At 36.9% G+C, this 288358-nt stretch overlaps 5 protein-coding genes across 8 annotated transcripts; 4 read left to right on the forward strand and 1 right to left on the reverse strand.

Annotated features, from left to right (window-relative positions):
• Nucleotides 1-16547: 16547 nt before the first annotated feature.
• Nucleotides 16548-67230, forward strand: LOC131162322 (protein PARTING DANCERS). Of its 3 annotated transcripts, XM_058118666.1 has the most exons (9): nt 16548-16824; nt 59435-59556; nt 59658-59746; nt 59811-59906; nt 60004-60098; nt 65590-65630; nt 65717-65800; nt 66860-67015; nt 67137-67230. In XM_058118666.1, exons 1-8 carry the CDS (start codon nt 16758-16760, stop codon nt 67010-67012), a joined length of 747 nt encoding a protein of 248 aa, XP_057974649.1. In that variant the 5' UTR covers nt 16548-16757; the 3' UTR covers nt 67013-67015; nt 67137-67230. The 3 variants fall into 3 exon arrangements, with proteins under 3 accessions (XP_057974649.1, XP_057974648.1, XP_057974650.1); XM_058118665.1 differs by having other exon boundaries at nt 66860-67230; XM_058118667.1 differs by lacking the exon at nt 59658-59746 and having other exon boundaries at nt 59818-59906; nt 66860-67230.
• A 3189-nt stretch (nt 67231-70419) lies between these two features.
• Nucleotides 70420-146387, reverse strand: LOC131162323 (uncharacterized). 2 transcript variants are annotated; one of them, XM_058118669.1, is made up of 13 exons: nt 146048-146387; nt 144909-144993; nt 144728-144798; nt 137493-137607; nt 137166-137245; nt 125798-125882; nt 125625-125705; nt 100143-100237; nt 97358-97408; nt 86915-86995; nt 73587-73659; nt 73420-73497; nt 70420-70818 (listed from the first exon to the last, which is right to left on the reverse strand). In XM_058118669.1, exons 1-13 carry the CDS (start codon nt 146167-146169, stop codon nt 70780-70782), a joined length of 1056 nt encoding a protein of 351 aa, XP_057974652.1. In that variant the 5' UTR covers nt 146170-146387; the 3' UTR covers nt 70420-70779. The 2 variants fall into 2 exon arrangements, with proteins under 2 accessions (XP_057974652.1, XP_057974653.1); XM_058118670.1 differs by lacking the exons at nt 70420-70818; nt 73420-73497; nt 73587-73659 and adding an exon at nt 77197-77439 and having other exon boundaries at nt 146048-146335.
• Nucleotides 146388-163481: 17094 nt separating this feature from the next.
• On the forward strand, nt 163482-230942 carry LOC131162324 (uncharacterized). Its single transcript, XM_058118671.1, has 13 exons — nt 163482-164011; nt 166525-166659; nt 166884-166910; nt 175771-175861; nt 186542-186585; nt 194852-194950; nt 201363-201420; nt 201494-201546; nt 201850-201951; nt 207472-207537; nt 229110-229231; nt 229718-229889; nt 230542-230942. The coding sequence occupies exons 1-13, from the start codon at nt 163892-163894 to the stop codon at nt 230608-230610; spliced, it is 1158 nt and encodes a 385-aa protein (XP_057974654.1). The 5' UTR covers nt 163482-163891; the 3' UTR covers nt 230611-230942.
• Nucleotides 230943-245812: 14870 nt separating this feature from the next.
• LOC131161605 (uncharacterized) lies at nt 245813-255351 on the forward strand. The gene is made up of 3 exons (XM_058117474.1): nt 245813-246354; nt 254532-254792; nt 254903-255351. Exons 1-3 carry the CDS (start codon nt 245866-245868, stop codon nt 255089-255091), a joined length of 939 nt encoding a protein of 312 aa, XP_057973457.1. The 5' UTR covers nt 245813-245865; the 3' UTR covers nt 255092-255351.
• A 1290-nt stretch (nt 255352-256641) lies between these two features.
• Nucleotides 256642-257779, forward strand: LOC131161606 (uncharacterized). Its single transcript, XM_058117475.1, has one exon. The coding sequence runs from the start codon at nt 256703-256705 to the stop codon at nt 257399-257401; it is 699 nt and encodes a 232-aa protein (XP_057973458.1). The 5' UTR covers nt 256642-256702; the 3' UTR covers nt 257402-257779.
• Nucleotides 257780-288358: the final 30579 nt, after the last annotated feature.

The raw sequence follows: 288358 nt of genomic DNA on the forward strand, positions 1-288358 counted from the left end.
TTTGCATGTTAAATGATCATGGCTTGAAATCCATTGAATGTGGGTTGAACTTTATGAATTTTTTATAATGCATGCTGAATAATTGAATAGGTAGTGGTGCATGTTGAATCCTAAACATTGTATGCTATATTGAAAAACATGCACAATTTTCAATAATCCTTTGAATTTTCCTAGAATGCTCTAAATTATACACATGCTCTTTACTAAGTTGTTTGGACACATATACCATGCTTAAATTACAAACATGAATATTTTGTACTTATTTTGAAAATGTCCATTCTTGAATGATCATTGAATGATTGATCTACAACAAATGGTTTAACTTCTAAATCATCATTCATGAGTTTGGAAGGAAGTCAATCTAGGCTTTTCTAATATTATGGTTTAGCACCCAAAATTTTGGTATGTGTGTTTAGCACACACTCACCTCACCACTATGGAATCTTATATTAAGAGAGAGAAATCATTTTTAGGTAAAATAAATTGTGCCTCTCTTTTTGATGATGATCAAAGAGGGAGAAGATATTTTTGTGTCCTTTTTGTTAAGAGAATGTTGTGTGGTGTTATATGTGGAGGAGAAGTGAAATGCATGTAAAATGCATGTGGGGTATGCATGTGGTAATTCAAAGATCATATGAAAGTTCTAATTGCTTACTTGTTTTATCTTACATGAACTTTCTATTTTATGGTATGCATGTTTAAAGATCTAATAGATATGAAAAATATAGTTAAATATTTTTACACCTTATATGCATAAAGTAAGGTGAAGCATATTTTAATACCATTCTAGAATATGCATAAATTAAGGAGGCGCTTTAAATTTCACCCTATAAGAGAACACCAATGGTTTGTCATCATTAAAAAGGGGGAGAATGTTAGCCTTAGAGGCTACGTAAGCTTAATTGTCTTGTTTTGATGATAACAACCCATTACTGGTTCTAAGTAAGCTTATCTTTGCACAATAAGTCTTAGTAAGAACAAACACAAATGCAAAGATTAAGTAGATTCTTAATAGGTTAGACATCATCAAAAAGGGAGAGAATGTTAGCCTTGACAGCTACACTATCTTGGTTTATATGTTTTGATGATATTAATTTATTTGTTGTTCCTAGTATTTTCCATCCTTACAGATCTTATCTAGTATAGGTACAAAGTGTCGGATACACGGAGGTACCAAATCAGAAGCAAAGATCGGACCGAGTAGACATCAAATAGGAAAGATCGAAAGGACGCTGACTCGGAAGCACCAAATCACATCCTAAAGTTTTTATTGTGTATAAATTAATTGTAATAAGGGTTGTGTAAGTGAGTGCGTAATGTAACTCTTGTAGTGTGTGTCTTGCATGATTTCTAAGTAAGATTTGAGCCACTGCGTAAGCATACTAGGATACATGAGCATATAGGATCTGCACAAAAGTAACAAACTCATAATTCATAGTTTTCTAAGTTAAAATAAGAGTTTGTCAAATGAATCCTAAAACTCAAATATGTCTTCAAAGGGAGAAGTTTTTAACATCATAGTTTTAAAACATTTTTATACTTAGTCCCGATTGTGTTAAAATAAGTTTTATGTCCTAAAGGTTCAAAGAAAGTCAAGTATATTTATAAAAGGACATACTAAGCATATAAGATATCAAAATGGGTTTTCAAACGTGTTTTATTAATTAAGATATCTTATATTCAAAAGGAAACTCATTTAGACAAGTTTTAATCTTCATTTAACTTAATATATTTCATATACTTTTGTTCAAGAATGTTTTGAATCATTAAAACGTTTTTTGATAAGGAAAAACAAAACAATTGTCACTACCATAGTGCAGCATTGAGTCCTAAACACTTTTTAAATATTTTGGGCATAACTTTTGCTAGAAAAGTCCAAATGAGACTATCTTGGTGTCCCTGGAAAGCTAAGACAAAATTCCATAACTTTTATGTTGATGACTTTTTTCTAATTAAGGGATCTCATTGACAAACACAAGGGGTTCGTCGACGAGTTGTAGTATATGATTAGTCGACGAGTGCAGGGGCCTAGTCGACGAGTCTAACGGGCAGAATGATTCTAACAGGCGGAAAACGGCTAGTTTACTAAATAAAATATCTTTTCTTCCCCCCAACGACTAGTTAACGGCTCCTAAGGCTCTTAGGCCATAAATACAAGCTATTAGACTTGTATTAACATGGTTTTGAAGGCTTTTGATCATCCTTAGTGAAAAATATCTTTTTACACCAAAACCTAAGCACCTAGCACTTTGCAATATTGCTGTTCTTCATTCACAAGTGCTCATTCTCTCTTGCTCTTTAATTGTATTTGATTCATTACTTGAGAGATAATGTGAGGTTTGCTTTGTATTTAATATTTGCTCATTTGAGGAGCATCATATTATATTTTCATCCTCTTTTTGTAAGGTTCTTTAAGGACCACTTGGTGAAGGTTCTTTGTGAACCGAAGAGGCTCTTGGTGAGTGGGTAGGGATTTGTTCCTGAGTTGTAAGGCTTCTCCATCGGTAAAGGAGATCGTATAGTGGAATCCTTGAGTTGGTCTCAAGACATGGATGTAGGCTTGGTGTCAAACCATGTAAAAATACCGGTGTTGATTTTCTCTCCCTATACTCTTTATTATTTGTCTTGCGAAAGATTTAAATTTCATATATATTGTGATATAATTGTTTACATCTTGTCAAGTGTTTTATTTTGTAAAGAAAGTTTGTAATTCCGCAAAAGAATCCATTCAACCCCCCTCTGGACTATATACTCCCGGGCAAGGACAACTAATGAATAACTTCTCCCAAAAATATTTGTTATGAAAATAATCGGGAGAAACTCAAGCAATACTCTCAAAAATGTTTTTCAAAGATTAAAAGATAAGTGAGAGTATGTGCAAATAAAATGCCCAAAATAAAATACTCTCCTAAAAAATGATTTTGAAGTAAAAGCATGGAAGAGATTTGGATAAAAAAAGTTACCGCAAAAGAATGATTTTAACTATAAAAATTGGTTTGGGGGAACTTTGATTAACAAAGGTTTAATGATAATTTTAGAGTTAATCAAAGTTGCTAATTCGGAGTTATGAGGGGGTATTTATAGATTTTTCGAAAAATATGACCGTTAGGACACACTCGGTATTTTGAAAAAGTTTAATTAAAAAATAATGGCGTTTTAGCGCTTTTAAAAATTCCAACTCAAGAGTTTTGGTCGATCGATCAATAGGTTCGATTGCCCGAATAGACATATAAAGAAAAGGCATTTTTGAAATTTGGGTGCCTAGTAAAAGCTTCGGGTGGTTGAGTTTAGGGCAATTTCCAACCAGCTCGAGGTTCGAGCACCTGGTCCTAAGTTCGGTCTACCGAACTTGAGGATTCGATCGCCCGAGGTTAATTTGAACGTGTAGTTCAGGCACCCGAAGAAGGTGGAAAAGTCAGAATTATATGTTCGATCAACCGAAGACACTCAGTTCAAATTGGTTCGGTCTGACTTTTCAACCATTCAGTCAATCAAGGCATTTTGAACATGCCTAGTTCGATTCCCCAAATCCCTTTTTATTTTAAGTTTTAGGTCCTGTTTTGAGTTTAAAGTAACATGCAGGGACCTAGGGTCTATTTAAAGTCATTGAGTTAACCCAAAAAATTCAACATCGATTGACCAAAATGTACCCTGAGGTCACTCGACGGTTTTGAGCATTAAAGTTATATCATGCAAGATGTATGCATTATTAGAGACCAAATAATAAAAAATTAAATGCAATACAAATTAAAATTAAATGTCGTCTTCTTCTTATTCATTGCTCTTCTCTGCATGGAGTGTGCTAGATGAAGTAAACTTTAAGTCTTCTGGCTTCCATTTTCCTTTTGCTTTATGTGTGTGTTGAATAGTAAACTTGTTCAAGTACTTAAAAACACACATAAGAAACTGGTGCTTTGTAAGTATCAAAACAGGGATTGGACTCAAAAAGTCAACATTAACGTCCAATGGTTGTGCTTCTAACCCACATAATTTAACAAACTCCCAAGCCACAAAGGAATGTGTTTCCCTTGAACCATAAAAAATGGTAGCTTTATATGACATAACATAAATGATACCTGTCACTACGTCGCCTTCTACCTCAGCATCTCTTGGGGCCAAAGCATATACCCTCGTCGGGGCAGTATTCCTCTGCTGGCCTCCAAGGGGTGCTAGATGATTTCCTCGATACTATCTGGGAGTTAGCGCATCGCTCGGTGGTGCACGACAATCCCGTGTCATATGGCCTGACCGACCGCATCGATAGAAAACAACTACCCCAGCCCGACACTCTCCGATATGTCTCCTATAACAACAAGGGCAAGTAGGAGGCGTTGGATTGCTCTGGGGAACTTTGTGCCCCTCTACTAGCCGTTGCCCCATATCATGTCTCCTCCACTAGCCCTGGCTCGTACTCGCCTGGAAACTAGGAGGTGCCGGCCTCTTCCTCTAACTCTGTCCTCCTGCAGCCCTCTGTCGACTGGCCTCAGCAACGGTGGCCTTATCTACCAACTAAGAAAAATCCCATATTTGCAACAATGCTTCTTGCTCATAAAGCTCCTGCCTTAGCCCTCTCTCAAATCTCTGAACCTTCCTAAATTCATCTGGTATCATGAAGGGAGCAAAACGTAACAACTCCAAAAATCTAGTAGCGTACTGTGGCACTGTCAACTGGTCCTAAGTCAGGTTTAGGAACTCCTCCATCTTGACATCTCTAACAGAGGAGGGGAAGTAGTGGTCGAAAAAGATTTCTTTAAATCTTTCCTAAGTCAGGGCTACTGGTACTAGCCTCTGCTCCTCCAGAAGCCTCATAACAGACCACCAACGCTTAGCCTCCCCTATCAGTCTAAAGGTGACATATAAAACTCTCTACTCGTCAGTGTAGCACAAAACAGTCTAGATTTTCTCAATCTCTTGTATCCAGTTCTCTGCCATAATTGGGTCTGTACTCCCAAAGAAAGTCGGGGGATTCATCCCAGTGAACTGCTCAATAGTGCAACTCTGATCCACTGATGGGCATCCCTGCTCCCTTGAATTTTGCGCTATCTCAGCCATGACCTGCTGAGCCACACTATGCAGGACCGCATTAGAATCACGACCTCCCATACTAGAGGGCCTCGCATCGTCACTACCAGTCACATGAGCATTGCTATTTCCATGGTCCATCCTGAAAATAGAACAGAAATAATTTTAGAATCCTATCATTATAACACTCTATTGCATTTATCTATTTAGAAACTTTAGCATATCATCCTATACCAATCGCCTTTAAATCCTAATTCCTAATTTAAGATTCAGTCTTACCACTCACAACCAAGAACCGGTGATAGTTTACCATGGCTTTCCTGATATTGTCACACCAAGAAAATCACAGAAACCACCACGTAATTTTTTGCCTCCAACCTGCGAGATAGAACCTTAAATTCTAATCTTAATCCTTACCAAAATTCATTCCTATACCTTGGTATTGTTATCCGTTGTACCCTAGAGTCTGAAGAATCTAGCAACCTAGACTCTGATACCAAACTGTGACACCCTATTATTTATTTATTTATTTATATCTATATAATCAAATATCTCTGATACCATAATAATAATAAAGTCAACCAAGACAACCTAGTACGAAAGTGGGGTACCGAGGATAAATCTGTCTATATCCATATTTATCTATGTAGTGGAAAACATAACACATTCAAACCTTATATACAATACCAGAGTGCTACAAGTCTCCAAAATGTGCACACAACTCCCAAAAACAAACCAACTAATATCACCAGGTTTATACATCCATATCCCTAATCCCTGAAATAAACACACATACCCTGCACTATAGGGGCGATGTCTCCTCTATCTCGAAACTCGCTCCGCTTGACACCCTGAATTTCTGAAAGTTTAAGATCTATGGAGTGAGACACCTATTAGTAAGTGGGAATAAATTATTATCAATGTGTGGCAATGAGTTTCAGTGTATCATATCATGTTTATGAAATATTAATTTGACTAAAATATCACAGAAGTCTGTACTCATTTTCATATACATATTTATACATTTGTAACCATATACTTTTCTCAAAGATCTAATTATGTTCAATAAACATCTCTATGTATAAAATATCATATCTGTCAAAATATAGTCATATTTGTCAAAACATAGTCATATCTGTCAAAACATAGTCATATGAGTGTATCGCGTCTATAATAAGGTAACCCATTCATATCATCGTTATATACTAACCACATATGATTGGGTTGTGCAGCCCGAAGGTGGGACTTAACCCTGGTTGGCCTACTAGGTTAGGTCAAAATACCTCATTTGTAGTTTCATTGGCCCACCGTAGCCAGGTCTAGACCCAGGGGCAGTCAACATCTCTTCGAAGGCCCAATCGACTTTCAATACCTACACGCTCCCTGAGTTGTGTGGTTGCACTAAATCAATCACTAGCAAAGGTATCGTGCTCTCATATCATTAGCCAACCGGGTTCTCATTTCCATCACTCATTATACATAAAAATCTATTTCCCAAAAACATTCAATTCTTATAAACATGTTCATGCTCATTAGTATCTATGTGTAACACATCTCGTTTGTACCTCATGGTGCTCAAGCTCATGAGTATCCATGTGTAGGTAACACATCTCGTCTGTAACTCATGACTGTTCATCATATCAATAATTATAAAACTATCCCGTCTGTGTATATTTCAAATCATCATATCATATTAGATAAAAATCATGTCTGTTTAAATCTCATATCAACATAACTTTTTAAAACATATTTGTTCATATCTCATCATAAACCCCATTCATCTTATAAAATATTCATAGATTCATTTTTCAGTAATCACAATCATTTCTCATGTCACACAAATTTTTAATAATATTTAACCATATAATAATTTATCCAATAATACGTTGGAAATTTTCAAAACTACCATTTCATATATATATTTATATCTGATAAGTCAGAAAATTCACACACACACACACACACACACACATATATATATATATATATATATTACTTTAATTTAATCAATTAATTTTCAGAAATTAATAATATAATTTAATTCCCCTTACCTGATTTCTTGAGGAAACGCTCGCAAGGATCCTAAATTCACGCCTACAGCGGTTTCTGTTGACCCTATGGGTCACACCCAGTTTTGATAATGACAATTACTCTTGGTATTTAACGTTTGCCAAGTTTGTGTGTTGGACCATATTAGGAAGATTAAATTGATAGCACATGAAAGCAAAGCATGAAGACCCTGAAGACTTTAATTTGTATTGTCAAATCAATGATTGTAATATGAGTCTGTAATAGTAACTAGGTATATCGGTCTATAATAATCTGCATGTCATGCATGTAGGTATTTGTAAGCTCTCAAAAAGACCGTAGTTTGACCATAGGGACCGAATGACTTTAGGGCACCCTTTGATCGACCGACGCTAGGTTTTTAGGCGTACTTGAAAAGACCCTAGGTCCCAACACTTAGTGCACAAAGTCCCCTGCATCACTTATTATAATCAAGGGAATCAAAATAAGGCTAAAATGAACTTAATAGGAAAAGATGAGAGGGTTTGGGCGACTAAACCTATGTCGTGTAAAGCGGCTCGGGCGACCGAACCAGTTAACATGTTGACTTGGTATTCGGGCACCCGAACCTATTTTCAATGTATCTTCCTCGGGCATTCGAACCCTTATTAGAGCACTTTTCAACTACTTGGGTGACCGAACGTTTACGTTGAAAAGAGGGGTCGGGCGACCAAAGTGCTTAGTTTGGTTAACCAAACTGTGAGCCGGGCACCCAAACTATCGAACAAAATGCTACTGACTTTGATTCGGGCTACCGAACCAAGACACGGGCGACTAAAGTCATTTAAATTACTTTTATTACTGTGTCTATTCAGGCGACCAAACCTCGATTCAGCCACCCGAACCTCGGCGGGTTAAAATTAATTTAACCGCTGTAAAATCGGGTTAATTTGGGTTAAATGTGCTTAAGCGTTTTTGAACTTTTATAATAATACCCAATAGGTCCCAAAAGGTTATATTTTTAACCTTGTCTATAAATATGGGTTCGTTTGCAAGATTAGAGGGAGATTAGCCAAAATCATTAGCGAAAATCCTCTCTATCTCAAAATCACATTTTGCCTAAAATACTCTCAAATATTTACTCCCTTGATACATCTTGATAGTGTGAGAGTATATTGATTGTCCTTGTGTTCATTAGATAGTGCTGGATACTCCCATTTGATTGTTTGAGTGTGATATTATTTTTGGAGAGTTAGCAAAGTTTATCCCACATATTTGAATATAATAAATCTTGTGTTGGGATAAACTAGCAAGCTTAGGATATTTGCATTGTTATTGCAAGTGTCCTATAGCTTTGATTTTGTTGTGCAAAATATTTTTTACAAGCTATAATACTTTTTCAAACTATTCTTGTGCTCATTTCATTGAAGGAAATCTTTTAAAGATAGTTTGATTATCTTATTAGAATTTTGAAACCCTAGTTTGTTATTGAGATTTGATATAAATTGTTTCAAAGATATAACTTGTCTTAGAACACACTTGAGCATACTTGTTATCATAGCTTGTTGAGTGTTTCTTGCACAAAGATACAAATCATTGAGTTTACATTACCTACATTGTTGATGTGTGATTGATTAAGTATACTGTGCGTATTGGGGTACATATCTGCTTTACGTGAAAGCACTATCACTGTACCATTTGAGTGAAAATATTGTTGTATTTTTAGGCGTGGCCTGAGGGGGCGATAATCAAGCCCAGTAAGGATTGTATAGGTTGAGGCCAGCCCCATAAATTGACCTAGTTATAAAGGTTGAGGTCAGCCCTATGCTAATTGACCTGGTTGTAATCGGTCCCGCTCCACTTGTTAACTGAGCATTAGTGGAATCCTTGTACTGGTGTGGCAAAGGCGGGGACGTAGGCACATTTGGCCGAACCCCGATAACATATCTTGTGAGTATTGTTTATCTTTCAGTAATTTACATTCTTGCACATGTATGTTATAGTTGGTGAATGCTGTGCATAATTTTAATTTCCGCACGCTACATTTATCTGCGCATTTTGAACTGCATAAACAGACCCTAGGTTGTGAATGTATTGCTGCTATTTAGGTCAAACCTAGGAAAAAACTTTAAATTCCAATTCAACCCCCCTATTGGGAATACCCCAAAGCAAACAATTGGTATCAGAGCCTCATTGCACTAGACTTAAACGTTTTTGCAAAAAAATTGCAATGGCTCAATTTGGTGTATCCCCATTCAGTGAGGGAGAGTCACCCAACAATCCTCCATTGTTTTGTGGTGTTAACTACACCCACTGGAAAATTCAAATATGCATGTTTATAAAATCTATGAACTGGAGGGCCTAGCAAGTGATTATGAGTGGAATTTGTATGCCAGGTAATAAAAATGATATTAATTTTATGCATGCAAATTCATATGCCGTGGATCTACTATACTATGCTTTAGATACTAATATTCTTCATGAGATTATGGCTTGTGGTAGTGCACAGGAGATCTGGGTTGAGTTAGAAAGGAAATATGGAGAGACCCAGGGAAAAGAGATTGCCACTCCAAATGCTCCAAGTCTTAATGATCAGGTAGTGGCAGATCATGAGTATACTGCAATAACCAACGAGGAGGTATACGTTTCTCCTTCTAGTTTAATTAATATTGCATGTGATGATTCATCTGTTGATTCTTGCAGCACATTACTTGATGAATCATCTATTGAATATTGTGATATTACTATTGACATAGCATGCAATGATTCATGTGAAAATTATTGTGTTAATTCTTTTGTTAAATCTTATGCTAAATTGAATATTAAAAGCATGTTGTCATATGAACAACTAGAAAAGACCTTATTGAAAATGCACAAATTTCTAGTTAGAGCATCTAAGCATAAAATAGTTTTGAAGAATGAGAACAAAAGAATAGTAAAACAATTAAAGGGGTTAGAAAATTATCATGCTATTCTTGAAAAGAAAAAGATTGAGAAAATATTGAAACTTGCCTGCTTAGATGAAGGAATAGATGATTATTCTAAAGTTGCTTCTAAAGTAAACTATGGAATGAATAATCATAATAAACCCTTAAGATTCAAAAGAAATAAATTTTTCAAAAAGGGTTCATATTATAAATCTCATAATCATGCTTCTTCATGCAAACATAAAATCAGAAAGCATACTTTGTCACGCACATACATAACTTGCTTACACTGCAAAAGAAAGGGGCACACTAAACATAATTGTTCATCTGGAGATGCCCGTGGCTTGGATAAGAAAATGATATGGCTTATCATGAAAGCAAACCCCGTAGGACCTAAAGTTAAATGGATGTAAATTAACTTTACATAAATATGTTCAATCATCCTTAGTTCCTAGGTTTAAGGGGTAGTGATGACTATAGGCTCGGGAAGTGGTGCATGCTTAAAATTTCAAATCTTGGTATATGTAATCACTATACACTATTGCAATACTAAGAATCATAAGACAACCATGCCATTACAAAAATTGAATAAAATCCACTTTCAAATTGGACAAAGCATTTTTGCTTGGTAAACAGTTCAAAATGCTTAATTCATACTTAAATGTAAACATCTTAAGTTAAGCATACATTGTCCATCGCACAAGCTTGTGGTTTAGGGAACCCATATCACACTATATATCATTTAATCCTAAACCCATCCTTGAACTTAAAAGCCTTGAACAAGTAGCAGTCATCATTCTAGGTTTATAGCACTATTGATCATAAATGACTAATATATATTGAGTGCTCCTTGACTAGTTTGTTTGGACTTATCTACTTTCATGAAAATATTTTGAATGTCCACTCATAATAAATACTCTTCTGAACTCAATAATAATTTTATTATTAAGAGTATTTAAATAATCTTCATCAGCTCTCAAAACATTAAGTCATATCCTTTAGAGCTTCATATCCTTTGAAATGAGTTGAATGGCTAAGTTGGTTGCACTAGGTATTAATCTAGATGAATATATAAAATTCAAGTAGACCTATGCATATACATTTTAATTGGAAACCATTCGAACTTGTGCCTCTCACATGTATTGGATTCATAAGAAAATAGGCAGACATAGGCTTATCTTAATGAATATTCATTGTGACTGTTGGTCCAATAAGCCTAAAGCATTCATGCCAAGACTAAACCATTGAAAATCTTATAACTCTTGGCTAAAGAATTGGAAAATGAAAAAGGAATTTAAATGAGTTAAGTGCATAACTCAGGGGGAGCTTTTACCTTCATATCTATTTAAATTAAAATGCTCTCCTTATCTCGTAACATTTATGTCCGTATGCCTTAATGAATAACAATACTATAATAAACTCATAACTATCCACTATTGTTTATTGTTCATATTATATCTTGATGGATAGTGATTTGTGATTATCTAGTATTGTAATGTGTTATTGAATATATTGTTTGATAATACTGGATTGCATGGAACGCCATCTGCAAGGCTGTTGCAGAAACTTATTTACTTGCATGCTTGTATGGAACGCCAACTGCATGGTTGATGCAGTATGTTGAGAATTGCATACTGGTAGTGGATTATAGGTTCTCGCATGCTCAAATTGATTTATTTTGAATTGATTGCTTGAATCTATCAAGTTTTGGTGCATGAAAATTTGGGAAATGTCCGATTTACAGACGGTGTGCTACCAAAATTTCGACAGGATTTTTCCCAAACCAAAACCTTGTATTAAAGATGATTATGATAAAATTAACATTAAAATATTTTTGAAAAGATGAGTGAAAATCAATTGAATAATTAAACTTCATCCTAACATAATCATCAAAGATTTAGAAAGGCTAAAATCCATCCCTATAGAAAGCGCATAAATGACTTATATGCATCACCTTCACCTATTGAAATATTGAGGCTCTTCTAGTATCCTTGAACATTATATCCAGTGCTTAAAGGCTTATGCTTTGATATGGAATGTTTGTAGGTCATGAACTCTATTGCATGCCTTAATATACACTTTTATGATGCATCTATGGTCTATAGGGACAACTATACTAATGGGGGTAAATAAAGTGATTAATATTCAGTATAGTTGATTTTAAAGTGTCAAAATGAATGGCTTATACTAATAAGCATAATGAAATTAATCCTTGATTAGTATAAGTGGTTAAAGAATCTAAGCACATACTCAAATTGATAGGGGGAGCATTTGAAATTAAATTCCTATCTTGTTATGCTCACTAGCATTATTGGCTTAGATCAGTTTGTTATTCACTGTGGCATATGCTTAAATGAAATAATATTATTGAAAATCTTAATTTAAAGCATGATGTTTATTGTTGCCACAATCATCTATTTTGCCATATGAACCGTGTTTTGAATGTGCTATATTCTTAGGATTTACATGGTTGTATTTTTTTGGTTATATTATCAATTGTACTTAAATGTTAAACCAGAAAAATGTTGCTTGCTTGCATGATCTCCAATTTTTTTGGGCAAGCAACCCCCAGTACTTTAAGCAAACATCATAAGGGGATATATATTTATATACATACATATATATACTTATTGTAATACTTTATGGTAAGAACTTATTTCAAAACCAAATTTTTTTGTCTTGCCTTAATATTATTGTTATTATTATATACATATATGATTTTCAAGTCGCATAACTGGTTTAACTACACATAAAAATGCATGCGAACTAGTTAGACTGTTTTTATGCTCAAACCTTCCATTTGGTATCATATGTCATGTGCTATTAACTCAAATCTTTCACGGGTCTTATGATATGATTTAAATTGCTATGGTTTGTGGATAATTTTGGTCTAATTACGTTTGTTATGTCATTTAAATTATTTAAATGACTAGTTATAGAGTTTGTGTGCTTAATTGCTAAACCTGTCAATACTTTATACTCCATGAATTTGTTTGTGCCATGAAATGCATAACTATCATATATCTTGCATATTGATAGTTATATTTATATTTGGAGAATACTGAACTGTTTGAGTTGATTATTGTGGATATGTTGTAAATTTAAAACTCAATCAAGTCATTTCTATACAGGTATTTTTGGGAAAATGCTCTATTTTCAAATGGCATTTTGTCGAAATTTCTATAAATTTTCTTAATCTTATCTTGTATTTAAATGATTCATACCCACATGCCTTTCTTACATGATTTATTTTATGAACCTTTTTGCTGTTGCCAAAAAGGGGAGAAAAGGCAAAAATTAGGTACATGAAAATTGAAAAATGTTTGCATTGACAAATCTTTAACATTATGCATATTACCAGGAGGAGCCTTTCAAGGTTGTACCCACTTTTTGCATAATATATTTTTCATCATCAAAAAAGGAGATATTGTTGACCCCATGGGTCACACCCAGTTTTGATAATAACAAATACTTTTGGTATTTAACGTTTGCTAAGTTTGTGTGCAGGACCATATTAGGAAGATCAAATTGATAGCACATGAAAGCAAAGCATGAAGACCCGGAAGACTTTAATTTGTATTGTCAAATCAATGATTGTAATATGGGTCTGTAATAGTAACTAGGTATATCGGTCTGTAATAATCTCTGCATGTCATGCATGTAGGTATTTGTAAGTCTTAAAAAGACCGTAGTTTGACCATAGGGACCGAATGACTTTAGGGAACCCTTCGGTCGACCGACGCCAAGTTTTTGGGCGTACTTGAAAAGACCCTAGGTCCCAACACTTAGTACACAAAGTCCCTTGCATCACTTATTATATTCAAGGGAATTAAAATAAGGCTAAAATGAACTTAATGGGAAAAGATGAGAAGGTTCGGGCGACCAAACCTATGCCATGTAAAGCGGCTCGGGCGACCGAACCAGTCAACATGTTGACTTGGTATTCGGGCACCCGAACCTATTTTGAACTTATCTTCCTCGGGCATCCGACCGCTTATCAAAGCACTTTTTCGAGCGACCGAATGTTTATGTTCAAAAGAGGGGACGGGCGACCGAAGTGCTTAGTTCGGTTAACTAAACTGTGAGCCGGGCACCCGAACTGTCGAACAAAAAGCTACTGACTTTAATTCGGGTTGCCGAACCAAGACATGGGCGACCGAACTCGTTTAAATTACTTTTATTACTGTGTCTATTAGGGTGACCAAACCTCAGTTCAACCATTGGAACCTCGGCGGGTTAAAATTAATTTAACCGCGGTACAATCAGGTTAATTTGGGTTAAATGTGTTTAAGCGTTTTTGAACTTTTCTAATAATACCCAATAGGTCCCAAATGATTATAATTTTAACCTTGTCTATAAATATGAGTTCATTTGCAAGATTAGAGGGACATTAGCCAAAATCATTAGCGAAAATCCTCTCTATCTCAAAATCACATTTTGCCCAAAATACTCTCAAATATTCACTCCCTTAATACATCTTGATAGTGTGAGAGTATATTGATTGTCCTTGTGTTCATTAGATAGTGTTAGATACTCCCATTTGATTGTTTGAGTGTGATATTATTTTTGGAGAGTTAGCAAAGTTTATCCAACAGATTTGAATATAATAAATCTAGTGTTGGGATAAACTAGTAAACTTAAGATATTTGCATTGTTATTGCAAGTGTCCTATAACTTTGATTTTGTTGTGCAAAATATTTTTTACAAGCTATAATACTTTTTTAAACTATTCTTGTGCTCATTTCATTGAAGGAAATCTTTTAAAGATAGTTTGATTATCTGATTAAAATCTTTGAAACCCTAGTTTGTTATTGAGATTTGATATAAATTGTTTCAAAGATATAACTTGTCTTAGAACACTCTTGAGCATACTTGTATTTCCAAGCATGGCCTGAGGGGGCGGTAATCCAGCCCAGTAAGGATTGTGTAGGTTGAGGTCAGCCCCACTAATTAACCTAGTTGTAAAGGTTGAGGTCAGCCTTGTGCTAATTGACCTGATTGTAATCGGTGTCGCTCCACCCATTAAGTGAGCATTAGTGGAATCCTTGTGCTAGTGTGGCCAAGGCGGAGATGTAGGCACAGTTGGCCGAACCCTAATAACATATCTTGTGTGTACTGTTTATCTTTCAGTAATTTACATTCCTGTACATGTATGTTATAGTTGGTGAATGCTACGCATGATTTTAATTTTGGCACGCTACATTTATTTGTGCATTTGGAACTGCATAGGCAGACCTTAGGTTGTGAATGTATTGTTGCTATTTAGGTTAAACCTAGGAAAAAGTTTTAAATTCCAATTCACCCCCCCTCTTGGGAATACACCAAAGCTAACAGTTGCACAAATCCTTGTATTCCAAAATTCTTAATTTTATCTATTCAGCTTGAGAATACATATCATCCCAACATTCTTAAACCCAAACAAACAAAATAATTAATTATTCTTAAAAACCAACTCCCTTACCATACTTTTGGAGTGGTGTTTGGGATCATCAAAACACAATTCCGTCTTGGTCAAATTGACAGGAATCGCCGCTAGGCTTTAAATACGGAGTCTAATCGTCGATGGGGCGAGTTTAGAGTAAGAAAATGAGGAGAGCGAGAGAGAGAGAGAGAGAGAGAGAGAGAGAGAGAGAGAGAGAGAGAATTCGCAGCTGAGAGAAGAGAGAGAGGGCCTTTAAAATTTTACAAAGAAATTTAATATAGAGGTTTTATATAGCTTTCTGTCCTAGAGCAAAACCATCGACGGTTTTTCTGGGCTCCCAAAAAACCGTCGACGGTTGGTCTTTAACCAAACCGATTTTCACTGTTTCACCCTTAACCTGACTGCAGTAATAACAAAATCATCAATGGTTTTTATGCAACCCCATCAAACCGTCGACGGTTTGGTCCTCACCAAACCAAAAATCCCCTTTTTTTTTATTTCCTTATTCTTATTATTTTTCGGGTCACTACACTAGGTAACTAAAAAAACTTTAAACACATAAAATTTAGGAGTCCATTTGTACCATTATCAAAAACTAGGAAATTAAAAATAATGAAGTTTTTTATTTTTGTTAAAAATTATGTATAAAATGAAGGATTTAATTTACAAAAAATTATTTTAGATATTAAAGCATTATGGAAACAAATTGTCAAATCAACTTAAAAAATATAAATGCATATTTTTATTTTTTATGGGAAACAACAAAAAATTGACAATTAAAACATAAAACTCGCAAAAAAAATAAATGAGTTGTCATAATCTATTTATTCATTATATAGAAAATGAAAATAGAAAATAAAAAAACACTAGCAAGCATATTAAATAGGGATTTAAGAACCATAGAAATAAAAAATTAGAAATGTAAATAAATGTGTTTTTGTAATATATTTATTTAACACCAAGGTTATAGCCTAGTGGTATGGGTTAATTTTCAGTGCCTCTAAGATTAGAAGTTCGAGTCAGACATAAGTTTAAACCACTTGAGAGTAGCACCTGACATGATCTTAGAAATGTACCAAGGGATTTTGGACCTCTATCATTTCGATGGTGCTATAGTGATAATCCCAATCTTCGAGTTAAGTAATTTTGACTCAATTCGAATATTTTGTAACAAGGTGTCCCATTATAATGCTTAGGGGGTAAAAAACCCCACCTTCAAAATTTTTTAATTTTTTTTTTTATGCCTAATTTATGACTCCACAGGTTTGGCGCCTTCTTTGTTTTTGTTTTTTGTTTTCAAATCACATGAGCTGAGCTGAAGGATTCCACAACTCTCTCACTTTCTCGCGTTTTTTCTCCCTTCACTACGAACTCTGAAGATGGCGAACGTCGCACCAAGTTACAGCGATCGAACGCCTCAAATTCCGTTTAATTCATCAAATTCAGGTCTGTTTCGATCTCTTGCCATCAATTTTCTGAGTTTTTGTTCGTTTCTTTGTTCTTTTCTTGATCTGATTCAATGCTTCGAGTTTTCAAGATGTTTATTCGTCTGGAAATCTGTAATTATGAACACTATAGTAGTCAATACAGAAAGAAAAAACCGCTATGATTAAATTGCCTCTTTTACGCGCCACTTGCTTTGATTCTTCTTCTTGATTTGAATGTTTCGGTATTACTTTTGCACCGAAAATAAACCTTAGATAAGAAGATTCTTTTAAAAAAAAAAATGCAAAATTGTGAATGCCTTTAACTATTTAAATTTCTAAGTTTTTGGATAGTACTCAAATCTTGGTCATGTGATGGAATATATATATATATATATATATATATATATAGAGAGAGAGAGAGAGAGAGAGAGAGAGAGAGAGAGAGAGAGAGTGCTACGGGCCGAGAGAGAGGAAAAGGTCGAGGAGTCCGAGCAGACGACCAGAGAGGAGAAGTGGCTCGGGTGGGAGGCTACGAGCAGACGACCAGAAGGGAGATTACGAGACTCAAGCCAAAGGGGGGGGGGGGAGTCCAAGCATACTAAGGGGCTCGGACGAACAGATCGACTCTTCAGCTGGGACGAACGGACGGCTCTTCAGCTGGGATGAACGGACGACTCTTTACGAAGGAGCTGTTCTTCGCTGAGGAGCTCGGATCATTGTACGTGGATCGAGCAGGCTGAGGCGTTTCGCAGGGGGACTCAAACAGAAGATGTCGAGAAGCTTGATGGGCTTGGGCGGGACGTCTCTTCGCAGGACGAGCTCTTCGTGGGTCGGGTCATCGTGGGCTGAGAGCGTTAATCACGTAGAAGCGGGGCTGGGCGCTGGGTCGAAGTCTATTAAGTCTTCAGCATCAATTTTACTGCTTTATTGTTGTCTTAGTGTAAATGGGCCAAATGGAGGCCAAGCGTAGTAGAGCCGTGGGGCATTCCAGAGTAGTTAGTTGCAAGTTGTTATGTATAAAGCTGGGGGGCCAGCGGGAATAAGGGGTCAGCTAGAAAATTGGGAATCTAACCAGCCAACCTATAGCTTCATTTCCATTTTTATTGCATTCAGTAAATCTCCATTCAATCATTCATTCCATTTTCCTATTGAAATTTATCCAATCATACAACTCGCACTAGCAGATTCATTACAATTGGTACCAGAGCCAAGTTCCTGCGACCATGGGAGAGGGAACTCGCATAAACCAGATTTTGGAATCCATTGCTGCACATTAGATCACTATTACTCAACAATTGGAAGCTCTTTCCGAGAGTGGGAAGCGGCTCGGCAAGCAGAAGATCAACCAAGAAAGCCCAGGAGGGACATCTGGCAATGATTTCAAACATCAACACTATGAGGGCTACAATGGGGAGCAACATAATACAGAGAGAGCAGACCCCTTGGCTCCAGTTGTAGTAGATTCGGATATGTCGTCCAAAAAGGTGACTGAAATGGGTGAACCTAATGGTAAGAGAAATTTGCATCAACAAAAATCCAGTTGCAGTCTCAGACTCACTCAGTTGATTGAGAAGGGATTGAGTTTGTCCAATCCAGCGAGAAAGTGTCTAGATCCAGTGTTTCTACACATGCGCAACATGACGAGCTCCTTCTCCTCCTCCTCCTCCTCCTCCAAGAAGGCTGCATAAAGTTAAGCCTTACAACAAAGATTTATTCCTTCAAGCAAACTACAAATTTGTTGTGTTTGACCCGGGAGACTATACACCTGAATCGATGGATCCAGACAATATGTTGCGGTGGGATGATGATACTCTAGAGTCACACCATCCATCTCAAGCAGATTGGATTCGTCACTATGTGGAGCAATAGGAAGAGGATGAATCTGAAATGTGGAAGGATAATGCAGTCAGTGTGGGTTCTGACGAGCAGGCTATTTCCATGGCTGAGAGAGTTGCTCATGAGCGCTGTGAATCTTCACTTGGTTTGGATGGTTCTCTCGTTGGTTATCAAGTTTGTCTTGATAGTGTAAGGAATGAGAAAACGAAGCTTTTATTATGCACAACAGGCATTCTTCTGAGGAAAATTGCAGCTGACAACAACTTGCTTGGTGTTACTCATATCATTGTTGATGAAGTGCATGAGCGGTCTCTTTTGGATGATTCTATGCTTATTGTTTTGAAAGTTTTGGTTGAGAAACAATCTGTTGATGGCACTCAAAAGTTGAAAGTTATTCTTATGTCGGCAACAGTCGATTCAAACTTGAAATTGGATTAGCTTCCCAAGAGGGGGTTGAATTGGGATTTAAAAATTTTATTCCTCTTTGTCTTAGTTCTTTTGAGTTATAACAATAATGAAAACTTAAACACAATCACAAAATTTATCTAGAGTAATCACAATCAAATCAATATAATCAATCACTCAATCCTTGTAACAATAGCCCTGTATCAATATGAAAATTTGCTGAACTTGTTATAAGCCCTGTATCACAATTATACTTCTTCCTAATGTTTAGCTTTTAAATAAACTTTCAAATAAATCAGTCAAGGATGATCAACCAACGTAGTCCCTTTCGATTTCCATAATCAACGCTAGTCAATCCAAAACAAATTACCTTCTGGTCTATTTAACAACCGAACACTCAGAATTTATGAATTTTAAAGCAACCACACAGATTGTATCTTTTGCAAAAAAAATAAAGAGTAGGAAAGAGAAAGAAGAACGCAGGGTTTTACGAGGTTCGGCTTCAGCACAGCTTACATCCTCGCCCTTGGCAAAACCACCAAAGGATTCACTATCACCGTTCCTTTACCAGGTGGAACAATACCAATTACAACACTCCTTGGGTAAGGCTAGAGCCCGCCTTCTCCAAACAATATGCCCTTGTTTGGTCCAACGATTCAGCACTCGAACCGTCAATCAATCTGTTACAAAAATTCAAAACAAGGCGTACAAGAACTTGCTCCTCAAAGAGCTGATTAGTACAAATTGAAAAACTATGTACTTCAGTAAATTCAAAATATGAAATTCAGTATTGAAGCTCTAAAGATTTATCACCGTAGGTTTCTTTCAATGGATGAAAGAATCAACAATCGATGCACAAATACAGTGAGAAACTCAGCAAGACTTCAGTGATTTTCGTGAGTGATGAGAGCAATAGAGAACTTTCAGAATTTCAGTAAGCTTTGAGAGAGTATGAGAGCTAAATTGATTTCTTGGTGTTTAAACTAATGAACCTTAAGGGTATTTATAGATGTATAAAGACTTCTTGCTTGTTTCCCAAGTTTACTTGGAGTAGGGTCCAACTTGTAATTTAGTTTGGGCTTCAAATAATTTAAATTTGAAAAATATGTCCACTGGAAATTTTAAAATCTGTCGCGAGCCAGACGACTGTGAAGTCACTGGCAGTCGTCTGTCCATGTATATCAACTATAAAATTCACAAACAAAGAGGTGGCAGTCGCTTATCCTCAGGTTGGCAGTCGTCTGTCACTAGAATAACTTAGTTTTAAAACAACTCAGAAGGGTGGCAGTCTGCTGTCCTCATGGTGGTAGTCGTCTGTCACAGAACAAATCTATTTTTCAAAAACACACAGAAGGTTGGCAGTCGGCTAGCAGAACACATACAGATGACTCACTGGTCACTGGCAGTCGTTTGTCAATTGCTTGACAATCGTCTGTCAGGCTTCTGACTTGTGTTTAAAACCTAACAAAAATATGCCAGTTGTCTGTCATGTGATAGACAGTCGTCTGTCAGTAGACTTATCTTCTTTTAAAAGCATTTTTATCTCTCTCATTTTTGCTTAGTTATTCTTGGAGTATAAACTTGTTTAACTTTGAAAAACATGTTTCAAGATTTTAAGACATTAGATTTTTGAGTGTGTCTTTGCCTAATGAGCTTCAATATAAAAATTCATATTTGAATAAACTTAGAGTACTTACAAAGCTTTATTCTACAAACAAATTGAAAACTTCTTTGCTTTGAGTCCTTTTGATGCTTCTCTTTAATCTTCCAGACTTCTATGAGCTTTCATTATGGATCTCTGGTATTCATGTGTGACTTTCCTTGTTCCTTGATCCTTGTAAGCTTTCATGTCAGGGTATGTGAAATTTGAGCAAATCATCTTTGTCTGAAATATTATCACTTGGAAACACATGAGATGACTTTACTTCGTTATCATTAAAATCAAGAGTTTGTAAGCCTAAACAGGCCAACAAAACTTATTTTCAAGATATTTTGGTCATTGCCCAGTTGTTACTGCTCAAGGCTGAACACATCCTGTTACAACAAACTTCTTAGAGGATACATATCAAAGCCTCAACTACCATCTTGCTTTAAATTCTCTAGCATCTATACCAAATGCGTCATTCATGAAAGCAAAGCTCCCAAAAGGTCCTATGAGCCACCAGAGGGGGGAGAAAAATCTCATCTTATCTGCTTGGGGTGACGAATCTCTGCTCTCTAACAATTATATTTATCCATACTATATTCCTGAGAATTCTCAATCATTCAGTGAGCAGATTTGTCTTAATTTGAAAAGATTGAATGAAGGTGTGATTGATTATGATCTTCTTGAAGACTTGGTTTGCCATATTGATGAAACTAATGCCGAAGGTGCAGTCTCAGAAATTTATGTGTTGCTTGATAGACTGACTGCTACATATCAATTTGATGGGGCATCTTTTGATTGGATCCTTCCTTTACCGTCATCCATAGCTGGTGCAGATTAGGAAAAAGTGTTTCTACGGCCCCCTTATGACATACAAAAGGTTATAATTGCAACTAATATTGCAGAGACTAGCATAACAATGGATGAGATGGGTTTTATCTCCCCAAATCTTACTTACAATAACCTCATGGGTCTCTACACACAAGCTGGCATGCTTGAGAAAATTCCTAACGTGCTATCAAGGATGAAGGAGAATGGATTCTCTCCCAATAACTGTAGCTACAGAATTTGCAGTAACTCGTATGGGAGAAGATTTGATATTGAGAACATGGAGAAGCTTCTAGAAGAAATGAAGAGTGAACCTTACATCTCCATGGACTGGAGCACTTCCACCATGGTGGCTAATTTCTACATTAAAGCAGGTATCAATGTGAAAACAATTGCAACCTTAAAGACAGCTGAGGATGAAGAAAGGATGGTGGCTTCGTTGTTATTTGAGCTCCTGTTCAAAGAAGTCAGAGCAGGGGAAGTTTTCAAGAGAGCTTCTGTTGAAGTTGCTGAGGAGAAGGAGGATGTGTGGAAGTGGTATCATAAGTGGAAGGAGAAGTTTCCTCACCTTGTGGGCAAGGTGCTTAAAAGGGGAGGGTATTACTACGGGCTGAGACAGAGGAAGGTCGGGGAGTCCGAGCAGACGACCAGAGAGGAGAAGTGGCTTGGGCGGGAGGCTGCGAGCAGACGACCAAAGGGGAGATTATGAGACTCAAGCCAAGGGGGGAGTCCGAGCAGGCTAAAGGGCTCGGACGAACATATCAGCTCTTCATGTCGGATGAATGGACGGCTCTTTAGGACGAACGGGCGGCTTGTTGGGGGTGGATTTAGGAGTAACTATCACACACGGGCAAAAATAAATAATAGAAATGGAACATCAGATTTACGTGGTTCGGTCCAGCCTGACCTACATCCACGGAGCACACATAACTTCACTATACCGGGAGAATACAAGGAGGAGGCTACTGCTCTCTACTCAACTCTCTCTCTCTCTCTCACACACACAACACTCTGTTCAGCCTCACACGCTCATACACGTAGCTCTACTCTACAAACACTCACTGCAACTCACGACACACTGCTATATATAGCCATGGGGAGGTGGAGTGTTAGCAAAAATTCAAACACGGTGGCTTAATGTCAGCCATGGCAAGCAAGGTTGGTGAAGGGCTGCTGGTTTATTCTGGAAAATCAACATAAGTTGTTGGGGTGGTGGCTACCGTCTCCACATACTGTACGCAACTCAACAATCTCCCACTTGGAGACGGTGACACCATCTCAACCAGTGTATAAGCAAATGATGTGCTCATATCTGTCTTCAAGCATGAAGACCAACTGAAATTGAGCACAACTTCAGCTTCTCAGTAGTCACCACCTTCTTGTCTACTGGATTCTTACGGATTAATCTGATCGTCATCATTTTCACAACTGGTGCAAAGATGTCGGTGTAGTCAATCCCTTCCTTCTTCTTGAAGTCTTTGACTACCAACCGAGGCTTGTACCTTCTAGAGCCATCTTGCTCCTCTTTGATCTAGTACACCCACTTGTTGTGAAGAGTCTTCTCACTTTTGGGCAACCCATCTTGTTCTCACATTTTGTTGGAGGTGAGGGACTTCATCTCGTCCTTCATCACAAGCTTCCACTTGCCTGTATCTGCCAACTGACATGCTTCATCATAGCATTTGGGCTCTCCTCCATTTGTAAGAAGTAAATAATCTATATGCCTTCTGAAATGAAGAATAGCTTCCCAAGAGGGGGGGTGAATTGGAAATCTTTTAATTTTATTTGATTTTTAAGTTTTCTAATTTTAATAACCTAGCAAAATACAATATATAACAACACTTAAGAAAACTGGAATTTAAAATAATAATTCAATCAATGTAATCAATCAATCAATAACATTTAGGCTTCCGTTGCTTTCCCTGTAACCTTTTATTATTCACTTTACTTGATTAAGATTTCCGCAAATTAATCAACGTACTCTCCTTTTGGGTTTCCGCAAAAGATTAATCAAAACGTACTTTCTATTGATCAAGAACTTAATTTAAATCCTGCAACCTGCACTCATAAATTTTATCACAAAAGCGAATAAAGTATGTGAATTAAAGTAGAGAGAAGGAGACAAGAGTTTTTACGAGGTTCGGCTTCAACACAGCCTACGTCCTCGCCTTTGGCAAAAACACCAAAGGATTTCACTATCTCAGTTCCTTTACCTGGTGGAACAATACCAACTTACAATGCACTCCTTCAATTAGGCTAGAGCCTGCGTCTCCAAATAACAACCCCTTATTTGGTTCAACGATTCAACAACTCAGAATTGTTTAAGAAAGATAACGAAGGAATATGTGTACAAAAGTGAACTCTCACAGTAGAGTGAATTAATACACCAATCAGCTCACTTTATACCTTAAAGTAATTTAAATATAAGAAATTTCAAGCTCAATTACTTGGTATGGATTATCAAATAATTTTCCAAAGAAGATAAAAATTTTGATCGTTGGAAAACTTAATTTCAGAATGTAAATCGATTTCAGATCAGAGAGTTTATCTTAAAAGAATTTCAGATCATTTGAAAACAAAATTTTGAATACTTGAAGATTAGTCGATCTAAAACTTTTTTTTAAAAAAACTTACTTTGATCTAAAAGCCTTTGAATATCTCTGGATTAGAAAAGTTGTTGAAAAACACTTGATCTGGAAACTTTAGAGGATTTCTTCAATTTCAAAATTCTTTTGAATATTTCATCAAAGTTCTTTCTCTCTTTCTTTGTAATTTCTTTTCTCTTATTTAAAATGTTTGAGATTAGAACTATTTATAGAGTGTTTTTTTTTAAATCATCCATTACTCCCAAAGATTCCTAAAATTCATTTCCAAATATTTTGAAATAAATATGTTTAAAAACATGGTTTAAAAAATCTTCTCTTTTTAAGCCCTTTTTATTTATTAAAAAAAAAAAAACTTTTTAGAGTATATATGTTTAAAAAAATATTTTTGATTTTCCAAATATTTTGAAATAAATATGTTTAAAAACTTCATTATTTCAAAAAAAAATTTCTTTTCTTAAACCCTTTCTTTTTATGGATTTAAGAAATATTCTTTTGAGTATATATATAAAAACATATTTTTGAATTTTTATGAGCTTTAAATTTCTTTATACTTAAGATTTACTTTGAAGTACTTACATTTGAGAATATCCTTAAAAGTATAATCTAGTCTTCAAAACTTGTTCTTCCACCATCTTTGTAGTTGCATTCTTTCCTTTGAGCTTTTCACAATATGACTTCATTCTTCATGCTCTTTGTAATACATGAACTTTCTTATACACTTGAGTTTTGTTATTTTCCTGAACACTTTTACTTGAAACATATTAAATATATCATTTGATTTGTTATCATCAAAATAAGAATTGTAAGCCTTATTAGGCCAACACCTTCTATTTGGTACATGGGGCCGAGAAGATCTCCTAAGCTCCGGAGCTGGAGTAGGAGGCGGTGATGTGACGATATGCTCCACTTGTTTCTCCGCCTAAGGATTCTCGGCATTCTGCTATTGCATCCCGACACCTTCTAGGACATCATCCATATCTACATAGGTTGACTCTCTCTGAACCGGTTCAGTGGATTTTGCTGTGTGCCTGTCTTTGTACATCACCTTTTCGTTGAAAATCACGTCTCTGCTTCTGATCAACTTCTTGTTTTCATCATCCCAAATGTGATGCCCATATTCATCTTCACCGTAACCGACAAAGGTGCATTTCCGGGACTTAGGATCAAGCTTATTTTTGACATGATCACTGATATGTACATATGCAACACAACCAAAACCTTTCAAATATGAAAGTCTCACCTCTTTTCCGCTCCATACCTCTTCTGGTATATGGTAGTCCAATGGTATTGATAGACCCCTGTTAATCAAGTACGCTGCTATGTCGACTGCTTCTACCCAGAATTGCAATGGTAAACCTAACTGTATACGCATGCTTCTGACTCTTTTAGCCAATGTTCGGTTCATCCGCTCGACTACGCCGTTGTGCTAAGGCGTACCTGGCACAGTTCTTTCCATCTTGATACTGTGCTCATAGTAGAATTTCTTGAACCTGGTGTCTTCATACTCACCACCATTGTCTGTTTTCAGCTTCTTGATTCTCATGGGAGTTTACGTTCTCATCATCTTTGGTAAAAATCAAGTCCATCGCGGAGACATTCATAAACTGCTCTACCGTAGTTCTTAGCGGATAACCCCAATTTAGGTTTAATAGTACATCCCAATAGGAGGCGGCCATACTTGCTCAATTTATCTCTCTCAACTTGGATGCCATGAGGCGGGCCTCGGAAAGTTTTAGAATAAGCAGGAGGAATTCGCAGATCCTCCAAACGTAGAGCGCGTAGACCAGTTTCATTTTCAACCATAGTTTTCCATACCCTGAAAGCATCAAAGACTTCTGACTTATACTTCAGAAAGTAAACCTATATCTTCCGAGAATGATCGTCAATGAACGTGACGAAGTAATTCCTTCCGCCTATGGATGAGACGGGCATTAGTCCCCATACATCTGAGTGGACTAGTTCTAGTTTTTCCTTCTTTGGGGCACAGGTGTTTGTCTGGAAACTGACCCGCTTTTCTTACCTCACGTAATCATTAATACACCCTTTGAAACCTTCCATTCATTACCAATGAATGTCGTCATGTATCCCTCATCTACTAGTTGACCCATTGAGATCAAATTCTTTCTCAGGTCTGGAATATATATGACATCTTTCAGCTTCTATACTGACTCGTCTATCTTGATCTTCACAACTCCCTTGCCGACTATGTCGCAAGGATGATTGTTGCCAAGGTACACCTTACGAAAATTACGTGGTGTGTACTCCTTTAGACAATCTCTACTGCAAGTGGCATGAAATGAGGCTTCGGAGTCTAAGACTTAAGACTCTTGCTTGCTCTCCAAAGAGCATATCAATGCATCTTTTTCTCCTGAGGAAGAGGTGAGATTTGCTTCTGTCTTCGCCTCAGATTCCTTTCTCGGACTTTTGCACTGGTTTCTGAAATGCCCGGCCTTTCCACAGTTCTAGCACTCAATAATGTTCTTTGTGCCCTGGGAACCTCTGGGATTTCTGGATCTAGATCGCCTGGTTCTATATCTACCGCGATTGTTTGATCATCCATGCCCTCTTCCTTTTCCTCAGTTTTCCACGTTCAAGGCTGAACTTGAAGTGGAGGCATTGTTCGACTGCATTCTGATCTCTTCCGTCAAAATCATGCTGATGACCTCATTGTACTTCAACTTCGATTTTCCTGCGAAGCTACTGATCGCAGTAACAACACCTTTCCAACTCTTAGGCAGCTGACTAAGAATCAGTAGGACACGGATCTCACAGTCAAATGTAATTCCAACCGAGGCGAGTTGATTCGACAGCTCGTTGAAATTATTAAGGTGTCTGCTAAAACGTTCACCTGTAGACATGCTCATAGTAAACAATATTTCATTAAGTGTACCTTATTCGCAGCTGATGGCTGCTCGTACATATTGGATAGTGCATCCATAAGGGCCTTGGTTGTTGTCAAGTGCTTGATGTTGAAGGAAACAGACTTTGCCAACGTCATTTTGATAGTTCTGAGAGCTTTTCAGGTGAGCAACTTCCACTCGCTCTCCTTCATGGATTCTGGCTTCTCCTTCAATGGTAAGTGCAACTCCTTACCAAATAAGTAGTCCTCAATCTGCATTTTCTAGAAACCGAAGTTCGAACCGTCAAACATCTCGATCTGTGAGCTCTTTTCATTTGACATCTCGATTTGTTGATCTAGATGCAGAATTAGCTCAAACGAATGGCACGGTTGAATCCGGAACGGCCGAAAACCTTAGAAATGGTTTAAGTCATTCAAAAAACGGACTTGAAATGGCTTTGAAAAGCCCGGTTAAAATTCTGGTCAAACATAATGAAATATTCCTGACAGCGTTAGTGACGCCGTTTGCTGACATGGCATGGTGGGGACCACTGCTGATGGGGCGCTGATATGGTACTGTGGGTCTAAGTTGCTGACGTGGCAGCTGATGTGGCGTGGGCCTAAATGACGTAGAGGATGATGTGGACTACTGACTCGACCGCTAACGTGTTGCAGGACCTGGCTGACTAGGTGCTGATGCAGGGCGCTGACATGGCGGCTAACTGGGTGTTGACTCGGTGTGCTGACTCAGCGCTGACGTGGCCGTCTTCAACCTTCAGGCGCTCACTGGGCGATCGCTGGTGCGTGGGAGCACGTGAGGCCACCTGCCGATCACTTGCCGGCGCATGGGGGCGTGTGGGAACGTCACGTCGCTGTCGGTGGCACGTGCAAGCGCGTGTGGCCTCTTCTGAGCTATGTTTGAGCTCCGGTTACCATCGTTGGCTTCGTCTCGATGAGAGGAACACGATGTTGGGCTCAAAATTGAGTTTTGAGCTATTGGACAGAGGCTCCAATCTGGGAATTTTTCTCCGGTGATTTTGCTCCAACCTCACTCCGATACTAATTGTTGGAGGTGGATCTAGGAGCAACAATCACACGGCAAAAATAAATAATAGAAATGGAACACCATATTTACGTGGTTCGGTCCAACCTGACCTATGTCCATGGAGCACACACAACTTCACTATAATCAGGAGAATAATACGAGGAGGAGACTACTGCTCTCTACTCAACTCTCTCTCTCTCACATAACACTCTGTTCTACTTCACACACGCATGCACGCTGCTCTGCTCTACAAACACCCACTGCAACTCACGACACAGTGGTTAGTAAAAATTCAAACACAGTGGCTCAATGTCAGCCATGACAGGCAAGGTTGGTGAAGGGCTGCTGGTCTCTTCTGGAAAAGCAACATAAGCTACTGGGGCGGTGGCTACCGTCTCCACATACTTTGCGCAGCTCAACACGGCTCTTTAGCTGGGATGAATGGACGCTCTTCACAAAGGAGTTGTTCTTCGCTGAGGAGCTCGGATTTTTGTACGCGGACCGAGCAGGCTGAGGCGCTTCACAAGGGGACTCGAACAGAATATGCCAAGCAGCTTGAGGGGCTTGGGCGGGACATCTCTTCGCAGGACGAGCTCTTCGTGAGCCGGGTCATCGTGGGTCGAGAGCGTTAATCAAGTGGAAGCGGGGCTGGGCGATGGGTCGAAGTCTCTTGAGTCTTCAACATCAATTTTACTGCTTTATTGTTGTCTTAGTGTAAACGGGCCAAATGGAGGCCAAGTGTAGTAGAGCCCATGGGGCATTCCAGAGTAGTTAGTTACAAGTTGTTATGTATAAAGTTGGGGGCCAGCGGGAATAGGATGTCAGCTAGAAAATTGGGAATCTGTTTCTTTCTTTTTTTTTTGATCGGTAAAGGCAAATATGTTGATCAAATCTTATATACAAGATACTCTGGGCATACCCAGGATATAAGGGAAAAAACAAGTCCCTATCCAAAACATTACAAAAGACAACCAGGCCATGAGACCATCCTGACTATTAACAATATGTTCCAAAACTAGTAGCATAACTGAAAGCATTCAAAAATCATTAAACAAATTAAATTTGTCATAAACTACTCTATATGTGTACCTTTGGATCACTTCAAGTAGTTTCGAGGGGGAGATCCTTTTTCCTTCGAATCTCCACAAGTTTCGGAAATGCCATATGAAATAAACCATGGCTGCCAGGCATACCTTCTTCCCAACTGAATGGATCCCATTACCTTTGGCTTCCTTATGTAGCCACTTCAATGTAGCTTTCAAGGTAGACATGGATCTATTAATACCCAGCCATTCTTTAACCCTTTCCCATACTTCCTTAGTAAAACTACATTTAAAGAATAGATGCTCATTGGTTTCAATTTCTGCATTACATAGCACACACTGCATATTCACACCTTCTCCTACAATTCTGTCATTTGTCATTAATTTCCCCTTGATTCCCATCCATAATGTAAATGCATGCTTGGGGATACTTCCACATTTCCATACCTCTTTTTACCATATCACTGTGTTCCCTTTGTTCCTCCAGAAATTATGAGCCTGCTGTGTTGACAATTGGCCCTCGACCACCCACTTATTTAACAAAGATTCAGCATCTCTATAGTTTCCACAACTTTGTACAATATGGTTTCTCAATTCCACCAGCTTTTTAAAGAGAGGAGAGTCTTCATGTTTGGGAGCTGCTTCCCAGAGATTTGTATCCTTTAAATAAATTTGATGAACCCATTTCGACCAAAGTGAGTCTTTTTTGCTTTGGATATTCCATAAAGCCCTCGTGAGCAAGGCTTTATTCCAAGCATTCAGATCAAATATTCCCAAGCCTCCTTCATTCTTAGGAAGACAAATCTCTTTCCAAGCAACCGGGGGTTTCTTCTTCCCTCCCCAAAGGAAAGATCTACATAATCTCGCCACATGTTCAATAACTGATTTTGGAATAGGAAGTATTGCCAACCAGAAGCATTCAACTCCTTGGATAACAGAATTAATGGGCTCCAACTTCCCTGCATATGAGATAGTGTGATTTGGCCAGCCACTGAGTAGTTCAGAAATCCTGTTGATAAGAGGGGCATAATGCATTTTGTTAAGTCTAGAAGCTGCCAGTGGAATTCCCAGATACCTGAAAGGAAAGCTTCCCTCCTGAAAATCTGTTAAGCCTCTGATCTGTTCCAGCTCCAGTGCTTTAATTCCAGCATGCAGAAAGTTTGATTTCAAATTGTTTGCTGTCAAACCAGAGCATTTCGAGAAATTTTCCAGACAACGCAACAATTGTTTAACTGAGTTTGAATCTCTCCTACAGAACATGATTAAATCATCAGAAAAAGTTAGGTGTGACAGTTTCAGCATTTCACATCTAGGGTGGAATTTGAATCTTGCATCACTCTCCAGTCCCTTAAGAAGTCTAGACAAGTACTCCAAACCAATCACAAATAACAGAGGTGAGATAGGGTCTCCTTGTCTTAAGCCTTTCCTGCCTTCAAAGAAGCCATGGAAGCCTCCATTCGCAGATAGAGAGAAGGATGTAGTGGTCACACACTGCATAATCCACTTCACCATGACCCCAGGAAATTTGAGCTGTTCAAGCAGCCAACCTGTACCCTCATTTCCATTTTTATTGCATTCAGTAAGTCTCCATTCAATCATTCATTCCATTTTCCTGTTGAAATTCATCCAATCATACAGCTCACACTAGCAGATTCATTACAGAGAGAGAGAGAGAGAGAGAGAGAGAGAGAGAAAGAGAGAATATCGTTTGGTTTGGAGTTTAATTTTTATTTTAATATAAAAAACTAATGAAATGATTGGTAATGAATGGCAGCAAAATATTAGTTCTTTGTTGTTTTACTGAAGTTTTTGTTAAATTTGGTACATTAACTCGCTTATATTCCATTTGATTTTAGGACATTTGGGGCGTCTTTGGCGCTAAAAGGAAACTGAAGGTTTGAAACTATTTTACATTTGCATTGACGGAATAAAATTTCAATTAATGTGGAGAAGTTAGTCTGTTACAGAAATTGGAGCCATCACCACTTCTGGTCGATTCATTTCGAATTTAACGAATTCTTAAAATTCCTCAGAAAAATGCTTAAATTGTCATAATTAAACAAAACAAAAAAAAAAACAAAAAAAAAAAAAAATCTTTTGCTTCCATTTTGCATTGAGGACAGCTACTTTTTGCATAGATTTTCTTGCAATAAGCTGATGATGCAATTGTGCATATAAAGTACATCTAAATTGAAATAGCAATTACCATGCAACGGTTGAATGCTCCCTTAATATTTTAGAAACTGATAAATACAATCACGAACACCTAAATAATCAATCATAGGATTAAGCAAAGCTAATATACTTCATATTTATAGCATGTACAAACACAATAGAGGTCAAGCCAACAAGAAAAAATAAAAAGAGAACACATGGAGACCATACTATTTATTTCTGTGGAAAAAAAAGAGGAAGCTAGGAGTACTTCACAAGAAGATGACCAACTCATGAATTCTTGAATTGACTTTAACATGTTTCAGCAAGGCAGATCAGTACTTTGTTTCCACCAAAACGTCCCACTCATAAGAGCTAATAGTCCTTTCTCATGGCCTATTTTTCCTGCTCTGCACACATAACCTTCTCTATTATCTTTGATTAAAAGACGTTAAACTGTTAAAGCTCTGCCAACTCCCATGGCCACATCAAACACAACGAAGCATTTATGTTGACCATTGCATCTCAAGAAATGTCTCCCCTTGATTCCCAAATTATGTTTGACAGAGGCCTGGCTGTACCTTTATGTATAAATCATTTTTATGAAGCCCATGAATGGTATTGGAAAATGCAACTTCTTGGAAATTTGTACTTTTGAGCCATTTGCATATTTCTCTTAAAACCAGACAGGCTTTGCAAAGAAGCATGATTTGAATTGTTTGTTTCTCTTCACGCCAAGCACAACTTCCTCCTTAGATTGTATAGGGCCACATGACTTGCTCTTGCCCCACTATATTTGATATAACCCCCCACAAGGGAGCTAAGTATAAGGACCTGGTTTTGCCCCTTGACTGATTGGAGGTTTTGTCTTGTAGGCTCCCAAATATTTTTTCTATTTTCACCATTATGTTTATGTTTTTTTATCTACTTATTTTTACATATATTCAAATTTCAAAAGGATGTTCATATGAAACTAACATTATAAGAGAACATGCAATTTCAAATAACGTATGCAAAATTTCCAAAAAAGGATTGGTATATGCCGTTTTTTGGAAAAAAAAAATTATGGTTATGAACATTTAATTGACTTGTCCACTTTAAAATTTAAACACTTAAAATTAAAAAAAAAATAATGAAAATACTAAAATATTATAAACTTGGTATTAATAATTGAAGCTAGGTTTAAAGCTGTACTATGGAAATTTTTGTATGATGTAAATTATCCATTCAATGTTCAATCAGACTAAATTATTTATGTATTGTTTTCTTGATTTATAGAATTTCACTTGGGCTGAATTTGGATCAATTGTTGAAGTTGAAGTTGGCATTAAATTTGGTTAAATTATTGCTGAGGATTACATAACTACATAATTCTGAATTATTTTTTTATTTTTTTCTTGGATATAGCTTACCCTGGAACTTGGGCTTTGCTGTTGTCATTGTTTTTGTTGTTGTTACTTTTTCTTGTTGTTATTGTCATCATTCTCGTCATCGTTGTTGCTGTAACTTGGTGACAGAGAACCTTGTACATATTTTAGGCCACCCATTCGGCACACTTATTTTAGGACTAGATTGAGGAAATTATGTTTGCATTAGATTTCCCTTTGTATTGTGTAATTTCCTATTTTATTGGGGGTTTTGTGTAAATATATGTTAGTGATTGTAGTGGGTATAAATAATAGTTTGTAAGTTACTTGTGCAGTTATTGCCTTGAATCAGATTGCAGTTGCAGTTCCCCCCTTTCTCTCTCTCTCTCTCTCTCCCTCTTTTGTAGGTTCCTTCTTCTTCCTTCTTTCCTCTCCTTCTTCCCTTCTTCTGTTCTGTTCTGTCTTTAATTTTCTGTCACTTTCCCCTGTTCTCCTTTTCAATTCCCCTCTTCTTGTCTTCTTCTTCTAGTTCTCTCCCATAATTCTCTCTCTATCTCTCTCTGATTTCTGAATCTCGGCTGCTGTCCTACATCACTTGGGCTTTGTTGTTTTTGTCATTGTTGTTATGTTGTTAGTTGTAGTAGCAGCAGTGGCACCAGCAGCAGCATCAAAGTATCAAGTTTTTTAATCCTTGTGTCTGGTGGAAGCCAACTCTTCATCTATTAAACCCAGTAGTAGCAGCTGCAGTAGAAGTTTGTAATTCCAATCTCAAGTGGAAGTCAACTCTACATCTATTGAACTGACTAAACAGTCTTTTGATCAATAGCAGTGGTAATAAAAGTCTATAATTCCAATATTAGGTGGAAGTCATCTTTTATCTATAGAACCAAATAAGAAAATTTTGGGTTTGCCTTGGGATAGTAATTTTTCCTGGGTTATTAACTGACCCTCTCACTGTCTTTAAGAGAAAAGCAAGGTAGGTGATGGCATCACATAAAAAATCTAGTTGAAAGTTCTGTTGGGAATAAAGAACAAATTCCTGAAACCTGTGAGAAACAAAATAGAGGAAAAATAACGCCAAAGAAAATCAATCACACGCACAAGACAATATTTACGTGGTTCGGGAATTTTGCCTATGTCCACGGAGTTGCAGGGATTTCAATATTATCAGAAAGATAACACAGAGAGTGCGGCGATACAATGCTCTCCCTTTCGCTCTCTCGCAGGAGCAACCACGCCAACCCTAATCACCCGAAAGCAATCCTTTTTATATGTTGCGCCTAGGGTTCCGTTCCGAATGGGCTCCAAAATTTTTTTATGGCCCAAGCCTTCGCTCCATGGACTAAGCCTTAGGATAGAAATCTCTAATTAAATAGAGGTCGGGTCGTCATCCAAATTAAAACACAACTAGGCCCCACAAAAGCCCAGCAAATCTCCCACTTGGAGACTAGTTTAATCACCAATATCAACTGCAATCCTCCAAAAAAAACAATCCCTCATCCTTGCAACTCAACCTCCTCTCCTCAAGCTAGAAGACCAACTGAAGCTGCACACAGCTTCAGTTTCTCAATAGTAACACCCTTAGTCAACATGTCTGCTGGGTTCTTAGATCCATATATCTTTTCAAGTATTACCAGCTTATCTTCAACAAGGTAACGGATAAAGTGGTATTTTGTTTGTATGTGTTTCGACTTTGAATGAAAATCCGAATTTTTGGCGAGAAAGATTGCACTCTGACTGTCACTGTGTAGAATGCCCATCTTCTGCTTCTTACCCAATTCTTCTAAGAAACCATGTAACCAAATCATCTCCTTCCAGCTTCAGTTGCTGCAACATACTCAGCTTCTGTAGTAGATAAAGTAACAATCTTTTGCAAATTTGAAGCCCAAGATATAGCTATACCACCCAGAGTAAATACAAATCCAGTAGTACTCTTTCTACTATCATTATCACCAGCAAAATCAGCGTCTACATAACCCTGCAGTTTCAAACTTGCACCAGAGAAGCAAAGACATGTATCTGATGAACCCCTCAGATATCTTAGAATCCACTTTGCTGCCTCCCAATGCTACTTTCCTGGCCTACTCATGAATCTGCTCACAACTCCCACTCCATGTGCAATGTCTGGCCTTGTACACACCATAGCATACATCAAGCTGCCAATAGTTGAAGCATAGGGCACCTTGCTCATATGGTCCCTTTCTTCTTCTGTCTTCGGTGACTGTTCCTTGCTTAGTTTGAAATGACTACCCAAGGGTGTGCTCACTGGTTTAGATTCATTCATGTTGAATCTGCTGAGAATTTTCTTCACATACTCTGACTGTGAAAGCTTCAATGTACCATTAGCCTTGTCTCTAATAATTCTCATTCCAAGGATTTGTTTTGCAGCTCCCAAATCCTTCATTGCAAACTGTTCTGACAATTGCTTCTTCAGATTATTAATCTCCTCAATGCTAGACCCTGCAATAAGCATATCATCTACATATAGCAGTAAAATGATATAAGAATTGTCAAAGAACTTAACATAACAACAGTGATCAACTTCACATCTCTTGAACTCAATTTTATGCATAAAACTATCAAACTTCTTATACCACTGTCTTAGAGCTTGTTTTAGACTAAACAAGCTCTTTCTCAGTTTGCAGACTAAATTCTCTTGTCCCTGGACAATGAACCCTTCTGGCTGAATCATGTAGATGTTTTCCTCCAAGTCATCGTGAAGGAATGCCGTTTTCACATCTAACTGCTCAAGATGTAGGTTTTCTGTAGCCACCATTCCTAGTACCAGTCTAATTGTTGACATCTTCACAACTGGAGAAAATATTTCTGTAAAGTCAATGCCTTCCTTTTGCTGAAACCCTTTGACAACTAATCTGGCTTTGTAGTGCTTGCTACCATCATTTTCGTTCTTTATTCTATATACCCACTTGTTGTGCAGAGCCTTCTTCCCTACTGGCAATTCAGTTAGTTCCCATGTCTGATTCCCCAACAAGGAGTTCATCTTATCCTTCATGGCTAACTCCCACTTGCTTGAACTTTTGTCCTGCAAGGCTTCATCATAAAACTCTAGCTCACCACCATCAGTTAGCAGAAGATAATTTAAAGCAGGTGAATAACGCTGTGGAGGTCTAGTGGCCCTGGAAGATCTACGGACTACAGCTACAGGTGTAATTTGAATTTCCTACGATTCTACATTCTCCCTATCATCTTCACCCCTTTCTTGGACAGTATTTTCAGTCAACTCATCTAAGTTAATAAACTCATAATTTTTCTGATCTATCGCTGTGACATCTTACACTACAGTTGACCTGTCCTTGTACATAACCTGTTCGTTAAATATCACATTTCTACTTCTGATGATTTTCCTGTTTTGTTCATCCCAAAACCGATAGCCAAATTTCTCATCACCATAGCCAATCAAATAGCATATTTTGGACTTTGCATCAAGTTTACTACGAGCATCAGAATCAACATAAACATAAGAAACACAACCAAAAACTTTTAAGTAAGAAAAATTTACCTCTTTATCGCTCCAAACCTCTTCAGGAAGTCTAAACTCCATGGGAACTGAAGGTCCTCGATTTATCAGATAAGCTGCAATACTGACAGCATTAGCCCAGAAAGTTTTTGGTAGTCCAGCATGTAGCCTCATACTCCTAGCACGCTCGTTGAGAGTTCTGTTCATGCGCTCAGCCACACCATTTTGCTGTGGTGTCCCAGGAATGGTATTTTCCATTTTGATTCCATGTGCAGTACAATACTCTCTGAACCCTCCATCTATGTACTCTCCTCCGTTGTCCGACCTCAAACACTTTACTTTCAAACCTGTCTCTGTCTCAACCATAGCCTTCCACTTCTTAAAAGTTTCAAATACATCATATTTATTTCTCAGAAAATAAACCCATACCTTTCTGGTTGAGTCATCAATGAAAGTAACGTAGTACCTTGAATCCCCAAGGGATGCAACAGGAGAATGACCCCATAAATCTGTGTGCACTAACTCCAATTTTTCAGCCTTCGATGTTCTGCCACTTTTCAAGAAACTCACCCTTTTCTGCTTTCCTAAGATGCAGCTTTCACACAAGTCAAAATCAACGGACTTCAATTCCGGTAGTTTCCCTTTTGACAGCAGCATCTTCATCCCCTTCTCACTCATGTGACCAAGTCTGCTGTGCCATAAGCTTGTATCAGTACTTGCTTCAGCAACTGCAATTGTATCTCTTGGACTTGAGGTCATGTATAGAGTACCAGATTTCTTTCCACGAGCCAATACTCTGGCTCCCTTTGTAACCTTCTAAGGGCCACCAGCAAACAACATCGCATGCCCTTCATCATCAAGCTGTCCGACAGAAATCAATTTCCTTCTCAGGTCAGGAATATGTCGTACCTTCTCTAGTAACCAAACAGACCCATTTGGCAGTGACATCCGGACGTTTCCATACCCACAACATCCAAGGCTATACCATCAGCCAAATACACCTTACCAAAATCTCCTGCTACATAGTTCTGTATGATTTCATGGTGTGAAGTAGTATGAAATGAAGCTCCTGAGTCCAAAACCCAATCATCAAGTGGGCTGTCTACTGCAAGAAGTAGTGCATCCTGTACCTTTTTTGTTACAACATTAGCAGAATCATCCTCACTATTCTTCTTAAGACTTTTGCATTGTCTCCTAAAGTGACCCGTTTTCCCGCAGTTCCAGCATTGTCCCTTTTGGCCAGGTCTGGATTTACTTCTGTTTCAATTACAATTTCTGGATTTTGATCTACCCCGATCTGAATTTCAGTCATTGCCTCTGCCTCTAGTCTCAAGGTTTAGGGCAGAGCCGGATCCTGAGGTTTCGCCCGCATCTCTTCTGCGAATCTCCTCAGCCAGAATTAAATCCCGTATATCATTATACTTCAGTTTTTCCTTTCCAGTAGAGTTGCTTACTGCCATCCTCATTGCCTCCCAACTATTTGGCAACGAAGCCAAAACAATCAGTGCACAACTCTCATCATCAAAATCAATTTCTACCGACGATAATTGATTTGTGATAGTATTGAACTCATTCAGATGTTGTGCTACAGATGCGTTTTCTGCCATCTTTAAATTGAATAATTTCTTCATCAGATGTACCTTGTTATTTGCTGATGGTTTTTCATACATACCAGACAAAGCCTCATCAGATCTACTGTAGTTTTCTCCTTCACAACGTTGTGTGCAACAGACCTGGACAGAGTTAATCTTATAACTCCCAGTACCTGTCTGTCAAGGAGAGTCCATTCCTCGTCCTTCATAGTAGCAGGTTTTTCTCCTAGAAGCGGTAGATGTAACTTCTTCCCATAGAGGTAATCCTCGATTTGCATCCTCAAGAATCCAAAGTCTGTGCCATCAAACTTTTCTATTCCAGACGCCTTTCCTGCTTCCTCTACCATTGCTCCCACTCGAACCTAACCCTAGGCTCTGATACCAGTTGTTGGGAATAAAGAACAAATTCCCGAAACCTGTGAGAAACAAAATAGAGGAAAAATAACGCCAAAGAAATCAATCACACGCACAAGACAATATTTACGTGGTTCGGCAATTTTGCCTACGTCCACAGAGTTGTAGGGATTTCAATATTATTAGAAAGATAACACAGAGAGTGCGGCGATACAATGCTCTCCCTCTCGCTCTCTCGCAGGTACAACCACGCCAACCCTAATCACCCGAAAGCAATTATTTTTATATGTTGCGCCTAGGGTTCCGTTCCGAATGGGCTCCAAAATTTTTTTACGACCCAAGCCTTCGCTCCATGGACTAAGCCTTAGGATATAAATCTCTAATTAAATAGAGGTCGGGTCGTCATCCAAATTAAAACACAACTAGGCTCCACAAAAGCCCAACAAATTCTGTAAGGGAGCACAACACCTGAGAAAATTTGGAGTGGTAGGATGTGAGGAATGAGCACAAGAGTTATGATGACTAGTAGAAGCAATTAGAGAATGAGCAGCAGGCCACAGAGGCAGAAACCTTAGTCTGTTACTGAAGAAAGCCAACCAGTCAATTGAAAATGCAAAAGGAGCCCTGTTTCCCTGGGCAATGGGGCAATATTCTGAACTTGTTGCTCATTATTTTACCAGTTCATAATAGTAACTCTTTTGCTTTGTGCTTTTTCCATTTTATATGGTTGTTCAAACACTGGTATATGTGGTGAGCAATTAGTTGAGATTGCAGCTCCATTATTTATGTGATTTGTTGCTGTTAGATAACCACTGTGCCTAAAAGCTCAAGCTGTTAGGTTGCAGGCCATCAATGTATATGAAGCCTCAACATTTGCCACTTGCTTTTGTTGGTGTGTTCCTTTACATGTCTTGTGCTTTTGCTTTTGTTTTTTGTCGATGCCCAATTTTGACCTCAGGGCTTTTTACAGTAGTTGGTGAGCTTAAAAGAGGTTTAAGCCCTTCTAGGGATTTTTTTATGCAGTTCAGAGCCTTTTAGTGTCTCTCAAGGCTTCTCAGGGGCTTCTTAGGGCTTCTCAAAGCCGAGTTTTTTTCGGTTTTAACTTTTTTTAAAAAAAATATATTAAATAATACCTCATTCTGGGAAGTATTTCCCAGAATGACTCTGACGTAATCTCGCTACTTGGAGTAGCGAGATTTTGCCATGTGTATTAAGGCTGGGAATTGTAAATTACAAATTATAAATTAAGAAAATCTAGCTACTCCAAATAGCGAGATTTCGCTGCCACGCGTCTCCACAAGAATAGGGCATCGCCTTTAAATATCGCTACTTGGAGTAGCGAGATTTGCTGAATTTACAATTTTGTGATTTAGTTAAAATCTAATATATAACAATCATACACTATAAATATATATACATTAACTATATTTAATTAAATAGGAAAATCTTTATATATTTTATTATTGAGTAGGAAATATTTAAATGTTATGTTCATTTATTACCGCTATCTGTAGCACAAAGAGAGTCGATGATCCATCAATTTATCATACTGTTTTTTTGATCGAAAAGTAAATATATTGATCAAAATGAGTATTTACATGGAACACTGGGCAGATATAGGGGGGGAAATGAACTCCATCAAAATTACAAGCAATAAAGTTAACACTCAGGATCTTAAGAGAGCCTGAGCAAATCTAGGGACCTTTTGGCCTAGTACTGTGTATATATGTTTCTGAATGGTCACAATCAACTCCATTGGAGATATGAATTTTCCTTCAAACATTTTCCTATTTTTGGCATTCCATATGAGATAAACAGTAGAGGCCAAACCAACTCTCTTACCAACCAAAAGGAACAATACAGGTTTCCTTCAAACCCAATAAGCCTATCACAAGTAGGTAGTTTCCTTATAATTCCCAGCGAAAGAGTGAAAGCATGTATAGGGGTACTTCCACTCTTCCAAACCACCATGGACCAAGGAACCGTAGTTCCTTTAGTTATCCAGAAGTTATAGCAAATGAAAGAGCTAGAATGATCGAGGTCCCATTCCTCAAAAAGCTGAAACAATGCATCCAGGTGGTTCGCACATCTTCACATAATCTGATTCTTAATTCTAATGAGCTTTTTGTATAGTGAGAATTCATCATTTGATATCTTGACCTCCCACGGACTTGAACCTTTCAGGTAGATTTGATTGACGCATTTGGACCAGACAAAGTCTTTTTTAGAGTGGATATTCCAGAGTGTTTTTGTGAGCAAGGAAAGATTCCAGGCTTTCAGATCCAGCACACCTAGACCACCTATCATTTCACATTCCCTCTCCTTTCCCATCTATCATTTCACAGTCCCTCTCCTTTCATTCAGTAGTAGTTGCAGGTCACCATCCGAGGGATTGTTGTGCAGTTTTTGTTGGGAGAAATGGGATGTATTAAGAGCCTTTACAGGTTTTTTGAGGCCCTGAAGTCTCCTCACCAATTTGAATTGGTCAAAGCCCTAGACTTGCGCATCCCAACCTTGTTTGATAATGTCGAGAAAGTTATGGTTTAGAGTCCACATGTTGAAAAATTTTAAAGATCGTCTTCCCAGACACCCCTCTTCAAACAGGGAAATTAGGCAGAACGAGTGATTAGAGAGAATCATAGGGAAAAAGAATTCAACCTTAGCCCTCAGATCCCCCAGTATCCATCTCTGATTAGCAATCACCCTAGCCAATTTGCTCCAAACCATACCATTTGTCCAAGTAAGGGAGCACCCTGATGATCTCAGATCAGATAGACTAGTCATTACTCCTCCAATGACTACTACAATTATACTTATCGAGTCTTCTGCTCATTTCAAAACTTATTGTTCTTGATGTTGGGAATTAACATGAAATTCCCCAAGTGCCAACGAGGAAGAAAGTATCAAAGGGTGCAGCACAGAAAAGTCATTAACTGTTACAGAGATATCTGATGGGGAAGATGAAAACGATGATTTCAGCGATGAAGATTTTAAGGTGGATGTGGTAGCTGGTGGCCCAGAATATGAAAAGAATGGGGGTAGAATAAAACAAGTAGCAACAAATGCCAAATCGACAGCAACAGCTTCATGAAAGAAAAAAGGACAAGATAATAAGCAGCAGCCTCAGCTAGTAGGCCAGAAGCTGCTGACGGACATTTTTAAGCCTGCAGAGAATCCATGGATTTCACCAGAGAAGAAGAGTAGTTCAGTGTTCGGCAGGGTAGGTGGTAGTGAAGAGAGGGCAGCAAGTAGTTGAGAGAAGCTGAATTCTGATTCTGCTTCTCCTTGAGACGACAATCCCCCTTTGGATTGTCTTTACATTTCCGAATGTTAAACGGTTTCACCCTTCATGAATCCTACAAAATTTAGAGATTTGCAAATTATTTCCTTCTTCTATGTTATTAACATGTTCTAGCATATAGAGTTGGGACAACACTGTCCTACATTTAATGTTTTTTAACTTTTACTTCATCATATATGTATCCATTATCGATAGGAGTTAATAGAACTTCCTCCTTTATAGATCATAGGTTATTATTTTCTTCTAGCTCATGTTTAACTTTCTACATTTTGGATTGTCATTACATTTCTGATTTAATGATTGGTTCTATTGTGCCTTTGCTTAGCATTTGGTTTGTGCATTCAATGATTCCAAAGTATTCCAATGTTTTCCCTCGTTTAGTTCGAATTCCATTATCGAGAATAAAGATTTTTCATTTAAGCTGTTCATTCATATCTAAATTCGCAACTTGGTATTAATTAACAAAAAATCTTAATTTATATTTAAAAAAATAAGGCATACCCTCTTTTCCATATCAATCTTATTATGAACAAAAGATTAATGCTCCATGCCAAAGAATCTATTAGCAATATGTTTGTGGTCAAAACATTAAAATTCTTATGTTCATGAAAATTTTGTATCTTGAGTAACACAATTCTGAAGCATCCGAAAGTGGAAGGATACAATGATGCCACGAACGAACTTTTGTAGAAATACAAATGGCTCGGTATACACTTTTTAGGATTTTATTTTTTTGGGTAGTTCTAAAGATAAATCATTATATCATACAGCTCTTTTACTGAGTATACATTTCAACCCTATTCAAGTTGAATTGCACCTAATTGAATTCTTTCCTTTTTCCTCAGGGGCCCGTTTGGTGTTACTTTCAATATTGTGAAAATAAAAGTAGAAATAAAACCTAAGAAGCATACATAGAGAGACTAAATTATATTTCACAACATTACATTCACGAGATTCGTATACATTGAACCTATACTAATTTTGGCAGAGTCCTGTTTACAAATTGACCATATCCATCCACGCACCTGTGGAAAGAAAACATTATTCAAATACAATTGATACTAGTATGTTCACAACGTTACATGCACGAGATTTGTATACATTGAACCTATCAAAATACTATACTAATTTCGGCAAAGTCCTGTTTACAAATTGACCATATCCATCCACGCACCTGTGCAAAGAAAACATTATTCAAATACAATTGATACCAGTATGTTCACAACGTTACATTCACGAGATTCATATACATTGAACCTATCAAAATACTATACTAATTTCGGCAGAGTCTTGTTTATAAATTGACCATATCCATCCACGCACCTGTGCAAAGAAAACATTATTCAAATACAATTGATACCAGTATGTTCACAACGTTACTTTCACGAGATTCGTATACATTGAACCTATCAAAATACTATACTAATTTCGGCAGAGTCTTGTTTATAAATTGACCATATCCATCCACGCACCTGTGCAAAGAAAACATTCTTCAAATACAATTGATACTAGTATGTTCACAACGTTACTTTCACGAGATTCGTATACATTGAACCTATCAAAATACTATACTAATTTCGGCAGAGTCCTGTTTACAAATTGACCATATCCATCCATGCACTTGTGCAAAGAAAACATTCTTCAAATACAATTGATACCATTATGTTCACAACGTTACATTCACGAGATTCGTATACATTCAACCTATCAAATTACTCTACTAATTTCGACAGAGTCCTATTTACAAATTGACCATATCCATCCACGCACCTGTGCAAAGAAAACATTCTTTAAATACAATTGATACCAGTATGTTCACAACGTTACATTCATCAGATTCGTATACATTCAACATATCAAATTACTACACTAAATGATACCTGCTTGGCACTTTACCTATTGCTGCTCTATAGATTCAGAATTAAGAAAATTACATTATGTACAAATGATACTCCAAACAATTACATTATGTACAAGTGATACTCCAAACAAATACATTATGTACAAATGATATATTCTATACAAATAGATGCTGTACAAATGAAGTCATTAATAAATACATTATGCCCAAATGAATAATGAATAAATACATTATGTACAAATGAAGTTGTAAACATATATCTGATGTACAAATGAAAGTATGAACTAATTAACAAATACATATATCGCCTACTCGGTACCGCATGGAGGTCGTCTCCGATGTCGGGGTGGCTGCCGTCTGCGTCTGCCCTCACCTGGCTGCTCGTCCGCGTCTAGCGTCCGGTCACGTCGAGGGGCTACATGTCTGTCGTCTCCGCCCATACGTACTGGATAATCCATCTCTAGGTGAAGCGGACAAGGAGTTCTGTCTTATGTAGTCTTTGGACGAGTCCGAGCTGGCAACCCGGGTGCATCCACCTCCTCCGCATCGAGAGGGTCGTCTAGTAAGTACGACATCGACGGCGTCGCGGCAGAGTCAGATCGATAATCTACCGGTCTACTGGAGGGTCCCACAAAATCAGCAGCTGTCGATGGGGCATATGGTGCAGACGGCCCAAACACATACTCCTTATGTACAATGGGCGGTGAGAAGGCCGGACTCGATGGACGGCTGGAGGTAGCTGCTCGACCCCCTCGTACTGGAGCTCCTCGACCACCTCGTGGGGCTCGGGGCCGGTGTGGGGTAGGGATCTGTCGTCCGTCCTCGTAGACAATGTCCAAACCAGCTCTCGCTAAATCGCTCACAGCGGGGTCTGATGATAGCAAGTCGACCTGGTGTAATACGTCAGCCTGCAACATACGAAAATAGTGCTTACAACATTGAACTACTAATGTAAACGGTAACAAATTAGGTATACATTTGAGTAAGCGTACGAGGCTCATGTAGACCGCCGCAGTCCTATCTACGAAGCGACGTGTGATCGACCTGTACCACACGTAATACGGATCCTCCGGACGCATCGGGCCGTCTCCCCACACTCCCTCAACGATGTACTCCCACCTATGTCCCCACATACTCACGTACATGGCGTGCTCCGCAGCCCAATCTGTGTTCCCCCGACCGCGACCATCAATCTTGTGCAAGTTCTCCCCACGTACATCGACCCCCGAAGTACAGAATCCACTAGGGATGCCCTGTCGAAAGCCAAACTGGCGCATCACTCGGTTTGGGAGTGCCACTCGACAATATGAAAACATGAGTGGCACTCGGGCAACCCAGAGGTTCGACCCAACTGCATAGCCAGTCGGTAGGTCGGCAACAATGTCATCAGTGTAGGGCGCCCATACGAACTGCACGTATACATATAGTAAATGTTAGAGGTGGGACGGGAATATATGCAAATATTGAAAAATACTATCAATACACGTAACCGAGACTACCTCGTGCTCCCGGTGCATGTCTAGCTCGAATCTGTACCAGGGCAGCATGTGTTGCGCAACATTAGGCTCCAACAACTGATCCCTGCACCTGTACTCAATGAAACGTAAGTTAACAAGGTGTAACCACTAGTACGTAGTACAACTGAAGGAAATAATTCTAAGTGGAGTTACTAACCTCCACGTGAGTGGAGCTGGGTCAATTGGCCGTTCGTCCTCGTCCCTCTGAATAAGACGCCGGAGACTGCGGCGCGTAGGAGCTAACGACGTGAATCTCTCCCACGCCCAAACTTGTAATAAGCGGAGTGCTCCTCTAATCTGTGAGTGCGAAATGTGCACGGCGCGGCACATCTCCCGGTATAGCCAGGCTAACGTCGCAACGCCCCAACTATAATGGTGTATCTCTGCTCGCTCCGCGAGCAGTGGAAGGAACATCAAGTGTGTGTAACTCCCCGATAGGTCATAGAACAACATCCCACATATCAATCGCAGCATGTGGACACGTGCGTGACACGCTATAATGTGATCATTGGCATCAGCTGGAAGCATGCGAAACAGCTCCCCCTCTAGAAATCGCATGCGAATGTGGGCACCAACAAGCTCACCATCTGGAGGCACCATTCCTAACAATCTCTCGCACATGCGGCGAAGTCCTCCCCCTTGACCGACGCCTCCATCCTGTACTGGTCCAGTTGTACGACCAGTGACGGGAAACCCATCAATTGGTAGCCCGAACAACACCGCGACATCCTGTAATGTGATAGGTGCCTCCCCGTGCGGCAAGTGGAAAGTGTGTGTCTCTGGCCTCCATCGCTCCACCAACGCGGTCACAAGATGCCAATCCAACTGGATATGGCCAATCTAATATATCCCATAAAAACCCGCGTCACGTATCCAATCAATAATGCGAGGGTCTGTGCCTATCCTATCCTGTACGCTCTGACTGCCCCCTCGGCGATATAACACGTCAACATGCGAATCGGTCCACGCCCGACTGGACCGGTGCCGATCGCCCATACTCAGTACAGTAGTATCGGACGGCCCTGGATCGATCCTGCAAACAAGCCAAAATATTGAAAGCATTAACATAGAAATCATCATAATTGAGTATCTGTCACCGGTGCTTTGTATTGTGGAACCGAACAAAAATCTCAGGGTTTATCCTATATGTGTACAAATGAAAATATCTCACCAAGTTTTCATTTGAACATACACTATTCTCGATTAATGAACACAATGACTCAATTGCTCAGAGCCAAATTGAGCATGGAGCATTCGCGTGTTCACCGAAAAATGAAAGCGGTCTGAGGATTTAACATTTGGAATCGCCTTGTTCAGAAGGAAGGAGTAGAATGGCAGCTGAAAACTTGTCGTGACGCGAGGAGTATAAGTACGCAAATCCTGGATAACCTATAAGTTATAGGTCAGTGCGAAGGTCCAGCTGCATCCCCAGGTTGGGTCCTTCTCGGACATCTTGTGCGGTTATGTCCTTCTTGACGGCATATGCTACACGTGATATGTTTCCGACCTTCCCGAGCATCCATCTCATTATGTATACGTGAGCTCCTAGGCCGACCTTTATGTCGAGCGTATGCAGGATTTGCCTGCAATTTTGGCAACGAGCAAGTTGGCCAATATGCCTCATGCATGATTGGATAAAATTCGGCAACATATGTTGCATAGTGCTTGGCAGTGCTCCAATATGGCTCAACAAACTGGCTTGCATTTAGCCATGTCTCGGCACAGGCTGCAAGAAGGTGCGAGTAGGGATATTGTAAAGATTGCCACTTCCAGCAGGAGCATTCGCGCCTCTAGATGCTCAAAGTTTGGACATTGTTTCCTTTATGGGGTCCCCGTTGCGTGGTCGTGATGCTAAAAGTAGCCCTAGACTGGTTGAACGTCGTGACTCGTTGTCCGGTCGCCTTCAGCTTCCTTTTTTCCATCGCTAGCAATATATGCGGAGTTAACGTATTTCCTCTAGATATTGCGTTATGAGCAGCCTCCCGTCGACTATTAAAGTAATGTGCAACGCGATAAAATGTTAGTTGCACGAGAGCCATTATGGGAAGGCTAAGTGCGCCTTTTAGGATGGCGTTGAAACATTCGACCAGGTTGGTGGTCATGTTTCCATACCTCTTTCCACCGTTGTGAGACTGAGTCCACATATGAGGAGGGATCTGATCGAAGAACGACTTGGCTGGCTCTCCACCCTCATTGAATATCCTCTCCATCCAAGTTTCAAATTTTCTCACTTGATGCTCCCTTCCCGCTCGCTCAGCCATTCGCTTCATATTGACACTCCGCACTTTCGTATTAAAGTTGCTCACGACATGTCGAAGGAATCGGTGGTGTGCATGTGGTGGTTGCCAATCATGATTGTGCTGCACCGCAGCGATAATCCCTGGATGTCGATCTAATATGAGGCAAATATCGTCCCTGTCGGTAATCAAATGCAGAGAACACAAAACCAATTCCATGTGTCGAGGCTTTCCTTTTGCACAATAGCGAATGCAAGGGGAAATATTTGCCTATTTACATCGGGACACGTCGCAATAAGGAGTTTGCCCTTGTACTTACCGTACAAGTGTGTCCCGTCTACACATATAACGGGAGGGCAGTGACGAAAACCCTGAATAAATGCTGCAAATGACCAAAATATAGATGTTAGTGCTACCTGGAACATGAGTTGACCTCCACCTGACTATAGTCCCAGGATTGTACGCGCGCATCGCTTCCATCCACTTCGGTAACGTTTCATACGATTTCTCCCAATCACCGAAGACTTGGGCTATTGCCTTCTATTTGCCCAACCAAACCTTCTTATAAGAGATTGAATACCCGAATCGACCATTAATGAACTCCTTCAATGTAGCGATCGACGTCGACACATCTCCCCTGATCATATTCACTATCTCCCCAGCAATGAGGGACGACGTGATTTGGTTATGATCCTACAATATAAGTTCATTCAGACACGTATGCGGACCACCATATTGGGTGATTTCGAAAAACGGTGTATTATCTGATACATGGCACGCAATCTCCACGCGCAATCATGGTCCTTACACCTAGCAACCCACAACTCAGGAGTAGATCGCACCACGTGGAAGTCATGGTGGGTGCGAGCGTGATATATTTGCACTGCGGCGATCAGCTGATCCTTCGATCCGAAGAGCATCCCCTTACTCAACTTAGAGGATTCTTCCCAACGAGTGACGCGTATGGGAAGCTCATCGACCGCAGTTAAATCTGCAGCAGCTAGGTCAATATGACCGTACATCAGAAGCTCGTCGATGAATTGCGCGTCAAACGTTGCGTCGTCCGTGTCATGGTGAGGTAAGTTCACATCATCGGGGACGTCATTTAACCCTTCACCCATTTCCTGCTAGTGCATGTGTTCGTCTTCAATATAAACATCGTTCATAATGTTCATGCCCTCGTCCAATGCGTCGTTCGCAATGGCGAACAACGATGCTGGTCCCGCACTTAAGACGTCTTCGCAACCTCCTTGCGGAAACGTGTGAGGAACAGGTGCTTCGTACTCCGACGGCTGGAATGACGATCCTGGATATTCGTTAAAATCGACCGTGGACATAGCACGAACCTCCCCACCAACATCGACCTGATGTGTTTGTTCGGTGTCTTCACCGACTTCATCCAATTGCTCCGTGGGGGCGTTTGGTTGCCTAACTGCGATTACACCCACTTAAGGAATGGTCTCGACATACAATTGCATCGTTAAATATGTCTCACTGACACAGTGTGCGTCCAATACAATGCGCAACCCATAATCATCTAATATTGGAATAGCCTCGTAGAACGCTGTATTATTTAACTCTCGCGCAGGGTATCTTGCGGTCACCCGCAATGCATATTGATCTGGATCAATATGCAAATATTTATATATCTTCATATATAATTTACTTAATTTACACCTACGGCCAATTCGAATAAGTCGAACTGGCCGACTACTATACCTAACACCATCTAATGCGGTTATAATGTTCCCCCCTATATATAAAAATACCGTGACCGGATCACTGCTTGAGCTTCCTGTCATTTAGATCGGTGATCGGGAAATAAAAAAAACCTACACAAGACAAAATTGTATGTATAAGTGATGTGTAAATGAGACGAAATAACTAATAACTATAAACCAAATAGATGTATACAAATTCTAATGAATGAATGAACTTAGAGTTTGGACCTAACTTTCCCACCAAGAAAATAAATAGATGAATTCAACGTCTTTGAATAAACAACATGAATATGTATTGATTTTCCCCATATGACATATACTTCGGATTTTCCCAAAATTGTAATTCAACTTAGAATCCAAAGAACTATGAAATGGTACTCTTAAGAGTAATTTTTCCAAAATGGTACTTTGTACTCTGCCTCATTATGGGTTAGGTTGCCACTTAATTTGAAGTTCAATTTTGTTCAGTAGCCTTTTGAGGATTCATTGCTAATCCGAACAGCCATACTCAAAGGAGTTGAAGGGATCTTTTGGAAAAATGTTACTTAGGACGCATAACATCCCGATTCATGACATGGGAATGAGATCGTCTTATGGCAAGTGCTTTAAAATGTGAACACTACATTTATATCGATATATTGGTGAAAAATACATAAATTCAGGGAGGAAAAAACTCATTACTACTCAATCATCATAATGTGACCTTTTAGCTATCATTTCTACGGTGTTCCCAGTCAGCGTCATCGACGGTGACTAGTCGAGGAGCGCTTCGCCCTCATACCGTTGGATCTTTAATGGTGCTCTGTGGACTGTGGCCTCCTCAGGCACCCCCCACCCTAGGATCTTATACATATGGGGCTTGTCTCATGATGAATTCCCCACCTTATCTTCTCTTACTTCCTTTGGATATTTTTATTTATTTTAAATATAATTTTTGAAAGTTTCAGTTTTTTAGTGTGATTGGTGAACTAAATTATTAGGTAATTTTAATAAAGTATATTAATTTAGGCAAAGACACTAATCTTCCCAAAAATTTGATAAAAAGACAATCACATTTCCTAAGGTTTCAAGAATTTTAAATATGATACCAGGGGTTTTAAGAATTTGTAGAACGTCCACTGACATTTCAAGAATTTCAAGGATCTCTCTTGAGATTTGTTACAAATGCACAAATCTCACTTTAAATTTTGCAAAAAGACAAGTTTTTTTTTTTAAGAGAAATTTCATTTTCTTTTGACAAACATCAAATGAGGTTTTTAACATTTTTGATACTTTAGGAGACGTCCGTGACATTTTTAAAATTTCAGGAAAGATATTTGTCTTTTAAGCAAATTTAAAAAAAATGAATATCTTTTATCCTATTAATTATTGTATTCTAGTAATCATAAGAGAGGGAGAGGGGACTTAATCCCGTCACTAGGACCTCTTATTTGAGAATAAAAAATTCACAAATGATACTCCTTATATTATAATTATAAAGTTCTATTCTAATCTATTCCAAATGTTTCAAACATGCGGCTCAACTTGAACTTATTATGTGGTTGGTTCAAGGTATGAGCTTGAAATTAAAATTCAAGGAAAACTAAAGCTTGAAATTAAATATAAGAAACATCAAAGGCGCGTATATATATATATATACTCTATGCGTTATCTATGAAATATATCATAGACATTACATTCTTAAATGAGCTAAAATTATTAAAGTTTGTGTAGGAAATAATTACCATACAATTTACATGTTCTTGAAAAACTTAAGTCGATGTGCCCAATTATATTAAAAACAGCAGAAGGAAATTCAAGGATTGAATAACAAAATTTCCTATTTTGAAGGTAAACCATATGATCTAATTATAATTGCACAATTATATTAAAAAGAGAAGAAGGAAATTCAACAAATTTAGTGAGTGGAGGAAACTTCAACAAATTCTAGGGCAGGAAAGATAATGCATTTTACAATGAAACAACAATCCAAAAAAAAAAATTAAATATTGAACAACAGTTTGAATGGAAAAAATAAAATATTCTCGGCAAAAAATTAAATTCAAATACCAAAAAAATGAAATACAAACCTTAAGAAAAGTGTTTATCCACGAATCTTTCAACACAAATCACAAACTTTGTCTCTCCGATTATCAAAGCTTTGGATGAAATAAAAATAATTTAAAAATCTATGCATTGAACATGGAAAACATAATTTACCCCATCTCGTTATATAACTCTCGATTTGATGAAGCCCGCAACGGTCACCTGCTCCAGAGTCTTCTCTCCTTCAACGGTAACCTGCTCGGCTCTGCAACAAAGGTACTGTTTGTTTGCGCAAGAAAGGAGGAAGAACGGGCGAGGTTATTCTGAAGCAAATCTCGCTACTCCAAGTAGCGAGATTTGCCACGCGTCGAAAGCCGGGTGGATGGTCATTTAAATCTCGCTACTCGAAGTAGCGAGATTTACCACGCATCAAAAGGCTGTTGGCAGAGCATTGATTATCCCCAAAAAATCTCGCTACTTGGAGTGGCAAGATTTACCACGCGTCAAGAGGCGGTTGGCAAAGATTTACCACGCGTTGAAAGGTGGTTGGCAGAGCATTAATTATCTGAATAAAATCTCGCTACTTGAAGTAGCGAGATTTGCCACGCGTTAGCATGAGCCCTTCAGTCAAAAGTAAATCTCGCTACTTGGAGTAGCGAGATTATGTCAGAGTCATTCTGGGAAATACTTAGGTATTATTTAATATATTTTTTAAAAAAAAAGTTAAAACCTGAAAAAACTCTCTCAAAGCCCACACAGACACTCTTGGCATTATCAAATTTTTAAGACGAGCCCTAGCTCCCTCTTGTCTATAAATAGGAAGGGGAGCTAGGGAGAAAAAGGGCAAAAAAGGGTTTAGTAGAGAGAGAGAGAGAGAGAGAGAGAGAGAGAGAGAGAGAGGAGAAAAGAGAGAAACTCTAGAGGAGCAAACTAGGGTTCATGACCACAAGGCTAGACCCTAGAGATAGAGATAGATAGAGAAAGAAAAGAAAGGAGTATACGTAGAGAAAGGGAGGGAGGAAAAAGAGAACACACGAAGAAAGGAGAACAGAAAAAGAGAAGAGAGCACACAAAGAGAAGAGAGCACGCAAAGAGGAGAGAAGCATGAAGAGTGGAGAGTCATGGCCAAGGAAAGGAGGTGCAGGCAAGGAAAAGCATTGGTTCATGAAGAAAACCCCTAACAAATCGAACAAATCCTGTGGATCACTGCAATAAATCAGTTCATTCTTGCATACATAGATTGAATGTTCAATATATGGTTGTTTTCGTGTTCTCCATTCATGGATCAATTTCCTTTTTGTTTTTATTTGATTGAAGTCACAATAGAATGGCAGGGGCAGCTTGCTTGGTAGATGTCGTGAGGTTAGGTGAGGGCTGTAGGGTTTTTAGCAGGGATGATACGGTTTTGTGGGCTGTAGTTGTGGGAGAAACAACTGCCAGAGCTGGCAGCTGTGGCTTGAACTAGTCAAAGGAATAGGAGGCAGGGAGCTGGTAGAGGCCGCTACAGATGGCTGCTAGGGTTTCTGAGAAACCCTAGCTGTGTAAGGAGGAGGTTAGCTTGGGGTCATGGCAGCAATGACAGCAGTAGTGGCAGAATAGGAGGCTAGGTTTGGTTGGGCTATGGCAGAAAAGTGAGGTCGTGGGTTGGGGTCACAGCAGCAAGGCAGCAGTAGTAACAGGGTGAGAATGGTTAGGGTCTGGTTGACTTTGGCAGCAAGGGTTTAGGTTTTAGGGTGATAAGAGGGTTCGGGTTTGTGCACAACACAGCAGCAGCATTTGTTGGCTGCAACGGCCAAGGTCGTATAGGTGCAGCAGCTGCAATGAGGGTGTGCCGCCATAGCTGTATTCCAGCTGGTGCTTTGGCCACTTACTCTAGCTAGGGTTCATGCGAAACCCTAACATGAAGGAGGTGAGAGTAGGTTTTTTTGATAGCTTACGAGAACTTCTCTCCCAAATTATTCTTTTTTTTTTTTCTTGATTAAAACTGTTTTGTGGTTGTGATGTTTTATACCTTGTTCTTTTACAACAAGACAACAAAGAAATTTTTGTATGATGTAAATTATCTATTCAATATTTAGATTAACTTTTGATATTTAGGCTTCAATCAGACTAAATTATTTATGTATTGTTTTCTTGATTTATAGAATTTCACTTGGGCTGAATTTGGATCAATTGTTGAAGTTGAAGTTGGCATTAAATTTGGTTAAATTATTGCTTAGGATTACATAACTACATAATTCTGAATTATTTTTTTATTTTTTTCTTGGATATAGCTTACCCTATACTGGAACTTGGGCTTTGCTGTTGTCATTGTTTTTGTTGTTGTTACTTTTTATTGTTGTTATTGTCATCATTCTTGTCATCGTTGTTGCTGTAACTTGGTGACAGAGAACCTTGTACATATTTTAGGCCGCCCATTCGGCACACTTATTTTAGGACTAGATTGAGGAAATTATGTTTGCATTAGATTTCCCTTTGTATTGTGTAATTTCCTATTTTATTGGGGTTTTTGTGTAACTATATGTTATTAATTGTAGTGGGTATAAATAATAGTTTGTAAGTTACTTGTGCAGTTATTGCCTTGAATCAGATTGCAGTTGCAGTTCCCCTCTCTCTCTCTCTCTCTCTCTCTCTCCCTCTCTTGTTCCTTCATCTTCCTTCTTTCCTCTCCTTCTTCCCTTCTTCTGTTCTGTCTTTAATTTTCTGTCACTTTCCCCTGTTCTCCTTTTCAATTCCCCTCTTCTTCTTGTCTTCTTCTTCTAGTTCTCTCCCATAATTCTCTCTCTATCTCTCTCTGATTTCTGAATCTCGGCTGCTGTCCTACATCACTTGGGCTTTGTTGTTTTTGTCATTGTTGTTATGTTGTTAGTTGTAGTAGCAGCAGTGGCACCAGCAGCAGCATCAAAGTACTAAGTTTTTTAATCCTTGTGTCTGGTGGAAGCCAACTCTTCATCTATTAAACCCAGTAGTAGCAGCTGCAGTAGAAGTTTGTAATTCCAATCTCAGGTGGAAGTCAACTCTACATCTATTGAACTGACTAAACAGTCTTTTGATCAATAGCAGTGGTAATAAAAGTCTGTAATTCCAATATTAGGTGGAAGTCATCTTTTATCTATTGAACCAAATAAGAAAATTTTGGGTTTGCCTTGGGATAGTAATTTTTCCTGGGTTATTTACTGACCCTCTCACTGTCTTTAAGAGAAAAGCAAGGTAGGTGATGACATCACATAAAGAATCTAGTTGAAAGTTCTGTAAGGGAGCACGACACCTGAGAAAATTTGGAGTGGTAGGATGTGAGGAATGAGCACAAGAGTTATGATGACTAGCAGAAGCAATTAGAGAATGAGCAGCAGGCCACAAAGGCAGAAACTGTAGTCTGTTACTGAAGAAAGCCAACCAGTCAATTGAAAATGCAAAAGGAGTTCTGTTTCCCTGGGCAATGGGGCAATATTCTGAACTTGTTGCTCATTATTTTACCAGTTCATAATAGTAACTCTTTTGCTTTGTGCTTTATCCATTTTAATGGTTGTTCAAACACTGGTATATGTGGTGAGCAATTAGTTGAGATTGCAGCTCCATTATTTATGTGATTTGTTGCTGTTAGATAACCACTGTGCCTAAAAGCTCCAGCTGTTAGGTTTCAGGCCATCAATGTATATGAAGCCTCAACATTTGCCACTTGCTTCTGTTGGTGTGTTCCTTTACATGTCTTGTGCTTTTGCCTTTGTTTTTTGTTGATGCCCAATTTTGACCTCAGGGCTTTTTACAGTAGTTGGTGAGCTTAAAAGAGGTTTAAGCCCTTCTAGGGATTTTTTTATGCAGTTCAGAGCCTTTCAGTGTCTCTCAAGGCTTCTCAGGGGCTTCTTAGGGCTTCTCAAAGCCCCCACAGACACTCTTGGCATTATCAAATTTTTAAGAGGAGCCCTAGCTCCCTCTTGTCTATAAATAGGAAGGGGAGCTAGGGAGAAAAAGGGCGAAAAAAGGGTTTAGTAGAGAGAGAGAGAGAGGAGAGAGAGAGAGAGAGAGAGGAGAAAAGAGAGAAAAACTCTAGAGGAGCAAACTAGGGTTCATGACCACAAGGCTAGACCCTAGAGATAGAGATAGATAGAGAAAGAAAAGAAAGGAGTATACGTAGAGAAAGGGAGGGAGGAAAAAGAGAACACACGAAGAAAAGAGAACAGAAAAAGAGAAGAGAGCACACAAAGAGAAGAGAAGCATGAAGAGTGGAGAGTCATGGCCAAGGAACGGAGGTGCAGGCAAGGAAAAGCATTGGTTCATGAAGAAAACCACTAACAAATTGAACGAATCCTGTGGATCACTGCAATAAGTCAGTTCATTCTTGCATACATAGATTGAATGTTCAATATATGGTTGTTTTCATGTTCCCCATTCATGGATCAATTTCCTTTTTGTTTTTATTTGATTGAAGTCACAATAGAATGGCCGGGGCAGCTTGCTTGGTAGATGTCGTGAGGTTAGGTGAGGGCTGTAGGGTTTTTAGCAGGGATGATAGGGTTTTTTGGGCTGTAGTTGTGGGAGAAACAACTGCCAGAGCCGGCAGCTGTGGCTTGAACTAGTCAAAGGAATAGGTGGCAGGGAGCTGGTAGAGGCCGCTACAGATGGCTGCTAGGGTTTCTGAGAAACCCTAGCTGTGTAAGGAGGAGGTTAGCTTGGGGTCATGGCAGCAATGACAGCAGTAGTGGCAGCATAGGAGGCTAGGTTTCGTTGGGCTATGGCAGAAAAGTGAGGTCGTGGGTTGGGGTCACGGCAGCAAGGCAGCAGTAGTAACAGGGTGAGAATGGTTAGGGTCTGGTTGACTTTGGCAGCAAGGGTTTAGGTTTTAGGGTGATAAGAGGGTTCGGGTTTGTGCACAACACAGCAGCAGCATTTGTTGGCTGCAACAGCCAAGGTCGTATAGGTGCAGCAGCTGCAATGAGGGTGTGCCGCCATAGATGCATTCCAGCTGGTGCTTTGGCCACTTACTCTAGCTAGGGTTCATGTGAAACCCTAGCATGAAGGAGGTGAGAGTAGGTTTTTTTTATAGCTTACAAGAACTTCTCTCCCAAATTATCATTTTTTTTTCTTGATTAAAACTTTTTTGTGGTTGTGATGTTTTATCCCTTGTTCTTTTACAACAACACAGCAAAACCAAGTCTTAAGTTCCACTAGGTGTGGTCGACTATATGAATCAATTTCTACCAATTTATGCGATCAGTGACCATTTCTTTTGACAAATTCAGGGATATCAAATCCTTACTCACTATCTTCTCCCAAGTTATTTTAGGTCTACTCTTACACCTTCTACAGCCTCCACAGTAACTAATTATCCCTTATTCTTTTGATTGATTAAAATCAAATTATCCATTAATATTGAATGGATGCATGAAAGAGATTCGGATCCTTAGCTTGAACTTAATTTTATGGTGCTATGTTTGTTTTAATAAACCTCTTTCTCTATCCTCTTATGTTTTGTCTAGGCAAGTTCTCTTTTAAATTTCACCTTGAATGAATTAAAGGTACATGAATAAGGAAGGATGGTAGCCTCTTTTGGTGAATAATGTGACTTGGATGCATGTGTTCAAATACCCCACGCTATGTGAAGTATTTCATTGAAAGTTGTCATCGAGAGGGAATGTAATCAAAGCTTTGGTATCCTTGAATATAGGAGGTTCTAGTGCAAAGTTTGAAGATATGCTTATTAATGATGTCAAAATTGCTCATGCATGTTGTTAATGGTCTTTAGTGCTTGTTAATAATACTTAGATCGCTTATGCACGCTTGTTATTAATGTTTAGACTACTCATGTATGCTTATCAAGCATCCTCTCTCGCTCATAGTCCCTAATTTTGCATTATATGTGTCTCCAAGAGTAGTTCAGGGCTTCCCAACCTGGATAATGATGGGATGATAGGGGAGATATCACTTATGGTGACCTCTCCCTTCTTAACCGTAGGCAACAGACAAGTGCTCTCCCTTAAGCCCGTATGGGTGAATGGGAGTCGGTGATTGCACTACCAGACTGAGAAGCCAGGAGTGAACTTGGAATCTCCTTTCCCAAAAACATTCATTTTTCAAAAAAGCTATTCAAATTGTTTCTCTTTATGGCTGGTGATGAGTTTAGAAAGCTTTCAAAAAACCTTTCCAGCTTTGTCAAGTATTTCCACTCAAAAAGGAAACTTTTATTTTTTTTCAAAAAATGTCAAATCTTTTTCTCTTAAATATCGATTGCCTAATCAAAGATACTCTATCCATCAACGTTAAAACCTTGATTGTCAATTAGGGATTTTCAAATCTTCAATTAGAGGGTTGACTCCAATCATCAATTAAAACCCTGATTGTCAATTAGGAATTTTCAAATTTTAATTAGAGGGTTGACCCCAATCATTAATTAAAAAATTGATTGACAATTGGGGATTTTTAGATTTTCAATTAGAGAGTTGACCCCTATCAAACATTAAAACCTTGATTGTCAGTTAGGGATTTTTAAATATTTAATAAAAGGGTTGACCCCAATCAGACATTAAAACCTTGATTGTCAATTAGCAATTTCAAAATTTCAATTAGAGGGTTGACTTCAATTAGACATTAAAACCTTGATTATCAATTAGGGATTGTCAAATCTTTAATTAAAGGGTTGATCCCAATCAGACGTTAAAACCCTGCTTGTCAATTAGGGATTTTCAAATTTTCAATTAAAAGGGACATTGAAACCCTGATTATCAATTAGGGATTTTCAAATGTTCAATTAAAGAGTTGACTCAATCAAATCATCAAAGCCCTGATTGTCAGTCAGGAGATTTTCAAAACTTCACTAATGATTGACTTTAACAACATTCAAACCCCGATTGCCAATTAAAATACTTTTGCAAATCCATTAATGATTGGTTGACTTTAACCCTCCACTAAAACTTGATGTCAATTAGGAGATTTTCAACCCTGTCAACATTGAATTCTCTAATTTCAATCATGAGATTATGATGACAATCTTCATTAATTCAAAACTCAATCAAGAATCCCATGCACCTCATCCAGTCTTGGATTGAGGTTAGACATTTTGATGTTGACTTTTCCCAAATCATAATCTTCAAAGGAAATGGTCATTTTGAATTTACTCATGACAATCAAACAAAACCCTTTTCATCATTTTTTCTCTAATTTCAAAATTTAGGATTATTTAAGGCCAATTCCCCTTTTCAAACAAGAGCATGTCAGGGTTTTTAACCCTGTTGTTTGAACTCTTGGACGGTGATACTACACTGAATGACCCAAAAAGAGGACTTTCTTTCTTTTCCTTTATTTTTAGTTGGGACACACACACACATAGCAATAACCAATCTTAGAACGAGTATTGGTAAGGCACTAGTTGGCTATTCCCTTTAGAATGATTATTCTATCACCTTCCTTAAATGCTAAGGTAGCCCCGAACCCATTTTCTCTGCATTGTAGACCTTTTAGGGTTTTTCCCTAAAAAAAAAAAAGAGTAATAAAGGTGGCAACTACGCATTTTAAATCTGTCTTTTCTCAAGTCCTATCCATCCGTTTTAACTTCCTTGTTTATGGGGATTACCATGCAAACAACTTCCCATTCGTCGGCACACCCCCAGACCATAATCCGCTGTCGACGTTTTTATCTTGAAAGAACTTTTTTATCCTAGGCCTAAGCAAAAGAAAATTTACTTCTCCCTTGACAAATTCCAAGAATGAATCAGGAGTTAGGCTTCTTATGCAGGAATAGCTTCTTGCTAATGATTCCAATTGGTATGTAAGTTGAAGAAGGCAAACTTTTGTTTGTCATATTCAGCAACAACTGAATTCTCTATTTAGATTTCATCAAAGAAGATGGGAATAGTCCGACGTCAACCATTTCTAACTTCTGGATGCACAAACATCTAAAGTTCATACAAAACCATTGAATTACTGGTTATTATATGATCTTTTCTCACAAAAATTTACTTTGTTTTTTGTTTCACTTTCTAAACCAGGTAGTGTTTTGCAACAAACAAGTTGTTTAGAAAAAAAATTAGTGCCTTTGATGCTATATGTTTAGGCATATGAACCCAAATTTTGTATATTTATATTGGTGCTTAATGTGAATTAGAAATTTGCATGCATGGTGGAAACATTACAAAAATTAAATTACTTTTTAAAAAAAATGTTTATTATGTCTTGATTGTGGTATGCTTATAAGGATCAATTGCAATTATAGCGCTTTGGGTTCAGGGAGCTAGCTGTAACAGGCTGAAAATACCTCCCTTGTCGTGTAATCATCCTTGCCAGCTTAAAATTTAGGACCTATACTTGATGCTTTTTTATAAATAGGAAACATTTGTTAGATATTTCTTAGTTCTCTTTTGCAAATTTTATAGTCCTTTGGTAACAAACTATAATGATAAGTGGTTGGAGAATTGCTGTGTTGTCCTCATAGAATAAGACAATAAATCCTTAATCCTTGCACGAAAATTTATTAATTTACATTTTTTATCCTGTGTCCAAGAGATTGGGTTCTGTTGAGTTTGATATGTCTTGAGACTCTTTACCTTGTTGCTAGGCTCAAGTTAAATTGACAATAAATCAATGTTCTTGATACTGAAGCTTGATGGATTTTACATACTGTAGAATGCGGATTGTAGCTATGTTTATTTCATTTCCTGTGTCTAGACTGATTTAAACATTATCTGTATTGAGTTGCATCAAACTTTGGACCAAACATTTTTTTTTTTTTTTTAAATTATCTATTCTTATGCTGGAGAAGTGATGGTTATTTATCACATGTAGGTGCTGGGGTTTGTATGATGAGCAAAAGATGGAGAGATGAACAACATCCATCCTTTATAAACTTCATTTCCTCTTTCCTAAATGCAAACTCTTTTCGGCTCAACTTGGTCCCAATTACCCCTGTAATTGTTTTCAAGTTTCAATTGCTAACTTTATTTACGAAGTTAGCCCATCTTTCAAGTTTCAAATTATTTATTTATTTTTATTTTGTTAATTTTGATAGGATTTCATTTTCAATTGTGGGGGTTTATCGGTGGCATTTGTTTTTGTGACAAACTGGGACTCTAGTAATATATCTTCTATATTTAATAGGTAATGTGGTTGTCATTGTTTGGATCTATTGCTTTATGCTTTGGTTGATATATGTTTTACACAGAGTTCAGATATTGAAGGGGCAGTTTGCAAATCTCTACATTGTTGTCACCATCCCAACTAAAGAGCAAAATGATTCTTTTGTTCGATCTTATTTCAAGTGAGTAATTGAGAATTAGCGTTCATGTCTAGAATAGGAGCTTCATAATCTATCTATCACTTTGAGAAATTTTGGTGTTGCTTTTATGTTATTGAAGGTACGGGATGGAACTTGGAAGGCCAACATTTGTGCCAGTTCAAGACTTAGAGATGGGCTTCGAGAAGATGGTGAAGATAGCTCATGCTCGTGGGGGTAAGACCCTGTTTTTTGAACTTGAACTGTGTTGAGTTGTAATGGAAACGGAGCCTTGTTGAGAGCCAGCTTTGATGTGTTGTAGTGTCAATGCTAATCACCAACTCATCTCATTGAATCACTTCATTGAACCTCATTACCATATTTCATTTATATCCATCCCCATCCATTTATATAAATGGAGATGCGTATGTGTGAAATTATATGTGAATGTGAGCATAATTGAGTTGAAGGAGAGAGAGAGAGAGAGAGAGAGAGAGAGAGAAAGATGTGTGTAAGAAAGAGTGAGTTGAGTTGAGTGGAGTGCAGTTGCCGCCTCCTCTTCTTGTATTTTTCTCCCAGTTTTAGTGAACTTTGGTGTGCTTCGTGGACGTAGGTCAGTTTGGACCGAACACGTTAAATTGGTGTTTATTTTGCTTGTTTATTTTTGCTTCTGGTATTATTGTTGCTCCTAGATCTCCAACAATTAGTATTAGAGCCAGATCGAAGCAAAACCGCAAGATCGGAGCCTCTGCCCAGTATCTCAAAATCAAGTTTTAAGCACACCAGCATGTTTCTCTCGACGAGATGAAGCCAACGGTGCAAATCGGAGCTCGAACGGAGGTCCCATGAGCCCACACGCGCATCCAAGAGTCCGCAACGTCTTCACATGCCACCAGACGCGCCCTTACGTGCCGATCAGCTCATGGCATGTGCTACAGCTTAAAGAGCTGACATCAGCGAGTTACTTGTTAGCGCCTTTTTAGTCATCCAATTAGCTACCACGTAAGCAGCTGAGACCCACTTGCCACATCAGCAACTGGGACCCACATTGCCACATCATCATCTGAGCCTCACTTTCCAGGTCATCAATAACGGCGTCAGCATATTCCATTAAGTTTAACGCAGTTTGACCAGGAAATTTGACCAGGCTTTTCAGAGCCATTTCAGGTCCGTTTTTCGAACGAGTAGAACCATCTTCAAGGTTTTCGGTCATTCCGGATCCAATAGTGTTGTCTGTTTGAGTTGATTTCATCTCTAGATAGGCGAATCGAGATGTCAAACGAAAAGAGCTCAAAGATCAAGATGTTTGATTGCATCAATTTTAGTTTCTGGAAGATGCAGATTGAGGACTACTTGTTTAGTAAGGAGTTGCATTTACCATTGAAGGAAAAGCCAGAATCCATGAAGAAGGATGAGTGGGAGTTGCTTAACTAAAAAGCTCTCGGAGCTGTCAGGATGACGCTGGCAAAGTTTGTTGCTTTCAGCATCAAGCACAAGAAAATCATCAAATCACTTATGGATGCGCTTTCCAACATCTACGAGCAGCTATCGGTCGCCAATAAGGTATACTTAATGAAAAAGTTATTTACCATGCACAAGCCCGCAAGTGAAAGTTTTAGTAAACATCTGAACAATTTTAATGAGCAGTTAGATCAACTCGCTTTAGTTGAAATCACATTTGACAGTGAAATCTGTGCCTTACTGAATTTTAGTCAGTTTCCTAAGAGTTGGAAAGGTATCGTTACTGCGATCAATAGCTCTGTAGGAAAATCAAAGCTGAAGTATGATGAGGTCATCAACATGATTTTGACGGAAGAGATCAAGATGCAGTCATACAATGCTTCCACTTCAAGTTCAGTCTTGAACGTGGAAAGACGAGGGAAAGATTCATGGAAAGGAAGCAAGCATGGATGATCAAATAATCACGGTAGGTATAGGACCAGGCGGTCCAGATCCAAAAATCTCAGAGGTTCTCAGGGCACAAAGAATTTTGAGTGCTCTATGGAAAGATCGGGCATTGTAGAAATTAGTGCAAAGGTCCAAGGAAAGAGTATGAGGTGAAGACAAAAGCAAATGTCGCTTCAGAAAAATGTGATATGTTGATATGCTCTTTGGAGATTAAGAAAGAGTCTTGGGTCTTAGACTCTGGAGTCTCATTTCATGCCACTTGCAGTAGAGATTGCCTAAATGAGTATACACCAGGTCATTTTGGTAATGTATACCTTGGCAATGATCAATCTTGCGACATAGCCGGCAAAGGAATTGTGAAGATTAAGATGAACGGGTCAATATGGAAGCTGAAGGATGTTAGATATATTTCAGACCTAAGAAAGAACTTGATCTCAGTTGGACAATTGGTAGATGAGGGATACACCACAACAGTCATTGATGATGAATGGAAGATATCAAAGGGTGCACTGATGATTACACGAGATAAGAAAAGTGGAACACTTTATGTGACCTCTAATGTCTGCATGTCTATTTCAGTTGCTACAGGAAATGAAGATAGCAACATTTGGCACCAACGACTTGGTCACATAAGCGAGAAGGGACTCAGGGTGATGCACTCAAAGGGAAAATTGAGTGATCTAGTCAGTAAAGATTGACATGTGCGAGAATTGCATACTCGGGAAATAGAAGAGGGTCAGTTTCCAGACATACACCCGTACCCCAAAGAAGGAGAGACTTGAACTAGTCCATTCAGATGTATGGGGACCGACGACCGTCTCATCCACAGGCGGAAGGAATTACTTTGTGACATTTATTGACGATCATTCTCGGAAGATATGGGTTTACTTTCTGAAATATAGATTAGATGTCTTTTATGCTTTCAAGATATGGAAAGCAATGGTTGAAAATAAAATTGGTTTAAAAATCAAGAAGTTGAGAACCGACAATGGTGGTGAGTATGAAGACATCAGGTTCAAGAAATTCTGCTATGAGCATGATATCGGGATGAAAAGAACTATGCTAGGTACGCCCAAGCACAATGGCGTAGCCGAGTGGATGAATCGATTGTTGACTGAAAAAGCTAAAAGCATGCGTATGCAGTCAAGCCTACCAAAGTAATTCTAGGCAGAGGCGGCCAACACAGCAACATACTTGATTAACAGGATTCTATCAGTACCATTGGACCACAGATTACCAGAAGAAGTATGTAGCGGAAAAGAGGTAAGACTTTCACATTTGAAAGTTTTTGGTTGTGTTGCATATGTGCATGTTAGTGATCATATTAGAAACGAGCTTGATCCAAAGTCCTAGAATTGCACCTTTGTTGGCTGCAGTGAAGATGAGTATGGGTATCGCATTTGGGATGATGAAAACAAGAAGGTAATTAGAAGCAAAGACGTGATCTTCAATGAAAAAGTGATGTACAAGGACAGACACCCGACAGAACCCACAGAACCAGTTCAGAATGGAACAACCTATGTAGACTTGGATGATGTCCTAGAAGGTGTTGGGACACAAAATAAAAACATCGAGAATCCTCAAGCGGAGGAGACAACAGCAAAGCACCAAGAATCCTCAGGCGGAGGAACCTATGGAGCAGATCGTCGCACCACCGTCTCCTACTCTAGCTCCGAAGCTTAGTAGATCTTCTCGGTTGTATGTACCAAATAAGAGGTATATGAATTATTTACTTCTTACGAATGGAGGAAAACCCAAATACTATGATGAAGCATGTCAGGCGGGAGATTCGAGCAAGTGGGAGCTTGTGATGAAATACGAGATGAAGTCTCTCACCTCCAACAAAACGTGGGAACTAGTTAAGTTGCCCAAAGGTAAGAAGGCTCTTCACAACTTGGTGTATAAGATCAAAGAGGAGCATGATGGTTCCAAGAGTTACAAAGCCCGGTTGGTAGTCAAAGTCTTCGAACAGAAGGAAGGAATCAACTACACTGACATCTTTGCACTAGTTGTGAAGTTAACAACCATCAGATCAATCTTGAGCATTGTTGCCTCAGAGGGCCTACATCTCAAGCAGTTGGATATGAAAACGGCATTTCTTCACGGTGATCTAGATGAGGAGATTTACATGCACTAGCCAGAAGGATTCTCAGTGAAAGGTAAAGAGAATCTTGTGTGTAGATTGAAGAAGAACTTGTACAGTCTCAAACAAGCTCCCAAACAATGGTATCGAAAATTTGACAGCTTTATGCACAGGAAATATTTTCAGAAGTGCAATGCCGACCATTATTGCTACTTTAAGAGATATCAGTCTAGCTATATCATTCTATTGCTATATGTTGATGACATGCTAGTCGCAGGACCAAATATAGAAGAGATCAGAAAATTGAAGCAACAATTGTTAGAAGAGTTTGACATGAAGGACTTGGGACCAACAAAACAGATACTTGGGATGCGGATCTCCAGAGATAAGTAACAAGGATCGTTGAGGTTATCTCAGTCAGAGTATATTAGTTGTGTTTTATAGAGATTCAACATGAGCAGCGCCAAAGCAGTAAATGCACCATTGGCCGATCATTTCCGCCTCTCCAAGGATCAAGCTCCTCAGACAGATGAAGAGAAGGATTTCATGGCTAAGGTACCTTACGCCTCAGCCATTGGAAGTCTAGTTATGTCATGGTTTGTATCAGACCAGACATTGATCAAGCAATGGGAGCTGTCAAGAAGTTCATGTCAAATCCAAGGTAGAATCACTGGGAAGTAATGAAGCAGATCTTGAGATACCTACGTGGCACTATTGATAAGTGCCTATGTTTCGGCAAAGGAGACTTGAAAATTCAAGGGTATGTTGATGCTGATTTTGCTGGTGAAATTGATCACCGCAAAAGCACCACCAGATATGTGTTCACTGTTGGCACAACAACTGTTAGTTGGATGTCACAGATACAAAAGATTATTATCCTATCGACTACAGAAACTGAGTACGTAGCAGTGACAGAAGTCAGCAAAGAGATGATTTGGCTTCAAGGTTTGTTAACAAAGTTCAGAATAAAGCAGGTGAGAAATGTTTTACACAGTGACAGTCAGAGTGCGATACATCTGGCAAAGAACTCTATATTTCATTCCAAAACCAAACACATTGGACTACGTTATCACTTCGTTAGATCTCTATTAGAGGATGGAGTGTTGACACTTGAAAAAATCCAAGGTAGCAGTTTTCTAGCAGATATGCTGACAAAGGTGGTGACTACGAAGAAGCTGAAGTTGTGCTCAACTTCAGTTGGTCTTTATGCTTAAAGATAGATTTGAGCGCATCATTTACCTATATACCAGTTGAGATGGTGTCTCCGTCTCCAAGTGGGAGATTGTTGAGCTGTAATGAAAACGGAGCCTTGATGAGAGCTAACTTTGATGTGCTGTAGTGTTGGTGCTAATCACCAACTCATCTCATTGAATCACCTCATTGAACCTCATTACCATCTTCCATTTATATCCATCCCCATCCATCTATATAAATGGAGATGTGTGTGCGTGAAATTATATGTGAATGTGAGCATAATTGAGTGGAAGGTGTGAGAGAGAGAGAGGTGTGAGAAAGAGTGAGTTGAGTTGAGTGGAGTGCAGTTACTTCCTCTTGTATTTTTTTCTCAGTTTTAGTGAAGTTTGGTGTATTCCATGGACGTAGGTCAGTTTGGACCGACCCACTTTAAATCTTGGTGTTATTTTTTTTGTTTATTTTTGCTTGTGGTATTATTGTTGCTCCTAGATCTCCAACAATCTGTTCTTTCAAATACGCCTTTTGCCTAACTCTGTATTGTAGAATGTAAGCGGCATGATGTCATGTCCAAATTGAAGGCTGAGGTCAGTTGGTTGAACTTATTCTTATGTTTCTTTCTCTCTATTTCTGTTTCTAGAGTCAGCTAAATGCATGTCATGTTGTTGTTTAGAGAGAGAACTTAGTGCAAGGGATGGATGCTTTTCTTAAAGTGCTGACGACCATACCCGGCATTGATTCCCATGATGCAAACATGGTAATAGCATTCATTGTTGATTTTTTTTTTCTTTCACTTGAATTTGTGATTGTCTGCTTTATAATTAATGTAGACATTTTTTTTTTGGACTTCTTTTAAAGCCTCAATTGCAAGTTTCTCTTTTTCAAGCACATGTAAATTGATATTACATTTATAATTCAATAATCTACTCATTGTTCATTAATACAGAAAATATCATGAAACATTCCAATTTAATTGTGAAGTTCCAAGATACCTTCGGTAACTTAGAATTAGAATTCAAGCTTCTTCTTCTTCTTCTTCTTTTATTTTTTATTTTTTTACACTACTCTGCCCTCAATTTCTGCTGAAAGACCCTCAAAAAAGAGCAATTTGTTTTCATTTCTAGATGATTTTGTCGCAACAATAGCTTCCTGTCTTTGTGATATCTTTCTATAGTTTTCAAATTTCAAATTAATTTTTCAAACTTCTAACTTCTTATGGTTTTAATAGGAAAAATGAGGGCATGTGAGAAAATTAGGTCTGCCTTTTTTGTATTCATATGTCCTTGTTTTATTTGCATTTCAGATTTACCAATTGTTTAGTCTCACCATCATCCTGTGTTGGGAAGCATGAAATTTGGACCTTGAATTTGGATTTTTACTGATTTGAACAAAACATAGTACAAAATCGTATGGATTTTCAACCAAATCCATGCAAATCCAAATCCAAACCTCGAAATCTAAGCTCCCAAACAATTCCTTCAAGGTTCATTTTTAGTGTTAAATTAATTCAATCCCAATATTACAGTTGTAAAAATCTTTCTAATCACATGAAGTGGACATCATGAAAAAAAGTGTAAGGGATAACTTATAAAAGTCTATTTTCGCACATCCAAGTATTGTGACAATAATTATTGAGTTGCAACATTTCCCAATGAATGATAAAGTTGACATTATTGCAAAAAACTGTGGTGTCCAAAAAGTGGCATTAGCGAGAATTTGGATTCTCACCTGTGTAGGGTGATCTTATTTGCTTCATAAACTCAAGAGTGATCCTACTTGCTTCACAAACTAGCATCTTGATCTTCTCTTTTAACAGCTCAACCAAGCAATTGGTTCGATTGAAGCAATAGCCAAGGCATCAAAAGAATGTATTTTGGAATGTACAGACCTCTCAGCTGAGAAGGCAGAGAAGATCGCAAGGTTTTTCAGAGATCCAAAGTTTTACCTTAGCACCAAAACCATGGGATAAACAGTTATGAGCTTGATGACAGATGTTTTCTCTTGATAAATCTCTTGAGCTGCACATGGTTCATGATTTCTCCCATTGGGACAGGTGTTTTAATACTGATGCTATGTTTCATTTTATCTTGTAGGATTTCTCACATTGGGATAGGTGTTTTAATACTGATGTATGTTTCATTTTACTTCAGCTTTGTATATATAAAAAAAGAACATAAACTTTGCCAACGAGCATTTCCATGAGAAGGCAATTAACATCCCCCCATCCCCTTGGGCACCCGTTTTGATCGTATATGAAATCAGAACTGATTACTTTGCTTCCCCCCCTCCCTCAACCCCCAAATAAAATAAACAAAGAAAAATGCAGAGACATCATACCCTTTATTTTCTACACAAGCACCAGCTTTCATCGATGCCATGGACGAAATGACGAATCATGAGAAGAGGAGGGTGAGCTTTGAACTTCCAATGGCTTTTCCCTTTCTTATTTTCTAACTAGTAGGATTGCCTTACTGTATATGCAGATTTGAAAAAAAAGGGGTTCAAAACTATGATTTGTGGAAGATTCAAGAGTTGCTGCATGCTACTAGTATGAATTAGCAGCGTGTTTTGGAAAAACCATGGATTGAAGTGTATACTCTGCTTCGATCCTTTTTCTGCTGATCACATGCTCCATCCTCAAAGTAACATTTCTTGAGTTTCTTGGCCAAACATGAAGGCAGAGTGATCATGAATTCTTGTTTATGCATTTGTAGAATGAATTTTTAACCTGTGCATGTAAATTTATTAAAATAAATAAATAAATAAATAAAATTGAACATCGTGTTGTTGTTGGCACACCTTATCTGACGTAAATAAGACAATTCTTATCTTTTAATCACATGAGATGGGATAATACAAGAATTCTGCTACCATTTATCTCCAAGCAAATCAAAACACAATATCAATCATTTACCTATTTTATGTTATTTTGAGATATCATATCCCATCATGGATGTGTTTGGAAGCATATGTATGTATACACGGTTTTGAATTTGAATTTGGATGAATTTCAAACTAATTTATATTATATTTTATTTAAATTTACGTAAATTTTTACTACAATTATGCATTACATATTAAAATTCAAGTATAAGGTGTGAATTTCAGGTTTCCAACATGGTTTGGTGAATTTCTATTTGTTGAAATTTGGAGAATGATGTAAGTAATGCAGTTTTTGGCCACTCTATTACGTGAGAAATTGTATCAAAAGAGGCCTTGAGAGACGGAAAAAAATAAATGTCTCACAGGAGAAAATAAAAAGCGTGATCAAACAATGTGATTTATAGGACCTTTATCATAAAAAATAGTGTGATCAAATAGTTCTTTTTATACGTCATTAATTTGGCTTCGTAATAGGTTTGCAAATTGCAATCAAGTCTTTAATATGCTTAAACTTGACCTGTTTAATAGATGAGCCTTTAAAATTGAGCTCTAGCTAGACTCATTAATTAAACAAGTAGAGTTCAACCTTATTTTTGTTTGGCTTATTTATTAATCACGCTTAAAATAAGCCTAAACAAACCATGACTAGATTTGTTAAAATTTTGAATATATATTAATATGTAGACAAACAAATAATCCAGTTTATTTAAAATTTAAGTTTAATATTTTGATTTTTATTTTACTATCTTGTATCATAAAATTTTTTTAAAAGGTAGACATGCGATTAGTGATAACTAAAGAGAAAATACTTTTATGTGTCTCTGTGTACGTACGTAAAATAATGTCAATTTAAAGTAAATTCTAATAAAATATATAAATCAATGAGCTTCCTAACAAGAGAATAGATACATCTATCTCTTATCCCTTTCAATAAAAAGTTCATGAGCTTACTTCATTGATTAAGGGTTAAGTCTATTATTTAAGCTTTTAAATAATCCGAGTTACAAGTCAATTAAATGATTCGGGTTTTGTTAGATTTGTTGTGGTTTTGGTGCGTGAGCTGGTTTTGTTAGTTATTTGTAAATCTCTTGTGACTTATTTGTAACCACGATTTTCTTCCGCAAGTAAGGGCTATTAATAAAGTTGGGGTTTTCAAAAAAAAAAAAATTCAAGTTACAAGTCAATTAAATGAGTTGGCTTGCAAGTTTAGCAAGCCAAACATCATTTGGCACAAGTTTGGTGTTAGGTAGTGACAATGTAATGGGGAAAATGGGGAGAGAGATACTAGTATAATTGTGTTCTCCAGGAATTTAGAATGAATATATGATTATTTGTGTTAACGTTTGTACGGTTATTCTCTTGAATTTGAATAATACAAGTAGTTCTTTTCATTATGGTGTTTTGTTGCCTTGGATTGCGATATCCTTAATTGTTATAGCCTTATTCTGTGCATGTGAATATATTGGTCGTGTGATATCGTATTCTTCCTCATTTTTCTTGAGTATTGAGACTCACCTCGTGCTCGTGTTTGCAAGCTTGAAAGTGTGAGATTTGGCTGACTTGTCGAGGGCTCTCAACGAGTGTCACATGACCCTTACTTGAGTCCCATTTTGGGAGTCCATGACACTTGGCTTGTTGAGTTTTCAACTTCAAAAATTTTCTTAGATTTGGCTCATTTATCTTAGCGAACGAGATCAAACAAGCTACTATAGAGTCGAGCATCGAACTTCACTCATTTGCAGCCTTGTTTTGTACATAATAATAATAATAATAATAATAATAATAATAATAATTAACCATCACTTTGAATTCAGAATGTTGATAAAAAAAAAAATTACATTTGGTTAACAAAATTTTATCTTTAAAAAGTTAGCATTTAATTTGTTTTTTTAAGAAATTTTTTTTTTAAAACTATATATTTGGAACTTTTAAAATAAAAGCTTAGGCCCAGTTTAGTTGTTTTTTTATTTTAATTCAATAAAAAATGATAAAATAAAAAAGTTAATTAATTTTTCATTTTTACAATATTAAATTAACAATAATAAACAATTTTACTACTATTTACTTGTGAAATTTATTTTATTTTTATTTTTTAAATAACAACAAAAAATGCTACTTTGTTTCACAATTTTTTAAATTTATATAAAATGTTGAAAATTTACTAGAGTTCTAACTCTTACTTTGCGTACGTTAGCATAAAATTCAAATCGTAAACTTTAACTAATCTGAACTAACATATAATTTGCTCTAAATTCACAAATTCCAAATTCAAGTCCCAAAATCCATGATTCTAAACATTGTCCATATAAGTCAGCCCATGCAAGCAAGGGTATAAAGTTCGACCAATAATCAGAATCATTTGTTTGATACACAAGAATAAATAGAATAGAATTAATTTTTACAATTTTATATATTTTTCATATAATTTTTAATTACATTCCATTTATGTACCAAAGATAGGGTTGCATGCATTAAACAAATCAAAGATTATCATTGATCAATACATAAACTAATTTATTAACATCGATGAAAACAGTATCATAACAAGCTTGTGCAAGTTCAAGCATGAGACAAACTGTGAAACACACCTGGATCCTAGGCCAAGTGGTATCAAGTGGGATAGATAATGGGGTGTGGTCACTTGTCAGGGATGTGGTCAGTTTAAAATTTTGTGACCAAAAAAAAAAAAAAAAAATATGAGATTAATCCCACCAAAAATATTATAGATTAGCCAGCATATGTTATTCAATGTCTTTGCATTCTGAATCTAACCAAGGTTCAGAAGCTCTTAAAGAACAGCATCCTTCCATGACCTTGGCAAGACTCCCATTTCTGCACTTTCAAATTCCTAGTTCAATGTTGTGGCTGCGATGGCGGGAGGAGTCCCGGTATCTGCAATGCATTTCAGATAGATAACAAATGATATTTCAGGGGAATGCTGGCTCAAATTTCAGCTTATTTTACAGGGTTAAATATGAAAAAGAATTCAAGAAACTGTTTTTTTTTTTTTTAATGATGAGTAAAAACTTAGTCTATTGAAATAGAAAAATTGAACGATCCAAAGTCCAAAGGGGTGTGATCAGGGGTAAATATGCTGGAATGTGTCAATAGGTTTCAAAAGGTATTAATCTAGTCACTGGGCATTTTTAGATAAATTCCAAGAGACTATCCCCTTGCAAAAGAAAAAAAATCAGAGAGAGCGGTATCATGAAGAATAAAGACTAGATAAAGACTATAGGGAGAGCAATAGCCAAAGTCATCTAGCCAACTTCTCAGAACTCACATGAGTAATATTAACACCAACTTTAGCATCCCACCCATTTTGTAGTAGACCAAATTTACTGCAAATTAGCTTAGAAGAAGGCTAAAATCAATACAATATAGTAAGGAAATCCCAGCAACCTCTCTCTCTCTCCTTGTATATATGTATGTGGTTTGTTTGCATGTATGTATGTATTTGTATGTATATAATCCATATTAAAAATACATATAGCGAAGTCATAAGTCTGTAGTATTTTGAGAAGAAAATAGGTAGCCCAAAGAAGTAGTCACTTAGAATAGTATAATTTTTTCTCAACTAATGTGCAAAAAAGAAAACATCAATGCACGACTTCATGTATTGTTTAGAGGCAGTATGCAGAGAGTACTTAAAAATGTACCTAGCCTTTGAAAGGGAAAATAATAATAATAATAATAATAATAATAATAATAATAATAATAATAATAATAACATTAGTCTAGAGGAAAGCTACTAAAGTGGGCCTTGGATTCTGATTTGTGGCCTTTGACAATTTAAAAGCCCAACAAAAGGTGCTTGAGTAGAAGCCTAGACCAATGCAAGCATTGTAGGATAAAAAAAAACATCCCTGATAAAAAAAAAATGGCAGTGGACAAAATTAAATCTTTCTGGTTTTCATCAAATTTAAGCATGCCTGACCATATTTTTTGGTGAATCAGGCCTTGAAATGATTCATTCATCCTTTATATAAAATGATAATGAATTGATGACAGGAAACAGAGAAGACAGAATACCAAATGTACATTAGCAGCAACAATAGCACTAGAAATGACTAGCATTTGCCCCTCTTTTTCCTCTGATTCCTTTTTTCCCCAAAACTTCGCCTCCAGTCTATGCTATTTTTTCTTTTTATTTGATAGAAAAAGAAACTTTATTTCAAGGCTGAAGAAAAAGAATACAACAAAGGAGAATCAGGAGTCCTCAAACAGGAAAAAAAAGAGGAAAAAATAACATCAACACAGTAGCAGTCTCCAACATCATCTTGGAAACAGCATCCCTTAAAACAGCCAGCACTATAAGTCCAAAGATAAGCCAAATGTCCGATTCTGTCCCAAATAAACCCCACTGAAGACCTAACAGCTATTGTTAAAGGTTTGCTATACATTGTTGGCCACAACCTAACAGCTTAAGCTTTTACATAAAATGGTAATCTAACATGGTATCAGAGCTATGGTGGCCTAGAGGTCCAGGGTTCTAATCTTGTTGCTCACATTTCTTGTTTGTTTGTCAAGTATCTATTCCTTGTAATGGATGTTATTTATTGTTTGTTTATTTTTCCATGTGCAATTGAGCTACACATGCAAGTGGGTGTCAAGCATGATAAACATTGTGGGGCCAACAACCTAACACCTTAATCTTTAATGTAAAGTGTTAATCTAACAGCTATAACCAAATCCTAAATGCAGGAGATATGGACTATTATGGTCATGTGCTAGTTCATAAAGGATATCAAATTTTCTTTCCTTTAACTATTTGTACAAAGGTACTGCAAAACAGAAATATTTTGACCCTCAACATATTGCAAAGTCAGAGATAGAAAGGCCTGCTTTGGAGAAGAAAATTTGACTGAATACATGGGCAGCCCATTAAAATTATTAAGCTTTGGGGCTGATTGCTAGAGGGAAGCAGGGGGAAGAGAAGTGGAGGTTGGGGATTGGGGTTGGGGGGGAGGGGGGGGAATGCTTCGATTTCATCCGCTGTAAGTTACTAAAATATTATCATATAAACACTTCCCCTAGAAAGACATACGTATATAAGTGAATTTATGTTCAAAAAATTTGCAGCAGCAAAGAATTGTGTGTGCAGCTTGTGGGTCAAGTTTGAAATCCTCCCTATATTTAGGAAAAGGCTTGGATTTGGATTTGGATTTGGACAAAATGTAATACAAAATTATATCGATTTTATCCAAATCCACCCAAACCCAAATCTAATGTGCAAAACCCATGCTCCCAAATGCAGCGGAAGTTAATTCCCGAGTGTTGATTTATGAAATTCACATAAGAACCATGAAATTACACCAGCAACCTTTGTCTGTAAATTGCTCACTGCATAATTTTTATCTACAATGTTTCCTAGTAAGGGCGCAAATCTCCTTCCCAAATAGAAAACAAATTTAGCTTTTGCAGTAAACTTTTAAAGAAACATAAACAAAAATAAAAATTGTGACCTTTGAAAAAAAAAGTATGAATGCAAACCTCAATGCCGTAGGGCCCAATCCGATTTCGTGAAATAAAATTGATTAGAAGCGTTGCAAATTCATCAGGCACATCTTCCTGCAATATTTAGGAGTATGAAGTACATTTTATTTAAAAAATTAAAAATCAATCAAAGGAATTATGCTATAAAAATAACCAAAATGGACCTGAATAGCATGTCCAGTGTGTCGGACAACCACCATTTGAAACTTGCCTTGCATTTGACCTATAGTGAGTGCTCTGTCATAAAAATAAAAAATAAAAAATAAAAAAACTGTAAATTTGGACAAGGACCCATGTGTTCACTACTATTTCCCCATAAATACACCACTAGAGCCAAATCTGAATCCCAAAAATATCAAAATTGAAAATTTTAAAGCTTTAAATTTTAAATTTCAAATATGTAAGGAGCTCCAATATTATTCAGACTACATGGAAACATAGGATTGCATTCAAGATTCACTGCCAAGACATTTATGGTTCTATACTCCTTCCCACCACCCCCCCCCCCCCCAAAAAAAAAACCAATAAATAAATAAATAAAATAAAAAACAACAACGACGACAACAATCAAAATTAGCTATTCCCACTTGAATATTGCATTTTATGTGAATCGAAAATTCACAACCTAAAATACAATCTGTAAAGAATGTGTTTGATTTACAACTTCTCCACTTCTTCCCTAATAGTAGGTGTGTTGTTGGAAGCTCTTAATTAGGGAGACAGAGCCCCTCAGATGAAAAAATAACAATTGCACTAAAATCATGCTACCTAGTCTAACAATCAATTATCAATTAAAAGAGCTCCTATGCACTTAGTCATGCACACCACCCAGAGTTAATTCAAGGTTGTTCCATTAACGAACAAAAAGAGGGGTTTCCCAAAAATTTAGATAACCACTTTACCTAAAAGCCTAAGCTATCAGGGGTATATCAAGCCTTAACGCTCCCCCACACATGCAGCCCAACAGCACATAGAGAGACAAACACATGGTAGATAACACCCATAACAGGGAATACAATAATTTTTTAAAGACCACACAATAAATGCAGGCAACAAGATGTGAACCCAGGACCTCTTGGTAACCAGCTCCAATGTTAGATTACCACTTTACCTAAAAGCTTAAGCTATTAGGTTGTGGGCCAGCAATGTATATCAAGCATTAATAGACACTAAAGCAAATCTGAAATTTTAGTCAATATATTTAAATAAACATAGAAAATATGTAGATGTCAAGAAGTTATCTGAAAGCCGCACCCATACCCACCTTAGCCTATAGGGAAAAAGAAAGAAAGCCTCATCTGTACCCACACAATACTTAAAAAATTCACATGTTCAGTCCCTAAATGGAGAGACCAGTTCAATATCCCAACAAATGGGAAAATCGGTAGAAACTTCCCAAAATGTGATACATCGTGGGAACAATAAAAATGTAACACCCAGTGAACAAGGCTCCTATGCCATACCTAGACTGGGAAAGGGGTGATGTATGCAGCCTTACCTTTGAAACACAAAACCTTAACTATACTGATCTTGAGTTTCAAAATATTTCTATTATTCAAATATAATTTTACCAATGAAAAGAATGTTTTTGCATAATAATTTTCTTTTTCTTATATCACCACAATAGGCTACGCCAAAAAAACCCTCTTAGATTCAGAATGCTCCAAATTTTTTGTTAAATATATTAATGTCACTAAAAATTCATCATTTATACATCCATATTAGCATACCCTAATTTACTGAATTATAGAGCGCAAGCAATACCACAACAAATCCCATTCATCAACCTCCCGTTAGGAGGAGGAGGAGGAGGAGGAGGAGAAGATGATAATGACGATGGCAATGATGACAACACAATGAGGGCAATGATGAAAAGGGGATATCAAAGAAGAACAAGGTAGGCTAGGGTTTCAAAATCTCAATAAATTGTCAAAACAAGTAGTTGAGCTGAAAACCCATGAATTTATAATAAGCTAGCCCCAACAATTAAGGGCTTTATCAAACAATATCAAAATTCATAGAAATATCTAAATGAACGTATACTCTAGGACAAGTGCATCTAAAAGCCTTAGGTTTATCTCTGTCATAGTCCCTGTTTGAAAAAGAATTCAATCGTAAAGCTCGATGATAAAATACCACTTTGAAAGATCTAGAACTGCGACAAGGTGGTGATCAAGAGTCCAAGTAGCTAGGTTAGCCTCCTAGAAAAACGATCATGTGAGGATATTATAATCACTAGGGGTAAGCATCAGTTTGGTCCAACCTCCGCAAAAATTGGCAATTTAGTAATGGTTGGACATTTTTGCCAACCTAACAATTTGGTTTGCGTTGTGCCTTAGCACATGGGAAAAACCAAACTAAAATTGTCAAACAAGATATTTATATAACATAAATATAATTTCAGTATGTTATAAAGAAGATAATTACATGCTACAACTTTATTGACCAATATAGAAGAAACATGAAATTAATTTGAACTTTTGCATGCTAGATTCTTTACTCGTAAATATTCATATGATAGAAGAAGAAACTTAATTAGAGCAACGGGGAGAAAAAGGTTCAACAGAGAAAACAAGAAGTTTTTACTGAAAAAAAAAAAACATTCAGGTCAATAATGCCATGCAGTTGTGATTTGCATCATCAAAGCAGCACCCTTGAAACAACTCACAAAAAAGTACAAGGATTCCATTCCAACCAAATCCCCTACAAAACAACAAAAAAATGCATGCCTACAACCTCCTAGCATCCTTACCTTACCTTTCCCAAAACCTACAAAAGAGAAACTCAAAAGCACCTTCACTGACTTCAAAATCACCCGAACTTCACCGTACTCCAAATAATCTACTCTGCAGACCCCAAGTAAATGACAATGCAAAAAAACAATTGGGAACATTTCCATACCACTAACACATAGAAAGCACACATCTTAATACAAAGCCTCAGAAGGCCTCCTAGTCTACGTCAGATTGATGGTGTTAACTCTGCTAAGGGCCACCCAACCACACAAACACCTTTATCTTAGAAGGTACTATAGCCTTCCATATCCACTAATGACAAGGGAAAGACACTAGACATGATAAGGTGAGAAAAAGGACTTGCATGAGTGACCACCTGAAGAATCCGAAACCCAAATCCTAACATTACTCCCACAAAGGATATGACAACCCTCCAACATAAACAAGCAAAGAAAAAAGCTCCTTCAACTCACTATCATTCAAATCCTTTTGAAAATGAAAATCCCAAGAAAAGAAATCATCATCAGGAATTAGACAGGAAATCAAATCATTAAGCATAGAAGAAAGATGATACAAAAGAGCAAAGGAACACATTGACACAGAAACCCCCAACCGCACATCCTCCCAAAAGTGAATAAGGTTACCAGTTACCAGTTTAAACTTCATGAAACGAGTACATAAATGGTAAAACTACAAAATGAACCTCCAAGGACTCTAAGAAAAATGTCTAAGACCCATATTAGTATCCCAACCATTCACTTGCAAGTAGAACTGTGATACGCATACCCTTTAGATTAAATTAGGGTTTTTTTTTTTTTCCGCTTTGTTTTGCATTAAAAAAGTTCATACTAACCATGTTATTCATTAATTAAGCTGTGTTAACTGATATTGGAAATTCCATTTGATTTATTAGTGGTAAGAGGGACTTAGGCGAAAGGAAATTATGATGAGCATGCTAACAACATAAGAGTTGGACCAAAGAGAGAGAGGAAAAATAAATAAATAAAAAATATGGGGCATGCTGAAACCAGGTGCGACACCTGGCAGCACTATAAACCCAGCAGCAACCACCTGACAGCTTCGCATACCAGCAGCTGACACCTAGCACATGGATGGCAGCAGTGTAAGACCCTTGTCGCCACCAGATGCTGCAGTCCTGCCTTTTTTCCAGCCTAGAAGGAGACACTTGGCAGGCAGCTGGCAGCAAGTAGCTGCTGTCTTGACCATTCCAGCCCTTCAGAGCAGCCACAACACACAAAACACCACAAACTCCTGCTGTAAACTGCACTTCCAGAGAGAGAGAGAGAGAGAGAGAGAGAGAGAGAGAGAATTCAGCAGAAAAAGAGGGAAACTCAGAGAAAATCAGGAGAAAATACAGAAAATTCAGAGGGAAACTTAAAACTAAGCTTGAAGAAGCTGAAAATCAAGGTAGGTGTTCTTAATTTTCATTTATTCACCTACGAAATTTGGGTATTCAAAGGAAATAGAGATAGAATCTTGCATGAAATTGAATCCAAGCAAGAAAGATTTGAACTGGTATTTCTAATTAATTGACATAGCTACATATATTTTCCTGTTGGTTATCATAGCTGCATATTTTTTTAAGTTGAGAAAAATTTTATGTGATAGATATTCATCTCATAAGGATGATGGTTTTACTTGCTATAGCATAGCATGTATTTGTGCATCAGTTGAATTTCTATTATGTAAAACAGCTGGCATTTTGTGTATTGTTTGTGGCTGTGATGTTGTGGGATTTGAACAAGAAGGGATTGTGTCTCCTTGGGTGAAAGGCCCATAAACCCCTGGAGGGTATTTCTGCATTCAGCGGTGATTGACCAAGCTAGAATTTGGCACTTGTTTGAAATAAAATGTGCACCTAGTTGGGACAGTGCTGCTATGTATGTGGAAATGCATGCCATTTCAATGTTTTGGATAGTGATTTAGATGAAGGGATCGCTTAGAATAAAGAGTGTTTCTGCATATTTCTTAGATTAACAAGTGTGTTCATGCACCTTATGATTATGCATGCATATAAAGAATCATACGTTAAAAAGTATTGAAACCCTAAGTTGAATAAGGATGAATTAAGAATGCCTACTAGCTTATGGTTGCTCATCCTATCTTAACAATTTCAGGTTCGAATTAAAGGAGACACAACTTGTTAAGTTCTCCAAGAGACTTTCAGGTTGGCAGGAAGATGATAGAGATACTAAGCATGCATTTGATTTGCAGTTATGTATGCAGACTAGGAAGTGTGAAAAATGTTGTATGTAAAGTACAACCCAATGAAAAAGCTTGTCACTGAATTTAAGACGTTTTTAGTTCTTTTATGAAATATATTTAACTTGGAATTTCAACAAATATTCACACTTAATAGGTCTCTAACTTGTTTTCAAATGATGGTTTTGTAAAACAAATTCTTGCTTAGGCCTAGTGCCTCCATCGGACTTTAGATGGAGTCATGGAAGTCATGTGCCAAAGTTAGAGACATGAACGAACTTACTAATAACTGTACGCTAGAGGGAGTTTTACCTCCAAAGGGAACCACCACAACCATTTACCCAAAAGATCTTTGTTTTTTTACACCAAATTACCAAGAACCAAACAACCTTCCTCTTTTCACTTACACACTACCTCCCATCTAACCAAATGGTCCCTCATCTCACCTACCCTAACCAAAGAAAATCTCTCATAATTCTCTCGGGCTTTTGAACTACTCTACTAGGAACCTTAAACAAAGACCCAAAAAATAAATGAAAGGAATGGTAGAAAAACTAGCCTATATGAGGGTGATGCACCCACATAAAGAAAATAGAGCACCTCTCCACTTATGACGCATCTAACCGCTTACCTACCTTAGTAACTGTTGATGGTTATCTTAGTCATTTAGCATTATTAGTGTGTTGGTATTATGTTAATAAGAAAGAGTTAGTAAGGGTATTATGGTCATTAGTATCTACTTTGACATATATCATAAGGGAGAGAACTATCATTGCGATTAGGACTTCCATTTTACCCATTATTCAACATGGTATCAGAGCATGATTATGAGGCCTAAACCCAAATTGTCACAACCAACATCAAAACTGAAGCATAAAACCCTAAATCCGTTGCATGTCTACCATCATAGAAGAATTTCCAGCAACATTATAGCCTAGAGAACAGCCAGAAGCTACCAGAAAGACCAGTCACTGCAAATTTCCTAGGCAACACTACCAGTTCAGGAACACAAAATCCACCATAGATTTTGCAACAACAACAACGACAACGGAAAAAAAAAAAAAGGGAACACCAGTCACTGCCGATTTGCCACCCACTGAAATCCCGTCTCCAGATAGCCACTGCAAATTTCCTAGGCAACACAACCAGTTCAGGAACACAAAATCCACTATAGATTTTGCAACAAAAAAAGAAAAAAAAAACACCAGTCACTGCCGATTTCCCACCCACTGAAATCCCATCTCCAGATAGTCCCCAAGGCCCTTGCATGCCGGGCAAAGGCTGCTAGTGCCGATACCACATGCCAGCTCATGAAGCCAATTTAAGGCATGTTTCTAGCCCGAATTCATCTGTAAGTGCTTGAATCCCTATATAAACATATTAGTGAAGTTTTTCATGATGTTTTTTGTCCAAAGATGTCACCTTTTTAAATTTCTTATGTGCAGCACCCGAGGAATGGTTGTTTGATGCTTCCCAAAGCTGTTAGTCAATGGTTAGCTAGTTTATTGGGCCTGAAACAGTGGTATTTGCTGTATTTTTGGTTTGTACATTGTCTGCTTGTGGTTTGCATCAGTTGTCAAAGGTTGTGTGTGCTGAGCTAGAGTTCATGAATTCAAAAAACATGTTGTCGGCTGTGTATTTTTTATTTGTTGTTCTATCAAGGTGGGTTTTGTGTTGGGATTGAGTTCTCAAATCCCAAAAGTGTATCTCCGTTTTCATCAAGTGAACAACGTACAGTAACTGTCTCAGAGGAGGAGTATTCAAGGTTCTTGCAGTATCAAGCATCCCAACAAGTATCTCATCACATTGCATCTCTTGCAAAGAAAAGTAATCATATTGTCTCTATGTCATCTGGTATCTCTCCCACTAGTCCCTACGTTATCGACTCTGCTAGTACTAACCATATGATAGGGTGTCACCAACTTCATTTCTTCTCTCTAGTATTCTAAAAATCTACCTCAAGTTACCCTTGTTGATAGGTCCACTATTGTTGTTAAGGGAATGGGAATAGTAAATCCTACTCCATGCATATCACTTTATTTTGTTTTGTACATTCCTAAATCTCCCTTTAATCTCATTTCTATTAGTAAAATTGCAGGGTCACCAACTTGTTTTATAACCTTCTATCCCGATTCTACTCTTATTCAAGATCTAAAGACGAGGAAGACGAGTGGCACAAAACGTAAAGCTGGCGGGCTTTGCTAATTTGAGTCGCTCTCTCCACACCACATCAAATCCAATATTGCCTTGGTCATCCATCATTGGACAAGTTAAAAGAACTAGTTTCTACTTTGAGTTCTATGTCTACCCTTGACCATGACTCATGCCAATTCGGAAAGCATCATCGTGTTCCGTGTTCCCTTTTCCTCCCGAGTAAATTATAGAGAAATTAACCCTTTTATGTTAGTCCATTTTGACATTTGGGGTCCTAGTCTTGTCACATCCAAGTTGGGGTTTCGTTACTTTGTTACATCTATTGATGACTACTCCAAAATGACTTGGCGGTATTGAATGAAAGAAAGGACGTCCTAAGTTGTTTAATATCTTTTGTGCCTTCTATTCTCAAATAAGGACTCAATGTGATATGCCAATTTGAATACTTCATAGTGATAATGCTAAGGGGTAGTTCATTACTCAGTTGACTACCTATATGACTAACTCTGGCATGATCCATCAGTCATCTTATGCCCACACTCCACAACAAAAATTTTACAGAGCAAAAAAACACACATACTCTTGAAGTCACTCAAAACTTATCGTATCAAATGAACATCCCCAAAGTTTTTTAGAGTGATTCTATGCACACTACTTGCTTGATCTCTCAACAATAAAATGTCATCTTCCATCCTTGGCGGTAAAATCCCATATTTAATTATTTTCCCTAAGGCTCCTTTGTTCTCCCATCCTCCTCATATATTCGATTGTGTGTCCTTTGTTCATTAGTTAAATCTAGAAAGGGATAAATTGGATCCTCAAGGTAAATGTATTTTTCTAGGTTATTCCTATACTTAAAAAGGATGTCAATGTTATAGTCCCACTTTACATTGATTCTCTGTCTTTGTTGATGTCACCTTTTTAAGTGTACACCGTATTATTCTAATTCCTTGAGTTCCATTGACCTCAATGGATTTCTTCTTTTACCTAGCCTTCTCAATCCTGCTCGATTGAAGGCCTACTCTGTTACTAAGGGATATACTCAAGTGTGTGGCTTAGACTATTCAGACACATTCTTCCATGTCGTCAAAACTCAATATGTTTGTTCATCTCCTTAGCCACCACCTATCACTAGCCTCTCAATCAGTTAGGCGTGAATAATGCATTCCTGCATGGTGATCTTTAGGAGGAGGGCTATATGGAGCAACCACCTAGGTTTGCTGCTCGGGGGGAGTCAAGCCTATGTCAGCTTAAGAAGTCATTATATGGTTTAAAATAGCCTCCGAGGGCAAGGTTTGGTCGATTCAGTGTTTTAGTACTTGAGTTTGGCCTTCGACATTGTGTAGTAGGTCATTTTATATTTTATCCTCGTACTCCATATGGAAGGATTCTGCTTATTGTGCATGCGGATGATATTGTGATTACTGGTTATGATGATAAAGGGTATCCAAAGTCTAAAGCATTTCCTGCAGACTAAGTTTCAAACAAAGGATTTGGAACCATTGAAGTACTTCTCAGGTATAGAAGCATCAAGATCATATACAGAAACCGTCTTGTCACAGAGGAATTATGCTCTTGATCTTTTAGATAAGACTAGTCTATTTGGATCCAAAAACCCGTTAATACACCTATGGATCCTAACAGTTAGCTAGCGCCAGATATAGGTGATTTTTTGCCTAACCCAAAATAATATCAGAGACTTATTAGAAAGTTGAATTATCTATTCATACACCTATGGATCCTAACAGTAAGCTAGTGTGATTTGTTACCCAACCCAAGACGATATTAGAGACTTGTTAGAAAGCTTAATTATCTCATGGTACTCAACCCTATACATCTTTTGCAACAAGTGTTGTTAGTTTCTTAATTCTCCGAGAGCAAGTCATTGGGATGCAATAATTCACATCTTAAGATATTTCAAAGGTGCACCTAGGAGAGGTCTCTTATATCATGATCAAAGTCACACTCAAATTCAGAGATATATTAATGTAGATTGGGTTGGTTCACTTTCCGACAGAAGATCACAATTGGGTACTATATGTCTATTGGTGGAAATTTGGTTTCTTGGAGTAGAAACAAAGTGTGGTGACCAGGTCAAGTGCTAAGTCAAAGTATAGGGCCATGGCTCACAATATATGTGAACTTGTTTGGTTGAAGAACATGTTGGAAGAACTAGGTTCTTCACATTCCTAGCCTATGGAGATGATGTGTGATAATCAAGTTGCCATTCATGTCGCCTCCTACTCGGTCTTCCATAAGCATACAACACATTAAAGTTGATTGCCACTCTGTTTGGGAGAAACTTGTGTAAAAACTCATTACCACTACTCATCTAAAGTCCGATTTGTAGCTTGATGATTTATTTACTACAGCCTTGGGAGGTGCTCATGTTAAATTCATTTGTAACAAGCTAGAAGCATGTGATATATATACATGCTCCAACTTGAGTGGGAGTGTTGATGTTTATCTTAGTCATGTAACAATATTAGTGTGTTAGTTTTATTTTAATAAGTGAGAGTTAGTAAGGGTATTACCATATTATGGTCATTGTTAGCTACTTCGACATATACTATAAATAGAGCAAGTAACCTATCATTGTGATTAGGTATTCCATTTTACCCAATTATTCAACAATAACCACATGAACCCAAAAGGGTAAGGCGATGCTTCCCACCCAATGGATCTCCTAAATAATTCAAAGGCCAATCTAAGACACCAAAACCAACTAAGGAAGTTAAAAACCACTTCAAACCAAGATTAGCCCTCAGTTCCCTCTTCCCCAAATTAATTCTTAGACCAAAAACCCTCTCTAAAATCTATAAAAATAAAAATATTTACAAAATACCTATGTTAAAATACCACTTTACCTAAAACTTAAGCTATTAAGTTGTGGGCTAACAATGTATATCAAGCTTTAACACTCCCTTACATGTGTAGTCTAACAACACGTGGAAAGATACACACAATAGATAACATTCATTACAATATTTTTTAAACACCACATAATAAACACAGGCAATGAGATTAGAACCCAGGTGCCTCCTAGTAACTAGATCTATTACCATGTTAGTATACCAATTTACCTAAAAGCTTAAGCTTTTGGGTTGTGGGCCAACAGTGTATATCAAGCTTTAACAACCAATTATCACCATCCAAGAAAATATTAGTGTGTCATCAGTGAACTACAAATGTGAAACAAGCACCCTCTCACCTCAATACCTATTACAATGCTCCATATTCACGGCCTTATCTATCATCCCCATCAACACATCCACCACAATGACCAACAAAAAATGGGGAGAAGAGATCCCCGTGCCTCACTCCACTAGAAGACATAAACAAGTCTTTTGACTCACAATTGCAAGAACCACAACAATGATCTTATAAACACTAGTTACTAAGCCGTAGACCGAAAATCTGCTACCATAATTGACCTATTTTTCTTTAGCAGTAAGGTGACAAAGGTAAGAACACTTCTCCCCAATTTCCATTCCCATCAAACTCATGAAAGACCATAACTAAATCCTCCCTAATAAAATCCCAAACATTCCCGAAAATAAATAAATAAATAATCTACATTACCATCTAGACACAAAGTCTTCTCCCTCTCTAAACTAAACACCACCAGCCTAACCCCTCCCCGTCCTCAAAAAGCCTCTTCAACCAAGACATTTATGGGGTGAAAATAGGACTCCAATCCAACCCTTTAATCATCCACATATCGAAATCTTACTTGGTGTAAGAAGTTCTAAAAATCCAGTTACTTCTTCTACAATCACCTAGACATCTCCCACAACCTCCCCACTCCCCAACTCCAGTTCTCTAATTAAATTAAATCACCTTTGCTCGTTAGCCACCTAATGATAAAAAAATTTGAATTTTTGTGCCTCCAACTCCTAACCTTCTTGAAAATTACATCCTCTTAACTCATTCCGCAAACAAACAGGCTTAACACCCTCCTTTAGTAAAAGCCCCTAATCTACCTCTTCTTCTATCCAATGCATTCAACTCACAATACTCACCATTCAATCTCATGAAAAAGACCTAAATTTCACTTCAACACATCTTTTACACCCTTATGCTTCTTAATAACCTAGATCCTCTCCAAACCTACTCCAAAACAAAAAGAATGATGATTCATCCACATGTTCGCAAGTCAAAAAATGAAAAAAGGTGCAGCTCAATCTTTCTAGACTTCAACTAAACATGAAATCCATAGGTGTAGCATGACCTCGCGGGATAAGATTAAGAAATTCATCCTCCCATTTCTCATAAAACAAAATTCTATCCAACCGACTGGTAACCACGCTTTTCCTACCTACTGACCAAGTGAACAATGCATTCAGCAAGAAAATCCTGCAGTCCGGACTCCTTAATAAATCAATTAGAACACTACATATTCGAAGAAAATTTCACACCACTCCCCAACCGCCAAAACCAAAACTGCCCCACCTAAAATAACAAAATCCATACACCACACAAATTACAAAACTAAGACCAAAATGTAGGTTTAGTAGGATCACAAAGTCACAGACCGATGTAGACCAACACTCCCCCTTCCCACCCCCAACTTTAAGTGGCAGAGATAAAGAGAGGGGAAAAAAAAAACTCTAAGATGGTCAACTCCATTTACTAACCTAGTGTCCACAACAAAAAGCCCCCTATTGTCCTAAAAAAGGAAGAGCAGCCCAATTATTCCTTCTGCTTGTCCACAGAGGGTGAGAAATCCTCACATAACAAAGCTAATTATCACATAAACAAAACCCAACAAAACCAAGCTGAAAGGGCTAATGACTCATGCAGAACACCAAAGAAGGCCATCGTATTGTGGTTTTAAATAGCAGTAGTAGGTAGCATAGCGTAACAATAACAGGTATTACAAGAAGTGGGAGTAGCGAGTGTTACATAATGGGAAGTGGGTGTAATGGCTGTGAATTTTTTTCAAGCATGCACAATGTTATTTATATTGGTTTATTTGCACGTTTTAAGCTCTCAACCTTTCTTAAAGAGGGTTTAAGTGCATTTTGGATCCTTTACTAACGTTGTTTAGTAAGAACAATAAATTTTACATTTTTTTAAACCTCTATGAATAGAAAAATTATATAGATGTTCCACTTTTTCATTAATCATATGTGTGATAAATTAATTAATAAAATAAAATAAAATAATCATACACTCCATTAATCTATTAGGTGCATAATACATACAAATACTACAATAAATTAAACAAGTTCTAGTATTTATTTGTTTAAGTAATAAAAATCTAATAAATTTAGACGACCAAGTTATATTGTACTACAGCCTAAACTTTAAAATTATAAGATGTAATCATAGATTACATTGAATAAACAGAGTAATAATAGCATAAACATGACAAAAATTAGAACAAAAGAAGGTTGAAGTTGAAAAATATAGAAAATAAAAATCAAATTAGTAATATTGTCATAATAAATATATTTTTTTAACAAAATAATGTTCATAAAAAATTCTTAGTTAAGGCATCCCTTGTGAATATTAACATAAACAAATAATTTTTGTTTCATTATCATCCACGTTATAACCTTCTCTCCCTCTCTTCGTGGCTTATCAAGAATGACTCATGGAAGGAAAAAAGCAACAACAAGAAGAAAAAGGAAAAAAAATCAAAAGAAAAAATTTGCTGCAACAGTCCTGTAGCTGGATACATAATGGCTATAGTGGAATCGCATTCCATAACGGCCATCAAGCTATCTATTTTCTTCCCACCGATTTAGCAGCATGTGATGGTATCGGGAACCCAAAAAATCATTACGTAACAGTCACAGCTGCTATTTAAAACTTTCAGCTGAAAGTTTATGGAAGAACCAAAGCAACTGCATTGGGAGGCTGTGTGCAGAATACTCCAATACTTTAGTCTCTCATTTCCTTTAACCTTAGCCTTCGTCACCTGAAGGACCCCCTAAGGCCACATAAATTTGACTTCAATTTGGTTCAGGTACCCACCTCACCAAAAAAAAAAATTGAAATTTACGTCAGTCAACAGAAAAAATAAAAACTAAAGGACATGTTAATTATATTACTTTTCCAGCACTTCTACCATTTTACTTTTATTTATAACCGATGCATGACCTTGAGCTCGGGTTAGCTAACGTGAGGATCTACTGCTTCTTGATCTTAACTTCATGGATATATGCTTGGCTGAAGCCATCAAACTAACATCCAGAAAAATAATTCGATAATGTATAATGTGAAGCTGATGCCTTCAGAAGCTACCAAACAGAAATGTTTTGAGATTTTTTATTTGCTCAAGTAAAACAATAATGTTATTACAGAAATTACGGTTAACAACTATTCTATTAAAGAACCTTAGAATTGTTTAGGCAAGTTGTAATGTGTAAAACCTGTCCAGCCTGTCTGTCCCAGCTAACAATAAGAGTTTTGGAACAGTGCATGACAGAAATATTTCCGAAAGGCCTTCATACCTGGAATATATGAAAACAACTAAATTATTGATGAATTGAACACGGAGATGCCTGCTTGAAAAATAGCACAGAAATCTGAAAATGTCAGCATGAAACTGAAATAACTAAGCACCATTCCACGGGTCTTCGGCAAGAAAAACAAAAGATTGGTGGATCTATATTGAGGAAGTAAAGAGCCTTAATCATAAAGAAAATTTAATAACATAAAATTCATGTGCAATATTCCTGACCACTGACATTGATATCTCAGTAATGCTGTGAGCCAATACATACACACACACACACACACACTGACACACATACGTATATTGTACACACACATGCACACATGTATATTTATATGTATGTATATTTGGAATTTTAGATAGATATTTCTATAATCTTTTTACTTAAAAATGATAAACACAGGTTGATTTTTCCTTCTAATTGTAACTGGTGAATAATTGGGTAAAATGGAAGACCTAAACTCAATGGTAGGTCTCTCCCTCTATTAATATATGCCAAGTACAATAGGAATGACCATAATACTCTTATTAACTCACACTTACTTCTAACCAAACTCTTAACACATAATAATAATGCTAGATGGCTAAATAACCATTAACACTCCCCCTCAAGCCGTAGCATATATATCATATGCTCCTAGCTTGTTACAAATGAATTTCACACAAGCACCTCCCAAGGCATTAGTGAATAAATCAACAAGCTGAAACTCAAACTTCACATGAATGGTTGTAATGAGCATCTGTACAAGTCCCTGTACTCTAACTCAGCACTTGACCTGGCTACTACAATTTGGTTCTTACTTTCCCAAAACACCAAATTATTGCCGACAAAGATATAATACCCGGTTGTGAATCTTCGCTCAGAAGGCGACCCGGCCCAATCTGCATCTATATATCCCTAAATATAAGTGTGACCTTGATCCTAATATAAGAGACCTCTCCCTAGTGCACCTTTGAGATATCTCAAAATGTGAATTACTGCATCTCAGTGATTTGTTCTCGGGGAATCGATAAACTGACTCACAATACTGGTTGCAAACTCACAATACTAGTTGCAATGGATATATCTGGTAGAGTGACTGTGAGATAATTCAACTTTCCCACAAGTCTCTGATACCGACCTAAGTTAGGCAACAAATCACCCATATCTAGCACTAACTTACTATTGGAATCCATGGGTGTATCAATAGGTTTAGATCCTAACAGCCTCGTCTCATTTAAAAGATCAAGAATATACTTTCTCTGTGACAAGACAATTCCCGTACAAGATCTCGATACTTCTATACCCAAGAAGTACTTCAATGGTCCCAAATCCTTGGTCTAAAACTTACTTTGTAGGAAAAGCTTTGGGTTTTGGATGCCTTGATCATCATCACTAGTGATCACAGTGTCATCGACATACCCAATAAGCAAAATCCTGTCAGATGGAGTATGACGATAAAATACAAAGTGATCAAATGCACATCGATGGAGGCCAAACTCAAGTACTACAACACTAAAAAGACCAAACCATGCTCTTGGAGATTGTTTTAATCAATAAAATGTTTTAAAAGGCATTCGTAAGGTGCGCCTTGAGGCATTTTGGGCTTAAAACGCCCTAAGGTCTAATTGGAAAGGCAAAAATCCTAAAAGGCATACGCCTCAGGGGAGAAGGTGTATGCCTCAGCAGGGAAACGCTCGCCTTTTACACCTCAAATTGGAAGGCGTACGCATTTCAGGCTGCCTGACTTAAAACATAAATAAAAAAAATAAAATAAGTACCCAAAACTCTAAAAATAAAGCCTAAAACCCCTTTCCTCCCTCTCTCGATGAAGCTTCTTCTCTCTCAATGATTCCTCCAGCGATGTCTTCTCCTCTCTCGACGATTTCTCCAATGACAATTCCTCTCTCGACGAAGCTTCTTCTCCTTTCTCGACTAGAGTAGTAGAGAGCCAGAGGGAGACGAGAGTGCTTGAAGGGTTCGTTGGTTGTTGACTTGCTGCTGATCGAAGAATTGAACATTGAAGCTGCCGAAGAGAACTACTGGAAGCTATTTTGCCCTAGATTTCAAGATTTTGGGCTTAATGTAAAGAAATTGGGCTCTTTTTACAGTAAAAACCAATGTTTTAAAAGGCCCTTAAGCTTTTTAATTTTTAAATTTAAAATTTAATGGCAACCATTTGTAATGTTTTGGGCTATATGATATTTAGAAATTATGTTTTTTTTCTCCATTATTCTAAAATTTTTCTCATTTTTCTACTATATATAAATTAATTTTATTTATTAATTATTTAAAAAAATATAGCCCCAAAATGCTTACGCCTCAATGCCTTAAGGCTTACGCCTCGCCTCACCTTACTCCTTCGCCTTTTAAAACATTGATCAATACAATGATTTCTTCAGTTGACATACTGAGCCTGACTCCCCCAGAGTAACAAACCCAAGTGGTTGCTCCATATACACCTCCTCATGAAGATCACTATGTAGGAAAGAATGTGTCTGAATAATCCAAACCATACACATGAATATACCCCTTAGAAACAAGTCGGTCCTTCAGATGAGCCACATAGCCATCAGGATTGACTTTCACATTGCAACCAACCACTGACTCATCAAGAGGAAGAGGTACCAAATCCTAAGTATCATTATCATGTAGTGCACGCATCTCTTCAACCACTATTGCCCTCTACCTAGAATACAGAAGACAGAGTACTAACAAAACAGTTACAAAAGAGTGACAAGAAATTAACAAACAAAATTAGAGATCGGATGCTAGGAACAAGTGCATTTACCTTTTCAAACAGCTATAGGAGCATCAACATCATGGGAAATAAGATCATCCAATGAGGGAACTAGAGGCACAGCAGTAGAAGCTGAAGAAGGCACTTCCTCGTTCAGTTGTCATGTGTATGCCTGCAAATTAGGACGATCCAAGTGACGAGAAGGACTCAAACTAGATGAATATATAGGAAGATTGGGCACAAATACTAGATTTGGATCTAGAAGGTACGGCAGAGGAAGAGACTCATCAAGGTCAACAAAACCAAGGAATCAAAGTAGTATGATGTAGACTCAAAGAAGGTGACATCGGCAGAGACAAAGAATCGATGTAAAGTAGGACTATTAACATCGATATCCTTTTTGAGTATAGGAATAGCCTAGAAAAATACATTTGATAGCACGAGGATCCAACTTATCCATTCTTGGAGTTAACTGATGGACAAAGGACACAACCAATTATACGAGGAGGAAGGGTCAACAAAGGAGACTTAGGAAGGATAACTGAATATGGGATTTTACCACCAAGGACAGAGAATGGCATTTTATTGATAAGGGAGCAAGCTATGAGGACAACATCACTCCAACAAATTTTGGGAACATTCATTTGAGGCAATAGAGTATAAGTGACTTCAAGAATATGTCTATTTTTCTGCTCTGCAACTCCATTTTTTGTGGAGTGTGAGCACAAGAAGACTAATAGATCATACCAGAGTTAGTCATATAAGTACTGAATCGGGTATTGAAGTACTCCTTAGCATTATCACTATGAAGTATCCTAACTCGCATATCAAATTGAGTCTTTATTTGGGAACAGAAGACATAAAAGACATCAAACAACTGAAAACGATCTTTCATTAAATATAACCAAGTCATCTTAGAGTAGTCATCAACAAATGTACCAAAGTACCTAAACCCCAAATGTGACATGACTAGGACCTCAAATATGAGAATGGACTAGCATGAAAGGACTAACCACCATTTGTCAACTCAGGAAGCAAAGGGAACACGATGATGCTTGCCCAATTGACAAGACACACTAAAAATTAGACACATAACTCAATGTAGGAACTAGCTATTTCAACTTGTCCAAGGACAAATGGCCAAGGCGACAATGGATTTGAAATGGTGCAGCTGTGACTATGCAGGAAGTGAGTGGAGAAGGCAACTCAAAGTAGTAAACTCCACGAGCCTCACATCTTGTGCCAATTATCTTTCTCGTGTTTAGATCCTGAATAACCATGGAATCAAGAAAGAATGTGACAAAACAATGTAGTGACTTTGTAAGCTTACTAACTGACATGAGATTGAAAGGAGATTTGGGAATGTATAAAGCAGAAGAAATAGAGATAAAAAGGAGAGGGATTTACTGTTCCTATCCCCTTAACAACAATAGTGGACCCATCAGCAAAAGTAACTTGAGGTAGATTTTTAGGATACTGGAGATCAGAAAAGAAGTTGGTTGCACCTGTTATATGGTCAATGGCAGCAAAATCAATAACCCAAGGACTAATGGGAAGGATATCAGATGACATACAGACTATAGGATTACCTTTCTAGACAAAAGATGCAATGTGATAAGATGCTTGGAGATGATTGATACTGTAGAAACCTTGAATACTCCTCCTCTGACATAGTCACAATACGCGGTTCACTCAGACAAATGAGCAACGAAGGAATCATACTTTTGGGATTTGCAAACTCCATCCCAACATTCACAAACTCGGACCAATGATCATAAAATTAATTTCTGGAACAATCGGAGCAACCACAAACAAGGTGACCCACCATGCACAAAGTCACAAATAAATCAGAAACTGGTCTGACTCTCTGCTGCTGCTGGTTGTGTTCTAGGGCTATAGTATTGCTGTAAATTCTTCTATTATGGTAGACATGCAGCGGATTTTGGGTTTTAGGCTTCGGTTATTTATGGTGGTGGTAACAATTAGGGTTTAGGTTTCAGAATCATGCTCTAATACCATGTTGAATAATTAGGTAAAATGGAAGACATAAACTTAATAATAGGTCTCTCCCTCTATTTATAATATATGTCAAGTACAATAGGAATGACCATAATACCCTTACAAACTCACACTTATTACTAACCAAACTCTAACACATAATAATAATGCTAAATGACTAAATAACAATTAACAGTAACTAGAAGCCTCATATCAATTACAAAACAGCCACTTCATAGCAGTTTGATTGAACTGCAAGTATAGAATAATAGGTCTCTCCCTCTATTTATAATATATGTCAAGTACAATTGGAATGACCATTATACCCTTACTAACTCACATTTATTACTAACCAAGCTCTAACACATAATAATAATGCTAAATGACTGACTAAATAACCATTAACAGTAACTAGAAGCCTCATATCAATTACAAAACAGCCATTTCGTAGTAGTTTGATTGAACTGCAAGCATAGGTTGATGGCAAGAACAACATTCTCCTAAAGCTTATTTAGATACAAAACATAACAACCAACATTAATAAGATAAGTGGTTAAGATTTTAACATCTTGAAGATATTGAATTCTATGGAAGTAAAAAGCAGAAGTTAAACAAATGTTACTTCACTCATAAATTATACTTACAAAAGTAACTTTCCCCTTTTCATAATACTGGAATTACCCCTATCCTTCTATAAAAGATCATGCACAAAATTTGTTAAGCACGAAATAAAATGGTCTATAGAATTTGAGAGAAGTTTCCTCAAGTTTTGAAAGAATCTTGATATTAGATAAAAAAATAAAATGTATCACTTCTTGATTGAGTACATTTCACTGTGGTCAAATAAGAGTTAATTTTTTAAAAGAAAAAGAAGAAATTTTATTAAAGAGAAGAGAAAGTACAAAAAAGGAGCATAAGAAAGCCTCCTTTGAAAATAAAAAATTGTCAAAACAACACTACTCTCTGGTCACACTATAAGTTTGAAGAAGACAATTTTTTAAATAGCCAACTGCAAAAGCCCAAAAAGAAGCCAAGTACTAAATCATATCTCAAAGCATAAGCAAAGATATCTTCTTTTCTGTGAATATAGTGATAATGCTAAGGAGTACTTTAGTACCATATTCACTACCTATATGACTACATCTAGCATTGTCCACCAATCATCGCGTGCCCAAACGCCATGACAAATGGAGGTGTAGACAGGAAAAATAGTCGTATCTTTGAAATTACTTGTACCTTTATTTACCATATGAATGTTGTTAAAGTATTTTGGAGTGCTTCTGTGCAAACTATCTATTCTCTTATCAATAGAATGACATCCTCTGTTCTTATCACTTGTAAACATCATCTAATATCTAATTTCATTTGTCACAATTTCTTATCACCCTTAAATTATTGTTTTAATACACTTTCTTATGTTGCTGTCCAAATTTTGTTTTTGTAACCTAAGCATGCTGAATGGAGGACTGCAATGATTGAAGAGATGTGTGCATTACAGGATAATGGTACTTGGGAATTGGTAGCTCTTCCTCCTGATAGGTTTGTGATTAGTTGCTACTAGGTATATATGGTGACAGTCAATCCTAACAATTTTGTGGCCCGTTGAAGGCTAGTCTTGTACTAAGGGATATACTTAGGTGTGCAGTTTAGATTATTTGGGTACATTCTCCCCAATCACTAAACTTACCTCCATATGTTTGTTACCACATTTCATTGGCCTATGCAACAATTGGATGTGAAGAATGTACTCCTACACTGTGATCTTCAAGAGAAGGTCTATATGGAGCAACCATTGGGTTTATTGCTCAAAGGGAGTCAAGCTTAGTGTGTCAGCTTAAGAAACCTTTGAATATTCTAAACTAGTCCCCTACAGCATGGTTTGGACGATTAAGTATTGTGGTCCTTGAGTTTGGCCTTCAATGGTGCACAATAGATCATTCTATATTTTATCATCACACCATATCAAGTACGATTTTGCTTGTCATGTACGTGGATGATTTTTTAATTACTAGTGATGATGATCAAGTTATCCAATGTGTAAAATATATTTTTTATGAACTACATTTCAAATCACAAACTTAGGATCATTGAAACACTTCTTCGGTATAGAAGCATCTAGGTATCATATAGGAATCTTTTTATAGAGGAAGTATGTTCATGACCTCTTGGATGAGATTGGACTACTGGATTCAAATTAGTCGATACACACATGGAACCTAACGATAAGTTAGCTCTAGATATGGGTGATTTTTTTTGTCAACCCTAGACTATATTAGAGACTCAATAAAAAGTTGAACTATCTTATAGTTACTCGACCAAATATATCTTCCACAACAAGTTTTGTGAGTCTAGATTCTCCGAGAATTAGTCACTAGAATGTTGTAATTTGCATCTTAAGATACCTCAAAGATGCACCTGGAAAGGTCTCTTACATCAAGTTTAGGATCGCACTTATATTTTCAAGGACATGAAAATGCATATTGGGTTGGGTCACCTTTAGACAAACGATCCACAACTTGGTATTGTACTTTTGTTGGTGGTAACTGAGTATCCCAGAAGAGTATTAAATTGGCCAAGTCAAGTGTTGAGTCAAAGTACTGCACTATGGCTCACACTGCATGTGAAAAGAACTTGGTTTTCCACATTCTCAATCTATGGAGCTAATGTGTGATAATCAAGTTGCTAGTAATATTGCCTCCAACCCAATTTTCTAGAAGCACACAAAGCATATTGAAGTTGATTGTCACTTTGTTCAATAAAAACTTGCATAGAAGTACATTACAACCAGTCATGTAAAGTTTGAATTGCAATTTGCAAATTTATTCACAAAAGCTTTGGGGGTTCTTGTGTTAAATTCATTTGTAACAAGCTAAAAACTTATGATATCTATGCTCCAGCTTAAGGGGGAATGTTGCTAGTTAGTTTGGTCAATTAGCATGTGTTATTGCTATGTTAGTAGGCATGAGATAGTGAGGGTATTGTGGTCATTGTTATGTACATGATATATTTTATAAACAGAGGGTGAGACCTTTCATTGTGTTTAGGTCTTTCAGTTCACCAAACACTTCAATAGTTCTTATTTGGGTGGCTAGAAGCCTAGGCTATTAAGAGAATCATAAGATTTTCTTTAGTTTGGGTTTGGGGAGATGAAAGATCATTTGGTTACTTGGGAGGTGAATAGGTCAAAAAAGGAAGGGGGTTGGGTCTTGGGAAATTGGTGTCTAAAAACATTGCCTTGATGAGTAAATGGTCATGGAGGTTTCCTTTAGACGACAACTAACTTTGGCATAAAGTAATTAAAAGTAAATTTGACTCAAAAGAAAATGGGTGGCATACTAATGCTGGTTTTAGATCTTCTGAGAGTACCTAAAGAAGTATAACACAAATATATCCACGTTTTACTCCTAAAATCGAATTTCAAGTGGGTAAGGGACGCGCATTCATTTCTGTGAAGACTCTTGGGTGGGGGACTAGGCTTTTTTCGCATCATTTCCTCGTTTTTATCATCCTTCATCGTTACATAATGGGATTGTCAATTCTTTTCTTCTTTCTAATGAGAATAATTTTAGTGTAATTTCCATTTTCCATACATCTATGAACTAAAGAGAGGTGGAGGAGCTTGTGTCTTTGTTGAGATTGGAGGGTTGCTATCTAGGAAGCACTCATACCAACACTAGACACGAATACAACACGATAGTTGACACATTGTAACTACAATTTTGAAAAATGAGGATACGACACAACAAGGATGAGTTGACTTATTAATATAAAAATATATATTTAGGCATGTTTTTCCTTTTAGATGAAAATTTTTCTAGTAATTTTGATCTAAATTTTAAAATAAATAAAATTAGCTGTGCAAAATTATCAATTATAAATTTTACAAATTACACTTTTACAATCATCAAGTACATTTATATAATAAAATTTTGGTCCAACAACAAAAGAACAACCCAAGGGCATGACTGATGGTGGGTAATGGCCATGGCTCATTAAGAATTATTTTGATTTTTACAAGAGATTAACATAGAGTAGCAAACTGGCAATGGATTTTTTTTTTGGTGGTGGGGGGAGGGGGGATGCTGGGAGCTAGGAGGTCCGATAGTGCTCTACAAGGCTGGCAGTGGCACTAGGGCTCCCAAGTCTAATGACTCCAATGTCAAAGAACCTCTTTACTTGTTTCGGTGAAAGAAGTGTCTCAGCCGTGTCCAAAAATGAAAAATTAATTAATTTCTGACAAGTGACGGATATGTGTTGAGTGTCCGGCAGGTCACCAGGTGTTGGCTTCCGAAACATGTCAGGCATAAAAAAACTTCAGGCTTCCAGAAGTGTTGGTGTTTCCTAGGTTGATCTCCTTAAAATAAGGAAGATGTGACTTGTGAGGAAGTGGATGCTGGATTCTTCAGGAGACTTTTCTTGCTATTCTTTCTATGAGCTTTTTATCCAAGAGAACATGTCTTTTTCATTCTACCATAGAATTTGGAAGGCCAAAGTTAATTAAGGATTTTAATTGATTGGTAGTTACTAATAGAATTAACACTAATCTGTGGCAGAGTAGGAGGCCTTCTAAGGCATTATCTCCCGCGGCTCTGCGAGCTTTTCTTTGATAGTTCTCAATCTGCCTCTCATTTGTTTATGCATTGTTCTTTCCCTTAGAGGATATGAAACAAGCATTTTGGTTTTATTAGGAAAGTTGGGTGGGTTTGTTTGAAGTTGGTGGAGGACTTGCTGGCTATTTATTTTCCAGAACAAAGACAGATCTGCCCTGTGGAGATGTGGTTCTATGCTGTGTTGTGGGGTATTTGGATAGAAAGGAACAATTGCATTTTTATGGGGAAGAAAACTTCTTGGTTTTTCGTTTGGGATAAGATTCAAAATTTGGCTTCTTTTATTGGCCGTGACCACTGGTTGTTTCAAGGGAATGTGTTTTGAAAATGTTCAGCATGATTGGTTTGCTCCCTTGTGTTAAATGTTCTGTTTCTTTCATAGTTTTTCTTTTCTTTTGAAGGATTTAATATTATCCTGTTTTGTACATTCAAAATGAAAATTACAATAAGTAACCTAGCAAAAGCCACATTACACATGCACATACATAGACCAATAAGTTGTCAAAAATTTTCATATTGCTGACCAGAATCCGTAACAAGAAGAAAACACTATACTGCAAAAGCTTAACATTCTAGTGTATTTGTAAACAGTACATGAAAAGAAACAAGTAGCATCAGTAAATTCCATTACATGGGGTTTTGAGACTTGAGCATAAACTCCAAAGAACTACAACTGGACATGACCTGATAGGTAAATTTCCCCACCCTCATTTCTTCTTTCAGATTTTAACAACAAAATAATGACAAAAAACCAAGCCTTAAGTCCCACTAGGTGAGGTCGGCTACATGAATCCTTTTCTACCAATTAAAATAATAGATGCATCTATTTTAGTGAAGCTGATGCACTTGTAAAATCCAGCCAAGATATGCATGTTTTATGTGTTGGTTGTAACTGAAACAGCTACACACAAATATGTAAATGTTATATTTGATTTCTGTCTTTTCCTTTTCTCCCAGGCATAAACTGAGAAATTCAGTGGCGATTTCCAAAATGAACATGCTAAAGATAAGTGAGGAACAACTTGAGCATACCATCCCCGCCAATATTGCTCTGTTTCTTCCAGGCGTGCTCGATGAACATAACTGCATCACAATAACAAAAACAAATTGTGTCCGAATAAATCCAAAATGATCCAAAAACATAAATGACACAGGATCTTTGGAAGAAAGAAAACAACAGAAAATAAAGGGCAAGTTATAGAAAATAAAATAGATTAAAAAGGAAAATAAAAGAGAAAATTGAATGAATGTGAATTTCTCAATTCTAAATAATGCAAGCAGTCTCAGGCTCTGAAACAAATATAAAGAAGCTTCTGTAAAAGCTTTTCCTGTATATTAATTAAGGCAACATTAATACTATCCACAATCAATGGATGCGCACTCTCTCTCCCACCATTCCACTCTCAAGGCTCTTGCTTCTTTCTCATTATTGCTTGGCCAGGGAAAACGATCACCATAGCATAAGGAAGTCTATGGCAAACAGTCCAGATCAAAGGGAAATACTTTGATCTATGACTAGAGAAAGCAGGAAACTGTAATTTTTTTGGTTTTTTTCTAGGGAGAAGCCCAATACACTACTGCTGGTTTAGGGTTAGAGGCATTAAAATAGATTGCAGATGGATTTCTTCAGTGTTAAGGCAATTGGGAAAGGTTTTTTGTAAACAAGAGTTGGGAGTGTCAATTATTGGATCACAACTGGGTTGATGAATCCTAAGCTTTTGGAATTTGGGTTTAGACAGAACTGAGAGTTTCTCTGTATTTATTCGAGGAGGTACTCAACTGGTGGTGGATGGAGGAATTTTGCAAAAGAATGTCAATTAATGGTGGAAGTAATAGGGAAGGAAGCTCCTCAAATGGTGAGGGGCACTGACTCTGCATTGCGGTGAGTACATAGGTAGCAGACAGAAGTTGTTGATCAAATGAACATCTTTCCTCAAAATGTGGTGAAGTGCCAAAGCATAAACCGGTGGAAAAGAAGGTGAGAAATGAAGAGGTTTTGCAGAGGAAGGCAATAAAGATAAAGCAGAGGCAGCTGGGGTTTTGAACAAAGATAAGTCAGGGATGGACGATGGATTTGTCTGCACATGGGTCCTTCGCAATTGTGTTAGATTTGGGTCATTTACTGCATAAAATAGCTAACTCCATTTCAGGCCTAATTTTTTGAATAAGAGCAAGCCAAAGGTTCAACTCATACGGGAAATCATGAGGCTAAATGTACAGAGTAAATGCTGAAGCAAATATGGGCGAGGCCCATCATAGTACAGTAATGTTAATGAGGGTACAGCACATGGATTATGCATACAGATCGGAAGCAACGCTCTTGCAGTTCCATAGGGATAGTTTCACAGTAGGGAAAGGAGAAGCTGATTACATCCTCTTCACAGAGAAGGGTTGTCTATGAGGTGAATTTTGAAGGGCAGATTTCAGCACAAGAAAGCAGCAACTCTGGTGAATATGCAAGTTTGCTTGATGCTTCAGTGTCCTTAGTGCGAGAGGGCTGCTGTCATGATAAGAGAGTAAGCATAAGAATCGACTAAGGAATGGTGGTTTTTCTTTTTCTTTTTTTCTTTTTTTTGTTGGAGGGGGGTGGGTCTATGGAGAGTATGTGGATATTAGTAAGGTGATGATACAGGGTATGTGGTTACAGGAAAGGGAAGGATGTATGGAAAGTATTGTTGGGTGGCAGTGCAGGCAGGTGCAGGAATTTAAAATATATATATATATATTTAAGAAATACTAAAGGAAGTTTCTGTATTGTGTAATCACTGAGTTGTCAGAAGGGGGTTACAGATGACAGAGTTAGCAAAGATAAGGAGAAGAAAAAATAGGGTGATTCATTTGATAATGATAGTGATGCCACTAGTCAGTTTGATCAAGATGGTGATTTACCTTCTGATGAGTTTTGGGAAAAACATGGAAATGCTTCTGATTCATCTGATTTGCTCGAGGACAAGTCATATCTGCCACCATCTCCAATGGAAGGTTTGGAGAGTGTTTCTATGTTTAAGGATAATGGAATGAGTAAAATGCTGGAACTTTGCTCAGTCCTAAGGAGGGCTTAAATGGGAAGACTTAGAAGCTAAATAATTGATAGATAAGATGGGCTTGTGTCTGTCTGATCCTGGAGGTAACATGGTTCGCTTGGATGGAAGCAGAAGGAAGATGAAGTAGGGTCGGTGGAATTACTAAATCAATTCTGCAATGTTATTACAATGAAAAGGGCTTAAAGAGAAGTTGTTTTATCTAGACTTTTAATTAGGTTATTTGTTTTTGTCTTTTTCTTTCCATGTCCTCTTTTAGGTTGTACTTGCTTTTCCTTTCTTAATACATCTTCTTTTATCATAAAAACAATTCATTAAGGAAACAAATAAAGCGAGAATAATATTTTTTGGATAAGTGAAAAAATATACTGAAAGAAAAGAAAGAATACACAAAAGAGAGAATTCTCCACTAACAACAAATTTTAAAATAAATAAAAAATAAACAAACAAAAAACAAGAAATTCACAAGAGCTGATGAACAGAAGCTCTCCAGTCCCTATGCAAATCTGTCAAAGACATTTCTTGAAAAAGAGATAACACTGCGCTCCAACCAAATAAAATTACAAATACCATAAATCAAGAAGTTAATAAGTAATCAATAAATGAAAATAAATCGTAAATTTTCTACTTCCCTCCCACATCAATAGCTTAAAATTTAGCGGGTAAAAACACTACAGGGAAAATAAAAGGTCGATAAAAGAAAAACTAATGGGGTAGAAGAAGCCCCAATAAATTAAATAGCATCAATATAGAATTATCACAACAGATATGCTTACCATTTCTTTGAGTCATCATACTTTAATGTAGATGGGATGGATACACGAGCAGATTCAATGTTTCTTAGAGAACCTCCTTTGACACTCCATTCAATCTACAAACAAAAATATAAAGTTCATTGAGCTTGAGAAAGTACACAAGAAGACAATATAAAATATAATCTCAGTTTATAAACATTCAACTCTGCACTCCATTTTAGATGAACCACTTGGTCTGAAAAATGAAAAGCAAACCAAAGAAAACAAACAAATTTTCCATTTCTCAGATGGAAACTGATAGCACAAGGGGCAATGAGGAGATAAGAGAGACATTAAATGAAATTAGGAGTAAGAATGATAAAAATAGTGCACAATGATGTCACAATGTTTTATTTTAGTGAAATGGAAGAACAGTATGTCATGGTGTATGAATACAACAAAAACCATCAAGCCTCAAGTTCCACTAGGTGGGGTCGGCTACATGAATCCTCTTCCACGGTGCTGGTCTAAGCCATGATCCCTGACAAATTGAGGGCTGTCAAATCCTTGTATACCATCTCAGTCTAATTTATTCTAGGACTACCCCTCTACCCCTTCCCCTCCCACTGCCACTAACGTTAACCAGCTCATTCCGCATCACTAGTGTGTTATTTGGCCTCAGTTACAAGTAACTAGACCATCTTAACCACCCTCCCCTATCTTATCTTCTATATGCACTATGAATATTTTTCATCACTTAATATATCTGCCAAAGTAGTGCCATTCATCCACCTTAGTGTTCTTGTTTCAGAAACTTATACTCTTTAGATGTTGTTTCTTACTTGCCAAATATTCTGATCCATACAACATAACTGATCTTAAAGTCATCCTATAAAACTTTCCTCTCAATTTTAAGGGTATTCTACAATCTAACAACATGCCGGAAACACTTCTCCATTTTACCCAACCCACTTCAGCTCTATGTAATACATCTTACTCAATATCTACTTCAGCTTGCATAACAGATCCAACGTATCAAACTCTGCTAGTGCTAAAAATTTCTTGACAATACAATTGTATCTTTTCTTTACTATTAATTGACTAAAATTACCCTTTTTGTATTTTCTCCTATTTCTACTTATCTCAAAACCTATAGACTGTAAAATTTCTCTCCATAATTCAACCTAATATTCTACTCCACCTCTAGTTTAATCAATCAAGACATGCGCACCTGCAAGCAACATGAACCTCATTTCGAATATTCCGTGTAAAATCATCTTTTACTAATGCAAACAGATGAAGACGTAAAGCAGATGTATAGCTTTGGTGATTGAAAATTCCCCAAACTCCCCACCAATAGTCCTAACACTAGTCATTACTTTATTCTCCATATCCTTAATGACAACTATAAACCTACTACATACTCTTTTAAAAAATAAAAAAATAAATCACCACAAACTTCCCTAAGCACTCCATGTCTCCATCATAGGCCTTCTCCAATATTCCTCCTAAAATGAACAATTATATTTGATAATAGGAAATCAAATAAAGAAACTAATTGAAAAAGGCATGATACATAAACCAAAAGAAAAGGATAAGTGACAAAACAAAATACAAAGTTATGCAAGTTGAGTTTGAATCTTATCATTTAAAATAATAATAATAATAATAATAATAATAAAAATAATAATAATAATAATAATAATAATAATAATTACCACTTTACATAAAAAAAAACAAAATACAAAGTTATGCAAGTTGAGTTTGAATCTTATCATTTTAAATAATAATAATAATAATAATAAAAATAATAATAATAATTACCACTTTACATAAAATCTTAGGGCATAAAATCTTAGGGCTCATTAAGTTGTGGAAACCATTTTCCATTTTCCATTTTTAGTTTTACAAAGAATTATATAATTGCTTATTCTTTTGTTTTCCAAAATTTGTATTAAAAAGGTCGAAAATAAATGCAAAACAATTTTTCATCTTTTATCACTAGATTTTAAAATAATTACAAAACAAGAAAACTTGTTTTTACATTTTCCAAAAATTATATGAGGTATTTTTTGGGATCATGGGTTGTAAGGCTTGGATTTAGATTTGTGCGAAGAAAGACAATACAATTTTGAACAATACTTTGTCATAATCTATGTTAAAAGAGAATATGTTATTTCAGAAATTAGGGTGTGCGAGTGGGGGTATTTTGTCCTTCATATTTGTTAGAACAGAATATGTTATTTTAATAACTAGGTTGTGTTAATGGGGCTATTTTTGTCCTTAAGACTTTATCATTATATATAAGAGAGCAGACCTGGAGCCGTACATAAACTCCAAGAAACTACCGATCAGTTTTTTTCCTCTCTTTTTCTCTTCTTCTCCTCTTCTCTTCCCTCCTTCACTTCTTCTCTCCTCCATCTCTAACTTTACAACATGGTGTCAGAGCATTGATCACCTTCAAGATTTATTTGAATTGGTTTTGATAATCAGTTGTTCATTTTTTTTTACTTTATCCTCCCAAATAAGTCCTCAAATATGATTTTCTGGTTGGTTTGAAAGTCGCTCAAGGACACCCTCCCTCTGGCTTAGGCCGTGCAGCATCCTTGGCAGGAAGCTGTGTGTTTTCATGGTGATCTGCTGATGTGAACTCAGTTATACTCTATTTCTCGTATGCTGCTGCTACTGCTGCTCCTCTATCACTCTATTTGCAGTTTGCTGATGATGCTGTTTTGAAGATGTGTATCCATGATTGATTGCTTGCAATCCTGTATCAATTGCTGGTCGGTTTCATTGGTGTTCAAATATTTATTTCCTGTTCTCTGCATTCATTTCCAGTTGCTGCCAGCGACAATGCCTAGAGCAGCTGCCAGGTTGTTTATAAAATGCTTACAGTACTTTGCGGTGGTCTGCCCTGTTCTTGGTGGGTAAGAAATTCCTCCTACGACATTGTAAGCCCAGTTCTGCAGTCGTAGCTGCCTAAAGAATTTCTGAATTTTGGAGAGTTTTAAGCGTTGTAAGTTCTGGTTTTTTGAAGTCCTGAAAGTGCTCTCTGTGTGTGTGCTGCCTAACTTCTCAAGCTCCTTCCCATGATAAGTCAGGTACATATACTAACTCCCTCTAACTGTAGTAGGGGAAGTTTTGGAGGATGAGGACAAGGTTAGGATTGTGGTTGTGGCATTGGTCGTGTAATACGGCAAGGAATTCGTCACGGCAATTCTCGCATTTGCACACATTGTGGCAAGGAAAATCATACCATTAGTCATTGTTGGGATCTTTCTGGGGAACTAGCTTGGGCCAATAAGTCTCTTGCAAACGGAGCTGGCCACTCCACTAGGGAGTTGAGTACATCATCCAGAGTGTCCCAAGAGGAGTTTAACAATCTTTGCATGGTTCAAGAACTCCAAACTCAATCTTTTACATCTAGTGCTATTGTGGCCCATTTAGATACAATTGAGCTTCTTGCCTCTCCATCCTCCTCACCTTGGGTTATAGATTCAAGTGCCTCCTCCCGTATGACAGGTATCCCAATTTGTTTGTCTTTGAACCCCACAAGTTTACACTCTAAAGTTACTACACCGGTTTCCAGTCCTGGCAATATTTTCTCAATTCCTTCTATTCCTTTTCTGTATGTGTTATATGTGTCTAAACTTTCCATGAACCTGCTATCAATTAGTCAATTAACTGAGTCTCATAACTGTTCTATGACCTTTTTTCCTTCCCATTGTGTCATTCAAGATCTTCGAACAAAGAAGAGGATTGGTGGAGGGCTTGAGAAGGATGACCCATGCTATTTCTATGATGATCATGGTGGGTCCAATTCTTTTAATACGACTTCTTCAATTTCTACACATGGAGTTTTTCTTCATTAGTGGCATGCTCATTTGGGTCATCCATCCCTTCAAAAACTACAACAGGTTTTCCCTATGTTCAAGTTTGTTTCTCGTTTTGAGTGTTCTACATGTCAATTGAGGAAGGATATCAAAACATCCTTTCCGTCTAGAGTCAAGTAGAGCATTAAATCATTGTTTTCTCTTATTCTTTCAAATAGTTGGGTCCATGTAGAGTTAAGAATTTGACTAGTCCTCAATATTTTGTGTCCTTTGTGAATGATTTTTCATGTATGACCTTGATCTATTTGTTAAAAGATAGGTCTGAATTTTTGAACGTATTTACTTGATTCTACTAGGAAATAAAAATTTAGTTTGGCATCAATATTTAAATTTTTCGATCTGATAATGCACTTGAATTTTGCAGATTGTGGATGCAATCCTGATTGTGAGTGAAACTATTGAGGATATGACGGGGAAGAAAAAGGGGCTTGTTTTTAAGTAGGACTTCAAAAAAGCTTACGACAAAGTGAGTTGGAACTTTATGGATAAGATTTTTGTAAGGGGTTGGAAAGAGATGGCATAGATGGATGAATTGTTGTACGTCTAATGTGAATTTTGCAGTGATCATGAATGGTGAGCCCAAATCTAGTTTCAAGACCAAGAGGGGGATTAGACAAGGAGATCCTCTTTCTCCATTCTTGTTTGTGCTAGTGGCTGATGATTTTAGTAGGATGGTTGAAAGGACGGTAGATAGAGGTTTAGTGAAAAGCCTTAAAGTGGGTAGGGAGGAGATTAGGTGTCGTACCTTCAGTTTGCGGATGATACTATCTTTTTTCTAGAGGATCATAAGCCTTGTTTCATTAATATTGTGGGCTCCTTAAAATCTTTGAAAGGGTTTCGGGGCACAAGATTAACTTGGTTAAGAGTTGTATTGCAGCTATTAATGTGCCTGCAGAGTGTCTTAGGGATTTAGCCATGGAAGTTGGGTGCATTGAACTAGGTTGACCATTGTCCTATCCAGGGGTTCCTTTGAGAGGTAATCCTAGATCATCTAGTTTTTGGGATCCTATGGTGGAGAGAGTGTCCAAGCATTTAGATGGGTGGAAGGGAGCCCTTTTTCTTTGGGAGGGAGGATTAATCTAATTCAAACTTGTCTTTCTAGTATTCTGTTGTATTTTCTTTTTATTTTTAAAATTCCAAAGGGAGTCGCTAGTAGTATTGAGAGAATTATGCGAGATTTTCTTTGGTTAGGGGTAGCAGGTTCTAGGGATCATTTGGTGAGTTGGGAGGTGGTTTGTAGGACTAAGAGAGAGGGTGGTCTGGGTCTTGGAAATTTGGTGTCTAGGAACATGACTCTTCTGGCTAAGTGGATCTGGCGATTCCCGCTAGAGGTTTCTTCCTTGAAGCATAAAGTTATCAAAAGTAAATTTGGGCATGATGGGAATGGATAGGATACTAATTTGGGTTTTAGATGTTCTTCGGAAAGTCCGTGGAAAGCTATATTTCATATTTACCCTCTCTTTATTCTCCATAATAAATTTGTTTTGTGTAAGGGCTGTAATATCCATTTTTGGAAAGACCTAGGATGGGGAATGTTGTTTCGTCCACCTCTTTTCCTCGCCTTTTTTGTTTGAGCTTAAAGCAAAATGATCCCCTTTCTTTGTTTAGAGACTTGGATGGTCTTTTACCCTCTTGGGATTTCCATTTCAAGGAGCCTTGAATGATAAGGAAACTACTGAGTTATCTTCTTTATTGATTATGTTGAATAGTTGTATGGTACCTTTTGAAAATGATAGCCGATATTGGTTGTTGGATTCTTCGGGAGTCTATTATTGTAAATCTTTCTTTGAATACTTGGTTGGGACAAATTTCTCTTTTCCACTTTAGAAGGTTATATGGAAGGTCAAAATTCCCCCTAAAATCAAAGTGTTTCTTTGGTTGGTTGTTCTTAATAGGATAAATACTAATGACTTGTTGCAAATGAGGAGACCTTTAAAGGCTCTCATTCTTGAAATTTGCATTTTTTGCTTTAATTGTTCATAGTCTGTTTCACACCTTTTCCTGCACTGCGATTATGCATGGAAGGTTTGGAACAAGTTATTCAATTACTTTGAAGAAAGTTGGGTTTGTCCTAGATCAGTGGAGGAGTTCTTGGCAATTTCTTTTGTGGGGTTTGGAAGGAAGAAGGAATTGCATTATGGAATTGGGCTATATTGCAGTGTTTTGGGGGTTGTAGAAGGAACGTAATGCACTTATATTTGCAGGAAAGAAGTTGCCATATTGGTTGGTGTGGGAAAATATTTTTTTTATGGCTTCTTTATCATGTATGAGCTATGGAAATTTTAAGGGGATGTGTGTTTTAGAAGTTCAGCACGACTGGAAGCCTCTTCCTAGGGCATCTTGAGTTTCTTTTATCATTTCTTATTTTTGCAATTTTCTTTTTTGGTTTTCATTAGGATTATCAAACTTCATTTAGGAGATGTCCTTTGTTCTGCTTGTAAATTCTATCTTTATCTAATGAATTTCTTTTTCTATCGGGAAAAAAAATGCACTTGAATTTGTTCAAAATGAGCTTCAGTCTTTTTGCTTGGCAAAATGGATTATTCATCAAACATCATGTATTACATACCCTCAATAGTATGGAGTGGCTAAATAAAAAATAGACATCACTTGAAAAAGCAGTCTCAACTCCTTCATAGGCATGTTCCTAAAACCTTTTGGACTAATGCTCTTCTTACAACTTGATTTTTGCTCTTAGGATGCTCTCAAGTGTTCTAGGGGGAGAAACTCCCTTCTCCATCACGTACCCAGAAACATCCAAGTTTCCATTGTGCCTCGTGTCTTTAGGTGCACATGTTTTGTTTCATGTTCCACATACTGGTCAAGACAAGTTCCCTCCTTGTGTTGTTGAATGTTTCTTATTGGATAGTCGAGAACTCAAAAAAGATATAGATGTTATGACCCCCACACTTGTAGAAAATATGTTAGTGTCAATGTCACCTTTTTTTGGGGTGGGGGGGGAGGGGCACCCTATTTTTCCAATGTCGCTTCCTCCTTGGATGAATCTATTTTGATTCCATCAACAATTTATGGTCCCCACCTTTTGGGTCAATCCTCTTTTTTCTACCCTTATCCCTCTTGAGAGATCTTCTACAAAGACTACCCCTCTTCCAAATGCACTGATCCGCATAAACAATTAAAGGTTTTTGAACAATGGAAAACAAGCATAGACATTAGTACCACCATGTAGGTGCATCTCTTCCCATCACTATTTCAACTTCTAGTTTTGGAGATCCATCCCAATGTGGCTTGGATATGCCCATTGTTCACCAGAAAGGTACTCAAACATGTGCTCAACAATCCTTGGTTGCTTATTCTATCGCTCATCATGTTTAGTTCTTCACCTTCCTAGTCCTATCCGTTCTTTTGCCCCATCTATTTCCTCAGTTTCCATTCCTTCCTCGCATGTTGATGCACTAGCAAACCCTGGGTGGAAGCATGCAATGGATGTACAAATGGATGCCTAGACCACTTGAGGGGCATAAGACTTGGTGAATTTTCATCCTGGTAAAGAGTTGGCTAGGTGTCGTTGGATCTACACCATCAAATATCTTCCACAGCTCTATTGACCGACTTAAGCCTCAATTGGTTGCCAAGGGGCACATCCAAACGTATTGTATTGATTATTTTGAGACCATCTCTTCGATTGCTCAATTAAATTCTATTTGTGTATTGATCTCATCGGCAATTAATTTTGATTGGCCCTTAAAATTAATTGGATGTGAAGAATGCCTTCTTGTATGAAGATTTGTAGGAGCAAGTATGCATGGAGCAACCTCCCAAGTATGTTGCCCAAGGGGAGGAAGGTAAAGTATGCAGGTTGCATAAGGCCATTTATGGTCTTATACAATCTCCTTGAACCTGGTTTGACAAATTTAGTGTTGAATCGTGCATTTGACTTTATCTAATGCCACTCTAATCATTCAATTTATGTCCACAAAACTGAGACAAGAGTGGTACTTTTAGTAGTTTATGTTGACAATATCATCATCATTGACGACCATAGTGGGATTGTTGATGGTAAGCAATGGCTTCAAGGAAAATTTCAAATCAAGTACTTGAGTATTCTATGTTACTTTCTTGGTATAGAGATTGTACGGTGTAAGAAAGGATTGAATCTATCTCAGCAAAAACATACGTCGGGCTTGCTAAGTGGGGCTGGTTTGTTGGGAGCTAAACCAGTTGGTACTCCTACGAATCCAAAAATGAAGTTGTCTAGGGATGTTGGACCAAACTTCGAAGACAAACGTCGATATAGGCAGTTGGTTGGCAAGTTGATCTACTTGATTGTCACTAGACCTAACATATCTTTTTGCAGAAGGGGTGGTGAGTCAGTCAACGGAAAATCCCAACAACCACATTGGGATGTTGTTCGTAGGATTTTGCAATATCTCAAAGGCCCGCCCCGAAAAGCTTTGACATATAAATGTAACAAAAATTGTGAGATGTGGGGTACTCAAATGTAGATTAGGCTAGACTATTGATCATCAAAGGTCTACCATTGGATATTGCAAAGTTTTAGGACATAATCTTGTTACTTGGCATAGCAAGAAACAAACTACTATAGCAAGAACTAGTGTTGAAGCAGACTATCGAGCTATGGTCCATACTATGAGAGAGCTTAAGTGGCTAACATCTCTAAAGTCAAAGATGAGATTCTTGGTAACGAAGCCAATAGATGTGTTTTGTGACGATCAACTTGCCATTTATATTTCTAGAAATCCAATGTTTTATGAAAGGACAAAGCACATAAAAGTTGACTGTCATTTTGTGAGGGATGTTGTGTTGAAGAAGGTCATGAGGACTCCCTTTGTGAAATATGTCAATTAGTTAGGTGATGTTTCTATGTTAGTTAAGCCCACCTTGTTTAGTGTTTGTTACAAGTTGGAGCAGATATTTATACACCTCCATCTTGAGGGGGGGTGTTAGAAGAGAATATGTTATTTTAATAATTGTGAACTAGACGCAAGGTAGGATTTTAGTGGACTTCTTATTGTAGATTAGTTTTGAATTAAGTTTAGATCGCCTAGGGTAGGTTGTGTGGGTTTTTATTTTTTACTTTATTTCCAATATGAAATAAGTTTGCATAAATTTTTTTTTTTAAAAAAATTAAAGAAAAACTCAAACTTGCACTTCACCTATGTCACACAAATTATCTTCATACACACAGCTGGTCCCAGGCCCGGATAAAGGAGCAAAAGGTTGTGTTGGGTAGCTGACAGCTAGGTTAAAACTTGCTAGATCCTTATATCATGAATCCTTACCAAATCCACCTAGGTCAAAGGAATATACTGGGTTAATATAAAAGGGAGAGGGCCAAGAAGTTAGCACAAGAAATTAGGATTAGGTTAGAAACATGGAATATAAGGACACGTACAAGAAAAAAACAGGGAAATAGTGGAAACAATGTTTAGAAGGAAAATTAACTTAATTTGTCTTCAAAGATAAAGGGTAGGGGAGAAAGCTAAAGAAATTGAAAAATCAAAATTTAAACTTTGGTTCACTAGAAAATAGAAACATAAAAACGAGGTGGGAATCATATTAGACAAAGACCTAAAAGATAATGTATTAGATGTTACAAGAATAGGAGATAGGATCATTAAAATCAAGATAGCTCTAGGCCTAGAGATGGTAAATGCTATTAGTGCATATGCTCCCCAAATATGCTTAGCAAAAAACCTTAAAAGACAATTTTGGAAAGATATGAATAGTATTTTACAAGGCAATGCCTGCAAAGACATTCATAGGATTTGATTTGAATAGACACATAAAAAAGGATAATATAGGTTATGAGAGGATACATGGAGGCCATGGATATGGAAATAAAATGAAGCTGGTGAGGTGATACAGTTTTAGTTTTTTCCATGTCTTACAATTTGGTAATATTGAATACTTGCTTTATAAAAAAGAACACTTAATAATTTTCAAGAGTAGGCAATATAAAATACAAATGGACTTCTTCTAAAGTAGGAAGGGGGATCATCTTTGTAAGGATTGTAAAGTTATCCTAGGTGAAAGTTTGACAACACAATAAAAAGTCCAAGTATTAGATATAAATACTAAAAATGGAGGAGAAAGAATAACATAAATCAACAGAAGAGGACTAGATGGTGGAGCTTGAAAGGAGAAAATGTAGTAAAATTCAAAGATAAACTGATCAAATAGTGTGATTGGAGATTAGAGGGTAAGGTAGATGCAAATACTATTTGGAATAGGATGGCTAACTCTATCACAAAGATAGCAAAAGAGATTTTAGGTTTTCAAAGGAAGATACTTTGGTAGTAAAGAACATTGGTGGTGGGATCAAGAAGTCCAAAAAGTCGTTAAGACAAAAGAAACTAGACTCCAAATTCTACATTCTTATTCTATCTAATGAATTTCTTTTGCAAAGTTGTAGAAATATAGAAAAAAAAAACCTTGAAAAGTATAAAGAGGCAAGAAAAAATGCAAAAAAAACTATTATTGAAGCTAAATATAGAGCTTATGATTTTGTATATACTAGACTAGATACAAAAGGAGGAGACAGAGATATTTATGAATTAGCTAGAGCTAGATAAAAAAAAAATGCAAAGATTTGGGTAATGTAAAATGTATAAAGGACAAGAATGATAATGTCTTAACTAAAGAAGAAGACATAAAAAAGAGGTGGCAAAGATACTTTGATAATTTTTTTAATAAAAACTAAAATGAAAGCTTGAATTTGGAAGTGACAAATAAGGAAAAGATTAAAAATAGGAGATTTATTTGCAAAATTAGAGTTCTTGAAGGTAAGATGGGTTTAAAAAATATGAGAAGTGGGAAATCTATAGGACCAAACAACATACCAATTGAAGTTTGGAAATGTTTATTAATAAAGGAAGTATATGGTTAACTAATTTATTCAACACTATTATAAAATCCAAGAAAATGTTGAAGGAATAGAGAAAAAGCACGTTAATACCTTTATACAAAAACAAAGGCGAGATTCAAAATTGTAATAACTATCGCAAAATTAAAACTATCAATCAAACTATGAAACTATGGGAAGGGGTAATCGAACAAAGAATAGCACTAGAAATGAGGGTTTTAGAGAATCAATTTGGTTTTATGCTAAGGAGGTCAAAACAAAAGCCATTTATCTTTTAAGAAGATTAGCGTAAAAGTTTATGGAAAAGAATAGGGTCTTGCATATGGTTTTTATTGACCTAGAGAAGGCGTATGATAAAATATGTAGTGAAGTTGTTTGGTGGTTCTTAGAAAAGAAGGGGGTATGCAATAGATATACTGAAGTCATTAAGGATATGTTGATAGAGTAATGACTAGCAATAGGATTGTAGAAGGGAAATCTAGAGATTTTTCAATCACAATAGGTGTACATCAAGGTTCTACTTTGAGTTCTTATCTTTTTACCATAGTGATTGAATGACTCACTAACAATATTCAAAATGAGATCCCTTGATGTATGTTGTTTGTAGATGATGTTAGCTTGGGGGCTACATAATCATGTTTATATATTTTGATGATATTAACCTATCATAGTATTTCCCATCTTTGCAGATCATGTTTAGTACACGTTCATGAAGTACTGGACCAAAGGCAAAGATCGGACTGAATTGACGTTCAAACAGGAAGATCAAATGGACACTCACTCGGAAAGGACTCAAGCACAACCAAAGAAAGTTTTTTGTTTAATTATGTGTAATGGGTGTGTGTTTGAGGTAGTGTATTTTGTAATTCTTGCGGTTTTTATTCTTGCATGATTTCTGAGCAAGAGTTGAGCAATTGCACATGGATACTAGGACACATGAGTTTATAGGATTTCACCTAAAGTCAACAAACTCAACATTCACGGTTTTCAAAGTTAACTCAAAGAGTTTGTCAAAAGAATCCTAAACTCAAAATTGTTTTTCGAAGGGATAAGTTTTAAACATCTTGGTTTTACAATCTTTTACATACTTAGTCCTGGATTTGTTAAAACGAGCTTTATGTCCTAAAGCTTCAAGAAAAGTCAAGCATATTTTCAATAAAGGACATAAAAGTATATAAGATATCAAAATGGTTTTCCAAATGTGTTTTATTAATCAAGATATCTTATATTCAAATGGAAACTCACTTGGACAATTATTAACCTTCATTAGACTTAATATAATTCATATACTTTTGTCCAAAAATGTTTTAAGTCATTAAAAGGCTTTTTGACAAAAAAAAAAAAAACAGAGCAATCGTTGATTAACGTAGTGCACCTCAAGTCCTGAACACCCTTCGGTATTTAGGGCATAACTTTTTTCTAGAAAAGTTCAAAAAAGACGATCTTGGTGTCTATGGAAAGTTAAGAAAAAATCCCACAACTTTTATGCTGACGACTTTTTCTAATTCAAAGCCCTAGTCGACCAAACCAAGGGAATGGTAGACCAGACCATTCCAATAGCTAAAATACATCTTTCTGCCAGTGACTAGTCGACTAGTGGGGTGACTGGTTGACCAGTGGGGTGACTAGTCGACCAGAGGCCTCGAGCCTAGCGCTCCAACAGCTAGAACTCGAGCCAACTGAATGGGATTTGCTCCCAACGGCTAGTTAACGCTCATATTGGCTCTTTGGCTATAAATACAAGCTATTAGGCTTGTTTAGACATGGTTTTGGATGGTTTTGAAGGTCTTTGATCATTCTTAGTGAAAAACATCATTTTATACCAAAACCTAAGCACCTAAGCACTTTGCATCTTAGTTCTTCATTTCAAGTGCTCAAGTCTCTCTTGTTCATTTATCTTGTGTGAATCATTACTTGAGAGATTAAGAGTGAGGTTTGTCTTGTAATTGCAATCAGCTCATTGTGAGGAGCATCATTTGTATACCCATCTCATTGTAAAGGTTCTTTGTGAACCAAAGGCTCTTTGTGAGCACGTTAGGGATTTGTTCCTGAGTGTAGGGTTTGGTACCCAAGTTGTAAGGCTTGCCCCTCCGGTGAAGCAGTATTCATAGTGGATTGTGGAATCCTTGGCTTGGTGCTAAGGTGTGGACGTAGGCTTGGTGCCCAACCACGTTAAATCTCTGGTGTTAAGCTTTCTCTCCCTTCACTTTATTTTATCTTATGCATGATTTATTTTGTGTATATTGTGATATAATTGCTTGCAATCTTGTCAAGTATTTTATTTTGTAGAAAAATACGAATTTAGTAAAAAGAGTCCATTCACCCCCCCTCTTGGACTATTTACTCCCGAGCTAGGATGACTAACAGATAATATTGTCTTGATTGATGAAAGTAGGAGCGGTGTGGAATCTAAGTTAGAACTTTCGAGAACCGCTTTAGAGTCTAAAGGTTTTAGGATAAGTAGGAATAAGACAGAATATATGAAATGTAAATTTGGTAATGTAAAGAGTAGTAGAGAGAAGATTAAACTTGGCGATCAAAAAAATAATAGCACTAATAGATTTCGATATTTTGATCTATTATGCAAGTGGAAAGGGAAATTGAAGAGGATGTAATGCCTAAAGTTAAAGCAAGTTGGATGAAATGGAGGAGTGCATCAGGCGTGTTGTGAGATCATAGAATACTCTCAAAATTAAAAGGAAAGTTCTATAAGATGGCTATAAGGCCAGCTATGCTTTATGATTCAAAATGTTAGGCAACTAAGAAACAATATATACAAAAAATAAAAGTTGTCCAAATGCGAAAGTTAAGGTAGATGAGCAACATGACATTTAAAGTTAAATTAAGGAATGAGCATATACTCAATAAATTATGGATAGCATTTGTTGATGACAAGATAAGGGAGAGGCAGCTTAAATGGATTGGGCATTTGAAACACAAGCCTAGTAGCGCACCTTTGAGGGGGAGTGAGTTATAGTTTTGATCATGAAAAGGAGCAAGGCGAGGACTAAAATAACTTTGGAATAAGGTAGTGAGGAAGGATTTAATTGCTCTTAATCTAGTAGAGGAAAATGCTCTCAATTGGGTAAATTGGCAGAAAAAGATTCATGTAGCCAACCGCACCTCGTGGGACTTAAGGCTACTTGTTGTTGTTGTTGTTGTGGTTGTAGGTTGTGTTTATAGGGAAATTTTTGTCCTCAAGACTTTATTATAGATAATATATAAGAGGGCAGACCTCGAGCTGTACGTAACTCTCCAAGAAACTAATGCATCATTCTTTCTCTTGATTTTTTTTATTTGCTCTCCTTATCCTCTTCTTTCCTCCATCTCTAACTTTACAACATAGTATCAGAGCACTAATCACCTCTGAATCTGATTTACCAGAGCTGTTCCCTTTAATACTCTATGTCTCTTTTTTTTGGTTATCTTCTCCTATTTAATTCTCAAATTTGAATCCTCGAATTTTATTCTTCTTTTCTTCCTCTCTCCTCCATCCCTAACTTCACCACATGGTATCAGAGCATTAATCACCTCTAAATCTGATTTATCAAAGCTGTTTCTTTAAATACCCTGTTTTCCATCTTTTTTTCCCCCTGGTTTCCCCAAATTAATTCTCAAATCTGAATCCTTTGATTTTGCTGGCTGGTTGAGAGTCATTCAGGGACCCTTTTTCATCATGATTTGTCTGAGCAGCATCCTTGGTAGGATGCCGTCTGTTAATTCTGGCTTGCTAATGTGGAGTAGCTATGCTGTGTTTAAGGTATACTTACTCCACTGATCTGCAGTTCTGGCTGTTGTTGGAATGATGAAGCTGTTCTAATTTTGTGTTTATGATTGCTTGGTTGCTCGAGACAGCGCCCATTTTCTAAGTCCATCTAGGGTCCCCCATGGCGGTGAATCTCATTCTTTTTCTCTGATTACTGTGAGATCTTCACATGGGTAGTGGAGCACTTCACTATTTCAGTTCTGGGTTTTGTCCAGCAATCTCAGATACGAACTTGGTTGATCAAGAGAGAGCCCCATCCTCATTCCCGATACCTTGCATTGAAGGTCTTCGATGCTTTTTATCTGAGGATAAAGATGCAGCCTCATCAGTAAAGAAAGATTGATATTACCCAGCAAAAGAACCACTACAAAATCTTGTTTACGAAATTTTGAAGTCTGTACATTATTTCTTTTGCATCGCTTGCATCTCTTGAAAGATCCGAAGATTCTGAACCTTACAATGAGGCCAAGAAATAAGAGGTTTTAGGGCACTGGAGAGTGAAGATTCTGCACAAAACTTTTTGGATTGAAACCTTGATTTTTAGACTGAATAATTCTTGCAAACCCTCATTGCTTTTAAATTCTTCAATTTCTCATTCCAAGCATTAATTTTGCTCGTCAAAGGGTATTTTTCATGCAGTTGTCTTTACCTTTTAAGTTCCAGCCATCAGTAAGATTCTCTCCTCCCTTATTATTTCTTTTCTTATTACTATTTAAGTCACGGGTTCGAGGCATGGAAACAGCCTCTTGCAAAAATGCAAGGTAAGGCTGCGTACTATAGACCCATTGTGGTCCACCTCTTCCCCAGACCCCGCATATGCGGGAGCTTTGTGCACCGGGCTCCCCCCCCACCCCCCCTTTTTTTTATGGATAGTATTTTCAAAGGATACGAAGGTCTGAAAAGACATTCAAAGGAGCTGATTTGAATGGCCACATTGGCAACGACAATATAGGATATGAGAGGATACATGGAGGTCATGGATATGGAGATAAAAATGAGGCCAATGATTCAATCTTATATTGTTCCAAATAAATTTCTTCTTAACTAAGAACAGAGATCGTCTATCTTGTAAGGATTGTAAAGTTATTCCAGGTGAAAGTTTGGCTACACAACATAGAATCTTATAATTAGATATTCATATTAAAAAATGGAAGAGGAGTAGCATAAATCAACACAAGAGGACTAGATAGTGGAACTTGAAGGGAGATAATATAGTAAAATTCAAAGATAAAATGAACAAATAGTGTGATTGGATGGCAGGGGATAACATTGATGCAAATACTCTTTGGAATAAGATGGCGAATTCTATCATAAGGATAGCAAAAGAGGTTTTAGGTGAATCCAAAGGAAGATACTTGGGTAGTAAAGAAAGTTAGTGGTGGGATCAAGAAGCCCAAAAAGTCGTTAAGACAAAAAGAAATTGGCATAAAATAGGGCAAAATTGTAGAAATATAGCAAACCTAGAAAAATATAAAGCGAGAAAAAATTCAAAAAAGACTATCAATGAAGCTAAACATAAAACTTATGATACTTTATATACTGAATTAGATACAAAAGAAGGAAAAAAAAAACATTTATAGACTTGCTCAAGCTAGAGAAAGAAAATGCAAATATTTATATGATGTAAAATGTATAAAGGATGAGAATGATAATGTCTTATTTAGAGAAGAAGACATAAAAGAGAGTTGGCAGAGATACTTTGATAAGTTGTTTATTGAAAATCAAAATGAAAGATTGAACTTGGAAGAGACAAATGAACAGAAGATTAAAAATTGGAGATTTATTCGTAAAATTAAAGTCCTTGAAGTTAAGATGGCATTAAAAAAGAAGAAAAGTGGGAAATCTATAGGACCAAATAAAATACCAATTGATGTTTGGAAATGTTTAGGGGATAAAGGAATTATTTGGTTAACTAAACTATTCAATAATATTAAAAACAAAAAAAAAAAAGAATGGAGGAAAAGTACGTTAGTACCTCTGTATAAAAACAAAGGTGATATTCAAAAGTGTAATAACTATCGAGGAATTAAGATTATAAGTCATATGATGAAATTATGGGAAAGTGTAATTGAACACAGAATAAGATTAGAAATCAAGATGTTCAGAAAATCAATTTGGTTTTATGATTGGGAGATCAACAATAGAAGCTATTCATCTTTTAAGAAGTTTAAAGGAAAAGTTTAAGGATAAGAAGGAGGACTTGCATATGGTTTTTATTGACCTAGAGAAAGCTTATGATAGAGTACCTAAGGGAGTGCTTTGGTGGGTGTAAGAAATGAAGGGAGTTTGCGGTAAAAATATGTAGACGCCATTAAGGATATGTATGGTGACTAGCGTTAGGACTATAGGAGGCGATTCTAGAGAATTTCCAATCACAATAGGTGTACATCAAGGTTCTACTTTGAGTCCTTATCTTTTTACTTTAGTAATTGATGAACTAACCAGGAATATTCAAAATGATATCCCTTGGTGTATGTTGTTTGCAGATGATATCATGTTGATTGATGATAGTAGGAGCGGAGTGGATCTAAGCTCAAACTTTAAAGAGCTACATTAGAGTCTAAAGGGTTTAGGATAAGTAGGAATAAGATAGAATATATGAAATGTAATTTCAATAATGTAAGGAGTAGCAACAGAGAGGAGATCAAGAGATTAATAGCGTTGATAGATTTAGATATCTTGGATCTATTATGCAAAGTGCCCGGGAAATTGAAGAAGATGTAGTACATAGAATTAAGATAGGGTGGGTAAAATGGAGGAGTGCGTCAAGTGTGTTGTGTGATAGTAGAATATCCTTAAAATTGAAAGAAAAGTTTTATAAAATGGCTACAAGGCCAGCTATGTTTTATGGTTTAGAATGTTGAGCAACTGATTAACATGTATAGAAAATGAAAGTTGTTAAGATGCTTATGTTAAGGTAGATGAGTGGTTTAACTTTAAAGATAAACTAAGAAATGAACATATACACAATAATTTAGGCATAGCACCTGTTGAAAACAAGATAAGGAAGGGCGACTTAGTTGGTTTGGAAACGTAGGCCTAGTAGAGCACCTGTGAGGAGGAGTGAGTTAGTTATGGTTTCTGGCATGAAAAGGGGTAAGGGTAGGCCTAAAAGAACTTGGAATGAGGTAGTGAGAAAGAATTTAATAGCCTTTAATCTAATACAGTAAAATGCTATGGATCAGGTGAATTGGCATAAAAGGATTCATTTAGCCGACCCCACCTAGTGGGACTTAAGGCTTGTTGTTGTTCTTGTATGATTGCTTGGTTGCTCGCAATCTTGTTTCAGTTGCCTGTGGTTTTGGTTGGTGTTCAATGACTTCGCACTCACTTCTAGTTGCTGCAAGCAATTAACTGCTTGTCGTGCTTGTGTGTGCTTCCTGATTCTCCTTCGTTGCTGTGTTATTCATTCCCAATACTGGTGTGAGCTGATTGTAGTGTACAGGGAGTGGTTTTGATAACCTCTATAGAGAGAAAATCAGCTGACATTGTTAACATACAGATCACAGCCATCAAATTGGTTGGATCCTCCAACTACCCATTGTAATCTCAGGCAGTGCACGTGTATATTAACGCAAAAGGGAAGTCCAAGTATTTGTTGCCTTCTCCTCCATCTCCAGACTCCAAGGACTATGACGACTGGATGAAAGGGAATGACATATTGCCAGGGGTGTACCAATTTTACTGAAAACTGGACCAAATTATGCATCAGATCGGTTTTTCGGTTCCCAGTTTCAGTTTTGGTTTCCAGCTAAAAACCAAATGAATAACTGCAAAAACTAATTAAATAAATTATGTATGTAATTTATATAATATTAAGTTTTTTTTTATAATAAAAGAAGAATTTATTAATATAATAAGAATATATGGGTACAAGAATAAGACATCTAGTTAACAAAGTCTGGAAGATCCAGATAATAAACAAAAGAACAACCTACAGACTAAAGAACAAAAGAGAAAAAACCATCACGAACTAACACACCAACGCATGACACCAATCATGCTGAATATCAAAAAAGCTCACCCCCTTAACATTCCCTTGTCCCACAGACCAACGAGAAGCCATATAATGTATCTTTTCCCAAACCAGCAGTTGAGCTGACTTCATCTCTAGAAAAATGTGCACATTACTCTCCATCCACAACCTCCAAAAGACTGCAAAAAAAAAAAACACATTTCCAAAGCCCTGCCCTTTCCTTTTTCTGCCAAATCCAGCAGAAGACACTGTCAAAAAGTCCTCTACTGTCTTAGAAATCACCCAACATTCACCTAAAATACCAAATAACTTATTCCAAACACTCCAAGCATGGTCACAGAGAATGAAACAATGTGATGATGATTCTGAACAATTAAAGAAGAGAACACATATGTCTGAAAATATAGCCTTCAAAGGTCTCCTAACCTGCAGCAAGTTATTGGTATTAATTCTATTAAGCGCGCAACAAACCAAATAAAAGCCTTAATTTTAAAGGGGACTTTGGCCCTCCAAATGGAACTATAGAGAGGAAAAGATAAATTTGACCTATTCAAAAACTCACAAAAATATTTGCACGAATAAACCCCCAAAGGATCCAAAGACCAAGATCGCCTACCCCCCTCTAAAGAAAAATGACAGCTATTCAACAAAACTAGCAAAGAGGATAGCTCTCCCATCTCTCTATCATTTAACAATCTACGAAAGTGAAAATCCCAAGAAAGCAAAGGACCACCTGGGTCAACAACAAAAGAAAGAAAGGGGTTCATCTTGCCCTGAGCTTAGGCGAAAAATGCATGGAAAAGAGGTGGACAAAACTACATTCCCCAACCAAGGATCTTTCCAAAATCGAATATTACTACTTCTGTCCACCAGGAATTAATATAGGGAATGAAGAGGGCATAACTCTAAGAGATAGCTTTCCACGGACTCTCTGAAGAACATCTAAATCTCAAATTAGTATCCCACCCATTCTCTTCTAATCCATACTTGTTTTTAACAACCAAATGCCACAACGAATAATTCTCTAGTGGAAACTGCCAAAGCCATTCAGCCAAAAGGTCTGTGTTTTTAGACACCAGATTTCCAATAACTAACCACCCTCCTGTTTAGACCTACCCACTAATCCCCAACTAACTAGATGATCCCTACAACCCCCTACACCCGACCATAAGAAATCCCTCATAATCTTCTCAATCTTATTTGCAACCCCTGCTGGAATCTTGAAAATTGAAAGAAAATATAAAAAGATACTAGAAAGACAGGTCTAAATAAGAGTAGTTCTACCACCAAGAGAAAAAAGAGTCGCTTTCCACTCATCCAGTCTCTTAAAAACCCTTTCCACAGCAAGATCCCAAAAGCTAGCAGATCTAGGGTTACCCCCCAAAGGAACCCCAAGATAGGACAGCGGCCATTCCAAAACACTACAACCCACCTCCACAGATAGCTTCGTAACATTCATAACAACCATATTGATAGTTGCAATACCGCTCTTACCCATATTAATCTTAAGCCCAGAAACCTTCTCAAAAACGTGAAGGAGACTCATAATATTCTTAAGAGATGGTTTATGGTCCTCTAGAAAAAAGATAGCATCATCAGCAAACTGAAGGTGCGAAACCTTGACCCCCTCTCTCCCCACTTCCAAGCCTTTCACTAAACCTCTATCCATTACCCTAACCACCATCCTACTCAAAGAATCAGCCACCAAAACAAACAAAAAGAGTAAAAGAGCCTTAAACCAAGATTTAGACTCACCATTTACTAATATTTACTAGCTCACATTATGCAAACAGCCTCTAATCCAATGCCACCACCTCTCTCCAAACCCCTTCCTCACAAAGATCTTAACTAGAAACTTCCAATTCACTCTATCACAAGCTTTTTCAAAACCCAACTTAAAGATGATACCCTTCTTTTTCCTTCTCCAAAAATCCTCCACAACCTCATCAGCAACCAAGATGGCATCCACAATTTGCCTAACCCCCCCCCCCCCTCTATAAATGCACTCTAAGACTTAGAAATGATCCTAATATTTAATTAGATCGAAAATAATAAAATGTTTAATTTTTTTATAAGAGAAAATTTGTTTGGGAAATGACAATTTATAGCAATAGTGAGGCTCCCCATCTTTGACTTTTCGATGTGGAACACGGGAATTGTCCCTCCAGTGCTGCCGCCTGCCAGACTGCCAGTGCCCAGTGTCAATTGCCAGAAGCAACTACAAAATTGCCCATGCCAATTGCAGAATTACCATCCCATGCCAACAGTAAGGTTGTCGCTGTGTGACCTAGAGGTCACGGGTTCGAGGCGTGGAAACAGCCTCTTACAAAAATACAAGGTAAGGCTGCATACTATAGACCTATTGTGGTCTGCACCTTCCCCGGACCCCGCATACGCGGGAGCTTTGTGCACCGGGATGCCCTTTTTTTTTGGGAGGGAATCAACTAGATGGTTCCGACATTGAGCTGATTACGAAGCAAAGAGCAAAATTTCTGGCTGCAAGTTTTTGTCTAGGTTGAGTTGTGAGCTTCAACTTATCCGCAATCAGATTCTTGCCAATTAATCCATAACATCCATGAATGAAGCATATGCTAGAATCCAATGGATCGCCAAAGGTGGCTCTCAATCTTTTCCTAGAGCTTCTTACTGTGATAGTTCAGCCATGATTAGACTGCCTCCAACTATAGTAAGAGAAGTGGAGAAAGAGAAAGGGATTTGAAAAACAAAAGGTAGTGTATCTAGACACGGACATTGTCGTGGCAATTCTTGCATGCGCACATATTGTGGCAAGAAAAACCATACTATTGATCACTACAGGGACCTCCATGGGAAACCAACTTGAGCCAATTAGTATTTTCTACAGCTGGTGAAGCAGATTCAGATCCCTGGCAGGAGGCATATCTCCTAATAAGGTGGGAGAGGGTATAAATGTTAAATTACCACTTTACCTAAAAGCATAAGCAGTTAGGTTGTAGGCCAACAATGTATATCAAGCTTTAACACTCCCCTACACGTGCACCCAGCAGCATGTGGAAAAAAACACACGATAGATAACACCCACTAGAGCAGATATAATAATTTTTTAAGCACCACACAATAAATGCAGGCAACGAGACTAGAACCCAGGATCTCTCAGTAACCAGCTCTGACACCATGTTAGATTACCACTTTATCTAAAAGTTTAAACTATTAGGTTGTGGGCCAAAAATGTATATCAAGCTTAAGGACTTCGCCCTTCCAAATAGAATGTTGAAGCAGAAAAGATAGATTTAAAAGGACTTGCAAGAGTACTCCCATCAAGAATCAAAAACCCATGGCCAATACTCCACCATGATGAAAGGACAGCTATCCTCCGACAAACACAACAAAGAAAAGAGCTCCAACACCTCTCTATCATTAAGGGATCTACAAAAAATGTTAAGTCCTGAGAAAAAGAGTGGGAAAAGAGTAAAGTTCCTGGATCTATTATGGAAATTCTGGGTAAGGACTTCAATTTTGGTCAAAACATTGAAATTTCAACCACGTTTCAAAGGGTATTGAATGGAAACTCACTTTCATTTTCATTTTTGAAAAGTTTAAACTAATTTTGGAATTTCAGTAAATTTTTACTGACTCGAAAATTTTGATAAATTTGGCACTGTAGCTCAAATTTAAATGGAAAAAATTGGGAAAAAATGAATTTTGAAGCTCTAAGCTGAGTGTGCTTCATCACTTCATCTTCTTCCTCCTCCTCAAAGCATGGTAGCTCCTCACTCTATTCAAGCTTGAGTTTATTCTTCAAGTTTCAAGCAATACAACTCCTTGCTCTCTGTCTCTTGCACAGCCACAGCAGGTGGCAAACAAGAAAAGACATCGCAAGCTCACAACTCGCAAACTGTCTCACACGCAATCTATGCCCTGTTCATGCTCTTTGCCTCTTTGCTGCACAACACTACAGCACCTAATTAAACCACAAACAGACACATACACCTCCCCTTTTACTATTTTACCCCTTCCAAAATCCCAAATTCCCAATTACCCCTTCCACTTACCATAACACCCTTTTATAAGGTATACACAATAAATTCTTAGTTATTAGTGAACTTGTAAGTTTATAACAATTACCCCCTTATCTAAATTAGTAACAATTACCCAATTATTATTGTTGTAAAGTTAGAGATGGAAGAGAGAAGAAGAAAAGGAGTTTTACTATTTTGTCCCTCCCAATTCCCAATTATCACTTATCCGATCACAACATTTACCCCACAATTTAACTATGGCATTATAAATGTCGTTTACTGCCTTGCTTCGCAATATGCAGTTTATATACCCTACAAACTAAAAACTTGTCATGTATGCACATTCTAAATTTATTTTGATTCTAAACTACGCAGTCATCTGTTTTATATTTCACAAGCTTCATTGTAAATTTCCATCATTTATTATAATTTTTTTGCAATTTTCCTCAAATCAAAATTGGAATCAAAATCAAAATTTTTGTCAAAATTTTTCTGTGAATTGAAACCATGAAAATTTCCATTGACATCTAATTTTAAGTCCTTGTTTTTTAGGGATTTTTCTTGTAATGCTCTCTGATATCGTGTAACTCATGTTCCTAGTGTTACTCCTTTTGCCCCTTGCTCCTTCATTTGGAAACCTAAAGTTCCTCTTAAAGCTGAGGCCTTTATGTGGAAGCAATCTTGGAATAAATAAATACCAATGACTTGCTTCACTAACAAGTCTCATCACCTGATGTGTGGATCCTTTATTTCAAAAACAGAGAGACTTGTTCACACTAGTTCTTACATTTCATTTCTCTATGAACCTTTGCAGCAAGTTCTGTATTTTTGGAGAGAGTTAGGTGTGCCCTTCCTCCTTGGACGCATTTTGCCCTTTGATGTTTAAAGGCGTTTGCAAAGGGAAAGGAGAGAAGGGATTTGTGGCAATGTTAGATTATGGTTATCTTTTTTGGTGTATTTAGTCGAAGAAAAATGATAGAATTTTTAGGAACATGGATACTCCTCTTAACTTGCTTTTGAATAGAGTGGTGTTTCTTGTATCGTTGTGGTTTTCAGCAAATGGTTTCTATTAGCTACTACATCTAAAAGCTTAAACTATTAGACCAACAATTTATATCAAGCTTCAACACTCCCCCACACATGCAGCTCGATAGCACGTTGAGAGATACACAAGCGATGAATAACACCAATTACAAGGAATATAATAATTTTTTTAAACACCACCTAATAAACACGGGCAACAAGAATATAACCCAAGACCTCCTAGTAACAACTCTAATACTGTAAAAGGAGTTTCTATTATTAATTTTTTTGAAAATGAAAACAATGAATTGTATCATGTATTTTTATACCCAAAAACATATTTGGTTAGCTGTCTTTGAAATCCTTCCTGAAAATGAAAACAGTGGAACATGTTTAGCATTGATCCAAGTGGCAATTTGTTAATAATAAAAATAATAACTACTATTAGATTTGTTATTATTAATAATATTGGTAGCAAAAAGTGGGTTATACCCCATACCCTATTCCCCATGTTTTCACTGTATCTAGAAATCTGCATTTGAAAATATGGGAAATGCCCTAAAATTATTTCCTGAAAGCCTATAGTTTTTAAAGGTGCTTTTGATACATTTTCAAAAATAAATTTTTTAAAAACACTAAAACAACTGTGATGTTTGTGCATTCTTTGTACCTTGTGTTTCTCAAGAGAAAACAATATTCAAAACCCTAACCAAATGGGTCCTATCCTCCATATTTTTATTCTTTTCATGTTGTTGTTCTCTTTTCTCTCTTTAATAAATTTCTATGTTTGTCATAAAAAATATATATATAGGTATAATGATGTGCTTTGGGAGTGTTGAGTGATCGTAGTATGCCTTTAAAATTTAAAGGGAAGTTCGACAGCTATAAGATCAATTATGCTATATGGATCGGAAAGTTGGCAATTAAGAAACAACATATTCAATAAGTAAAATAGCCAAAACGAGAGTGGTAAGGTGGATAAATGTTAAAACCACTCTAAAAGATAAACTAAAGAATGACCACATTTGTGGTAAGTTAGGCATAGCACCTGCAGAAGATGAGATAAGGGAAGGACTTTAATATGGTTTGGTGCAACACGGGTCAAATATCGCACAGGTGGTGAGCTAGTTAATGCTAGTGGCAATCCTAGAATAACTTGGACTAAGTACAGATTTGACAGCCCTCCATTTGTGAGAGGATATTGCCCTTGATCATGCAAAATGGCAGAAGAGGATTCATGTAGCCGCTACCACCTAGTGGGACCTAAGATTGGTGGTGGTGGTTGATGTTTACCACCATCTCAACTTAAAGATTTGGAGGGTGTATCTGTTTTTGAGAAGGATGGATTGGATAAATATCTGTGAGTGACTAATGTACAGATGGGATTTTGTCAACCCATGCGGAGGAGGTGAGTGGGAAGGATATTGAGGCTCAACATATGGATAAGATGAGATTGTGGATAGCTGAAAAGAAGTTTGTTTTTATGGCAGTAAAAGAAAGGCAAAGAGAGATCAGCGTGAATTAGCAAATTTGAAGAGCTTTGTTAACTATGATGGAAAAGGGTTTAGAGAGGGGTTTTCTTATTTAGAATTTCTTAGGCTTTCTCTTCTCCTTCTTCTTCCTTTTAGCTGTTTACTCTTTTGAAGATTTCTTGCCCTCTCATAGGTCGTAATTTCTCTCTTTTCTTTCTTAATACATCTTTTATTATCTAAAAATGATTTCAACTCCTAGAATCCCCAACAAAACAGTGTGGTACAAAAGAATTGAACCTTAATTAAACTGCTAGGACTATGTTTAAATTCCTACATTCTCGCTGGACATTTACATTGTAAGTTTATAAATAATATTTCATTGTTAAAATCATAAATCATTAATATTGCACAGAGTTTAAAAATCAAGCATCCCATGCATCTCACGGGTCTCTATTAGTACTACAAAATTAAGCTACAATATACAGAACCATGGAATTTTGATAGAAATGAGTGATAATAATGATTATATGCCAAAGGTGATCTTGTTACCGCTTTTTCAATGGTTGAAAAATACTGCATCCTGCTAGATAAAACTTTCTGCATATGAATCAATGAAGCCATGGCTGTTCCCTGAAATTAATACTGTCAATATATCTTTGATTCACCACTGTTAAGTGACTAATATAGACCAAGCTGAAAAAGTTATAACATAAAAATCAAACCTCTACAACATCCACAACTATCAGACCAGCTAATCGAGGTATTTCTTTTTTTGAAGCAACATGCACTGCAACTGAGCCTCCCATACTGTATCAGAATCAGCATAAGTTCAATCACAAATGACTGAGATAGTTTCAAAGGAGAAACATTTAATAAATAATAGCAATAATAAATTGATAGCTGTAAAAAAATTTCCTTCAAATCAGGCCCTACTTTGTCATGCTCTCAATGAAACCTCAACATTCTTTTAAACAGATTATACAATTATTGATGCATTATATGATAAATTATAAAAGCTGAATGAATTATAAATTTTTATTTTCTTCCTTTGTTTTTTGTGTGTGTACTGGTTTACCTACCCATTTGTAGGAAATTGGAACAGGACATTGGACCCTCCCCATTGGAGTACCCCCATGCGTTGTGGATGCTCCACACAGGATCTTCTAGATGGACTTGGATGAAGATAAACCTTATCCAAGAGTCTACAACTAGATAGACTTGGGTTATGTTTGTCCTTTTTTAGGATAAACCTTATTCAACACAGTTTTCTGGATCTCTTTTTGGAACCAAATTTAATTGGGACTAGCTTCCTAAAGTACAAATAACAGGGATGGGAAATCGACTGGCTACGCATAGACCATAGAGCCCTAATCATCCCCCATCTCCACCCCCCCCCCCCCCCAAACAAAAAAAAGAGCTGTCTTTCCATCCATGACTCTCCTCTCCCCTTTTCCTCTCTCTTGAACCACAATTGTACTGCTCAAGGTCTTGGAGTGGGGAAACATGGAAGACAACTATTATAGCCCCACTCTTGGAATCAAACCCTGACTGGCTTGATGTTCTATGAAGACCTAGACTTCATGGTTTTGAATTATTTTTGTCTGAATTTATTTTATTGTTTAAAATTTACACCTAAAGTGTGCCGCGGGGTACAACCCCTTCAGGTTTGAGAATATGTGGTTTAAATCCTTTGGTTTGGGATTCTTGGGGAGAGGATTTGGACAGAGGTTGGGAAGGTTTTAGATTCATGAGGAAATTGAAACGCTTGAAGGAGAAACTGAAATTTTGGAATAAGGAGGAGTTTCGAGACATTAGGATTAAAAAATTTAGTATTTTGGGCAAGTTGGCTGTCTTGGATAGAAAGGATGAGGAGGTTATTCTTTCGGAAACTAAGGAGGCAAGAAGAGTTTCAATTGAAAATGACTTGGAAGAGGTAATTTTTTTAGGAAATGAGGGGCTGGAGGCAAAAACCACATTCAAATGGGCTAAAGATGGTGACTGTAATTCCTCTCTTTTCCATAGGCTAGCTAATGGAAAAGGAAGTAAAAACCTGATTGAGGAGCTGGATATGAGGAGTGGGAGGGTCACTAATGATCAGCATCAGATCACATCTATTATTACTGAATTCTTTTGTAATTTGTATTCGGAGGAGGAGAATAGTAGACCAATGATAGAAGGGTTAGAAAGGGATCCTATATCCAAAAATCAGATGCACTAGTTAGAGAGACCTTTTGATGAGGAAGTGAGGGGGATGGTTTTTGCGATGGATAGGGATAAGGCACCAAGCCTGGACGGTTTTAACATGGCTTGCATTTTTATTACATGATTGATGCTAGTTGGCACAAATTAGTAATGTCACGAGACTTAGGTTACCTTCCACACACAAGTTAACACCTAGTGAGGAAGATCAAGTCAATGGAATCATAATATCAGTGACACAGCGAGCACATATTTCTATTTGCATGCAAATCCAAATAGCATAACATAATGGAAGTCACCTCACTCTAAGATAGACAAGTCAAATATGCAGCCATTCCACAATTCCATATTGAGTCTCAAATGTGAGCATTTACTTTAGCACATGGAGAATCAATGAATTAATGTGACATACGTTAGGCACTTCTGTAGCACCTAAGCCTTAATTCTTACAAAGTTGGAGAGTGACATGGCTCATTAAGTGAAAGATCGCCCAACCATACATTTATTAACCCATGTGCTTTGAAACAAATATAAGGAGTGACTAAATGGGGCATGCATCCTTACTCAGTAAGCCCTACCAACATTATATGGCCCATCTGGTATCCTTTGGCACTTAAAATGATCATAAAGCTAAGACTTAATGTTGCCAGCTTAGCAGCTGATAATCCAAGGAACAGGATTCATTTGATTTAGTGGAACATGCCTAGAAAAATAGTTAAAAACTAAAATGGCATGACACAAGGATCTAAGGAAAAGTTTTTCAACATCACACTCACGATTTGTGATTCATAACGCATCGATATTCATTTTTTTATGTAATCATGAGTACAATTGTACAAATGCATTTATGAAAAGTCAATATGGCTTTATAGAGGGTTTGAGATGTTAAATCTAGTGTGGTTGAATGATTTGTGGTATCAGCAAAACTTTTGGAGTTAGCAGCATCATGTTTGTTTACAATGCTCCTTGAATTATTACTTTCATCCACTCGCATGCTCTATTACATGTAATGGTAGAGATATGGAGAGGGTGCAGGGATTTATAAGATTCTAATCCCTTGTGAACGAGTGAGAAATGTACGAAATTGGTCATGGATTATTGGACTCAATAAATTTGCCATGTCCATGAGCTGTGGATCCCCCGTCTAGGTTTTCCATATGAATTTAGGTGGCCTTTATATAGAATAAGTTATCCAACATATGGTTCCCAAAAATGTTATAGCAACATGATTTGAATGGAACCAACATTCACATTCTTACCACATAAGAAGCCAAGTGTCATGCTCACACATCATATACTAGGCAGATCTTGGGCTTATAAGAATAGTTTGGCTGCAACCATATGAGGTGCCCTTTATAGGACGAAACTGTGAGGCCGGCGTGCCAAAGCAGACAATATTTCACCGGAGTTGGGCCGAGACTGTTACATTTGGCATCAGAGCTACCATCCTAGGCATGCTAGCATGTGGGCGGATCCTACACAAAGGTGAGGACCACTCTAACAAGGGCATCAAAGATCAGATGGCAGAGCATTTCACAGTCCCACATCAAATATGTACCAGGGAGATCTTGGGCTTATGAGGATGTTTCATCCACAACTATGTAAAGCACCTTTTATAGGGCAAAACCGTGAGACCAGTGGACCAAAGTGGGCAATACCTCATCGGAGTTGGGCTGAGATTATTACACCAAACAATTGACGAATAGAACCCCCCCCCCCCAAAAAAGTGCGCTCACTCCCACACACACTACAGTGCATCTCATAACCTATTGGGAACTCTAAGTTGTAGCAATCTTCCACCTTTCCAAAGGGAATCAAGAGGCAAATGGCAATCAAAAGACAACTCTTATCTACTCTTTCAAGACTTTGTATTCTTTGTCCCTCAGAGGAGCTGCATTTGAGGACCCAAATCAAATTCTTGTACTTACGTGGGCTCGGCAACCTCCTCTTTCGTGAGGTCAACATGGAAGGGACTCAATGTTATCTTAGTGACTCATTGGGTACAGTCCCAGCGTTTTTCCCGACCCATTTTTGAGTTAACCAACAACAATCATTCATGAGCTTAGTTCATGGTCCGTTGGGCCCAAAACAAGTAAAAAACCTGGTTAGGCCTCACCTTGGCCCAGAAGTATTTGAACATGTGTGTGTGTGTGTACGATCATTTTGCAAAATCCAGTTACACAATGGGCTGACACCTACTCACTTCAATCTCATCTCTATCTTGGTATCTTACTATCTTTCCTTGCTGGCCACCAGATGATTCCAACCACCACTGCTATTGGACAACTGCCATTGCTTCACCAGTGCACAAGACCATTTAAACAGAAAAGAAAATAATGGCCACTGCATGTGATTACAATCCCATGGCGGCAATATTTGAGAGCACTCAAGCTCATCCTTACTCTGCAGTAACACTTTTGGCTGCTCTGAGAATGTTAATTGATGAAAAAAGCCCTTTGACCTCCCCCCTTCCCCCATCTTCACCATCCAAATTCATAACGTAATGCTAATTGACTCACGTTGAACACAATGCCACCCTATGCTTCCAAAACCATTGCCTGCTATGATGTTGTCCTTGTGTGATCAGCCTACGTTGTTCATTCCACAGCAACATCTTATGATCAGCACCTTTGTATCATTCTTTTATCAGCATCTTCAAAGATTGATAGAAAGCCCACCACTGTATCACATCCAGCTATCTGTTTGCAAATAGGCTCCATTGCAACACCCCACCCCGCCAAAAAAAAAAGGCAAAAAAAAAAAAAAAAGAGCAAACAAACAAGCTTCTCCAAACAAAGGATTCTACCCCTCTTATTTGTCACCAACCAAAGAAGTACGCAAAACCCAGCTGACCTTAGGTGTTTTGCCCAAGGATTCTCCCTGTTTTCTGTGGCCCAGAACCAGAACACATCAAGTTGATTGAAAAGCCATTCAAATTTCTCTTCCTCCAGATGCAGGGAAGAGGATTTTCTCCTTTTCTAATTCTGTAATATGTAAATTGCACCTATTATTACAGAGCAAATCGAGATTTTGAATTATCTTCAACCTTCATTGTTCAATAAAAAACCATCTTGAACAAGATTATTTTACAGTCACCCCTATCACTGTGGCCGTTGGGAGCTAGTAGATCCACTGGCGCCTCAATGCACCTTGCACCTATGCACTTTCTTTTTGGAGCCTCTTGAAGACATAAAGAGGCATTAGCTTGAGTTGATATGTTCCTCCTTGTCTTTTCCTTGTGTAAACCAGATTCAGAGAGATAAGGTTCCTTCTCAAGGATTTATCGTTTGGTTGGCAGTCCTTAAATCCTTGATAGAGTTAACGCCCACAAGATTCTCCTCTCTTGTTATTTCTTCTCTTATTACTATTATTAATAATTCTTCCAATGGTTGGTTAGTAGTGGAGATTTTGTGTTTATGATTTGTAAGCTTAGTATATGCATTTTTGTGTTTTGTGTTTTTCATTTGCAAGTTTTAGAATATAAAACCTTTTTCAAAAGTACTATTGCATGGTTTTTAATTTTAGTCTAGCTTGGATTAACACCCAAATTGTATGCTTTAAAATTTTTTTTAATGCATTATATTGTGTGTGTGGTTTGTATTAGTTGTAACGTGTGACTTAGAAAATTGTCTTTGTGAAATAAGTTAGCAAAAAAAAAAACCGCAGACATGTAATTCGCCTGTGCAACACAAATTCTTTGTACACACAGCTGGTCCCAAGCCCGGACAAAGAAGCAAGTTTGTGTTAGGTAGCTGACAGCCAATGTAAAACTTTGTCAGATCTTATTATCATGAGTTTTTACCAAATTCACCTAAATCAAGTAAATGGATGGGACACTGGTACACTGGTAAAGAGAAACATAAAAATGGGGTGGGTTTTATTGTAGATAAAGACATAAAAGATAATGTAGTAGATGTTAAAAGAATAGGGGATAGGATCATTAAAATCAGGATGGCTTTAGGCCAGGAGATAGTGAATGTCATTAGTGCGTATGCTCCCCAAATAGGCTTAGCAGAAAGTTTGAAAAGACAATTTTAGGAAGATATGGATAGTATTTTACAGACATTCATAGAAGTTGATTTGATTGGTCACGTTGGCAAGGAAAATATAGGATATGAGAGGATACACAGAGGTCAAGGATATGGAGATAAAAATGAGGCCGGTGATACAATCTTAGATTTTGCCATGTCTTACGATGTGGCTATATTGAATACTTGCTTTATAAAAAGAAAAGAACACTTAATAACTTTCAAGAATGAGTATAATAAAAGCCAAATATATTCTTCTTAACTAAGAATGGGGATCCTCTATCTTGTAAGGTATAGTTATTCCAGGTGAAAGTTTGGCTACACAACATAAAGTATTAGTACTAGATATACATATTAAAAAATGGAAGAGAAGGAGTAGCATAAATCAAAACAAGAGGACTAGATGGTGGAACTTGAAGGGAGATAATGTAGTAAAATTTAAAGATAAAATGAACAAAAGGTGTGATTGGATAGTAGGGGATAAGGTTGATACAAATACTGTTTGGAATAAAATGGCAAATTCTATCGTAAGGATAGCAAAAAAGGTTTTAGGTAAGTCCAAAGGAAGAAACTCGGGTAGTAAAGAAAGTTGGTGGTGGGATCAAGAAGTCCAAAAAGCCATTAAGACAAAAATAAATTGGTATAAAATATGGTAAAATTGTAGAAATATAGAAAATCTTGAAAAATATAAAGAATAAAAAAAAATGCAAAAAAGACTATCAATGAAGCTAAACATAGGGCTCATGATACTTTATGTACTAAACTAGAAACAAAAGAAGGAGAAAAAGACATTTATAAACTTGCGAGAGCTAGAGAAAGAATATGTAAAGATTTAGGTGATGTAAAATGTATAAAGGACAAGAATGACAATGTCTTAATTAGAGAAGAAGACATAAAAGAGAGGTGGCGGAGATACTTTAACAAGTTGTTTAATGAGAACCAAAATGAAAGATTGAACTTGGTAGTGACAAATAAGGAGAAGACTAAAAAGAGGAGATTTATTCGCAAAATTGAAGTCCTTGAAGTTAAGACGGCATTAAAAAAGATGAAGAGTGGGAAATCAATAGGACTAGATAAAATACCAATTGAAGTTTGGAAATGTTTAGGGGATAAAGGAATTATTTGGTTAGCTAATCTAGTCAACACTATTATAAAAACCAAGAAAATGTCAAAAGAATGGAGGAAGAGTACGTTAGTACCTTTGTACAAAAACAAAGGCGATATTCAAAACAGTAATAATTATCATGGAATTAAAATTATGAGTAATACGATCAAATTATTGGAAAGAGTAATTGAACATAGAATAAGATTAGAAATGAAGATTTCAAAAAATCTATTTGGTTTCATGTCTGGAAGATCAACAATAGAAGCTATTTATCTTTTAACAAGTTTAATGGAAAAGTTTAAGGAAAGGAAGAAGGACTTGCATATGGTTGGAGAAAGGTTATGATAGAGTACCTAGGGGAGTGCTTTGGTGTGTATTAAAAAAAAGGGAGTTTGCGGTAGACATATAAACGCCATTAAGAATATACATAATAGAGTAGTGACTAGCGTTAGGACTGTAGGAGGCGATTCTAGAGAGTTTCCAATTACAATAGGTGTACATCAAGGTTCTACTCCAAGTCCTTATCTTTTTACTTTAGTAATTGATGAAGAAACCAGGAATATCCAAAATGAGATCCCTTGGTGTATGTTGTTTGTAGATGATATCGTGTTGCTTGATGATAGTAGAAACAGGGTGGAATCTAAGCTAGAAATTTGGAGAGACACATTAGAGTCTAAAGGGTTTAGGATAAGTGGGAAAAAGACAGAATATATGAAATGTAATTTCAATAATGTTAGGAGTAGCAATAAAGAGAGGATTAAGCTGAATAATCAAGAGATTAATAGCATTGATAAATTTAGATATCTTGGATCTATTATGCAAGTTGAAGGGGAAATAGAAGAAGATGTAGTACATAGAATTAAGTTAGATTGGCTAAAATGGAGGAGTGTGTCAAGTGTGTTGTGTGATCGTAGATTAGCCTTAAAATGAAAAGGACTGTTTTATAAGACGACTATAAGGCCAGCTATTCTTTATGGTTCAGAACGTTGGCAACTAAGAAACAACATGTACAAAAGATGAAAGTTGCTGAGATGCATAAGTTAAGATAGATGAGTAGTTTAACATTAAAAGATAAAGTAAGAAATGAGCATATACGCAATAATTTAGGTATAGCACCAGTTGAAAACAAGATAAGAGAGGGGCGGCTTAGATGGTTTGGGCATTTGAAACGCCAGCCTAGTAGAGCACCTATGAGGAGGAGTGAGTTAGTTATAATTTATGGCATGAAAAGGAGTAGGGGTAGGCATAGGCCTAAAATAACTTGGAATGAGGTAGTGAGGAAGGATTTAATAGCCCTTAATCTAATAGAGGAAAACGCTCTGGATTGGTTGAATTGGCAAGAAAAGATTCATCTAGCTGACCCCTTGTTGTTGTTGTTGTAGTTAATGCCCACAATATGTTGCAAAATAGGAAGTTGTACAAGGCTTTATCCCTAGATGTTTCTGTTATATGTTTTCAAAGAGCCAAGACTCACTCACATCCTTTTTTTCTTCTTTTGCATTGCTTAGTATCTTAGAATTTGTGGGAACAATTTTTTGGTTTCTTTGTTGAGGATTGGGTGTGCCCAAATTTTCTGGAAGGTTTTACTCACTTTCTTTGGAGGATTCGGTAGAAGTACAAACACCAAAAGGCCCTGGAAAGAAATGCCTATATCTTCAGCAAGTGGTCACTAGCTTTACAATTGCTTTACCATTGCTTTGGGCTAGAGTTGAGTTTATTTCATCGCCTATGAGACTTTCAATAATAATAACACCCACACCTGACCAAATAAAGTCCCTTATGCTTACCCACCACACAACTATAATACTAAACAAAGACAAAAATAAAGATGAGTACAAGAAAGACAAACCTGAATCAAAGGGTTACACCTACCCAAAGAAAACAGTGGGCTCTTCCACACATCAAGATACTCAGACACTTTACTCACAACTAGATTCCAAAAGGCTCAAGGCCAAGGATTAACACCCAAAGGAATCCCTAGTTTTTTTTTTTTTTTAAATCAACAAATAAGTGTGTTAATAGAGAAATAATGTATAAAACAGGAGAACAAGGAATTCCCAAAAAAAAGGGAAATTAAACTAGAAAAACAAAATAATTAGCACAAAACAGCAAACAGACCACACTGAACATCTTCAAAACACATTCCCTTGAAACAACCAGCAGCAACAGCCCATAAAGAAGCCAGATACTGAATCTTATCCCAAACCAAAACCTAAGAAAATCTTCTTCTCCTTAAAAATATGCTTTTTCCTTTCCATCCAAATACCCCACATCATAGCAAACAAACCACACCTCCATAGAGCAGACTTGTCTTTTTACTCCTTCCAAAACCCAGAATTAGCCAACATACCCTCCGTAGACTCTGAAAAAACCCAACTATTCCCAATAAATCCAAAAAGCATGTTCCAAAATCCAAATCTTCCAAGAAAGAGACAATGTATTAACAAATAGAGGCATATTTTTAGAAGTATCAAAGCAAACGACACAAATATCTGGAGATAATGCCTTAGAAGCCCTCCTACTCTGCAACAGATTATAAGTGTTAACTCTATGAAGAACAACCAACAAAATAAAAACATTAATCTTTTGCAGAACTTTGTCCTTCTAAATTATATGAAAGAAATAAAAGTATATGTTCTCTCAGGTCAAGAACTCAAAGAAAGAATTGCAAGAAATTCTCTTGAAAACTCCAGCACCCACTTCCTCACTTCCTCCCGCTTCCTCCCTATTGGATTTTGGACAGACAGCAACCCTCCAAAAAACTCAACAAAGATGAACGCTCCTCCACTTCTCTATCATTCAAAGATCTACGGAAATGAAAATCCCACAACAAATTCTCCTCATTAGAAAGCGAAAAATAAGAAATACACACATTATGTAATGAAGAAAAAAGAAACCCCTGAATAAGTCAAGCATATCCAAAACGCCACAACCAGCTTAAAAAGCAGACTCTGAAATGTTAGTTGAAATTTCAAATTAATTGCAGCAATTCCAACCCATATATATCCGCAGGCCAGATACCCTCTAAAATTTCTGAAGAGTATGAATATTTCTAAAACATTTACCATCCTCAATCAATAAAAATAGAATATTATCAGCAAACTACAAATGGGACATAACTACCCCTTCATTACATCAGTCCCCTGCACATTACCTCTCTCCACTATTCTATCTATCAATATGCTCAAAATGTCAACAGCAAGAACAAACAAAATGAGAGAAAACTACCCCAAACACCCCTCAAAGCTGCAACATTTAGGTTCCCCATTAATAAACATGAAGAGAGGAGCACTAGAGAAGGAAACCCTCATCCAAAACCTCCACCTACCACCAAAACAATTCCTAGCGAACACCTTTTATATAAAACTCCAACTAAACACAACCATAAACTTTTTGAAAATCTAGCTTAAAGAAACCCCATTATCTTTCCTCCTATGCACATCCTCAACCAGCTCATTAGCCACCAAAATAGCATCCATACTTTACCTCCCACCCACAAAAGCAGTCTGAGAAATGAGAAACTGTATCATGCAAATACAAACCCAACCTATCAACATAAACCTTTGCAATAATCTTGCATGCACTATCCATCAAACCATGATATTAAATTTCATTATTTACCCTGAAATTTTGGATTTCAGTAGAGGCTAAAACAAAATACAACTTTATTTTCATTGTTATAAAAAATGTCATCCAAATTTTCTGATATTTTGAACAAATTTTCAAATTTTGAAACAAGAAACTGAACATAAAAATTTTTTAAAAAAAAACTAGGGCTTTTCATTTTAGTTCTAAAAGTATTCACAATCAAATATTTAATATTCCCCAAAGTTTCATTCATAGCTCCCATAATTTTACTATAAGTTATTGTTGTTTCTTTAAATCAAAATAAAAATTAAAATTTCTATCGAGATTGAAATTTCGGTAAATATTTCCATAAATTGAGACCCTCAAATTTTACTTTGAAATCAAAATCTTAGTCCTTAATTCTACCGAAACATTTTCATTCCATCTTGTACAGAAACAACTTCAATAATAGTTGAAATCCAAAATACAACTTTCATTAATTTCTCTGAAGTTATGGATTTCAATAGAGGCCAAAACAAAATATAACTTTATTTTCATTTTTACAAAATTTCATCCAAAATTTCTGATATTTTGACCAAATTTTCAAATTTTGAAACCAAAAAATGGACATAAAAATTTTTAAAAAAAAAAATCTGGGGCTTTTCATTTTAGTTCTAAATTATTCACAATCAAATAGTTAATATTCCCCCCAAAGTTTCATTCATAATTCCCATAATTTTACTAGATGTTATTGTTGCTTATTTAAATCGAAATCAAAATTGAAATTTCAATCGAGATTGAAATTTCACTAAATATTTCCGTAAATTGAGACCCTCAAATTTTACTTTGAAATCAAAATCTTAGTCCTTCATTCTATCAAAACAACTTCGCACCATCTTGTACAAAAACACTTTCAATAATAGTTGAAATCCAAAATTATAACCAAATCATATCCAGTACCTTTTTACTCCCCTTTCAACTATGCCTCCATGTGATTTCATCCATATGATTTAGATTGTTATGAAACATCCAAACTCAATCATCATAAAATATTAGACCATTAATATTATAAAATTATAATTTCCTCAGAGCATTCAAATTGGAAAAATCTTGAAAACTATTAATCAGGATGAATCATTGCAATAACTATTCAAAGGTAGGAGAAAACTAACTAATTAGGAAATGCATAACCTGTGGCCAACAAGCACAATTGCAGGAGGGGAATCCCCATACATTGTCTTCAAAACAGTCAAAACATCATTGCATAGAGTCTGCAAATAATAAAAGAGCACTTCACTTTATGCAAAGGGTTGACCAATAGAAAATATATATATTATAAATAAATATTTCGTATAGAGACTGCAAATAATAAAAGAGCACTTCACTTAATGCAAAGGGTTGACCAATAGAAAAAATATGTATTATAAATAAACATTCCGTTCTAAACCAACAACTAAAATTAGGTCACTTGGAACAAATCAACTTTTAGCAGCATCTAGTAACTATTGGAATATTCACCTCGATAGACAGGTCTAAGTCATTGTTTGTGGATGACTTCCCATGTCCTCTCAAGTCCATGGCAACCACCCGAGCTCTCTCCTTAATTTTGTTTGCTGATAATGCAAATGAAAGCCTGGTGAAATGAATTTGTGAGTCAGGCATTACCTCCAAGAATATCAAAATAAGACATATGACTCACACAAGTGACAAAGTTTTCAGGAGTGAATCAAAGACAGCTCAGAATAAAACTGATAAAGACCCCTTTTTAACTCGTTGAAAAATGGAAAATTGTTTGCTAAGAAAAACATTTGAACAATATAGGCAAGCCCTTTCTCTAGAAAACATCTTATTAAACATCACCATATTTTATTTTTCTTTAATAATTCATAAGCAATTTAAAGAAGATTTCAAAGCAAAAATCTCTTCTAGGCATAAAGGCTTTATTAGGCTCCAAAAACAGATTCATTTCACTATAAAAACTGTTCTACCTTGTCAAGACTCAAGAAGCCCCACAAAGGAAAAGTCTTAGAATTTTGCAAACAAAAATGCTAACATGTTGAATGTCTATTGTTGAATTATTGAGTAAAATGGAAAACCTAATCACAATGATATGTCTCTCCCTCTATTTATAGTATATGTTAAATACATACTGATGAACAAAATACCCTTACTAACTCACACTTACTAACATAACACAAACACATACTAATAATGCTAAATGGCCATTAACACTCCCCCTCAAGTTAAAGCATAGATATCATATGCTCCTAGCTTGTTACAAATGAATTTAAGATGAGCAGCCCCCAAGGCTTTAGTGAATGAATCCGCCAGCTGCAAATAAGACATACACGAGTGGTCGTAATGAACTTCAGCACAAGTTTCTCTTGAATAAAGTGGCAATCAACTTCAATGTATTTTGTTTGCTTATGAAAGCTAGGTTGGAGGCAATATGAATAGCAGCTTCGATATCACACATCAACTTCATAGGAAGATAATGTGGAAAACCCAATTCTTCAAACATATACTTCAACCAAACAAGTTCACATGTAGTGTGAGCCATGGCCTATACTCTGATTCAGCATTTGACCCAGCCACCACAGTTTACTTCTTACTTTTCCACGTAACCAAATTAATCCCAACAAAGATACAATACCCAATTGTAGATCTTCTATCAAAAGGTGACCCAGCCTAATTTGCATTTGTATGTCCCTAAATATAAGTGTGACCCCGATCCTAATATAGGAAATCTCTTCCAAGTACACCTTTGACATATCTCAAGATGCGAATTTTTTTTTTTTTGATAAGTAATAAGTTTATTGATAACAAAAATGAACACCAATTACACAAGGAGTGTACATGGGGTAAACAAATCAAAAACAAAAATTACAAGAATCCAGTAAATCAAAAACAAAAGCAAATGATTGGTTTTGCAAAGCAGCCAACCAATCCATCAAAGTTGTAAAGAAAAATAGCTTCAGGTCCGAAATGGATCTTTCCTTATCTTCAAAACAACTACTATTTCTCTCCATCCAAAGACCCCACAATAAACAATGAGGAACCATCAACCAAATAAACCCATTTCGATAACGACCAAAGCTGCCTTGCCAACATGCTAGAAGTCCCACCACAGACTGCGGCATAACCCAGCTCACTCCAAACAAACCAAATATCATAACCCACAAGTCCATTGCAACCGGACAATGAATAAAAAAGATGATCAACCGTCTCATTATTACACTTGCACATGTAGCACCAATCCAATATCTCAAGATGCGAATTTATTGCTTCCTAGTGACTTCTCAAAGAATCAAGAAACTAAATCACACCACTTGTTGCGAAAGATATATCCAGTATACTTAGATTATTCAACTTTCCAACAAGTCTCCCATACCAACATGGCAACATGGATCAAGCAACAAAATCACCCATATCTGGCACAAACCTACTGTTAGGATCCATGGGTCAATCAACAAGCTTGGAACCTAACAATCCAGTATCTAAAAGATCAAGAACATACTTCCTCTATGAGAAGACAGTTCTCATGAAGCAAACATATGGCCTAATTTTCTTTGCTTCTTCTTCCCCAAGAGCAACCTAGTCCCCTCTTCTAGTATTACAGCACCTCTTGAAACTCTAGGTATCTTCATGGTATGAGCATTCAACTCCGACCCATCTGCAACCAATAGTTAGCGCTTTCACTTGTTGCTTGTGCTTAATAGGGTTAATACCAATAATATGTTGCAAAGTACGAAACCTTTGAAGGCTTTTTCTCCAGATATGTGTTCTTTATGCCTTGGTAGTTCTAAAACAGCTTCTGATTTGTTTTTGCACTATGATTTTGATGCACATGGGCCTCACTAGCACAATATTGTTTGTTCTGAAGACCGGTTACCCCTCACATCTTTAAAACTCATTGTCCAAGGGGAGGAAATCCAACCTCCACCAATCCTTGCTATGAGAAGTGTGATCAACCTCCAACAAAAAAAAAAAAAAAGCAAAGGCAAAAGTTCTCTAGTGCATCCTGATCCTTAAAACTTCTGTGAAAATGGAGATCTCAAAAAATTTCAAGCAACTAAAACTAAGGCTACAAATTCTCGCAACAAACTCTATGATGCTCGATATTCTATTTATAGTTCTCGCCCTCTCTTTCAATTTGCTCTTTCATCCATGATGACTTTAAATTGTCAAATGCAGAAAAGAGCCTCCTCTTGAGAAATTGAAAGGAAATCTTTCAATCCGCATTTGGAAAAGTTAAGGAAAGGGTTTTTGTTCTTTTGGAAGAGAAATCTCAATTTAGGGTATGGTTGGGATGTGGTTTGGATACCTAAGTTTGAGGGGAGTTTGGAGCTTGGAAATGTGGTATCTAAAAACAACTCTTTAATGGGAAATGGTTATAAAGGATCCCCTTAGAGGTTAACTCCCCATGGTCTCAAGTCACTAAAAGATAAGAATAAAATTCAGCATAATTCGTGCAATATTAGATGCAGTGGCAATGTTTCTCATGCGAGTGCTTGGTAGTTCATTTCCCAAGTTACTGGTTTGTTCTTTCCTCTCACTCATTTCAAAGTGGGTAATGGCATAAAACCCAATTTTGGGAACACATTTTGGTGGGTGTGACTTTATTGGAGCTGTTGGTGCCTCGACTGTAAGATCATCTCCTATTAAAAGGATTTTTCTTTTCTTGGGATTTACACTTAAATGTAGTCTCAATGAAAGAGAGTTTGATGAGCTTACTTCTTCCTGATAGTGTTGAATTATTTCATTCCTATAAATAGGGAAGTTGCTCAGCTATGGTTAGGGAATTCTTCAAATTCCTTTTCTTCTAAATCTTTCTTTTTTTATCTTTCAAGACCAGTAACCAATTGTACTTTTCCTAAATATCAAGTTGTTCGGAAGGCCAGTGTTCCTTAAACCTCTGTGTTTTCACTTGGACTCTATCTCTTAACAAAATTAATATAAATGACTTGTTACAGGGTGGCCCTATAATGCTCTTAACACAGATATTTGTACGTTGTGTCACATGTCCAATGAGACTAATGGGCACCTTTTCTTCATTGCCAAGTCAGGATGTTCTTTTCTCCTATTTTGGTGAAATGCAGGTCGCTCCAAAAAAATGTGTATGAATTCTTACTTCTAAGACGTCCGGGTTTTGGGAAAAGTAAAAGAGGGAAGGCTTTATCGTTCTGTGTAGTGCATGCAACATTTTGGACACTGTGGTTTGAGAGGAATGCAAGGATATTTAAAGCTCAACCTCTCCTTCCCAGCCATGGGATAGGGATAATTTTTTGCTTCTTCTTTATCATATTCTTTTGTGGTGCTTTTTTTTTTGGAGTGGGGAAGAGGGGGGGGGGGGGGAGGGATGTGACAATGATACCTCTGATAAATTCGCATGACTTACTTTGTTTTGCATTAAACAAGTTCATACCAGCCATGTCATTCATAAACCAAGATTGGGAATTCCTTTTCACACATTAGTGGAAGGAGGGACTTAGATGAAAGCAAATTACGAGGGATATGCTCAAACATAAAGAACATAAGAGTTGGGGCAAAGAGTGAGGAAAAAAAACAGGATGGGACATTCTGAAACCAGGTGTGACACCTAGCAGCTCTACAAATCAGCAGCAGCCACCTGGCAGCTCTAAAGACCAGCAGCCAACACCTAGCACACAGATGACAGCACTGCAGGACCCTTGTTGCCACCAGCTGCTGCAGTCCTGCCATGTTTGCAGCCTAGGAGACACTTGGCAAGCAGCTGACAGCAAGTAGCTGCTGTCTTGACCTTTCCAGGCTTGCAAAGTAGCCTCAAAGCAAAAAAGAATACCACAAACTCTCGTTGTAAACCTTAGTTCTAGAGAGAGAGAGAGAGAGAGAGAGAGAGAGAGAGAGAGATAACTCTGCATAAAATGAAGGAAATTCAAAGAAAATCAGGAGAATATACAGAAAATTCAGAGGGAAACTTGAACTAAGTTTGAAGATGCTGAAAATCAAGGTAGGTGTTCTTAATTTTCATTTATTCACACTGAAACTTGAACTAAGTTTGGAAAAGCTGAAAATCAAGGTAGGTGTTGAAAGGAAATAAGGGTAGAAACTTGCATAGAGTTGAATCCTAATAAGGGAGATTTACGCTTGTTATTTCTAATTACTAGATATGGATGCATATATGTTTTTTTGGTTATCATAGCCACATATTTGTTTAGTTGGGAAATTTTCATGTGATAGATATTCATCTTGTATAGTTTTACTTGCTATGGAAAAGCTTGTGTATGCATATGTTGAACTGCTGTTATGTAAAATAGTTGGCACCATGTGTTGTTGTGGTTGTGATATTGTGGAATTTGAGCAAGTAGGGATTGTGTCTCCCTTGGGTGAAAGGCCGTAAACCTCTAGAGGGTATTTCCACACTAAGCGGTATTTGGCCAAGCTGGAATTTGGCATTTGTTGGTACTTCTGCATTAAGAGGTAGTTGGCCAAGCTGGAATTTGGCACTTGTGTGAGATAAAATGTGCACTTAGTTGGGACAGCGCTGCTATGTTGAGAAAAAAAAAACATGTAAATGCATGGTATTTGGATGTTGGTATTTGGATGTTTTGTGATGATAACTTTAGATGAAAAGATTACTTAGAATAAAGAGTGTGACTATGCATATTGCTTACAATAAAAAGTGTGTTCATGCACCTTGTCATTTTGCATGCATATAAGAAATCATATGTTAAAGTGTTGAAATCCTTATTTGAATGAGTGACAATTAAGAATGTCTACTGAGCCTGTGGTTGCTCACCCTATTCCTTAAAAATTTTAGGCTCAAACTAAAGGAGAGCCCCACTTATTAAGTTCCCCAAAAGACTGCCATTTTTGACAAGTATTATAGGATGGCAAGAAGACAATAAGGATATTAAGCATGTATTTGGTTGGCGGTTATGTATGTAGACTAGGAAGTGTGAAAAAGATGTTCTATGTAAAGTACAGCCAATGTAAAGAGCTTAGAAAAACGTTTTTAGTTGTTTTATGAAATATATGTATGTATCTTGTAACTACAACAAATATTCATTCTTAATTGGTTTCTAACTTGTTTTCAAAGGATGGTTTAGCAAAACAAATTCTTGACAAGTCCTAGTGCCTCCATCGAATTTTAGATGGAGTCACGCAGTCACGTGCCAAAAATGGGGACGTGACAAGGGAGAGAGCTATTGGCATCTAATCTGCAGTTGTAGTTAGCTATTTTGTGGAGAATGCCTTATCCTGCATCTTCTATACTTTTGTTTTGTTATGAATGGATCTTGTTATCTTAAAAAAAAGTCTTTGGAGTCTAGAGATGGTTGAAAGTGAAGCAAATGCTTAGACTTTCACTGCTAGAGCCAACAACATATAATTGGAAGGTCAACCAACTTAATGGTTGTGATTTGCATATCGACATTATCACCCAAAATTTTATTCGTAGATTTCACAAGGACAGCTCCCAAAACAACACAAACCACACAACATGAGACCAGAGAGGAAAAAGAAAACAACCAGAAACCAAGTCAGGTACAGGAGAGCCCAATCCTGCAAAACACCAGCAGCAGCACAAACCAGAAACCTAAGATGAACAGCAGCAGGCAGAAAGGAAGCACTGAAGAACTTTCAACTCCATCTCATACAATAATATAATCTTGAGGTCTCTAACTCCCAAGCTTGAACATTCCTAAAAAATAAACATTTCCCAGTGGCTCCACCATCCGAAGCATTTATACAATAATTAACCAAAGCATCTATACTACTTGCCGACAAAAAAAAAGTTCATTTGATTTTTTTTTAAGGGGGATAAACCAGAGCAGGCATCACATCAAAAAATAAAGCATTAAAAAAAGAACTAAGGAACACACATCCCTTCCAATAAATATATGCCAACACCATAAGACTCCCTCATCTCCTTAGTCATCCACCGATGTGATCAAAGCCATTATTGCCCCAACATCCCTGCCCAATACAGGTTTCTTCTCCACCATAAACCTCCAAGTCTGAGGCACAACTTTCCAATTAATTAAAACTCAAGAATCTACTAGCTAATGACCAAATATTAAATACTAATAGGAGAAATTTTGAAAAAAAAGAATTACAATAATGTTCTAAAATTGAGTCAACAATTCCAAACTCCTTAACCTTGCTCATGCAGGACCTGCTCACATTCCTCATGGATAACTTCGCAAAATTAACATTCAATAAGCTTTTGATTAACAAAACCATGAGCAGGCATTTTTGGCTTGGGCCATCCAAAATGCCATCTTGGAATCACTTTCCTTGGTATCTTATGCCTGGGAATTCGATTACTATTCACAAGGTTATTTTTGCTTCATTCACTCATTTGGATTCCTCAGATATAATCTAATGCTATTTCAATAAGTTTTCCAAAACATTGCTGAACCTATAAAGATATATTATGTACAATCTTGTGACAGACATATATATTGTTTATATTAATAAAATATGTCCACAACAATATTTTTAAAAAATAATAATCATAATAAATAAAATCAACAACAATGATTATTATTTAATCATAATAAAAAATAAATAATATTATTTAATAAATTTTTTATGAGAATAATCATAATAATGAAAACGAATAACAAAATAATGAAAATAAATCATAACAATAGTAATATGATTTTTAATTAAAAATAGCAGTAAGGAGGCATTAAAGAGAATATGTTTTCACTTATAAAAAAAATGATAATAATAACTTAAAAAAAAAACTCAACAAGAATTAGTCATACCCAGAATATCCACCGCCATGCAGACAAAAAACAACTGGCCCTTCTGTTCCAGCCGTGTACACGTGAAAGACCTAAAATGACAAAAGACATTATAGAGAATTTTTTGAGCAATAATTTTTTGAAATACTAATAAAAATAAAATACAGCACTGATGGAAGAATGGAATTGTGTTACTACTAACATCATTTGAGTTTGGGATGCAAATATCATCCTCTTTGTCAAAATAGCCCAACCAATCCAAAGGAGAGTACTTTTGTTGAGAAGTCCTACAAGAACAATTGGAACATATGGTAACAAAATCTTAACAAAACCACCAAAAGATAAAACAAATTAAAATATAGAAATCAAATATCATTGTCAATCCTGAATCAAAAACAATGCCTTAAGCACTATTAAATAATAAATATTGATAAATAGTTGAGCTAATGAATCAGTGTCTTATCTAGCCACCTAGCGCCTCAGGTCATTGAATGACGATATGCAGAAATGTGAAATACATAGAGGAACTATGATAGGATTTTCACCTTACCAAAATTACTTCTATCCATCCCTCACGGGTAGAGATCTATAGGTGGGGGGTTTCATCTTTGCTCAAACATTATGCTCTGAAAAATAACTAAAAAAACCTACACAATTTCTACAAAGTTATCATAAGTCTTCTTTAACTAACTGCCAAGACCTTCCGCTCATCAGTTGCATTTCGCTGTATGAGAAGTGAGAATATGTAAATTCGAGCTAAGTTTTCTTAACTAAAATTGAACTAAGTAAAAAAAAAAACTCAAACTAATTTTTCTAAATGTTTTTAATTATTTGATCTTTTTCCCAAGTAAACTTGTTGAATGAATAGCTATTTAATTCACCTAAATAAGGACTATTACTCGCATGTCCAATCATTTGCTTCATAATACCTGAAAAACCCCCACAACATACAATTTCCGCAAGCCTGCATCACAACATTTTTCCTTCATGTGCCAGCATATGATGATATAGAAAAATAACCATAGTGTACAAATTTCTTATCCACCATACAATGTTTGGTTCCATGGAAACCAAAGTAAAATGATCGAATAAAAGTCAGGCATAACATCAGAAAATAATCGACCAAATTAACAGTGCTCTACGACCGAAAGCGTAAATTTTCACTCTACAATTTCCTCCAATTTTCATTTTTCTCCGGAAACAACCCAAAAAAAAAAACTGAAATCGAATTGGTAATCAAGCAAGAAAAGTAGATTTCAAACTAGAGACTAGAGATCAATAAGCGTGGACAGAGCGAAAACTGGAAACGAATACAAGAGCACTAAGAAAAAGAGAAATAACTGAGTTGCAGGCCGGTGAGGGATAGAGGAAAAGGCAGATTCTACTTGGCGGTGGCGTTGTGGTTGCGATGGTTCTTCCTCGCATGTGTTCTCAGGAAGTGAAGCAAGGTTCCAGGACTCCATATGGGCTCTCTGTAATCGGTGAAAATTTCAGATCCCACCCACGCGTATAACGTACTCCAAGTTTGAAACCATTACCGGCCTGCCGAGTCCCACATAAATGTCACGCGCGTAATGGCACATGCAAGAGACCCCAATTGGACGGCCCTGTTATCCCACATGCTTCTTCCGTGTCACTTTAACGTTGTGGCGAATTAGAATATATTATCACCACTATACTCAAGTTGGAATCAGGATGCTGTTAGGAAGGAGTCATGGGCGACCTTCATACACATATATGAGCACCAATTTGATCTAAAAGTTTTAGGTCTAACCATATAAATAAGCACCATCATCTACTTAATCTGCTTTTTCCTTGAATGGAAATCATTTTCCTTATGGGAGTAAGTTCAATTCCAAAAGTTGCTCAAGTGGGTTTTATCATTGTGTCTTACATGTCTCGGATTGCATTTCACATGCATCCGAGCCAATTCTACCTCCCACATCTTGATTTTATTCAGATCCATCTTCCAAACTTAAATGATTCTTATTGACTTTAGTCACACACTTGGCCCTCCAACTATTAGCAGCAAAGTTACTAACCGTCGATTCTGATACCACTTGTTAACATCGGAAGAGTTCATGGACTTAATACACATGGGTGAGCACCAATTTGATCCAAAAGTTTAAGTCTATTAGGTCTTAGGTACAACCATGTATAAAAGCACCCATCATCCATTCTAATTTTCTAATGTGAGACAAACTCACAAGTGAAATTCTCAATAAAATCAAACTAAAACTGAAGTTCCAATATTAATTCAAAACAAACAAATTGGTTTTAACTATTTTCATCCCATAATTTACAATATAAAATTTTAAATTTTCATCATTAAATAATCTTTTAAATGTGCTTTTATTAAAATAATGCATTTATATGGCTGCAAAAAGTAATGGGCAGAAAAGATAATGGCCGGGAATGGTGGGGATATTGAGTTGCAGAAATCAAGATAGCAACTACTGTTTTACATAGAAAAAAAAAATAATAAACTGATGAATGGATGGATTTTTAACTAACACATATTCAATCTGTTTAATAAAACTTTAAACATATTGAATGGTGAACTACTACTTTGTTGAAAATATTGCAGCAGTGCTTCCTTCAGCAATTTTTAGTTCAGCAAAGCTTCCAATTTGAGATTTGTTTTCAGCAAATTCTTCTTTCATGGAGAAGGAATAAACACAGATTCCGGACTAAAATCAAGGAATCCATATCTTACCTAATTTAGGAATCTAATTCCCATGATTTATGGGAATGGGAATGAAAATCCTGAAATACAAATGTATGGAATGGGAATTTTCCATTCCAATCCCAATTCTATCAAATAATTCCATAAATCGAAACAACACCTCAGGAAAAATATTTGGTGAACGTCTTACAACTTTCCATGTTCTTTTTGGGTACTATATAAGCACTTTAATGAACTCCTAGTAGAAGAATATCCTCAAGGTTTATATTGGGCATCCCTATGGATTTGAGAGTTGCCCAAACAGTAAAGAATGAGGTGGCACGACACTCTCGACCGAGATGTTTGGGATAGGTATCAGTGATGACCCTTGATTTACCCTTGAATTATGTCATTTCACACGAACTATCAAGGAATATTGAACCCTTGTGTATCGGTCTTGAATGGTGTTACTTCCCATAACTCTAACTTGTGGGTAGCTAATGGTAAATATACTTACACTAGGATCATGTTGTGAGGTGAAAATTATCTTACGTGTTAGTTATATATGAGTTCAACACCCTCACGGTTTAAGTCATTGTTCCTCAATGACCATCCACGGATAAGGATAGACATGCAATATTAACCAATGAATTAGATCCACAAACATTTTTATGTGTATAGATAAACTAGACAAGGCTTGGTGTAGTCTTGTCGCGGATATAGGTGCGAGTCCTCCACATATTTGGCAGATTAAGGCACTAATGATTCTTATGGCCTTGGAGTTTTTCTATCTTATAACACATAATGTGGCTTCGAAATATAGGTTGGATGAGTCTTGATTGTGGCTTTTGCCAAAATATAGGGTAAATTGCACCAAGAATATGAATCATCTTACTTCTTTAGTTATCCATAAGCTTAAACTCATCTCCTTATTAAAAAATATATTATAGATTATAAATTGTTACTTTATCCACACATGGTCAAAAAAAAAAAAAACATGAAGAAAAATGCCCAAATGGTACAGTCCCCTTATCATCCTTTTTTATTTTGGGTTGATCTTGTAATTCTTTGTTTTGTGAAGATGATTATTAGGTGTTCCATTTGATTTCCATGTCATCATTTCATAATATACATTGTCCAAGCACCCCAAGGAGCACTTGGCAATAAGTTTTTGACATCCTGAGAATGTATTGGGCTCCCATATAGGATTAGGATCCCTATGGATGACAATTAGGGAATGAGGGTGCATCTCACTCTCAATCTGAATGTCTCATTCAGAGACAAAAATCCATTTTGCCCTTGGAGTTGCCTTTGGGTGTTGTCCTCTTATACCATGGTGATGTTTCCAAACAAAGAGACTGGAACTTGAAATTTGAACTCAAAAGTTAGGTTTGTTGATTTGTGAAGAAAAGTCTTTAAAGGAGAATCTTGGTAATTTAGGTATTGTGATTTGACAGTTTGTGGTCAAGTTTGGTGTTTGATATTTAAATTGGAGTATATTGAAATTTGTGATATGAGGATGGTTAATTAATTCCAAAGTTATGTAAAATGATCGGTTAGCAAATTTCGAGGACGAAATTTTTTTAGGAATGGAAAATGCAGTAATCCGAGAAAAAAATAAGATTATTAATTAATTAATTAATTAAACATTATTAAATTGAATTAATTAAGTAATATAATGGTTTTATATATATATGCATAAATATATAAGGATATTATATTATATTAATATATTATTTAATTAATAATTATTATTATTTATTTTATTTTATTTTATTCTATATTTTTTTTTTGGCTTTACATTTTGATGGGGACCAACATGCTTTAACAATTTCCTTTACAAATATGATGACACGTGGATGACCACCCGATGTGCACTATTGTTCATAATTATTTTGTAGGTACACATGAGATTATTTGAATATCATACTTGAGGATCATCTACTTCTTGTGATGAAAGACTTTTTTGAAAACTTTATTATTATGTTGGATTTATGTTTTTCTTGGATATTTTATTTCAAGATTATTAGATGCATGAAAACCCAAGTATAGTGTTAAAGCAAGATCCACCTCAAGACCCATGTAGGCCCCACACGACTTGTGGGCCCCACACGGTTTTGGCCTCCCTTTTGGCATATGTCTCCTATTTGAATTGTAGTAAGTCCAAGACAACTAAGCATAGGCATGCGTGTCTAGTAAGTTGAAAAGTATTCAATGTGTTATAATTTAGTGTTAGTGTTTAATGTGTGTCTCTCATGCTTGTGTGGGAATTGTAAGCTTGTTTAATGTCTTGTCCCCCATGCTAGCATATATCTTTATCATTGTAAGAACTAAGACATTAATCCATGTTTCTGAATTGAAGAAGAATTCACTGTTAAAGCTTGAAAGTTTTGTCTAATCTCTTGATTGTGTAGTGTAAGGCTACGTCATTCTCTCTGGGGATCAAGTGGTGTGAGACCACTCTATCCAACGATACCATCACCCCCACCTCCCTCTCACCCTCATGACCTTCCCTCTAAAACACCCACATAGCCACCCCCCGCCCCTCCCCCATTATACACCCACACGGCCACCTCCTTTACACCCCATAGCTATGTTCATATTGGTGTTTCAAAACTTGTCAAAGGACTAACGACGTGGTCTAAATTTGTGTTAAACAACGTCAAGTCGTCTAATGAATCTTTTGGTGAATTCGACACTTGTTTTGAACCCTTACTTTATATTGTGTGAGCCTTTACTTGAAGCCTTAAATTCCATATTTGATAAGCCATTTGAATCATTAGATTTCAATAATGTCATTGCTAGCTAATATTAATTGTATGAATATTAGTTTGTTAACTTAGAACTTGCAATCTTGACTTTGAAATTAACATATTTCCGCATAAATCTTGATTCCTTTATAAGGAACACTTGAGACTTATTTTTTGGACAAAATCATACACCTTTTCAAAAATTCGACAACATGTGAAATGTAACATAATTTATGGTATTTATGTTTGGTTAATTAAATTCTTAAATCAAAGTGTTTGAACATATGTGCTTGTGTGAGGGTTGAACCGTAGGACTAGACCAACCATATCCATCCTATATCACCTTTATTTGATTATTAAGAGACATTGAACCTTTGTATGTTGGCACTGAGTGGTGTATGGTGTTTAATTTCCCTAACTCTAGCTTATAGGTGGTTAGTAGCTCATACGCTTATATTGTGATTGTGCTTCGAGGAGGAAAGCCTATGCACTTGTGGAATTTGAGTTTAACATCCTTACTATTAGAGTAATAATTCTTTGATTACCATATTTGTTGGGACAAGGGTTGTGATGTCATGTTGACTGCTAAATTGGAGCCATCAACATTTCATGTATTTGGATGAATACTATTGGATGAAACATAGTATTGTGACGCCCCCGATTTTCATACCATTTTTTTAAAAAATCATCAATAATAATTAAATCATACACATCAAACATCGCATCAGTCAGATCAACAACTCTGATACTACTCATGTAGTAACCCTACCAAATAAATAAATAAATAATAATAAATAAATAAAGAGATATTTTGGAGAAGATATTTTGAGATATTTATATATAAATATCTTGGAGGAGATATTTATTTTGATTACTTAAAGGTTAAGTTAGATTTTATTTTATAAACTCTCATTCTCTCTCTCTTTAGAACTCGAACCAACCCTCTCTCTCTCTAGGATTTATCGTTGTCCGTTGCTGGAATCCACGATCTTTCGTTACCATGTGGATCAGGAGGAGAATCTCCACGTTTATTGTGGAATGGATCTTCGTTTGTGGAATTTTGGGGTTTCCCTAAAATCGAGGTGAGGGTTTGAATTCGATTTCGTTTCGGTAGATCGGTAGTATAGGAAATTATATTTAAGTATTGTTCTTCAGTTTTTAGGTTTTGGGAACCCCGAGTCGTCGTTTTGGATCAATTCGTTCGTGTTTCGGTTTCAGGTTTAAGGTAAGGAGATTTGTTTACATCAATTTATTTTGAAAAATAAACCGATAAAACTGTAGTTTATACTATTATGTATGTTATGACTATTCGTTTGCAAAATTTTATTAGGTATAAGTGTCGGTTTAATTATTTTTACGGTTTTGGTAAATTTAGGGATTTTTGCATATGATTTTCAGACATTTTAAAAACTTACCTAGTTGCTTTAAACTACTAGTAGGAGATGCTTGAACCCTCATTTTTCATTTAAATAACTTTTTGAACCAATTACTCCCTAAAGCAGTTTTTGACGAAACGAGCGTGATATATGATGTTAAATGGACTTATAGTGCATTGGCATATACAGTTATGAACTATAGAAACTAAGGTTCCATTATATTATTTGAAATTATGGAAAACAGGTGTCGGTTAAATACCGAGCTTTATATGTAAAAAGGGGTAAATCGAGAGTTTGTGTGCCGGTTGATACCTTAATTTGAAAGAAAGAAAGAATGCTTGTTTAGTTCATTAATGAGATTGTAAAAATACTGGAAATGCACAAGTTATTATGTTTTCAATGTAAATTGAATATATGACAAATGGGACCACAGCATGTTACTAAAAGAGTTAAAAGATACTTCAGATTAAAGGAGTTGAAAGATACTCCAGTTTCTAAAGGCGCGATTTTGTTGCTAGTAAAGTACAGTGCAATCACACATGTGAATTAGTGTGGGTACAGAGATAGTCGGCTTACAGGAGTATTGGGACCATTGGTGAAATAATGGACCAGGTGGGCCAGTAGGACTATATAATATATGCTTGACAGTGCCTACATGAATAGGGCATGTCAGAGTTATCAATGCACAACCCGTGCCACGGGTTAAATAGGCATATTATGACATTTCAAAGCTGGTCATTATTCTAAATATTCATATACATGATTTAAAAACTAAAATGGGCAAGGTCACAAGGTTGAGTACCGTGTGGAGGGATCATATAGTGTATGGGCCTGTACCCTACCCTAACCTCGGGAACTCTCGCTTATAACGATGCTGAATTATATTTGTATATCTCATATGGTGCAGTAATATGAATGTGGAATTGTGCAACTGTTTTAACTGGAATCAACTCATGTAATCATGTGTTGTTGTAATATCTTCCACCTTACTGAGAAGTGTCTCACCCCAATCTTACAACCTTTGTTTCAGGTCCTTCAGGGCATCGATCCTTGTCTTCTAGTGAAACTTTGGAGCTTAGAATTTGAATGATAGGAGTAAGTTTTTGTACTAGTACTGGGTTGTCAGCCTAGTTAGTTTCTTTTGGGGATGTAATACAGTTTATGTTTTAAGTATGGATCCTATGTATTAAAGATACAATTAGAACTCTGGTATATATGTCTAATAGAATCCCCATGGATGTTTATGTTTTCCGCAACATTTGAATTACAGTTATATATGAGATACACCCATATGTCCCTGTTTAGGGCGGGTTGTTTATGTATGTTTATCAGGTACACGTATTCTGTATATGTGGTAGCAATTTGGGTTCGTATAAAGGATCAAGTCGTTACCACTCACATGACTCGACCTGCATTGGGTACCGGGTAAACAGGCATTTTATTTATATTAACCTAACAGCGGAAGACATAACGTACATACCATCCAAAATACAATACCCAGAGTATCAATATCCATGCATATACATACATTTTTATCTCATACTCAAAACAATACAACCCTAAGGGAATCACACCTCCCTAGTCCAAAAACTCACCCTGTATATTAAGGTCCCAGCTCCCTACTATCTCGAAGCTCTATCACTTTTTCTGTTTCTGTTCTCTGAAAAGTTTAGATGATTTGGGTGAGAGACATCTCAGTAAGACGAAATAAATTATTTACAGTGTGTGGCAATATGAGTTTAGTTATAACACATTTTATTTTTCAAATCATCAATTCATCTGAGAAAATACTCTAATATATATGTTCATAATCATATAAATATAAAATACACTTTTTTATAAGCTTCAAAACCATTTCTCAAGTTCATTCATATACAACCCATATTTACTAGCAAATTTCTAAGGATAGGGGAGATTGCACACCCATACATACAACTCCTCTTTGCTCTGATATCGTTTGTAACCTTACCTGATTAACTCGGGTTCAATTACAACCGATACTCATCAGGGCGCTCACCTTACTCAACAAGCCCTTAGGCGGAGAGTTTTACTTCACCTCAATTATTTATGTTATTAACTCACACATATTCATTTTTCAATTTCATCATTCTTTATTTTTCATTTTCCATTATTTCTTTCATTTCTCAATTTCATCATTCTTTATTATTTTTTCACTTTCCATTTCCATTTCCATTTCACTATCCAGCACATTAGTATCCTTAGTACCTAGTACCAATATAGCATTTGTAACTCATGACTGTCCTGAGGATTTCTTTTCCACACCATGCTTCCCCCTTTGGTCAAGGTTGTGCGACTCGAAAGCTAGATCTAACCGCAGTTGGCTAACCTAGTTAGATCAAAATATATCCTGCGTCTATAGTACAACTAGCCGCCCTATAGCCCTAATCCGGATTCAGGGGGCACAACAACTCTACTAAATGGCTCAGTCGACTATTATGCCACACGCTCCAAGAGTCTGTGTGGTTGCACTATCACTACTAGCAACGGTACTGTACTTAATATCACAACTCATCATTAGGATTTCCATAACCATCAATCAGGGTTATCATTACCACATACCGGCAATCATTATGCTGTATTAGCCTTTCACCAATCACATTTCAATGATCCCATTGCAGCTTTCACACTTTACTATGTTCACATTTCCCAGTATTTACATTAATCATTCTCAATTCAGTATTCATGTCTCATAAATCACATTTCAATTTCCACATTTTAGTATTCATATTGCAGAATTTTACATTGCAATATTCCCATTTTCATATTCACATTTCATCTCATACTAATATATGTATATATATATATATATATATATATATATATATATATATATATCATTTCAAGCATTTCAACATTTCTCGATAAAACATTTCATCATTTTTCCAATATACATATCCCTGTTTCTCTTTTCGTCATTTCTCATAAAACTCTTCAATATACATATACATATATTATTTTCATTGTTTCTCAATAAAACAATTCTCATTTCATTTCAGTTCAATATATACATAGCACTGGGTTTCTTTTAAATCATCTCTGCACAAAACCTTTCAATATATATATTTATATCATATTCCATTTTCTTCATGCAAATCATACAACCCAATTCAAACATGTTCTCAGTATAACTCATATGTCACACAATTTTTATCTGATAATCATATCATAATAATTTAAGGCAAAATATTATATTTTCTTTTCATATAATTTATCAGTCAATAATTCTCAAAAAATACTGTTATAATTTATTTCCCTTACTTGGTTTCATGAACTACGTCTGCAAGGATCTCAAAATTATACCCGCAGCGCTCGCCCGAATCCTGAATTCAATAACCCTAGTTCAACCCCAGAATGCCCAATACTCTAACATTTCCAAATTTACATTAATTAAATAACAATAAATTTCTAAATAATCCCCTTATCCTAATTTTGGGGCTATATCTATGATGATCTCAAGAGAAATCAGCTATACTTGTAGAGAATCATCCCTAGATTCTCGTGGTGGTGTTCGATCGTTAATTTGGTTTAAGATTTAAGAAAATTTGAGGTAAGAGTGAGAATTTACCTTACCCCAGGACTTAAGCCAAGTTGCTCCTATGACAAATCCACTTCGATAGAAATATCGGTGGCGGAGAATGGAGCCCAGTGGTATTTTCTGTTTTTTGATCGACCAAGTATTTGCCGAGAAAATGAGGAGAGAGAAATCCAAACTAATCAAAATGATTTCTCAGCTGGAGTCGTCCAATTCAGACTCTTCAAAATCATCTGATCATGATTCACCAAGGACTGTTATCTAAATCTCATCGGTTCAGATATTGACAAGTGGTACGAATTTATTCAAAATGATTCTTCAGCTTCAAAGGCAAAGAAATCTTCAAAGAAGAAATAATCTCTCAATTGTCAAAAGTTGCGGCCACTTTTGTTCAAAGTCGAAATGATTTGCTTGACATACTTTTCAAAAGTAGACAGTGTCATAGCAACTAGTTGTCGGCCAACATCAAAAAAGGACAAAAGATTCTGTCAGGACATCCTTATCGCCATCGAATCATTTGCTCAAAAGTCATTCTTTTATAGTTAGGAGTCTTTTCTCCAGCTCTGTATTTTGGGTTAGCGGAGTGTTTTACACCTGCTCACCACTTGGGGTCAAGGTTGCAAATATTTAATTGTCCAGAGTCTGTAAATTATTTAAAGGTGGTGGGTACTCACACAAATGCAGTCGTCCATGTGCTGTCAAAATCAATTTTCGATCTCTATTAACCAAAAGTAGAAGTCTAGGACAATCAAGTTCAAGGCAATCTAAAGATTTAGGCAAAAATAGTATTTCAAGTGTTTACATAGAACCAAATAAATTTTACAAACTTAAAGGAATCAATTTTGAACCAGAAGTACCACAAGGATAATATCAAGAAGATTCGAAAGAATCAATTTCTCCAACTATGTCTCAAGCCTTAGATGAAGATTAAAGAAAAGTCTTAGAAGAAAGTCAAAGAAAGGATTTATTAACCATAAGCAAGAAGTTTGAATCGAATATGCAAGTCCTTAGAGAAGATTACAAAAATAAACTTAATCAAAAGAATCGAGGTAAATTCTTTGCAAAATATAATAAAGAAGAAAGGGAAAAAAATAAAAGTGGAATGGTTAGAAGAAATGCAAAAGGTTCAAAAGGATATTCTATAAGGATAGACAAAATGTTAACGTTATTCATAATAATAAAAAGCATTAAAAGTTGTTAGACAATAACTATATATCATGAACACATCCACCTACAGATTCTTTCAAAATTGATTACAAAGGAATAGAAGTAATAGTCTCACCTTATAAAGAAGTTAAACAAGTAAATAATGATCTTAATCAATTAATTAGTCAAAATAATTATACAAATCAAATGCTTCAATCTATTGCTAATCAATCTACAAGAATTGAAAATATTTTCGAAGGATCATTAGAGATAAAAATAATAGTGTCTTTGAAAAAGGAGAAACAAGTAAAAGTAAAAAGAAAGAACCAACAGTCAAGTCTTTCTCATTATCTGACATTAATTTTTGTTTTGAATCTCAAAATGATCAAATCACTAGAAAAATTGAAGAACTTCTTAAAAAACATAAAAACGTTAATACTTTAACAAAAGAAGAAGCTATTCATGATTTGGAAAAAAAGTTTTAGAGAAGAAAGTGACTTTGAGAAAAATAAAATAAACAATAATTCTTAGAAAAACAAAAGTACTAGAACTTATTACAAAAGACCAACACCTCCAAGTTTATTATTTGAAGATGAACATTTAAAATCATATAGAAGTTTCGGAAGTGATCTACATGAGTGGAATCTTGATGGATTCATAGAATATCAAATAACTACCTTAGTTCAAAAAATGACATTAGCCGCCACTGCTTTTAAAATAACTAATCCCAAAGCTGAAGAACCAACAATAGCAGTCATACTTGTTCAAGGATTTAATGTGTCACTTAAAGTTTGGTGGGATAATTATCTCACTTCAGTAGAAAGAGATCAAATTTTTACTACGGTCAAAATAGAAGAAAGAGATGGTCAACCAACACAAGTTAGTAATGTTGTATCAGCATTACTATGGTCAATACTCAAAGCTTTTACGTGAGATCCTAATGATAATATGGAGAAAAATAGTGTAATATTAGTCAATTTCATATGCCCAAAATTATCTGATTTTTCATGGTACAAAGATATTTTCCTTGCAAAAGTTTTTTGGAGACCAGATGGTAAAAGTGGGTTTTGGAAAGAAAAGTTTATAGGAGGATTGCCCAAATTATTTGCTCAAAGAGTTAGAGAAAGAATCAAAGATACATTAGGGACAAATTATACAACAATTACATATGGACAGATCATCAGTGTTATAAATCATGAGGGTCTAAAATTATGCAATGAACTCAAAATAAAATCTCAAATGAAAATTGAATTTAAGAAGAATAAAATAGAATTAGGAGATTATTGTACTCAATATGGGTATAAAAGGATCCAAGCTCCTTCAAAAGGACATAAGCATCATAAAAATAATTATTATAAAAAAAACCATCTAAGAAATATTACAAAAATTATGACAAAAATTATTATAGAAAGAAAAAGAAAATTTATTCAAACAATCCTAAGCCATCAAAAAATAAAACAAAATATAAGGATAAAAGGGAAATAACTTGTTTCAAATGTGGAAGATGGGGACACTATGCAAAAGACTGTATAATTAAACAAGAGATTAATGAGTTAAGTTGCAATGATGAACTTAAAAGAAGAATGATTTCATTAATCATAAGCGATGAATCAGAATTATCATCATCTTTAGAATTATAAAAAATTATTCATAAGATACAAGAAACCTCTTCCTCAGATTATTCAGAATCATCCTTAAAAGAAGAATCATGTAATGAAGAAGTAGAATTTTGTTTTTGTGATAAGTGTTCAAAATCTCTTAATGTAATTACAAAAGAAAGTGAAGTAATGTTAGAAATGATTGAACATATAGAAGATCCAAAAGTTAACAATAAATACTTAGCAAAATTAAAAGAACAATTAATTAAAGAAGAAAAACCCAAGTTTCGAAAAGGTTATGATATTATAGGAATTATTAATAGATATAGGGAAAAAGAACTTTTGGTCAATAATACAAATAATCAACCAATCATCCAAGACTTACAACGTGAAGTTAATAATACAAAAGAGGAGATAAATAAGATAAAAGAGGAAATGAATAATCTGCAAATAAAAGTTCATTCATGCAGTAATAAAGGAAAAGAAAAAATTGAGATAATCGAATCCGAAGATGAAGAAAATAACTTTCAAATAGATAGTCAAAAAGATGCCTTTTTAGGATACTTATCAAAAGTCAATATACATAAGTGGTACACAGAAATTAAAATTGTAATTAATAAGACATTTGTTCTTGTTGCCGGTGCTTTATTATACACTGGGGCAGACATGAATTGTGTTCAAGAGGGATTTATATCAATATATATATATATAAATATATATTATATTATATAATTTAATTAATCATAATTTAACTAATTAATTAATTTTTTTTTTATTTTTTTATTTTTTACATTTCCATGCGTACAATTTTTAAGGTCATTACAGTGTAATTTTGTCTCTACCCATGTATGAATCTATCACATATTGAGCAAATTAAGATATATGAGACTTGTAATATTTCAAGTTATATTGCTTTGGATTAAGGCATGTATCAGAGCGGATCTCTTATTGAATAGGTGAAATTGGATTGAATTGTTGTAGCCATACTTTTAAAAATGTTATATTTTTCAAAAGCAAGACAAAGCATTTTATAGAAGAATGGAGAGAAGTTGTTATTATAATTTTGATTTTGTAGAAGTGCAATAATTAGAATACTAATTTATATAGAGTTAAATGTGTAAACTTTTTTATGTCTATTGAAGAAGATGAACTTTAATTAAAGCTTATACTAAGTGAAGAGAAGTTCCAATTATGAGACTTATTGGGTCTATTTTCTCATTAAATATATTTTTTAGGTTAGTTGGGTGTATACATATAAACAAAAGGATAAATTGTCAAGCTAGCTTCAAAGAGCACTTGGAATGGGAGAAAATATCTTGACTGGAAGAGTAAAATTTATAAATGTAGTAAAGTTAAGATAAAAAGAAGGTTTACGAAGAGAATGATACTATGCCCATAGTTTCGTCAAGGAAGTCAAAATCCTCTACAAAAGAAAAACTACTCAAGATGATTGCACAACTTGAATCAGATGACTTTGATTCATCAAAAGATCAAGATTCACCTAAGACCGTTGATTTCAATTACCTTGGGTCAGACATTGATGCTTGGTATAAACTTATTGACAAAGATCAAGAGCAAACTTCCTCGAAGAAGCCGATTTCTAGAAAGTGATTTCTCGCCAAACTTATCAAAAGAAGACATACCACTTTATTCATTTGTCAAAAGTTGCGGCCACTTTATCAGAAGCTATCAAAAGAAGGCAAACCACTTTACTCATTTGTCAAAAGTTGCGGCCACTTTATCAAAAGCTTGTTCTAGCTGTCCTCTTTATTCAAAAGTGTTTGAAGACTTTTATGCTTGCCCACCAACTGGGGTCAGGATTGTATATTTTATTTTAATTTGGGTCTATAATTATAATCCTCGGTCTATAATAATTAATGCATGACATGCATAATAGGACTATAAGTTCAATACCATAGATTGACCTTAGGGATTACTGGATTTTTTCGGTTGGCTCAAAAAGGCCTTAGAAAAGACCTTAAGTCCTTGCACTGGCACTTAAGAAAGTCTTCATTATCATATATGCTATCAGGGGAATTTAATATTCGAAAACAAGATTTAAATAAACAAAGTTAGTGTGTTCAGTCGACTGAACCCTAACATACAGAACAAATTCGGTCGACCGAACCTCCCTAAGTCAACAGTTGACCATTTGGTCGACCGAACCCCAAACATACTAAGACCTTTGCTCGACCAAACCTCCCCGGGGTCAAAGGTTTGACTATTTGGTTGACCAAGCTTAAAAGGAGCGTCAACACACTGGTCAATCGAACTGGCACGTGGGAAAATCATAACGCCCTAATCGACTGAACTTGAAGAAGAAAAATGGCTCGGTTAACCGAATGATCAACTTCGGTTAATCGAACTTAGCCTGGTCGACCGAACGTTGGAGGTTCAAAAATTGCCTCAAGTCTGGTCGACCATCTCCTCAGTTCAAAAACACCCTGGTCGATCGAACTAAGTAACCTGGTCAACTGAACCTTAAAAATGGTTGACCGAACCTCTCGGGTTGCTCGAATTTTATCGAGGTTAAAATGGGGTTAATTTTTATTAACCATACTTAATCTTTTCTAAAAATTCCATCTATATCCCCCAACGGTTATATTTTTATGAATGTTTATAAATACCAGTTCATTTGGAAAGATTAAGCATGGATCAGCAAATATCATTAGTCAAAACTTTTTGAATTTCAAAACCCTTATTTTATCATACACAAGTCATAAATTCATCTCTTACTCATCCTACTTGCTAAAATCCTTTGGTAAGAATATTATTGAGATTGTTTATATTAGCTCACACTCTTATTGCATGTGTTTGATGTTGATTTTTTTAGAGTGAGCTTGATAATCCCCTTGGTGATTTAATTCATAAATCTTCAGTGAGAATACTCTCTAAAGATTGTGAATCTTGCATTATTGTTGCAAGTATTTAAAGGTTTGTTCTTGTACTTTGTGAAATATTTTTCAAATAAACTTGATTTCAAATATCTCTTGTGCTAGAATTTTGAGGAAATCATTTTAGAGATATTTTGATTATATTTTCTGAAAATTTTTGAAACCCTACTTGTGGTTGAAATATATTTACATATTGTTTCAAAGATAGATTGGTAATACACTCTTACATTAGTTTTCTTATTGAAATTAGATTAAGTGTTACTCCACATATCTGCACTGAGCTTATAGTTCTATCATTTGACGTGCGTTGATTATTGGTTGTGTGTATTGGCACATAATTTGCTTGTATTAGAAGCATATATTTTTGTACACAAAATTTGTATTGAATATCTGCTGTATTTCAGATGTGGCATGAGGGGGCGTTGATCTAACCCATAAGGATCGGTAGGACCTTCTCCGCCCCGTAAGGAGAGTCTAAACAGGTTGAGATCAATTTTGTGAATTTGACCTGATTGTAATCGGTGCCGCACCACCCGTTAAGTGAGCCGTAGTGGAATTCTCGGACTTGCGAGCTAGAGGCGATGACGTAAGCAGTATTGACCGAACCCTGATAACATATCGTGTGTGCAATTTATATTTCTACAATTCATTTATCACACGTGTATGTTACTTTCAATAGTCTGTGAGTGTTGCGCATGACTTAATTTCTGTACTTTATATTTATCTGTGCATTTGGGATTGTATAAATAGACCTTAAGTTGCGAAATACTATTTGTGGAATTGAAATCAATTTAGGAAGTTTTAAATACCCAATTCACCCCATTTCTTGGAAATACACCAATTCCAACAAATCCCTCTTTGTAGATGGAGTTGGGATTATCGTTAGAAACTAAAGTAGTAGAATTTTGGCTACCTAATTTGTAAATGGCCAAGGACATTTTCTTATTTTGATAGAGTAAATCCTATTTTGATGGAAAAACTAAAAAAAAAAAAAACTTCAATTCAATTTTGCTTGGAACTCAATCAGATCAAAGAAAGGAATTAACTAATTGATATAACGATATTTGGTTCAAGAAAAGTGTCCCTAGGCATATTTCCATTGCTTGGTTGGCAAATATGAGTAGACTCTTAACCTTTACCAAATTACCTTCACCAAATTATCTTATTGGGGAATAGATTTTAATACTATTTGCCAACTAAACAATAAATATTTAAAGAACAAAGATCATTTTTTTTTTCAAATGTGAAATTTCTAAAGCAATTTATGAAAAGATTGCGATTCTATATATATAACCAAATAATTAAATTATTGGGTTGATGAGTTAAATTGGATTTCTTCTATTCCAAGGAAAAAGGGAAAACATACATAGATTGGTTTAATCTACATATATTTATATCATAGAGAGACCAAAGAATTCAATCTTGTATTTTGCTACAATTCTACAAAATATGGAATGATAAAAAAATAATTTAAGATGTGAGGTTCAGATTGAAAGAGTCAGAAAATAGTTGATAGTCTTATTTCAACAAAATTTTCAATTTATAGTTAATTGTTTTGTTGTTGTTTACTCCATTGTATTTAGGATAGTTGTTCTTTCTCTGTATTTCGTATGCTAATATATTCATTATTATCTTTTACAGAAAAAGAATCTTGTGTTTAATAGTAATATTAAATAAATATATTTTTATAAAATAATTTTAAATATTCAAATTTGAATACTTGTAAATGAAACTATGACAATATATTACTAACTTATTTTTAAAAATATATCTATATTTTATTTAAAATTATAAAAATATTTAATATGATTCGCAACTAACCACATCACGTGCAACACATGTGACAAATAAACTGTTTTTACTAAAAAAATTTAATTACAAGTTATATCAATGAATATATTTCCTAAAATTTAAAAGCATTTAAATTGATAAATTTCAATTCAAATTAATTTTACTAATTTTTTATATTATTATTTTAAATTTTCATAATTTATAATTTAATCATAATCAATAATGTAATTGTAAAATTAACTTTTTTTGTTTTTGTTTTTGGGCTTGGCAAAAAGAATTGAAGAGAACAAAAACACTCTAGAACCACTGCAATAAGAACAAAAACCATAAACTTGCTATAAGAAAATAGATAGCAATGAGGGAGGTTACCTTCAAACCATGGAGTTCAAGGAGTAGGCTTTGGAGACTTGAGGAGGAAGATTTGAGTGAGCGAAAGTAAATTCCTCAAAAATAGAAGTCCTCCTTGCTGCAACAAGAAGTGAGTGGATAAGTTTATTTGTCACTTTACTTGATGATATGGATGAATTAATGAGAGAAGATTTCTAGCTGAAATTAGATACGAAAAATGGCCGAATCATTTCCAATTTGAATCATTATTTTCCTTTGAAATATCTTCTATGACAGGTTTGACATATTCTTTAAAAATGATTTATTTTAAAAATTGACTAGTTTAACAAAACACAAAAATAATAAATTACCCATCTATAAATATTTTTTAACAATAGATATATTAATAAATAAATAGTTTATATTAAATGCCACACTAACAAAAAATAGACAGGACATGTAAGAACGAAAAAGACTTTTCATATTCCAGATTTCGTATTTTAATGTAGAGGAGAGGGTATTTAGGACCATCAAAGTTTTTTTTTTTCTCCTGTGATAACATTACCCTGCCAGAACCTTTGGCTCTCGCTCTTTACGCACCCCCCGAAAGTCACGTGGCGTCCGCACGCCACTTTGCTGTCAGAAGTCTCCGCCGGGACAACAGCCCACGACGCCAACCCCACCGCCACGAGCCTTATTATTATTTTCCCCCGTGGGACATGACGATTGACGGGTCATTTCGCGGCATTTTCGTCATTTCACCTCGGAGATACACGGAGCGCGGCAATCGACCAACGGTTGGGAGTTTTTAGTGGAAGGAAAGAATAGCCGCAGCTGAGAAGGGAGAGAAAGAGAGGGGGGACACATACATCGACCACCAAGCTTTGGTTTCTCCGTCTCTCCCTCTCTTCCGCTGGACCAGGAAACCCTATTTTTTCCCCAACCATTAACGTGCTGATAAAGTTGATACTCGTAGTCTGGAATTTCCGTTTTTAGCTTCTTCCTTCGAGAACTCCGTTAGTTCATCCCAAATGATTTCATTTGTTAATGTGTCCATATAAGTAAATCTCCTTATATTCTTCAATATGGCGGCAATTTCGAAATTTCCGATTTGTGCGCACCGCGAAAATGCTGTTAGATTCGGGCTGCAGTCGACTCCGGGGATCAATCGAAGCGTAACGACGAATATTTTAAGGCCTTCTGAGGTATTTTCAGAGAAGTTATCTCTTGCTTATCTTTATAGTTTTTATTTGAATTTCAGGCATGCATAATGCGTGTTTGTTTCGACCAAAATGCCTTCTAGATGGTCCTAGTAGCCTGCATGTGATAGTTCAAGGTGATTTTTTAGAATATTTATTTCGTTATTTATAATTATTAGCTGAATGTTTTATGACTTACATTTTTTTTAATCAATAGTGTAGGGTAGGTAACTAGGTATTATTGTCATTTAAGTTTGAAGTAAGATCATGTTATTACTTCCGGTTTCGTATGCAGTTGAACTGAACTTTTGTTAAGCAGAACTAGGAAATTTTGAATTCCAGCAAGTTGACTAACTCTTAAGGGTGGCCTAATACTTTTCATATATAAGATTCTTATATATGTGGGATTTTTTTAGTTCGCCATTAACTATATAAGATTCATATAATTTTTGTAATAATGTGATCTATCATGCGGAAAGTAATATTCACATTATTGTCACGATAACTCAGGTTTTGTTTGTTTGGTGGAGATCAGATTTGGAAATGTATTTATGCTTCTGAGGTTACTCATCAAGATTGGAAAAATTTTCCATTACATGTAACAAAAAGTCCAACAACATAAAAGTCCAATTCCAATGCAGAATTCCAAAACAACTAAGGAGAAATTATTTTTTACCAAAAGGGGAAGTTCCCAGAGTTGAAACCCAGATTCTTTGAACATTCTGATTTCACCTTTGTCTAACACAAGCCTCAAAAGCTTAAGCTGTTGGAAAACTGGCAAACAATGTAGTCCACAGTGTATGCTTCAAGTTGAGCTTTAAGTAACTTAGTGCTCCTTTTAGATGAAGTTAGTCTCTCTCAATTCTCAACCATCAATTACAACCTAACTAAAAAGAAGCCAATATAGTGATAACCTAGCATTTAGCCCTAATAACAATTAATTTTTCCTGCTATATGAAAGTAATCTCAGTCATCAGCTAAAACCTAGCTAAATGAAGCTTATAGTGGGAGTACCACCAGGTGGAACCAGAATGGTAAGTCACTAATGTAAATATGAACAGTAATTAATATAGAAATGCTGTATAGAAGCACCTTTGTAACTACTCTAAAAAAATTAAACATAATGGGTAAATTAGTACCAAGAAGAGTTATCATTATTCATTATTTCCCTAGAGTAATAATTTGGGCACTCCCTCCAAAATGTGGATAATTTGTTATTTTCCATACAATATTCAACGTTCGGATGAAATATATATAAGGAAAGATATGTGAAATATGTAAGGAAAGAAGAGGAAAGGGTAGATCTAAAATTACTTGGAGTGATGAAGGATTTAATAGTTGTTAAATTAGTTGAAGAAAATGCTCTCGATTGTGTGAATTGGCAGAAACGGATTCATATAGCTGACGTCACATAGTGGTACTTAAGGCTTTTTATTGTTGTTGTTATGTGAATATCACTACCACTATCTGACGGGGAATGTCTAGAGGGCACATAGTGGCACTTAAGGTTTGTTATTGTTGTTGTTGCTAAGTCATTTGGAGATATTCATGCTTACCGTATATGTAGACATAATTTAAGATATTTGGATTTAGTTATGTAATTTTTAACATTTATCGATTTGCAATTAAGTTTCATTAATTAGGGAGTCACTATTATTTCTCAAATTATGTTTCCTTGTATGAGGATTTGTTATTATTTCCTACAGATTGTTTCTTTATTTAGTATGAGGGAAAAGCCTATATAAAGGTTTGATGTGTAACCGCAAGAGACTAATCCGAATATTGAGAATTAAGCCCTAAATTGAGTCTTGCTTTAATTTTTCACTTTAATTTCCCATCTTTTTTCTGTTGCCTTCATTTGGGTTTCTCTTAATTCTCAATCATTTTCTAGTTGATTTTCTAATGCTAATCAGTACTGCATAACTATCACCATCACTATCATTTATACAAATGCCTAATATATAATATGTGATTGTGGACAAGTCAGCCAATTAAATAAGATAGAGGAGTGAAAATAGAGAACTGTTGATTTTTATTGTTCTCAGCAACACCATAATACTAGTTGCTTCATTGTCATATTTAATAGGATATTAGTTCATAAAATTTGACCATTGCACTAAGGCAAACCTATCCATAATGTTTTGCATGCTAACCTATGTTCTACATTCCTTTTACCTCTCTCATCCTAAGTACCATAAAGATCCATGTTACCTGGCTTCGGCTTCTTATATAGGTGACACAATATATGACTACTAATAAAGTTAGTTTATCTATTTCCTAGATGGGCTATAGTGATTGCTACTCAAGAATTTCTCTTATAAAAACAATTTTTACATATTATTTTGACATGGGCTGCATTATTTAATCCATTTGTGATGTTGAAATGACCTGCTTTTTTTGAAGAGTTTCAGCAAATCACTTCAGGGGGGTAAGTATGTTATCTATTTCACTTTTTTTTATCCTCATTTGTCCTTATATATAATAGGCAGATTTAGAATTTTTTCCCCTGATGATTGTAGGGTGACCTGTTCTGCTTCTCTCGAATATCTCTTAGTCGGTCGAGTTGTGCTATTAGATACCCAAGTGTTCGCATGGCATTAGTGGATGAGAGGCTCTCACGGGGAAGAGATGTGACTAGGTCTTCAGGAATCTTGGTAATGCAATTGCTTGCTATACAGACACAAGGGGTTCCATGTGTAGAAGTTTATTTTGCAAAAATGTTTTAGCATGCAATACATGGGGATGCTGGATTCATTCTAGATTATCATTGTGATACATTGTGCATTAACTTTAGTATGCTTAGTCCTTCAGAGCTCATACATTTTGGTACAAATCCCAGTGGTCAATTTGACTCTTTCAGATGGCATTTTGTTTGCAGGCATATGATCTTATTCAAGGAGCACTTGTAAGTCTGATCTATCCCTTTTATTATTATGATTATTACTATTTCTAGTACTACGTAGAAGATAACCCTAATTTTTTATGTTGAGAGTTCCATCTGTGTAATTTCTCTTGCTTAAAAACTTCACATGGCTATGCATTAGGTCTTTGGGTCAGTCTCTTTCTCTCTTGTGCCAGTCACACATTTTCTTCTGCATGCTCACTTGCATGAAGTCTTGAATTATATCTTTGTAATGATCCTTATAACATTGACATGAACTTAGCTTCATTACAATGAAGGTTAAACAGGCTTCTCTTGGTGAGAACACTTGTTTATGTCAAACTTATTGTTGAGAAACACAAAACAACCATAGGAGAAGATTTCCTTTTGGGTTACTTGATTCATGCAATCATGCCTTTTTATAAGCGGATTACTTATTTTGCAGCAAGCTTACTTTTGAAGTTGTAAGATATTAAAATGAAATTGAAAAATAATGTCGCATATGGGTGCGGATGTTTTGGTGGCTAGGTGTCACGAGCTAAGCTTGTTCAGGGCATTATGCTTGCTTGTGACCGCTTATCTCGCGTGCTTGGGATGAATTTCTATCATGTAAATACTAGTGTAGGGTTATTTTCTACTAGTAGTGTCTTTGTATGCCAAATAAGGCAGTATGACTCCTTGGTCACTTTGATGTTTCCTAGTGCTAGGATGATAATTACATAAAAACCTCTTTAGGGGAGGGTGAGTGTTCATTGGTCATTGTAAAAATCACTAGCTATTGTCAACGTGTTTAGCCTACTTGCCTCCTCGCTAAACACTCGTTCTCAACGGAAGTGTTGTTAATGAATAATGTTTGCTTCAATGTTTACTGCTTGCTTGCCACAACTTTCATAAATATATTATTGTTTCCGCTGCTATTTGAATGAATGTTAATGAAAGTGCTTCGTGGATGAATGTTGGTAGACGATAGGCTGGCTAGTTAAACAAGAGTGCTTTAGCTAGTGCCGCACAGCCCTTCACAAGGGTGTGAAAATAGTCGGACTGTGACACTTGGTATTAGAGTTAAGTCCGTGACACTGGGTATCAGAGCCCAAGGTTGAGTTGTTACGTTAATTCGATTGCCTTCGTTGTGGGATTTGGATAGCTTTGGTAAGTGACCATGGCACCAAACAATGATGAGAGGATCAGCGTGCTGAAAGCACAGGTTGAGGCAACAACCAACACTGTGGCCGCGGAGGAGGCTTAGATGAGAGAACTTGTTGATGAAGTGATAGGATCACAAAAACATCAAGCAGGTTTGATAGGCGACATGTCAAAGGACTTTCGCCACACGGTTGAAACTTTGCAATCGCGGATGGCTGATCTGGATCCAAAGGTGAATCTGATGGTTCTTGCTATGGGGAACTCCAACACTCCGGGAGTTAGCAAGACCATGGTGCCAGAACCCAGGACGTATGGGGGTGCCCGAGATGCCAAGTAGTTAGAGAACTTCTTGTTTGATGTGGAGCAGTACTTTTGCGCTGTGAGGATGGCCTCAGAATAGGCAAAGGTGAATACTGCGATCATGTACTTGGTTGGTGATGCCAAACTGTGGTGGCGTACCAAGTACAGAGAAATTGAAAATGGAATCTATGTAATCGATAGTTGGGTAGACTTGAAGAGAGAGCTCAAGGCCCAATTCTTTCCTGAGAATGTTGAGTATAATGCAAGGAGAAAATTGAGAGATCTCGAGCATATGGGGTCGATCAGGGAATATGTGAAACAATTTTCTGCTTTAATGTTGGATATTCGGGATATGTCGGAGAAGGACAAGTTGTTCTATTTTCTAGAGGGGATGAAACCGTGAGCAAGAACTGAACTTCATAGGCAAAGGGTTCAAGACTTGTCAACTGCACAAGCTGCTGTAGAATGCTTGACTGACTACGTTGGTGATGATACCGCTTCGTCCAAACGGTTTGGCGGAGAGGGAAACGATGGAAAGTCTTTCAAGAAAAGCAAACCCAAGAGTGGGGGAGCCGACTCTAAATCATCAACCTCAAAGGAAGCTTCTTCGTCTCAAGGGTTCAACACACCCAATGGAAAGGAGAAGAGTAAAATTTCGTGCTACTTGTATGGTGGATCTCACAAAGTGAGTGAGTGTCAACACAAGGGATTATTCAATGCCTTACAAGCTTCCACTTCGGGAAAAGTGATGGAAAGCGAGAAGGAAGAGGATGATGCCCTGAGGGTAGGTTCAGTGCGACTGGTGAGCGCATTGGAAAAGTAGGCAAAAACACCGAAAGTTACACGAGCAAAAGGATTAATGTTTGTGGACTTGAGTATAAATGGGAAGAGTACTCGTGCTATGGTGGATACGGGGGCTACTCACAATTTTGTTTCGCAGTTGGAAGCATGGAGACTCAATTTATCCTTAGAGAAGGATACAGGATGCATGAAAGCAGTTAGTTCTGTAACCCAGCCTACTCTGGGAGTAGCCAAGCAAGTGACTGTGAAGGTTGGACAGTGGGAAGGTCATGCGAATTTCACAGCGGTGCCATTGGATGACTTTCCAGTCATTCTAGGAATGGAGTTCCTAAGGGGGATGAGGGCAGTGCTGATGCCTTCGGCTGGTTCCTTGTGTTTGATGGGAGATCACTCGTGCATGGTTCAAGTCGTTGCGATGAAAGGAGATGACAGGAAGTTCCTTTCATCCATACAACTGAATGAGGGATTGAGTCAGGTTAAGCAGACACGTCTAGCCACGGTGGTGGTAGACAAAGAAGTAGACCAAGAGCTGTAGCCTACAACCATCCAAGCAGTGTTGCATGAGTACAAGGAGCTGTTGCTGGATAAGCTGCCTCACAATTTGCGTTCACGACGGACTGTGGAGCATGAGATCAAGTTATTATCAGGAGTGAAACTACCTGCTAAAGGGCCATGTCGGATTGCGCCTCGAGAGATAGTAGAGTTCGGGAAACAGCTTGATGAATTGGAAGTGGGATGTGTTCGCTCTTCCAAAACACCGTTTGGAGCATCAGTGTTGTTTCAGAGGAAACATGAAGAGCATCTACGGAAGGTGTTTGACAGACTGAGGGGAAACAGTCTGGATGTGAAGAAAGAGAAGTGCTCTTTCGCTCAGTGGAGCAACAAATTCCTTGGTCATGTGGCTGAACAAGGTTGTATCCGGAGGGGTATGGAGAAGGTAAGGATGATTCAAGAACGGAAGATTCCCACGACAGTGAAGGAGTTGCATTCCTTTCTTGGCCTTACTAGATATCGTAGGAAGTTCGTTGAGGGGTATTCGCGGAGAATGACTCCATTGATAGGACTACTGGGGAGGTATTATTGGCTGCACACACGGGATGGTGTGGTTGATCATACCAAAACTTGTCTCACTTGCCAACAAGACAAGGGGGAGCGGAAGAAGCATGATACTTTTAGGGCCGCACCAAAGTACTGTTCGGCAGAGGAGACGACACAATTGTTCCTTGTGACTGTTGTGAAACATTGGGGTGTTCCCTAAGTTATTATTTGTGACCGAGATTTAATGTTCACTAACAACTTCTTGACAGAATTTTTTTAGGATATTCAGGTCACATCTTGACATCTCTACGAGTTATCACCGACAGACAGACGGATAGATGAAGAGATTCAGAGAGCTACTGAAAGAGTACTTGTGCCATATTGTCAACGACAACTAGAAGAATGACGTACAACTATTTGATGTGGCTCCGTTTTGTGGCAATGCCCAAAGTAGCTCAACAACCAACAAGAGCACTTTTGAGCTTCTTATAGACCAGCTGCCGCTGTTACCTCAGACAGTGGGCGAGCCTTACAGACGAAAGAGTCCCAGGGCGTACATCTTCACTAGAGAATGGAGACAGAATGCAGAGTTTGCCCGAGCCAATATGGGGAAAGCTTTTAAGAAGATGAAGAAGCAGGCATATCAGGGGAGAAGACCGCAGTTTCATGTCAGCTGCCTCAAACCGTTCAACGCCGACACCAATGGCCTTAGCAGAAGTCAGTCCAACAGAGCAGAGTTGAAGACAGTGCAACTTGACAGACATGACGTTGAAGAGATCCTTGCAGACAGAAAGTTCATATCCTCAAGGAAGAAGCAGCAGAAGTTCCTAGTGAAGCGGAAATGCCTTAATGACAAAGAAATGAACTGGATTTCTGCAGAAGATATTCAACCGTTCGTGGACAAACTTGAAGTGTACCTACCGCCAATGTCTACGAGGACATCGACCGCATAAGTGGGGGAGAATGTCACGAGCTAAGCTTGTTCAGGGCATTATGCTTGCCTATGACCACTTATCTCGTGTGCTTGGGATGGGTTTCCATCATGTAAATACTAGTGTAGGGTTATTTTCTGCTAGTAGTGTCTTTGTATGCCAAATAAGGCAGTATGACTCCTCGGTTACTTTGATGTTTCCTAGTGCCAGGATGATAATTACATAAAAACCTCTTTAGGGGAGGGTGAGTGTTCATCAGTCATTGTAAAACTCACTAGCTATTGTCGACGTGTTTAGCCTACTTGCCTCCCTCGCTAAACACTCGATGTCAACTGAGGTGGTGTTAATGAATTACGTTTGCTTCAATGTTTACTGCTTGCCTGTCACGGCTTTCATGAATTGATTACTGTTTTCGCTGCTATTTGAATGAATGTTAATGAAAGTGCTTCGTGAATGAATGTTGGTAAACAATAGGCTGGCTAGTTAAACAAGAGTGCTTTAGCTAGCGCCACACGGCCCTTTACAAGGGTGTGAAAATAGTCGGACTGTGACACTAAGCTACGCTAGGCTAAGCGCCCTTGGCTCATGTTTGGTACAATAAAGGTATGCAGGATTGACCAAGTGGGGGAACCTTAGCCAAGTTACATGGAATAAAGGCTAGCTGGTTTCCCCCCACTGGCCAGAAGCAGCTAGCCTATCTTGATAAACAAAGAAATTTGAAAGGGCAGGGACTTCTTTTCTTGTTTTCTTCTCTTCCTTGCACATCTGAGTCTCTTATCAACCATTCGCTGCCTGACTGCACTCCTACTAACCTCAAGGTCATCCTTTCTGCTCCACTGAACCTTGTTCGAGGTGGTTGCTCTGGTCATCTTCCGTGGCCATAATTTTAGATTTGCAATGAGGAGTCACTGTGATTTTGGATCTACTCATGATTTCAGGATTTTAGATCTGTCTGTGTTGGTTTCACTCCAGCTAATTCCTTGATCTCAAAAATGGGCAACTAGAATATGGCCCACGATTTCAAACTTGTCTATGTCGCTTACCCCTCTTTTTCTTGTATGCCCTTTTCCCAAAAATAGGAAAAATGGTCCTCCTCTTTGACTAAATGGTCCTACCCATCCCAATTCCGTAAAACTTAGCAGCTGAAATGAGTGCACCCTATTTTAATTTGAGTGCTACATTGTGAACCTACTCTAAAATAGTATATACACTTAAAACTCTTAACATTTGCTGCTTTTTTGTTGTATTTTTTGGGTTTCTTTTAAGCTAGTGTGATATCAATTATAACTGATTGTTACATGAAATTACCCATATTTGCATTAAAGATGTCCTTCAATTTTTTGCTGATTGTGTAGTGAATTATTTAGGTCAGCCGCAAAACTACTGCTTCTTTTCCTGCATCTGCCAAAATCTCTCACATCATTTGGGTTAATGCATTGGATTTGTTGCATGAAATGGGATTCCCTTGATTTTGTTTATTTATCTGTTTGCTCTAAAATTGATTATAGTGAGTTGAAAAGTACTTTACTATGTTATGTTAGATTTTTGTGATTGCATTGTAAATTGTTGATTTTTAAAATCTTTCCAAAAAATTCAATGATTCAAATACTTTAATTATAATGTCACTCATCCGATTGTAGTTATTAGGCATGTCATATTTTTTGTTTCATGTAAAATTTGCAGCAGATATCACGGTATATTGGCCATTGCAAGGTAGATTTTGGAAACAGCTTTTTGGTCATTTCCTTGGGGAGAAACTTTTCACTAACACACACACTAAGCCGAGTCATTGCACAAATATCTTTGGCAAAAAATAGTTCCACAAACACCATTTCAAGTTAACTGATGCCCCAAAAATAATAAGCATAGTCTGAAAGTGGTAGCATGGGTTGTTTCTAATGAGAAAATTGAAAGATTTATATTTTAAGAGTCTATTTGTGCTTTAATGCTGTACCATCTTATCCTTCAGTTAGCTGGATTTCGCTTGCTCCACCTGTTTAAGGCCTGTATTCGTGTTAGTGGTTTATTTGAGGAAGACATGCGTTACTACTAAAAACGATATGATGTTGTATGCATGGCTGAAGTTGTTTTGATGGATGTGATCTCTTATCCTTGGAGTTCTTTGGAGGTTGTCAGATTTTGGTGCTGTTTTGGTGTCTGTTGAAGTTTTCATGTTTCTAGGAGACATAAAATTTTTTTAGTTTGAAGCTCGATTTGAAAAGGCTTATGATTGGGTTTGTTGGATTTTCTTGATAGTGAGGTAGGAAAAGGGTTTTAGGGCTAGATGGAGGAGGTAGGTTTAGTGGCCGTCTGTTGTGTGTAGCTTTTAGTGTGATGGTTAATGAGAAACCTGAATCTCACCTTAGAGCTATGAGAGGTGTGAGGCAAGGTAATCCTTTCTCCCATTTTTCTTTTCGCTCTTGTTGATGTATTGAGTTGGATGGTTGATAGAAGGGAAAGGATTTAGACATTTGGTAACTTGTAGGAGAGGGGAATCCTGGTTGCAAACAGGTGCTTTCTTTATAAAACTTAGATTGAAACATTGTATTGTCTTTTTGTTAGCTGCCATTTGTCCAAAAATCTTTAGAATGGTACTTGGTCAATAGCAGCCGTCTATTGGGTGGCAACAGGTTCTGTTTTGGGAGAATTGTGGGCTTCGAGGAGCATTGGGACTGATAAACAAAAGAAAATTTTTTTATTTGATCCTTCAGAAAGTGTTCTGGATGATTTGGAGGGAAAGAAATTTTAGAGCTCTTGAGGTAATAGAAACATCTGTCACTATTGTCTATGATAGATAGCGTAGGACTTTTTTATATTTTTGTTTTAATGGGCATCATTTTGTTAATGCCCAAGTTGGCATGGATTATGATGATAGTTGATACCATTTATTTGTAAATTTATGTTTTGAACTTCGGTTGCATTCTCTTGGCGCCCTTAGTTGTTGCCTCTTCTTGACCGCTGCCCCTAAAGAAGGGGTGGATGTAGGCAAACTGCATGAATTCAGTGTGTTCAAAGGATATTTGTCTTTTTAACTTACAATCAGGAGATGATGCTATCTTCTCTCTAACTCAAATTCTGTCTCTAGCCTATGATTTGTACACTGTTTGGTGAGTTCCCAGTGTTTCAACTTTTAACTTTCTTGTAAGATTTTGAAAGGGCACAACAACAACAACAACAATAACAAGCCTTAAGCCCATATGAATCTTTTTTCCACTAATTCATGCGATCGAGGGAATTTTCTTTGACTAACTTAAGAGCAAAATTTTGAAAGGGTGCTAGGGCTAAACTTTAATTTGTAAAAGGTTATTACTAGTATAGATATAGATTTTGATATTCTTTCAGAATCACCATTTTGGTGGATTTTTGTTTTCAGAGTTGGCCCCTTAGGCACTTAATTATCTCTTTGGTTGTAATTCTACAATTGTGTCATTATGCAATCTGGTTGAGATGATGCAGAAAATATTAGATTGTTGGACGTGTGCCTTTTATACTTTAGGAGGTTGTATTACCTTGATTCAAGTTTTTCTTTCTTTTTCCTCTTGTAATGTTTATCCTTAGGGTTCCTGTACTAGTTGCTCATAAGTTAGAGAAAATGATGTGATATTTTATTTGGTATTGGGCTGGTTTCAACAAAGGAGATTATTTGTTAATGTTTAAGAATCTCTTTTTAATGAGAGACACTGCCCCTCGATAATCAGACCCCCTTTGGTATGAGGTGATTCAGAGTATGGACTCCACCGGTGGGGAATGAGGATGCTAGGGCAGGATTAATGGTAGTCATGCAAGCCCATTGGAAGTTTATTTTCCAGATCTCTCACATTTTCTTCCCTTTGGTGAGGTCACTTGTGGAAGTATTTATGATGCTTCTCTTTCTCTAGCCTACCCATCTGTATTACTTTTCTTACCTTCATAATGCTGCCATTTCTGATTCTATCTTTACTGACAGGTACCTCATCTTGGGATTTTTAAATTTGTGATAAAACTTGAATCAAAGAGAGACTTGAAATATCATTTTGCTGTTAAGCACTCTTGGTTCTTTTCATTTTTCTGCTGGGTTCAATGGAAGAATTTGGATGTTGGCTCAAGTCTTCTTTCACTCATTTGACTCATCCTAATGCAAACCCTTCCCTTGCATTCTTTTGTTGGAAGCCTAATTTCTTTTCAAAAGTCTAGGCTTTTAGCTTGCTTGTTGGCCTGAATAAGAACAATACTGTCATTTGTCTCAGAGGAGATGGCCTAATAAAGCACCTCCAGCAGATGTGTGAGTGCTCTTTATTGGAGTGGAGGGAGTTGTGCTCATTTGTTCCCCTTAGAGGGCTTCTATCTTCAGCAGTTTTGTGGTTTTGGTTTCCTAAGAAGTTGAAGAGTATGTTTGAAGTGTGCTATCTTGTGCTCTGGCACATACGATTAGAACTCAAAGAAATGCTGGAACATTTATGAATACTGGAAGTCTTCTTCATATGGTGTAGAGTTATTTTTGTGCCTCTGCATTGCTGCTCTGCGAATGGACTTGTCTATGGTTTTCTTACATTGCCTTGCTTTAATTTAATATGCCTTATCCTCACTCCAGTATTTTTTTTTCCTTCTTTGGCTGATAAACTTGTTCACTTTTTACAAAAGAAAAAAATTTGATGTGCATGTTTATGCGTGTAAAAGGATATGATGTGCAGGTAAAATGGTCTTCAATTGTGGATAAGTCAATACCTGATCCGCCAACAGCCGTTCTTCTGCATGGCATTTTAGGTAGCAGGAAGAATTGGGGTATGTATTTTTTATAAAAAAAAATTAATATTTATTGTTATTTATAATTTTTGTTTTGTTATCTGGAATTCTATTTTAGGCAGATTCTGTTTTTTCCTGTCTTCACTCTCTGTCCTGTTCAATGACGTATTACATTGTGTTTTTGACGTCTCTTTAGAACCCGAACCTGTGACCAACCTGGTGACATCACTGGGTCGGTCGGACTGGTTTGTCAAACCAGTGGTCAAACTGGTAATGGCAGCATGATAAATAAAATATTAATATAATATTGTGTGTACATATAAATGCTATATGTAATAATATTGTTAGAAAAATAATATTACATCAGTTATATATGAAATATTTTACAAAAATGTATGACTAAAATCACCTATATCAACAAATTAAAGTCGAAAAATCACATATATTAATTTTAATACCGATCTATATACAATTTAAAGTTAAACCTATTTTTTTCTTATTTTTATAGCAAATATTTTTCTATAAACTTATTTTTAGTCAAGAAACAAGATAAACATGTGAGTTGGTGTGGCATAAGGGAATATAACTATAATATAAAAAATTTCTATGATTGGCCTGCCTTCAACCCTTGTTTGAGCTGGTTCTGCCTGATTTGGGACCAGGTCGGCCGGGCAACTCTGGTTTGCAACAAATCCAGTTTTAGGAGGCTAACCAGACCGGCCTAGTGACTGGTTCCGATAGAACCCAGTTGGACCAGCTGGTCTGGTCTGGTTTTTGGACTATGGTTTTTTGCATTTATTTTAGAATCAATTTCATAAAAAAAAAATAGCCTGAATCACAAATTGATTCACTGTGGGGTGAACCTTTAATGCCATAAGCTCTTTGACAGAATAACAAAAATAATTGCATTTAAGGTCAGGTGAAGTGATTTTCTTTTATAAGTATAGGCTTATGATCGAGGGGTTGGAATTGGAATTGGTTTCCAATTTCTGATGAATATGATCAAGTGTCTTGGGTGGAGAGACCTTTTGAGGAGGAGGTGGTTAGAAGTGCAGTGATAAAAGGCCTTAGTTTTGATGGTTTTAGTGTTGAATTTTTCAGGTTTATGGGAAGTCATGCAGAGTTTTTTTTTTCCGTGGGGCGGGGGGAGGGGTGGTTAGAAAAGAAAACTTTATTTATAGAGGGGAGAATTATACAAGGAGGATAAGAAATCCTCCCATGGAAGACAAAAAACCACAAAAAGGAGCAAAAAAAAAAAGTACAAGAGATCAAGCTGAGACCACCATCCTATTTTTGCTGAAGATTGGAGAAACCAAAGCACCCCAAACATTCAAAAGTGAAGATTTATAATGATCCAGAAAATCTGATCCTGTCCCACATCAAATCAGTGGACACACAACGATTATGGAGAAGGCAAGCATTTCTGTTTAGCCAAATCATCCATAAGATAGCAAAAACCATGCGTTTCTATAATCTCATTTCTTCCTTTTTCCTCCCAAAATCTCTGAAAGTAGTCAATATAGAAGTCTCCAAAGAGTTAGGACATACCCAGCTCTCTCCAAATAAACCAAAAGGATTGTTCCATAGACTCCAAGCACCAGCACATTTAAAAAACATGAACATGGTACCACTGGTGAAGCACATTACGCAAACAGCAGGAGAAAAAACCTAGTGAGGCCTGCTCATCTGCAACAGATTTTTGGTGCTAACTCTATAAAGAATGTCCATCTGCACAGAAAGCTTTAAACCTTTAACCTTAAGAAGACCTTAGCTTTCTATAAAAAAATAAGAGGAAAGGAATTTGAGGAATGGATCAGACAAGAATAAAAAGATTTACAAGAGAACACACCAAAGTCCCTCAAAGTCTAAATCTTGGCATCCCCTCCACAGGAGGATCAGAAAAGATCCAAGAAACAAAAAGCTTGTGGAGCTTCTCAGACACCCTTTCATTAAGGTTCCTACAGATTGTTCTTTAAGGTTTTTGGAGAATTTATGTGAATGGGTTATTTGTAAGAGCATTAATGGGACAATTGCTACTTTGGTGCCTAAGGATAGTGGTGACTAGTGTGCATGGGGTCTTGACTAAGGTTTCAGCTGATAGATTTATTGCAGTTTTGCGTGATGCTACTTCCCGTTCTCAGAGTGCTTTTGTTGCTGGTAGCCAAATTTTAGATGCCACTGTGCTGGCTAATGAGGTGGTTGAGGATGTGCCGTGTGTGTGTAGAAGAGTGTTATCTTTACGTTGGATTTTGAAAAAGCTTACAATTGTGTTAGTTGGAGCTCAGTAGATAATGTTTTGGCTAGGAAGGGCTTATTTGGTACTAGTTAATAGCCATGGATGAGGGGTTGTTTGTCTAGTGCTCTCACCCTCTCACCCTTTGATAGGCTTTAGGCAGGTTGATTTTGGTTTGTCCTTGCTGTTGATGCTTTGAGTAGGTTGATATGCAGGCCTTCTGAGAAAGATATCCTGCAGAGAATCACGGTGGGAAGTGATGGGATGGCTATTTTTGACTTGCAGTTTGTTGGTGATACCATTGCTTTTCTCTATTTGACAATAGAGAGTCTTTTAAAAATATTCTTATGCCAGATTTTTGGAAGGGTATTAGGCCTGAGAATTAATATGGGAAAGAGTGGCATCGGTGCCAATTAATTTGGATAGGATATCTGTGTTTGCTTTTTTAGTTGGTTGTGGTGTGTTGGTTTGACCTTTGATTTATTTATGTGTTCCTCTGGATGGTAATCCTTGTTCATTTGGTTAAAGTATCGAGTGTTGCATTTTTGCCTCTGTGCAGGCTTATCTTTTTGATTCAGGCTAGTCTGTCTTTTAGTCAACTTTATTTTTGTCTATGTTTAAGATTGCAATTGAGGTGGCAAGAAAGGGTTATGAGGGATTTTCTTTAGTCTGATGTGGGTGAGAAGAGGGTTCACTTAGTTTGTTGGGAATTTTTCGGTAGGTCTAAGGCATAGTGTGGCTTGGCATTGGTAAGTTGGTGTCTAAATACATTGTTTTACTGGGTAAATGGTTATAAGTTATGACAATTTTCGTTGGCCGCTAACCCCTTTCTGCGTAAAGTGATAGTTAGAGGCTATATATGTCTTTTATTATTATTATTATTATTATTGAGTGTGTTAGTATGTTAATTAGTGAGAGTTAGTAAGGGTATTATTGTCATTAGAATGTATTTAAATTTGTATTATAAATAGAGAAAGAGACCTATCTTCAAGTTAGGTCATCCATTTTTAATCAAATCTTAACATGGTGTCAGAGTATGATCCTATCTAAACCCTATTTCCCGCAGCTGCATCAGAAAACACCATTCCCGCGGCTGTTCTTCCCTAATCCACCTCCATCCCATACTAAATCACAAAACCAACCATATACCCATTATCAGACCCTCCCGACGACTCACCACACAAAATCCCATTTCCGGAGGGCACCCATGCGCCCCCATGTGGCCGGTAGGGCCAACCCCACACGTCGGCACGTGAGAGTAGTTCTGGCCACATTTTTTTTTTTGCCTTCTGCCATGCTCCGATTCCTTCTTTAGACTATATTATCAAGCTGTTAGGCCAGTTTTTTGCTAAAAAATTCAACCTTTTCCGACCATGCACTTGTGGTATTCCATTAATTTCTGTTCAGGGTTTGTGAAGGCTTCCTTGTGAGTTTTTTTGGAGCTGTGGCAGCGTTCGTATGTTCAGTTGTGAGGCTGTGGCAGTGCTATATCCGTCGGTGAGTTTTTCACCTTGTCCGTGGTTGCGTCAGTGCTTCACATGGTTTGTGATTGTTCCGATTATTGATTGTTCTTCTTGTTTTTGGTGTGGTTGCTGTTTGTGAGTGCTGTGGCAGCGCTGCATCCATCGGCGAGTTGTTCGCCTTGTCCATTGTTGTGTTGGTGCTTCACATGGTTTGTGATTGTCCCGATTAGTTTTGATTGTTCTTGTTTTTGGTGTGATTGCTGATTTGTGAGTGTTGGGATGGAATCTATGAATCCCAAAAATTTGTTTCCTACATCATTGTCGCAAATAACAACTCAAAAATTGGATGGAAAGAACTATGTTCAATGGTCTAAAGCTGTTCGGATTTGTTTAGTAGGATTAGGGAAATTTTACCACTTGCTTCAATCTGAGTCTTTTGATGAGAAGATAAAAGACGTGTGGGTTCAGGAAGATGCCTTGATTGTTTCCCTTTCATGGAATTCAATGGAGCCAAAGATTGCACGAATGTCTATGCATCTAGATACGTGTAAGGAGATTTGGGATTATGTCAAACTTCTTTACTCCAGTAACATTACACGTATGTATGATTTATCATAGGAGTACTTTCAGTTACAACAAGGAGATAGGAGCATTGTAGATTATTTTGGAGAGATGAAGTGTATTACTGAGGAGCTTAATGTTGTGCAACCTATAACTGCCGACGTTCGTGAGATGTAGAAGCAAAGGGAGCAGATGACAGTTCTTCGTGTTCTAGTAGGCTTGAGACTTGAGTTTGAGGCAATTTGGTCCCATATACTCAGCAGTACCAAGCTACCATCATTTGCTGATGTTTATTCTTGTGTATTTTGTGCTTCCTTTAGCACACATTATCTTGTTCTTGCATCTAGCTCTAAGAGGACAGCCTTTGCGACACAGTGTGATTCTAGTTCTCTACCAAACAACCGCAAGAGTTATCGTGGTGGTTGAAGTAGTCGTAGTGGTAAATACAAGGCAGAGGTAGTCCTTGCAAGTGCACTCATTGTGGATGGAATAATCATAGTATTGAGCAGTGTTGGGATCTTCACGGCAAACCTTCATGTGTTGCCAATACAACCACCACTGACTTCACACCTTTGGGGGCAGCCAATGCAGCCGCCATTGACTCCTCACCTTTTGGGGTCGAGTGGGGGGCAACGTACTGTCTCTATGTCAGAGGAAGAGTATTCTAAGTTCCAGTAGTATCAAGGTCACAACAAGCTTCTCTTCCCATTGCATCTCTTGCCCAAATAGGTAAGCACACAATATGCCTATCATCCAGTATTTCTCGTCCTAGTCCTTCAGTCATAGACTTAGTTGTCACTAATCATGTCATAGGTATACCTAGCTTTTTCTCCACTTTTCAATATCCTACAAATTTCCCTTGTGTTACTCTTGTTGATGGATCCACTACTGCAGTCAAGGGAATTGGGACTATAAATCCCACTTCTTCAATTTCTCTTCCTTCGGTTTTATATGCTACCAAATTTCCTTTTAATCTTATGTCCATTAGCAAAATTACTAAATCCATGAATTGTTTAGTGGCATTCTTCCCTGGTTCTGTGGTTATTCAGGATTTGAAGACGAGGAAGACAATTGGCCGAGGGCGTGAAGTTGGTGGACTCTATCACTTTGAGCCGCTATCCCCTTCTACCATCTGCACTACTGCTGCCACACCTTTCCAAATTCATTGTCGCTTGGGTCATCCTTCATTGGAGTCTTGTTCCTAGTTTGAGTTCTACGTCTAGTCTCGATTGTGAGTCTTGTCAATTGGAAAAGCACCATTGTGTTTCTTTTGCTTCCTAGGTCAATAAACGGGCTGCAAGCCCTTTTATGTTAGCTCATTAAGATGTATGAGGTCCTAGTCGGGTCGTGTCCAAGTTAGGTTTCCAGTTCTTTGTAAGTGGATGATTATTCAAGAATGATTTGCTTATATTTAATAAAATATCGTTTTGAGTTATATCATGTATTTTGTGCCTTTTGTTCTTAAATAAAGACTCAATTTGGTTTGCCAGTTTGAATACTTCGAAGTTATAATGTTACAGAGTTTTTCAGTGCACAATTCACTACTTATATGACTCAATTTGGTATTGTTCATCAATCATCCCGTGCCCACACTCCTCAACAAAATGTGGTTGCCGAGTGGAAAAATAAACATCTTATTGAAATCACTTGCACTTTACTTTATCAAATGCATGTACATTAAGTGTTTTGGAGTGATGCTGTACATACTGCTTGTTATCTGATCAACAGAATACCATCCATTATTCTTAGTGGTAAAATTCCCTACTTAATTCTCTTTCCTAATTCACCTTTATTTTCTTTTTCTCTTAGTATATTTGGGTGTGTGTCCTTTGTTCATCAATTAACTCTTGGGGTGGATAAGTTGGATCCTCGTGCTATAAAATGTGTATTTATGGGGTACTTGTACACTCAAAAGGGATATCGTTGTTATAGTCCTGTGCTGCATTGCTTCTTTGTTTCTACCAATGTTACCATCTTTGAGTCTACACCTTACTACACCCAGTCATTGAGTGCTTCTAAGCTCAATGAGTCTCTTCCTTTGCCTAATCTTCCAGACTAGTACTGTCCTTGCCCAACCAACCATCTGAGTCTCTATGTAGTTCGGGTCCTTCTTATCACCTTGTTCATCCTAATTTGCAGGTGTATTCACGACGGCGGCCCCAAGGTTGAGAATCCTCTCTAGCTTCTGCTACCACGCCTTTGGTTTCCTCGTCTGATGATCATACTAATATTGATCCTCTTATTGCTGTCTGGAAAGGTATACGCATATGTACTCAACACCCCATTTCCAATTATGTTTCTTATGACTCCTTATCACCCTCCTATTATTGTTTTGTCATTGGTCTGTCATCTACTACCCTTCCTAAATCTGTTTCAGAAGCCTTAGTCCATTTAGCGTGGAGGGATGCTATGGTTGAAGAGATGAATGCTTTACATGACAACGGTACTTGGGACTTTGACCTCTTCCTCCTGACAAGTCTCTGGTTGGTTGTCGCTGGGTTTACACTGTGAAAGTCAACCCTGATGGTTATGTGGATTGTCTTGTTGCTAAGGGATACACTTAGGTGTATGGTCTGGATTATTCTGATATTTTTTCTTTGGTTGCCAAACTTACATCTATATGTCTGTTCATCTCCTTGGCTACTACTTGTCACTGGCATTTGCATCAGTTAGATGTAAAAAATGCCTTCTTGCATGGTGACCTTGAGGAGGAGGTTTATATGGAGCAACCTCTTGGGTTTGTTGCTTAGGGAGAGTCAGGCTTAGTGTGTCAGCTCAAGAAGGCTTATATGGTTTAAAATAGTCTCCTAGAGCATGGTTTGATTATTTCAATGCTGTAGTACTTGAGTTTGGTGTTCGACGGTGTGCTATGGATCATTCCGTGTTTTATCATCATACTTCATCGGATAGGATCCTTCTTGTTGTTTATGTGGATGATATTGTTATTAACTTATTAAAGGTGATGATGATAAAGGTATTTAGAGTCTCAAGCTTTTTCTACAGACTAAGTTTTAGACCAAAGATTTGGAACCATTGAAATTCTTCTTGGGTATAGAAGTATCAAGATCTCATATCGGAACTATCTTGTCACAAATGAAGTATGTTCTTGATCTGTTAGATGAAACTGGCTTGTTCGGATCTAGTAGTTGATACACCCATGAATCCTAACAAGAAGTTAATGCTGGATATGGGTAATTTGCTACCTAATCCTGGGCAATATCGAAAACTTGTTGGAAAGTTGAATTATCTCACAGTTGCTCGGCCGGATATATCTTTTGCAACAAGTGTTGTGAGTCAGTTTCTAGATTCTTTGAGGACAAGTCATTGGGACGTAGTAATTCGCATCTTTAGATATCTCAGAGGTGCACCTGGGAGAGGTCTTTTATATCGTGATCAGGGTCACATTTGTATCAATGGATGTATAGATGCAGATTTGGTTGGGTTGCCTTCCGATCGGAGATCCACTACTAGTTACTATATCTTGGTTGGTGGTAATTTGGTTTCTTGGAAAAGCAAGAAACAAACTATGGCAAGGTCAAGTATTGAATCAGATTATAGAGCTATGGCTCACACTAACTATGAACTTGTCTGGTTGAAGAACATGTTGGAAGAATTGGGTTTTCTGCATTCTCAGCCTATGAAGTTGATGTGTGATAGTCAAGCTCTTTATATTGCCTCCAACCTGGTCTTTCATGAGCGAACAAACCACATTGAAGTTAATTGCCACTTTGTTCAGGAGAAACTTATGCAGAAGCTCATTATAACTGCTTATGTGAAGTCGGACATGCAGCTTGCTGATTTATTTACCAAAACTTTGGGGGGTGCTTGTGTTAGGTTCATTTGTAATAAGCTAAGAGCTTATGACATTTATGTTCAGCTTGAGGGGGAGTGTTAGAGGTTATATATGTCCTTTAGTATTATTATTATTGAGTGTGTTAGTATGTTAATTAGTGAGAGTTAGTAAGGGTATTATTGTCATTAGAATGTATTTAAATTTGTATTATAAATTGAGGGAGAGACCGATCTTCAAGTTAGGTCATTCAGTTTTAATCAAATCTTAACAGTGATTAAAAGTAAATTTTGCAGCCAGAATGGGTGGGATGTATATTGATTTCAGAGTCTTTGGAGGTTCATTTTGCATATTTCTTCTATATTTTTTTCTCTCTTTAATAATGAAGTGGGAGATGGCTTTTGTATCGGTTTCTTGTAGGATGTATGGGTAGGAGATGTTTCTTTTTGTATTCTTTTTGCTCGCCTTTTTTTGATTTCCATAGTACACGATGCTTTTATTTCTTCTTTCAAGATTATAAAAGGTGATCTATTTCCTTGGATTTTAGTTTTTGCAGGAACCTTAATGATTACTCTGTTGGATGCCTTTATTTATTTATTTATTTTTTATATTCATTTTCTAGAAGGGACTCTAGGGTATGGTTTTGGGATTGTTCTAGTATTTTTTTCTTGTAAATCTTTTTATGATCATTTTACTTGGTCATCTATCTCTTTTTTGTTAGTTATATTTTGAAATCAAAAGTTCATAGTAAGGTTGATGCACCTATTTGGTTACGAGTTTATAACACAGTTAACACCAATAAACTGTTGTAGGGTAGGAAGAACTACAAGTCTTTAACCCCAGATATTTCTAGTACATGTTTTGATAGAGCTGAGACTCATTCCAATCTATTTTTCCACAGTTCAGTTGCTTGGAAGTTGTGAAACAGTGTTTGATCTATGTGGAGACAGTTGGTTTTGAACAGACTCAATAGAGGCGTTTTTCATACTTCGTTCACAGGATTCTGAAAGGGGAAAGGATGCTTTCTGTTTGTGGAAGTGATTGGGATAGTGAGGAGAGAAAGGGAGAAAGAAGAGAGAGAAATACAGGAAGAAAGGAAGGGAGGAGAGAGAAGAGAAGGGAGAAAGAAGTAGTCATGGGGGAGAGAGATCAGTGTTTGATGTGATAGGAGGAGAGAAGAAAAGAGCTTAGGGAAAATTCTAGTATTCATCTAATATATATATATATATATATATATATATTATCGGTAGAAGGACTTTATTAAGAGGCCATCAAGGGGATGCCAACGCAGATTACAGAGTCATCCCTCCTGCAGGATGTCTCTAAAATCTAAAATTACATTATAATCATCCTCTACAATCCTACCATGCTAGCTGGAAATGGCAGTAATCCACTACTCTTTACTAGTCTAAAGAGGCGTATGAGAGTTTTTGAACACTCTCCTGTCTCTTTCTCTCCAAGCACACCAAAAAATGCAAGAGGGATGAGAGATAAAGCCTTTCCCTTCTCCTTGGTTTCTTCAATACCTTTCAACATCCAAAGCTCCCCTCCCACCAAGCAGGCGGTCACCCACCTTTGTCTGATCATGGTTAGAACCATATTCCAAAGGTTCCTTTTCCAGGGGCAATGAAGGAGGATATGCCCTCCCATTTCCCTCCTTCCTTTAAGCCCAATAAATGGTGAGGGGGATCATTGTAATAGCTCTTTTTCTATCTTTATATGCCTTCACCCCTGTCCAGGTGGAAATCTCTTGAGTTATCAAATTTGAAGTCTATCAGTGCACACTCTCCATTCTTGAAGCCACTTCCCACAAAAATTTAGTCTTCCTGACAATGCAAAAGAAAAAAGAAAAAAAGAAAGATGCTGAGCAAATTCCTGATCTTCCTTGCACCAATAGTACCTGTGAAGTGTTAACCAAAGTTCACCCTCTTTTCTGGATATGGTTGGTTGTTAAAATTCCTTCTCTAGGGCGTCCACACTGCTTCCCTGACTAGGAAACCAACTTTGCTGGGCCTGTTCAATCTTCAAATGATTTTCCAAGGAAAGTTGTTCTGTATCCTTCTCTCATCAATCTGAACAAGCCCTTTCTAGTAGGATTTCAATGTGAAGTGCCTTCCTGATTTAGCCTTCAACTGATCAAATCTTCTCACTGATGATCTAATTAGTATTGTATAGGAAACCAAACAAATTTGAGAAAGAATCCAATTCTCAATCTCAGGCATGCCTCTAAAAGTTAATATTCTAGGAGAATAAACCAATGCATGATTGCCCCTAACTAAAATAACACTGAAAAGATGAGATTTAAAGGCTGATATGCACACTTTCATGCCAAAAGAAAACTGTTTCTTCAGTGCTGACATTAAGAGCTACATGCTGCATAAAATCCTCCCATCATTTTCTAATCCACCACCAAACACCCACCTATAAGACCCTTTTTTTCTCTTGTAGCTTATGCCATAATCCTCCCATGCCTTATTTTGGCAATTTCCTGCTCCTGCTGCTGCTGCTGAATGATCTTCCATGTAAGTATTTTTTTTTGTTTTTTTGTACTCGTCATCAACAGAAGGTCAAATTGTTATAAGGACGTTTCATTTCTTCTCTCTCTATTTATGAGAATAAATTAGTAGCAATTATTTCCTTGGAATATCATAGCTTAATGTATTATATTACAGGAACCTTTGCGCGGAGATTGGCCCAAGAATTTCCAACATGGCAGGTGTGTAATAATTTTATTGATTGAATTTCATTACTTGCTCTTTACATAATTAATGTGGAACTTGTAAACATTTGGTCAATATTGTAAGGTCTATCTTTGTCAAATATAAATTTCTTTTATAGATTGCAGTAGGAAGAAGGTTATTTGGTGGTTTTATAGTTCTGCAGCCATTTGATTTTGCACTTCCTCTCTCTTTCCTCTGTTGACAATGGCTCCTTGGTTGAGTCTTAGTCAATCTATGAATTGATGGTGAACAGTGGTTATATTTTCAATGCTGAGTGTTCAAAGATTTGTTTTAGAATTGAAGTCTTGAGTTTTGGTCTCTGATATAGTTGAAACCATTTTAAATGCCAAGAAAGGTGGCAAATTATGAAGGACATTATGAAACCATGTGAAACATATCTACTACTTAGATGCAAAGACAGAAAAGAAAACATGAGTTTTTTAATGCAGGGGCCAAGTATTCAGCCATATGATTAAATAAATGTCTGTTATGAGGTGGAGGGTCTGTTCATTCTTAGGTTAATGAAAAACAGTACTTTTAATTTTTTGTGTTTTTGAAATTGAACAATTGGAAAGGAAGATTATGCTTATTTGACTTAGAAGTTTCTAAAGGGGTGAGACTGAGTGGGTTTTGAAGAGTTTTGATGATGATGATGATGGTAGTGATTTTGAAGATGAGTTTTGGAGAGCATCCTTAGACTATGGAATTTAAACTTTATATTTATGTTCAGTTCTTCCTTGGTAATGAAAATGTTTCCTTTGTTTGTACATTAACATTGTCAAAATTCATGTGATCTCAAAGTCTTGTTGGACAGTACAGTCCTACATATCACTTCTACCATTTTATACCACTTGTAAGGAAGCCCAGACGGTTAAACAAAGTGTGGGCCCAATCTCTTTTATTACTGTATTTTTCCTTCTTACTTGTCAATGTTTCAACAATAGATCTATTCTAGTCTTTGGGAAATGTGATTCTTTTTTTCTCATCTTTGCATTTGATAAACATAAAATTATCAAATTTATCAATTGGTAAAATTTTATTAACCTACAATAACAAGAAGCCTTAAGTCCCACTATGCGGGATTGACTATATGATCCTCTTCTGCCTAATTCACAAGATCGAGGGCATTTTCTTCGACTTACTTAAGAGCTATTAAATCCTTTCTCACTAACTCATTCCAAGTTATTTTAGGTCAACCCCTTCTTGGTAAAATTGTATTAAACTATTAAAATAAAATTAATTTTCTTATAAATTATATGCTATTGAAATGTGAAGTAACATGCGTATGCTTTTTACTTCTGTGTTAATTATTTGCTAATCAATCCATGCAAAATATGAAGCTGTGATAAGAAGAGAATAAAAGTTTAAATGTAAAATGAGGGCAAGACTTACGAAAAACATGAGATATGCTATTCTCAAAAGAGAGGGATGCAAGAGCATTGGAGATTCAGAAGTTAATGATATGAGAGGCCATGTTGGCTGCACTTAATTTTAGTTGCTTGATGTTTCTTCTTGATGCAACGAAGTAGGTAATTACCAAGTCTGCCAACCTAAGAAGGTTATTTGTTCTGGGGCCTATGTTTACATGCCTTGATGCTTGGTTTTAGTTTTGCAGTATAAGTTGTGTTCATTCTTGTAATTTTTATTTTTCCACATTTTAAAAGGTCCTTGTCACTTGATCCTAGAGATAATTCTTAACTATTATTTGATAGTATTAGTATCTCTGATAGGGAGAAAATGGTATCATTTGCAACTTCTAAGTGAGGAAAAGACGACTCCTTAAAACCCACTTGAATCCCCTTTACTACAACCTTGTCTCTTTGCTCATCATCATACTGCACATGTCTACGACTAAAGTAAATAGAAAAGGTGATAAGATGTCCCCCTGCCTCACACCTTGCAAAGCCTTAACTCAAGATTTAAGTTCTCCATTAACCATGTTTTGAAAAACTTAAACCAATTCCTCCACCTGTATCGAAAACCATTTCTTTTGAACATGTCTTTTGAACATGCTTTTAAACCTAAGATTTTTATCTACAGTGTTGTATCATGCATCTATGTGGCTTCAGTGTTGGTTGTGCATTTATCTTGATCTATAATGCTTTATCTGCTAGAGCCTAGCTGTCCTGTCACCTCTCATCGTTGTTACCCAAGCCATCGTAAGGTGGCTGACATTCCTTAGTCATCATCATTTCCTCTGATTTCCTCTTTGACTCTCTACAACAAGGGTTGTAACCAATTGCTTTTGGGTCCATCTACTCTTGTTTCACCCTGGTGGTCGAGTTATGGTGCATTAAAATAGTCCTTTGGTGGAAAAAAACAGCACCCTCAAAGGTCGCCTTTTTCATATGGGAGTCGACTCTTGGCAAGATCCTTACCCTTGATAACCTTTAGATAAGGGCTTACCACTCATGAATAGGTGCTTTCTTTGTCTAAAACAAGCTAAATCGGTTGCTCACATCCTTTTACATTGTTCTTGGACTAGAAATCTTTAGAGCTTGGCCATTTCCATGGTTAGGGAGAGGTGGGTCACCACATCTTTGGCAGAGGGTGAGTAATGGGCTTGAGTTGGGATTTGAGCTAATATGGTCAGAAGAAAATCCTTTTCCCTCATTCCCCTTGCTGTTTTCTGGACTATCTAGAGGGACAGAACCATAACAGATTTTGAGGAAACATCTTCCTCTTTGCTGGTTGTCAAACATCATTGGTTAGCTATGATTTCTTATTGGCACAATAGGATGTGTGGGAGGGATATCTATGTAGTTCTTGATTTTCTTGACATGATTTAGTGACGGTTGTGTACTTTTCATTTTCTTTGTTGTACTTGAGTGGCTCCCCCTTGATGCCTTTTTCACTTCTCTGATAAAAACCAAGTGTCTTATCACACTGTATCTTTTGCTTAGATAGGTCTGTACGTCATATTGTATCTCTCCCACTAGTCCTTGGGTTATCGACTTTGCAAGCATTGACCATATGATAGGTGTAACCAACTTCTTTTCTGCCATTTAGCATCCTAAAAATCTACCTCAAGTTACCATTGATGATGAGTCCACTGCCATAGTTAAGGGGATAGGAATAGTAAATCCTACTCCCTCCATCTCTCTTTTTCTGTTTTGTACATTCTTAAATCCCCTTTAAATCTCATGTCAGTTAGTAAACTTACAAAGCCACTAAATTGTTTTGTAACCTTCTTTCCTAATTTTATGGTTATTTATAATTTGAAGACGAGGAAGACAATTGGCTTAGGACACAAGTCTTGTTGAGTTTACTACTTTGAGTCGCCCTCTCCTCCCACTGCCTGTACGGCCACTGCTACACCACTTCAAATCCTCATTTTTCCTTGGACAAGTTGAAACAACTAGTTCCTACCTTGAGTTTTGTGTCTAATCTTGAGTATGAGTCTTGTCAATTGGGAAATGTGATTGTGTTTCTTTTGCTTCTCAGGTCAACAAACAGGCAGTTAGTCTTTCATCTAGCTCATTCCGATGTTTAGGGTCTTAGTTGTGTCAAGTCGAAGTTAAGGTTTTGGTTCTATGTTACGTTTGTTGATGATGACTCTAGGATGATTTGGTTGTATTTAAAGAAAGATCATTCTAATTTGTTTAATATTTTTTGTGCCTTTTGTTCGCAACTAAAGTTATTGAACAATTGTAAATTATCCTTGGGTAGGGATGCTTGTTTTTGGTGTCTCGATCATTCGGGGGTTTTTTCTTGTAAATCATTCTTTGAATTTTTGAACTATTCGAACTCTCCCTTTCCTCTTTATCCTGTTATTTCGAAGGTTAAAGTTTCCTAAAAAATTAAAGCATTTACTTGTTTGTCGTGCTTAACAAAATTAATATAAATTACATGCTGTAGATTAAGAGACCTTTGAAGGCTCTCTCTAGATGTTTGAGTGCTCTGTTATAGGAATTCTGAAACAGCATCTCATATTTGCATTGTGTTTCTGCATGGAGGATTTGGAATAAATTGTTCAGTATTATGGACGAGAGTTGGGTATGCCCCTATTTAGTGGAGGACTTGTTTGTCATTTCTTTTGCTGGCTTTGGAAGATGGAAGGATAGGGCAGCTCTATGGAAGTGTAGCAAGTATGCAGTTTTATGGGGTTTATGGTTGGAACACAACGTGCGGATTTTTTCTTGGAAGTTAAAATCTATCTTTGATGTGGGAAAAGATTCAGTTTTGGACTTCTTTGTGGTGTGTCATGTTTGGAATTTTCAGGCAAGCTAGCTTTTTGGATTTAAATAGGGATTGGAAGGACTAATTGGATTGATTTTTGATTTTTGTTGTTTTAGTTTTTCTCTAGTTTGTTCAATATTTTTTCTGGGAGATGTCTTATTCTCTCCCCTTGTAAATTCTTTCTCTATTAATGAAATTTATTTTGCTATTAAAAAATAGAAGTTTGATATGCTAGTCAGGATGCTTCATATTGAAAATGCTAAGTAGTACTTTAGTACCCATTACCTTTAAGACTAATTATGACATATGATCTATTAGTCACCTTGTGCCCATGGCTAGGGGTGAGCATTCAGTCAAACTAACCGAATTGACCAAAACATTTTGGTTAAGAAATTGGGTCAATCGAACCAAAGCAAATTAGCCTTTTAACCAAACCAATAACCAGCTGATTAATACTTTGGTTAAATTGGTTAATTGATTTTAATCGATTTGCATGTATTATTAGTATACATAGATATAAGTTATTAATATATAGATATTATGTATAAATTGTTAATATATACATTAAATTATTAATATATAAATATTTTATATATAAATTATTCATATAAATATACATATAGTTAAGTGGTTAATTCGGTTAACTGATTTAAAAAATTCGGCATGCCGAATTGAAAACTATAAACTGATTTTTTATGACAATAAAAACTGAACCAGCCAAATTGCTTATATTAATCAAACTAAATTAACCGAATTTACTTAGTTTGGTAGTTAATTCGATTTTGACTAAATTATGCTCAACCCTTGCCACGACCCCACACTTGACAACAAAATGGAGTTACAGAGTGGAGAAACAAACATATTCTTGAAGTCACTCATTTCCTATTGCGTCGAATGAATGTCCCCAAAGTTTTTTGAATTGATGCGGTGCTCACTGCTTGCTCTCTCATCGATAAAATGCCATCTTCTGTCCTTGGTGTTCAATTATCTTCCCTAAGGCTCCTTTATTCTCCTTTCCTCCTTGTATATTCAACTATGCATCCTTTGTCCATCAATTAACTCCATGAACGAATAAGTTGCATCCTCGTGCAATCAAATTTTTCTCGGCTATTCCTATACTCAAAAGGGATATCGATGTTACAGCCCTACTTTACATCTATTCTTTGTCACTGTTGATGTCATCGTTTTTTAGTCTATACTACTCTAATACCTTGAGTTTTGTTGACCTTGATGAGTCCCATTCTTTGCCTTGCCTTCCAAATCCTAATATATATATATATATATCCTAATCTATTTTTGGCCGTCATCCTCCTATATCTTCATCTAGTTTGAGTCCTTCACGTTGCTTGGGTCATCCCAATTTGAAGGTATACACACAGTGACAGAAGGGAGGAGATCCTCATCTAGCTTCTACGTCTGCGGTTCTAGTTCCCTTGTTAGATGATCCTATTTTCCATGATGTTGATATTATTATAGTTGATGAGAAAGGTAAATCACTTGTATGCAACATCCAATCTCTAATTTTGTTTGTTATGATTTATTGTCACCCTCGTATTACTATTTTGTTAATACTTTGTCTTTTGTTGCTCTTCCAAAATCTATTTCTAAAGCCTTATCTCTTTCTAGGTGGAGGACCGCGATGTTTTAAGAGATGCATGTGCTGCATGATAATAATACTTGGAATTTGGTACCTCTTCCTCTTGATAAGCATGTTGTTGGTTGTCAATGGGTTTACAATGTGAAAGTCAATTCTGAAGGTTCTATGGCTCTTTTGAAGGTCCGCCTTGTCTTTAAAGGATATACTTAGGTGTACGATTTGGATTATTCAGACACATTTTCCCTGGTCTCTAAACTTGTCTTGGTATGTTTGTTCATCTCCTTAACCACTACTTGTAATTGGTTACTACATCAATTAGAAGTGAAGAATGCCTTCCTACATAGCAGTGTTTTAAAATGCTTAGTAGAGGCTCACCTCAAGGCAAGGCATGCCTTAAACACCTCGAGGCTCAATCAAAAATACCAAATTCTAAAAAGGCTAATGCATTACATGCTGAGGCTTATGCATTTTACAAAAAGCACGCCTTTTGCGGTTTTTTAGTTGAGGCTTATGCATTTTGGGTGTGTGATTCTCAAGTTAGAATTGGTTAAAAAATTTTAACTACATCTTTGTATAAAAGGAATGTCATAATATGAGTTTATTTCTAAAACTCTGGAACCTCAACCTTTCCAAAATAACTAAGAGTTGTATCTTACATCATGAAAATAGTTTGAACTTTGTAATGGTATAGCTATCTCTTGTCATGATTTTTGTCATGTATTCAAGTTAGCAGTTTTTGAATGGCCAACTAGTATTTTGCAAAGTACATCTAGCTTTTCTTTTTTACATTGTATTTGTGATTTTCTTAATTTTTACTTTATTTTAAATATATATAATTTATTTAACATATTTTTATCTTAAAAACAAATTCTAAAAAGGCTTATGCCCCAATGCTTTAAGGCTTACGACTTGCCTCTTAAGGGGGGTTAAAAAGACTCGCCCTACGCCTTCGCCTTTTAAAACATTACTGTGTAGTGATCTTCAAGAGGGGGTCTATATGGAGCAGCCACTTGGGGTTTGTTGCTCAAGGGGAGTCAGGCTTAGTGTGTTGACTCAAGAAATCATTATATGGTTTAAAACAGTCTCCCAAAGCATGGTTTGGTTGATTTAGTGTTATAGTACTTTAGTTTGGCCATTGGAATTGTGTAGTAAATCACTATGTATTTTATTGTCAAACTCTATACAATAGGATTTTGCTTGTGTATGTTGATGATATTGTGATTACGAGTGATGATGATTAAGGTATCTATAGGACCTAAAGCTTTTCCTATAGACTAAGTTTCATACCAAGGAGTTGGGACCATTGAAGTACTTCTTTGGGTATACAAGTATCGAGATCTTGTGTGGGAACTGTCTTGCTAGAGAGGTTGGGATTCAAAACTATTGATGCATACATGGATCCCAATAATAAGTTAGTTCTAGATGTGGGTGATTTTTTTCCTAACTCAAGATGATACCAGAGATCTTTTGGAAAGTTGAATTGTCTTATTGTTAGTCGACTAGACATATCTTTCGTAACAATTGTTGTGAATCAGTTTCTCAATTCTTTGAGAACAAGTCACTGGCATGCAGTAATTCACATCTTGAGATATCTCAAAAGGGCATGTGGGAGAGGTCTCTTATATTAGGATTGGGGTTGCACTCATATTCAAGGATATATAGATGCATATTGGGCCGAATCGCCTTCCAACAAAAGATCCACAGCTGGGTACTATATCTTATTAATATGGGCTAGAGTTATGTTAGTGAGTGTGAGTTTGTAAGGGTATTATGGTCCTTTGTATGTACTTGACATATATTATAAATAGAGGTAGAGACCTATAATTGAGGTTAGGTTTCCATTTTACCCACTTATTCAGTAGAGGGTTTTGACTCTATAGTTTCAAATTTGAAGAAAAATTTCCTTTTTTCAAATTCCCATCAACATCCATTGAAATTTCAAGATTTTGATAGATTTTACTGCCACTTATCTTTTAAATATTTCCTTCCTCAAAAGCAGCTGACATGATCCATGGCTTCATTTCTCGATATCTTTAGTTTGTATGAAGGAAGAAGATAGCAATATAATCAGTATAATTCTTACTGGATCAGGAGATGAGAATAATGCAACTCAATAGTAATTTTTCTCTTGTATTACAGTGTTCCTTTCATATCAAGATACCATGATTCAGAATGATAACTGAAACTACAGAATTTGTGTCCAGCTAAAGAAATGTTTTTCCCCTTGCACTGTTGTAGATATACACTGTGAGAAAGGCCTCAATCTCTTTAATCCTATTTATGGGTTCTCATATCTGCCACTGTGCATTTGTGTAAGTTTTGACAACCTCTTTCATGCCTGTGCACTGTGCAGGGATTATGTTGCAACTTGTAGTTTTGAATTTTAATGTATGTGGGCCAAGAGTCAAGTAATCAACATATTTTTATACTTTGATTTGTGATGTTGATTGGAATCTTACTTGTTTCTTATTTTTATGTTAACTCAGTTTCTTCTGGTAGACCTGCGGTGCCATGGTGATTCTGCATCAATTAAGAAGCAAGGACCTCATACTGTTGCTTCTGCGGCTCTTGATGTTTTAAAGCTTGTATGTGTGCTTCTTTGATTACCAATCACTTTTTTTTCTCTTGAAAATGAGGTGTAGCTAGTTCTAATTTATATTGTATAACTGCTGTTTGCTGTAGGCTTGCATGAATTCTGCATTGGTTACTGCTATAGTAGAATTTTCTTTGTTCATTCCGTGCTCTAAATCAAATGTCTACATGTTTTAATTGTCTTGAGAGTTTCTCTTCCGTAGTGCAATAAGTCCGATTTATTATATCTTATGCAAGTTTTTGACTCTAGTCTCTGCATTGGAAATGTAGAATGCGGAATGAACATTTTCCATGGTCTAACACTTCGAATGATGCTTGTTATGTGAGGTGTGAGTTCTGTCGAGAGTGGTGTTGCCATTAGTTTTTGTACAAACTTGTTGAGTGGTCTTATATTATGTGCTCTTTTTTTCTTGGGATCTGTTGTATAAATTCTACATGGCTTGCTTGTGAACTTAGTGTATTTGAAATGTATAGCATATCTTGTTTGGTTAATGTTAAGTAGCGGAGGATATAAGTAGGTTGTGTTTGCGATTATGGATTGCAGGTCCTGGATTTGGACAAAACTCAATACAATTTGTACCACGCTTGTTCAAACCCACACAAATCCAAATGAAGGGCTGAAATTCGAGCTCCTAGACATGGGGTTAGGTTATTTGTGTTTTTATTGTGTGTGGGAGTATTTTTGGTTAGAAGGAAATATCTTAATTAAATAGAGCTCTGATCTGGAGAGTGTGAGATTAGACTTTGCTCACTCTCATCCTTCTCTTATTCTCCTCCTTTTTTCAACCCTAATCTGATTGATTATTCACTGGGCTAATCAACCAGTTTCTTGTAAGGTTTGTAATCTGTATCAGAGCTTATTTGAATCCTGCTTGCTCTGCTAGTTTTGTATTCTTTTGTATCTTCCTTCTTTTCTGCTTGCCAGACAATTCTTGAATCTGGATTCCCTTCTGGTTTGGGAGTAATTTAGCTGCTAGTTATTCTCCAATTGTGCGCATCCTCTGGTGGACAGATTATTTGCGTGTGATATTTTCCTGATTTGAACACACTTCCTTCTTATCCTTGGAGGATTGTGAGTACTGTTATGCTGTATCACCATTGGTGTGATTTTGTCCATTTTTGGTTCAGCATGGTTTGCTTCATGCCTGCGAGCCCTCTCAGGATGTGGAGTCACTGACTCATGAATTGTGATGGTTGCTGCTCTGCTGGATTCCTGCCTGGTGTCATGATGTCCCTTGTGTATGTGTAATGAGGATTGCTTTGCATATAATTCTAGGTGATCATATTTCATTGAAAGATTTAAAAATTAGTGATCTTGTTTTTAATTAGTAAATCTATATATTTTAGAAGTTTGGTTAATTTAGAGTTATTTCATGCATTTTAATTATTTTGGATTATTTTGAAATAATTTGTTTAGTTGTACTATTTGGTTTATAAATACTTTATTTATGTGTTATAAGTGTCAGGGTATGGTTTTCTTAATTCAATGCTGTAGTACAAGTTTGGCCTTCGACGGTGTGTAGTAGATCATTTTGTATTTTATTGTCATACTCCATCTGTCGGGATTCAATTTATTGTGTATGTGGATGATATTGTGATTGTTGGTCATGATGATGATCAAGGTATCTAGAGCCTAAAGCATTTCCTATAGGCTAAGTTTCAGACCGAAGATTTGGGACCATTGAAGTACTTCTTGAGTATAGAAATAACAAGTTCTCGTACGAGAACCATCTTGTCACAAAGGAAGTATGTACTTGATCTTTCAGAAGAGACTGAGATCTTGGGATCCAAACCTATTTATCAACTATGGGCCCTAACAGTAAGCCAGTGCAGATGTGGGTGATTTGTTGGGACAACTAAATTATCTCATATCAGGATCAAGGTCACAAGTCACTAGGATGGAGTAATGCGCCTCTTGAGATATTTTAAAAATGCACCTGGGAAAGGTATCTTATATCAGGATCAAGGTCACATTCATATTTAGGGATATACTAATGTAGATTAGGCTATGTCACCTTTTGAGAGGAGATCCTCAATTGGATATTGTATCTTTGTTGGTGGTAATTTGGTTTCTTAGAGGATAGGAAACAAACTATGGGGGTTGGTCAAGTGTTGAGTCAGAGTATAGGGCCATGGCTCTCACTATATGTGAACTTGTTCGGTTGAGGAACATGTTGGAAGAACTGGGTTTTCCACATCTTAGTTTATGGAGTTGATGCGTGATAATCAAGTTGCCATTCATACTGCCTCCAACCCAGTCTTCCTTGAGTGGTCAAAACACATTGAAGTTTATTGCTAATTGTGATTAGGTCTTCCATTTTACCCAATTATTCAACACTAGCAACCCTGTTTTTCATAAGAGGACAAAGCATGTTGAAGTTGACTCTTACTTTGTGAAATTTGTGAACTTTGTGAGTGTTATACGTTGTTGGCCCACAACTTAATAGCTTAAGGTTATAGGTGAAGTGATTATCTAACAGCGAGTGTTGGAATGAAAAATGTTGCTAGCACTTTATCTGTGAACTCTTTGTAGCAGCTAGGAGGATCTATTTACAAAGGCCTTATTTAAACCTTTCTTGGCTAATTTTTCTAACAAACTTGAGGGGCAGTGTTAAAAGTGTTAGCTGGTATACTTAGGTCATTTGTGTTTTATTATGTGGAGGTACATTTGTCATAAGGAATTTTTTAATTAAAAGAATTCCCTAGTTGGTTGCTTGCTCTCTTCTTTTTTCTTTTCTTTATTCTCTTCTTCTTCACGCAACACAGTCTGATTGTTCTTAGGCTAATGAACAAGTTTTGTCATTTTTGTAACAATAACAACAACAAGCCTTGAGTCTCAATAGGTGGGGTCGGCCACATGAATCCTTTTCTGTGAAGTCACTCAATCAATGGCAGTTTCCTCTGCTAGCTTAAGAGCTATTAACTCCTTCCTCACTATCACATACCAGGTGATTTTAGGTCTACCCTAAACCCTTTTAACATGAGAAACAATAACTAACTCACTCCTCATAGGTACGCTACTTAGCTTGTGTTTCAAATGCCCAAACCATCTAAGCTGCCCTTCCCTCATCTTGTCTTCGACTAGTTCTATGCCTAATTTATTGCTAATATGTTTGTTCATTAATTTATCTTTTAATGTTATATCACTTATCCACCTTAACATTTGCATTTCGACAATTTTTACTTTCGTACATGATCTTTCTTAGTTGCCCAACATTCTGATCCATATAGCATGGATAGCCTTATAGCTATCTTATAAAACTTTCCTTTTAATTTTAAGTGCATTCTACAATCACGCAGTTTGCGTGAAGTACTCCTCCATTTTACCCAACCTGCTTCAACTCTATGTATTACATCCCCTTTAATTTCACTCTCTATTTTCATAATAGATCCGAGATATCAAAGTCTACTTGTGCTAACAATCTCTTGATTATCAAGTTTTATATTGTCTCTTATACTCCTCCATAAATTATTGAAATTACATTTCATATATTTTGTTTTATTTCTACTTATCCTAAAACCTTTAGACTCTAAAGCAGTTCTCAAAAGTTCTAACTTAGATTTCATCAACTCCTACTTTCATCAATCAAGACAATATTATCTGCAAACAACATACATTGAGGGATTTCGTTTTGAATATTCCTAGTGAGTTCATCAATCACTAAAACAAAAAGAGTCGGGCCCAAAGTAGAACCTTGATGTACACCTATTGTGATTGCAAATTCTCTAGACTCTCCTCCTACAATCCTAACGCTAGTCGTCACTTTATCATATATGTCCTTAATGACCTCAATACATCTACTCCTTATTTCCTAAAACTCACGAAGGACTTCTCTAGATACTCTATCATAGGCTTTCTCTAGGTGAATAAAAATCATTTGCAAGTCCCCCTCTTCTTTTCCTTAAAAACTTTTCTCTTAATTTTCTTAAAAGATAAATAGCTTTTTTTGTCAATCTCCCAGGCATAAAACCAAATTGATTTTTTGAAACTCTTGTTTCTAGTCTTATTCTTTGTTCAATTACCCTTTCCACTGTTTCATTGTGTGGCTCATAATCTTAATTTTGCGACAATTATTACAAGTTTGAATACTATCTTTGTTTTTTAATAAAGGTATTAATGTGCTTTTCCTTTATTCATTTGGCATTTTCTTGGTTTTTGCATTAGTGTTGAATAGATTAGTTAACAATATACTTTGTTTCTTGTGAGCATTTCCAAACTTCAATTGGGTTGTTACTAGTCCTATAGATTTACCACTTTTCATTTTTTTAAAGCCATTAACTTCGTGACTCTAATTTTGTGAATGAATATCTGATTTTTAGTCTTTTCCTCATTTGACACTTCCAGGTTCAAGCTTTCAATTTAGTTTTTATTAAACAACTTATTAAAGTATCTCCACCACCTCACTTTTATGTCTTATTCTTTAGTCAATATATTATCATTATTGCCCCTTCTCATTCTTCTGTGTCTAGTTTAGTATATAAAGTATCATCAGCTATATGTTTAGCTTCACTAATGACCTTTTATGCATTTTTTCTTGTTTCTTTATACTTTTCAAGGTTTTTTATATTTACAATTTTGCGATGTTTTATACTAGTTTCTTTTTGTCTTTATGGCTTTTTTGACATCTTGATCCCACCACCAACTTTCTTTACTGCTCGAGTATCTTCTAGATTCACCTTAAAGTCTCTTTTTCTATATTCTCGATAGAGTTAGTCATCCTATTCGACAAAGTGTTTGTATCTGCCTTATCTCTTGTTGTCCAATCACTCTCTTTGATCATTTTATCTTTGAATTTTATTGTATTTTTCTCCTTTCAAACTTCACCATTTGTCCCTTTTCATTGATTTAAGTTGCTCTTTCTCTTCCATTTTTTAGTATATTTATCTAATACTAGGACTTTTATGTTGTGTTGTCAAACTTTCACTTAGGATAACTTTACAGTCCATACATGATAGACGATCCCCCTTCTTTGTCAAGAAGAAATCTATTTGGCTTTTATTTTGCTCACTCTTGAAAGTCATCAAGTATTCTTCTCTTTTTATAAAGCATGTATTCAATATAACCAAATTGTACGACATGGCAAAATCTAAGATTGCGTCACTGACCTCATTTTTATCTCCATATCCATGTTCTCGATGTCTTCTCTCATAACCTATTTTGTCCTTCCCAATGTGCTCATTTAGATCAAATCCTATGACTTTTTTTTTTCTCTGATCTTGGAATCCCTTGTATAATACTATCCATATCTTCCCAAAATTATCTTTTATGGTATTTTGCTAAGCCTAGTTAGGGAGCATACACACTAATGACATTTATTATCTCTAGGCCTAGAGCTATCTTGATTTTTATGATGTTGTTCCCTATTCTTTTAACATCTACTACATTATCTTTTAGGTCTTTGTCTAAAATGATACCCACCTCATTTTTATGTTTCTCTTTTCTAGTAACCCTGGTCGACTCGAGCGTGGGAGCAAGAGCATATGAATTAGTGTTCCCTGTCTAACTAGTGCAGCCCAGAATGAGCATTCGACTAATAATGCTCAAAGGCTGTGAGGCAAAACTAGTATGGTCTCTTCGGAGCCCTGGCTATTCTGAGTGGGTGTGTGAGGCTGTGGGCGTGTGGCTATTCTAGCTCTCTCCCACCCATTTCATCTCCTGAAGGCAGATTAAGTTAATTTTCATTCTGATCATTGTATCCACTATCTCTATTCTTTTGCCCATAAGTTTACCTGTATTCCAAGTTGCTAATATAATCATAGTTTCTTGTGCTAACTTCTTAATTCTCTCCTATCTAGAAAGACTTGGTCTATTCCACCCTTGCTCATTTTTTGTTGCACTTGTCTGGTGTAAGTGCAACACATCGCTTGGAGGGGATGCCTCAGTGAATATTTGGTAAGGATTCATGTTATAAAGATCTGATAAGTTTTACGCTGGTTGTCAGCTACCTAACGCAACCCTGTTCCTTTATCTAGGCTTGGACTAGTTGTATGTAAAAAGATTAAGGACAAAAAGTGCTTCACAGACGGGGTGCAAGTACTTGCTGATTCTTTCTTTGTGAATATAGGTTAATTGAATGATGCAAACTATTTAAAAATTAGTGAAGATGAGATTATGATTTGAACCTAAGCTGTGCAAGCTATTACTTGTACACAAAAAAAAAAAAAAAAAAAATTCAATTTTTCCTTGGAGATCATATTTGTAACAGTTAAAAGAAAAATTTGGTTTACACTGCCTTTGAAGAATTTTTTTCTTAGCTGAGAACTTCTACAATATAGGCTTTTTATATGGAGTTTATTCTTTCTTACTATCCTCCAATAGTGACATTTGCTTCAATATAATTGTATATTTGACTAGTTTTCTGAGGATCCCCTAATTTGTTTCCTTTTTATTTTTATCTGGAATAGGTTGCACGGCTTAGATTAACACCGAGAATTTTAGTTGGTCACAGCTTTGGAGGAAAAGGTACATTTCTTTGTCAATGTAACTTTTATTTTCTTTACTCTGTAGTGTGACCAACCTTTGACCACCCATGCAGTTGCTTTGAGCATGGTTGAACAAGCTGCAAAACCTCTTGCACGACCTGTTAGGGTATGTTTTATGTCCTCTGGATAGTAGCTTGATGGCTTTAAACTTTCGTTATTTCATAGTTAAGAGTAATTTGTTCAAGTCCATGGAGAAGAAACATCGAAACCTAAGTGCTACATCCAGGTGTGCTATATATTTTACCGTGGGTTTTATGCTAGTTGTGATCACATGGAAACTGAAATTTAATTGTGGAATATTGACCATGCTTTTAAGCTGTGATGCTAGATACATCAAGAGTACATGTTTTATGTATACATTTTTTTTTTTTTTAATATTTCCCCTCCCCTCATGCTCTCCTTTTCTAAGGTTTGGGTTCTGGATGCTACTCCTGGAAAAGTTCGAGCTGGTGGAGACAAAGAGGATGATCCCGCTGAAATAATTTCTTTCCTGAGGACGATGCCAGAGAAGGTGAGGTTTTAGTAATATTTATTCCCTCCCTTTTTTTCCCTTCCTTTTCCCCTTGTAAATATATCTCTTTATATCGAAAAATTCCTTCAAGGGACCCAAATCCTTAGTTTGAAGCTTAGTATGTAGAAAATTTTAGTTTTTGAATCATATATAAGACTCAGTATATCATAGTTACACACAATCAACAGTTTCTTACTAGCTATGTAATGTTGGCAAAAGACTAGATGATCCACTTGCCTTGTTGTTGATCTTCATTTTTTCTCCTATAAGTATCTGTTTATACCAAAATAATACAAACCCAAATCCTTAGTTTTAAACTAGTCCTCGGAAACCCTGGTAGCTTTTGCATACCATCATATACAAGAATCATGCAATCTTCAACATACACAATCAATGGTGTTATTGGTTATATTATTATTATGTTAGTAACTAAGAGTTAGTGAGCTATTGTGGTCATTATGATGTACTTGGCTGTATTGTAAATAGAAGGGTAGACCTGTTGCTGTGATTAGTTCTTCCAATTTAACTTAACGTGGTATCAGAGCATGATCCTGAAACCTGAACCCTAAGTGTCACAGCCATCACCAAACCAAGCCTTAAACCTCATAAGCCTATGCAGGTCTGCCGCTTAAGGAGGGTCATCCACAGCACAAAAGCCGCAAACCTCAAAATCCTCCAATATTAAAATTCAATATAGTAACATTTTTGTAGAACTTTGATGGAAACGTTGAGAGTTTGGTAGTTCTCACTTCTCATATGAAATTTCAACAAGTCCAAAGAATTCTATTGCATGAATCCTTTGATTTACACCGATAAGTTTTAAGACGACTTTAATAATTATGATAAATATTTGTGTGTATTCTAAGCCATCTAAAACAAGTAATCTCCTTCCTTTGAGTTTTAGGTTATTTGAAATTATTTCTTTCATTTAACACCTTACCTATATGTTGTTATGACTTCACTTCTATTTCATATTTTTTTAGACATATTTTTTAAGATCATGCAATTGGAAAAAAAGGATTAATGTAACCTGTTAAAGCTTGATAGACATTGTCGAGCCAGAACCAAATAGCTTAAGTGATGGAAGGGTAGCATCAAGGATCTGTAGCCATGGGAGAGATTAGACGAAATTGGGGAAGGGGAAGGGAGGAGAGAGGAGATACAGGGGGGAACTCATGTTCACTTCTCAAATTCAAATTCAACAACAATTGCCTACAATATGGCTTTCACACACTATTTATAAGAAAGCCTCCTCACATGAAATTACACATAAACCCCAAAACTACATTAATTACAAACATACCCCTAGAATACACAAATACTATAAACAAGCCCCCAGATACACATAATACTTTACTAATTAAACTAAACACTTAATCAATTAAACTAAACCCAACAATTCCTTGGCTCTACCCTTCTTAATTATTTTCCAGCAAGGATCTTCCTAAGGTTTTGCTTCTTGTCCTACATCATTAAGCTTTTAGGTGAAGTGGTATTCTAACATGGTATCAAAGCTAGTTATTGGGAGCCAAGAGGTCTTGGGTTCTAGTCTTGTTGTCACATTTATTATGTGGTGTTTAAAAAGTATTGTGTTCTCTGTAATGGGTTTTATTTATTGTATCTTTCCACGTGCTACCAGTCTCCACGTGTGGGGGAGTGTTAAAGCTTGATAGAGATTGTTGGTCCACAATCTAATAGCTTAAGCTGTTAGGTAAAGTGGTAATCTAACATAGCCAACCCCATCTAGCTAGACTTAAGGCTTTGTTAGTTTTTTGGATAAATTATTTTCATATTTGTTTTGTATTTTTGTCGACTAATAATCTTTTTCTGGTTATTCATATTATAAACATGGTTTTGAATACCACATTGAAATTTCCACTTTCTGCCACCCTCGAAATTGGATAAGCAGCCAATTTCTGTCTTGAAAAATGTCTTTGGAGTTCCATGAATCATCAAAAATTTATGGAAATCTTAAAATTTCAAAGGAACTTGTAAAAAATTTGGCTATGGAGTGAACATAATACTCTCTCACAAAACCATCTTTTCTCTTTCGCAACAGGTGGGTGAGATTTCTTTCAGATTCTGTGAAATGGTTTTCTGATGGGCTGTCTATTCTTAATCAGCTGGGAAGAGGATAGCATATGGTGCGTTTGGGCAGCGTACAATATTGGTTGAAGATTCATCTAACAAAGGTGGGGAAATTTCTGGAGTTAGGGTTGGGGTGGAAAGAGAAGAGGTATTTGGTTTTTGTGCCTGGCGGATCTAAAGATGTAGGGTTTTTAAAGTTTTGAAAATGAATTCTGTGAGGTGGTTAGGGGTCTGCATTAGGAGGCTGGGGATATGGTCAAAGATTCGTAGCGAGATCAATGATTGTTGAGTCAATTGTGGCAGCGGTGAGTAAATTTGTAGGCGAAGGGTGTAAAAGCACCGATTTGCCTTTGAGTAAGGGAATCGCTGCAGGGAAAGGACAGATATGCTCTCATTGTGGGGTTGAGCTGCAATCAAAAGAATCTGCTTCGGAAGCCATTATTTTTTGTTCGGAGATGGCGACTCCCATTGTCAAGGCGGCTAGGGTTTCTCTTTGGGCCAATTACTTGAGAAAGGAGGAGTCCCATAATTTTCAGAGATGAGCCAAGCCATTGAACAGGTCCACTGTTTCAAAGAGATGGATGTCAACAGTTCTTTGATAAAAAAAGGAGGGCTCATCCTTTTCTAAGATGGGCTACTCTAATGACCAGGCCCATTGCTTTAAAGAGGCAGACTTCAACAGTTCTTTGATAAAAAAGGAAGGCTCTTCCTTATCTAAAATGGGCCACTCTAATGATCTGGCCCATATTTTATATGATGTTTCTAAAGCCCAGGATGGTGATCAGCATTATAATCTAGGCTAAGGGGTTTCTTTTAGTGGTAATTTAAGTAGTGGAGGAACCCAAGAAGATTTGAGGGATGAATGTGAGGACAATGGGGTTGTTGTTTTGAGAAGGGAGAATTTATCAGAAGATTACAAGGGGGAAATCTCTTGGGTGGAGCAGGAAATTCAATCAGCCAGAGAGCAAATTAAGGATATTCTTATTAATGGTTTGGGTCAAGAGGCAAGTAGTTATGGGAATTTACAGAACGCAAATGAATACAAGTTGACTGTGGTTACGAAGGTTTACAAGTGCTGATCAGCAAGGAGGGGAAAGATAAGAAAAATCTGCTGGTAAACAATGCTGTGAAATCACACTTGCAGGGACGCAAATTTTTAAAAATATATGATGATGGGAATTTTCATATCAAGGAATCTGAAAAATGTTCTATGGTTGATGTGGAGAAAAGTTTGAAATAAAATTCAGAGGGAGAAAAAACGGGAGGTTGTCTCAGATAAGGATAGTGATATTGAAAGTGATTTTTCTTGTGATAGTGTTTTATTGTTGGATGAGATATGCAAAAATCAAGATTATGGGTCTGATCATTGGATGTGTTGGGGGATATTTCTTATATGCCCCTTTCTCCGCTTGAAGGCTTAGAGGATGTTTCTATCTCTGAGGAGGGGGAGCTGGGTGAGGAGGCAACTGTTTCCCAGAGCAGTTCAGCTCCAAGTGCCCTCTTATAAATTAACAATAAAAAAGTTAAAGACAAAAATACCCTTCCTTACACCACGTAATTACTAAAGTAGCCTAATACAAATCCCAATCTCATGACATGTGAGGATGGGGATATAAGGAAACTTTACAAATTTTCTGGGGGTTTTTGTGGGGCTGATAGGCTTGGTTGAACCTGGGCCATTATTTCCAAGGCCCAAATCATTTGGGCAGAAGAAAACTAAGGCGGTATGGGTCATTAAAAATAAGGGCCCATGCCTAGTAAAGTCATATGTAGAGAGACCATATCCAGAAACGCGACAACAAAGGCCTGCAGTAGAGATGGAGGAGGGCTGATCAGAACGAGCTAACTTGGATGTCCTGGCTGCGCAGATCTCAGAGGACATTATGGTTCCAGAAGAAGCAGAGGCAGAACGCTTTGAAAAAGAGGCTTCTAAGATCAGCAAGAAGCAAGTTGATATTTGCAACCAAGCTGCTCCTTCAGGCTTCAATTGCAGCTCCAATAGAGAAGATGAAGATGATATCAGAAGGAGAAAACGGTAAAAAGTGTAACAAACAATACTGAAACCCTGAAAGTATTTTATGTGTTGTGATTTCCCATAATTTTCAGAAGCGAGATACAACTGAGAAGAGTATGAAGGGTAAGGAAAAAGGGAAATAGGGTGAAGTGTCAGATAATGATAATGATGATACTAGTGAATTTGATGATGAGAGTAGTTTGCTTTTAGATGAGATTTGAAATCAGTTTTCTATGCATCTGAACCATCTGATTTACTTGGGAATTCATCATATGTTGCGCCATCTCCAATGGAAGATTTGGAAGACATTTTTATAATTCAGGAGGATGGTTTGGGTAAGGAGCAGCATAAAGGGATTTTGCCCACTGCAGTTGTTGAGGTTGATTAGAAGGACTTAGAAGCTCAACAATATGAGATGGGTTTGTGGTTTTTGGGTCTTGGAGGTCATGAAGTTTGCTTGGATGGAGATAAAAATAAATTGAAGAAGGGGCAGTGTGAACTGGAAAACCTGAAGTGTTTGGTGAAGTATAAGGGGGAGGGCTTAAAGAGGGGGTTACCTATGTGACTTCTTAGTCAGATTTTATTTACTTTATTTTTCTGGGGATTGGTCATCCTCTTTTATGTTGTAATCTTGTTTTTCTCTCTTAATATATCTTATTTTATTATAAAAAAATTCATTATTGTAAAATATGTTGTAATAACTGAAATAATATTACCATGTAATAAAATAAGTATCCCTATAATATAGTTCTAATAATATTATTCTATAATAAAATTTAAAAATCTATTACATTATAAAAACATAATTATAATATTATATTATAATAGCATTAAATTTTGTTTAAATGTTTAATGTTATAATTTTTATCTCTTCATTATTGTGGCTCTGGCTTTTATATGCGGCATCATTGCCCCTCCATCCTCATTAACAATGGGTTCAAGGTACCAACATATTACAAAACATCGCCGACCCTTGAATTTTAACTACTAACAATGGTCTTGTTTTGATGTAAACATACCTATTCTCTAAAAAGAAGAAAAGATATTTTAGTGAGCAGTAGTGGGTGATTGAGATCAATTTCATGTGAATAAGTTTGTACAATGGACCCTACCTATGTCTTCCGAAACATTATTCTAGATGACAACCTAAATTTAGAGGTAAATCCAGGTGCATATTTTGTGTGACTAATTACCTTGATTTTAGTTGTTGGTGTGCCAACCTCAAAGTAGTTCATATTTCCATCAAGCGTTGTATTTCTCTTTTTAAAGTTTATTGTTCTCAATCATTACATTGATTGCTATAATCTATTTACTTATAATGGTTTTCCTAATCCTTGTAATTACTCCCACCAGCTGTAAAATATTTATCAGTTTTTTTGGGCTATTATGGTAAAAGATATCTTGTAATGTTAAATAAGGTCTCGTCAAAGCGGGATGTCGTTAATGCTCTTGTTGAAGAAGGGTATTCTAAAGATGTGGCGCAGGTACATTTCAAACACCAATATTAATTGTATGTTTAGTGATTATGCCCTATTCATAGTGTGTTACGTTATATTAGCTCAATTTGAATAGAAATTTTATGCATTCCTTGCTCCTCCTGTTTTCTGTTTTATTTTAGCTTATGCTGTTTCCTTGTCTAATATTTGTTGGATCCACAAGGTTGTTGCCACTTTCTTATTTGAATTTGGAGTCATATTGTTTTTGTCCTTAGGAGAACACTTCGTTTAAGAGCATGGTAATGCAATATGAAAAGTACCACTACTTTATCATCTCAACAAATTCTACTTTGAATATGGCTTTGTATTTAGTTAATCTTCTTTATTTGCCCTAGCTGACTGTTTTTTATAAGTAGTCTTGGTTGTATGTTAGGCGAGCAAAGTTTATAATTTCTGCTTAATCAAGTGTGAGCAAAACAAGGTCCTGCTACATTATCAATCAGTCTGTTTCATTAAAAGAATGGCATATACATATTAAATCTTGGACTAAAACACCATCACTTGCTCAAAGAATCATTGTTTCTCCAGTCTTAGTTCCCTGCCAGTGTTTATGTCCCTGGTTTACTTGCATGGAGAATCGTTTTTATTCATATGGACATTGCAGCATATTTAAATTGCACAAGCTAACAAATTCGACTAGTGAACAAAAGAAAATGTATCAAAACTTCTTAAATTAAGTACCAGGCTTAATTTAATTGGATATTGCGTTTATTTGTGGGAGGGAATTTATGTGTATATTTGGCTTTTTTTTGTTTTGTTTTGTTTTCTTTTGTTTTGTTTACGTAAGAGTGAAATTCGCCTAATACATACAAGAAGAAGAAGAAGCCCTAAATCCCACTAAGTGGGGTCGGCTGTATGAATCCTTTTCTACCAATTCATGCAATCAAGGGCAATTTCCTCAACTAATTTAAGAGATGTTAAATCCTTCCTCACAACCTCATTCCAAGTTATTTTATGTCTACTCCTACCTCTTCTAGTACCATTAACAATAACTTGCTCACTCCTCCTCATTGGTGCACTACTTGGCCTTCATTTCAAATGCCTTGACCATTGAAAACACCCCTCCCTTATTTTCTACTAGTGCTATTCTTAGCTTGTTTGTGAATATGTTCATTCCTTAATTTATCTTTTAATATTTTACCACTCATCTATCTTAGCCTTCACATTTTGGCGACTTTTACTTTTTGAGTATGTTGTTTCTTAGTTGCCCAACATTCTGATCCATATAGCATGGTTGGTATAACAGCCATCCTATAGAACTTTCCTTCTAATTTCAACGGTATCCAATGATCACACAACACATCTGAAATGCACCTCCATTTTACCTAACTTGCTTTTACTCTATGTAGTATGCCTTATTTAATTTCTCTTTCTGCTTGCATCATAAATCCAAGATATTGAAGTCTACTAGTGCTGACAATTTCTTGATTATCAAGTTTAGTCTTATCTTCAATATTGTTCCTTACATGGCTGAAATTACATTTCATATATTCAGTCTTGTTTCTACTTAACCTAAAACCTCTAGGCTTTGAAGGTTTTCTCCAAAGTTCTAACTTTGATTTCACCTCGCTCCTACTTTCATCAATTAGAACACTATCATTTGCGAACAACATACACCATGAGATTTTGTTTTGGATATTCCGAGTGAGTTCACCAATCACTAAAGCACCTCAAAGTAGAATCTTGGTCTATACCTATTGCAATTGGAAATTCTCTAGACTCTCCTCCTGCAGTTCTAACACTAGTTGTTACTTTATTATGCATATCCTTAATGACATCAATATACCTACTGCAAACTCCCTTCTTTTTTAAAACCCACCAAAGCACTTCCCTAGGTACTCTTATCATGTGATTTCTCCAAGTCGGTGAAAACCATATGTAAGTTCCTCTTCTTTTCACTGAACTTTTTCATTATAGAAGATACATAGCTTTTTTTATCAATATCCTAGGCATAAAACCAAATTGATTCTCAAAGACCCTTGTTTTTGTGCTTATTCCTTGTTCAACTATCCTTTCCTACAGTTTCATCGTGTGACTTATAAGTTTAATTTTGCAATAGTTATTACGGTTTTGAATATCACCTTTTTTTTTGTATATAGGTATTAACATGCTTCTCCTCCATTCCTTTGTCATTTTCTTGGTTTTTATAATGGTATTAAATAGATTATTAAACCATTTACTTCCTTTATTGCCTAGACATTTCCAAGCTTCAATTTGGACGTTATCTAGTCCTATACACGTTCCACGTTTCATCTTTTTTTAAAGCCATCTTTACTTCAATGACTCTAATTTTGTGAAAAATCTCAAATTTTTAGTCTTTTCCTCATTTGACACTTGTATGTTTGTGCTTTCAACTTGGCTTTCATGAAACAACTTATTAAAGTATCTTTGCCACGTCTCTTTTATGTCTTATTTAACCAAAACATTATAGTTCATCTTTAATGCATTTTACATTGCCTAGATCTTTGCACTTACTTTATCTAGCTCTAGCCAATTTATATATGTCTCTCACCCTTTCTTTTGTTTCTAGTCTAGTGTATAAATCATCACAGGCTTAGATGCCCTATGTTTATCTTCACTAATGGTCTTTTTTGTCTCTTTATATTTTTTGAATTTTTCTATTGGATTTCCCCCTTGTTTTATAACTAATTCTTTTCATTGTTACAACCTTTTGGACATTTTGATCCGTCACCTGCTTTCTTTGCTGCTCGAGAATCTTCCTTTGGATTCGCCTAAAGTCTCTTTTGCTATCTTTTTTCATACTGTTAGCCATTCTATTTCATATATTGTTCGCATCTACCTTGTTCTCTACTATCCACTCACCCTCTTTAATCATTTTATCTTCTAATTTTACTATATTTTCTCTCTTCAAACTCCACCACCTAATCCTTTTACACTGATTTATGTTTCTATTTCTCTTCCAATTTTTTTTAATATAAGTATGTAGTACTAGCACTCTATGTTGTATAGTCAAGCCTATGCCTGGGATAATTTTACAATCCTTACAAGATAAATGGTCTCCCTTCCTAGTTGAGAAAAAATCTATTTGGCTTTTATTTTGTCCACTCTTAAAGTTTGTTAAGTGTTCTTTTTTCGCAAAGTAGGTATTCATTATAATAAGATCGTAAGACATGGCAAAATCTAAAATCATACCACTAGTTCTTTTTTATCTCCATACCCATGGCCTCTATGTATCTGCTCATAACTCCCATTGTCCTTTCCTATGTGGCCATTCAAATAAGCTCCTACAAATGTTTTTTTTTTTTTTAAAACTCTAGTATCCCTTGTATAACATTATCCACATCCTCCCAAAATTGTGTTTTTATGGTTTTTTGTTAAGCTTGGTTAGGGGGCACACACATTAATGGCATTTATTATCTCTTGACCTATAGCTATTTTTATTTTTATGATCCTATCTTCTGTTCTTTTAACATCCACCATATCATCTTTTAGGTTTTTGTCTATGATGATTCCTACTCCATTTTTATGTTTTTCTTTACTAGGGCGCCAAAGTCAATCCTGATTTTCTAATTTCTCTAGCCCACTTGGTCTCTTGGAGGCATCATGTTAATTTTTTTATTCTTATCATTGTATCAACTAACTTCATGCTTTTTCCTATAATTGCCCCTATGTTCCAAGATGCTACTCTAACCCTAGTTTCTTGTACTAACTTATTAACTGTCTCTAGCCTAGACATAGCTAAACTAGCCCACCCTTGTTTATTTTTCGCTACACTTGGGTGGTTTAAGCGCAATGCATCACTTATAGGGGCGCCCCGGTGAACATTTGATGAGGATTCATACCACAAGGATTTGGTAGGTTTTAACACTGGCTATCAACTACCTAATGCAACCCTCCTTCTGTTTCCGGATATGGGACTAGCTATGTGTATGGATTGCCTCACAAGTGGAGTACAATCATCTAACGAGTGAAAGATTTCATAACCCTGATGAGTAGTTTCTTTCTAGTTTATCCTTCTACTTGATACAAGGATCTGTTTCTAAATTTTTTGATCTCAAAATCCTTGCAATGGCTTCTCAAGTCTTAATAAAACACCAACTTTCTTTAAAACTAATGGCCTCTCTAGGATCCTATATTTTCACCATTTGGTCATTACCTTTGTATTCTTCGCATGGAATCCCTGAAATAAAGTCTCCTTGTGGCCTCAAAAGGCATAAACCATAGAATCCAAGGCCTCTCTTCATGTTCCTATTAAGGCCAATATAGCTTGAATTCCCTTTGGAATTGTTGGACAATCATTTGGTGTAAAAGTTGGAAGTTGTTGCGAATTGGGTGCAGCAATTCACATGAAGCTACTCAGCACTCATGGAATCCTGTCTCGTGCGTGGAGAGATGAAAAGGTTAAACACGAACTACTCTACAAATACAAACAAAACAAAATGCACTTTAACAAAGTTAGAAGGGGAACAATGCACTTCTCACAAATTCATCCTAGGATCACCTAAAACCAAAGCTCTAATAACATGCATGCTAGATCATTAACTATCCCAGAATATATAATAGTATTAGGTGGAGAGAGAGAGAGTACATATAATAGTGACAATTTCTAGATAGAATTGCTGATGGATATACTCCAACAACCACCTCTAATAACATGCTAGATCATTAACTATCCCAGAATGTTATGGTATTAGGTGGAGAGAGAGATACCTACGAGTGCATATAACAGTGACAAGTTCTATGAAGAATTGCTGATGGATATACTTTAACACCCATCTCATTTGTAGGCCCAACCAAACGATGATTTGGTAGGATAAAATATCATACAAAATTGCACCATATAATGAGTTTCGAGCCCAAAAACAGTTGGTAGCAAGTATAGTAGCCTTTAGACTTCATAAACCAACATGGGAACCCTTAGCAAACAAGTTTGAGAAATCTTCCAAAAAATTAAAAATAAAAATAGAACATCAATTGATATAGTGATACAGAACAAGTTGTTTCACGGGAATGACCATGTATTGCAGCTTCAAATGTAAATGATTGTTCCCACACCATCTTCCATAATGATCAATAGGCTTGTACTAACCCATTCATGCCCTCCTATGTCCTAAGTTGGTGACCCACTAGTGTAGGGTTTCTTCACATTGAACATTGTACCAAGTTGTTGACTACACTTTATCTTTGTTGTTGGCATGTGTTTATTTTCACACTTTGTGCCTTTATTTGACATGTTCGTGCAATAATTATTTTGATGCACTTTGTTTTGTCCTAATGTTCCTTCAACTTCAAAGCAATATCTGCTAAATAAAAAATTACCAACATCAAATTAATATGTTGGCTCCTTGTTGTCAAGAAGAGTAGAAGAATTTGTTGTAATGTTAGAACCTAGCTTAGTTGTGGGCTTCCCTCTCTGTTTATAATAGATCTCATGTAAATTGTAATGTCCATCATAACCATACTACTTACTAAATCAACAATTACTAACATATTATGGTAATCATAGCATGTAACCAGTAATACTCCCCCTCAAATTGTAGCATAGATGTCATATGCTCCTAGTTTGTTACAAATGTTTTATGGGATAGTTGAAAATTTAGTGTGCAGTAGTAATAAGCTTCTCTTGAACAAAATGACAGTCATCTCAATGTCTTTTGCCCTTATGAAAAACTGGATTGGATGTAATATGAATAGCATCATGATTATCACGCATCAACTCCAAAGGTTGGGAACTTGAAAAACCAAGTTGTTTTAGCATGTTCTTTAGCCAAATTATTTATATGTATCGGCCATGGTCCTATAAAACACACCACTTTATTTCAAAGCCATGGTTTATTACTTTTCCAAGAAAAATTACCACCAATAGACACAAAACTTGGTCCTGCAAATCCTGTATCAGAGGGTGACTCAGCCCAATATGCACTTGTGCATCCTTAATCACAAGTGTGACCCTGATTCTACTACAATAAATCTTTCCCAAGTCCCAAGTGTACCTTTTAAGGTACTGTGAGGTAGAAACAATAGCATGCCGATGGCTTGTTCGGGGAGAACCGAGGTACATGCTCATCACATTCATTGCAAAAGATATGTCTGGTCATGTGACCGAGGTAGTTTAACTTCCCAACAAGTCTCTATTATCATCCATGATCAGTCAACAAGTCACAGTAATCTGCTATTAGGATCCATAGTTGTAAGTACGAGTTTGAATCCTAACAACCTAGTCTCTTCCAAAAGGTCTAGAACATATTTTTTTTTTGTGAGAGGATCATCTCGTTTATGATTTGGATATCTCTATGCCCTGTAAGTATTTTAGTGGTCACAAATCTCTAGCATAAAAAAATGCTTTAGGTGTTGTATGCCCCCATTATCACCGCCTCAATAATGATATTAGCCAGATGCACAAACAACAAGATCTTATTGGTAGTAGCATAATGGTGTAGATATAGAGTGATTTGCCACATGCCTCTAGAGACCAAGCTCAAGCACTACACACTAAACCTACTAAATCATGCTCGAGTAGACTACTTCAAACCATATATTGATTATTTTTTACAGCATGCCATTGCAAACTTCTCTTAAGCAACAAACCTTGCTTCATATTGACCTCTTGAAGATCACCATGTAGGAAAGCATTTGTTCACATCTAACGGACATAATAACAAATAATAGGTGGTGGAAAAAGAGATAAACAAAGGGGGAGAATGTGTTGGAATAGTCTAACCATACACCTATGCACTTTGGTAACAAGGTGAGCCTTCAAGCGAACCACTGAAGCAATTGGATTGACCTTCATGATATTCTTCCAATAACATGATCAACATGCAACTACAAACTTATCAACTAGAAGTCATGGAACGAGCCCCCAAGTGTCAATCTCCTGTAAACCATGCATCTCCTCATCCATTGGAGCACTCCACCTAGAGTAGGATAAAGCTTTTCACACAAACTTGAGAAGGAAATAGAGGATAGAGTGCTAACAAAATAGTAATATGAAAATCAGAAAAACTTATAGCAATGTTAGAAATTGGATATTGGGATAGGTGTGTTTACCTTTCCAAACATCAATAGAAAGGTTAATATCATAAAAGACTCAATCATCAAACAAGCAATATGGAGGCACAACATTAGAATCTCAATGAATCCCTCCTCATTTTCACGTGTACACTACAAATTAGGATGATCCAAGAAACTAGAAGGGCTTAATTGAGATGAAGACTCAGGGGTGATGACTAGGTTGAGACAATAGACCTGAATTTGGAAGACTAGGTAGAGGAAATGACAAGAGATCAACAAGGCTCAAGGAGTTAAGAATTACATTGTTGGTCTATCTTGTGAAGGGGTTCTATATCGCATGAGTGTAACCCTAATTAAAATGTTTATAATGCATATGAATGATGCAAGTAACATGCTATATATTCAAAAAAGTAGCATAGTGGAGATAGGAATGACGCAAAGGATGACGATAACATTGATATACCAAATATACAAGGAGACAATGAGAATGTTGAATTAGCAAGAAACAGAAGGTATTCGACCTCCAAGGATAGTATATAGCATTCTATTGCAATGAGCATGGCATCACTCCAAAACACTTGGGGGAAATTCTTCTGATAAGAGTGACTTCAAAGGATGTGTCTATTTTTCCTCTTTGCAACTAGATTTTGTTGTGGAGAGTGGGCACACGATGACTATTCATTCAAGATATAGTCATATAAGTAGTGAACTGGGTGTTGAAGTAATCTTTGACATTATCACCATGAAGTATTCTGATTGGACAATTAAAACTAAATCATTATTTAAGAAAAAAAGGTACAAAAGATATTAAATAGCTCATAATTGTAACAAAATATATAAAACCTAACTTTGACATAACAAAATTAGGACCTCAAGCATCATAATGAACTAACATAGAAGGGATGGCAACCTATTTATTGACTCTAACCAACTAAGACATGGTGGTTTCTCAATTGACAAGACTTCCTCTCCAAACTATACACATAATTCAACTTAGTAACTAATTGCTTTAACTTGTCCAATAAAGGATGATTGAGAGGGCAATGGATATGAATTGGTGTGGTAGCAGTAGTACAAGTGCTAGAAGGAGATGATCACTCAAAGTAGTAAAATCCACTAGCTTCATTGTCTTCAAATCCTAGATAACAATTGAACAAGGAAAGAAGGTTATAGAACAATTCATTGATTTTGTTATCTGGGTAATGTACATGAAACGAATAGGAAGTTTGGATATGTATAGAAGAGGAGAAAGAGACAATGTAGGGTGGATTGTCCTTAGTATCCTAACTATAATAGTGTGCACATTGGCAAGTGTCACCAACTGAACTTGTTCAGGGCATTATGCTTGCCTATGCTTGCTTGTCTTGTGTACATGGGATGTGTAAACATTATGTAAATAGTAGTATACGTTTTATTCATCAAGTGTTTTTTATGCCTTAGTGTAAAATAGGAGTATGATTCCTTTGCCAATTTTTATGTTTCTTAGTGCCAGAGGTAGAATAGCATAGAAAGCTCTTTAGGGGAGGGTGAGTGTCCATCAGTCATTGTAAAACTCACTAGCATTTGTAAATGTGTTTAACCTACTTGCCTCCCTCTCTAAACATACATTGCCTATGGAGGTGTTAGTAATAAATTGAGTTGTTTTATAGTGTACCTTGTGATTCTCATTTTCTTATATGATTGCTTACTAATTCTACTCACTTTGCATTCGATGGTTGTGAATGTTTTTTGTGGTAAACCGCAGTATACTTTTGGCTGACTAGTTAAGCGAGAGTTCTTAAGCTAGTGTTGCACAACCCTTCACAAGGTGTGAAGTGTTTGGCCCATTGTAGTTTGTTTAATTGCTTTGTGAATTTGGTTGCATTCATTATGGATTGTGTGAAGCATCGGTAAGAGACCATGCCAACCAATACTGAGAGAATTGAGGCTCTAGAGGTAGAGTTTGAGACAACCAACAAAGGGGTCATGGAGATGGCCAAACTTGTTGAATGTGTTCATGTATTGGAGGGATCACAAAAACATCAGCGTAGTTCTATTGTGGAAATCTCAGAAGACTTCCGCCCTACGTAGAAGCTTTACAGTTCTAAATGGGGAGTCTTAGTGCCAAGATGAACATGATGGTTTGTGTTGTTGGGAATTCCAGCTCTCAAAGGCAAAGTATGGGAAAACAAGGGTGCAAGAACCCAAAGTGTATGGGGGTGCCAGTGATACTAAGGAGTTTGAGAGCATTTTATTTGACATGGAACAATACTTTCGTGCGGTGAGAACCAACTCAGAGAAGGCAAAAGTATTTATGGCGACAATGTACTTGAGTGGTGATGCCAAGTTGTCATGGTGTACCAAGTACAATGAGATATATATATAGAGTGGATGGCGTGCAATTGATAGTTTGGGCAAACTTGAAGAGAGAACTCAACGTCTAATTATTTCCTGAAAATGTTAATATAAAGTTTGCCACAAATTGCGAGGCTTTAAACACGTTGGTACAGTCAGGGAGTATGTGAAACAATTCTCTACTTTGATGTTGGGTATTCAGGACATGTTAGAAAAAGATAAGTTGCTCTATTTTCTTAAGGTGTTGAAATCATGGGCAAGGGTAAAACTTCATCAAGGAAGAGCTCAAGCCTTGCATACTGCAAAGGTTGACGCAAAACACTTGATTGATTATGTTGGAGATAGTTTCATAATGTCCAAAGAGAATGGCATATTGAAAAATTGGAAGTCTTTCAAGAGGTTAGCCCAAGAGTAGGGGAGCCAACACCAAGGCATCAACTTCAAAGGAAACTTCATTGTCTCAGTCTTTTAAAACATCTAGTGGTCAATGCTTCTTATGTTGAGGCCCATATAAAGTTGTTGATTGCCCTCACAAGTCATTGCTCAATGCTTTGCAAGCTTTCATTGCAGATAGGGCACAAGGAGATGATGCAGATGAGGAAGAAACCTTAAGGATAGGTGCAATATGGTTACTCAACACGTTGGAGAGGTAGGCAAGAGAACCAAAATTTAACTAAGAAAAAACTGCTAATGTTTGTGGATCAAAGGGAAGACACTTCTGCTATGGTGGATACTGGGCCTACCTGTAACTTTTTCTTATAGGTGGAAGCACAAAACTTGAACTTGGAGGACTCAGAATGTATGAAAGTGGTTAACTCTACAACTCAGCCTACTCTGGGACTAGACGAGCAACTGATTGTGAAGCTTGGACTATGGGCAGGAGTATGGTCTTAAATTTCCACGAAATGAAATTTTCGTTGAAATTTCCAATTTCTGTCACCCTCAAAATCGAAATGGCAGTCAATTTCCGTCTTGCATAATTTCCATCGAAATCTCAACCAATCATCTGAAATTTATCGAATCTCGAAATTTTAGCGAAACTAGTTGAAATTTGAACTATGTAATGAAATTTCCTCGGAATTCAAATGAGGGATTTAGGAGTGAAATGAAATTTCTCGTTTAATTAATTTTTATAGAAACAAATGATTATTACAAGTGCTTTTGAAATTATATGAAAAAATAAACTTACAACAACATTTTATTTAACCACTCATTTCTAAATTATCATTGTTTGTATAATAAATAATATTTAAATGATTTATGAATTTTATTTGTATTAACTGATTCACTAAATATGTTTAATGTACATTATCTTACATTTATGTTTGACGCACATATTATATTACAACTTCGCACATATTATATTACAACTTCTCCACCTTATACACAACATATATGTATTTAACTTGTAATATATTAGTCCTAAAACTTATATTATTTTGTCTATTAATCATTTCTAAAACTTCATAAAAGAATTCCATGTTCTACTACTGGTTTTCATTATTTTTTCAAATCAAAATCGAAATTTCTGTACTTTTGGAGCTTCAACATTTGAGTTGAAATCGAAATTTAAAACCTTGGGCTGGACATGTGAATTTTATAGCCATGCCGATGGATGATTTCCAAGTGAGACTTGGAATAGAATTTTCTTAGGGGAGACTAAGGCAGTTCCGATGTTTGCTAGTTTCGTTCGTCTCTTAGGAGATCACTTTTACATGGTGCAAGCCATTGTTAAGAAAGGAGAGGACGAAAAGTTCCTTTTAGCCATGCAAATAAAGAAAACAAACATATCTTGCCACATTGGTAGTTAACGAAAAGGTAGGCTAAGAGTAGGCACCTACTATCATCCAAGATGTGTTGGATTTACATAAAGTTGTCATGCCGGGTAAGATGTTGCACAACTTCCTCAATGACCGGGTGTGGAGCATGAGATTGAGTTGTTACTAGGGGTGAAGTCTCTTCCTAAAGGGCTTTATAGGATGATGCCTCCAGAGTTAGTAGAGTTGAGGAAACAATTTAATAAGTTATTGGAAGTGCGTTATAAACATCCTTTCAAAGCACTGTTCGGAGCACGTATGTTATTTCAGAGGAAGGGAGCATGTGGACGTGTGTGGACTACCATGCGCTCAACAAGGTAATTGTGTGTAACAAGCATCCCATTTCATTGATTCCTTATTTGCTTAACTAGCTAAGACATGCCAAGTGTTGTGTAAAGATACCAATGCGCAGCGGAAACACAAATCGATCGGATCGTGCAATGCAGTAACCCACGATGAATAATATGCGGAAACACAATCACACACAGGTAAATATCAAAGCAATAAAACACACGACACAAGAATTTACGTGGTTAGGCAATGTGCCTACGGGCTACGTCCATGTGAGCAAGCGGCTAAATTTTACTATCAATCATCAAACAAAGGTTATAATAATGTTTATATGCTAACCCTATACGTACAAAGGACTTAGGAAGTTCCTATAGTACCCCTATAGCAATCCCCAAAGGAAAATCCTCCGAAATCCCTAACCTACTGATCTTCTCGATTCAAAATTCGAAATCTGTGCCAACTAAAAGCGTCGACGGTTTAATACCAAGACTGAGTTGAAAATACTAAAAGCGTCAACAATTTTCTCTCGAGGGTAAACCATCAATGTAACCATCGACCAAACTGTCGATGGTTTCTTTTTGTAGCTCAAGTTCCTTGTTTTCATCACCATGATTTTCCTGTGTATGTGTTCCACTCAATAAGAGCCACATACTCTCCACCTTGGCGAATATTCACCCTTTAAGAGAAATACGAAAGCATAACCGCAGCTCCACCTAAAAACATAACCCACAGCTTCACCTTGGACAGTAGGTTGGGACGCCTCCCATCTATCAACTAGAGACATTGATCAAGTCCAAGCAATGCTTGAACTTGTCCGTTGTAACAGGTTTTGTCAACATATTAGTTGCATTCTCAGACGTGTGAACTTTCTCAAGCAATAGTTCACCAGAAGCAACCAATTCCCTGATCTTGTGAAACCGCACATTTATGTGCTCAGTTCTCGCATGATACACTTGGTTCTTCGCCAAATAGATGACACTCTGACTATCACAATGTATCTGAACTCCACCTTGTTGAATGCCTAGCTCCTTGACCATTCCTGTAAGCCACAATGCTTCCTTGGCACCTTCAGCCACTGCCATATACTCCAATTTAGTAGTAGATAGGGTAACAAGTGACTGCACCATGGACCTCCAACAAATAGGTCCTCCCACGAGGGTGAATACATACCTTGTGATAGACCTTCTGTCATCCAAGTCCCTTGCATAGTCAGCATCCACATAACCTACCACTGAAGGATCACCCTGTTGTCTGCTGAACATAGTGCCATAGTCTGTAGTATCCCTTAAGTATCTGAGAATCCACTTGACTGCATCCCAATGCTATCAACCCGGATTCAAAAAGAACTTGCTCACCACATTGACAGCTTGTGCTAGGTCCGTTCTTGTACATACCATAGCGTACATCAAACTCCCCACTGTACTAGCATAGGCGACCTTTAACATGTCACGAACATCATCATCCGTGTTTGGGCATTGGGCGGTAGACAACCTAAAGTGATTTGCTAACGGTGTACTTACCGGTTTTGCATTAACCATGCTAAACCTCTCCAACACCTTGTCCACATAACGACCTTGAGATAACCACAATATCTCTGCAGCTTTATCCCTGCGAATCTCCATCCCAAGAATTTTCTTGGCTGCACCCAAATATTTCATGTCAAACTCTTTACGCAATAGAGTCTTCAACTGATTTACCTCAGTCATATCCTTTGCACCAATCAGTATGTCATCAACATAAAGCAACAGAAAAATGAGTGAACCATCCTCAAGACTCTTCACATAGATATAGCAATCATACTCACACCTCCTATAGCCAATCTGGATCATCTAGGAGTCAAAGCGTTTGTATCACTGCCTCGAAGATTACTTTAGCCGTAAAGTGATTTCTTCAGTTTACAAACTAAGTGCTCCTGTCTAGGTTGACTAAACCCTTCTAACTGTATCATGTAAATCGGCTCCTCCAAATCACCATGGAGGAATGTTGTCTTTACGTCCATTTGCTCCAAATGCATGTCGAAATGTACCACCACTCCCAACACTACCCTGATGGAAGTGTGTTTGACCACAGGAGAGAAGATCTAATCGTAATAAACTCCTTTCTTTTGTGAGTAACCCTTTTCTACTAACCGAGCCTTAAACTTCTCTCCTTTCTTTCTATGCACCCACTTGCATCTTATCGCCCTCTTCCTTGCTGGAAGCTCCACCAATTCCCACGTTTGGTTCTTATGCAGTGATTCCATCTCCTCCACCATAGCACCCATCCGTCTACTTTTTTCATGGTTGTGCACCGCCTCTTGAAAAGTAGTAGGATCCTTACTACTAGCGATTAGTGCATAAGACACCAGATCATCAATTCCATACCTGGGTGGTGGCCTGATAGTGCGTTTGGGTCTGTCTACAGCTATATTGTGTTGCTGCTAGCCTACTGAGCTAGAACTCCCTGTGTTCTGAACATTGTCATCTCTACCTTGAGTCTCTAACTCTTCCTGCAACACATGCTCATCTGTGCTGCAATTTTTTGGCATCTATTTCTCTTCTTCTTTAATACGCTGCAACATGGCTTTCTCATCAAAAGCCATGTCTCTATTAATCACTACCTTGTTTGCCTTCGAATCCCACAACTTGAACCTTTTCACCCCTTTTTGATACCCCAGAAAGATGCACAATCTAGACTTTGCATTAAACTTCGATCTCTCCTCACTAGAAACGTGCACATAGATTGGACATCCAAATACTCTCAAATTGGAGTAGTCTACCTCGCTGTCTGTCCATACTTCCTCTACAACTTTCCCATCTAGTGCTGCCCTTGGTGATCTTTTATCAGGAAACACGCCATATTTACTGCCTCTGCCCAGAAGCTCTTCGTGAGCCCTGCATTTAACCTGAGACACCGAGCCATTTTTGCTTTGGTTCAGTTTATCCTTTCCACTACACCATTTTGTTGTGGTGTCTTGCATACTATGAAATGTCTCCTAATGCCATGCTGCTTGCACAACTGCATGAACCTCGAATCAGTGTACTCAATTCCATTGTCTATTTTGAGACATTTAATCTTCCTCCTGGTCTGGTTTTCCACCTTAGCTTTCCACAATTTAAAGTTGGCAAACGTATTTGACTTGTGGCGCATGAAGTACACTCAGACCTTTCGTGACTAGTCATCAATAAAGCTCATGAAATACATATTCCCTCTTTGTGATGCTACTCTCACCGGCCCACAAACATCTGAATGAATGTAGTCAAGGATCCCCTCCGTCTTGTGTGTGGCTATCATGAACTGCACCCTGTTCTGTTTCCCAAGCACACAATACCTGCAAAAGTCCAGCTTGCATGATTTGACCCCCTTCAAAAGATTTCTCTTATGAAGCTCCATCATTCCACGCTCACCCATATGCCCTAACCACATATGCCACAAGTCAGTACTATCCGACTCAGACTCTGCAGCTGCAGCTCCACCTACATTTGTGGTACCTAGAAATGTATAGATATTTCCTGGTACTTTCTATCCCTTCATCATGGTTAGAACACCCTTACTCACCTTCATTACCCCACTTTCAGACTTGTAACTAACCCGTTACAATCTAAAGTGCCCAATGAAATCAAATTCTTTCTTAATTTTGGTATATGCCTAACATCACATAACGTCCTCACTACACCATCAAACATCTTGATTATGATGTTTCCTATTCCGAAAATTTTGCATGAAGCATCATTCCCCATTAGAACATAACTAAAATTTTCCAACCTGTAAGTGGTGAACCAGTCTTTGTTAGGCATCATGTGATAAGAGGACGTCGAATCTAAGATCCAAGAATCCGTAAGTCCATCTGAACCGGATGAAACCGAAAGCATATCACCATCACCGCTCCTTAAGTCTCTTTATTCCACTACATTCGCCGAGTTTGATGAACCTTCTTTATTTTCTATATTCCCCTTCTTCCTCTTTGGACAATTCGGTTTTATGTGCCTCTTTTTTCCACACTTAAAACACCGTATGTCCTTCCTCTTCCTTGAATTGGATCAAACCTTATTGTTACTCGGTCCGCTCCAAAACTTGCTTCTCCCACGATCCTGGTTACCCTTCACCACAAGCCCTTCACCATGTAAATTCTCATCACTGGCCTTCTTCCTCTAGTGAAAGCCCAAGAGAGCACTTGTGATATCCTCCAACTCTAGAGTTTCCTTCCCCTATGTCAGAGTCGTAACCATATTTTTATACGTAGGAGACGTAGGTAGGGAATTCAATAGCATCAACGCCTTGTCTTCGTCCTCGAACTTCACATAAACCCGCTTTAGATCACTTATGATATGATTGGATACGTTGATGTATTGATTCAGATCCGAACCCTCTGCCTTCTTAAGCCCATATAGCTTCTGCTTAAGATACAACTTGTTCGTCAATGACTTGGACATATACCGGCTCTCTAGTTTCGGCCAAACTGTTGCCGGCGATTCCTCATCCATGACGTGCATTACATCATCAGTCAGACAAAGCCTGATAGTCGCCACAACCTTTGCTTCCAATTCCTTCCAACTCATGTCGTCCATGCCTTCCGGCTGCCTCCTGTACAATGCCTTCACCATACCTTGTTGCATCAATATGTCCTTAACCCTCCCCTACCAAAGTCCGAAATTTCCTGATCCGTCGAACTTGACAATATCGAACTTTGCAGAAGAATTCCCAGCCATTGCACCCAATAGCTCTGATACCAATTTGTTGTGCAAAGATACCAATGCACAACGAAAACACAAATCGATCGAATTGTGCAATGCAGTAGCCAATGATGAATAATATGCGGAAACACAATCACACACAGGTAATTATTAAAGCAATAAAACACACGACACAATAATTTACGTGGTTCGGCAATGTGCTTAGGTTCATGGGAGCAAGCGGCTAATTTCACTATCAATCATCAAACAAGGGTTACAATAATGTTTATATGCTAACCCTACATCTACAAAGGACTCAGGATGTTCCTATAGTACCCTTGTAGCAATCCCGGAGGAAAATCCTTCGAAATCCCCAACCTATTGATCTTCCTGATTCAAAATTCGAAATCTGCGCCCTTCTAAAACCGTTGACGGTTTAATATCGAGACTGAATTGCAAAGACTGAAACCATTGACGGTTTTCTCTCGAGGGTAAACCATCGATGTAACCGTCGACCAAATTTGTTGACAGTTTCTTCTTGCAAATCAACTTCCTTGTTTTCATCACCATGCTTTCCCTGTGCACATGTTCCACTCAATATGAGCCACAGACTCCAACACCAAGTACTTCACGAAACTTGACTTGCAGGCAAGCTATTATCAAGTGAGGAGAGCAGATGATGATGAGTTGAAGACTACTAATTTGACATGGTACGGGGTGTATGAATTCTTGGTGATGCCCTTCGAGTTGATGAATGCACCAGAGACATTTTTGCACTTTGATGAACCGGGTGTTTCATGAGTACCTCGACAAGTTTGTCGTGATGTATCTAGATGACATTGTTGTTTATAGTTCCACTCTGAAGGAACATGAATAGCATGTATGGAAGGTGTTTGATAGGTTGAAGGAGAACAACCTTTTGTCAAGAAAGAGAAGTGCTCTTTCACTTAGAAGAGCATCAAATTCTGTAGTCATGTAGTTGAACAAGGTTGTATCTGGATGGATATGGAGAAGGTGAGAGCTATTCAAGATTGGAAGATCATAACGACAGTGAAGGAGTTGCATTCCTTTCTTAGATTCACCAACTATTATTGCAACTTCGTAGAGGGGTACCCGAGGAGACCTACCGAAGAAGGGTTATAGGTGGAACTGGATAGGGAAGTGCCAGGGAGACTTTGACATCTAGTGCTACTATTGCCCATTTTGGTTCAACTAGGCTTCTTGCCTCCTTATCCTCCCCACCCCACCATGGGTTATTTACTTTAGTGCCTCCTCCTATATGACAAGTAGTTCTAATTTATTTCAGTCCATGAAACCTGTACCTTTACACTCCAAGGTTACTTTTGCTGACGGTTTGATTACACCAGTCTTTGGTTGTGGCAATATTCTTTCGTTTCCTTCTATTCCCTTTTTATTCTGTGTTTGTGTCTAAATTTTCTTTGAATCTGTTATCAGTTAGTCAATGAACTAAATCTTATTTTCTTCTCTTGTGTTATTTAGTATCTCTAGACAAAGTAGATTGGTCAAGGGCTGGAAAAGGAGGGTTTATACTATTTCGATGGCGGTGGAAGATCCAGTTCTTGTCATACAACTTTTTCAATTTCTACTCATGGCATCTCTCTGGTCAGTGGCATGCTTGTTTGGGTCATCCAGCACTTCAAAAATCGCAACAAGTTTTTTCTATGTTCAAGTCTATTTCTATTTTGAGTGTTTTGCGTGTCAATTAGGAAAACAGACTAGGACATATTTGCCATGTAGAGTCGAGTCTTGTAGTAAATAGTTGTTTTCTTTTATTCATTCAAATATTTGAGGTCCATGTATTGTCAAGAATTTGACTGGTCATCAATATTTTTTGCATCTTTTATGGATGATTTTTCGTGTATGACCTAGATCTATTTGTTAAAAGGTATGTCTGAATTTCTTAAATGTATTTACGCAGTTCTATAAGGAAATAAAACCCAATTTGTCATTAGTATTCAAAATTTTGAATCTGATAATGCACTTGGATGCGTTCAAAATGAGCTTTAGACTTTCTGCTTGGCCAAAGGAATTATTCATCAAACATCATGTGTACATACCCCTTAACAAAATGGAGTAGCTGAATGGAAAAATAGAGATTTAGTTGACATAGCACAGTCTTTACTCTTTCATATGCATGTTCCAAAAATCCTTTGGACCTATGCTCTTCTTACAACTTGTTTTCTGCTTAGTAGGATGCTCTCCAATGTTCTAGGGTCACACTGAAAAGGTACCCAAAAATGTTCTCCTCGGTCATTAATTGCTTACCCCATTGGTCATTTTGTTTTAATTCAAAACCTTCATAATCCTATGCATTCTTTTGCCTTGTTAATGACCTCTGTCTATACCCCTTCATGTTGAAGCACTTGTTAACCCTGGGTGGAAGCATGCAATAGATGCAGAAATGGATGCCTTGACTACACGAGGGATGAGGGATTTGGTGGATCTTCTTCCTAGTAAGGAGTTGGTTAGGTGTCATTGGGTTTACACCATCAATTGTCTTCCTGACGGCTCTATTGAATAGATTGAGCCTCAATTGGTTGCCAAGGGGTACACTCAAACATATAGTATTGATTATTTTGAGATCTTCTCTCCTGTTGCTAGACCCAATTCTGTTTTGAGTATTGATCTCGTTGGTAGTTAATTTTGATTAGCCCTTATACCCATTGGATGTCAAGAATGCCTTTTTGTATGGAGATTTGTAGGAAGATGTATACATGGAGCAACCTCTTGGTTATGTTGCTTGGGGGGAGGATGGGAAGCTATGTAGGTTGCATATGGCCATTGATGGTCTTTAAGCAGTATCCTTGAGCCCGGTTTGACAAATTTAATGATGTGGTTTTTGCATTTTGTTTCATTTAGTGCTACTCTGATCATTCGGTCTTTGTTCGCCAAAACAAGACAAGTGTGGTGTTTCTTGTAGTTATGTTGATGAAATCATTATCACTAGTAGTGACCAAAATGGGATTGTGATTGTCAAGCAATGGCTTCAAGAAAAGTTTCAAATCAAGGACTTGGGCACTCTTCGTCACTTTTTTGGGTTTGAGATTATACGGTGTAACAAAGGGTTGAATCTATCTCAACGAAAATATATCTTGGGCTTGCTAAGTGAGACTAGTATGTAACTGGTTGATACTCCTATAAATTCCAATTTGAAGATGTTGGACCGGACTTTGAAGACAAACATCTATAGGCAGTTAGTTGACAAGTTGATCTACCTAACTGTGACCTAACGTTTCCTTTGCAGTGGGGGTATTGAGTTAGTTTATGGAGAACCCTAAACAACTGCACTGGGATGCTGGTTGTAGGATTTTAAGGTATCTAAAGGCTCTCGTTGTAGAGGTTTGATATATAAATGTATGGAAATTGTGAGATCATGGGATACTCTAATGTAGATTGGTCTGGCTTAGTTGACGACAAAAGGTGTACTACTAGATACTGTACATTTGTGGGAGGTAATCTTGTTGCCTCGGGTGGCAAGAAACAAACCACTGTAGTTAGATCTTGTGCTGAGGTAGAATACCGAGCTATGGCTTATACTGAGCTTATGTGGTTGAAGTCTTTTATGTTAGAGATGGGATTCTCGGTTAAAAAACCCATAGCTATGTTTTGTGATAGTCAAGCTGCCATTTATATTGCTAGGAATCCAATGTCTCATGAAAGGACAAAGCACATTGAAGTTGATTGACATTTTGTGGGGGATGCTGTGTTGAAGAAGGTTGTAAAGATTCCATCTGTGGAGATAGTAGAATTAGGAGTGCCAAGAGTATGGGTATTCAAGGAGGCATGAAGCACAAACCACATGTGAATAAACTTTGGTGAATGATGGTAATCTTGCACATCCAAAAATCTGTGATCAGAATAATTCAAACTTAGGCTTTAAACCTCACAACTCGAAGAACTATCATTCTCTCTATTTCCATGTTTCATGAATATCTGTAGTTCTAAGTTGCACAATGTTCCTTCTTCATGAATGCACTTAATCTCAGCTAAGTATTCAGTAACATTTTTTTCTCCCTGTTGTAACTTGTAACTTATTATACTCCAAAAAGCACACATACGTATCACATTACTAGAATATAGTGGTTTTACATAATCCTATATCTTAACCATATGAAGGTGCATATACATTCTAGCAATTTGAGGTTCCATGGAGTTCCACAATATTGAAACTATCAGTTCACCTTCCTATACCCATACATCCTTAATTCTCGTCTTTCATTTAGAGCTAACAAAAGATGCTGTTTCTAACTTACGTAGGCAGATTAGATGGATATTAACTACCCTAGATCACAGCAATTAGTTGTTCCTGTTTAGCCTTTCCGTTGTAAATTGTGGCAATGTGGAGGGACTTGACTCTTTTGATTCATAGATTCCATCATCAAGATATGGCAGTCTGCGACACAAACAAAAAATAATAGACTGACAAGGACAAATGACTCAAACAAAAATCACATGAATCTATGTTGAACCAGCATGATATACAAGTTCTAAACTCCAAACATAACAAGGATACACAAGACTATGACTTGAAAAAGATGCCCTATTGGTCAAGATGAGCGAAAGTGAAAAACATGCCTGGAGGAAGCTTCATGCTCTGGAATGTCCCATTGGCCTGCCAGACACAACTGGTGCCTGAGGGCATTTGAGTTTGTGGCTCGAGTAGAAATTTCTGAGGTTGAAAGATCAGCAACTTCCGAAGGATCCTGTGATGTTGGTTTGACAAGAAAATGCCCAGAACTATCTCCAATCAGAATGGCAGTGGCAATATTGGTTTTTCAGTGATGGTTAGGACATGACAAGTCCTGCACTTAACCATGACAGCTTCAGGGTTTTAGAATTGTTGCTCTAATACAATGCTAGGGAAAGAGAAGAGAGGAGAGGAGGAGCATTTGTTGTAACTTGAGAACCTACATCCTCAGGTCTCTTTCTATATCTCCTGTACATCAAAAGGATAATAGTATTCTTACCTATAGAAATGGACATATAGCCTTGAAATTTAACAAGACAGAAAAAGTAAAGCACCCAAGAAAACTATCCGTCTGAACTGCTTGCCAAATGTCCAAAATGATAAGAGTACGACCTACAGAGCTTAAAGATGGAAGTGACTGCCGAATCCCTCATTCAAGAAACTATTAACGGACTCAAACTTTGCCTCTTGAATGAACCACAAAATCAGGTTTTCTTTTTTTTTTTTTGTTTTTTTGTTTTGGGTCAGAGATCTAATTTTATGGTTGTACAGGTGGGAAGAAAAGAAAAGAAAAGAAAAAACAGCTGCACTTGCATATTTAAATTGTTAATTTGTCATCCTTAATTTATTTATTCATTTATTTGGTGGTTGCTTTTGTTTTTTAATTATTATTTTTATTTCCTATGTCTCTCTCTTTGTGAACAGGGGAAGGAGTTTTAAGAGTTTATCATTTCAAGCCCTCTTAGCTTATAATATGTTTCTCTTTTTGGTTTTCATGTCCAGTGGGTGGTAACTAATCTCCGACAGACTAGTCATCCTGGTTCATCATCATCAAGCTTCTCATGGGTGTTCGACCTGAATGGAATTTATGAAATGTTTCAATCCTACGAAGAAACAAATTTATGGTATTTCTGTTCTGTTCTGTTTTATGTATCGTTGTGGATTGATGTCAATTTTTTTATGAGTTCTTTAGAATATTTTGCTGGAAAGATCCACCACAGTGCCGCTGGCTTATTAGTTAGAGACTGCATAGAGATGCTCCTGCAAGGGCTCGATTTGAGGGGTCAAATTTATTTCTTTCTTTGTTTTTTGTGAAGAGATTTCCACATAATTTGGTCAGATGACCCTGAAGGTTTTAAGGTCCATATACTACTATACCCAAAGCGAATTGGCTTTGGGTTGGATGCTCATTTGTTAACATGATGTCACGGCTGTGCCATTGGATGGATTGGCTGTTTCTATCCATTTGCAATTGTGTCTCAACTCATGCAAAAATTCCTCACTTTCACTCATTAGTTATTGTGGATAAATGCTCATAAGTCATATCCATATCTTGTGAAATAATGGATTTTAGGCCTGCAATTACCTTGCATGTATTTGAATGCTTACAGGCAAGTCGTGGAAGATGTACCGCAAGGCGTTCATGTGAATTTTTTAAAAGCAGAAAGGAGCTTGCACAGGTGGGCTCTCGAAGATCTCCAGCGAATTCATATTGCTGAGGAGCTGGCTGCTGATGAGGGTGGTGGGGTTGAAATGCATGTTCTTGAAGATTCCGGCCATTGGGTGCTTCTCTATAATATGCTTCAACTATTTTACATATGCTGCCCAATGAATAGTGCATGTTTCCAATAAGTTTGTTTGCAGCTGTGCTAGGCAATGTTTTCCGACACTGGCCATGTTCTTCCATAAAAGTGGAATATTTATGGATTAGTTGGCTGATAACATTGCAAATAATCATCATCATCATCATCATCATCATTATCATTACACTGCCATTATTGTTTAATTCCCCCATTATTATGATGGTGATGATGATAATAATAATGATAATGATGATGATAATGATTATAATCATTTTCATCATCATGTTTGATTGCAATTTCAAGAAACAAGGGTGGCTTCTCCCGATGTACACTCCTAAACCTTTTGAACTTGAATGAAATATTGTTATTTTGCCTTGAATTTTGCATCAAGTGAAATGCTGCAGTAGGCTCTGGGGATATGCGGTTGATGATTTTGCATCACTTGGAAAATCATCTCACTCAGAAATGTTTTTTATTCAAAAACTGGATGTGTGGTTGTTGTTGTTGTTTTTTTTTTTTTGGTTATTTGTTTAAATTTGTTATATTTTTTTGCGGCACATCTTAGGGGGATAAAATGCTTTCACAGTTTTAGTGTTGCTCATGCTTGTTACCTCTTTATCATTTTTTTTCAGGTACATGCTGATAATCCAGATGGACTTTTTAGGATTCTTTATTCATCCTTTCAGGGACTTAAAACATAAGGTCTTCATCATGGCGCCCTGCATCCGTTTTGAGAGCCGCGGATTGTACCCACCCAGTATATGTTTGGCTCACACTTCTATTGTGTTCATAGCAAGTACTCTTTATTTTTATTTTTATTTGTTCTTTTTGGTTCAACCATTTGGGTAGGTCGTAAACAAAATTTTTAATTTTTTTCCCCTTTTTCGTTGGGGTTCTTGAGGCATGTTTTGGAAGCTATATAGGTTGTCATAGGTCCAGGGCTTACAGCATCTAACACAAAAAATGTATTTTTGTGAGTGAACAATATATTGAATTGCGGAAGATCATAGTTGTTCATTGCCTTTTGCACAAAGAAGGAATCTTTTGTTTTACAATGGAGCTATTCTTCAATAAGGTGATTGTCAGGTTCAGTGGCAGCATAAGAGAAGAGGGGGTATGGGACTGCTCACTGCTCGGCTCTTGTTTTGCCACATGCGCTTGTGATATCACCCTTACTCAACATTTTCTCTTATTTCAAGAATTCCTTAAGAATTGAAGTCCATTCATCCTTTGAAAGTTAACTAATGTTATGAAAGCAAATTCGTGTTTAGTTCACACCGAAGGGGGATTAAATTATTAATTCTTTCGTTTTGAAACATCAATAAAGTAGAACATTTCCCCTGAGGAAATAAATTCAGAGCTGTTGAAGTTCTCTGTTGACCTTTTGGGGGAAGTTGATGTTAAAAGTAGGTAAATGTAATTGGGGATGCATAAAAAATATATTGGGATATTCTTGGAGTAAAACTAACAACGACAAGAAGTCCTAAGTCCCACTAGATAGGGATTGGGATATTTTTGGAGTGTTAAATGTAGTTGAGGGTGCATTAAAAAATATATTGGGATATTCTTGGAGTGTTGAACAAAAAGATTTGCTCAGTAAACCAGTAACTGAGCACGTGACAAAAGGGTTTTTTTCTCTCTAATGACAAAGCACCAGGTCCAGATGGGTATGGTGCAGAATTCTACAAAAAAAATGTTGGCATGTCATTCGGAATGATGTGGTAGCTGCAGTTTTGTTCTTTTTCAGAGAGGGCGGATTATAGACAAGCTAATGCCACTCTTATTACTTTAGTACCTAAGGTAGAGCACCCAACTCATGTCATTCGGAATGATGTGGTAGCTGCAGTTTTGTTCTTTTTCACAGAGGGCGGATAATAGACAAGCTAATGCCACTCTTATTACTTTAGTACCCAAGGTAGAGCACCCAACTCAAGGTAAAGATTTTTACACCAATAGCTTCTTGTAATCTGATCTACAAAGCTAAATCTAAACTACCTATCAACTGACTTAAGGAGTGTGTTGGAGATTTTGTGAATGTTAATCGGTTAATTTTTATCAATGAAAACTGTACTCATGATAATTTTTTTATTTTTACTTGTTCAAAGGTTGTTAAATTAATACCATCTAAATGAAAACCCTACAAGAATTGGTTTGAAGGTGGATTTGAGGGAAGCTTATCACTCGATGCATTGTCATGGTCTGACTATTTTCACACCCTTGTGAAGGGCCGTGCGGCGCTAGTTAAAGTATTTTTGCTTAATTAGTTATTCTATCGTTTACTAACATCCATCCACGAAATACTTTCATTAGCATTCATTCAAATAGAAGAGGAAATAGTAATCAATTCATGAAAATCATGGCAAGCAAGCAGTAAACATTGAAGCAAACGTAATTCATTAACAACACCTCTGTTGATATCGTGTGTTTAGCGAGTGAGGCAAGTAGTCTAAACACGTTGACAATAGCTAGTGAGTTTTACAATGACTGATGAACACTCATCCTTCCCTAAAGAGCTTTCTAAGCTATTCTCACTCTAACACTAGGAAACATCAAAGTGACCGAGAAGTCATACTGCCTTATTTGGCATACAATGAAATAAATATTGAAAAATAACCCTACACTAGTATTTACATGATGGAAATTCATCCCAGACACACAAGGCAAGCGGTCATAGTCAAGCATAATGCCTTGAACAAGCTTAGCTCGTGACATTCTCCCCCACTTATGTGGTCGACGTCGTCGTAGACTTTGACACTAGGTACACTTTAACTTTGTCCACGAACGGTTGCATATCTTCCGCAAAAACCCAACTAATTTCTTCATCACCAAGGCCTTTCCACTTCACTAGAAACACCTGCCGCTTCTTCCTTGAGGATATAAACTCTCTGTCTGCAAGGATATCTTCAACTTCACATCTGACAGGTTGAACTATACTCACTTCTGCTCTGGTCGACTGACTTCTACTCGGATTGTCGGAGCGTTGTATGGCTTGAGGCAGTTGACGTGAAACACAGGATGCACTTTCATCCAAGTAGGAGGGTCGATTTTGTAGGAGACCAAGTAGTCTCCTATCTTGTTCTCGTAGTGACCTAACCTATTCTGGATTGAGCTTAACAAGCACCAAGTCACCTACGTTGAAGTGTTGTGGTCTTCTCCCCTGATCTACCCACTTCTTTATTCGCTTAGTAGCTTTCTCCAGGTAGGCTCGAGCAATCTCAACATTCTGTCTCCATTCTCTGGTGAAGATGTATGCCCTGAGACTCTTTCCTCTGTTTGGCTCATCCACTGTGTGAGGTAACAACGGTTGCTGGTATGTAACAAGATCAAAAGGGCTTTTGTTGGTTGTTGAGCTCTTTTGGGCCTTGAAATAGAACTGAGCCACATCAAGTAGTTGCACTCAATTCTTCTGGTTGGCGTTGACAAAATGGTGCAAGTACTCTTCTAGTAGCCCGTTAAATCTCTATGTCTGTCCATCTGTCTATGGGTGATAACTCGAAGAGATTTCAAGTTTTGAATTGAGGATTCTGAAAAGTTATGTCCAGAAGTTGCTGGTGAATTTTAAGTCTCGGTCACTAACAATGTCTTGGGGACCACCCCAATATTTCAAAGAGATTTCAAGTTGTGAATTAAGGATTCTGAAAAGTTATGTCCAGAAGTTGCCGGTGAATTTTGAGTCTCGGTCACTAACAATGTCTTGGGGAACACCCTAATATTTCACAATATTCTTGAAAAACAACTGTGCTGTCTCCTCTGCCGAACAGTACTTTGGTGTGGCTATGAATGTACCATACTTCGAAAACCTGTCTATAATAACAAGTATAAACCCTGCATCTCCCACTCTGGGCAGGTTGGTGATGAAGTCCAATGAGACACTTTCCCATAGTTTGGACGGTACTGGTAGGGGCTCCAACAGCCCTGCAATTTTCCTCTGCTCCACCTTGTCTTGTTGGCAAGTGAGACAAGTTTGGGTATAATCAATCATATTATCACGTGTGTGGCCAATAGTACCCCTGCTTCAATAAGGTCAAAGTGTGCTGCCATCCTGGATGTCCGGCCCACATAGTATCATGACATTCCTTCAACAATGTCTTCCTCAGATCAAAAGCTCATGGCACAAAGAGCCAGTTACCGTGGGTCATCAGAAATCCATCTTCTATCCAGAACTATCGTGCCTTCCCTTCTTTGGTAAGCTTCATTAAGTTCTATGCGCTCCCGTATTGTTGTGGTAACAGTACTTAAAGTCAAATGTGCTACCATTTGTAAGGCCGCCTGCTCAGCCTTCCTACTCAGTGCATCCACGACTTGGTTCAATTGCCCTACCTTGTGCTTAAAGGAAAAATCAAATTCTTCCAAGAATTCCTGCCATCGGCCCTGCTTGGGTGTCAGCTTTGGTTGTGTGAAGAAATGACTAACACCTGAGTTATCTGTTTTCACCACAAACCTTGACCCAAGTAAGTAATGCCTCTACACACGGAGACAATGTATCACTGCTAGCATCTCCTTCTCTTGAGTTGTGTACTTCCGCTCTGCTTTATTAAGGTTATGGCTTTCGTACGTAATAGGATGCCCCTTCTGTAACAAGACTCCTCCAAGGGCGAAGTCTAATGCATCTGTTTGTACCTCAAAGGGTTTCATGATATCCGAAAGAGCAAGTACCGGATCTCTTGTCATGGCATCCTTCAAGTCATCAAAGGCTTCTTGACACTCCTCTGTCTAGTTCCACCCATGACCCTTCTTCAGTAGTTCTGTCATTAGAGTCGTTCTCTGTGAATAGCCCTCTACGAACTTCTTGTAGTAGTTAGTAAGGCCAAGAAAGGAACACAAATCCTTCACTGTCATTGGGATCTTCCATTCTTGAATTGCCCTTACCTTCTCCATATCCATCCTGATATGACCTTGTTTAATCACATAACCAAGGAATTTGATGCTTCGCTGAGCGAAAGAGCACTTCTCTTTCTTCACATACAAACTGTTCCCCTTTAGCCTGTCAAACACCTTCCGTAGATGCTCTTTATGTTCCTCCAGAGAGGATCTGTAGACAACAATATCATCCAAGTACACCACGACAAACTTGTCAAGGTACTCACGAAAAACTTGGTTCATCAAGGTACAAAATGTTGCAGGCGCATTCGTTAACTCGAATGGCATCACCAAGAATTCATATGCCCCATACCGTGTCACACAAGTAATCTTTAACTCATCCCCATCAGCAATCCTTACCTGATAGTAGCCTGACCTCAAGTCAAGTTTAGTGAAGTACTTGACATGACTTAACTGATCCAATAAATCAATAATCAACGGAATAGGATACTTGTTGCACACTGTCACCTTGTTGGATGCGTGGTAGTCTACACACATCCATAGGCTCTCATCATGTTTCTTTTGAAACAGCACCAATGCTCTGAATGGTGCTTTGGAAGGGTGAACATATCCCACTTCCGATAACTCATCTAGTTGTTTCCTAAATTCTGCTAACTTTGGAGGCGCCATCCAATATGGCCCTTTTGCAGGTGGTTTCACTCCTGGAAACAGCTTGATCTCATGCTCCACACCCCATAGTGGAGGTAATTTGTGAGGCAACTTATCCGACATCACCTCCTTGTACTTATCCAACACCGCTTGGATGGTCGTAGGCACCAGCTCTTGGTTTACTTCTTCATCTACCATCACCGTGGCTAGATATGTCTGCTCTCCCTTTCTCAAACCCTTCTTGAGTTGCATGGCTGAAAGGAACTTCCCATCATCTCCTTTCGTTGCAGTAGCTTGCACCATGCACGGGTAATCTCCCATCAGACATAGGGAACCAATCAAAGGCATCAGCACTGCCTCCGTTCCCTTTAGGAACTCCATTCCCAAAATTACTGGAAAGTCATCCAATGGCACAGCTGTGAAATTCACATGACCTTCCCACTATCCAAGCTTCACAGTAACTTGTTTGGCTACTCCCAAAGTAGGCTGGGCTATAGATTTAACTGCTTTCATGCATCTTGTATCCTTCTCTAAGGATAAGTTGAGTCTCCAAGCTTCCGGTTGTGAAACAAAGTTATGGGTAGCCCCGGTATCCACCATAACGCGCGTATTCTTCCCATTGATTCTCAAGTCCACAAACATTAGCCCTCTAGCTGGGGTAACATTTGGGCATTTAGCCTGCTTTTCCAATGCGTTCGCTTGCCGCATTGCACCCATCCTTGAGGTCTCATCCTCTTCCCCATCGTCTTCCAGTGCTTGTTCTGTAATGGAAGCCTATAAAGCATTAAGTGTTGCTTTGAGAGGGCACTCTAAAACTCTATGAGGATCTCGACACAAGTAACAATTAAGTTTACCCTTTCCCTTGGGTGTGTTGAACCCTCGACGTGACGAAGCTTCCTTCGAGGTTGATGCTTTATAGTCGGCTCCACCACTCTTGGGTTTGCTTTTCTTGAAAAACTTTCCATTGCTTCCCTCTCTGCCAGACCCTTTGGATGAAGCGATATTCTCCCCAGCATAGTTAGTTAAGAGTTCTGTAGCAGCTTGTGCATTAGACAAGTCTTGAACTCTTTGTCTATAAAGTTCAGTTCTTGCTCACGGTTTCATCCCCTCTAGAAAATAAAACAACTTGTCCTTCTCTGACATATCCCTGATGTCCAACATCAAAACAGAAAATTGTTTCATGTATTCCCTGATTGACTATGCTTGAGGTCTCTCAGCTTTTTCCTTGCATTATACTCAACATTCTGAGGAAAGAATTGGGCCTTGAGATCTCTTTTCAAGTCTGCCCAACTATCAATTACATAGGTTCCATTTTCAATGTCATTGTACTTAGCACGCCACCACAGTTTGGCGTCACCAACCAAGTACATGGTTGCAGTATCCACTTTCACTTATTTTGAGGCCATCCTCATAGTGCGGAAATACTGTTCCATATCAAACAAGAAGTTCTCTAACTCCTTAGCATCATAGGCACCCCCATATGTCTTAGGTTCTAGTACCTTGGTCTTGCTAACTCCTGGAGTATTGGAGTTTGTTGACTCTATGAGTCAAATCTGATTTTGATAATGACAAATCACTTAATATTTGATATGTGCATTGAGATTGTGAACAAGACGTGGGAACTAGCTATATATGTCTTTACATATTTCATATGATATACTTCGAAGCTCAAACATTCCCTAGACTGACCTTAGGACTCATGCATTTCATGAAATATTCATTTACATTAGTTCTAGGTTGAATAAATTTTTTGACGCAAATTTTAGCGCACTCGTCGATGAACCCCTTGGCCTCGTCGATGAACTCATGAAGGCCACTTGGTGATGAATAGTATTGTCTTGTCAACGAAAAAATACCGAGAGTCCAAAAACTCAATATTCAAATTTTTATTTTCATTCAAAGACTCGATATTTTGTTATTGCATAAACTATTTGATTAAATTTTTAGAGCTTCTAAGTATATATTTTTAAGGAGTATCTTTTAAGTAGTTCATTTAAATCTTTGCAAGATTTAAAGTTATATTTTTATTCAAAGATTTAAGTCTACTAATTATTTGATAGCAAGAACATAGATCTGCGTATTATTCAAGATTATTTTTAAAAAATTATCTTAGTTTATATTCTTGCATAAAGTACTTTAAAATCAAACCCTAAGTTTCTCCAAAGCATTTATTTATAAAATTTTTTTTTTGATATTGATTTAAGGGTAATTTGTAAGCATCTCATTCTTCATATAAAGATCATATTGATACATACATATTGAGCTTCAATCTTTTATCATATGAGTATGTTCTAGAATTTCTATTGTACTCATTAGCTTGGTTAGAAGAAATTTGAGTTTTGCAAAAATTGTAATTTTTATATTGTCTTTACTGTTTGGGCTGTGAACTGGGGTTGAGGAGAAAGTTACGCCTCTTATAAGCAACAAATTGTAAGGGAAGCTCTGTCCCAGTTAAAGGAGCGGATTTTTAGTAGAATCCTTGAGTGAGTTGTTCAAGGCGAGGACGTAGGCTAGGATAGGCTGAACCTCGTAAAAATCGTGTTTGTTTTCTCTCTTACCTTAACTCCTTTTAATTTTCGCTTGCATTTAAATTATCTGTTATTGTGTATGGACTGAGCATTTGATAAGTTGATTAATTGTGAAACATTGAGCTAGTTATTAAGTAGATTGCAAGTTTGAAATTGATAGTTTTCAAAATTAGAACTTGAAAGACTTAATTTTTGAAAAATACCCAATTCATCCCCCCTCTTGGGATAACATCGAAATTCACAAGATCTTCTTGGCAGCATGTATCAAATAAGAGGTATATGAATTATTCACTTCTTACAGATGAAGGAGAACCCGAATGCTATGATGAAGCATGTCAAGTGGGAGATTCGAGCAAGTGGGAGCTTGCAATGAAGGATGAGATGAAGTCTTTCAACTCTAACAAAACGTGGGAACTAGCTAAGTTGCGCAAAGGTAAGAAGGCTCTTCACAACAAGTGGGTGTATAGGATCAAAAAGGAGCATGGCGGATTCAAGAGATACAAAGCCTAATTGGTAGTTAAAGGCTTCGAGTAGAAGGAAGGAATTAACTACACTGACTTTTTTTGCGCCGGTTGTGAAGTTGACAACCATCATATCGGTCTTTGAGCATTATTGCCTTAGAGGGTCTACATCTTGAGTAGTTGGATGTGAAGACAATATTTCTTCATGGTGATCTTGATGAGGAGATTTACACGCACCAACTAGAAGGATTCTGAGTAAAAGGTAAAGAGGATCTTGTGTGCAGATTAAAGAAGAGCTTGTATGATCTCAAACAAGCTCCCAGGCAATGGTACAGAAAATTTGACAGTTTTATGCTTAGAAAAGATTTTCAGAAGTGCAATGCTGACCACTGTTGCTACTTCAAGAGGTATCATTCTAGCTATATCATACTATTGTTATATGTCGATGACATGTTAGCTGCAGGACCAGATATAGGAGAAATCAGGAAATTGAAGCAGCAAATGTCAGAGGAGTTTGACATGAAGGACTTGGGTTCAACAAAGCAGATACTTGGGATGCGGATCTTCAGAGATAGGCAACAGGGAACGTTGTGGTTATCTTAGTTGGAGTATATTAGTCGTGTTTTACACAAATTCAGCATGAGCAACGCCAAGACAGTAAATACGCTATTGGCCGGTTATTTTCGTCTCTCCAAGGATCAGGTTCCCTAGAAAAATGAAGAGAAGGACTTCATAGCTAAGGTACCTTACGCCTTAGCCATTGGAAGTCTCTTGTACATCATGGTTGGTTGACCAGACATTAGTCAAGCAGTGGGAGTTGTCAGCAGGTTTATATCAAATCTAGGGAAGACTCACTAGGAAGCAGTGAAGTGGATTTTGAGATATCTACGTGACACTATTGATAAGTGTCTATGTTTTGGCAAAGGAGATTTGAAAATTCGAGGATATGTTGATGTCGATTTTGCAGGTGAAATTGATTATCGTAGAAGTACCACCGGATATGTGTTCACTGTTGGCATAACAGTTGTTAGTTAGATGTCACAGATACAGAAAATTGTTATTTCATCCACTACAGAAGCTGATTATGTAGTAGTGATAGAAGCTAGTAAATAGATGATTTGTCTTCAAGGTTTGTTAACAGAGCTCGAAATAAAGCAGGAAAGAAATATTTTGCACAGGGATAGTCAAAGTGCGATACATCTGACAAAGAACTCTGCATTTCATTCCAGAACCAAACACATTGGATTATGTTATCATTTCGTCAGATCTTTGTTAGAGGATGGAGTGTTGACACTGGAAAAAAATCCAACGTAGCAGGAATCCAGCAGATATGTTAACAAAGGTGGTGACTACAGAGAAGCTGAAGTTGTGCTCAACTTCAGTTGGTCTTCATGCTTGAAGACAAATCTGAGCACATCATTATCTATATACTGGTTGAGATAGTATCTTCATCTCTAAGTGGGAGATTGTTAAGATGAAATGGAAACGGAGAAAATGGAAACGCCTTAAAGAGGATGAGCTGCAACCGCATACCAAATTCATTTCACCAAAAACACAATTATCACGTGTTAAAATAATCCATTAAATACCACGTGCTCATTATCCCATTAGAATGCAATAACTCATTTCCTTCTATATCTATTTTATGTATCTATAAATAAGAACATTTGTATTGTGTGAAGTGTGTAAGTGTAAGTGAAGTGAGTGAGCGAGGGGTGTGAGAGTGCTGAAGGTGAGATCAAAGAGAAAAGTGTAAGAAGAGTTGAGTTGAGTGTGTGTCTCATCCTCTTGTTTTTTCTCTTAGGTTATAGTATATTTGGTGTGTTCCGTGGACGTAAGTCAAATTAGACCGAACCACATAAATCTGGTGTTCTTATTTTGTGTACTTATTTTACTTATGTGTGTGATTATTGTTCCTAGATCCCTAACAAGCCCAACTCCCTTTCTTAGTTGTTGACCTGGTTTAGACACTAGGTTAACTTGATTAGGTTCATATTTGTTTATTTGATAGGAAAATCATGAAAAGCATAACAAAATCTATAAATTTTAGATAAAATTTAAAAAATACTAGATGGTTTAGAAAAAAAATTTGAGACTTTTGGGAGAATAATAATATTTTTAAAATTTTAAAAAATTAAAATTAAAATGAAAATGTGGAGGAAAATAAGAAAAAATTATTACTTTTTTAAAAATTTAAAAAACAAAAAAAAAAAAAATTAGTTCAATGACACAGTGAAGCTTTTAAGACTTTTTAAAGTTGGAGGACCTAAAAAAATCATGAAAAACTCTCTATGTGTGCCTTTTATGGCCTATTAAACAAATGTTTGTTTCATGTGATGTATTTTGCTTTTGAAAGCTTGATTCTAGTTGACAATGGATAGTTGGAAGATCTTATCAAATTATGTCTTCCTCCTACTATTCCTAGCCAAAACAAAAGTTTTCACTTCTCAAAGATCAAGTGGTTAGGAATTTCGAGTCTGCAACCGAAGAGATTAGGTTGAATGAAGTAAAACTAACAATTTTTTATGCACATAAAGTCTGTTATAGTTATTGATTTATTAGCCAGTTCTCTTTGCTCGTTGTACAATGGTTATGTTGTCTTGATTCCCAAGCCTAGTCTTGGCCAGCAATGCGATAGTAGCATATTTAATTGGATAGACGTTCTATTCTTTTTATCACTATGTAGTGTGGGAGTTTTTCTTTTCATAAAGATCAAATTAAAAAAAGGAATTTGATGCTCCAATATATGAGTTTAGACCACAAGAAGCAAGCTTAGTATATCAGTTAGCATTTCTATGTCATGTTGACATGAGTGCTAGTGTAATTTTGGTGTTTTTTTTGTTGTACACTTGATTCTAGAAGTCACATCTTGACTAGCAATAGAATAGTTTGAAGATTTGACTACATAATGATTTCTTTCCTCTCTCCTTAGGCAAGGTGGGGGTCTTCTCTTCCTAAAGATTGGATGATTGAGGAAAGTTCATGCCCAAACCAACAAGACTAGGTCGAAAGAAGGAAATACTAAGAGGTTTGCTCTATGTTTTCTTGTCAAGGCCTTCTACAATAGTGGAGTCTTATTAAACTTTTTAATAAGATATTTTTAAAAACTTATTGCTTTCAAAACTAGCCAAGGATGAAGATCTAGATTACCAAATACTCCAATTTCTTGCTTCTCCAATTTTGTTTTCAAATTAGTATGCAACCCAACAAACTTAATATTTTCCAAACACACCATTTCCAATCAATGTCACCCACTTTACTTCTATTTTTAAACAAGCCAAAAAAAAAAAAAGTACAAGTTCTTAAGGCCACATTGTTTATAAAGAACAATGATAAGGGTTCTAGGTTCCTAAATCGTGCTTGAGTGCCCTTTAAGGGTAAGAATCTCTCCGGGTGATCAATTGGGTCTTTTCTATTTTTTTTTTTTCTATTTCCTTAACACCCCTATATCCAACATTGGTAACGGTTCTTTGAACAAGTGATGACAAGGGTGCTAATTGACCAATTATCCTTCCTATAGCTGGCTAGTCACCTACTCTACACACAATTAGACTCTTTAGCCCATTTTCTGCTTATTTTGACTTCTTAAGATTTTTCTTTATTTTCCTTTGCTTGATTTGGTTTCGTCGGAGCCACATGACGTCTTTTATCGGTCCCTTGAACATAATTTTATGTTGATAAGCCGTTGAGCATAACCCACAAAAGTAAACCAATGTCCAATAGTGGCTCTCCAATGCTTAAGTTGGAAAGAATTTCAAAAGGTTTTAGTACGGTTGTAATGACTCTATTCAGTTCGGTTTAGTCGTTCGATTTAAAAAAAATATATACTAAAACCAAATTGTAAACCGTCAGTTAATAAAATAACCAAACCACTAGTTTTATTTTGGTTTTTAAAGTTTTGAATTGACAAAAAAAAAATTTATTAAGTGTTCAAGGCTTTGGATGGACTGAATCCAAATTTCCATTGCCTTAACTGGGTTGACTCTTCTACACATAAGCCTAGTTGGTAAGATGGGTGAGGAAGGAAGAAGTAATTGGTTTGTAGAAAGGGAAACATACTCCCTCTCCAAGTCCAATTGATGTGGGATTGAGAATACAAGGGTAGGTTGGGTCGACTGCTTAATGTTTGTTAAAGACAAGAAGAAGATAGTTATAAGCAAGAGCTGCCAGATCAATTGATCACTTTCGGGGGCTAGTTGATCGCTATTGGCATCTGCCTAGGTCGGTCGACCTCCCCTAGCACAAGGCCAAGGTTCGGTCTTTCTTTTGTTTCCTTTTTTCTAGTTAAATACCTTAAGTGCTATGCCTTATATTTTTTCATAATTTTACAAGTTGAAGTACAATACAATTAAGAGAGAAACATTACAAATAAATGATTTAAAGTCTTCATCACCTTGTCTCAATTCTTCAACTTCTCTTCAACAACAATGATTTAAATCTTATAGAACATAACTTAAGTACAAAGTTATTAGCCTACAATAGCTTGTTATCATAAAAAACAAGTTAATGAAACCTAGGAAATAATAGTGTGAAGACTAAAGCGGCAATTCCTTACTGTCCCATAATGGAAACTTAAAGGATGAGGATGTAACACTTGCGTAACACATGTCATCAAAAATAGGTCAATAAAACCTAGGGAATAATAGTGTGGAGACTAAAGCGGCAATTCCTTGCTGTCCCATAGTGGAAACTTAAAGGATGAGGGTGTAACACTTGCATAACACATGTCATCTATATAGTTTTATTTATATACTTATTAAGTTATTTTAATGTAATTTAAGAATTAAAAGAATTAAAATAAAATTGAAATTTAACTAATTAGTTGTGAATCCTTAATAAAGTAAGTAAATACATAAATAGATGATAATAAGAAATTATTAAAATTATTTATTCAATTACTTTATGATAATAAAAAATAAAATATTATTAAATTTATTTGTTCATATATATATATATATATATAGGAAGTACCACCATTTAGTAACAGTGTAATGGATGAGTTTTATTTTATAAATTATTTTTATTTTTTATTTGAATAATTAAACTATGATTACAATAGTAAAGACATTCATCCATAGTATGCATACAGAATTTATCTTGGCACACACTTTCGTTATTAATCATCAGATTCAAAGAATCTTTAGCTAGCAATCGAATAGGCAATACCTTACATATTTCTTTTGGTGAGCGGATGATAGAGTTGTTTTTATGAAATTATCTCTATTATAAGAAGTCTAAAATTAGTTTAAGCAAATTTGTTTGAAAGTTTACTCTTAAAAATCATATTTGATATTGATTATCTCTTTGTAATTTAATGTTAGTTTGAAAAGCTGACAAGAGTTACATTATTTTTAGGAAATTATTATTTTGTAATTATACCATGTTTTGATGATAAACTTAACTATTTGACCTGCTGCTAAGATCCTGAGTGCGAGAACTTTTTTCCATCTTGTTTATTAGTTTTCCAAGATTTACATTAAAAATAGAAATTAAATAATTTTTTAATTATGTTTTAATTTTTGGATTCCCAAATAATTACAGAAAAGGATATTTTTTTTTTCATTTTTTGAAAAAGTGTATAAGAAAACAGAAATATTAAAATAATGAAATAATATTTGCAAATTTTCTCTATAAATTTAAAAAAATTGGAAAGTAAGGTGGCATTTTTTTTTTAGAATTATCTAAAATTTGAAAATAAAAAGTAAAATCATTTTTCACAAGTAAAAGTATCAAAACTTTGTACTATTTTCTATTTTTTATACAAATATTATAAAACTAAAAAATAAGCCGATTTTTTTTTTTTTGTAATTCTTAAAAGAACTAAAAGTAAGAAAAATAAAATTGACTCTTAGTTCAAATTAGCAATGTTAGGAAATTAAATTTCATGATGTCAAAAAATTAATAAATTGAATTTTTTGAAATTCAATTTCATTAAATTATAGGGTAAAATTGAGCAATAGTTCTTGAGTTTTTTGAATATTATACTCTATTCCATGAGTTTTCGAAAATTATCAAAAAATCTTTCGAGGTTTAATTTTATTAACAAATTAAACTTTCTGTTAGTTGGTTAATTAACCATGTCGAGTGAAAAAAGTAAAATTTACTCTTAATATATTGAAAATTTTATCTTTCATTCAACTTTGATAAGATAAATTAAAAAAATGATATTAATTTAATAAATTAAGTTAGAAATATTGTTTAGTTAAGTACATCCTATTTTGATATTGAACTTATAACTGAATCAAATACCTAAGAGCTAGTTGGGGTTAATCAATTGTCATAAGTATGACAAAATAACTAAACCATTATATTAAAAAAATTAAAAATATATAAAAAATAAATAATAATATTTAAGAAAAACTAATAAGAAAATTATATCATTTCAAAATATTATTATATACATTTCATGCGAATCAAATGACCAAATATATCTTTAAAAAATATAATATCGTTTAAAAATCAGCACAAATAAGTTGGTTTGTCAAATTGTAGTTCGATTTCTAGGACTAGTTGAATACTGTATTTAATAACATTAAAACTTGATTAAAATTAGGAAGAATTAGCTAATTATCTTAAACAAGGGTCAATCGATTAATATAAATTTAAAATTTTCTAATTCATTTGGCATCAATATTTTTAATATACATTTTTTTTATTAGATAGGAACTTTAGCCACCAACGAGTCTTTCGGACCCCCTAGTGTTGCACCAAATTTACGGATCAGCGTCCTCCGCCCCTAGATATCGCTGATCAAGGTAAAGTCCAGACGCTGATATGGATCTATGCATCAGTTAGACGTTCGAACAACCCGACCTTTGAGACACATCTCCATTATTATCCACGGTTCCCACTGACTCACAAAATAAACTCTCATCATTTACAGGTACCACTGACTCCATGATTTAATATACATTTTTAACACTATGTTTGATATGTTCTTGAGTTTAAAAATATTGGAATATATTTCATTTGTTTTATGATGATTGATGGGTTTAGTCCTTAAATTTTATGAAAATTATATCTAACAAGCATGTTGTTGTATTATAATTTTTATATACTTTTTATGATTTAGCAATTTTTATTTTTTATATATATTTAAAAAATTAGAATAATAATAAAATTTTTTACTTCAATTTAATCACTCAAAGCATTTGAATTGGGTAATTCAAGAATCACTTAGGCTTTTGATTTACATGGTCTTTTTTTCAAAATACTATATTGACAAATTTTCTTAATTTAATTTATTAAATTAATATAATTTAAAATTATCATTATAATTTTTTTTACATATACTTAACTTCAATTAATAAAAGATATATTTTTATTAATAAAATTAAATTTCAAGAAATTTTTTAATAACTTTTAAAAATTTAGAGTGAAGCGTTATATTTAGAAACCTAAATAATATCATATTTCGATATATATATATATATATATATATATATATATATAGTTCTTGAATTACAATATTTTTATAATTATTCTATTGAAAAAGGTAATGGGGGTTCTCCTCCGTCCTCCTCCGTCTCGCACCCCTCTCTCTATCTCCTCCAATCTGATGGCCTTAGCCGCCGCCGCCACCACCACCGCCTGCACTTCCAAGCTCCCGTCCGCAGTGCTTTTTAGTTCATCCTCCCCGCACCGCCTCAAGTCACCGCTGATTCCTCGCGCACTCGCCGCCTCAACTAGGCACTCCCATGCAACCTCATTATCCATATCTGTTGGTAAATTTAAGTGCAAGTCCACCGAAATTTCGGAGGTGGAATCGTCTTCGGCCTCCATAGACAGCGGTGGTAGCGACGATGGGATGAATTGGGTGCCGGTGGTGCCACTTGCGGCGCTGCCCAAAGGGGAGCGGCGCGTCCTAGTACAAGACGGGGAAGCAATTCTGTTGCTTTGGTACAAGGATGAGGTTTTTGCTATTGAGAATAGGTCTCCTGCTGAAGGGGCTTACACCGAAGGCTTGCTCAACGCAAAACTCACTCAGGTCTCTCTCTCTCTCTCTCTCTCTCTCAGACACACACACGAACATACATATTTCTACTCGTAGTTTTGCAATTTGGGCAAGAAATATATACCTGTTCTCTCTAGTTTTTGTTGATGCAATAGTATGGTTTTGATTGAATCAGTTTGGGATTGTTGTGATGTTTTGCCATGGGAGTTGAGAAGAAATAATGGAGGAGACGGCCCTGGCACTTGGCCATGTAGAGGGTCAGTTTCTCTACAATTTCTTGAAAGGTTATAGAAGCATCGATGCATATGGACCAGACATGATACGGAAATGACAGTACAACAACTTCAATAAACTAGGATAACAGTGGAAACAAACCTATTAAATTATTACAAAAATATGTTCAGGCATACTTTCAATAGTATTTACCTTTTGGAATCTTCTCTTCTTAAAAAAAAAAAAATCATATGTAAAATATTTAAGCATGACACTCATAAGCAGTACACAGATAAATATTCATCCACGAGCACTTATAATTTAATATTATAATCGATAGTTTGGTTAATTAAAGTATGAGAACATGGAGATTCCTCTAGATCTTGAGGTTTTGGGAACTCTATTCACCCCCCACCCCCCAACACACACACACACACACAGTTTCTGGAGGTCAAACATTGACTCAACACTTGTTAGGTATGTCCTGGAGTGCCGGTGAAGTGTTGGTGTCCAATACATGTTGGGTACTAACACCCTGATGTTTTGGATTGTTGGTGCTTCCCAGATTTAGGTTTATTTTGCAAGCAGCGAAAGAGGCTTGTCAATTAATGTCTGAGACAAATAAGAGTTGTTGCCCTTTGCAGACATTAGTTTTAAGTCTGGAAAATGGTTGCTTGCAGATGAGATTGCTGCTTTTGTTCTTCCTTTGAATGATTTGGATGGTATGTGCGTCTACTATCATTAAGCACAAATTGAGGAATAGCCCCACTATCCTAAATTGTTGTCCTTAAGATTGTGTTATTTGTGGCTCCTGTAGAAAAATAGGACATGGCGTCATTCAAGATTGCCTAAATATGAAAGCTATTGCCTTTAAAGTTCTATCCTAATGTGGGAATTTGCTTACCCCTTATAGAAAACCCCATCTTTTAATCAATATTAGAGGTAGAAAGCAAGCCTAAATATCAAGTTGGGGCATGGACTCAAGTTCTGGATGACATTTACTTAGTAGGTATGGTTGGGCCAAGTTACATGAGCCAACTTACTTGTAGGTTGTTGGTGTGTGTCTAATTGTCTCCTCATTTTTCTCTAATCTCTATATCTTCAGATTGATGACATGTCTAAATTAGTCCCTTTTTCCCTTTTAATCTATTCACCTTTGGATGAAAAGAGATTCTTACAGAGTCACTAGAGTGCAACTTATTGGGCATGCATATTCATCTCATCTTGGAGCACATTTTCTGTTTCTTTGGTGGACACCTCTGTTGGGTATGTGTATAAAACTGGAAGCTAACCATATAGTGGAAAGATTGAAATGATTGTTTTGTTTTGTTTTCTTTATGTAATATAGGCCAGTGATGAAGGATGACTAAAAAAAAACAGCACTTTAATTGTAATTTACTACTTTAGGGTTGTTGACGGTGGTTGGGGATTCAGAATGATTGTTTGAAATGTAGAGACGGGAAGGATTTCAAAGGACGATCAGATGTAGGTTTGGATGAAAAACAGTATGTGCAGGTGTTTGCAGAAATTCTTGAGATAAAGGAAGAGAAGGAGAAGATGAGAGGAAGAGACAGCTATGCAGTGACAAACTTTATGAAGGGCACAGAGCTTTAGATCCTCCATTCGTTCATTCTGTTCTCGATTTACTATTGCATGCATGTCCAAAGACTCCTATGATTGAACAACTTTGGGTACCATGTTAAGATATGAGTACATAAGATTGTGATTTGGCCTAAACTTGACGGTTTTTTAATCTTAGGCCTATAAATAGAGCCCAACACTTTTGGACTCAATATTATGACTCTTTGATCAAAATTACCAAAATATCATAGCATAAAAAAATTAAACAAGACAAATAAAACAAAACTAGCAACGTACTAGCTTAAAGAAAACAACAGCTGGCACTTGGTCATAATTAGACTAGTCTGCAGAAGATCCCAAATAGGATGTGCATCAAATTTAAACAACTAAGCCCTGAACGTATGATTCTTTGATGCTTGAATTTGTTTTTTCTCGAGCCGCCAACGGCTTTTGCAAGCTTAGGTAGCCAAGAACTTTATCTTCATTTAGTTTCGTTTTGGACAAATATAATTTTACAGGTTATTTCATGGAAGAAATCAATAATTGGGGCCGATCAAGTAGGGAGGTGGGAAGTTGGCTGTGGTTGAATTTGATTTATTGTTTTCTTAACCAAGAAATTAAGGCCTGTTTAGCCAAGGTTTAGGATATAGTTTTCTGTATCCAGAAAAATGGGATACAAAGAGTCCACAGAATTTGCACTTGTTGAAGTGTTTTCTGAAAACCGTTTTCGGAAAAATATCCAAAACCCCTAAAAACATAGGTTTTTATGAAACAATTTAAAATTATTTTCTGTGTTTTTGGATATATTTTTCTAGATGTAATGAAGACAGATGTACAGGGTATAACCCATTTTTTTTTTTTTATAATAATAGTAATAATGATAATAATTATAAAATTGTTACCTAGATCAGCCTTAATCAAATGCAGTTCCCTGTTTTCATTTCCAGGAATAATTTCAAAATAGCTAACCAAACGCTTTTTTGAGTATTAAAAAAGTACATGATACAATCCTGTTTTCATTTTCAGAAACAACAATGCTGAAACTTGATTTTGAATCCTTAACCAAATGAGCCCTAATAGATGTAGGTGAGAATGAAGTGGGAGGAAGAGTTGAAAACTGAGAAATGCGGAGAAGAGCTGAATTATTGCTTTGAATTGACTTTTGAGGGCAATGGTCTCTATTAGAGTGTGATGTCTCCAAAGTTCCAAACATAGACGGCAATTATATTTTCAGTATTGATACAACATAACCAAAAGTGGTGTTGCTGCTATTTCACCAAGTCTTCAGCCAAATCTTAGACTGAACTGCAAGTGGAATAGCATCATCCATCCAAGGAGCGCCAAGCCGCCAAGGAAGTTCTCTATGCAAACTACTCTGTGGTTGTAGCATCCATCAGGTCAAGGGGCCGATCCATAAAAAACTGTAACAGCCAGTTTGTGAATTACATTTATTCTCCTCTAGCTGGATGAAATGGAATAAGGCCATGATTTTCCATTCTGTAAAATAGCTTTCTTGGATGCTACTTTTATAATTGATGAAATCCTAAAATTTACTAATTTATGGTGTAATAAAGTACAACTAGAAAAATATCATGAAAATAAAAAATAAAATTAAAATAATATATTAATGTCCAAAATTTCAAAAAATCCCAAATGTCTTGAGTTTGAATTGTTGGCCTCATTTCTTATCTTGCAATAAGCCTGCTCAAGATTTGGGAGCTAAGGTCAATTTTTATTTTTATTCATTTATTATTTTGAAATGACCTTAAATTCCTCCTGTTTACTTGGTGTCTTGATGAATGTATAAAATGCCTACATCATGGCTGCAAGTGGGTTAAACTCTGGTAAATAATGAAATGGATACTGCTACTTTCAGTAACTCGAGCCTTGATGTCACGAGCTAAGCTTGTTCAGGGCATTATGCTTGCCTGTGACCGCTTATCTCGTGTGCTTAAGATGGGTTTCCATCATGTAAATACTAGTGTAGGGTTAATTTCTGTTAGTAGAGTCTTTGTAAGCCAAATAAGGCAGTATGACTCCTCGATCACTTTGATGTTTCCTAGTGTCAGGATGATAATTACATAAAAACCTCTTTAGGGGAGGGTGAGTGTTCATCAGTCATTGTAAAACTCACTAGCAATTGTCAACGTGCTTAGCGTACTTGCTTCCCTCGCTAAGTACAACATGTCAACGGAGGATTTGTTAATGAATTATGTTTGCTTCAATGTTTACTGCTTGCTTACCATGACTTTCATGAATTGATTACTATTTCCGCTGCTATCTGAATGAATGTTAATGAAAGTGTCTCGTGGATGAATGTTGGTAAACGATAGGCTGGCTAGTTAAGCAAGAGTGCTTTAGCTAGCGCCGCACAGCCCTTCACAATGGTGTGAAAATAGTCGGACCGTGACATTTGGTATCAGAGCCAAGTCGGTGACACTTGGTGAGAGCCCAAGGTTGAGTTGCTACGTGAATTCGATTGCCTTCGTTGTTGGATTTGGGAAGTTTTGGTAAGTGACCATGACACCAAACACTGCTGAGAGGATCAGCGTGCTGGAAGCACAGGTTGAGACAACAACCAACACTATGGCCGCGGAGGTGACTCAGATGAGAGAACTTGTTGATGAGGTGATGGGATCACAAAATCATCAAACAGGTTTGCTAGGCGACTTCTCAGAGGACTTTTGCCACACAATGGAAGCTTTGCAGGCCCGGATAGCTGATCTGGATGCAAAGGTGAATCTGATGGTTCTTGCTATGGGGAACTCTAACACTCCGGGAGTTAGCAAGACCAAGGTGCCAGAACCCAGGATGTATGGGGGTGCCCGAGATGCCAAGGAGTTAGAGAACTTCTTGTTTGATGTGGAGCAGTACTTTCGCATTGTAAGGATGGCCTCAGAACAGGCAAAGGTAGATACTGCGACCATGTACTTGGTTGGTGATGCCAAACTGTGGTGGCGTACAAAGTATAGAGAAATTGAAAATGGAAGCTGTGTAATTGATAGTTGGGTAGACTCGAAGAGAGAGCTCAAGGCCCAATTCTTTTCTGAGAACGTTGAGTATAATGCAAGGAGAAAACTGAAAGATCTCAAGCACACGGGGTCGATCAGCGAATATGTGAAACAATTTTCTGCTTTAATGTTGGATATTCGGGATATGTCGAAGAAGGACAAGTTGTTCTATTTTCTAGAGGGGATGAAACCGTGGGCAAGAACTGAACTTTATAGGCAAAGGGTTCAAGACTTGTCAACTACACAATCGGCTGCAGAACGCTTGACAGACTACGCTGGTGATGAGACCGTTTCGTCCAAACGGTTTGGCGAAGAGGGAAACAGTGGAAAGTCTTTCAAGAATAGCAAACCCAAGAGTGGGGGAGCCGACTCTAAATCATCAACCTCAAAGGAAGTTTCGTCGTCTCAAGGGTTCAACACACCCAAGGGAAAGGGTAAACTTGAGTGTTTCTTGTGTCAAGGTCCTCATAGAGTTTTTGAGTGCCCTCACAAAGCATCACTTAATGCTTTACAGGCTTTCATTGCAGAGCAGGCAGTGGAAGACGACGGGGAAGAGGATGATGCCCCAAGGGTGGGTTCAGTGCGGTTGGTGAACGCATTGGAAAAGTAGGCAAAAACATCGAAAGTTACACGAGCAAAAGGGTTAATGTTTGTGGACTTGAGCATAAATGGGAAGAGTTCTCGTGCTATGGTGGATACGAGAGCTAATCATAATTTTGTTTCGCAGTTGGAAGCAGGAAGACTCAATTCATCCTTAGAGAAGGATACAGGACGCATGAAGCAGTTAACTCTGTAGCCCAGCCTACTTTGGGAGTAGCCAAGCAAGTGGCTATAAAGCTTGGACAGTGGGAAAGTCATGCGAATTTCAAAGCGGTGCCATTGGATGATTATCCAATCATTCTAGGAATGAAGTTCCTAATGGGGACGAGGGCAGTGCTGATGCCTTCGGCTGGTTCCCTATGTCCGATGGGAGATCACTGGTGCATGGTGCAAGTCGTTGCAACGAAAGGAGACGATGGAAAGTCCCTTTCAGCCATACAACTCAATGAAGGATTCGGTAAGGGTGAGCAGACACGTCTAGCCAAGGTGGTGGTAGACAAAGAAGTAGGTCAAGAGCTAGAGCCTAGGACCATCCAAGCGGTGTTGGATGAGTATAAGGAGGTGTTGCCGGAAAAGCTGCCTCACAATTTGCCTTCACGACGGACTGTGGAGGATGAGATCGAGTTGTTATCAGGAGTGAAACCACTTGCTAAAGGGCCATGTCGGATTGCGCCTCGAGAGATAGTAGAGTTGGGGAAATAGTTTGATGAATTGGAAGCGGGATGTGTTCGCCCGTCCAAAACGCCGTTGGGAGCATCGGTGTTGTTTCAGAGGAAACATGAAGAGCATCTACGGAAGATGTTCGACAGGTTGAGGAGAAACAGTCTGAATGTGAAGAAGGAGAATTTCTCTTTCGCTCGGCGGAGCAACAAATTCCTTGGTCAAGTGGTTGAACAAGGTCGTATCTGGAGGGGTATGGAGAAGGTAAGGATGATTCAAGAATGGAAGATCCCCACGACAGTAAAGGAGTTGCGTTCCTTTCTTGGCCTTACTAGATACTGCAGGAAGTTCGTTGAGGGGTATTTGCGGAGAATGACTCCAATGACAGGACTACTAGGAAGGTATTATTGGCCGCACAGCGGGATGATGTGGTTGATTATACCAAAACTTGTCTCACTTGCCAACAAGACAAGGGGGAGCGGAAGAAATATGATACTTTCATGGCCGCACCAAAGTACTGTTTGGCAGAGGGGACGACACAATTGTTCCTTGTGACTATTGTGGGATATTGGGGTTTTCCCCAAGTTATTATTCGTGACCAAGATTTAATGTTTACTGATAACTTCTTGACAGAGTTTTTCAGGATATTTAGGTCACATCTTGACATCTCTTCGAGTTATCACCAACAGACAGACGGACAGATGAAGAGATTCAGAGAGCTGCTAGATGAGTACTTGTGCCATTTTGTCAACGATAACCAGAAGAATGACGTGCAACTACTTGATGTGGCTCCGTTCTGTGGCAACGCCCAAAGGCGCTCAACAACCAACAAGAGCCCTTTTGAGCTTGTTACAGGCCAGCTGCCACTGTTACCTCACACAGTGGGCGAGCCGTACAAACGAAAGAGTCCCAGGGCATACATCTTCACCAGTGAAGGGAGACAGAATGCAGAGTTTGCCCAAGCCTATCTAGAGAAAGCTTCTAAGCAGATGAAGAAGTGAGCAGATCAGGAGAGAAGACCGCAGTTTCATGTCAACTGCCTCAAGCCATTCAACGCCAACACAAACGACCTGAGCAGAAGTCAGTCAAACAGTGCAGAGTTGAAGATTGTGCAACTTGATAGACATGAAGTTGAAGAGATCCTTGCAGATAGAAAGTTCATATCCTCAAGGAAGAAGTGGCAGAAGTTTCTAGTGAAGTGGAAGTGCTTTGATGACAAAGAAATCAGCTGGATTTCTGCGGAAGATTTGAAGCCATTCGTGGACAAAGTTGAAGTGTACCTACCGCCAAAAGTCTACGAGGACGTTGACTGCATAAGTGGGGGAGAATGTCATGAGCTAAGCTTGTTCAGGGCATTATGCTTGCCTGTGACCGCTTATCTTGTGTGCTTAGGATGAGTTTCCATAATGTAAATACTAGTGTAGGGTTCATTTCTGCTAGTAGAGTCTTTGTAAACCAAATAAGGTAGTATGACTCCTCGGTCACTTTGATGTTTACTAGTGTTAGGATGATAATTGCATAAAAACCTCTTTAGGGGAGGGTGAGTTTTCATCAGTCATTGTAAAACTCACTAGCAATTGTCAACGTGCTTAGCCTACTTGCCTCCCTCGCTAAGTACAACATGTCAACGGAGGATTTGTTAATGAATTACGTTTGCTTCAATGTTTATTGCTTGCTTGCCATGACTTTCATGAATTTATTACTATTTCCACTTCTATCTGAATGAATGTTAATGAAAGTGCTTCGTGGATGAATGTTGGTAAACGATAGGCTGACTAGTTAAGCAAGAGTGCTTTAGCTAGCGTCGCATGGCCCTTCACAACGGTGTGAAAATAGTCGGACCGTGACACCTTGGCATGTGGAAAGTAACTCAGCATTGTATTTGTATGTAAGCATGTCCATTCTTGTTTCAAACTTTTTTTGAGTTACCCCTATGCATATGACTTTTAGCCATATTACAAACGGTGTCTTGTTATATTCTTTTTGAAACGATAGAAAGCCAAACCTGGTAATTTTTTTCCCAGATGGTTTTATGGTTTGCCCAACAGCAGATAGTACATATGACTTTTTGCTATAGTAGAAACAGTGCCATGATATTTTGTTGATACCATAAAAAGGCCATAACTGGTAATTTCTTTTCCCCAGGATGGTAGTATAGTTTGCCCAACAACTGATAGCACATTTGATCTACGGACTGGAGCAATCAAGGATTGGTATCCAAAGAACCCGGTGCTGAGAGCCCTTACACCTGCTTTGAGGACACTCTTTGTTTATCCTGTGAAAACAGATGATGAAAATATTTACATCAGCATTAGATCAGGTTTAAAATCTGATGCAGCTGCAGAGATTGTCTTTAGCGGGAAGGCTCAGCCTGGTGTAACTGCAACAGACGTAAATGTGGAGGAGGTAATTCAGTGACTTATTTTGTCAAATGAATTTCTGTTGACCCTGCATAAGTATGAAGGGGTTAGTATCTCCATTCTTTGGTTTAAACTGTTAAGTCTAATGTTTTATAGGTGAGAATGGTGATTGATGAAGATGTTGGAGGGTTTGGTTTCACTGGGAAGAATGAGTTGATAAATGGGAAAGCAGCTGTAATTGGCTTTCTATTGTTGTTAGATTTTGAACTTTTGACAGGGAAAGGTCTCCTCAAGGGAACAGGCTTTTTGGATTTTCTTTATAACGCTGCTGATGCTTTCAAGTAGGCAATGCTTATTTTCTCAAAGAAATGAGAACGAATTTGACAAGCAAAGAGGCAACCTCTTACGTCTATTTTATGTAAATCTCATCATTTGTTGTTCTTATCATTATTCTACATTTTTTTTCACGTGATTTAGAATAGTTTATGTTGATCACTAAAAAATAGGACTTGATCTCTGTCTATGTTTCGATTTTTTTTTTCCCACTTAAAGCTGCTGTATCCTGAAAGAAACAGGAATGCATATATAAGGAGTTAACTGCAAAAGTTGTCTGTGTGGATGCTAGATTATTTATTCTGCTTTTGGTTTTTGTTGCATGACATATTATTTTAATTCAGATATATGGCTAGTTTGGATCAACATTTTATTTGGGAAAAGGAAAGAAAATGAAAATAAGAAGGAAATTTATTTTTCCACTATATTTTTATGTCAAGTCCTATTAAAAATGAAAAATTATTGTAATATAATTTAAAATTAATAAAAATCAAGTCTTATGGATGTGTAAAATAAAAATCATCTTCATTAATTTGTGATATATTTTTTTCTCGTTTTTCTTGATAATTGAGTATGCGAAAGTGAAAAAAAAAAAAATAATTATATTTTCTTTTCTCTTTCCTAATATTTTTCAAGTTTCAAATAGATCGGTAGTGTTTTGGAATATGAATCTTGAGACTCATATTTGAGTTTGTTTGAATTTGGATGAAACTTGGTTATACTTTTATTCTCTGTTTTTCCTAAATTCATCTCTTGAAATCTATATTTCCAAACAGATTTTACTTGTCATTTGTGTTGACTGCTATATGTTGTGATCCGTCAATTCTAATCTAATTTCCATACTCTTGAGTCTTGAGTCTTGATGCAATGATCCGCTGTTTTTCATTTGTTTATTTATTTTGTTTGGTTATGAGAAAAAATTAAAAAAAATAAATAAATTAGACACTAAATAAAGAAATTAATTAATTAATTAATTTTACATGTCATTAACTTTTGTATCAGCTTGAATAGCGCTGTAAGGCAATGGAAAAAGAGATTTCGAGGAAAGTTTTGAGTGAAATGCAATTGTGTTTTTCATAGATTGCAAATCAAACACAAAATAAGAAACTCTATATAGACAATTCAATTCAATTCAATTTACCAATGATGCACCTCTCTATTATATCTTAAGTATTAACTTAACATCTTTGGTAGACTCGAGCGAACGTCCTTCATAAGTATTTTTCTACATTGTCCATTTTAAACCCGTCAATTTCAAATATTACAACCTAAAGCCTTGAACTCCAACAAGTGCTCATCATTGTGATCTCCTCTTGAGGCCCAAGCTTTCTCGTGTCAATAGACCTTTCCAAAGATTCAAAGAAGTACGCAGAGAGCAAAAACTCTCGTGAAGGTTTCCTCCTCCGTCATGTGAGTCCCATTGACATTTATTAAAACCACTTCCCCCTCACACACACACCGCTCCCCATTCAATCAGTTCACATTTTCTCATACGTCGTCCTCACACCGATCCTCCAATATCCATATATACACTGTACCCCTCCCCCCAGTGCCCCAGTCTCATCTATCCCTCCTGCCCAGCTGAATAGTCAATTTCTTCATAAAATATTTTCAAGATCGTCGATGAAGAAGAAAGGCATCAAAGCTTTGTGCAGCAACCACGCCTCAACCTCTACCCTCAACCAACCCAATCCACCATCCCTGGAGGACATGATTCTGCAGCTCCAATTACAAGAAGAACTCGCCAGAAAAGTCAATAATTATAATAATATTATTAATGCCGACAACGATGATAGTAATTATAAGCTCGCGTACTTCTTCAACGACGATCAACGCAGGAGGTCGTGCGTTAACAATTCCGACATCTTGCGCTCCGCCAAGAACGCCTTGAACCAGTACCCGCGGTTTTCCCTCGACGGCAAGGACGCCATGTACACCTCTTCCTTCTCCAGAAACGTCGTCCTGGGGGCTCCGGCGGTCGGTGCCGGAGGCAGAAAACCGGGTAACGGGTTTGGGGCGGCGGAGGGTCTGCCGCGGACGGTGGCGGGGGAGGCGGTGGTTTGGTGCGAGCCGGGGGTGGTGGCTAAGTTGATGGGGCTTGAGGCGGTGCCTGTGCCGGTGAGGGGAGGGAGAAGAAGGATGATGAGTTCTGTTATTAAGAGGCAGAATCTGAGGAGGAGATCGGTTGAAGTTGAAGGTCGTGAGTTAAAGGAGAAGAGATCTGGACGACGTCGTTCCTGCCCAAAGAAAACCGACTATTGCGTTTTGAAGCCGACGGTGAACGGAGCGGCGGCGTCGCCAACCGGCCCGCAGTTTCTTTAGATTACTTATTAACGAGTGTGTATATGCATTTCACCGCTAAAAAAATTAATATCAAGCACAGCCTGACTTGCGCAAGTGTAAGGACATATGATTTTGGTGACTGCATGAGCACAGGTTCCCTCAACTTGTTATTTGTAGTCTGTAGATGGGCACCCACCTACAAAGCACGAAGAAGAAGAAAAAAAATAAAAAAAAATGTTGAAGGCTACTTCAGTTTACAAAGACTCCGAATTTTGAGTAATGGACCCGTAACTTAGGTTATGTAGGATGCTAAACAGCATAGTCTAAATATTTCAAGCAGCATTATTCTTAGTTAGGAGTGGTTTTGAATTCAAGTTGGAATTGTAACTGTCCCAAAATTTAATTATAAAGGTAGTCATATGATTGCAAGTCCAAATTAAAATACACACCATAGTAGATTGTGGATCAATTATTAATTAATTCAAAGTTTTGACCACTAGATTATAAGTTGAAAGACTCCCAACCCCTTGTACTTGTAATTAAGACTAGAGGTTGGAACGATTGACTATCTATAAATAACCTTGTAATGGCATAAAAAGGACATATTGCCAACATATCTAGTGATCAACACTTTATGGTGACCTTGCACAATTTTTGTCCCTTAGGCTCCTTCCTTGTTCAATTTCCTTGAACTTTGCTCTTACCTTTTCCTCTTTGCTCTTGTTTGTTCTTATATCTATATCTTGTCACTTCTCTCATTTTTCTCCTTCATTTTGTGATGCTTACTTATTCTACGAGTCTCAAATCTCTCAATCCTCATCTTATAAAGCACCCCTTGCATAGTAGGGTACCCTATTCTTTTGAGGGGGTGGTGTGAGTTCCTAATCTCCTTCATCATGTTCCACACTCTGTGTCTCTTAAAAGGTGTTTATTTAATATAAACATCTTTAAAGCATGCCTCATGGAACCTATATATCATGTCGCTAGCTAGTTAACAAAGGTGTAGGAAAGGTTGTTCATGGCAACATTGAAGGAAAAGATGTAAATGGTGGCACTACTTATACTAAGAATTAGGATAATGTGGGTCTAAGAGAGGAGTTGGAAGATTTATAGTAGAATCAAGTTATATCTTCTCCTGTGCCATTGTTGCTCCTTAGGCTTACCAAGATCTAGTGATTATTTAGCGATAAGTGACCAAAGAAAAACAATACTCGGTTTGTTATACTTCTCAGGAAGTTATCACTATCATCAAGTGCATTCTAGAGGACTTTATGACAAAGATAAATTCTCACCATCCACAGGTACCGCTGGTTCTGTGAGTGTATTTACTTGGGATTGAACCCCTGATACTCTTTCTTACGTGCTGATGTCTTTCCACTGTGCCATGCCAAAAGTACATGTGAAAAGACCCAATATAACTTTCCCAGAGTTGAAATGTCATGCCCCGAACCCGGTAATGGGACCCAGGGGTGAATAAGTAATCTAATATGTCACTGTATCATACAAATCATTAATGACACGAAATAATGAATGAGGGTCCGACCCCATGGGGTACCCGTACACCCTATACTCATTCATATACATTACAGATACACAGCGAAAAAAGGTCTTTCTATACATATTCTATACCATACAAGAGTTTATACAAAGGAGTTTAAGCTCCATATAATACAACCTGGGTGTCAGTCAAAACCACAAAGACAACTCGATACAGTCCTAGTACTTACCCAAGTACCTCTCGCAGTACACTGATCACTACGCTCCTAACACAAGGACGCTAGTTCCGATTACTCGATGGACCTGAAAAATATGTACGTACAGCAGGAGTGAGACACCTCTCAGTAAGGAAGAATCAGGTTATATCGGTGTGTGACATATAAGTGTTATCATGACACACTAACATGCACAGTTCAAAATAGTTAAAACAGTTCTAGTACTTTCACAAAACAAGCAATATAATATGGTGTCGTCACACCCTTCGGCCGAAACCAAACTGTCCAGTGGTATTTCACACCCTTCGGTAAAAATCGACGATCTGGTGATATCTTACACCCTTTGGCAAACACTGGCAGTTTGGTGATATTTCACACCCTTTGGCAAACGTCGGTACCCCCGGTAACTTGACATAGTATCAACCCAGAGTGTTGAATCGGTGCAAATCTAGTGTTTTCACACCCTTCGGTAAAAGCAGCCCGATCTAGTGGTATTGCGCACTCTTCAGCAAAAGCCGGATTTCAAAACCTGGAACAATTCGGAACCCCGTTCCTATTTCATCAAAACACAACTCATGCATGTTCATATAACCAAACAATTCCACACCCATTTGATAATCTAAAATCATGATTTTCCAAACATATACAGTTTAAACAAGTCAAGACACGACCATCCCTATAACACAATATATATCACAATATATTTACGGTTTTCCAATAAAACCAGGGATGCAACCCAATACCCCATTTTTCCCAAAACTGTAACACGAAAAACCCATAATTTTACCCGTTAGATGTAAAAACCCCAAAAAGATATATATATAAAAGATTAGCGGATTGATTTCCAAAAAATAAAAAAATAAAAAAATATTATTATTAATTAATTAATCAGATTTTAAAAGAAAAAGAAAAAAAATAATTAATTAAAATTTATTTTTATTTATTAATAAAATATATTATTATTAATATTAATTAAATATATTATTATTATTATTATTATTATTATAACTATCTCCTGAAGCTTAAAGAAGCTTCAGTAGACCTTTTTATAAAAAAAGGTTCATTCATTCTTCTTCTTCTTCTTCTTCTTCTTCTTCTTCTGTACTTCTCATTTCTTTTCTTTATTTGCTGCAATGTAGCTCTCTCTCTCCTCACATTCTCTTTCCCTCTCTCCTCGATTTCGTGACAAATTTTCGCTCGATCAAAAATCCGAAGATACCACTGGACTCCATTCACCGCTGCCGTTATTTCTACCGGAACGGATCGGTGGTAGGAGCGGCGTAAGCGTATTCCTTGGGGTAAGCCATTTTTCCCTTTTTCTTTAATTTCTTACAAAATATAAGCCCAATTGACGAACGGACACCACCATGAGAATCTAGGGATGATTCTCTACAAGACTAGTGGGACAGAATTCTCGTGGGGGTGTCGGGCCAAAACCCCAAATTTGGGGTGCGGCGATTATTAAGGGGCTTATTTTTAATTAATTAGTATTAATTTAGAAATGCTAAAATATTAAGCATTTGGAATTGAAGTAGGATTTTTGAAATTTAGGGTCCAGGTGAGCGCCGCGGGTGTAATTTTGGAACCCGCAGGCAAAATTCAGAAAATTAAGTGGGGATATTAAATAATAGTTTAAATATTAATTTGAGGTATATGTAGTTTAGGGAAGGCTTGATGAGTATTATTTTGGAGAAATAGATTAATTAATCTAGGGAAAATTTAAATTGCAGGAATTAAATTTCGGGCGCCAAGGGCGTGAAATTTTGGGTCCTAAGGAATTTCTCAATAGCCAGGTAAGGGAATAAACTAAAGCAGTAATTTTCCATACAAGTTATTATTGATTATAAGTAAATTTATTTTTAAAAAGCATATGTTATATTGTGTATTACAAATGAAATGTACGATTGGGAAAATACTACTATGATGATTAAAATGTATATGTATGTATGAGATGTAAGGAATTCACGATTTTAGAATATGAAGTATGACTTTTAATAGCATATGTGTGGCATGAATATTATTTTATGTGAAATGTATTATGATGTGAAAGATTTTATGAACCAAGCATGATTTCAGGTATTATGAAAATATGAGTTATGTTGTGATGGTTTTGACGATTATGTGATAAATGATGTATTTTCAGTATATATATACCTGAAACAATTTTGGCGTGAGGCCATATATTTATGTTATCGGCACGAGGCCGTATTTATGTTTTTGGCGCGAGGCCATATATTTATGTTATCGGCACGAGACCGTATTTATGTTATTGGCGCGAGACCATGTATTTATGTTATCTGCACGAGACCGTATTTATGCTATTGGCACGAGGCCGTATTTATATTATTGGCGCGAGACCATATTTACAATGATTTTGGCGCGAGTCCATATGTATGATTTCGGTGCGAGGCCGTATCTATATTTTCGGCACGAGGCCGTAATGATGTTATGTATGATCATGTATTATATGTTTTCACAACCAGGATGTTAGTTTAGTTCAGACCAGGAGTTCGGTACCGTAGCTATGGGTTAATTTTGGCACGAGGCCTTATTAGTGCTACCGTCCCACGAGGGGATGGGAGATGGATAGTCGATGTGACTTTCAGTAGAGTGTGGACGTCCACCTGGCAGTACGAACCAGGGTGTGGCGGGCTCATCGTACTTACAGACATATTTGATTCGGTAGTGGTCGGCCAGCCATTGTCGGGTCCCGCCTTCGGGCTACACAACCCGTCATGGGGGGGTAATACATGACACCAACTAGCTAGTCATCCTGGGTTTGTTTTCAGTACTACAGTTATAACAGATGATTTTATGTATGATATGATTTATTAACAGATGTGAAAATATATGTTTATCCAGTACGATATGATTATGTTTATAGAATTATGAAATGTACTGTATACATACAAATGCATTAAATATTCATGTTGCCACACAGCTGTATTTAGTTTATTTTCCCTTACTGAAAAGTGTCTCACCCCCAAACTTAATTAATTTTTCAGGAGCACCCGAGAGACCGGCGGTTCAGGGCCGCCGTTGAGCTAGTGAGATTACCCTGTGAGAAGGGTAAGATTTTGTAATAGGGTCAGAGTTATTTTTTGTTTGACCCTAGAGATATTTTGATGTATGTGAAGATGTAAAGAATGCTCTGGTATTATGTTTTATGATTGGATGTTTGAGATTTTATATTTATTGCTGCTAGGTTTTCCGCTGTGTTTGACAGGTGTCCCCGCTACCCACGGGTTCGAGTTGACCATTTTATTTATTATGTGATATTTTATGTTAAGAAATTGAGGGACGTTACATTAGATTTCCCCAAATGAGTAACCAAAACGCACACATGATCGTGAACCATAGTTCTACTGAGTCCGATTTCAAAAATAACCGACATAAACATAATCCCCTTACCTTTCCCCAAACGACAAATCCCAAACTCTACGGCCCCTAAATAGCGAATCGAGTTCCCAAAACCTATAAACCACAGTACAGAACATACTCACAACTCCGTTCTCTACGCAACTACTAAAACAGAATTGAAAACCGAGTCTTACCTCAATTTCGAGCCAAAACCCATAAATTCCCGAAACGAAGATTTGATCCTTAAGTCTTGTAGAGAATCCTTCCCTAATCCTCGTGGTAACGTCGGATCGACGATTCCATCAACGTACGACAAAGAAATCTAGAGAGAGAGAGAGAGTATGTTGAGTTTCTAGAGAGATAGAGAGAGATTTTGAGATTTCTTAGTGATTAAGCAATGAAAATAGATATTTATAGCCTCTTGACTCGGCCGCTCTTGTCGATGAGATGACGTCTTCGTTGACGAGGCACTGAAGATAATTCGTTGACGAGACGGTGACCTCGTCGACGAGCCTGAGATTTCCAGATTCTCGAAACCCCTCGGCTTCTCCTCGTCGAAGAGCTCCTGCATTTCATTGCCGAGCAACATAAGGCCTTCGTCGACGAACTCTGGCAAAGCCTGCTCAATTTACCATTCTACCCTTATTTTAATTAATTAAATTCATATATCACGGTTCGAGTTCTTACAACCTACCCTCCTTACAAAAATTTCGTTATCGAAATTTGCAATCGCTCATTCATGAACTCATTCACACAACCAAACACACGCTCTCAACTCTAGAAAGAATCGGTGACTACTATAATGCAGTCTTGTCACAATATATATACCCTCACTTATGGCAGAGGAATACCGTGGTTACATACATAAATCGTTTTAGGAGTTCACAAATACACACTCCCAATGACTAACCACCTATTCCAATACAAAGTAGGGTAATGTACACATACTCAGAACAACTGTGGATACATCCGGCGTATTTTTGCTTCCAATTCCCAAGAAGCTTCCTCAACCTTATGATTCCGCCACAATACCTTTACTAACAGTATATAATTCTGAACTTTATGGTCCAGAAGCTAAATAGGTACCTCCTCGTATGTTAAAGTATCCCGAATCTCCAAGTCCTTATAACTAACAACATGCAAAGGATCTGACACATACCTCCTCAACATGGATACGTGAAACACATTGTGGATCCTCAAGAGTGCTGGGGGTAGTGCAATTCTGTAGGCTACCAGACTCACTCGCTCAAGAACCTTGAATGGTCTGATATACCTTAGGCTCAGCTTGCCCTTCTTCCCGAATCTCATCACCCCTTTCATTAGAGCGATCCTCAGAAATACCTTACCCCCCACTTTGAACTCTAACTCACGGCAGAGAACATCTGCGTAACTCTTCTGGCGACTCTAAGCTGATTTAATCCTATCCTGGATCAAACTCACCTTCTTAGACGCTTGCTGCACGAGTTCAGGTCTTAACACCTGACGTTCACCAACCTCATCCCAATACAGAGGAGATGGACACCTCCAACCATACAGAGCCTCGAATGGTGCCATCCCGATACTTGCCTAGAAGCTATTGTTATAGGCGAACTCTACTAGTGACATAAACTGTATCCAGCTACCACTGAAGTCTAACACACAAGCCCACAACATGTCTTCCAAGATCTGTATTGTCCTCTCCGACTGTCCATCAATCTGGGGGTGGAACGTTGTACTAAAAGTAAGTTTCGTCCCCAGTGCTTCCTACAAGCTTGTCTAGAATTGAGAAGTAAACCTCGGGTCTCGATCTAACACAATGGACACTGGTACCCTGTGCATTCTAACTATCTCATGCACGTACATGTGTGCTAGCCTACTTAAAGGTTAGCTAACCTTCATCGATAAAAAGTGAGCAAATTTCATCAACCTATCCACGATCACCCAGATAGCATTCTACCCGTGAAGTGTTGGTGGCAATTCGGTTACAAAATCCATGGAAATATGCTCTCATTTCCATTCCGGAATAGCTAAGGGTTGTAACAGCCCTGCTGGCCTCTGATGTTCAGCCTTTACCAAGTGACACGTCAGACACTGCTCCACGAATTGAGCAATCTGCCTTTTCATACCACTCCACCAGAAGGTCTCGCGCAAATCCCGATACATTTTCGTACTACCAGGATGTACTGTATACAACGAACGATGCGCTTCCTCCAGAATCGTCCTTCTAATCTCATCATTGTTTGAAACACATAATTTAGTCCCAAACCTCAACACACCTCCCTCAGAGATGTTAAATTCTATAGCCACCCCTTGCTGCACTTTCTCCACTATCTCAACCAACTCCGCATCACTAACATGCGTAGCTTTAATACGCTCAAGTAAAGTCGGTTGGATCACCAAGCTAGCAATATGAAAGTCTGATGGTCACCGGCCACCAACTCTATACCCAAGCTCTTCAGATCCCGTATGATGTGATACTGAGCCACAATTGCAGATACAACCGCATGTTCTGACTTCTGACTCAACGCATCGACTACCACATTAACTTTTCTAGGTTGATAACTGATGGTGCAATCGTAGTCTTTAATTAGTTCAAGCCACCATCTCTGCCTCATATTCAACTCCTTTTACATGAAAAAGTACCTGAGACTTTTGTGGTTAGTGAAAATCTCTCACTGCACACCATATAAATAGTGCCGCCAGATCTTCAATGCATATACAATAATAGCTAACTCCAGATTGTGCGTAGGGTAATTCTTCTCGTATTCCTTAAGTTGCCGAGAAGCATACGCTATTACCTTACCCTGCTGCATAAGCACACATCCTAGACCCTTCAGAGACGTGTCGCTATAAATCACAAAACCACCATCCCTAGAAGGAATAGTCAAAACCGGAGCAGTAACCAGCCGGTGCTTCAACTCCTGAAAGCACTGCTCACAATCACTGGTCCACTCAAACTTCACCTCCTTCTTGGTCAATCGAGTTAGAGGCTCAGACAACATAGAGAACCCCTCCACCAACCAACGATAATAACCTGTCAGTTCTAGAAAACTTTGAACCTCCTACACACTCTTCGGCCTCACCCAGTTAACCACAATTTTGATTTTGCTAGGATCAATTGAGATACCCCCACTGGACACCACATGGCCTAAGAATGCAACTTGATTCAACCAGAATTCACACTTTTTTAGTTTAGCATACATCTTCTTCTCCCGCAGAATCTGCAATACCAACCTCAGATGGCTTTCATGCTTTTCCAAACTCCTCAAGTATACCAGAATATCATTGATAAACACCACTACAAACTGGTCCAGGTACTCATGGAAAACCCTATTCATAAGATCCATGAACACTGCTGGAACATTCATCAACCCAAAAGTCATAACTAAGAACTTATAGTGGTCATATTTGGTTCAGAAAGCAGTCTTCGCAACATCTTCAGGTCAAACCCTCACTTGATGATATCCTGACCGTAGATCGATCTTCAAAAAGGCCTGCGTCCCCTGTAACTTGTCAAAGAGATCATCAATACAAGGAAAAGGGTGACGATTCTTCACAATTACTTTGTTAATCTCACGGTAATCAATGCACATACGCATCGACCCATCCTTCTTCTTTACAAACAAAACTGGAGCTCCCCAGGGCGAAACACTCGGTCGAATGAAGCCCCTGTCCAGCAATTCCTGCAACTTCTCCTTCAACTCCTGAAGTTATACTGTAGCCATCCAGTATGGAGCTTTAGAGATCGGTGCCTTGCCAGGTAGCAACTCTATCATGAACTCCACCTCATGGTCCGGAGGTAAACCAGGCAAATCTTCTAGAAACACATCTGGAAACTCGTTAACCACTCGAATATCCTCGAGCCTCAACTCATCCTATGGTGGTTCTCTCACGCAAGCTAGGTACCCCTGACATCCATCTAAGAGTAACCTTCTTTCCTGTAATGCCGATACAATCGGTGGCATCGAATGCACACACGATCCTACAAATTCATACTCTTGCTCCCCAGGAGGTCTGAACACCACCACCTTCCTACAACAATCGATCACAACATAACTGGAGAATAACCAATCCATCCCCAATATGACATCAAACCCCTACATATTGTAAACCACAAGATTCACAGGTAGCAACTTCCCCTGAATTATCATTGGGTAGTCTTCTAACATCCTCCTACAGAATGATACACTCCTAGATAGCGTAGCTACAGACAATACTTCATCCATGACTTGGGTCTCCACCCTACACAGTTTCATAAAATTAACACATATAAAAGAGTGGGTAGCACCCGAATCAAATAAAACCACAGCTCTATTTAAAAGTAACATCATAGTACCTATCACCACATTCCCTGCCTGCTCAGCATCCGTTGGAGTAAGCAAGTACACCCTTATCGGAGCTATGTTCGCCTGATATGTCCCTTGGGATACCTGATTACTTCCCCGATTCTAACTCGAAGAAGGCGTACCCCTATTTGGTGCATGACAATCCTGAACCATATGACTTGACTAGCCACAGTTGTAGCAATTGCCCCCAAATGGCTGGCATGCACCGTCATGCCACTTGTGGCATATGATATAGCAATCACGTGATTGATCCATTTGAGAACCCTGACGCTTGGTATTCTGACGGTAACCCGAGCCCCTGTTCCTTTTCTTCCATGATCCTTGACGAGATCCAGATTGAGAACTAGAAGATATTGGCCTCTTCTTCGGCTCTTGATCCACCTCATCCTCTCGGATGCTGGTCTCGATCATAGTGGCCTTATCCACCAAAACCAAAAATTTACGGATTTGAAGCATACCCACTAATCTGTGGATGTCCTTCCTTAGGCCTTTATCGAACTTCCGAGTCTTCTCATACTCGTTTGAGATCAAGCACGGTGCAAAACGGGATAGCTCTATATACTGAGCAGCATACCCCTGCACCATCATACTTACCTGAGTTAGAGCAGAAAACTCATCCAACTTAGCGTCACTTGTGGAAGTCGGGAAATATTTGTCAAAGAACACCTCCTTGAAACGGCTCCACGTTATCTCCATAGGACCGACTTTCTGCTTCTCCAATAGACTCACCGCAGTCCACCATTGCCCTGCCTCCCTAGATAGCTGAAAGGTAGCATAGAGGACTCTCTGCCTATCAGTGCAGTGTAGGACCTCCAAGATCCTCTCGGTCTTCTCAACCCAGTCCTCTACTATTATCGGATCAGGTCCTCCTGAGAACGTCGGAGGATGCATGCATGTGAACCTCTCAATGGTGTGCCCCGCAGCCGCAGGAGAGCGTTTACGTCTCCTGACATTCTGCCCAATCTCCTATAGAACTTGCCTTGTCAACCCTTGAGGCACAGAAGGCGACTCATCACTTGCCGTCTTCTCGGAGCCACTTCCCAGGTTGTTATCCTTGGACTCTATTTTGAAAACACAATAGGAATCTATTAATACCTCTATAAAACATACAACTAACACAATTATCTACGACTAATCATGTTAACTACCAACTCACGGGTCCAGGTCTGTCCCATCACACTGACACAAAAATCATCAATGGTTTGTCGTGATTTTACTGAAATCGTCATTCTAGGAAAAACACTGTCTCTGTCTAGCAACAAAACAGCTCTCGACCTACTCTACCCATTTCCAACATCCTATACTCTAATATGTACACACAACTACACCTAACAAAGTCTACAAGACCTAACAACCTAGTTAGCTTTGATACCAAGCTGTCACGCCCCGAACCCAGTAATGGGACCCAGGGGTGAATAAGTAATCTAACCTGTCCCTCTATCATACAAATCATCAATGACACAACACAATGAATGAAGGTCTGACCCCGTGAGGTACCCGTACACCCTATACTCATTCATATATATTACAGATATACAGCAGAAAAAGGTCTTTCTATACATATTTTGTATCATACCAGAGTCTATAAAAAGGAGTTTAAGCTCCATACAATACAACCTGGGTGTCAGCCAAAATCACAAAAGACAACCCGATACAGTCCTAGTACTTACCCAAGTACCTCTCGCAGTACACCGACCACTACGCTCCCAACACAAGAACGATAGTTCCGGTTACTCGAAAGACCTGAAAAATATGTATATACAGTAGGGGTGAGACACCTCTCAGTAAGGAAGAATCAGGTTATATCGGTGTGTGGCATATGAGTGTTATCATGACATACTAATATGCACAGTTCAAAACAGTTAAATTAGTTTCAGTACTTTCACAAAACAAGCAATACAATCTGGTGTCGTTAGACCCTTCGGCCAAAGCCGGACCGTTCGGTGGTATTTCACACCCTTCGGTAAAAATCAGCGATCTGGTGATATCTCACGCCCTTCGGAAAACATTGGTAGTCTGGTGATATTTCACACCCTTCTGAAATGTCGGTGCCCCCGGTAACCTAGCATAGCATCAGTCCACAGTGTTGGACCAAATCGGATCTGGTGTTTTCACACCCTTTGACAAAAGCCAGCCAATCTAGTGGTATTGCGCACTCTTCGAAAAAATTCAAATTTCAAAACCTAGAACCATTCAGAACCCCGTTCTTATTTCACCAAAACACGACTCATGCATGTTCATATAACCAAATAATTCCACACCCATTTGGTAATCTAAAATCATGATTTTCCAAACATATACAGTTTAAACAAGTCAAGACACGACCTTCCCTATAACACAATATATATCACAATATATTTACGATTTTCCAACAAAACCAAGGATGCAACCCAATACCCCTTTTTTCCTAAAACTGTAACATGAAAAACCCATAATTTTACCCATTAGATTTCCCCAAATGAGTAACCAAAATGCACACAGGACCATGAACCACAGTTTTACCGAGTCCAATTTCAAAAATAACCGACATAAATAGAATCCCCTTGCCTTTCCCCAAATGACAAATCCCAAACTCGACGGCCCCTAAATAGCGAACCAAGTTCCCAAAACCCACACTATAGAGCATACTCACAACTCCATTCTCTACACAACTACTGAAACGGAATTGAAAATCGAGCCTTACCTCGATTTCGAGTCAAAACCCGCAAATGCCCAGAACAAAGATCCGGTTCATAAATTGTGTAGAGAATCCTTCCCTGATCCTTATCGTAATGTTGGATTGACAATTCCATCAACGTACGACAAAGAAATCTAGAGAGAGAGAGAGAGAGAGTATGTTGAGTTCCTAGAGAGATAGAGAGTGATTTTGAGATTTCTTAGTGATTAAGAAATGAAAATAGATATTTATAGCCTCTTGACTCGGCCGCTCTCGTCAACGAGCTAGCGTCTTCGTCGACGAGGCACTGAAAATAATTCATCAACGATACGGTGACCTCGTCGACGAGCCTAAGATTTTCGGATTTTCGAAACCCCTCGGCTTCTCCTCATCAGCGAGCTCCTGCATTTCGTCGCCGAGCAACATAAGGCCTTCATTGACAAACTCTGGCTTCAATGACGAAGCCTGCTCAATTTACCATTCTACCCTTATTTTAATTAATTGAATCTATATATCACGGTTCGGGTTCTTACATGAAATATGAGCATGGTATAATAGCCTAATGGATTAGGAAAATTTTGAATCATAATTGACCAACTTCATAGAAAAAGGTTGTTTATTTTCTCATTAGAACATTCCCAAAGATATAGACCCTTGGCTACTACGAACAAACATTAGCCTAGAATTACAGACATCTTATGAGCCCAAGAGGATGTGGCAACTGAGGCAGCAATATTGGTCGACCATGTTCGAATAAAGTGATTGTTGAAGAAAAGTATCACTAAAAGGCAAGAGTCCTTATGTATTAGTAATCATCAGTCAAAAATTAGTTATGTGTGTAATGCCCCGACCCGCCACGTGAGTCCCATGTGCTACTTTAGTGACGTCTGTGTACCTGATACCATATTTATCATAATAAATGCAACGGAAGTAATGAAACATTCTCCAAACTTACATTACCAGAGTTCTAAGTTCCTTTCATACATAAAGGTTTCCAAACATCCATATTACAATTCAACCCAAAAAAGACAACTAGTTCGGTCCATATGACCATTATACAAGTTTAGAGACTTACAACATAATTTACATACACCTGAGATCATACATATCTTCACAAAAAGACTATTCTAACTTTCACCACCTGACCCTGTTAAGCACAATACCTGTTATTTCATAAAAGGTGATTTGTATGTTGGGGTGAGACACTTCTCAGAAAGGAAGGTCAAGTTAATATCAGTATGTGGACAACATGCATTTAGTGCTTACAAAAAACATCCATTCTTCATTTAATCGAAAATAGCTACTTTACATTGTACATACTGATACAGTTGGAAATACTTGCTTCATATTCTTGATATAAACAGTTCATTAATTACATAACATCATTTACATAAATCTACAAATATACATAAAAGACAATCCTTGGGACTAAACGCCATGTATAAACCCCCATGGTTAGGGTTATGCGACCCGAAGGTCGGACAAAGCCTAAGGTGATCAACCCAGACTAGGTCAAACATACATTTGCATCTAACTCCAACTATGTAGGCATCCGCAACTTGTTTGTGTGATTCCGATTGCCCTACCGCATCCTGAAAGTCTAAACTTCCAGGGAAGGTATACCCTCTACTGAGGCTAATCGGTTGAAACCACCCACACTACTCTCACAGTACAGTGTGGGCGCACACGACCACATACATAATCTCTAGCAACGGAACCATGCTCATAACATAAGGGTCCTCAGAGTTCTTAAACCATATTATGCAATTTAATTAATATAAAAACCATATTTCATATCCATTACATATAAAGCCTGTCATTTAAAACTCTCGGCCCTCGGTCGTCGCATAAACTCGGCCCACAGCGGTTAAACATAATCATGGCCCTCATGGCCTCAAACATAATTTAGGCCTTCGCGGTTGTAAACATATTCTTGTAGTTTCATAAAAAATTCCATTATCTCACAAAAATTCATCATTTCGGTTGTAAAATAATACATACATAACATTCACCTACCACACAATTTCTTGTATTTTGAACATTGCCCGTAGGCAACCAAGAAAACATAGCATATACGGTTTAAAACATAAAACCAGGCTTCCCAGCGTTCATTTGTACTTAAAATAGAATAACATATATCCTAAGTTTGAAAATGGGTCTTTTGAACGGTCGGTTTTTGAAACATCAACTGAAAACATAAATATACTTACTTCAAAAACATTTCGTATGATTCAAATTCATTAAAAAGTTGACTTAATTTAATCCCCTTACATGATTTCGAAACAGAAACCGAAACAGATATAAAACTCAAAACCCTAGCTTTTCGAATCGGTAAAACTACGTGATTCGATGAGCCGGAAGAGAAGAGAATGATCTAGGAGCACAAGGGAGCCCATAGGAGCCTTTTGACGCAAGAAACCCTAAACCCTAGTAGAGCTCAAAAGAGAAGGATTTTGAATTTCTTAAAAAAATGAGCTCATTTCTATTTATAGGTGAGCATGCCCAAGAGAAAATCGGCGACAGTTTCACCTGTTCCCACAAAACTGTCGCTGATTTTATGGTTGACTTGCCCAGTTAACCCAAAACCAATGACGATTTTTCTCTGCTCTCAAAAACCGTCTACAATTTTGGTCCTTCTAGATGAATTTCTTCTTTTTCCTTTTGTTTTCCTTTATTTCTCTCATTTAAATTTATTTTATTTTTATTTTTTGGGTTCAGGTTTCTAGTGGTAGCCTGCACTTTAGTATTCCAGAGTGCAAATAGAGCTGTCTCTTGATTTAGCACAGAGGCTAGGCTAATTGGTAAACCACCATATCGGAAACCCTACCTTGAAGTAATTGATTTGCTACATCCTTCTCCAAAGGGTTATAAGGTGGTCGAATTTATTTGTCTTGAACTAGGTTATATCGAATAATATCCTACTTGCACACAATATTTTGGAAACTAGTTAAAACAAGAAGAATGACATGAATTTTTTAGTGGGAGTTAAAAGTCAATGTGTAATGACCCGATGAATAATAGTATTTTAATAATTAAGAGGGAGAGAAAATGGAAACATGAACAGAAGGAGGTTGTGGACTTCGTCGACGAACGACATTACATTTTGGAGAATATAAAATTCCAAGAATTTCCAGGGTTCGTCGACAAATGCAGGGATTCGTCGACGAATGTCTTCAGGATCTCGTCAATGAATACAGGGCTTCGTTGACGAGGGCATAAGGAAATTCGTCGACGAAGCTACGTCTCGTCGACGAAAAAATATCGAGAGACAGATTTTGGGCTACTTTGAATTTTGTCAACGAATACATGGATTCGTCGACGAATTTACTGAAAGACTCATCGACAAGGTGACGTGTCTCGTTGACAAATCTAGCCCTTTAAGTTGTAAAAAATCAGATTTTTATCACAATTTAGCACCCCTCTATCTCTCCTCTCTCTCTCTCTCTCCTACGGACTCTCTTCCTTCTCTCTTCGATTTCGGCCCCACTAGTAGCCGGATCGATGATCCGAAGCCACCACGACGCTCCTGGCGAAGTTCTCTACAAGTCTGCCGGAGTAGATCGTTGGTGAAACGAAGTTGGATTTCATCCCAAATCCAGGGTAAGGTCTTTTATTCAGTTTTTGACCTTCTGACAGTTATAGGAAATGATGTAAGTTAAGAAATATTGATGTTTTGTTCTGCGATTTATGATTTTTAGGGTGTTGAGTGGAGAACCCTGCGGGTGTTAGACCCGTTATAGTAGGGGATTATTTTTAGTAGGAAACAAGTAAGGGAAATATGCTATACTAGGTTATATGAATATGTTTTTAGTATGAAATTATAAATGTTCCACCAAAGTATTGTTTATAGCAGAGATTTATACAGTTTATCAAATGTGATTAATATGTTTTAAAATTACTGTGTGCCTTGAGAATATAGATATAGTATAGAAACATGTTTTACAGTATTTTCAGAAATGTGTTTTACAGAATATATAGACAGTGAATGTATTTTATAGCAATTACAAAAATACCATGATTATATAGTTTTATAGTACCATGACATACAGAATTACAGTTAATTACAGAAACACGGATGATATAGATACAATTTTCTATAGCGTTATGGTTTATACAGTTATTACAGAATCATGGTAAAATATATAGTTGTATATAGAGGTGTATTATATAGTATCAGACCCTGTTGGACCATACAGTTACAGAGCACGGTACCGTAGCTACATACAGTTTATAGAGTACAACCACCTATTCAGATAATACGTGGTATAAAGGTCGATCGCATAGAGCCTACGAGTGGACAGGCTCCCCATCAGATATGGGTTGAGGAGGGCTGATCAGACTATGGAGTATAGTGATTTATTCCTGGTTGGTCAATCAGGGTAAATCCCGCCTACGGGCCGCACAATCCTGTCATGAGGGGTTAAATCATGACACATAATTATCCACAGGGAAGTTTACAGTTATTATTATGTTTATACAGCTTTATAGAAACAGAAAATATATATATATATTAGCAGTATTTTGAATAGAAACCCAAAGTACAAAAATGTTAAGCAACAAGTAAAAGATAAAGGCTATATTTCTATTATTGTACTTTACAAATTCATTGATACATGACTATATAATAATAGATTTTCTCAGTATTGTAGCTCAATTGCCACACACTAGTAATAGCATATTTCGTCTTATTGAGTTTTGACTCATCTCAGTGTTGAATCATTTTTTAGGTGATCCAGGTAGGCGAGCAGACTAAGCTCGCAGATAGAGGGGCTTCAGTACTGCCCTGTTAAAGAGAGAGTGAGTATATTTTTGGGAATATTTTGTATACCCCTCACCAGTTGAGGATATTAAGGGAAACAATGATATGTGTATATTTTGGGAAACGTGTTAGCACTCTGGTATTGTATTGTATATAATGGTTTATGGTTATGTTTATATGATTTTTGCTTCTCGCTGCTTAGGTTAATGTTATGGTATCAGAGCATGTAGATTATCATAATATATATATATATATATATATATATATATATATATATATATATATATATATATAAAACACCAGTTTATTAAGCAGGTCGTTACACAATGTGGATAAGATGTAAAGCCCCAACCCGTCACGTGGGCCCAGGGTGCTATTTTAGTGACATTTGTGTACCTGATACCATATTCATTATATAAATGCAGCGGAAGTAAATAAAAAATTCTTTAAAATCCATTACCAGAGTTCTAAACGACCTTTATACACAATAGTCTCCAATTATCCATATTACATTCCATCTAAAAGAAAGAACTAACTTCGTTTGTATGACCATATTACATACCTAGAAAACTTCCCACATGACTTAAATACAATAGAGTTCTTACCGACACTCACAAAAACAAACTGGCTACCACCCCGCCCGGGATTCCCTATACTTGACCTCGAGATGGTTCTGAAAAGATAATTTGTATATTGGAATGAGACACTTCTCAGTAAAGAAGATTAAGTTAACACTAGTGTGTGGTCAGCATGTGTTTAGTGTTTACATAAAACGTCCATCCTTCATTTAACCGAAAATAGTTATTTTACATTGTACTCACTTTACTTAGTTGAAAATACTCGTCTCGTTTCCATAATATAAACAGTTTAGTAAATAAGTAACATCATTTACATAAATCTATAGATATGTATAAAAGACACTCCCTGGGACTAAACACTATTTACTTCCCCCATGGTACGGGTTGTGTAGCCCAAAGGCTAGATTAAGACCTGGGGGATCAACCCAAACAAAGTCAAATCAATCATTTGCTAACTACGTTTGCAGGCATCCGCAACTAGATGCGGGTGTCTGATTGCCTTACCACTTCCTGGTCCTAACTTCCAGGGAAGTTACACCCTCTACTAATCAACATGGGATGTTTGAATGTAAGCTTGTAAAATAATTTTTGCACACAAAAATATAGGCTAAGGTAACTTGCAATGACAATACAAGAACCACAAGCCCTAAGTCTTCCCACACAAGATTTATCAAATAAAATCAGTGGGAGAACTTAATGCTTTACTCTCAATAAAAATCAATCAATCAATACAACAAATGAGAGTATGAGCAAATTAGAATGAAGCACAAGCACACTAAATATACTCACAACACTTGAATGATCTAGGAAAATGAAGTGTATAAGTGTATGGGAGTAGTATGGGTTAAAATATGATTTTTGAATTTGAGAGAAATTTGGCCTTAATGATCTTGCTAATCCCCTATAATTTTTGCAAATGAACAAGTAGATATAGGCAAGGGTAGATTTATGACTGTTGGGGACCTAATGGGAATTATTAGAAAAGTTTTAAACCTATTTAAAGAAAATAACCCCATTTAACCATTTAACTACAATAAAAATTAATTCAACCTGAGAGCTTTCGGGTGTTCGAACAAGCACAATACAAAAAGGTGTTTTTGAGGTTCGGTTGCCTGAAAAGTAGTTTGATTGGCTGAACCAAGTGATTCCACAAAAAGACCGCAGTTCGGGTGCCCAGTCTAAAGTTCGGTTGACCGAACTCACAGGTTCGGTCGCCTGAGGCCATTTTGAACACAAAGGTTCAGGTGCCCGAGTTGGTGAAAAATACTCTGATAGGTGTTCGGTTGACCGAGGAAGATATGTTCAAAAATGGTTCAGTCTGCCGAACACAAGTCAACAAGTTGACTTGTCCATGGTTCAGTCGCCTGAGGCGTTTTGAACGCCACAAGTTCGGTTACCCGACCTCTTGCAAGATTTTCAATTAAGTCCAATTTTGCTTCAATTAACTCTCTTGATATATTAAGTGATGTTGGGGACTTAGTGCACTATGTGCAGGTACCTAAAGTCCAACTAAGGTCGTTTTGAGTATACCTACCTATCATGCATGATGCAAATTATTACAAGCCATATGAGTGTACAAACCATAATAAAATTACATCCCAGAATGAAGAAAATGAATAATAATTACAAAATACAACATAGATTTCTTCATTCTTCTGTTTGATCACCGTACACCATCATGATGCATCTTTCAGTTTGAATACATGCATAAGGTGAACCTGTATGCAAGTCTCAATACAAACATCAATACCAAAAGTGTTTTTCATAATCAAAACTGGTGTGACCTATCAGGTCAACAGAGAGAGATATTTAGTTTTCTTAATGAAGAAGCAAACCAAAATCCTATTTATAGCCCTTTGACCCAGTCAAATTCGTCGACGAAATGACACCTTTGTCGACGAACCACAGTAGGCTGTTCGTCGACGAGAGAAAGGCTTCGTCAACGAACCCTAAACTTGATATTTTTTGGACGTTCTAGATCTCTTCGTCAATGATACTTTGAATTTTGGTGATGAACCATATAAGGGCCTTCGTCAACAAGAACATGAACTTCATCAACAAAGTTTGCTGAAATCCCTATTTTCCTTTTCTTATTTAATTTCCTTATTTTCCTGGTTCGGGTCTTTACATAATAAATATCATTAGTGTTTATGCTCCTCAAGTCAACTTAGGAGAAAATCTTAAGAGACAATTTTGGGAAGATATGGATAGTATTATACAAGGCATACTAGGGATTGAGAAAATATTTATAGGAGAAGATATGAATAGACACGTTGGAAGGGATAATAAAAATTATGAGAGGATACATAGAGGATATGGATATGGAGACAAAAATGAGTCTGGGGAGATGATCTTAGATTTCGCTATGTCATATGATTTTAGTATAATGAATATTTTCTTTAAAAAGAAAGAAGAACACTTAATAACTTTTAAAAGTGGACAAAATAGAAGGCAAATAGATTTTTTTTTTAACTAGGAAGGTACATCGTTTATCATGCAAAGAATGTAAAGTTATTCTAGGTGAAAGTCTAACCACACAACATAGAGTCTTAGTGTTAGATATATATATTTATTAAAAAATGGAAGAAAAAAAGATGAAATAAATCAGTGTAAGAGGACTAGGTGGTGGAACCTAAAAGGAGAAAATATAATAAAATTTAAAGATAAAATGATCAAAGATGGGGATTGGACTACAGAGGATGGGATAGATACAAATACTGTTTGGAGTAGATTAGCTACCTCTATTAAAAAGATAACAAAATAAATTTTAGGGAAATTAAGAGGAAGAATCTCGAATAGCAAAGAGAGTTAGTGGTGGGATATATATGTAGAAAAAATCATAAAGACAAAAAGAATGTGGTATAAAACGTAGCAAAAATATAGAAACAGGGATAACTTTGAAAAGTATAAGGAGGCAAGAAAAGATAGAAAAAGAGATCGTTAGTGAAACTAAATACAGATCATTTAATAGTTTGTATGATATATTAGATACAAAAGAAGGAGAAAGAGATATATTTAAACTTGCTAAAGGTAGAGAAAGAAAGAGTAAGTACTTAGGAAAAGTAAAATGTATAAAAAGTGAGGATGATATTGTCTTGGTTAAGGAGGAAGACATTAAAGAAAGATGACGAAGTTACTTTAGTAAGTTGTTTAACGAAAACAAAATAGAAGACATAAACTTAGAATTGTAAAATGAAGAAAAAACTAAAAATATGAGATTTATTCAAAAAATTAGAGTTAACAAAGTTAAGTTTGCACTAAAAAAGATGAAAAATGGAAAAGCTATGTGACCAAATAACATCCCAGTTGAAGTTTGGAAATGCTTAGGTGATAACGAGATTATATGGTTAACTAATTTATTTAATACAACAATAAAACCTAAGAAAATGCTAGATGAATGGAGGAAAATCACTTTAATACCAATATACAAAAATAAATGAGAGATTCAAAATTGTAATAATTATCGTGGAATTAAACTTATGAGTCATACGATGAAACTATGGGAAAGGGTAGTTGAACAAAGATTAAGGTTATAAATGAAGGTCTCAGAAAATCAATTTGGTTTTATGCTTGGGAGATCTACCACAGAAGTTATGTATCTTTTAAGAAGATTAATGGAAAAAATTAGAGAAAAGAAGAGGAATTTGCATATGATATTTATTGGCCTTGAGAAAGCATATGATAGGATACCTAGGGAAGTTCTATGGTGGGTTTTAGAAAAAAAAGGTGTACGTAGTAGGTATACTGATGTCATTAAGGATGTGTATGATGGAGTAATGACTAGTGTAAGGACTATACATGGAGAAACTAGAGAATTTCCAATCACCATAGGTGTATATCAAGGATCTGCTTTGAGCCCTTATCCTTTTGCTTTAGTGATGGGCCAATTGACTAAGATTATTCAAAAGGAGGTTTCATGGTGTATATTGTTTACAGATGATATTGTATTAATTGATGAAACTAGGGACGAAGTAGAGAATGAGTTAGAATTGTGGAGAAAAGCTTTGGAATATATAGGTTTTAGGATAAGTAGAAATAAGATAGAATATATGAAATGTAATTTTAGTAATGATAGGAGGAATATTGGAGACAGTTAAATTTGATGATGAAGAAATAAATAACACTTGTAGATTTTGATACCTTGGATCTATTATGCAAGTTGAAGGAGAAATTGAAGATGATGTAATGCATGGAGTTAAAGCAGGTTGGGTAAATGGAGAAGGGCTTCAAGTATGTTCTATGATCGTAGAATGCCCTTAAAATTGAAAGAGAAGTTTTATAGGACAGTTATAAGACTAGCCATGCTATATGGATCGGAATGTTGGGTGACGAAGAAACATAATATCCAAAAAGTAAAAGTTGTTGAGATGAGAATGCTTAGATGGATGAGTGGTATTACATTGAAAGATAAATTAAGGAATGAACATATTCGCGGTAAGTTAGGTGTAGGGCCTATAGAAGATAAGATAAGGGAGGGACAACTCAGATGGTATGGACACTTGCAACGTAGGCTACATAGTGCACCGGTGAGGAAGTGTAACGCTCCAATTTCAATATCATTTTTTAAACAATATTTAATAAGTCAATCATCTACCACCTCACAAACTCCGATACCATATCAACATAACCAAACCCGAAATAGGGTACCGGGTAATCAGACTATCTCATACAAACATACCTAACATCGGAAGTTAAAATTTACATGCCATCCAGAATACTGATACTAGAGAACTATCCAACCAAATATATACTTGTCTATACATTTATCCTGTTGGAATTTGGTGTATTCCCAAGAGGAGGGGGGGTGAATTGAAATTTTAAAAACTTCCTCATAAGTTTAACCAGATATCAATAATACACAACCTAGGGTCTTTCTAATCATATACCAATTGCGCAGATAATGATAAGCATAAATTAAATTATGCGCAGCATTCATAGACTAATGAAAATAACATACATATGCAGTAAATAAATTGCGGAATTATAAAGTAGACACACGATATGTTATCGGGGTTCAGCCAATACTGTCTACATCCCCGCCTCAGCTCGCAAGCTCGAGGATTACCACTATTACTCACTTAACGAGTGGAGCAGCACCGTTTTGTTAGACCAGATGTTAACAGAATATCACAACTTAGGGTCTTTCTATGCAATCCCAAATGCGCAAATAAATATAATATGCGGAAATTTAAATCATGCGCATCATTCACACTATAATATACATGTGCGGTAAATATAAAGTGCAAAAATATAAATAGAAACACGATATGTTATCGAGGGTTTGACCAACTATGCCTACGTCCCTGCCTTTAGCTTGCAAGCCTGAGGATTCCACTAATGCCCACTAAATGGGTGGAGTGGCACCTAATACAACTAGGTCAATTAGCACAGGGCTGACCTCAACCTTTACACAATCTCCTTGCGGGGCGGAGAAGGCCCTAGGTCAAATACACAGGGCTGACCCCAACCTTTACACAATCCTTACCGGACTGAATTACCGCCCCCTTAGACTACGCCTGGAAATACAACAATATGTTCACTCAAATGGTATAGTGATTATGCTTTCATGTGAAGCAGATATGTACCCAATACGCAAAATCACATACACATCAATAATGTGGGTAAATGTAAGCTCAGTGATGCAAATAGTTATGCTATCAACACTCAATATGGTATAATTAATGATATGCTCATGAGTGTTCAAAACAAGCAGTATCTTGGAATCTAAGCAATGCATAGTTCAGCAGCAAATAAATATTCCAAAGATATGAATAAGATAATCAAACTAGTTCAAGAATATTTTCCTTAATGAAATACGCACAATACTAGTTTGAAAATATTTTCCTTATTTGAAAAATATTTGCACAATAAAAACCAATCTATTGGACACTTGCAACAAAGATGCAAATATCCTAAGCTTACTAGGTTATCCTAACACAAGATTTATAATATGAAAATATGTGGGATAAACCTAAGTTAAACTCTCCAAAAACAATATCTTAATCACACAAGCAAGTGGGAGTGTTTAGCACTATCTTGCAATTATAAGCACACTTACTAAGCTCTTACAATACCAAGATTTATCATGAGTATTTGAAGGTATTTGAGCAAAGTGGGATTTTGAAATAGAGAGAATTTTTTGGATAATGATTTTTGCTAATCCTTAAGTAATCCTCACAAATGAACCCATATATATAAGTTAGGTAAAAAATATAACTGTTTGGGACTTATTAGGTACTATTAGAAAAGTTTCAAATAGTTAAAACACCATTAACCCAACTTAACCCATTTTTACCGTGGTTAAATTAATTTTGACCCGCCGAGGTTCGGGTGGCTGAACTGTGATTTAGTTGCCCGAACAGACACAACTTTAAAAGTTATTTAAATGAGTTCGGTCATCTGTGTCGTGCTTCAGCAACCCGAACCAAAGTCAATAGCCTTTGTTCGTGACTTCGGGTGCCCGATCCTTTAGTCGGTGCCTGAACTCAAGCGTTTGGTTGCCCGGGACTCAATTTGAACTAAAAAGGTCAGTCGCCCGAGTTGGTGGAATGTCCCTTTCGAAGGGTTCGGGTGCTTGAGGATAGTATGCACAATTTGGTTTGGTCACCTAATAGCCTAAGTCAACTGTTGACTTATCAACAGTTTAGGCGCCCGAGGAGTTTTGAACTCCAAGGGTTTGGTCACCCGAGCTCTCACAAAATCCCTAATAATATTCATTTTAAACAAAGATTTAACACTCTTGTATATTATATGATATGTGTGTGAGTGTTGGGATCTAAGGTCATACTAGGGTCTTTACCGAGGTCGTTTTGAGATAGCCCCAAACATCTGGGGTCGGCCGGCCGAAGGGTGCCCTAAGGTCATTTGGTCCCTAAGGTCATTCTACGGTTATTTTAAGCTTACAAAACCTACATGCATGACATGCAGAGATTATTACCGGTTGTTTCTCCTAATTACTCTTACAAACCCTCATTGAATTAAAATGAATTACAACATGAAAGAAGTCTTCAAGGTCTTTAGACTTTGAGTCTTCATGTGCCACTAGTTGATCTGCTAATTATATACCTGCACACAAACTCGAAAGTCATCAAATACAAAAAGTATTTGTCATTATCAAAACTGAGTGTGACCTATAAGGTTAACATTCCCCCACTTTTTAATGATGACAAATACTTTATGCAAAAGTGGGTATAGCCAAAAAAGGCTCCCCCTAACTTCATGCATAAAGACAATTTAAGCTCAAATTAAATGATTTATCAGTGGGTAATTAAATTTAGATTTTAGCAAAGTACCCAGTTTTGCATTTTCTACCCCTTTTGGCAACGACAAAAAGGGCGATAAATATAAAGCATGTAAGCAAGGCATTTGAGTATGAATCATTTAAATATACGATAAGATTAGGAAAAATTTTAGAAATTTTGGCTGCATGCCGTTTGAAAATAGAGCATTTTCCCAAAAATACCTGTATAGAAATGACTTGATTGAGGTTTAAATTTACAAAATATCCACAACAATCAACTCAAACAGTGCAGTAGTCTAAAAACATAAATATGACTATTTACATGCAAGAGGTATGATAGTTATGCATTTCATATCACAAACAAATTCAAAGAGTATAAAGCAAGGACATGTTTAACAATTAAGCACACAAACTCTATAACTGGTCATTTCAAGATTTAAATGACATGAAAACTAAATTAAACCATTAATATGCACAAACCATGGTAATTGAAACATATCATAAGACCTATGAAAGATTTGAGTTAAAGAAAAACACACGACATATTATAGCAAATAGAAGGTTTGAGCATAAAAACAATCCAACTAGTTCGCATGCATTTTTATGTGTAGTTACTAAACGAGTTATGCAATAAATAAATAAATAAATATATATATATATATATATAATAAATATATATATCCCCCTTATGATGTTTGCTTAAAGTATTGGGGGGTTGCTTGCCAAAAACAAAATTTAAAGATCATGCAAGCAAGCAACATTTTTTTGGTTTTAGCATTTAAGTACAATTCATATTATAACCAAAAAATACAACCATGTAAATCCTAAGAATATAGCACATTGAAAACAAGGATCATATGGCAAAACAAATGATTGTGGCAACAATAAACATCATGCTTTAAATTAATATTTTCAATAATATCATTTCAATTAAGCATATGCCACAATGCAACTTAAAGCACATATAAGCCCCAAAAAAATGTGGGTGAGCATAACATGATAGAAATTTTAATTTTAGATGCTCCCCCTATCAATTTGAGTACGTGCTTAGATTCTTTAACTACTTATACTATCCAAAGATTAATTTCATTTTGCTCAGTAGTATAAGCCATTCATTTTGACACTTTAAAATAAACTATACTGAATATTAATCAACTCTATTAACCCCTATCAGTATAGTTGTCCATATAGACCATAGATGCATCATAAAAGTATATATATTAAGGCATACAATAAAGTTCATGACTCAAGAACATTCCATATCAAATCATAGAACCTCAAGTGCAGGATATAATGTTCAGGGATTTTCAGAAGAGCCTCAATATTTCAATAGATGAAAGTGATGCATATAAGTCATTTATGCGCTTCATATAGGGATGAATTTTAGCTTTTCTAAATCTTTGATGATTATGCTAGGATGAAGTTTTAATTATCTATTTGAGTTTTCACTCATCCTTCCAAAAAATATTTTAAAGTTAATTTGATCATAATCATCCTTAACACAAGGTTTTGGTTTGGGAAAATTTTTGTCGAAATTTCGGGAGCATGCCGTCTGTAAATCGGAAATTTCCCAAATTTTCATGCACCAAAAACCTAATAGATTCAAGCAATCAATTCAAAATATTTCAATTTGAGCATGCGAGAACCTATAATCCACTACCAGCATGCAATTCTTATTAATTGCATCTGCCATGCAAGAGACACTCTAAACTAAGCATGTAATCAAGTAGCAAGAAACAATTCATAAAATATAATTTATCCATTAAATAATATAAATGGTAGAGAGTAGAGGATAGATATGAGTTCAGAGCAATGTTGTAATTCATGAAGGCATATGGGCATGGGTATTATAAGATAATGAGAGCATTTAATTTTTATAGTCATGAAAGAGTTATGCTCCCCCTGAGTTATGCACACAACCAAATCATGCCTTTTCTATTTTTCAAATTCTTTGGCCAAGTGTTTTAAGATTTTCAGTGATTATATCTTGGCGGTAGATGCATAGGCTTTAAAAGACCAAAAAGTCACAATAGGTATTTCTTTAAGTGAACTAAGCCTACATTGCCTCTTTTCTTCATGAATCCAAACGAGTGAGAGGCATGAGTTGGAATGACTTTTAAATTTAACTGATCATGCATAGGTTTCTTTCAAATTTCATTTCATAGTCTAGATTTGAAACCTAGTGCAAATAATTTTAGCCATTAAACATCATTCTGATAAAGTGAAGCTCTAAATGATTTGATTTAATGTTTGAGAGCTTATGGAGCTAAAATGAGTAAATAATCTTAAGGATTAAAATTTCTGTTAAGTTTGAAGAGTATTCATTTTGTGACAAGATTCAGGATATTCGCATGGAATTGAATGTGTCCAACTGCTTAGGCAAAGAGCGTTTATGAGTATATGAAATTATTTGAACGAAGCTCTTTTTGGGTATCTCTCATTTTCCACAAATAGAGGGTATCCTCTGAAGATGATCATAAATTAGAGCAAGGATACGAACAACTGGAAGGATAAATCTCTACTGGATATGATCGTGGTATGGTAGAGATTTTCTATGGATGAGACAAACCAAAATTAGAGGATTTTTATATTTTTGGTTCAAATGGAATATTTTGATTTAATCAATAAAATTTGAATCCCTTAGTGGTTGCCTCTAATTTGGTTATAGCTAAGAGAAGCACTCAATATATATATATATATAGTCATTTATGATCAATAGTGCTATAAGCCTAGAATGATGCCTGCTACTTGTTAAAGTCTTTTAAGTTCAAGGATGGGTTTAGGATTAAATGATATATAGTGTGATATAGGTTCCCTAAACCACAAGCTTGTGCAATGGACAATGTATGCTAAACTTAAGATGTTTACATTTAAGTATGAATTAAGCATTTTGAATTGTTTACCAAGCAAAAATGCTTTGCCCATTTTGAAAGTGGATTTTATTCAATTTTTGTATTCGCATGGTTATCTTATGATTCTTAGTATGACAATAGTGTATAGTGATTATATATACTAAGATTTGGAATTTTAAGCATACACATTTCCCGAGCCTATAGTCATCACTACCCCTTAAACCTAGGAACTAAGGATGATTGAACATATTTATGTAAAGTTAATTTAGATCCATTTAACTTTTGGTCCTATGGGGTTTGCTTTCATGATAAGCCATATCATTTTCTTATCTAAGCCACAGGCATCTCTAGATGAACAATTATGTTTAGTGTGCCCCTTTCTTTTCCAGTGTAAGCAAGTTATGTATGTGCGTGACAGAGTATGCTTTCTGATTTTATGTTTGCACGAAGAAGTGTGATTGTGGGATTTATAATATGAACCCTTTTTGAAAAATTTATTTATTTTGAATCTTAAGGGTTTATTATGATTATTCTTTTCATATTTTACTTTGGAAGCAACTTTAGAATAACCATCTATTTCTTCATGTAAGCAGGTAATTTTTAATATTTTCTCAATCCTTTTCTTTTCAAGAATAGCATGATAATTTTTTAACCCCTTTAACTGTTTTGCTATTTTTTTGTTCTCATTCTTCAAAAATATTTTATGCTTAGATGCTTCAACTAGAAACTTGTGCATTTTCAATAAAGTCTTTTCTAGTTTTTCATACGACAACATGCTTTTAATATTCAATTCAGCATATGATTCAACAAAAGAATTAACACAATAATTTTCACATGAATCATTGCATGTTATGTCAATAGTAATATCACAATATTCAGCAGATGATTCATCAAGTAATGTGTTGCGAGAATCAATAGATGAATCATCACATGCGATATTAATTAAACTAGAAGGAGAAACATATACCTCCTCATTTGTTATTGCAGTATACTCATGATCTGCCACTACCTGATCATTAAGACTTGGAGCATTTGGAGTGGCAATCTCATTTTCCTGGGTCTCTCCATATTTCCTTTCTAGCTCAACCCAGATCTCCTGTGCACTCTGATATGCCACAAACTCAACACAAATATTGGAATCCAATGCAAGATATAACATGTCCATGGCATATGAATTTGCATGCATTAAGGTAATATCATTTTCGTTTATAGGCATACACATTCCTTTGAGAGTCATCTGCCAGGCCTCCAACTCTTAGAATTTATAAATACACTCATTCTAATTTTTCAGGTGGTGTAATCGACACCACAAAACAATGGAGGACTGGAAGGTGACTGTCCCTCACCAAATGGGGATACACCAATGTGAGCCATCTCGATCTTTTAGCAAAAAATCTTTCAAGTCAATGCTACGAGGCTCTGATACCAATTGCTAGATTTGGTGTATTCCCAAGAGGGGGGTGAATTGGAATTTTAAAACTTATTCCTAGGTTAAACCAGATGTTAGCAGAATATCATAACCTAGGGTCTTTCTATGCAATCCCAAATGCACAGATAAATATAATATGCAAAAATTTAAATCATACGCATCATTCACACTATAACATACACATGCGGTAAATATAAAGTGCAGAAATATAAATAAACACACGATATGTTATCGGGGTTCGGCCAACTGTGCCTACGTCCCTGCCACTAGCTCGCAAGCCCGAGGATTCCACTAATGCCTACTAAACGGGTGGAGCGGCACCTAATACAACTAGGTCAATTAGCACAGGGCTGACCTCAACCTTTACACAATCTCCTTGCGTGGCGGAGAAGGCCCTAGGTCAAATACACAGGGCTGACCCCAACCTTTACACAATCCTTACCGGGCTGGATTACCGCCCCCTCAGGCCACGCCTGGAAATACAACAATATGTTCACTCAAATGGTACAATGATTATGCTTTCATGTGAAGCAGATATGTACCCAATACGTGCAATCACATACACATCAACAATGTAGGTAAATGTAAGCTCAGTGATGCAAATAGTTGTGCTATTAACACTCAATATGGTATAATCAATGATATGCTCATGAGTGTTCAAAACAAGCAGTATCTTGGAATCTAAGCAATGCACAGTTCAGCAGCAAATCAATATTCGAAAGATATGAATAAGATAATCAAACTAGTTCAAGAAGATTTTCCTTAATAAAATACGCACAATATTAGTTTGAAAATGTTTTGCTTATTTGAAAAATATTTGCACAACAAAAACTAAGCTATTGGACACTTGCAACAAAGATGCAAATATCCTAAGCTTACTAGGTTATCCCAACACAAGATTTATAATATGAAAATCTGTGAGATAAACCTAAGTTAAACTCCCCAAAAACAATATCTCAATCACACAAGCAAGTGGGAGTGTTTAGCACTATCTTGCAATTACAAACACACTTACTAAGCTCTTACAATATCAAGATTTATCATGAGTATTTGAAGGTATTTGAGCAAAGTGGGATTTTGAAATAGAGAGAATTTTTGGATAATGATTTTTGCTAATCCTTAATTAATTCTCACAAATGAACCCATATTTATAGGTTAGGTGAAAAATATAACCGTTTGGGACCTATTGGGCATTATTAGAAAATTTTTAAATAGTTAAAACACCATTAACCCAACTTAACCCATTTTTACTATGGTTAAATTAATTTTGACCCGTCAAGGTTTGGGTGGCTGAACTGTGGTTCGGTCGCCTGAACAGACACAACTTTAAAAGTTATTTAAATGAGTTCGGTCGCCTGTGTCATGCTTCAGCAACCTGAATCAAAGTCAGTAGCCTTTGTTCGTGACTTCGGGTGCCCGGTCCTTCAATCGGTGGCTTGAACTCAAGTGTTCGGTCGCTCGGGGCTCAATTTGAACTAAAAATGTTAGTCACCCAAGTTAGTGCAATGTCCCTTTTGAAGGGTTCGGGTGCCTGAGGACGGTATGCACAATTTGGTTCTGTCGCCTAAAAGCCTAAGTCAATTGTTGACTTATCAATAGTTTGGGCGCCCGATGAGTTTTGAACTCCAGGGGTTCGATCGCCTGGACTCTCACAAAATCCCTAATAATATTCATTTTAAACACAGATTTAACACTCTTGTATATTATATGATATGTGTGTGGGTGTTGGGACCTAAGGTCATACTAGGGTCTTTACTGAGGCCGTTTTGGGATAGTTCCAAAAATCTGGGGTCGGTCGACCGAAGGGTGCCTTAAGGGTACCCTAAGGTCATGTGGTCCCCATGGTCATTCTATGGTCTTACAAAACCTATATGCATAAGAAGTAAGGATTATTACAGACCGTTTCTCCTAATTACTATTACATACCCTCATTGAATTAAAATGAATTACAACATGAAAGAAGTCTTCAGGGTCTTTAGACTTTAAGTCTTCATGTGCAATTAGTTGATCTGCTAATTATATACCTGCACACAAACTCGAAAGTTATCAAATACTAAGAGTATTTGTCATTATCAAAACTGAGTG

Source organism: Malania oleifera, chromosome 8, assembly GCF_029873635.1.
Source record: "Malania oleifera isolate guangnan ecotype guangnan chromosome 8, ASM2987363v1, whole genome shotgun sequence".
In the NCBI taxonomy this organism is placed as follows: Eukaryota; Viridiplantae; Streptophyta; class Magnoliopsida; order Santalales; family Ximeniaceae; genus Malania; species Malania oleifera.

Excerpts from the sequence above, each read along its gene's own strand:
- LOC131161605 (XM_058117474.1), top strand. The coding sequence starts at position 245,866 with ATGGGGGTTCTCCTCCGTCCTCCTCCGTCTCGCACCCCTCTCTCTATC. Across the intron at positions 246,355-254,531 it reads TCAACGCAAAACTCACTCAG|GATGGTAGTATAGTTTGCCC; the intron begins GTCTCTCTCTCT and ends TCTTTTCCCCAG. Across the intron at positions 254,793-254,902 it reads CAGACGTAAATGTGGAGGAG|GTGAGAATGGTGATTGATGA; the intron begins GTAATTCAGTGA and ends AATGTTTTATAG.
- LOC131162323 (XM_058118669.1), bottom strand. The coding sequence starts at position 146,169 with ATGGAGTCCTGGAACCTTGCTTCACTTCCTGAGAACACATGCGAGGAA. Across the intron at positions 144,994-146,047 it reads CCTCACCGGCCTGCAACTCA|GACTTCTCAACAAAAGTACT; the intron begins GTTATTTCTCTT and ends TTGTTCTTGTAG. Across the intron at positions 144,799-144,908 it reads GCATCCCAAACTCAAATGAT|GTCTTTCACGTGTACACGGC; the intron begins GTTAGTAGTAAC and ends TTGTCATTTTAG.
- LOC131162322 (XM_058118665.1), top strand. The coding sequence starts at position 16,758 with ATGGCGAACGTCGCACCAAGTTACAGCGATCGAACGCCTCAAATTCCG. Across the intron at positions 16,825-59,434 it reads GTTTAATTCATCAAATTCAG|GTGCTGGGGTTTGTATGATG; the intron begins GTCTGTTTCGAT and ends TATCACATGTAG. Across the intron at positions 59,557-59,657 it reads ACTTGGTCCCAATTACCCCT|GATTTCATTTTCAATTGTGG; the intron begins GTAATTGTTTTC and ends TAATTTTGATAG.
- LOC131162324 (XM_058118671.1), top strand. The coding sequence starts at position 163,892 with ATGGCGGCAATTTCGAAATTTCCGATTTGTGCGCACCGCGAAAATGCT. Across the intron at positions 164,012-166,524 it reads ATATTTTAAGGCCTTCTGAG|GGTGACCTGTTCTGCTTCTC; the intron begins GTATTTTCAGAG and ends TGATGATTGTAG. Across the intron at positions 207,538-229,109 it reads ATTCTAAAGATGTGGCGCAG|TGGGTGGTAACTAATCTCCG; the intron begins GTACATTTCAAA and ends TTTCATGTCCAG.
- LOC131161606 (XM_058117475.1), top strand. The coding sequence starts at position 256,703 with ATGAAGAAGAAAGGCATCAAAGCTTTGTGCAGCAACCACGCCTCAACC.